Below are 243,793 nucleotides of genomic sequence, written 5' to 3'. Positions count from 1 at the left end.
TATCAGCATTTTTCCCCCCTTGAAGCTGTTGATAACTTGAAGCTGTTTCAATAATGATATCCCAAACCGATGACAATGTTTCCTCCCACCATCCGACATTATCCTGTTGCTTTGTGTTTTAAAGGGCTGTCAGTCACATGGAAAACAAGGAAGAAAGGTCAGCAAGAGAGGACAGGATATGAAGGAATGCAGTGCAACCAAGTCAAGGCTTTCGAGCAAACAGAAACCCTACGGAGGCCCTTGTGGCTGGATCCTGCAAACCTTTCCTGACAGCAGCTGCCAGTGTTTGTCCGAGCATCCAGGGAAGCCAGTGGGCCCACGTGCACCGCTGGTGCTCCTGGAGACAGGAGTGAAGCGGTGTCCACACGTCATCCCACTGCACTACCTTACCAATGGTTAACACCGCAGTCTATGCTTCTGGAGTCTATGCACAGCAAGAAAACTCTTCTTTACAACATCATTCTCTCCCCACCCCCTCACCCCCTTTTAAAAAAAAAAAAAAAAAAATTTTAAGCTGACATCTTAGCCACTTGTCCCAGTGGTGCCAGTGGTGATGAGAGCGAACACCCCTGTGTCTGCTCCATGCCTGATGGCTCTCACAGCCTGTAGCAGAAGTGGGAACAGAAACACTACTTCCAGGGAAGGCCAAAGGAAGTTCACTTGCATCTGTCCCCAAGGAGAAAAACATTTTCTGTGGTACTGAGCTCTCTTGTGCCACAGAGATACTCACATGCATCTTAGAACAGTAGGGAAGGTTTTAATTCACAACCCTCAAATATCACTACAGGGCATGCTCTTTGAATCAACTCACGTGCACGACCACATCCACAGTCCTCCTCTACGCTTACTGTCCATAGCACATGCTCCAAGGAAACTGAGAAGAGTAAGAAATGGGAGAGTACCTCTTGTGAAACCGTGGCAGAACTACTACCCTGGTGTGGGGGGAAGAAGTCTATCGAGGGCACCAGCCCAACAGTCCTGTCTCATTGAAAATTACCATTTCCCCTAAACGACAAGTGTCCTTTGGGTCTTGAAAACTGTGCAGATTATGGAAAGACAGTCCCTGAAACCACATGTCGAGACACAGTTTTATCAAGTCACTCACGTCCCACCTTTCCCCAGTTCAGAGTAAAGATACAAAAGCCATACTCGAGCCAGAGTGCTCCTTGGCCAGCGTGTGTTCTCCAGGCTGCATGTACATGGATTCTGAACATTTTGTCCCTTAGGTAGCAGTCTGCTATTTAACATGCTATTTGAAAGAGCTCGTGCCAGCAGGAGAGCAAAGCATCAAGGAGTAATGAAAGCCCTCAGACAAATCTCTGTAATTTACGTTAATTTTACTGTTGTCGGCATCTAGATAAAAGCATGGAAGCGACCGGCTGACAAAGGTGGGTTTCTAAAATTCAGGGAAAGCCACATTCTGCAGCAGCTCTGGCTCCTTTGAAGACAAAAGATTAAGACTGAACCTCTTAAACTTCATAGCTACTAAACTGTTAAGGGTCAGTGAGGGGAGTAGCCGTGTAAGTAATGTGGACTATTTAACAGACTAAAGCTGTCCAGCTGCCTTTTTTTTTTTTTTCTTTTTTTTTTTTTTTTTTTTGTGGCTAAAGAAGCCAGAACAAAAGGGCAACCTCAGAAAGAGAAGAGACCACACACACCTGGTCAATCACAGTAACTGCCAGGAAGAAGCAAATTCCTTTTTAGCAACTCCTAGAAATATTGCTTAGGTTTTCAGAAGTGTAAAAACTGAAGACTTAATGCAACCCACAAATTTGCCTGTCCTGTACTTCCTACAAACACTCAGAACTGGCCTGGTAGCCAGCACATTTAATCTTCTATTTTATCTCATATTCATACATATGGCCCAGCTGCATTGTTCATATGGCTTTGAATAAAAGTTTGGACCACTTGGGACAGGAACCTTTTCTTTCTTTAAGCAGCTTGTACAGCACTCAGTGGTAACAAGGTCCAACCCTTAACAACAGCAGCAAGTCACATGAAACGCGAGCTTGTGAATGCATTTTCAACCCTTTGTACCTAGGGAGAAGCTCTTGACGTTAACTTTAGATGAAACCAAAGCAATTGCAAAGTTCTGGCATATTTAAATTCAAGAACATGCTTTCTTCTACTACAACAATATTTCATTATTGTAAAAATTACTCTGTCTAGACAACAAATAGGAAAATTTCTTCTGCTTGGAAACCTAATATCAAACTCTGACAGCAGGATGTGATTTGACTACATTGATAGCAATTTTTGATGACTGAGATTGCACTAAACAAATCAGAACTGAAGTCCTGTAGGTTAGATCATCCTTTTAAAGCTAGAAATACTTGCATGTACTAATAATACACAAATAGTGATCAGAACTGGATATGTATTATTTGTTGCATTGAAATAATACTCAAGTTTTCCTCCCTCTGTGCCTTTAATGGTGTTTTACCCCAACCCTTGATTCCTTTTCACAAGGACCATGCAAGCAAGTCTCGAGCAATTACATTGTAAGGTACCACCTGTCCCACACAGCCAAAGAGTATCCCAGGAGTGCAACAAAATGCAAAAGTCCCTTTGGGTGCTAATGATGGTCTCAAGAATGACAAAAAAAGAGCAAAGCTACAGCCCTAGGTAAAGGTCCAAAGTGAACTTTAGTCCAGAAGACAATATTCCCTCCTACCAAACTCAAGCATCATTGGACCCTTAGCTCACCAAAACCTGCAAGACCACCCTCACCCTGACCCCATCCAAAATTTTCTTAAATAAGAATTGCTTACCCTTCAGCTGTGTAGTAATCAACTACCTTCATTACTAACTGAAGTACAGCAATGCCATCTCACTTCTTCATTCTTTTGTATACCCATGAAATTCAGCAGCATTAACATATGCAAAAGTAATTTAGAATATAATGTAACCAAAAGGGCACCTATTTGAGTGCAGCAGCACCCTCCCTCATTGCTCCTAAACAGAAAGTCTTTGATATGAGGCCATACCTTATATAATGGTGCTACTGCATGTCAGCAGATTGATGCCTTTCTACCTTCCTTATCCCTGAAAAAAAAAAAAATTGAATTGTTTCATACTCACATAACCCCAAAAGAAGCTGTCCCAGCTGCAGGCTGAGAGGAACAGTGCTGTGCAGCTCATTGCCAACCCAACAACAAGTGGGAGCAAAGGAACAAGAGGAGGGGAGCAAACCACCCTCACCTGGCAGTAACTGGCCGCTTCCAATGGATCCACTACTGAAGAGTTACCAGGTGTGCGAAGGAAAGCAGAATTTTTTAAAGCAGCCTAAAAGATTTAGATACAATCAACAAAAGATGTCTCTGTTTACCCTCCACAGCTTTGAAAATCACTGCTTATTCGTCTCTGCTTAAGAGACTACTGGATCAGACGAGCCATCCATCTAGCCCAATACTGGGTCTCAGACAGAGGCAATAAACAGGTCACACTGTTCAAAGACAATTCTGTGATCTTGTCTGCTCATTCTCCTCCAAGACTCATAATGGATGTATTAGGGATAGTAGGGGACAGTTTCCTTTGGCGTTTACTTGTGGACCTGCTGTCACAGAGTTTCTCTGAACCTGCAGGCACCATCTGCCTGAAACCTTCTGTGGCAATAAATCTCAGGACTTTATTACCAGACACATAAGTATACTCTTTTAACCATGTTAAACTGATTTCTTGCTAGTTTCAGCACATGTACCCCAGTTCCAGCATTAAGTAATTTGGTAAATAACCCTTCTACCTTTGCCTAATCCACCACCTTTGTGATTCTGTAAGGTTTTGCCTAGTCTTCCCTCACACCCCCCACCTCTCTTTTCTCCAAGTTGAAGCAATTCAGTCTTTTAGTCTCCCTTCATAAGACATTGCTCGGTCAGCAGTCTCTGAGCTGTTTTCCTTGCCTTTTTGTGGACCTTGTCTAGCTTCACTACATCCTCCAGATGTAGAACTGTGCGACATACTGCAGGTGCTGTCACTACAGCAGTTCTCTGTAGCAGGGAAGTGGCATGGTTTGTCTTGTTATCCGTATCCCTCCTTGTGACGGCCAGTGCTCTGCTGGCCTTTCTGGCTGCCACTGCACACCAAGCAGGTGATCTCCAAGAACTGTCACTGATGATGCTGAGACCTCTTTCCTGCGCTGGAGCTACCTGAGTTCAGCATCATGAAGGAACGATTTAGATTATGTCTCCAAAGATGCATTACCTTCTATTTACCTACCCAGACCTCATCTGCCACATTTTTGGATGCTTGTGGTCCTTCTGAACCTGGCATGGCATTTGACTATGGAGAAATGCTTAGTATTATCTGCAGACTTGTACATTTTACCATTTGGTCCGTTCTCTCCTCTTCATTATCAATAAAGATGCAGCACCCATCCCTAAGGATTCTCCACTGCTGTAACCCTCTGGCCAGTTAGTTTCTTCAAGAACCTTTAGTATGGCACCTTGTAAAAGAGTTTTGAAAATTCTGATGTTTTTCAAACTATGCTGATAGGATCTCTTTCACCCTCGAGCTACCACGACCCTCCCAGAGACTCAGAGACAGGCGCTCCCTTCCCCATAGGTGACTCTTCCCCAAGAGACATGCAGAGCCACCTATCACCTTCCCAGGGATGGAAGTCAGACCTGTCTGGCTACCCAGTTTTGGTCCATAGTTCCCAATTTTAAAAGCAAATTAAATTAAATTAAACATGTTAAGCCAAGAGAATTTCCTTCCTTACTTGAGAGAAGGGTCTGTCCTCTGTCTGCTTCATATAACGCTGCCCATAAGGTCTACCTTGGCAGGTATAAAGACCACATACAGTATTTTCTCTGTTTATTCAGTAGGTTTTGGGTTGTCATAGGCTGTAGAAAAAAGTACAATGAAGTCATTTTGGAGAGTTGGAAAAACAATTTGGATGATCCCAGGGGTCCTTGGTTTTGGACTCCAAATTCTTCAGTTGTAAGGCCATTTTCTAATTAAGAATGACTTCCTAAGAGGCCATTCTTTCACTCCTTTCTGCAAGAGGGCACAGGCATCCTGCATGTTTAACTGCAAGCACACAATGTTATCTGCTCCTTCTCTCTTATGTAAGTTTGCAGGAATGCTGAAAGACTTTCCGGGCTCTGAGAGGTTAGGGGTTGGAATCAGGTCCCTTGTATATCACTGCATTGGCTTTTTGGGACGTGAAGTTATTGCAATTAAGATACTGGCCGGATGTGTGGGCTAAAGAACCCAACTGATATCACAGGCATTTATTGATAATGCAACTTCTGAGGAAGAAATCTGGGGAATTGTTGTTCTTCATGCTTTCCTCTGCAAGCAAGCAAACCATATGGATTTATCAGAAACACACAATGCTTTATCTAGCTCAAGAGAAAAAGAGCAGTGTTTATTTTACTGCGGAGGAATGTTCTCTTTCAGTTTTGAGAGCCATTTGCCTGAGCTGGCACTGTGTACCATTTGGCCTCCAATAGGCGTATTGCTCTGGTTTAATTCAGTGCTATCTTTAGCCCGATTATTATTTACTATTTGTGTTGTGATAATGTCTCCAAGCTGCAGTCATGGAGAAGGGCTTCACTGTGTTAGGTGCTGTACAAACACACAACTGAAAGATAACTCTTGCCTTGGACCATGCAACTAAGCAGCTTCTAAGCTGGGTGCTGTCACACAGGGAGGAAAATATGAGCTGGCAGCTGAGCTAAGGGCTTGGAATTTGCTTCCCTTCCCCACCTGTGCAATCTCAAGCAAGTGACTTTCCCCCATCTCACACAACTTGTGCATCAGTCTACCAAAAGCCCAGCTGAAAGGCAAATAAGCGTGGTGGGTAGAGCTTCCTAGCTCCTAGTTCTTTCCTCTTGTGGCACCTGGTATTTAAGGAGGTCACCTGCATTGGCTTTCTCAACATGTTGGTGGGCACACAGGAAGAAAATGCTAAAAACCCCAGAAAAATCAAAGCAGTTACCCACCTGGCAGTCACTCTGCAAAGTGTTAAGAAAACTTCCTAGTGAAGAGAAAAATCCTTCCCCAGAAATCTTACTCAAGTCCTGAGAACATTTTATTTGGCAATGGGTATAGAGTAGCCTTCTGGTCCAACAAATTTTTGGGCCCTTTCTTAATGCTCAAGGACAGCATCCAAAAGGCTATTAGGAAGGGTAGTGTTTGGTTTGGTCTCACCATTTACCACGTCGAAGCCTGAGGTCTCAGTGGTCTTGTGGGATAGAGCTTTTTGCCAGAAGAAGTTTGGTTGGGTCAGTGTCCACCTGTCTGGGTCTGGCAGTAGGGATCCAAGTGTTCAAGCTTGCAAGACCACCTTTGAGAAACAGACTTTGAGCAAGGCCAGAGTGCTGGTAAAAGTGTTTTCTTCTGTGCCTCAGGATGAGTCATGGCTCCATAAACCCTTTCTCCCTTTCCAGTGCATGAACTTAAATTCCAGGAGTCTGAAATAAGTGAACACCCATGCTCAATGTGGCTTTCAGGCAACCCAGGGGAGAGCGATGGAGAAGGAGGAAGACCAGCACACCAGCTCTGTTCCAGCATTGGACTCAATTTCCTAATTTCATGTTAAATATGTGTCTCTCTCCTTCCATGTCAGCAATATTTCAACTCTGTCTAGGTTTTGATATTCCCCAGGTGGAGATTTATTGAGTCATTTCCATCTGTGCTGCAAGGACGAGTCTAAATGATGCTGCCGAGGAAAACGGAGCAAAATAACAAATGAGAAGTGCAGTTCTGTGGCCTCTTCATGTGGAGCTTGGAGTCCTTCATTAAACCTTGCTCTTCTTGAACTATTTTCCTGCCTGATCCTAAAATCTACTGCTGAAAATACCAATGCAAATATCCCTGTGGAAAAAAGGAGGCTAATGTGAGCTGGTATAACAAACTATGGAAAAGTCTGTAACAGGGGACATAAAGCCCATCTTTACAGAATCTGTGGGCACAGTATATATGTCTATTGCATGCAAAATTCAAGAAAGAAGCTATAGAGAAAAATAATTTTGTTTACAGAAATACATCAAAATGACACCATTGCTGGGAGAGGTGGTTGCAAACCAGCAATTAACATGTGCCTTCTTTCACTTCCATTGCCGTCATTTAAGAACAAAATACATACAGTAGACAGGACAGTTCTAGAGTTTGTTCATCTAGGTCTTAATAAAATGTGTTCAAGACTGTGTTTGTGTTTTCTTGAAGCCACACTGATCTCCCAGCTCCTGCATGCTTATGCAGTTGTTCCCTCTTAGCTCCATCTCTGTGGATGGCAACCTCTCCTGGGAGAACCACGTGTAGGATGGAGAGGTCCTTTTTGGACGCCAGAAGTGGGTAGCGTCTTTTTAGCAGTATTCTAATCTTAATATATATAATAATTAAAATAATTGTCTCCTAATAGCACTTTCCTAAGTAGCTTATGGCACACTGCCCTTATTGTAGAAAAGTATGTCCTTGCAGATAAGAAATGTAAATTAAAATGTAAGCATTGCAAAGCAATGATAACATACAGTTTCATATGCAATTTTTTTTAAAAAATAGTACTTTTCTGTGTTTTGTTGTTTGGGTTTTTTTTAAGCACAGTCATAAGTAGTAAAGGAAAAGCAATGTTCAGGAACTGAATCAGCATACTGTATAAACACAGCAAATAACATCATAATGACTACGTTATCTTATCACAGTGATAACGTAGGTTTCTATGCAAATGTTACCTCAAATATAGTCAACTATCTACAGTAAGGAGCATTTATGGTGGCAAATGTAAGAACCATTATATATTATTTCAGTATTACAATTGGCTCTCACAATGGCATCGTAAATCTACACAGATCCGTGTCTAAGTTAACAGACGCTCTCACCAGCTTTTAGCTGCCTGCTTGTATATTGGGTACCACGCAAGACTTGTTAAAAAACAACGGGGGACACACAGAGGTGGAGGCGCAGTTACACACTCCGTCATGGCAGTGTCACGGGCTGTTAGCAGAGGGTGAGGGGAAGCTCGTGCAGCTGCCCTGGTGCCCTATTTTATAGCCAGATAATTAAAAAAAAAAATTATTTCCGTGCCAGTAAAGACAACACCTTCCCAAGATTGCTGTTGTCTTGGGCACTCTGAGAAATTAAATTCTGGGTCTCTGAAGACAAGGGAGAATAAACTGGAAAGGATTTTGTCATGCATTGTCCCCTGTGACAAAAGCAGGTAAAGCATAGCCCAAACCAGATTTACCTGAGCCTTACCTTCATGGGAGGTCCAGGAGGGGTTTCACACAGATATGCTGCAAACAGGATCATGAATAAAGCCAATTTATAGGTATCCAAAGCAGGCTTGTGACCTGCTCTTTGAGGGGTTTTCTCTTCATTTCAGAATTTTACATGAGTGGGGAGTTAGAGTAGAAACCCCAGTAAATACCCTCAGAACAAAACCAAACGAGGAAGTAATTGACCTCAGCAAGTTATAGATGCAGAAATCATTGTAAGACTTTTTCACAGTCTTTGCACTCTAAAAGAAGTAGCATTTGCATTTAATCTAATTTTAGAAAACCACAATTGAACAGCTTGGGTGGTAGCAGCATTATACTTGGGCTGAAAATGGGCCCTAAGTTTCTAATAGCCATATATAATAGCAATGCTTAAAGCAAGAATAAATTTGCTTTTGCCATCACAATTCCATTCAAAAAAATTACTTCTCTAAAATCCATCATTTAGCAGAACTTCTGCCTGAGATGGGCTGCTTTTTCCCTTTCTGAATTCCTGGCACAGTATAAATCAAAAAAATTCAAGATAGCAAAGCCAGGAAAATCATTATTATAATCGCAAAACCAGCAAAAAGGTCAACAAGAAGGAGAACAACAATAGGATTCTGGTAACTGTTTGGGAAGAAACTATTCTTGCTGCAGTCAAACTCACTGTTTTCATAACAACAAATTAAATACCACGGTAATTCCCCAGAGCCTTCAGCAGCGTGGCTGCGAGCAGCAGTAGAAGCCACTCCGGCACAATATCGGTAGGAAAAGCTCCCGCTGCCGAGCCACCGCGCAGCTCCGTGGGGTTGGAGTCGAGCCGGAGCCCAGCCTACCTTTCCAAAGAACCGCATTGTTGTTATTCTTTTCCTCCCATTCCTGTCCATTTCCCCGTCTTCCTCTCTTACTTTTTGCTGCCGGGCAGATATATCTTCGACTCCATTCATAATACGAGAGGCTGTAAGAGGGAGTATTGTACTGGTGCAGAGGTGGCTGGGCTGCTGGCTTCACTGGTCAGGTGTGAGGGACTCACAGCTGTACACCCCTCACCCCCCCACCCCCCATTTTCAATATTTTGTTTGCTTATCAATGGCTGATATGTACCCTAAAAATGTGTAATTGTTCAGGTGTCAGCTGTTGTCTTACACTCCAATGGCCCAGGAGACAGGTCAGCAAGGTGAGCCCTCTGCAGACAGCCATTCTGAAAAGGAGCGGTGTTCTTATTTGCTTTGGCTGTTCGGCTTTGGAGAACAAAAGATCAAGATCATGGCTTTCGCCATGGTCTGGCCTCTCTGAGACCCCTTTTACTCGTCTATAAAATCTGACGTTCTAGATATCCAAGTGATCAAAGTGTTTCAATGAGAGTTGCCAAGGAACTGCAGGTATCAAAGCAACTTTCTTAATATTTTGCGTTGGGAAGCTTAGATTTTCCTGACTAGTGTGCAAAAAAGAGTATATTTTATCACTTACTGGGGGAGTAGATATGTCTACATTACTATGTCAGTTCCTCTCTGAGCAACAGGCAGTATCAGAACCAGTAAATCACTGGAGTATAACAGAAAGAGAAATCCTTGCCAAAACAAAATTACAAAAAAAAACCCATAACCCAATTAAATGTCAGATAAAGAACACGCAGCAGCACTACAGTTCTCAGAGTAGTTGGTCCCTGCCAATCAGCAGGTTTAAAATAAGTATTTTTATTCAGTTAACAGCTATAGAGCTTTCACCAGGTAATAAATACCCATGTAACAACGGGCTACTTTATCATCCAAACCTATTCACCATGCAGCTTGAGGCTTGGTTCACAGGGTCTAAAATATGCATGTTTGCTGTGTTGTTTCATGGCATTTTCAGGTAAATACCCACTACTTTACCTTGCAGACCATGCCTGGTATCTCCAGTCCCTTCAGAGGCCCCTGGCTGATGTAACATCATGATTTCATGAGTCACAGTGATGCGGGATGAGCGCAGCGAGATGAAGACTCAGCGAGGTGTTTCTGCTCCTTCTGTGGCCTCATCAGTTTCTTTCTTCCTCACTTTTCCAAGCTGTAATCTCACGCTTACTGTGCTCAGGAAAGGCTGACTGCCTTTTGCCAGGAGTTGGGCACTCCTGGGGCTTTTTGACCCACACGCAGCTCTTCTGTAAATGGACATAAATGGAGTTGAAGGGACTTTTATAAAGATTTTTGTCTTCAAAAGAGATCATCACACCAACATCAAAGTTTGAAAGAGAGAAGAAACTATTCTGAAAAAGCGAACTTAATCTACATTACATTTTAAACCCAGATATCTGGTCTTTCTCCTATGTACTTGATCTCTTTCCTCAAATCAGGCAGCTTCTGCATCTAGTCCAGAACTTCTGAGTTAAAGAAACTTTTAAATTTCTCTCTGGATCTCTCTAGAGATTTCAAGTGCTCTACCAAATCCCTAAATTAATTGTTCAAGGGATTTGCTGTTAATAAGATTTTTTACTCTGAACTGGTTTTGAAAAGAGTTGGGAAATAAATCTAGTATTTGATTTCCTACCAGCGCTTTGCCACTGGAGACCATTATCATGGTCCAACCATTGTTTTCTACAGGTAAAAACAGACTGCACATTTTATTCCTTTTATCAGGGAAAGAAAATATTCCAGACTTGAATATCAGATTCCAGAAAGCCTGTTCTGACTCTGTGTCATATTTTGTAGCATAGACTCTAAAATCCACTTTAGCAAATGGCCTTTTTTCCTGATGATCCTTTGAGCTCCAATTACAAACACAAATAAGCATGAGGCAAGACTTTGCTCAACATAATTTCAGAAAAGAGAACTGTGAATGGCTTTATAGCAAGTGTCTGTGCATTTGCACTCGTCGAATGGTACACACTGGATTTTACTTCACTCAACATGAAATTCTAGGGTGAAACAGGTTGGTGAGAATATCACAGAAGTATGGAAAGCATTGGCTGAAGAAACTGAAGGGACTCCCAGGAACTCTTAGTTTTGTATTGATGGCTTAGTATGCAATATCATGAAAACAGCATTGCCTGTTCATGCAATAACTTCTCTTACTTTTTGCTAAATTACTACCAAGGATAAATCTTTCTTGGGATGGCGGCAAAATAACTGATGAATCAGAGATGGAAACAGTAGGTATCCTATGATAATAACAGTAATGTGGATGAAAATAGTCCCCAGACCATCATGTTTATATAAGTCAGATGCTGACCTTGTGGTGCAACATATCTCAGTTTTTCCTAAGTCTAAACATTCCTAACACATACATTTGCAAAGACCTGTTTGCCAGTAGCCAGAGCAACTTAGTTACGAGAGAAGAGTTTTATTTAAAAGGGAAAACAAGTTCTCTCCAGGAAAACATCCTCCTCCGCTTCCAGGGATTTACAACACATTAAGGAGAACTTAATCACCAGAACTCTGTTTAAAAAAAACCCTCAAGCCTGAAGCTACCAAGCAGTAGGATGCACAGCAGGACAGGGAGAAGGTTCTGTTCCAGGCTGATCAGGTAGGACCAGCATAGGAAAGCAAACTCAATCTGTACTTGTTTTCCTCATCGGTAAAGTCCTCTGCAACCCACCTCACCATGAATGTCACATGCCAACTGTAGAGAAGACCCAGTGTGAAAATGGAGGCTTGACAGTCTAGCCCTGTTGAATGCAACAGCAAGATTCCAACTGCCTTTAAGTTACCAGTATTTCATACCTTGTCTTTGCCTATTATGTAGGCCACTGTTAATTAACTTCATCTTTCAAATGTCTCTTGACTTTATGGAAAACACTTTGCACCTGATACTTGTTTTGCTTTCTGGAGGTGAAATGCTAAACTTAGAATCACCATTTAATCATATGTTTCCTATGCATTCCACCTGAGCACAGCTGAGGCAAGCTTTTCTTCTAATTACAAAGGTGAGCTGAAGAACCAGTGATTAAAATAAGATCAGCTTTTCCTGAAATACCATTGTACTTCAGGAAAGTGATCAAAGCCAGTAGCTGCTTCCAGAGATACGTTAAAGCAGATGAACTTCTTAAATGAAGAATAGTGAACCCTCTTTTTCTTGCTTAGATTTTTAAAAAAAAGCAAACCAAAAAACAACCGAAACCCAATGCAACAGTTCAGTCTGCTGCGAAATCCTTCTATTAAAAACCACTCTGCCTTCCGTTCAGGCTAACAGGGGACTCAGCCCAAATAAAAAGGATTTGCTGAAAAGCCTCAGGGAAGGTTGTGTTCTGTCTCTAATTTTGTTGTCAGAATAATACCCATTGATTATGTTTTTTTTTTTTTTTTTAATAAGGAAAAGGAGATTTTTGTGGCATGATCAGTTAAAGCTTGTGAAGTGCTTTCAGAAACACGGTGAAATCAATTGCACCTTATACACATGCAGGTATGTATAGAGTCTTAGGCATAATTCATTTCCTCCCAATCCCTGATTGCTTGCAAAGCATGATCACAGTACCTAAAACCGAAACCAAACCCAGAATAATTTGTCAGATATGCTGAGAGAATGCTAGTTACCCTGATAAGAGTTACTGCTCTGTTTAAGAGAAGCCCGAATGAAGCCCAAAGTCCAATTGCTGCCCAGGGCACCTGGAGGAGCAGCTGCTGGGGAGGGAGAGGAGCGCGCAGCCCATCCTGCCACGGGCTCTGTGAGGCGCAGGTGCTAGAACTGGACCAGGAAAAGTTCCCTCTAATGAACCTGTGGTAACAGAGGGAGACGGCCACCGGCCACTCATGAGATACCTCGCTCCGTATCCAAGGGCTGTAATTCTTAGGATCAGCCCTGCTAACCTGCAGTGGAGCTTTGCCGTCTGCCGACACGAACACATTTTCACGATAACTGCAAGAGAGGGCAGCAAAGTCTGCTTCCAAAGCAAAACGCTGACAGAAAAGCAGCTCATTTAAGTATCTATAAGACTGTGAGGTATTTAGAGCTTCTGATTCACTGTAAAAACATTCAGGTTGTATCTGATCCATAGGCCACAGAAACATAGTGTCACAGGTTGTTTTTCTTTGGTAATAAGTGACCCTACTGATGACTATTTTGAGTTATCCTGTGGTGGAGTCATTGAAAATCGGAGTGCCCAGCTAAGCATGTTCAGATCTGACATGGACCGTTTTAGCCATCCAAAACAAACGACAGGACCATTTCTTGTGGCCAGGAGACTCTGAACTCACTTTGACTCAGTACAGGTGTTGAAATCACTGCAGGATTATCCCTGGAGGTGGGTAATCCTTTAAAGGTTCAGAGCTTTGGGTTAGGTAAAAATCTAAACATTTGGATGTTTATCTGAAACCTTATCTCAGTCATCTAAACTCCTGGAGGCTGAACACCCATCAGTTGCACATCTACAAGTAAAAGAGTGATAGGGCCTCTTGTTTCTACAGACTTAAAGCCTGATCCTGACATCTCTAAATAAACAAAACCTCACACCGATATCAACTCACCTTTGAGTTGGGGTACTGGGAATGGGAAGTTCCCTTTCAGTTAAAGGTGATCACAAACATTATCTGATGGGGGGGGGAAGGAAGGTTGACTACAAAATATAGTCAGGGTTTTTTTTCCATAAAAGTAATGCATAATTTTTTTCCCCGTTTTCACTAGAAAACCTCTACACTTGAAAATTGCCAAAGGAGCTTTAGTTGGAAAGCAAAATATTCCATCCCTTTCTTTTCTCACCCAGAAAAAAAGGGATCTTGATGATGAAGTGCCATGATTTTAAATCCATACTGGTGTTTTTACTCAGGTTTCTTTCCCTAGTTGTCCTTCACCCGTTAGGCTGCCATATGTCTGCCACTGAGGTGCCATGCTGTGGTACCTCACAGGAGACATAAGAAAGATTGGGAGCATGAAAGACACACACTGCAGCTTGCAATTTATGTCAGTGCGGAGACACTTTGCTTTTCTACTATGGTACCTCAGATTTTTCAGTTTTTCGGCAGGTGTTTTGCTCCTTTCTGGCATTTAAATGATCATAAGAACAATTTTACCAGCTGGTGAAAATTTAACTCATGGCTAATAAATTGTGTGTGAGTATAGTTCAGAGTGGGGGAAGGGGGCGTTTGAGGAATTACTTCCATTCTCCACGGACATTCCCATAGTGAATTGTTGCTTGTTCTGGTTGCTTGTTCTTCTGTGGGACATGTCCCATGTGTCACTGGTGAATGTATGAAGGGACTGGGCACATTCTGGATACCAAGTGTGCCCAAACGCACTGCACAGCGCTGTGACCATCGCTCTCTCACCAAGACCTGCAGAAACCAGGATCAATTCCCACACCTATAGGGAAAGAAAAGCTGCCCCAAAGACAGAAGCGGAGGAAGGTGAGGGGCGATTCAGTGGGTGAGACAGTAGCTGGGACACAGTAGGTGTGGGTTCAGTTCCCTGCTCTGCCACAACCTCCCTCCTTCACCTCAGAGGGGTCCTTTAGTCTTTGTGGTTTTCCTATTGACTCTAGAGGCTAGCACTTTCTCATCTTAAAGGGCTCTTCAAGGATAAACACTAAAAAAACCCCACAAAATTAATTTAATACGGTAACAGGAGCTACAGATACACAGGGGACAGACGGGAAACCTGGACTGCACTACTGCTTGGCAAACACGAGCACTTTATCAAGGTCTGGGCCATGTGTCTATACCACTGTTAGCAAGCTGAGCCTTTTCCATGTTCCCATCACATTATTATAATGGAGAAATAACATTGTTTTGCAACATTTTAGAGGCTGCGAAGAGAATTGAAACACTTTCCCCTTCCTTTTCCCACCAACGTGCCAGTTACAGTCCCAAGTTCACAGGGCAATGCTGTTCATTCCTGCACCTTTGGGACCTTGTGCATAGCTGCTACACTGCTCTTGCAACAACACTCTTGCCTTGGGAATGAATAAAATGCACTTATTTGTTTCTTTTGGCAGTATCAGTAGGGCCACAAGATTAATGGTCATTAATTAAAAAATGTTAGTAGGACACTTCTTTGATATGGCAATTTAAAGTTGATAGCTGGAAACAAAGTGCTATTCAGAGTTTTGCAGAGTAATTGTTTTCCCCCATTCTCGGTACAGTTGTCTCTTTCTGGCAGTGAAAAGTGCTTGTCTGAAAAAAAGAGGGAATGATTTACTCCAGATTATTATATTCTGTGGCTCAGGAGATTCATACTTCCACTTATGTGGCAGAAAATTGTCATCCTCACAGCATTTTTCAAGCATCATTGTCCTTTCGATAACCTACTCTGTCAAGCTTCCCTATTTAAGCAATACGCTTGTTTTCTCTGCTTAACTACCTTTTATATCTACAGCTGTTGTTTCTCATCAATGTTTTATGCTTCAAATGAAAATGTTAATTTAGCTCTGGCCTGAAGTTGTGCCAGGGGAGGTTTAGATCCGATATTAGGGAAAATTCCTTCACCGAAAGGGCTGTCAAGCTCTGAAACAGGCAGCCCAGGGAAGTGGTGGAGTCACCGTCCCTGGATGTGTTTAAAAGATGTGTAGATGTGCTTAGGGACAAGGCTTAGTGATAGACTTGGCAGTACTGGGTTAACAGTTGGTCTCGATGCTCTTAAAGGTCTTTTCCAACCTCAATGATTCTATGTTTCATGCAGACAGTCCTTTTTTTTCCCGGGTAGCCATGCTGTCACTAAGCCAATTTCAAGTAGGTCAGGAAAAATTATGTATTTTATAAAAGACATTCGTTGCTGGGTGACATTGCTTCTGAGCATTGCTCTGAAAATCCTGCCCCTTGCAGCATCTACCCAGCAAAAGGAGCCTTACTCTCAGAGTTGCAGGACAGCTTTGCTGCAGGGAGCAGAGAGGTGCAAAGAAGATGCAAGGCAAAATGCATCCTAGCAACTCACGCATCAAACGCCAGGTGGGATTTGCCCACCTGCTCCCTGGCGAGCCCCAGGATCTTCCAGCAGTGCTGGTGTGCAACCCAGCGAGCGGGAGCACGCACCACGCCTCAGAGGCATGCATCCTGCAACTGCAAACACATGTGCGCTCCCTCTTTCCCTTCTTTCCCTCGCCCACAGTGCTCTGGGGGATATTTTTGCAGGATGCTTCCTGTTATTCACTTAATCCTCTCTCCTCTTTAAATTCTATTAAACTGGGCATTACGAAAGCTTCCAATGATTTATTAATTAAGAATTGTTTTCGCGGAGCTGCTTGTTACTTGCAGCGAGTATTCTCCAGCGTTGTCAACACCTGGATTTTTTGGCTGAGGTTTCTTAGCCCTGTGGTAAGTGGCAATGGGTCTTGACCAGCTTGTGCATCACCATGGAAGTGCTGACTCAGTTCCACCCAGGTTTTAGCTGCCCAGATCTATAAAAGACAATTTAATTGCACTCATCTCAGTGAAGATGTCATATGAAGCTTACAGCTGGCCACCAGACAGCAAGGAGCATGTGCCTGCATATGAGCAGAAACTGGTTAGTCTACAAGAACAATTCAGTAGCAGAGAAGTATTGCTCTGAATTTGTGTGCTGAGGCCCATAGTGAGGATTTGGGTTTATTTCTTCTTTTTCTTATTTCCTTGCAGTGGGTGTCTAGAGATTCCACCTGTGAAAATCCCCGCACACCCATATGCTTTCAGAAGCCATCCAGGATACATATTGTTGTGCTCCAATTTGCAACGGTTGTTTGCGCTTACACCTCACCATCCATATACAGGCAATAAATACAAATACCAGAGATGCCAAACTTTTGCAGTGGTTGCCTTCCACAAACAATACTGCCAGCTCAGATACTTCCTACAGATTATTTAAAGATGACACATTTCCCAGTTAACTTAAAAAAAGTAACAGCAATCGAATGGCTGGGCTGTAGGTATTTCCCTGATAAGATGTGGTGGGAATTGCTCAGCCATGTGTCACGACAACAAGCAGCTTTTTGAGTTACACCCTACCTGATCGAAATTCAAATGACCCAGGTATCAAGCAGAGCATCGTCCACCATTTCACAAGTGTCAAAGATTTACTGCATTAGTAATATCAGTAATAAAGCTGCTTATTGCTTTATCATTACATTTAAATAAAGCTTGTTTTTACAGCTCACGAGAGAGAAAAAAAAAAAAAACCTTTATCCCATGGTGGTAAATGAAAGGTAGGTAAAGGATGCATTCCCAGGTAGGAAATGCATCAGGCAGAGGAAACTGGGAGCACGGGGAGCAAGTGGACAGAACAGTGTCAGGACCAATGACAGGGAGCTGCCAGCCCATATATACATATATATGTGAATACACAAAGTCCATTCTAAATACAGACAGGTTTTCTGTCTCTGTGTTTTAAGCAATTGAGACATGTGTGCAATTCATAGGGGTGGGAATCCCAGCTGGGTGGATGCTATTCAAAGTATTTCACCATCCCCCAAAAAATCCAGTAGGTTTTTTCTGCTGTGTCAAGACAGGCAAACTGGTTCAAAGCACTTAAGCCAGCAAACACGCCTGCAATGCAGCCCAGCCTAAAGGCAACAACAGCCAAATGGTTTAATAAGACTACCCCATCAAGCTTAATTTCAGCCCTTAAAACACCTTGTGTGATTGGACCTTTGGGTGACACACATACATTATAGAAGTACATTATTCCTTAAATAGCAAATTCTTCAGGGCAGGAGTCCTGTGTTCCTACAGGTCCTTATTTGCAGAAGCCTTGTTCAAGGCTCCCTCCGCTATTGCAACCCCAGAAATGAGTAAGTACTCGCCTCTTGGGCTCACACTTGACAGAAGACACAATGGTCAGAGTGCAGAGTTCTTTAAAATGCTTTGGTTTTTACTGCTAAAGATGTAATCTTGCATGTCTTTTACTGACTTGGTATCATACACATACACCAAAAGGTACCAGCTGGCGAGCAAGCCGCGGCTCAGAAAGCGTGGGCTTCAGCGGTGCCAGCGGTGCCAACAGTAACGTGCTGTCAGCAAACTGGATCAGCTCTCAGAAAAGAAAGGATTAAATGAAAGCTACTGGTAGTATTCCAGGCTCTGCGAACACGGATGTGGAACAAAACATTACATACCGACCTAAGAAACGAGGTGGAAAATGTAAGGGGAGCGACAAGACACAGGAGCCTAAATGGAAACTGCGGAGTGTCATATAGCTCCTGGTGGGGAGGGCTGTGCAGCACAGTCCTTGGTGTGCTGTAGAAATGTGGCTCTAGCATCTTAAACCCTCGTTTTTCTCACCCAGAAGTTATAAACTGAAACACATGAACAACAGCACCTTTATTCTAACTGCACAGATAGCCTGAAATCATCCGAGAGATGTGAGTCTCCTGGGAACCCACCCTGACCCCCACCAAAAAGACATGTCAGTGGTTGAGTGTATTAATTACTTTGCTGCTAATAGCAACAGTAGAACCATGCAGCTGCTGTGTTTGCCCCAAAGCCCCAACTGTGGCCGTGCCCTCAGCTACTCCCTGCACTGCTGCTGCAAACCCCTTCATCTCACAGCTGTGGTGCTTTACAGGGCAACCCCTGTGGTGCCAACTGCAGAGCTTGAGATGCTGTGGAGCTTTGCTGCAGGAGGGAAGACTACCAGATAACCTTCCTGCCAAGGCAACCAGGGACAGGCTACCCGGATTGCGATGTTCCATGCAACCAGTCAGCTGAAAATGTCCCTCCTCCAATTATGTGACATTTTATCAGACAAGCAATAGACCATAAGTTGGAGAAAACCCTGGGTGAGGCGCAGCCCACTGCTCAGAGCCACCTTGCTTTTCCTCTCGGAGTGGCTGGGTCACCTTACGCAGGTGGTGCTACAGCTGCCAACCCATGACCATGAACTGGTCGGCTTGGAGCCACTTTGCCAGTTCAAGAGAGAAGTCTGCTGCAGCTCTCATCCTTGGGGAGCTCCATCCTGGTACCTGCACAAGTCCCAGGGGCTCAGGGCTCCGCTCACCGTGAATTAAATGGGCTCCTGATTCGATTTTCTTTTGGATTGGTTGCCACCAGCTATAAAAAACAAACTACCATTCAGCTCTTATCTGCCAAGCTCTGTATATGTGAATTTTGCTTCCTGTTATTGCAGCAACGGTAGGGATGGAGAAATGCTCTTGATTTCCTTTTTCAGGAAAGTTTTCTTTTCTAAACAATTGGTATTAAACAGAACAAAACAACCAAGAAACAGCATGCTCATTTCACAGATTTCCAGTAATGTTAGAGCTCTGTACATTGTTTCAGCTCTTGCTGAAATGAAGCTTGATTATGTTAGTGTTAGCCAGCCATTTAATTTAACTCAGAGACACTTTCACTCCAGGCTTCCTGGATCCTGACTGACTCTGCTCACCATACCAAGGGTGGGCAAAGAGCACCTATAGGGTATTCATCTGACTTCTAGAAAAATAGGTGTGCAGGATCACACTGTGCCTGTTTATGTGTATTTTCGTATGGGTGTGTGCCTGTATTTGCCAACAGAGATGTAGGTGTGTCCTCCTCTCCCAGCTCTTGAAGCCATCGATCAATCTCGGCCGGCCTGATGGAGGGACATAGGTTACAAGGATAACCAAGGTCCTGCAAACAAGGCAGTCAACTATAAGAAGCACCTCAGAAAAGGGCCACTCAAGGGAAAGGCTGCAGGGTGAATTCCACAGAAAACGCATATGACAGAGCAAGAAAAACTTTATTCGGGGCCCACTGTGAGCGGTCACAAACCCAGGAGCTCCCGGGTAGATCCCAACAATGGCAGCAGACTTCCCAGTGTGCCCGTGCTCTACTGCAGCTTGGTGGTGGGACTGGGATGGAGCTGAATGAACCAACAGCACCATCAACAGCAATGCAGTCAGCATCACGCTTATCCTGACGGTCAGCACCTGGATTACGCAGGACACCACGGGACAGCACAGCCCATATAATATCTGATATATGTCCATAGGACATATTGGTCAAATAACATAGGTCTGGCTGAGGGAGTCATGTTAATTCAAGGGTCCTCAAACTAACACTTGGGAAGAAGGTCCTGACCTTGTCTTAGATGAATCCCCCTGCGGCACACTGCATGCCCGTTTGTTTCTGGGTGAACACAATGTGCTTGTGCACACACAAAAGCCCTAAGCAACTGGAGGGCTTTTCCTTGCCTTGTGGGTTTAATTGGGACAGACAAGATAAGCAGAGCCAGCAAAGAAACCACCACCTCCCTGCACAGCAGCCACTCTTCGGACAGGGCCAGCCTTATGTGTCTCCCAAGACCTTGGGAGAGAGAGTACAACTCCCATGTGCTTCTTATGGTATACCAATTGCAGCTCAGTTTCCTGGTGCAAAAGTGAAGGATGGAGAAGTGGAGATTAAATATAAACATGACCACTGATACAACACACAAAATGCCTGATCCAGCCCTCTCTTTCCATAATGGAAATTGGATCCGGTTGCATGAGGCACTTGCTGTAACTACAGGTCAATGAGGGACACAGGCTGCCCAGCAACAGCACAGTCTTTGAGACAGGACGATGAATTATTGGAGATCTAAGTGACATTGTGATGAAGTGGCATAATCATTATCTATTCTACAATAAAACAGTGTGCACTTCTCATGGAGAACTCATCAGAACTGCATCTTTTTAGTTTAAATCTCATAATAGCATATGAGCAGCTGGTTTACGTTTTGCGTTGTCCATTTCAAGGAATTATTCTCCTCTGTTTGTTTCTTAAAAATTAGTATCTTGCATCATGTCTTACTTTGATGGTCTGTTTTACATTTCAGGAATGCAAAACAATTGCACAATAAATCACTGGAGGAATGTACATGAGGGTTATTTGTCATGGTTATAAATAAATGAACTTTAGCAATAGTTGATAAACAGAAGATTATGGACAATTCATGCAAGCTCTCAAAAAGATCAGAGCATGACTTTAGCCCTTTAGTAACAAGCTTTATTTTATTGTCCCATAACCCACTGGAAACACTGCAAGAGAGGTGGCTTCTATGAACTGGAAGCTGGTTACTAGGGGTAGGCTGCAAAGCCTTTCTTGTTCTTCTACAGAGTCCCTGTGCCACTCAGTCCTGCCAGAAGCAGAGACACTCAGCACCTCTGAAAATCATGAAGAAGGTTCATCCTAGAAATGCTCAGGTTTTAGGATCTTAGCGTTGACTATCAAGAGTAAACGAGATTCGATTTTGGTCTTATGTCCACTAGAGTCAAGCATGAAAGAAGTTCATTACAGAAGAGATTTCAAAATGCAAATCATAATATCCTCCAGTTCTCGGCCACATTAAGACCCATCATAGGGTAAAGCCTTTTTTCCTTTGGCACTACTGAAATTAAATGCCCTGCTGAACAGAAATAGAATTACTCATTTGTTTAAGTGCTTCCTGAAGCAAGGACTGAGCAAGAAAGTATATCCAGCCTTCAATTTGCCAATGCAAGTATTAGAGAGGCTCCAATTTTTATGGACTCTTGAAGAGTCACTGCAGTTCACATATCTTTGTAGGAACTGGCACCTTCTGTGGTAATTGTAGTGTCTCTAAAAACCTAGGCAGGCTTAAGTGCTCTAGTAACCATTAATCCCAGTTACTGCTGCATTCACTTACAGAGGTTTAATTGAAGCTTGCTTAAACCTGCACCTTTGAAAATCTAGATTTGGTCCATCTCAGCGAGGAAGGAAAAGAGCAAAAGGATAAGCTGAATTTTTAATAGGGAAGCTTATTCCTTAAAAATACATCTCTGGGAACCTGTGCATCTTCCTGAATTCAGAGCCAAGACTCAAGAACACAGCAGATTAATCTGATTACAAAACCAAATTTCAATATGTACACATGTATTTTTGAAATGTAATGATGGGAGGAGCAGTAATTTTATCAGATGTGCCAATCTTTCAGTAGCGTGTTTCTGAAGCGTAATTACCAGCAGTTACGAAGTAGCCACCTTTATGGTAATAGGATGCAATTAATTCAGACAAGTCTCTATCCATCAAGGTAAAATGCATCAAAAATCCAAGGGAGGGGGAAAAAAAGGCACCTAGATGTGCGTGCCTTTGTGTCAGTGGGGTCAGCAGTTACAGCTAGACCTAGCATTGCTCTTCAGACGCCGATATCTGAATTGCTGTTATCTGCCAAAAATGCTTGTGTGCAGCACACAGTGCTTATTGTCTATTGTTGTTATCTCTCTAGACATCTATCTTGGGAACAGCTGAAGTGTCCTTCACTTTTCTGTCTGAGGGTGTGGTGAGATGATGGGGCTGGGCTGATACCAAGGCTGGCAGACGCCGCGGGAGGGGGGATCCACCCCAGCCCCTCTCCCCTCCCTGTTCCCTCCTGCTGGCACTGCTGCGCGGCTGATGGGCTGATAAACCAATTCAAGCCAGTAATCCAGCAGGAAACTAACCCAAGGAGGAGGGGGAACAACAACCCACGGCCAGTCTAGTGGGCTGAATAAGTCTGTGCGGAGATACCCGCCAGAGCCGGGAGAGGGAATCAGTCAAATGGCATGGCTGGGAGGGGGAAGGATGGGGAGACAGCCCCTGCACCACAGCACGACGTTAGCCTCGCCCTGCTGCCTGACCTCACCCTCAGCTTCTAGGAACAGTGACTTAAAATATATTAGGAATGACAGCTTCTTCCTCCAGCCTTAAGAAGTAAAGTACGTATGGGTGTCAGGTACTGAAATACAAGGAGTGTATCATGCTTGAGGAAAGCACTGGGCTTGGAGCAGGAGATGAGGCACAAGACAAATGGGGTGATGAAATTTGCCAGAAGACAGGACTATTATAGCTATACAAACCAAATCCAGACCCTGCATCAGCTGCTTTCCTCATTCCTTCTTATCTGTGTCCCAGTGCTGACCAGCACCTTGGAGTGAACAGGGCTGGTGGGCTGTTTGACAGAATCAGGAGCAGAAGGGTGAAAACTCTACAAAAGGTTTGTCAAAACTGCTTAGAGTCTGGTAAACAGAAGTCAATGCCAGAAAGAAAGGATACTTGTGTTAAAAGATTACTTTTCTGAACAAGAGGGACATTCAGAGACATGCAGCAAGACACAACACCCGCTGCAACCTCTCCCTGCGGAGGAGACCTGCAAGCCAAGGTCTGGGTGCCCACCCCTTGTGCAAGCCCAGCACCCTGACCCTAGGGGGTCCGCACTGCTCCCTGCAGGAGAGGTTAACCCAGACCAAGGTACACACCGTGGGCAAGCACAGGGCTTTGTGGGCTAGCCCAGCTCCAGGGTGCTGAGCCCCTGGCACAGAGGAGCGCAGAGTGGTCAGGGGGGAGCCCCACACAGATCCCGCACTGCCTTGCACACCCCCAGCCAGCCGCTGGCCGCCTGGCAAAAGCCGCCGAGGAGCACTCCCACATTTGTCCGAACAGGCAAATATGACAACTATCCGCCCAAAGGGGTTTCTGGTTCCGTGAGAGCATACCAAACACGAACTGCTCCCACCTTCCTCAAGGGAGATTTGCACAGCAAGAGGCAGCTCGGTGGGGAGGAGAGCACCTTGGTGCTGCTGAAACAGCACGGGCAGGTGCAGATCATGCTACTGCGGAGCACCCGGTGATTGTCAAAACAGCAGAAACTAGTCAATTGGTGTTGATACTTCATTACAGAGCATTTTTTCCTCTATGACTATGAAATCTTTAATCCTTCACTAGCACATTTTTTTCTCCCCTCGCATAAACAGCCTTTGGTTCCCTGGAACTGAGCGAGGCTCTTTCACACAGTCAGCCACAGCCCAGAAGAGCCACAGAGAGGAGAGTAAGCACTGAGGCATTCTCCTTGGTTTGTTGTTCTCATTTAAACTGGATAGACCTTGACTTTTCATTACCAGGAGGCTCCAAAAGCCTCCGTGGATAGAAAGGGAAGAGCCTGGGAGGCAGGGGGAATTCTCAGGGTGGGGTACAGGCTACCGACGCTTTAACCCTCCAGCCATCATTAGAGACACGTCATGATGGGTAGCCGGAGCCTCCCCTGGGGAAGTGTTGCTCAGCACAGCCCCAGCCTCTTCCTCACACCACCCTTCAGCCAGGCTGCACAGGGTTGCGAAGCTGCTTGGTGCAGGTAAGCCCAAGGTCGGTCAGCTTGTCCCTGCTTGGCCAAACGTTTGCTGCTTTGCTGGGCTGCTTTGTACAGAGAAGGGGCTGAATCCTTTCAGCACGTGCATCCCCACAGCACAGCATGGACATATGCACATCCAGTTTGCACCCTGTGCATTTCCATCCTTTCTTTCATACATTCATCATAAACCCCTGGAAGATGCTTGCTCATCTTCCGGGCCTGACTTGGAGCCATGGGGACAGCATGAGGCAATGAGAAAGCAACCCTGTACCTGCAGCATCACTGAAGAGATTCTTCTGCTGAGGTTCGGTCATTGCTCCCAGTCACCCCACCTGCAGCGCCTTCCCAGGCAGCACGGTAACATAGGGCACCTGCGACAATTCAAGCACTGCGATTACACGTATGTTTTCTGTTACTGTATATATTGTTGTAGTGCATGGGAACCAAATGGCTCTTTATACCTTAAGAACTTCACTGAAAGCAGAGCTGAAGGCTCACCCATCAGCGAGGCTCTGCCTCAGCAGCCTCAGAAAGACCTGCCCCTGGATCCAGTCATGAAGTGGTACCCAGACAGCCACCCCATACCCCACACCGTGTCCCCGAGTCTCCCACAGCATCCTTGCTCATTTAGAGCAGTTCATGTCAGGATAATGAAAAACACAAGGGGAAGACAGACAGTGTACCCAAGAGGGCGCAGTGAGGGTCTTCTGTGGCAGACCTGTATTACCAGGCAAGAGCAGAGCAACCATTTCTAGTGAAAACTCTAAGTCAGACCCTCTGGGTGCACACAAGGTGGCTGATCTGTATCATTCTGGAAACATAAGGGAGCTTCAAAATGGGACTAAATCATGTTGGTGTCCTACTGCTGTGGGTTTCAAAAACACCACTAAACCCTATACATTACATTCTTACTCACGTACTCCGCCTTTAAAGGGCCAGTCAGGCCCCCGCAGCTCTCTGTTGCTGAAGGTGCCAGAAACCAGCCAGCTCACCGGTGCAGGTTTCTAGCCTCCTACATTTGTGTATATTCAGTAAACACAGCTATTTGGACCTGACCAAGCCCTTGTGGTTTCTCCCCATAGACTTTGTTGCCTAAAGAGAAAAAGACTTGAAATATGTGACTAATTATGCTGTTTTACTCCATTTGCATGTGCAGGACCTGAAATGCTTCGCTGAACAGAGAGGGATCCTCTTTCCCAGTCATGCAAAGTACAGAGTGCGATGGGGAACTGAGCCATCTCCTATGAGCTCTGCTCCAGCCATGGCCCACTGGTGGGGCAATCTAACAAATACTGGCCAGTAGAGCTTCCCCACCTTCAACCTCGGAGAGATGCTTGGATTTCTTTCTGACTGGAAAGCTCAACAGATGAGTTTATTCACCCCTGTTTGTTAGCTACTGCATCACTGTATAAAGACCGATCTTCTCTGCTCTGTCATACTTTGCCTGGCATCACTGTTGTCTTCTGGTTGTGCAACAGTCATCTCTACTATCAGATTTACAAAGCAAATGCTTGCAGAATTCAGACTTAAAATGTATACCCTGCAAGATCACCAGCCAGCAAAATTTGTGAAAGCAAGCTTGAAAGAAATACAGGTTGGCTAGAACAGTCTGTTTAAAATCCAAATTCAAATGAGTACTCATAAAAAATATTTTGTAGTATACGCCCAGATTTTATGACACAACAACAATAATAATAGTAATACCACCTAACTTTCATCAGTAGATCTCAAAAGCACTTTACTAAGAGATTAAGCATCCTTAGAGCAGCTACTTTGCAATAGGCACTTTTTCAGCTGCTGACAATATTTAAATTACTGAAACAGATTAAGTGGTACTATTAACTAATCACCTGCCAAGCTTTTTACATCAAGTTGCTACCTGGAACAAAGTATTATGCTTAATTTTGGAACAACTGACACCTATGGTTTATCAGGCCAACTGTAAGCAGAACCAGCAAACCTAACAGCACAAAGGTCAGTTTGTACGGTCTCGTTTCATTTTTCCCAGTTGTACACAGCATCTTTTCAGCCATACAGATGCTATTCTGCTAAAAGCTGTTGATGTCTAGGGAATGCAGACAACCTGGGGAAAACTTAGCTTTCCAGAGGTGATGCAACGCATATCAGAATGGATCAGTCCAGTAATCGTAAGTATAAATCAATAAAAAGTGAACACCTCAGAGCTGGCAGGGCCAGTAGGACCTCAGTGGATCTTCCTGACAGAGCAAGACAGGGAGACCTAGGCCTACTCATGAGATGAGAAGTTATTTTTCTTCTTTCAAAACGCTGTTAAATTTTGTTATAGTGCAGTATGAGGCTCTACTAGGTGGTAGATAGCGCATTAGATATGCACAGTGGGTGGTAGATGTGTATTAAGATATTGCAAGTAGCAATAACCTTTCCTAAACTTTCTCTTTCTTCTACCCGGCACACAATGCAAAAAACATGAAAACTACCCACAGGTTAGCGGTGGGTAGATTTGAAGGGCCCCTATTACATTCTGAGATATTTTGATTGTGTTACAAACTGACTATGAAGTTACAGAGTGCTCATGGAGCTATTTTTCATAAAAGCTTGGAGTCAGACAGGTTTTTTAAGTGCAGTTAGCACTCTGAAAATCAATAATTGAATGACCCGTCCTCACAGTGAGACACAAAGCTTGGAAAAGCCGTCAAGGGGTGTTTTAAGGGCTGAGAGACTAAGACACAAGTAACACCTCAAGCTGCATTAGAGAGACAAAATACTACTTGCAGCACCTAGTGTTTCCAGTACAGTATGCCTTCATCAGGATTTGGTACATGAGAGAAAAGAGATTGTTGATTTTCTAATAACTAGGGGAGTCTTCTGCTGAGGCTCCAAGGAACAGAGGCAGCCTTGCAGGAGGGTGGTTACTCTGAGGTTAACTCAGTTTTCGGGCAGCAAGTAACACCTACAGGTATTGGACCTAGACAAGGGCAATGTGGTACTCACTAGAAGTAAAAGAAAAACCCCTGCCAGGGGGAGTCTCTAGGTTACCTGTCTGCCACAGAACACACTTGCAGTCAAAACACTGTATGAGTCAACTTATCAGTTTATTCTCGATTTTGAAATGACATTAAGTCATCAATAACCCAAAATGAGTATACAGGTTTCCCTTTGTGAGCAATAACGTGAACAGACCTTGCAATATAATACAATGCTGTCCCCATCTCTGTATCTCAAGTCTTTCTCTCATGCTGTTCCAAAAAAAGAGCAAAACTCCCGACTTTCCCCCTTGTGTAGCTCATGCTTTACCAAAGCTTGCAAAACAGCAGTAGTACCATTTTCACATGAGCCCATTGCGATGGAATCAGGTTATACTTTATTTTCCCTCATACCTCAGCCCTAGGTGGGGCCTTTGTGTAGGTGCCAAGACAAGTCAAGCAACGATCGCCTGGTAACCTCAGACGGCAATTAAAATGAGCACTGAAATAAAGCACATCTGAACAAGAAGTTGTAAAAGTTAAACAGATGACAGTTACCAGCAAAGTAGATTTTAACAAGGGAATCAAAATCTCACCATGATAGGTGGGAAGATAGTGAGATTCTAGAAGACAATTTTGAGATTAATTGCAGGATGGAATATTGGGGGGAGGGGGGCGGGAAATATTTTTTCTTTCTTTTTACATTCTAGTTGAGTGAAACAGCTTTTCCTTGCAATATACATTGGTCAAACACATAAGTGATAGGGGCAGAAAAGAAAAAAACCCTAATGTTAATCTAAATGAGAATAAACCAGAGGAAATAGCTAAAGAAAGTAGGAAAGGGTATAGGTTTAAGCTATATGGCCCCTGTACCTTAGGAATCTCTCATAATCCCCAAACCACACAGAACTCAGCTTCACTCGGAATAAGCTGCATTTTCAGCCTAGCAGGAGCCAAGCAACTGCTTCAGGTCTCTGTAAACCAGAGCTGGCTGTGATCACCAGCTCCACATGCTGATGCAAGCCTGAGACATGCAGGCAAAGCCCCAGAGAGCCACACCACATACAAGGCTTCCAGCAGTAGAGCACCAGGGTAGGTCCTGCCTCTGCAGCTCCTGCTCTTGGGTCTGTCCCCTTAAGCCTCAGGTTTCCATCCATAGCACAAGAATAGGATCAGCACCTCCTCTACCAGCTAACACCCTCTGGTCAACAGGAACACACTACTAACCATTCCCATCCCTCAGAGACCATAGCAAGGCCCTTGTATACCTGACAATTGAGGTCCACAGCCCATCAGGATGCTAAGGGGCAAGGGCTGCTTCTGACCAGCCCCACCAAGGGCTGTCTAGCCCCAATTCTCCTGCCAGAGCTGCTCCCTACAAACTCTACTTGTTGGTCTCCTACCAACCGGTATCTGAACCAGCTTATCTGAAGACTTAGTGACATGATGTGAATCACCTGAGCTGGGTGCTGCTCAAGACCCACACATGGGCTATATTTGCTACTCCATAGTCATTATTTTGCAGCTGGAATTAAACATACACCTGGTAATTAACAGCCTATTTAATTGATTTTTCCTTGTTCTCTTGTAGACTAGTTTGACTGGATTGCTGGATTCTGCAGTGTATTTCTTCCTTGAATTTCACGGCAATTATTTGCTTTGTAACCTCTCAGGCTGCAGCTCATTTGAAAGTACTACTGCAAGAGTTTGATATTTAACCATCCAAACAATTTGATCAGAAACCTGGGACCAATAGCACATTTTATCTTTCCCAGGACATCAGCCTAAATCCTGCCCTTGTATTACCATATGATCGCAATATCCTTTAGCATTTAAATACTGCCCTCCCCCTTAGCAGATATCCATGCCTTTTCCAGAAGGAGACAGTTTCATGATAGGCATTTTTAGAACAGGACCCCTGTCTGATGCACAGAAGTAGAATGTCACGCCTTTGTGTCAGGCTGATAGCAGAGAAAATTTCCTATTTTTTCTGATTTCCTATTGCCAATCCAGCATCTCAGCTACCAGTACCACCGCTTTCTTCTACCTTAAAATTTTGTAGATAACTATAACATCTAATTTTTCGGTTCCATTTTGCCAACAAAATCGAGATGGACCATCGACGGCTGGCATGTGATACTCACTTAGGATCCACTGATTTGGTGACCACTTCTGCCTGCGGACTCAGCCTCAGAAAGATCACATGCCCAGTCCAGACCCGTGCAGACAACTGGCTTTAGTGGAAATTGCTGCTTTGCTGGATTAATCCACTTTGCTAAGGGGCAGGCACAGCTGGGAAGCAATCTGTCCTTCAGACTTTGATTCATTTGTGTTGCCACATGGTACCTGAAAGCAGAAGAAGCCGAAGCCCCAGCGAAGCTGTCCCCTTCAGTGCGTATGGCAGCTGCCTCACCTGCAGAGCGGCTTCTGCCGCGCTGGCTCGGCAGCTGGAGCTCCCCTGTGCAGAACAAGTGCAGCAGAACAGCTGATGTTGATTGAAGCAGAAGTTTTGTCCTCAGATCTGGTCTTGCATTGACTCCCTTTTGGGATCATTTTAATGCTCTTATCAATGTTTCCGTGTCGTCTTTCTCCAAAAAAATAGCTAAGGGTGACCTCCAAGAGCAGAAACATCTCAGAAAATAGGAGGAGGAAAAGAAGGAAACCCTGTAAAAGAAAAATCATCCGAGATTTCACTTTGATCTTACTCTATTGTTTTGGGTTTTCTTCTTTTCTCGAAGTTCAAGTATTTTCTCGCCTGTAGCAATGCTAATAAATGGAACGTTAACACACCCTTCTGCTTGTTGCTGATTCCTATATTAAGATAGCTGTCAGATCAAAAAAGCAGATGGAGAAACAGAAGTCTGGTTTACAAACTTTATTTAAGCAGACAAGGTCTTACATTAACTTACAGATGCCTTGTAGACTTTTATCACTGCTGTTAATTATTAAAACACACAGACTAATTTTGCATCTGCTGCAGGAAGGAGATGGAGAGGGCCAGCTCTGGAAAGCCTGGAGGACTGTGCCCGTGCCCAGGTTTGGATCACAGCTCCATGGGGTAACTCGCTTTCTCCTTGTGGTGAAGGCGCCCAGCGCCTGGCCAGGCTGGGTCTGCCTTTGCCTGCAATTCCAACCCGGAGAGGAGCAATATTTGTGGAGGTTTCTCACCCCCAAAAATGCTAATTTGCTGGCATAAGCTTTAAATTGGAGCTGTACAAAATCCAAAGAGGATTGCCATGAGGCAAATGACATAAGGGGGCGTAGGAGTAAATCCCACGGCTGGACAGATTCAAACGCAGCCCGTAGTATTGCCCCCTCTCCCCCCAGGAGACGGTCGGAGAGTTTGCGCTCCTCTATGACAAATCACATTCCAAACAAGTTAATGACTACGAGCATTAAACAACTTGTTAAAAATCATTATAAGGGAGCTATAACTGCATTAAACCAACCTGAGCCCCAGCCCCTCTCTCTCCACGCCTTCAGCAAGGTGGCCCGCCTGGCCCTGCCGCTGGCCACCAACCCTCCCCACCTTTGCAGCCCTGCTCCCCTGGCCCGTGGGACCACGCAGGATTTCTGGGCAAGAAATCTGCAGCAGCAAAAGCCACTAGAGGGCATGCAAAACACAAGTTTTCCAAATTGTTGGGTGCCCATCGCGCCCAATAAAATCAATTAACTGGTGTTATGTGGCCGTGGTGAGCTGGAGAACACCTACACTTCTCGATTCATGTTTGTTCAAGACCTAATGTAGGTAATATTTGTCCTGACGCTACCACAAATGCTGTTCCTGGGTAATTACAGGCAGAGTTACGCCACAGGAGGCTCAGATTCCTCAAGTAACAGGTTACTTTGGAGTATAAAAATTCAGATTTGGATCTCTTGTTTGTTTTGCTGTTTACCCCAGGTTCCACTAGACATCAAAGTAAATGGACCTCACCATGGTTCACATTACTCCTCCATATATGTGTGCAAACATGTACATCCAATTCTCCTAACTCGAATACAGTCACTCACAGGTCTCCTTCTTTGGTTGACAAGGTATTATTTAGCAGGCACCTTTCCTTCTGCTACCTTTACCATGTTCTCACTGCTGCCTTCTTTCTGCAGTTTGATTACTCAAAAAGAAATAGGTTTATTAGGTTCACGTATTTGTTCAGATAAAGGTTTACTTAATAATAGTTTTCTTGCTCATGAGCTGCAGCTCGAGAGTTGAACCTAATTCTGCTAAAACATGGGGTTTATATAAAATGGAAGAGTATCTTGCCATCTTAACAGATGTGAGGTTTAGCACACTGCCGTCTTTATACAGAACCTGAGGCTAACTAACAAGAGGCTGGTAACACGGTTCTGTCCTTTGAGGACACAGGACAGTATTTATTGAGAGTCACATTAAGTAGTCACTTTATTTAGTAGGGTCAGTTGTGGCAATGCAGTCATCACCAGGAGAGCATTTAAAGCCTGAATCAACACATGGAACTTTGTTGCTCTGACTTGAAGGTACCTTTAAAAAAGAAAGAAATAAGCTGCAGCTTTTGCATAAAGGTCTGGGCATCTCTTCCCATGGAAGTCTGTGTTTAGTCATTGTTTTCTTCCTTCAAGACCATTTTACCTGTCAGGATAAAAGTGCCCAGCTATGAAACAAACCCCAGACAAAGCCTGTGATAGGATCTTCTAGGCTGGTTTATTGGATATGTAGGATGTGGGGTCTTAGTCTGCTTGAACCTTGCCTGCGGAGAGACTCAGGTTTGAAAAGTTAGGCTGCTTCCACTGGTCCTCCCACTACCACATTAATTTCTCAGGATTGATGCACGTGGGACAGGATTGGTTGTAAGACCATGCATACATGTTTCTAAGAGAAAAACTTGTGCGCTGCTACCACTACTGCCAAATTCAATCCATATGCCCTGTTATAAATGTAGGCATTTTGCTCCCAGTTTTCATTAATGGAGCGGCTTGGAGGATGGAGGTACAGACTTGTGCTGAGCACCAAGCGTTGCTGGCTGTCTCCCTGCTCCCGAGTCAGGAGTCAGACAGAGTCGGGGGATCATGACTGTGTCTTGCTCAAGGGACCCCAGGACGGTGGAGCACCAGTGCCCTGAGCTGGGAGAGGGCTGGTACTGGATGTTTCACCCACAGACCTCCACCAGAAAAGGCCCTGCCCTGCCATTTATTTCATTAACCTCTGTGCATGACCTCGGTGGCAGGCTTATGTCTGTCACATAATTTAATTTGTCTGTCTCCTGCCTGAGGATACCCCCCAGGCCTGCTTCCTACCCCACGATAGCAGCTCTACCCTAATTTTTCCCTCCCCCTCTTGTTCTGAATTTACCTGGAAGTTGCAAGCTTGCTTTTCAAAAGCAGTTGCTCTAAGAGATGGGAGGAGGATCTGAGGTCTGTGTGGGAAGGTACAGTACTACTTTTTTTGCTTAAGTAGGGACCAGAAGATGTAGGGCAATAGGATGCTGTAAGAGGGACAAAAGGCAGTGGCTCGCTGTGAGCAGGCTTGTTAAAGGAATCCCCAGCTGATCCCCACCAGGACAGAAGAGAAATTCCTCATCCTTACACTTAGCTCTTACGTTTTAAGCCTAGCCATCGACCACAAGGATTGATTTTCCCTCATGTTCAGCTTGCTTCATTTTTAAAGGATAAGTTAAGCAGGAAGGAGAGGTGGCAAACAAGGAAATCCAGAGCTGTCAAGTGGCAACAAGAATGTCCCTGAGAAAGTGTGGGCTCCTTCTCTCTGGTAGCTGCTCTATTTGGGAAGTCTGCAAGAGCTGATGACTTTACCTGAGGAATCCACAGACCCTGTGGTTAAACTCACAGGCTCTGCTGCCTAGACCTGTGCAGCTTTCCATGCAGCATCTGATCAGCTCTGCTATCTGCAGCAACCACACTTCCTCAAATTAATATACATTAGTCACAGTAAGTGTGTATTTCAATCCCCACTGGCAGATTTAATGGGTCCATTTTATATGAGTCTAACGGAGCATGCTTGTCAACACCAAACTTTTTTATTTTTTTAAAAAAACAACAAACAAAACCAACAAACCAGCAGCAAAGCCAAGCCAATGTTAGAAAAGCAGTTTTGTGAGGGCTTCTCCCATATTGCATTTCATGTTCTAGCACTGCTTCAAGCTGTATTTTCCAAAACCAAACTGGGAAGCTGCAAGATGGTTGCTTTAGGGCTGCAGCTGCTGCTCTCTGAATTGCCAAGGACCAGACAGAGGAGAAATGCAGACCTAAACCAAAGACTTCAGGTGAAAACAATCTCAGTGCTTCTAACAAATATGCGGTAATTAGAGAGGTTCAGTCTATGTGGGGCAGAGTTGACAAGCATGCAAAATGCCTGAAGTACTGAGATACACACCTCTGGGTGTTGCAGTCTGGTAGGATCTGAGGTGTGTAAGGGAAATCTGCGTGTATGTCAGCCTCATCTGTGATCTGAGTTTGGAATATATCATCCCTGCACCCTCAGGTTCAACGAGTATTCCAAAAGGTACAGTTAGAAGATCTTCTGTGATTTATCTCTTTACCCTGTCCCTGCATGTACTCCAGTCTCTTTTATTTCATTCACTTTTTCAAAAGATTTTGCTTAGAGACCAATAGTCTCTGACTTTATCAACACATGAGGTTTATGTTCTATCCTCTGAATTCAGCAGGACGTCCCATATGCTCTTGGTCAGAAGTCTGTGTAGCAGCAAGTCTATAGGAAGTACTCAGAGGAACACGTTGGACATGAGCATATTGCCGTTTCCACATACGTCCAATGTACTCACCTTATATGACTCGGAGTGGTAACCCCTTTTTATAGTACCCTCTGCATGGTTGAGAAATGTGCAGGACCATCAGCGGGATCTGCCCTGAGATCCCACAGCCTGTGCTGCATTTCCCCTTCCCTGGGAGACATCCCACACCTGCCTGGACGTGACTCTGTGCAGCCTGCTCTGGGAGACCCTGCTTTAGCAGGGGTTGGGTAGATGGTCTCCAGAGGTCCCTTCCAACCCCGACCGTTCTGTAGTAGTGATGCTGTGATTTACTCAAAGAAGTGCTGCAAACCAGTGGTGGCTGCGCCTTGTGCCTGTGCCTCCTGCTCACAGCAAGCGATTGCAGCTGGACTCTTTTAACCACGAAACAGCAATGGCCTGTGGCAGATTTTTAAGTCAAAACCTGAAGGGAAAAGCACACCCATTGTTTGGACAAATGCAGCCTATGATCATATTAATGGATTTTAAACCGTAGCGTTACAATCACACTTTTATCGCAGTGGGATTTCAGCCACTCATTTCTGCATTAGTTGCTTTGTTTCCCTGAGATTTACTATTATTCCTGGATAGAACTGCTCTTCTCCTTGGAGCTGATGAATTTTCTAGACATTGAATGTGACTGCCCAAAGGGCTTAGTAGAAGTTGTTAGGGTTATCTGGCCAGCCCTCAGATATAAGTTTTCCAGGAACAGCAATGTGGTTTGTTTTCCCTTGTCCTTCAGGACTCTAACTGCTCTTGCATTTTAAGTGTGGCATATTTAAATTTAACATTTGGGAGGGGACATTAGGGGAAGAAATTCCATTCCCTTGCTTGTTCTTAACTTGTCTCTCAGCATTTCAGATTGTGAACTCCAGTGTCCAAAAGGCAACTCACTAAATTCTCCAGCATTATCTGGCAAATAACAATTCCTTTCCTGTTTCTTCAGTCTAAGCCCCCCTGTCAGCATTAGCTGGGAGGAGGTGGGACAAAAAGGAGAGGAAGGGAGGCTATGGGGAACCAGCACCATGAAGCAAAACGATACTGGGCGGCATGGGCAATAAAACCCTATTTGACAACCCTCCCATGAACATGCAGGTTGCCTGCTCTGTAGGCCTGCTGTGGCCTCTAAAACATTTTCCTTGCTGGTATTCATGCTTCTGTGATGGCATATTTCAAGAGGTCTTGTCCTGAGGGGAGGTCTGTGGCTGAGGAGTTACTCTGCCCGTGCCCCAGGTGCTCTCCAGGAGCAGGGATGCTCCTTCAGCTGCTCCCGCTGCGAGGCGCAGGACAGAACTCTGGAGACTGGGATTTCTGCCCTGTCGTGGTGTCCCCTCGTGACACAAGCCTGTTTCATTCTGTGCTTTTTCCAACCCATCGCAAGCTGCCCCTTGAGATACTAATCTCCCTCTGTGCCCCACACCCCTGTCTATAAGTGCCGATAACAGATCTTTTCTCCTTGTCCTTTATTTGCCTTGTGGTCACATTATGAACTCCTCGGAGGATGGACTGTGCCCACGAGGAACAGATCCACTGGCCTAAACCATAAGCAATAGTAACCTGGCACCAGGAAGAAGTGTGCTTAATCCAATAAGTGAAGCTCGAGCAATTAAATCTGAGACCATTTTTTTGGGGTCATTTCCACTGACTGATGCAAATGGACACTGATGGACTCTGCATTCCTTTCAGGGCAGCCTCAAGAGCTCATCCTGATTTTTTTTTTTCTTTCCTCAAGCATTTGAAAATGTAATTGCGAGGGTCAAGGATTGCTCAGGGTGATACGGTTGGAGTTTTTTTAAGTTTCTGACTTGATTCAACACAGCAAGATTATACTGCAGTGAAAGATTTGGTGTCTGTGCCTAGTCATGTCAGAAACAGCAGGAGTACATAGCAGAATGTCTAATCCAGGCTTCCCATAAAGTTCCCAGTAAAAATTAAGTTTTCTTATTTTATTTTTGGTTGTGAAGACTAATTTAAAGATAATTGCATCGCTCTTGTGTCAGCTTTTTAGCTTTCACTTTTAAGAGGAAACTGTCGGTATAGGGATTAGAGTGAAGTAACGTCCTTTAATAATTTACTGTAATTAAGATAAGTGAACTTTGGGCAAAGCACATCTTACCAGTGACATCTCCGCCCAACCCTGTTTCTTTTAGTCTGCTTTCCTAATATTTCCCCCTCTCACCTGAAATGGCAAACCAAACATGTCAACTTTAGCAGCAAAAAAGTGTGGCATTTTATTCCTCCATCAAAAAACAGGCTGGATAACTGGGACAAATTAATTTCAATAACTCTCAAAACAAAGAATCACTTATTTTGCACCGGCTATTTTACTTCAGTTTCTCTTTCAATTTCTGTACCATTTAAGCCTTTAGATAGCCTTATTGAATCATGGATTAGTCTCCTTATTCCAATAACAGCTTCAGCGGCTTGACTGAGATAAAATGTATGTAATCTCAGGGACAAAAATTCTCTGGTCACTGCTGAGTCAAAACTGTCACTGAAGATAATGTTCTTGCTGGGAGAGTCTAAGAATACCAGCAAGATTTGCAGGAGGAGGTAATATTTTTATCAGCCTAGCTGATACAGCTGAAAAAGCAAACAAGCGCCTGGGTACAGAAGTTGTTCTTCAAGTCAAAAATAGAAGCTGAAAAGCTAGATACAAGTTGGGAACAATTGCTCTAATTTTAACCCAACTGTGCTGTCTACTTAGAGTATGAGAAAGAAAAGATATTCCCAGCTGGTACCTACAAAGCTGAAAGATGAAGGTGCGTGAGTTGGTCTCAAACAATCTTGACACTGAAGATTTTAACTTTGAAACTGAAAGCCAGGGACAGAGCGTACGACCTTCAGAGGTCCCTTAGTTATTCTTGGGGACCTGTGATTTTACGCTACCTATTCCCATAAAACTTGCTTTTTTTAAAATTTCAAAGCTCTGTTGACTAGATAAGAACAGGGCACCAGCCAGCTTCTTTCTCCCCTTGTGGCACACACCGGGGGGGTGACATGGGCCATTTGGCAAGTTTTCATTTCAGATATGGATTGTTACAGATGGATTCCTGTTGTGGGAAAGACTGGACCCAAACTGGAAGAGAGGAAAGCCGAAATACAGTGGCCGGGCATGCATGTGTGTAGGGCAAACAGGAGCAGGGGTCAGGGAGCTGCGGCGAGGGGGGCAGGAGTGCTTTACACATGCTTGCAAGAATGGTCATGCACACATCCACTGAGACATTTGACATTGAGGTCAATCATGTCTTTCAGCTATTTGGAGAAGGACATTGCTGCAGGTTTCAAAAGGATGATCTGCAAGTGCAGCCAAAGCCGGCTCATTAGAGCACCTGCCAGTCTTTATCAGTTGTCAAATAAAGCAGATGGATTTGGTCAGCAAACCTGCAGATAAAACATTAAAGGGTTTGTTGTGGTTTTTTGGTTGTTTTTTTTCTTACTTTGGGCCCCACTTCAAAGCTAGCTTCTGCTTTAAAGTTCTGACTCAGTCTGATAAATAAAAGAAGTTTAAATTTCCAGTTAGCAGTGTTTATTAACAGCAAACCAATGCAGCTGACCATTACGATTTTTAGCATAGGAGACTCAACCTCCTTTTTTTTTTTTTTTTTTTGTCAAAGGAGGGAAAATGGCTTACCACAAGTTCCAGCCAAATAATTCTATAAATAGAACATTAATGATAATCACGCAGTAACAAACATTCGTTACCTCTTCTCCTAGGAGTTTAAAACAAATATGCCTCATGGAATCTACAGGACGGCACAAGGGACAGGACATCACTCTGTTTGACTGTGAAGTTCGGCTGCTCTGCTTTACCGTGGAGTTCACAAAAATGGACACAGGAGCTAATTCAGGAGAGCTGCATTTCCTCTGTTTGGGCAATCACCTGGACGACTGTCCCTTGCACTTTGGAGGAGCCCTAAAGACTGCTAGATTATATGTGACTTCACTGCTGTACCTCTTCTGGAGCTGGCACTTGCCACCACAGTGGCTGGAAGCCCCGTCCCCACCAGAGGGATTGATCACTGAGGGGCAGACGTTTTCTCACCTCCCTTCTCTGGACCTTAGGATTGATCCATGCTGAGCTTGGTTCACCAAGCCTAGGCTTGTGTGGGTAAAAAAATCCTTATCGCTTAGGTGTTTGTGCAATACAAACATTAGAAAGAAGCATAGATACTATCAGAGGGAATCGGTAAGAAAATGCAAATTCATCTTCTCAGCAAGCTACTTCTATTTTTCCATTCAGCCCTAATTACGATTTGCAATTTTACAGAAGGTACCTCTGTAACACATTCATCACTTTTCCAGCAGCTACTTCCTAACCGATGTCACCGCCGGTGGGATTGGACGTTGCTTCAGACATATCTCTGATGCTGAGTTGAAGATGTGAGCATCTTCCTGGGACTGTTGCCAAGGGCATAAATCTCCGAGCGATGTGATGAATGGAGAGGCATGAGGGAGGCACTTGAGGAACAGACCTTATCTTGTGCTGGTGATTTCAGGGAGATACCTTTGAGAGAAGTAAAGAAATTACAAGCACTTGTCAAAGAAGATAGCAATAAGAGATTTGACATAATTCAGCAAATGCTTTCTGGTGATGAGTAAGACAACACTGTTTCCTTCCTGGCGAAGCCCTCATTTATCACCTGGGAACAAAGCTAATTAAATGACTCAAATGAGAACTATGAAGCGATGATTTTAATTAACTCTTCTGTGTAAGAATTCTTTGTCACACAGACATACAATTGATTTGCTGTTCCCGAAAGATTGTGATTGTGATTAAAGAGAAGAAAACAGGCCAGGTTTTACCTTCAGCAGCACAAGCCTCCATCCACTGTAAAGTCATCAAAGGTGTTGGAATAACACAGGATTTAGTATGTAATGGAGAGTAATTCCAGCCTCAAATTATACTAGTTTAACACTGTGTGCTTTTCCTGATGCCTAGGGAGTGATATGCCTTAAATCTCAGGTTCTCGTTGAGTGAGGAGTACCTGCAGCCGGTACGATGGCAGACTGGCATCGTTTTAATACTCTGAGCAAATCCACGTAGGTCAAAACAGATCGTGGAGCCTGCGATCTCTGCGTCTGGCCTTTCAACCGACATTTACCTGGCGGGGAGGGGGAGGAATGGTGGGAGGGAGGAGCAGCGCCAGCTTTTAGGTGGAATTATAATAACTCCTTTATGGCAGGGCGTTACATAGCGCCAGCGAAAGTAGCCCACCATTGTACTGGATAAACAGTGCCTGGGTTGAGACAGCAAACCTGCTGATCTTATCTGTCAAGACCCAGATCATCATCTGGGCTTTGACTTATCATCATCTCTGTCAACAGTTTCACTATAAAGAAAAGAAATGGCAACAGCGATAGGAACAGCAGCCTGCAGTGCACAAGAAGCTTTTTGCTTTAGCAACCCGCCAGGCCATAAGAACATGTCCTTGTAAATAGGGAGGCACGTTGTGACTGACGGAGGGAGCCTGGGGGCAGTTTTCAGCAAGGGAATTACAGTGAATGCCACCTCGAACAACAGTGTGGTGACACAGACCTCACAGTTTGGTGTTTGCAACCGAACTTTTTCAAGATCCACTAGAAACCTCAGAATTTTAGTCAAACATTTTATTTAATTTTGCTGGATTTTCCTTTGTGTGCCCGTGTCTGCATCTAAATCAATAAAGAAATGTAACAAAACAAACAAAAATCAAAGCACAGTGCTTCCATCAATGGAGTAGTTTGGCTGGGAGCTTAATCAGCAACACAAGGGGACTCAAGAGTGTGTTTCCCTTTCCTTGCAGCTCATTTTTCACCTTCTGCCTCCCTTTCCTTGCCCTTCAGGCTGCTCTGCAAAGATGCTCTCTCATTATGTGGACACAGAGTGGTGAGCGAGGGGAAGTCCTCCCAGACAGGCATCAGCTCCTCAGCATCCTCACCTGCCACCACATCGTATTAACTTGGAGATGCTCACAAAGGAGAGATTTATCAGGGTGCCCAGGCTGCTGCTAAAAGGTGACCTACTTTCTTACCCAGCCGTATGTGCATTCTATTTATTGCTGAGCCATCAGGGCGCACAGAAAGGGGCGAAGCATCCCCAGCAGCATGGCAGATGTAGACAGCATCTGAGCTGGGCAGGGGGAGGGCACAGGCTGGCATCTTTGCTGAGCCCCCACGGACCCATCGGGCACAATCATGGGTCCTAGGGGGAAGCGGGGAGAGATATGTAGCTGATAACAGCAATTTGCAGAACAGCCTTATGGCAGGCATGTGCAGAGAGGGTAGCAGGGGAAGGAAAGCCATGCCTTGGAGAAGGAAGATTCACTGAGAGCTGACTGCCTAGCCACGATCTGCTCTTTAAAACATAACATCAGGGCTCAAACTCTTCTTAAAAGGATCAGCCTGTTCCTTTCTGAGGTGATTTGTGCATCTGTGAAGCCTGTAACATCCTCGCGTCTTCAACAAGGAAAAGAAAAAACTGCTTAAATTAAATGGCTTTGGTACAAAGAGGATCTGGCAGTGGCCAGCTTTATATTATTAACATTTCCCAGGAGTGATGTTCCACAGTGGCAGGCTGATGTAATTACCAGAAGTGAAGTTGTAAGTCCTATTGAAAAGACCAAGAGATTTGCTAGCAACTTCAAAGAGGTAAAGATTTGTGTGGATTTGCACGGGGATAGAAAATGCAATGGGTTAGAAAATCAGGTCCTCCAGTGTCTTTAATCTTTTGTGGGGTTTATCCAGACATTTTGGTCTACAGGGGATTTAAATTAAGTTGCAAAAGAGACTTCCTAAACTTTCTATCCGAATGTTATATTATGTGGGTTTTATACTATTAGCTTAAAAAATTAACCTTTTCTAAGCTTTTGGGATTAATGGCTTGTGGACAACTAATGCTGACTTAGTGTTGGCAAGGAATTTACTTTCATGATGGGGAGATACATGATGATCTAATAGCGATTTGCCTTTATCCAGGAAATTCACATATATATTAAAAGTTGAAAGAAAAGTCTTGGGATGAACCAGTAAATTATAAAAACTGACAGAACAGGATGAAGCACACTGGAAAAGGCATTTGAGAGAACTTGTAGTACAAAATATGTTACAGGAGTCACTGCAGAAGCATATGATTAAATGTTTATACTGTTTCTAGTCCTGTTTTTGTATTAGAAGTAATGGTTCTAAAGTAATTGTGCAGATTTGCTCTGAATTATTTACAACTGGTTGTGTGCCAGGTTTTGTGACTTTTTTAAAAACGGAGCTCACTCTAAAATGTGAAAGAGCAGTCAACTAAGCTAAAAAAAAATCATACTTGTGATTTAACATAACCCGGTGTCCATACGGATATGGAGCAAAGGGATACGTACTCTCAGACCACGCACTGTGTGACAAGACACCCCAGAGGATCCAGTGGTCTCAGGATCCTCCCTGTTGTTGGGAATGTCACTTCTATAAAGTAGTATGAGACACAATGCTCAGCATTGTGAAAGATCTCTAAATTGTCTGGCCAAACAAAATAATAAAAAAAATAATAAAAAAGATCCTTTTCACTGCCAAGATCCCTTCAAAGCCAAAAAGCATCTTTTAAAAGTTTTCCAGCTGCCATTCAGGCCTTGCCACTGGTCAGCTTTTCCCTCTGGCTCTAGGTTTCAGCATACTTTGAAAACCCACCATTATAAGAAATTTATACAGGTCCAGGTCAAACATGGAACAGATTAAGGCACGTTTCAGTAGGCAGATAGCAGACAGCCTTCCATGAAAAGAAATGTCGTATGATGGTTTCCACTGTGCCTTGGTTTCCCTCTGTGTTCAACTGGAATAAAGAGACTTATTCCATAGCAACATCTCATGGGCAAGACCAGCTTGGTTTGTAAGACCTGAGGAGAGGAACCAGCGTGGTGGGCTGGGGATGACTGACCATTTACTCTCGAGCAGTAGTGCAGTAGTCAAGGACCTCAGTATCCTCAAAAGGGCAGGCAGAGAGGGCTCCGTAGGAGCTGAATGAGGCACAGGTTTAACACCAGCTGTGGGAGATGGTGTCCAGCCCCTGCCTTCTGCCTTTGAGCCCTTTGCTGGCCCGTCACGGTGGTCTGGGAGTGCTGTAGCCAAGGCTGAAGTCAACAGGCAGGGACTACAGGTTCATCTAGATGGGCTGTGAATGCAGCACAAAAGGGAATGCTTGTTCTCTCCCTTCACACCCAAAAAAGAAAAGCACTACTTGTGACTTTCTCCTGGCTCAGGCATCTTGCAGATAAAACTGTAAAATTTCTATTCTTTTTCAGTATCCTTACAAAGACATGTATCAACTCGATGACTGGATCTCTCTTCCTCATAGATATTGTATCAGTCAAAGGTGTTGACGCAGAAGAGGACTGTGGTTGGACATACAGTACATACCATTCCCTAGATTAACTTACTCATTGGCCCTGGCTGGCCTGGGAAAGGGCAGAAGCAGAGAAAAATGGCAGATGGCACAGGAGGCCTGGCAAGACCATCACACCATTCATCGCTTATTCCAACAAAAAATTGCCCCTGCAGAGGAATTGTGCCTTGTAGGAATGCTGGTTTAGCCAAAGTGAGGGAGGTTCCTTATAAGCTGGAATCAGTCTCATGGAAAAATGCCGTCTGCTGGGTAGCACTCGGCTCCCCAGCTGCTGTTCTGTGGCCAAGACGCAGAGCACATATGGGGATGTACTGAACCATGTCCCAGGAGTCATCTTTGGGCAGTGCTTTGCTGCAAGTACCACCAATTTTTAGATGCTGTTTTGAAAGAAACACCGCTGTTTTGCCAACACCAGCACGCCAAAATATTTAGCAGCTTTAATATTTAGCACGATGGGATCCAATCTGCAGCTGATACACAGCAACATCACTTCAGGGTACTTGGCTTCTCCCTTGCCTTGGTCCATTTTATTGTACTTGCTGCTATGCAAAATACTGCCAGCTGTTAATGGGGACACGCTGGTTCCCCTCGAGATAAATGAATGGGCAATTTTGATTCTGTCATGTTTTCCCTCAATTTTGCTTTCACTCCCCCGAGTGCGGATTACTCTGTCCTCTCAGTTCAGGACAGAGCAAGAACAGTCGTATTTCACCACGGTGAGCCCTGTGCTCTGCAGCAGCTGTAGCAGTGCATCCCTCTGAGGAAAGCTGGAACAGCCTCTGAATTTATACTCTCTATAGGCACAGAGAACCCACGATTCTTCTCTGGCATAAGCACCAACATACAGATGATGTAGTAGTCCGTTTTGCCATATACCCTGCCTCTTCCATTGAAATGTCCGGACCTAAGTATCCATAAGAGTGACGCGAGGTGTCTCCAACTGGGCTATTTCCTGGCATGTGCACTAGGAATGGCTTGTGATGGAGAAGAGGTCAGCTCTCCCAGAGGCAAGTGACAGTACAAGATGCCAGGCTGAGGCGATTTAATTTTGTTCATTCAGTCACTGTGTGAAGTGAGAAATTTAGTCAGGATAGTCTGCAGCCACAGGAACCAGTGTCTTTCTGAGGACTGTGCTTGCAATTAACTTGTATTTGTCACACGCTGCACAGCTTTGCACAATGGTTATGCATACTGGACAAACTCAGTGGCCAACAACCTCACCAGTAACAAGTAGTAGACATCCACACAGTGACTGTACCCTAGGGTTATAAAGCAAATTCTGTGACTGGAAAAAAAAAAAACAGCCACAGACAAGATGTGAGAAAGCAGGCTGTTTTGTTATTTATTTGCTCCAGTTGGGAGATTCATTAAGGCTTACTTCAAAATAAAACCTAGACTTTGATTCTGCAGTTAAGAAATAAAGATGTTCTGAGATGGATGTGTGTGTGGAGAGCAAAGAAAATCTGTCTTAAAAGGCAAGTGAGTGAAATTGCCCAAGTAAATCTGTAAAATCATTTGGAATACTAATGAACTCCAGGTTTAATTGCAGCTACAATGAAGTCAGCCACCTGCCAGCTTGTAAGCTGTCATTGTATAAATCTGATATACAGTGGGTGTGAGCTAGCAGAGCTGCCCTGACTCCAGCTTCACAGAAACACTGGCCTTAATAAAGCAATCCCAGTAGGAGATGAAGATACAACACTTCAGTCAAACTCCTCCAAATGTCAGCAGATTTTTTGCCTGTTTATTTTGGTGTCATTTAATAAAGAAAAAAACTGAAAAATGCTGAAAATAGATGAGGCAGAACTAAAGACCTGACATCTCTTGGCTTAATATTAGTTTTTCCTGGGTGTAAAGGCAGGGATTGCAGTGGTGTGTACACCTGAAGTCAAGGAAGGTACCGTTCACAATGTGGAAAGACTGTGGAGAGGCATAAGCAGATGGCAAGGCTTAGTTTCCAGGACAGCCCTTTTGGGGGTAACAGAGTAACCTGGACTGCTAAGAAGGGGCAACTGTGGTGGGGACATCTTCATGGGGAGCCTTTGAATTTGCACCGTCACATCCTCACAAGCATGGCATGTTGATCTGCAGAAAATTTAGCTGTGACCACTTAAATGCAAGATCCATGGACAAGTCGCCTGCCCCATGCTCCAAGTGAGGGGGACAGACAGGGGCTATATAATGCTGCCATGCAGCTATGGCATGCATCTGTGTGGCTTTTTGCTTTTGCTGGACCTGGTTTTTAAGCCACCTCCACAAATGTGAAGAAAACGGAAAGACCTGGCAAATAGTCAGCAGAGGTTTCAAAGAGGGATGTCCACCTGTAAGAACATCCACCTGCAAATGCACTGGCCCACTGCTGGGCACTAAACACGGCCCTGCCATGATCCTCCAGCACTGCAAGCACAGACCTAGCCTGTTGCTCAGATTAACTCTGGGTTAGCTCCCTAGGACTGTGCAATGCCAACAGAAGTGGCTTTGCAAGGGCTGAATTGTTCACTCGCCTGTTGCCCAGGCAGTCTGAGCTGTTCCAGATATGCTGCATCTCCACTACTCAGAGATCATAAATGCTGTCAGTACGGTGCTAGAGAAGTGCTGAAAATAAGGACTGGGAAAACATGTGAAACTGTTGAGGTCCTGGGTATAATGCTGGTATAGCAGCATGTATTGCAGATCCTAGTAGCATCAAATCTCATAGTGTGTTGTTCATGATGTCCAGGTTAAGCCAATCACTTGACCAAAAAAGACCTTGCAAGGAGAGGAATCTTTCTTTCTTATGTAGTGTGTGAGATACAACCTGCTTCCTAGGGGTATTTCAGACTTTTAAGTAACGATTTTCCTGCTGCATCATTGTCTCCAGACACAGGCTTCCCATGGGTCTCTTCTTCTCCCTTTACATACTGCATTATTTGTACTAGCTCTCAGTCTTTACCATAGGTCTTAATTTGTCAGAGGATATTAGGAAACTATTTTGAAGCCTCTAATAGTCAGTGGCATGTGGAGGTGATGCTCTAGGGCCCTGTTGAGATTAAGCATTTACTGCCTGGCTTGTTTGTGATGACAGGGACCTGGCTGGTCTTCTCTTCCTATGCAAACTGGCAAAGCTTTGCATTTCAGCAGCCGGGAAACCAGCCCTGTCTGCACCACTCCTCGTCTGTAGTGAGGATCAGCTTAGCCTGAGAGCACACGGTCTCCAAGCAGCGCTCCAGGTCCTCCAGCACAAAACTCTTTGACGAGCTCTGCTCACCGGTGAGAGGACCACTGAGCACATGCCCTGTCTTCACAGGCCCTGGAAATGGCATCTAAGGTGGGCACCCCTTCCCTCTCACTGGAAGGTGACCGTTGTGCAGGCAGCACAAATAAAGCCATACACATCTTCTAGGCACTCAGAATTATAGCTGACAAGATAGGAGCACACAAATCAGCTGGCACCCACCCCTGGTGCACGAGGCACTGGTAGTTAGCAAAGCAAGGACTGACACTGCGTAAGTCAAAGCACCACTGCGTTGGATTTAATGACAGCGTTGTCTCTGTGCCTGTGCACTAGGGTGTCCTCAGCCTGCTGTGGATATTTTCTGCTGTGCTAGGCTTTCATTGCACACCCTACCCTAGCTCTCCCAAACTGGCAGTGCGTAACCGTTCATGGAGCTGTCTCAGTTGCTTTTGTATTTTGTAATATTTGTACCAACTACGGTTAGCCGGGTGCATCTCTCTTGTGTTTGACAAACTGTCAGCCAGTGTGTTTAGAGGTAGTGATGCCTAGGGGCCAAGAATATAATTTCTCAAAGCAGAGCACTCACCTCAGCAAGCTCGCCTTTGCTCTCCTTTCCAAAACCTCCCAGGTGTAGACTCCATCCCACTGTCCACCATTCCCAGGAAATGAAATTCACCCCAACACATCCAGGCTCCAAAACCCAGTGACACAGCAGCTTGGAGTAGGGATTCATGCAGGGGATTATATTGGACAAATGACTGGCTGCGTTCACCTCTGTTTTACACCACATTTACTATACAATGGGTTTTGATTGTTCTCTCACCAGTGAGTCAGGTTAGTACATACAGTCGCACATGTGCACACCAATAAATTGGCTTCTGGCATCCACCATGCACCGTGCAGATCATAAAGCCCCATTGGGAACTACATTGCAGGTTTGTGGGCAGAACCTAGGAAAAAAACCACCATAAAAGACTCCTTGATGAGTTTGTATCTGACACGTTGTCAGATACAACATCAATTTACCAAGCAGAAGTTTTAGGACAAACAGAAAAGTACTTTTTTTTTTCACACAAGCATAACCAAGCTCTACAGCTCCGTGCTGCTCAGAATTTGTGGCAGGCAAAGGTATAAAGTAGTTCGCAAAACCCCAAAATCTTGGAAGATTCAACGTGCTATTTAGCTAAACATTGAATTCATTAAAGGTAGAAGGAGGCAGATAGATGTGTGCTCACCTGGTTCTGTGTTCTTGCCCTGAACTTTTGCTGCTGGCCACATGAGTGGGTGGACTAACTGCACGAGGCAAGTTTATGTCCTTATTTTATAGACATTTTCCAGGTAAAACACAACCCAGAAAGGATTCTGACTGCTCCTTGTTGTTGCTGATATCTCATTACTTGCCTTGAGGGTGATCTGTGTGTGAAGCCAACAGAACTGCAGTGCTATGCAGGGATGCCCTCTGGTCGTGTTGGGGTTTAAGCTAAGTATTAACTCCAGCAATCACGTTTTACCCATATATACCAAGTTTCCCCTAGTAAGTACAACTGCAAAAGGTGTTTCACATTACTCTGTTCAGATTACTGCAGCAGATTAGCTACCACAGCTTGTGCAGAGTAAGTCACCAATTGCAATGACAGGCAGGCAACCGTGTACACACACGCCGTCAGTGTTCTTTTGGAAAAAGCCAGAAAAACAGACAGTTACAATCACGGGTGTATGCCAAGAGGCTCACACTCAAATTCAGGCTGTGCCTCCTAGTAAAGTTTTTTGCCCGTTGCTCTGAGGGTACCTATGTACCTTTCTAGATTCAGCTCTCCAAGTGGAACCTGACCCGGGTGAGAGCAGGGAGGAGGAGGCAAGCAGGATGCTTTCTGCTTCTCCTCAAGGCTGTTGCATCACAGTTTTTGAGTCAACACATTTCAGACCTCCCACAGAGAGAAGAGCTGGCTCTTCACCTGTGCAAGCCCCAGCATAGTAACTTTGGGTAGCTTTCCCGAAGGCGTTTTGCTGAGGCCATATATGACAGTCACAAATATTTCCCAGATTACCAAATCTTGCAGAAGGCTGTTGTGTGTTGGACAAAGAATTTATTTCTTTATTTTTTTTTAAATGCTTTAAGGCAGAAGTTAGCTAAAACATGATCATGCAAGGTGATGTCTGAGTCACTTGAACATGATTTCTTGCATTAAAACCCAGAAACACAGAACAAGAATCCCACCTCTGCTTCTCCCTTTTTGTGCCGTGATGCTCTTCTTGTAATACCAGCTAAGCAAGCCATTTTCTGGGGACCTTCCTGAAAAATTTATGTGTTGAAAGAAAGTTATGAAGAAGAAGTTGAAGAAGAAATTTATGTGTTGTAAACCTTACGCAGCATGTGGGGGAAAGGAGGTGTTGGAGGAAGGGTCCATACTACTGGGAAACATAGTAGCAGAGGGCTTTGCTAACTGGCATAATTTAGAACAGGACTGAGGATACACTGGGGGTGAAACAGAGAACTAGAAAGCTTTCACTAGGTCCCTGATTGTATGTGTAAGCTATCCACAAGGAAATTGTGCTGACATTTCTTGGGAGGGACTGTTAGCTGCTGAAAAGTCTCAATTTCTGGCAAAGTAGCGAAGAACCCCAATGGATGTGCTGCTTGCTTGCAGAACAGCACATACAGCAGCTGTTTCAACCACGCAGGTGAGACTAACACGGTACCTGAGCTCCATATCACCAGCTAATAGATTTCTCAGAAACAGCACAAAAGAGCAGAATGACAGATGACAGCAAAGCGCTGAAGGTGTGCAAGGCTCCTGTGTTTGTCATTCGCACAGGGTAGCGTTCCCGCCAACATTTGTTGAAACTTGTATCCTTGATCAGGAATGACATTTTGTCATTTCTGCAAATGAACAAAATTCCTCTGTTGAAGAACTTGAAGTTTAAACAAAGCCAAAATTGCTCAATGCCATTAATAGGGCCCAGGCTGAGCTTTCATGCTGAAATAGCAACAATTCAGGGGAAAAAGGCAGTAGGTTAAGAAAGCAGCCAGGAGGCCCCAGAAGGGTGTAAATGATGCAAATCTCTGTTCTCCCAGTCAGCACCTTGTTCCAATTCTTTTCTATTTCTTCTCTGGTTCTTTTTTTCATGTACTTATTTTCTGCTAGGGTAAACTCCATTTGGATCCAGGAAGGTATAAGCATTCTTACCATGTTTGTGGTGAAGGATACAAGTGACCTCTTACAGCGTGGGCCAGGTATGTGCTTAGCTGATGCTCAAATTCTGCCAGGTTTTCTCCAGAGCAGAAATAACTGGATAACGAGCATAGGCTCCTTTCTTCTATTACTAAATTTCTTGTTCCAGGAAAGCATCCACTGATTTCTCCATGACTTCTGCTAAATAATGAATTCGTACAGCTTGCGGAACAGGGTCTTCAAGAGGGGGAACAACTGTATTCGTACCGTTGTTCCTAATAAATACCTGTGGCTGTGATACTGTCTGGTTGTGGAAGCTAAACAAGTGTGAGGTCAGTTGAAGTGTCCTCATGTGAATGTCCACTGTGACCTTGACAAACTGAGTACAAACCTTGGCAAAAGCAGACCCCCAACACAGGCTGAATTTTAAATAACCTCGTTGTTGCTTTGGGGCTGATGGACAGGAATGGCAAAATACATTTCTGATGGAGAAGCCTAAATTTTCCTTCTAAAAATGAAGCTAATACTATGGACCCCAGGTTTATATCTATCTTCTGCACTTCAGCTACTCTCTTAGCTGTTTTATAAACCCTCTGGTTTATATCTGTGGTATAATCCATGTTGCAGCTGGGAAAGTGCCTGAATCCTGGTCCAGATATAGTGTATAGAATAACTGCAAGTAACACTCCGAGGCACAGAATTTTTTTCTGCAGTGAACTGATGGTCAGGTCCAATGCATACAGTTGTTGCACACAAATATATATGTACACACACACATGCATGTAAGTAGGTATAAATACATAGAAATATATTTATGCATGTGTCTGTGGCTAGGTACGTGGTCTGCCCATCTTCTTGAAAGCACTGGCTTCCACTTAAGGGTGGCATTCTGACAAAGCGTAATTATTTTGTTATAGAGAATCAGGTCATGGTTGCATGAGAAGGGAAATAAACCCAAAAGCTACTCCTCCTCCTCCTCCCTTCCCCCAGCAAGGAGATTTTCAGGTTTGAGGCTTCCGACAGGAGGAAGTCGTTAGGAGTCGTCTTCCAGGCAGATCCCATATCCGTGCCTGGCCAGCCGGTGAGCAGGCTCACAGCTCAACTCAGCGGCACATCCAAGGAATTTTGTCAGCCTCACTTCAGGCAGCAAAGAGGCAAGGAAACACCTGGGCCTTCTGCCAGCCCCCGTGTTTCAGTCCAGCCTCATCTGGGACATGCCCATCAAACACACCAGGCAGAAACAGCACAGAGGAGCGGATCTGAGCCCCGCCATGGCCCCCACAGCTCCATGGTACCCTACGTCTGAGCCAGCTGTGCAGAAACCCCAGGCTGGAGAGAAAAAGCTTTATTTTTCACCCTGCTCAAGCAGGCCTAGGTCAGCATGCAACGTGTAGAACTGGGATGTCACAGGGTCACCCTTCCAGCACTCACACTATTTTAAGGACTTGATCAGTGTGGAAACACTCACTACTAGTAACAAAGACATTTTAACCGACCTTTCAATTTGTTTTTCTCAGTGACTACAGGGATGTTATTTTGCCTTAGTGATTCTGTGCACTCAGTATGACTTTTTAATCAATTTCAGGTGCATCAAAATAGCCTATTCCATTCTGGAATAAGAGACTCCTTCCTGGTTTTAGAGGGTTTTTTTCTTGGTCAGTGCATACCTTTCAGAAATGCAGTAAGTAACATGAGTGAATCCTCCTGCCTGTGAGCCCAAAGCTCTCATTCAGCTGTAGATCTGCACTGTAATAAACTGATTTTGGTTGGTTTGGGTTTTTTCCCCCCTTCAGTTTTGCCTTTAGGCTTGCTCTCAAGCTCCATAGATTTAGCGACTCACCTAAGAAGTCTGCTAGGGGAGCTCACAGATTTTTATTGCAGTGAAGAGTTGTGATATTTTCAAAAAAACCTGATCTATATACAATCATCTGTGCCTGTGTATCCAGAAGAGTCCTCTTTTGGCAAGAAAGAGTACAACGGAAACCCAACAGTTGGTATTAGAAATAATTCAGTCCAAGCTGACCTGACAAAGAATCAAACTGTTAACCCAACAGCTCTTCATCAGTCTACATAGACCAGATTGATGACCCCAGGCAAGGACAATCACTCACACTTCATTTCCTAAGGATTATAGAGGCATCTCTTAATAGTGAGTCATTTATTGTCCAAAAATTATGGGTAGCCCAAGTAGCAGGCAACCCGCCACAAGACTGTCAAAGGCTGGCCAGAACAGAACATTACTAGTTTTGAACATCCCCCCAGAAAGGCCAGTAATCAGCCGCAAACCGCTGTGTTTTGTGACTGGTGTCTGTAAGCGATGGCAGGTTTTGCTCCCTTCCTGCTTCTGCTCGGCTTTGGACCTGGTGGGAGCCGGGAGCTGCTGCACACAGTGCACTGCTGCTGCTAAATCTCACTCCATGCTGTGTTTGGTGGCATTTTTCCTCCTAGTAAGACAGCAGCTCCTACTGCACACGCAGTATCCCTCAGCACACCTGACTTCCAGCCGGGAAGGAAATCCACAACCCTGTGTATCATTTTGCAGAAGCTGCTCATTTGTGCCCTAATCTGATCTCTCTCTTCATCATTTCCAGACTAAGTCATGCACAGGCAACTTGATTGCTATAGCTCAGTGGAATGAGCTATATAAATGAAATGCCCCATTATCTGTTGCAGCACTAGCTAAACTAGCCGGCTGCAACAAGGCTTTTACTGCCCCACATCAGCCCTCTCATGCCTTGGCACCACCATCAGTCTCACACAAGGTTTCAAAGGTTCATCTACTGTCCATGCTGTTTCTCCATCCTCTTCAGGCCAGTCCACACTGCTTCTTCTCTCTGCTACATCTGGAGTCTTTCTTCCTCAGGCTCCTCTTCCAGACAACCTCTCCTCATCCAGGCCCCTTCTCCTCCCAGGGCCTTTCCTGCATCCTGGGGCACTCTCTCTCCTCCCTCTGTTTCTTCCAGGTCTCTCTTCATCCAGAACTCCCCTTCCATACCCCTTAGAGCTATTTAACTACTTAGCAGGAACCAGCCACAGCTGCACCTTATCCACACCAGCCAACCCACCACCCCTGAAGCCAGCCCACAGCTGTATATTATCAATGTTAATTAACCCAGCTTCATTCCTCCATAATTCCTCTACAGTTATCTTTTTTTCCTTTATCATGCATCATTCTGGTCATTCTTTAAAAGGAAGAAATCTTCTATATGTATCTTCAATGATGAGAAAGGCTCCTTGTTCTTTCTTGGTCTCCCACATACACAGTCATTTGTCTGTCGCGCATTCACACAGTCATCTCTCCTCTCTCTCTTGCATGTCCTTAGACCATCCTGGAGGTCCTGCTTTCTTATGTGTACTTTGGTACACAAAACACAATCAGGACAAAAGACTTGCACATCCTAATTAGCTTGGCTGATTTTGACTTGGTCTGGAGAGCCTTAAAACCTGAAAAGGCATTGAATATCAACCATGTGGCACTTCATACAACAAGGGAATATTTGTTTTCCTAGGTGAGCTACCCAGTACCAGCAGGCCTGACCTGCCTGCCCATGGGGTGAATGGAGCTGCAAGAAAACACTCTACTTTCCCAAGAACAGGCACAGGTTATCTTTTCTTTTAACCTTCCAGTTTGTTTCCCCTACTTGTTTGTTTGGGTTGTTTTACCCTCTACCCATTTGAGGTGTGTTTCTGGTTCAATGCCCCTGTAAAGGCCAGAGGAATTAGTGCTGCTGAAAGAAATCCAGTACTGAATTGCCCTTGTGCTGTCCCGACTTTGTTACGGCTTCAGTTCATTAAAACCAAGAGACGGGCAGCTGGAAGAGAGAGAGACCAGCTAGAGGGGGGCACTCGGGGCTGGACTGTGGTGAGTCTTCTTTAGGGGCCAGACCTGTTTTCTTTTGAAAAGAACATGATGAAAAACTCACAGCTGTGAGATGGCAGGCTGAGTAGGCAATGACATATTCCAGGCAACCTGGAGAAAGAGTGATAGATGCTCCATGCCCTAAGTTTCCTAAGTGTCTCCTCTCCGATTCCCACCGGCACTGCAGCTCAAGCTGCAGATGGGCACGTTGCATCCCTGCCTCACTTCCCCAGTTCCCTGTGCTCTGCTGGCTTATTCCTCCACACACCTCCCGGTCCTCTGATGTCCCTGAAAAGGGACCTCAGCAGGTCCCATTGCTGCTGTGGTGGGCTGCCTGCAGCTCCTCTCGGCTGTGGGCATACCTGAGGGCCCATGGGCAAGAGCGTTTCTCTAGGTGGGATCCAGCTGTCATGCGTTTGTCACCTCTGTCCCAAGCAGACGGACAAGGCACCGCAGGATGAAGGCTGCAGTAGGGGAGAGATGGTACCTTCCCAAAGACTGCAAGACAGAGACACAGACAGCTGAAAAAAGGGGGGAGGTGAGATCAGACCCTCAGTTTGTCTCATTTTCTCAGAAAACTGAGATCTTTAGAAAGCTAAGTTTTGCTCAGCTGTTAAAAATCAAACGTCCCAGGTCCCTCTGCTCTGCTTAAGCAAAATTACCAGAAGATCTAAAATAGGAATAGAGTCCTTGAGGCATGGTAGCAATAGAGTGACTTTCCCTATCAGTTCTCTAAAAGCTTGCTGTTGCTACACCAGTAATTGCAACAAGGGAGATGATCATTGTAACAGATTGTCCTATTTTTAACAACACACCAGGACTGAAATTTTTCTCCCTTCTCTATTCTCAGCTGTTATTCCTCTTTCCTTCTCTTCACGTTTAACCATTTCATTGCTGCAAAAGGGTGAAAAGACTAGCTAAAGAATACAGGGGAAACAAATGACATAGGGAAAGGTCCTGAATGAAAAAGCCTTGTTTCTTCCATTTCAACAGAAAATAAATAAAAAAAAAAATGTTTTGAAAATCAGACTCTGGACCACTTTTTTTTATTATTTCCCGAAGAATCCAGTACCTAATAAAAAGTATTTTGTTCGAAAATCATGCACCAGTTTAACAAACCACTGAAAATGAGTTCTGTACCTTGTAAACATATATCTGCTAAACAACATACATTGTGAATACTCAATGTGACTGAATAATCTGGGATTTGGAGGGAAACACACCAAAATTCCTTTGAAGTTATTTCTGTCTGGTGTGTCAGAGTTTACTAAGCTGTTTCCTAGGCTCTTGGTCAAACAACAGCAGCAATCATATAAAATATAATTAAAAATAGCTACTTATTAGGAAGAACAGATGGTGCATTCATATGCTACAAACTTGCAAAATTTTAGCAACCTCGAGTATCAAGTTCTTGAGTTGTAACATTTGCACTGGTAACTTGGTTGGCAAATCAGAAGAAAACACTTTCAGATTACTGCAGAACTGTAAAAGAGGCGAGTGCTGACACATGAAATAAAATGCATCTATTTTTATGTCAAGTCCCGATAACAGTACATTTTTTTCATTTTCAAATATAAAGAGAAGAAGAATTCAGATCTTTCCAGACTTGGCCAAGGCACCTGATTCACAATGGAAAATATTTTTATGTCTTATGTCAGCATTACTTTGTTCCAAATTAAGGGCTGTGGTACTGAAATCTTTCTTTTATGATAATGTCCATTTCTCACCAGTTCTCTCTTTCCCATAATAGCATCGTGTGTTGGAGATGCAACACAGGAGCATTTCAGTTTGCTCAGCTTTGTACATCAGTTTTCATCTACGTCTGAATGCAAAATTACATAATGAAATAGATCTTTTGTGATGCAACCCAGTGAAACCCTGGAGGAAGAATGCAACCTTGAAACTGAATTTCCCAAATAAATTAGTCTGAATAAGACTTTTAAACTGAAATATTACCAGAAAATTGGTTATATATATCGAAGGTGTCACCGCAAGCATTTAAGGGACAAGGCTGAAGACTCACATTTCCCTTTCAATTTAACTGGCTATCCCTGTTACTAGTTAATATCTGGAACTGAATGGCAAACTGTTATGTATGAGTATGTTATATTCATGTTAGCAAAAGTTAAGTTCTTGAAAGATAAATCCATCAGCGAATCAGAGAAGCATCCACATGGGAGAAGTGCTGGCATTTACTTAGACAAGTAGGGAAGGGTCGGTATCAGCAGCTGGAAAAGAGTGACACAAACTCCGAGCAATCGTGCACTTCACTGGGAGCTATGAACGGTGGGGCTGGGGCTGTCTAGCTCTCCCCATGACTCTGCAGCCCAGTTCAATGAATTCCTGAAGCCCCTATGAAAAGTCGTGCCCGATACTTTTTGGCACAGGCTGCAGTCTCACTGAAGTCATTGTGACTTGAAGAGTACCACAGGGGTGGGGCTTGCGTAAGACACCGCAGACTTTGCACCTCTGGCTTTCAGCTAATCTTTAATTGTCTACCAGAGGGGGTAGGACCAGGCATTACTCTGAACCTCAAAAGAAATCTGCTTCCTGCAAGATTTCCAGACAGATATATTTTCTGTGTAATCTGATGCTTTAGTCCCATTATTTACAGCCAGCTTATATCTCTAGTACCTTGGACTTCTCATTAACACCTCCTCTGGTGTCTCAGTGTGTGACTTCCACACCCTTCCTGTCTACCTTTCTCTTCTGCTCTTTCCCATAGTTGTAAACATTTCAGAAATTGGGTTGGTTGGACATGAATACTGACCATGGTTTTTATCCCTCTAACCACCTTCTGCTGCTTTTAGTGTTAATGTCACCGCTCCCCTGGGAGGTGCCAGAAGGCGATGCCTGACCACGAAACTCACTTCCAGCAAGTGCCATCCTTACTGTCATTCCTCATTCAAGCCTACAGGTATCGCCTCAACCTTTTCAACAACATCCACCCGCGAGTAACATGGCTCCCTGTACCTCAGCGGAGCTCTTTGTGTCATTGCAATGCTGCGAAACACAAACACCAGTCTCTGTGAACTTGAGGGCAGCATGTCTACCAGGTAAACTGCTCATTAAACAAACAGTAGATAAGCTAAGCTTGCTTTATCTTTGCAGCTGCAGTCAGGTCTCTGGATTAAGAGACAAGTCAATAAAAGTTTATGTGCACTTGTTCCTAAGAGCACAAGAGGTAGACTGTTGTCCTCTCCTTTGTTTTCATCAGCAGTGAAAGGTCAAGATCAATTTACAAGTTATCTGTACCTTGATCATCTCATCCAGTGATGAGAAAAACAGTATTTCAGCTTATCCAAAGTAATAGTAGACACACATGTCACATTTGATTGGCTGTGAATATGAGAGACCTGAGAATGCTTTTTGCCAATACAATAGGTTTTTGCAGCAGCTAGCAGTACCCTCTGCTGTCAAACATTAATGAGAAATCAATTCAAATCAAGGTGGTTCCATCTCACAGCTTTGTTCTCTATCTTCGTCACAGAAAGTTACTTCAGATTTCACTGAGCACCCACCTCACTCAAAGCTAGCATCGTTGGTCACTGATGTCACCTAGATCTTCCAGGGCAGAGTGTAGTGGGGCTGGACCTGCTCAGTCCTCATGTTTGATGGCACTTGGGAAACTTCAGGTGGCCCATTCTGGCCTTGACTTTGTCACTAGCCAAACTTACACGGAGAAACAGGGTTTAAACTAGTTCAGTCAAGGAATGCCGGTGCGGTCTAAACGATCTGTCTTTCTGACAGTAGTCACACATGGCATGTGTTCACAAGGTTCCTCCAGATTGGGAGTGAGTGCTGTGAGAACTGATCTTCAGCGAGGTCCTGGCATGTGCCTCAATACTATTGAAAGCAACAGCTTCAGTGTTGTTTCTACATCCTTTCTAACCACACTGAAATTACTTATTTCCAGCAATGTTATTTGAACTGCTTCTTTTAATTATCATACTCTTCCCCTTTTTTCAGGGCAGAAGATTTCACAATGAGAGATTCTCCTGGAAGAGTACGATATAAATAACATCTCCTGGGTGTGACAAGTTCTCCAAATAGCTGACTAAGTCAGAAAAAAAGCATGAAGAAGTTGTTTGCTTTTTTTTTTTTTTTTAAACTTTTTCTTTCAGTATGATAATCAAAACTATTCATCTCTTCCCCTGGAGCCAGCCCAGCTGTGTGAGGGTGGCAGACCAGGCTGCAGGAGCTTGCCTCACTCAACATTTCACGGGAACCAGATTCTCTCCAGCCTAGCTGCCCTCCTGCTTCTTTCTTCCCTCTGTCTTGTTGCCTCCTCAGGATGTCCTAGAGTTAACTCAAGGTAATTAAGCCTGTCCTCGAAACCCAGTTGAAGAAGATGAGCTTCTCCTGCCAAGAGCTTCCGATTTTCTTCGCTGTACCTTCAGCTTATTGCAGAGCTGTTATATAGCGCATCTTGCTCTTGCTTGCCTCTTGGAACATATTGGAAGATTATGATTTCTCTGTGGGAAAACAATTGATAATAGCTGCCCTGCTATTCTTCTGTGGGAAATCCACATTACCCTTAAGAAAATTAGATACTGAATACAGTGGGCCCCAAAAAGATTTCCATCTGTTTAATATGGTTGCATCCCTCAAATGCTACTTCATGAAGGTAAGGTGGATGTGGTCCTGACTTCATCTCTGTGCCTGCCATCCCTCCATAGGCTCCTTCACAAGGTTAAGGGAGAAAGCCAGATGCTTCCAGAGGAAAGGTCCTCTCAGTTCAGGTGCATCAGTGAGATATGTAAATTAGGTAGGATTAAACTAGGCAGTCTTTTCCTACTGCCTCTCCACGTTCCCAGTAGATCCTTCCTGCACATTTACCACACTGTCCTATTTCTGGCCTCTCCATACCAACCTGTCTTCCTGGCCCGTGCCCACCTCTTTTATAATATGCACAGGGCATAATGCCTTGGAAGCTATCTCATTTCCTTGGAGAAGATCCCCTAAACTCTTTCCACTTAACCATTTCTCCTAAAATCAGGCTGGCTGTACCTCTCCTTTGCTCCACCACCATGGCTTGCTTAGTGGACGCTAACTAATCTGAAAATGTGTCTGCTTCTACACCCTTCACTCAGCTAGGAGACATACTGGTACTTCAGGGTGAAGCATCCTGAGAATAAATTGTTCAGTATTGAATTGCCACTAAATTAATACCAGGCTGAGGGCTTAGAGCCGATCCCCCCGCTCTGCTCCTCGTGATGCATTCTCATTGTGCTCCCTGCCTGGGAAGGCAGCTTCTTGTTGGGAGTTTCATGGGACCCTTGGGGTCAGAAAGTGACATGCAACAAAAGGCTGTACAGACTGTGTCTCTTCAGTCTCACTTTGCTCTTGCATTGTTCCTACCTCTGTCCTGTTGTCTCTTGGATACGTAGCTCCCCAGAGTGCACAGTGATTCAGGCTGTCCTCCAGACCTCGGTTCAGAAGCCATATTTTGGGGGTAGTCCTTTTTTCTTCTGGGGCAGGCAACTGACACAAGCTTCCTTTCAGTTTGCTGCATGAGCTGGTGATGCGAAGTCATCCCCAAACCCTATTCCTCTTCACAAAAAGTTTCAGTTCTCCCTCCAGTGGGAGGCTGCACATTGCATCTAACTCCATTCAACATTAAGTAAGGAACTTTTTCATGTTTATTTCCCAGTCCTAAGGGCTTCTTGTGGCCTGAAGAAAAAAACCTCCCTATGGATCACCTGCACACTAGGTGTGATCAGTACCCAGGCTGAAGGTCTGGATAACTTCCAGGGTTGGTAAGTCAGTGAAGAACTGGGCTGGAGAAGGGCAGGATCTCACTGTATAAGCCACGTGTGTCCATGTGCCATTTCCTTCACACAGTAACAGCCCATTAGTTAATGACGTCTCCCTTATTTCTCCATAATGGACGCTATGATTTAAATCCAAGCGCTCCACAGTCTGGAGGACACCAGAGGGGAATTTCACCCTTAGGGAGCACCTTTTCTGCCCATGGTGAGGACAAGCCTCGGTGGCCAGGCCCCAGGTCGCTTTGGAGTAACCATACTGAACAGCATTACAAAACCTTACATTTATCTACAAGCTTTCAGGAAAGAATGGAAAGTGAAGCATCAGTCAGCACCTCCTGTTGTTCCAGGCTCATGCATGCACTCGGGTTGTGGTGTTCTGTTTTTCTAACGGGCTCTCTCTCATTGGAATAATCAGGCAGAGGAAAAGTGATCATACTGAAAGACAAGATTGCGTGCAAATAAGGTTTCCAGATGTGAGGCAGGTCCATGGTTGCTAGGCTGTGTTTTCAAAGCTTGGTGACTGGTAACAACGTCAGGTCCAAGCCCGCAAACTTTGTTCCCAGGAGTAAGCCAGGCCCTGCTGGAGTGCTCTTGTTTTGTTATCACAACTGGAAAATGAGCAAACACCAGCAAGAGCAGGCCAAGGACTTTCCTTCAAATCCAAGCACAATTATTGTACTGTTCTTCTAAAATGTCCTTTGCTTCTGATGGCCCAGGGAAAACGGGGTCCCAGATGACCCCGGTGGTGGTGCTGACACTCCCTGTGAGCTGGGCTGCTGGAAGCCAGGTTCTCATAACCCTGGGTACTGAGCAGTGAGCACCCCCCTTTCTGCCTCCTATTCAAAAATGACAGGCGTTCCTGCAAAGGGGCCCACCAGAATTCAGCCAAATTTTCCTTCCAGTTGGAACGAAGCATTGCTCCTCTCTCTGCATGGCCACCGCTGGTGACAGCCATCATCCCTCTCACACCTGCAGTCCTCAGAGGAGCATCTTGCTCAGTGAAGACCTGTTGCATGGGAGGACGACTTCTGCTCTGGTGCTGCCTCTTGCTAGAGGTCCAGCAAGCTCCCATCATTGATGCTGTGCTGGCTTGTGAGAGCTGAGGACACAACTCTCCTCGATCACATCTTAAGTATCCTTCTATACTTAGGTATAATTTTTCCACACACACAAAAAAAAAAAAAAAAAAAAAAAAAAAAAGGTAGAGAGAAAGGAAGTCATCAGATGACTGTGTAAGAAAAACATGACCTCTGGAGTATCCTAACCGCTCTGTAAAGGGGTCTGTTGTAAAAGAGCAAGTAACCTGCTCAAACAGCCCCAGGATGAGGTTTCCTTGGGTTCTCCATCATGTGGTGGTCATGATATGCTCTTGCAATACAGGTCTAGGACCAAATTCTGCACATGAGGTTGTACCCATGGGGTACAGTACCCATAGGGAATCTGTTTGGCTAAATATTGTCTTGTTCCTTCAGATCAACAAAGACAAGTTCACACTAAAAAAGCCTGGAAAATACAATCATTGCTGGGTGGGGTGGACTCCAGCCACTTACAGCCATATGCAGATGAAGCCATAGCAGAAGCTTGTAGCCCAGCTCCTGGCGCTCTGCTGTGCTGTAATGACATGCCCAGAGGTGAAGGAGGTGTGTGCCGGCAGATCGCAGTGAGCTCTGCCTCTGGGAGAGGCAGCATGTCCCCAGGAACAGACTGGCTGGGCTCCCAGTAAAGGCTGGACACTGGAAGCTATGAATGGGATTTCTGTTCTACTTTACCCTGAAGATGCTGCCATTCCCCATGATGCTGCTTATCATCCAAACTTTTCCCGCCTTGCCTTTCTGCCCTTCTTTTCGGCAATTTTCTCTTGCGGGATGGACAGACCATCCCAAGTGGCTGAGGGTGAGATCCAGAGGCTGTCCTGCATCCTGCTTGATGTTCATCTGGGCTGGCCTGCTTTTCAGGTGGTCTCTCTCTCTCCCTCCTTACCAAGACTCACTCCTGCAGCAATGCCTGACTTTTTTTGGCCAGGGTGCTGGGAACAGACGGAAATGAGTATTTGCAGGCACTTTGAACTGTCTCCTGAATAAAAAGGAGAAAACTAAAGGATCCCCAGACTGCAGGGATTATTGGTTTTATAACGATTTCAATAGCTCCATCAGCGGTGGCATGTAAAAGGAGCTCATCATTTATAAATTGACTGTTCCAGGGATCAAAGGCCTGTCAGGGCAACAATTAGTTCTGGTAATTTATCAGCTGTTTAAGCTTGTCAGGTGGAGAGAGAAGGGCAGTTCTGCATCAGCTACCCTGCAAAGTTGTTACTGTAGCCAGAGCCAGGTAGGATGTGCAGGTCAGTCATTTGCTAAATATTTCATGTCCTCCAATGTTTTGTCAGTCTTTCCGATACCTGATCCAATGTGGTTAGGCTGTCAGGTGAAAAGGAGGCATCTCTTAGCACACTAATGTCACCCAAGCCATAGGTTCTTTGTCTCGTTAACAATGCCCCTGTCAAATCCCTGCTGAGCAGCTAAATGAACTGGAATGCAGCAAAAAGAAGGGGAAAAAAATAAAAACCCAAACCCAACCGCCCAACCAAAACCTGTGGTCTGTTTTTAATTAGCCTATAAACCATTCAGAGCTCTCCAACTGTGCTGTCCGGAGAGAGAAAACTGATGGCAAATACACTCTCTCCTTGTAGACCTCATAGTAAAAAAATCCGTGTAAACAATATGAGCTTATTTGAACAGATGAGAAGCCTGGGCAAAAGCAACTGTTCTGCATAACAGTGCCTGGACAGAGCGCTGTGAACAGCAGCACCCTTGGCGATGCGTCCTTTGCAAAGGCACCTACAGAATTCGGCTATCCTGCCCAGAGCTCTCCTCACTGGGGATAAAAAAGACAGCCATTGAGGCAGAGAGCCCCTTGAGTCCAGAACTCTCTGGCAAAATATGTCGTACAACATCAGGAGGACCTTTGTTACATTATGTTCCATTGCATTACATGTGTGCATGCTGCCACGCTTACAAGTACACGTGCAGAGATGGTGAATGCTTCAAGTTTCCCGCGGTGAACTCTGTTGAACACACTCTTTGCAGGACCTGATAATGTAGTTATACAGTCACTTACACTTTTATTAGAATGGTATCTTTCTTATTTGCTATGTGGCTGGACTCAATTCTGCACTTCCCTACACTGACAGCTCTTTTTTGCAACTCTTTTTCAAACCTGCTTTCCATGTATAAAACACAGGTTTAATTAATTTGTAATGTGGACCACCAAAAAGTTTCCAGTGGAAGTGCAAACTTTTCCAGGAATTTCACATATGCAGGTTGTTGTAAAGCACATATGAACTTGCATCCCTTAATCACGTTTCATGGCTTTTCAGATGTTCACAGATCACAGGCTGAAAAAAAGGCTGTGATCACAGCTTCATACAGCAGCAGCTCATAAAAGCTGTGTTTGGTCACAGGAATGGCACAGAAACACTTTGAGAGAAGAAAAATATAGGAGCGGGGAAGGAAAGGCTGTCGTTTGCTTAGAAAGCTGACCCCTGTGCATACATAGACATTTATAGAAATGTTTATGGAGATAAATAATTACTCAGCAGAAAGCGGTTAGTTCAAAGAATAAATTTTTACGGTACAGTAATAGCCAGCCAACTTTCTGACTTGCCTGGAGGGTCAACAGCAGAACCAGCGATCCGTAAGGCATTGCCAATTCAGGGCAAAGGACGGCACTCACAGGAGCTTCCCTCTTCAGCCAGGTGAAAGACATCCTTGAGCTTATGATGAAGGAGACTCAGGGTGAATTAAACTTAAATGAACAGCCTCGATACACATTGTTTGGAAGCCACTGGAAAGCACACCGCTGCAAAGCGTCCAGCTGGATGAGTGCTGGGAATGATGTAATCGTTTGCAGAGATCCAGGAGGAAAAAGAGCAGGCCAAGTCCTCAGGAAAAGCCTAAGATTTTAGAAAGATAGAAGTAAAGTTTCTGGGGAAATGATGAAAAGATTCTTCTTATGAATACACGGAAGAAATGTGGATCTCTGTAGATGTATGTGGATTTCACAGTCACATACTATTGCTGCAGGGCTGATACACTGGAAAACCTGATGAAATCCGCAGTGTTCCTCCAAACTCACCTGAATGATGCCAGTTTAGTCCACCCATAGGGAAACTGGGATGAGTGGAGAGCCCTCCCAACTGAGATGCTTTCTCAGAAAAATCTGCTATAAGATACTGATAAACCACGTGGGGTCACTTTGAGACGACAGGTCTCCGATGAGCAGCTGCCATCGTGGCAGCACCTGGGGTGAGCCCACAGCCACGTGGGGACCATGGTTTATGTTTCCAGGGGACAAAGCAGGGCTGCTGGTGTGGCTTGTGACTTGCAGCCATCCTCTCCCCCGTCCCTTGAGGAGCATGCCTGCAGCATGCAGGGTAGGCTCTGTGCAGCCCAGCAATGATTGCTCTTTTCAGCAGCATGGGTTCTTGGTCGCCTTGCCATATAATGAAGCCAGCTGCCTGATGGATGTGCTGGTCAGCCTGTGTGCAAGAAAGAAATGTCTCCCCTGAGGTCAGATGAGATGTATAGTCATGAGGGAAGAACCCAGACAGCATTCTCAAGGCACCTTTCCTGCAGATAATAGGGTTCTTGGTTTGTGCTTGCTTGTGCTACTGGAGGAATGCTCACCTAAAGCGGATGAGCAAGTTCAGGGTATGAGAAAGTACAGGAAAAGTCCTTGCTCCCTCGAGGAGGCAGTTTGGTCCTGCAAAGCTCCCAGCATCTTGGATCCTTCAAAGCTTCCAGGCAGTCTGTGCACATTTACATGCCCACATTTTCATGAGCAGCTGATGGCCACACAGTTTAACTCTTCGCAGGGCTGAGCTTTTCTGGTTAAATAAATCACTTTTAAGAGATCCCAGCTACTTGGAAATGCTTCCACAGGCAAATAAACAACTTAAAGACCTGGATGTTTCTGATAAGAATACGACAGGCACCATTTGCGCAATTTTTCTGTCCCCTCTAGTTTGATGAATTTGTGATATTCAAAGTTTTAGTCTGTGAATATCATTGCTTTATACTCCTGTTAGAAATCAGAGAGGATGAAAATAAGAAGCAGAATTAAAACAGACCTCTTGCAACCATGGGACTGAAAGGAAGACAAGAAAGATGTCAAGAGGAGAAGCTCTGGTCCATCAAACCATTCAGTGCATGTGGCTACCTTTGCACAAGAATTCCTTAGGGCATCAGCTAATTTTTCATGATAGGCACTTCACCAAGTGCTTGGCTGAATTGTGTCTGGGAGAAAGAGACGGAGAAAAAAGAAGAAAATGTAAATCCAATACATAAGACCAAAATGCAGTGCTGCTTTCTCCTTGCCAGACTAGAGGTTGGATTTGTTTCTAGTGACTGGCATATTACATACATTTTTCCTCTAGCTAGAAAAAAGTTAGGTCTAGGGTTGTTGTTTTTTTTAAAAAAAAAAATTATTTCTTGAGGGGGAAAACCACAGCAACAACAGTGCGGGCTTGAATTACAGTTGGTGAACTCAAATCATTTCTGCAGCCCCCAAAATAGCTGGAGAGGTCAATGAAACCGCAAACTCCACAGGGCTCATCCATTTCTGAATGCAGCTTTCTTGAGCCAGAGGCAAACTGTCCCATTGCTTACCAAAGTGATATTTATCTAATTTGTTAACAGAAAATGCTTGCAGGAGGAAAAAAAAAAAAAAACAACAACAAAAAAACCCCAACCCAACCCAGACCAAGAGCAGCAAGAGCTGCTGGAGCCCTGTGCTAGCATCAGCAAAGCAGTGTCCATCTGCTCCCCCAATCCCCTGCCCCGTGCTGGTATCAGAAAGAACAAAACCTTTCTGTGTCAAATTTTGGTCTCCTTTTCACTGGCAGAAAGGATGCCTCAAAAGCTGAGGGAATTGTTGGCTGACCGACTGACCCAGTGGACTTCAGGCAGAACTCAGGTCTCCTTGACCTGATCAGAGCAGTCCCGGGCACACCGCTAAGACATACCAACCGATTGTTTAATCATATTGAGAAATAGCAAAATAGGCTTCCCTATCATTTTTCACCTAGCTCAGATTTGATCGGGAGATAGAAAATAAAGAAAGACACGAACACCCATTCCGGCTAAGTTTCCAAAATGTCGTTTGCACGATGTTTACCTCGGGAAAAACGATCCTGCTGCTATCTTTGTACTTTATCTGTGGCTCTCTGTCTCTTCACATACTTACACTCACCATCACAGCTTCCAAGCATTCTCCTCTAATTAATCAAAAACTCTGTCCTTTTGTTTCCTAGGTCACAAAGGAAGAACAGTAAATTAAATAAAGATATTGGCCGAGCACGGAAGCTGGATTTCTAACCAAGGAACCTAATAATAGCACCGTGATGCAGGCAAAGTCAAAATTGATATAGTTTTATATACACAGAGGCAAACAGTTAAGCGTGAAGAAAGTAAACATCAGATAGGATTCAAACAGCGGTTTATCCAGCTCAGTCTGTGTTTGTAAATATAGAAGCCTGTTGTGGTGGCTAAATTTATCCTAATGTAAGGAAATATGAACAAAGAGGCTGGTATTTGGTAACTTCTATAGGCAACATTAGGACATCCTGCGTGAATTATTTTGGGGTGGTTCGTGATAACATGGTGCAGATTAGCATTGCCATTTCTGGAAAAAAATTAAGTCAGAATTACGTAGATAAGATGCAAAGAATTTCAGTAGCATTGTAGTATTTTCCTGACTTGAAGCCTGACTCATATGTCGAAGCTTTGTTTTATTGTAAACCTTGTTTTGATAGATAGTCAAAACACCCTTTAACCAGAGAAAATAAAAATAAACCAGCTGAGCAAGAAAGAATTACACACAGCATTGAATCAAAATAAGTATGGCATGCTTGATTTCCGAGAGGAATAGTTGTTTTTTCCTGCAAAATTTTTGCTAATTCAGAAATGGCCATCCTGAGCCCAGGAAAAATCAGAGGAGGGAAATGCAATTTGGTAACAGCCTGGGAATGGGGCATTTCCCTGCTCTTGATCCTAGCTGGAATTTCCATACATCAGGTGTATTTTAGGACCATTAGATTATGGCCATGCTGGAAGGTGGTGGCCCTCTTCTCTAGGTGCTTCCCTTTGTCCTTCTCAAATTTCATCCTGGATTAGAAGAACCTTTCACTTGGAAACAGATCACAGTCACAAAAGATTTTACTTTTTAAGAGAAAAAGTGCGATTAGTTCTAGTTGGAAGAACGAGAGCCCTAACTCCGCAGCCTTGCTTCTGCAGTCACCACAATGTTTCCGTTGGCTTCAGGTAGAATATTTTTTTTGCTCAGGTCGTTTATTATAAGTAAGAATGTACTTTTACACGGCTCTTTTTTCAGTGCCATCAATCCGAGCACATGCCATGCCTCTCCTTTCACCCCGGGCTCTGGCCTGAGTGGTTGAATCTCTTTCTGCCATGGAGCTCACTTTGAGAAGGGGCAAACCTCTGGGGCAGACCCTGGTGCTTGCACATGAGCCAGCCTTCAGATAAAATGCTTCATGTTCCCTTTTGCTTATTCAGAGACAAACAGACTGTTAAATTCTGGTTTTCGGTCCAGCTCATTAATGCAAACCAGGGTAACCTACAGTTTATGCTTCTATGCCAGAAGGTAAATAGTGCAGGAGCAGGGGCAGGGATGCATCCCCCCCCGGCTCCGTCGCGTGCAGCCAGACCCCTGATACAGGCTGGGCACCATGAAACAGCTTTGGCCACTCTTCCCAAAGCCTGCAAGCCCCTGGCATCGGGGCATCTCACCTTCTTTGTGCTCTTTGTGTTGCTGCTTGGGCTCAGTGCTCTTACTTCACCTTGCATGGCTCTGGGGACGTGCCTTCCCAAAAGGCTGGTGGGTGCCCTTCGCCACCCAAAACTGCAGCGTGAGCAAGCAGCGGGGTCAGTTTACAGAGAAGGAAAGGAGGAAGAAAGCCAGCTTTCGAGTCCAGGCATGAGCAGAGTAAACCCTAGAAGGAACAGGTTTATTTTTAGGATGGTCTCTCAAGAATCCTTTAAATGCTGGCCAGGAATTTGGGCTACTAAATCTCACACACAGCACCATTTAGCCTGGCCACCTACAAAATCCAGATAGCCAGCCTTGATAATGGCACAGGCGCTGCTGCGGCACTCCTCTGCTCTCAGCATCACTCCTCTCCTCTGGCTTTTTCCTGGGAGCGATAAGAGGAGCAACTGGGATGGGGATGCCAATGCGCAGCCCCTTCCCTAGCAGGGGGACCCCACACCACTCGCTCCCCTGCTGTGCAGGCTGGGTGAGCGCCTCGACTGCTTGCTTGTTTATTTTCCCTGCCAAAGGCAACTACTGGTAGGGGAAGAAATGGAAGACCAGGGAGCGTTAGTGAGGTCTCTTCACACCTGACAGGGGTCACTGCTCCATGCGCATCCTGAGCAGTGAGCATGGGTGATGCAGAGATCAAAGGGTGGCTCTAGGGGCTGCATCCTGCCCTGCAGAAGCACAGGGGCTCCTGGTTCCTTCCCCCTGCCTGGGCCAGGCTGCCAGCACAGCCATCTCTTCGCTGAATTACTGCTCCAAAACACAGCAGAACAGCATGAAGGAAACACAATATGGGCTTTATCCAACCTTAGGGTGTTTGAGAATGAAAAATGCTGCAGACAAATGAATACTGACAAGAAATGCAGAACAACTTCAGAAATTTTTAACGATGACTGCTGTCAGTGTTTGTAAGTGTCACACACCTTATACTGTATTTGTAAAAGTTTGCTTTTTTAAAAAAACCCCAAACCACTCAGTTTTATCCATGGTCTAACTCTTGTGCATTTTTTCCCTATAGTGTCAGAGATAGTTAAATCCGTTTATTTGCTTTGCTTTAAGTATCTTTCCAGCTATAACCACTCTAGGCCAGTGTCTGAAGACATGCAAAGTGTGACTATTGCTCTAGCTCTTTCCTGGGCTTGGGCCAGGCTCCATTGAGGTCTCCCTCTTTAGCTTGCATGGGCTGGGCTGAGGCTTTCAGGATAGCATGGTAATAAGTAACATAACACTGCCTGGTGCAATGTAGTCCACAAAGCATCCACCGTGTGCATTTTCTCCTCTAGTTCATCTCTATCCAACCCCTTATTTGCCATATTTTAACGGTACAGTAAATCCACCATTAGAATTTGCACTGTTGGATGCAAACCACATCAGCTATGTGAGAGTGCTGCTCCAGCATAAATTCATTTGGCCAATTCAAATTTTGCCATGAAGTTTTAATGAGCAAGCCTGAAGCTAGAGCAAGTATTATCTGTTGTCTCACACCTGGCACAAACTTTCTGTGTTGTGATTTGGCTGATCAGACAGAAAGGCAAGCAAGTGCACATGCTTCATCTAGGTCAGCTCTGTACGTGGGGCTATCTACCTCCATGATCATGGAGCCACAGCCTACAGAAAAGCGGAGCATATGAAAAACAAGCCAGTACAGTAATTAAAAATATTTATTTCTGAAGATATTTACCTCAATAGGCATAAAGCATTTCCCAATTTCATACAGAAATACATAAGACATGCATAGACCAATATGGCCTACTTTAATGGGTATTCAACATGGTAAATATAATGAAGAACTTGTGTGAATATAAATACAAAACAAAAAAAAAGCACATAAGATTCAACCTTTCAGCAAATTCAACAACGTGAATAAATTCACTGCTATAAACATTCACCCAATATTAGCCTTTTGACATAATTCAAAACAACCCTTTGTCTCGATGTACAAGGCACTGAATAAATCTCACAACAGCCTCTGGTTCACCCCCACTTCAGTGCATTTTTGGTGGCATGTAAGACACAACAATTTCTATTATTAGAGCTTCACTTAGCCAAATATCCTTGTTATGGGAAACCTAGTAGTGTCCTCTAACTTTTATTTTCTGTTGAAGAGTCCTTTGGTATCCAAACACAAAGGACATTGACTATGCAAACAACCACAATGTCTAACCCACATTCAGATAACTCTGGTTGTACAACTAAACTAGGAATCTGAAAAAAGGCAAAGGGTTGCAGCTGATTAGTAAAGGCAATAACAAGGTGTAAAAATACTCTAGCAGGAGTGCAACAAACAGTACGCGAGGTAGACGTGTATATATGCAGTAAGTCCTGATAAAAGTAGCACTGTGGCTTTTTCATTTTTGCATTTTAATCAGAAGGTACAGTTTTTCGCTTTGAAGTTTGTCCACTCAGATCTTGCTTTCTGTCCTTTCTAAGCACATCTGTGAGGTCTTCCTTGCAAGACGCTTTTGATGTAGACCCTGAAAGCTGCTCAACTGATGGGTAACATTCCAGAAGCAATATTTAAGTGTTTCCTCAGAAAGATGGCTTTTCATGTATGTTACTCCTGATTCCCCTTCATCCCCTCTATCCATCCATCTGAACTCCAAAATGATGAAATCCTTTCCTTTTATACCTCCAAATGCAGGACTTCCTTAGTGTTTTGCTCTGCTGTGCAAACACTTGGACAGAGAGGCCCTTCGCCATCGTGGAATGTTAGAAGTCAAGAGAGAGTTTTGGTGACGCTTTGTCAGCAAGTGTGATGAGAAAGATTTGGAAAGATCTTCCCACTAGGATGCTTTCAGGCTTTCCCAAATGCTTTGCCTTTTGTTCGCCCTGTTATGTTTCAGCTTCCGCCCTTTCTGGAGCTCAGCCTTCAGCTTTGCGATACTGAAGGAAGCTTTGATACTGTTCCCAATGGCTTCCAGCCTGCAAAACCCCAAGAAATTTATTGTTACAATAATGAAGATGCATCTCCAGTGTGCAGACATTCAGTTTTTGATTAAATAAACCTCAGTCTAGATTTCTGCCATGGGATCCTCAAACTGCTGATTGCTACGCCTCTGTCACAACTACGCTAACTTAAGCCACTTGAAATATTGGATTCAGAAATTAAATGCAAACGTTAATATAAGCTAAAATATTAATTTAAATACAGATGCCCTAGACTTCCTTAAATAGCATGTATCCAGTCAAGAGGTCTTCAGCGTTATTCTTTTCAGCTGTTTTGTTTCTTTTAGGTAAACCTGATCCTGCTTCCAATGAATGGGTGCTTTTTTCAAGTAAGCCAGCAAGCCAGCTCCGTTTTCAAAAATTATTTCAGAATTCCAGGGCTTAACTCTTACTCAAAATTATCAGGCTGCCTGCTCGTACAAATCCTGTTCCGCTTGTGAAAATAGCACTAAAGAGTCTTCTTCTGTAGGGGCAAACTTCTGTGTGCCATACGCTGATACGGCTGGACTAACACTCAGCTTCAAAGCTGACTTCACCTCCATGGGGTTCCCAGCTGCACCAGGGCCAGCGCACGCGTCTCTGACCTGCACTGTGAAGTGCTGCTGCTGCCTCCTGCTACTCAACTGACTGTGTGCAGACCTCAAAGGGCAGTCTTGAAATTTACTACTTAATGTCAAATTTTAAATTGGGTTTAAATATTAATTTAGTCTTTTTTTTTCCCTTTCCTCCACCTTTTTGCAGCCATTCCCATCGCTAACATCCAGTACTCATTTCACACAGGTTTATCGGGCATCGTAAGAGATAAGGCAGATAGACACCTGTCTCCTGCATTCTAAAAAGCCAGACAGATCTGAACAGATCAATAATCATCTTTTTTCCCCTCCAGTAAAACAAGGTATCTAAGAAAAGGCATTCCAATTCCGTTTCACATTAGAATAGTTGGGACATGATGGTTTTTTAAGTAGTGAAGATAGGGCACGAGCTCACTAAAATGACAGGCTCTATTTATTTCTGTCAGTATTTCATACTCTTCTGAAGCGTGGTGTATCTTTAGGCCTTACGAGTAAGCCTACTTCCTCCAAGCAAATGGAGGATGCAAGGCAGAGCTCAGCACTCTTGTCTTCACAGGCTACAAACCCACTGCGTGAAGAAGAACCCTCAAGATACCCTCACCAATCCCTCTGTAACTCTCAAGCTGAGATCACCAGCTGAGCCCAAGGCTGACCCGAAGGCAGGTGAACTGTGCTCTCTATTGCTACTCTGGGGAACTACAACAGGATGAGGAGAAACTCACCGCTTCATTTTCTTGCTGTCAATGAGCTGTCGGTTCATGCATTTGGGTCCAATGCAATTGCCAGCTTTGGTGCGGTGACGTGAGGTTTTCTCCACCGTGGACTGAGCCCTGTGAAGAGTGAAAAGGCACTGCTGTTAAAAAAAAAAGTCTGCAGTCCACAAGGTGAGGCACCTCATCAAAAACACTTCTCAAGGCATGTATTAAGCAAATTTTCTGGGCCAAACCATAGTATGTATCATAGCAGCGTGAGCACTCAGGTAGGAGGCAAGGCTTTGGGGAGATTATTCACTCAGCAAGTGCCAAAATGAGTAAGTCTACCACAACTTTTTACATGCACTGCCTTTTAAAGAGTAGCAACAATAGACGCACCAGAGATCTTTTCCTGTCTGGCAGAAGTTCAGACATTTCTTGTCCTTCTGGTTGGCACATCGGCATCTGCTGCTAGGTTCAGCGAGCATCTCCGGCACCACGTCCTTCAGCGATCTTCTGGATCGAGAAGGGCCTCCGAGACCATATGGAACAGTCTTCCTATGATCAAAGAGACAACATGAAAGTCATTCAAATAATTCCGTGGCTTCAAAACAGTGGGGGATTTGGGGCAACCTTATCAATGGGATCGATTGCATGAGTAAAGGTTGTGGGATTGGGAATGCCTCATTGGTCATAATTTCCATGCAAATGCTTCTGATCATCTTGCAATGTATTCATTAGCATGGCTACTGACAAGGCTAATAACCTTCTAATTGTGATTTCATGAGGCTGCCGTGCCTCCCTGTGCAATAGAAAGCAATAAAACCTCATCTCTTTGAACTTTGGCAACTGCCAACATCGAAAGCAGCAATAAAAGTGAGGAGCAGATCCTCTGCTCTCCGAGGAAACCCAGCAGCAGAACAAATGACCTGAGTCAGTGGCTGCAGCACTAGGTGAGGCTCTGGCTCACTACTTTTTGGTGAGGAAAGCGTAGAAACAGACCCTGCACATCGCTCTGTTAACACGTGGGATGTGATAATTCACAGCAGAGAGCAGCAAGAGGTGGCAAGGAGCTGCCCCATGTCAAAGTAAGCTTTCTAGCCTCCCAACTTGACAGAAAGAAAAACGGTCAGACAAATTCAAGCTGGCAAAATCATACTTTTGGCATTCAGTCTGCTTCTGATTCATAGCAAAAAGTATCCCTCAGCCTTTGCTCAGCAGCACCCAAAGGAAATACGCCTGTCCAGATTTTAGAAACGCAGGTGTTAGGGCTGTTAGGAGCTACCTGCTCAATCTAGGTGGTCAAACCTGCATGCTTCCTCCTCTGAACTCGGCAGAAAAGCGGGGGGGGGGGGGGGGGGGGGGGGGCGGAGAGCAAGAGAAACCGTGAAAGTATATTCCTTCCTCCCCTTCCCATTTCTGCAGGGGGGTTTATGGTTCTTAATTTTTCCCTCCCCCGCCCCGGGAGAAGAAAACCCAGTCGTCTGCAAACCCAGCAAGTGCCGCAGCCCCCCGCAGGTCCACTCACTCGGGGGTGTTGATCCAGATGATGTCGAGGTGGCAGAAGTAGACGCACTCCTCGTCCAGCAGCGAGGAGCAGGAGCAGCGCCGGGCGCGGCGGTGCGCGGCGGCGGGGGGCGGCGGGGCGCCCGCTTCGGCTGCAGGGGCTGCGGGGGCTGCGGGAGGGAGCGGCAGAGCTCAGCACCCGCGGCCACCACCCGCGGTCCCCACCGCCGGTCCCCACCCGCGGTCCCCACCCGCGGCCACCGCGCACCCCGCGCATCCCCGTCCGCCGCATCCCGTCGCACCCCGCAGCTCCACGGCGGCTCGCCCCGGCGTCTCTCCCCGGGGACCACCGGGCAGCCCCCAGCCCCACCTCGCAGGACCGGCCCCGAGCGGCGGGGCACCGGCACGTACCTGCCGGCAGCAGCCCCGGGCACAGCACGAAGAGCAGCGAGACGAGCATCTGGGAGTAATCCATAGCAGGCGGCGGAGAGCGGGCGGGGAAAAAAAAATAATAAAATAAAATAAAAAAGAGGGGGGAAAACTAATAAAAGAGAAAAAAGCGGGGACGGGCTGTGCCGGCGGCGGGACGAGCAGCCGTGTGCCGTGCCCGGGGCGCAGCGCGGGGGCTGGCAGCGGCTCGGTGCTCCCCGGCGCGTCTGGCTGGCGCGGCGGTCCCCGGCGCCCTTTTATAGCGAACCCCCATGGAGCGGGTAAACAGCCCCGGCGCTATTTTATCCCGAGACAATGTTATTCTGCTATTAGTCACCGCGCGGCAACGTGCGGGCCGAGATAAGGCCGGGCTGGAAAGGAAATCGCCTGCAAACTTCAGAGCGGCGGGGGGCGGCGGCGGGGGGGCCGGGGGCGACCGGGGGAGGGGCGGGGCTGGGGGGGCGCCGCGGGCAGCGCTGCGGGCGGGCCGCCAGGGGGCGCCCTGCGCCTCCACCTGAGGGAGCGGGCGGGCGGGCGGCGCGGCGGGCCGGCGGCGGGGCTCCGTGGCCCTCGCCATAACAACAATAATTACCGTGATTATTGTCAGCGCTGCTGTTGTTGTTGATGGTTGGCACAGCAGCGGGGCCGGCCGGGCGGCGGCAGGCGCGGTGCCGCCCGCGGTGGAAGGTGTCGCGGCCGCCCGGCCCGGGGCTCTGGGCTCGGCCCGCTGCTCCCGCCGCCGTCCCGGCCTGAGGAGCCGCCGAGGGTCCCCTCCCGCCGCCGTCCCGGCCTGGGGACCCGCCGAGGGACCCGGGGACACGCCGAGGGACCCCTCCCGCCCTTCCTCAGGCGGCCGGAGGGCCGGGGTCGCAGGGGGGTGACGGGTTGAGGGGGCCTGTCCCCAGCCCGCTCCCCGCGGCCCGGCCGGCTGGGTCTGGGGCCCACGGTGGTTCGGGTCTAGCAGCAGCAGCGGGACCTTCAGGCATAACCCCCCTTTTCTTACGTGACAGGGGACACCGTGCCACAGAGTGAGCTTTAGGGTCAGGGCTGTGCGAGCAACAGCAGGGAAATAAAGACGGGGACGGGGACGGGGGGGGGGGGCAGAGGAGGGAAGACCCGTGCCTGGCCTTTGCCTTTGGCTCCTGCCGCTAACCCTGGTGAGGTCAGGGCAAAGGGTTTTCACACACATTTATATTTGCCGCTTCACATCGAGGTACAGGAGCTGTCAGTGTGGAAGCTGGACGCTTGGGAAACGGCAGTGGCAATGCCATCCAGCACGTTTCTGTTTGCCACTTTACACTGAGGTACAGCAGCTGTCAGTGTGGAAGCTGGACACTTACGAAACGGCTGTGGCAATGGCATCACAAATATATCCACGCACGAAATCCACTGGGCTCCTAGCTGGGAAAGCCAGCCTCTGAATATAAACTCAAGTGAACTCAAATGCCTGCGATCCGATGTGGAGCCATTGTGCTGCAAAGCATGCCAATTTCACCTATGATAAATAGATAAGACTCTCTTGGTATTTGTGGTATTTCCGTGCACTGTGCTGTAATAATAGAAATGACCTTGGCTATCACAAAGACCGCGGCTGTTAACTGCAAGTTGCATTGTGATCTCGCAGGTGAATGGCCATTTTTTTTTTAAGTATCAAATTATACCGTGCCGCTGTCTCGTAGTGGACAGACTGTCTACAGCCATGCTGAGTCAGAATAAAGGTCCATTTAGGTGGTATCCTTTCTTGCACAATGGCTGCAAGGAGAAAGAGTACAAGAAAGGAATGCAAGTGGAGACTAATCCTTCCTTCGGTATAACCTCCCTGCTTCTAACAGGATGAAGCGTGGGGGCTTTCCAAGAAATAGCGGGCATTTAGACCATTGTGCTGAATAAACACCGGTGGCCCCATCCTGAGTTGGTCACACCTTTTTTTTTTCCAAAGGTTCTCTAAAAACTGCCCTATAAAACATCTGTGAGCAGAGACAGCTGGGTTATATGGTATTCTTTTCACACCTTTCCAGCGTGGGAGTCTATTTTTCAGAGCAGGGATTGTATCTTCATGTGTATTATGCCTTCTTGTGTATGTAGGGCAGCACTTACCAGAATACCAATGTATCTGTACCTGCATGTGTGAATTATTGCAGTTATGATAAGAATCTACCAGCAGAGGTCACCTAGCTACATTTAAAAAGCAATCATAGCCCACTGAAGTAATAAACTTTATCAGTATCCAAAAGTTGGGAAAGAAATTAGATTAATTTTTTGTTGTTGTTGTTTCTTGGTGTTTAAAAAAAAAAAAAGAAAGAAAGAAAGAAAAAGCACAAAGTAGTTGTGTGGGTTGAAAGATAGCTATCGTTCTGTATAGAATACAAATATGCATAGCCTTTCCAGGCCTGTCACTTAAAGACTGTATTTCATGCCAGCACGCACTTAAAAGAGATTTTTTCCTGAGATTCTTTTTTCTAAGATGTGCACTTGAAGCCAGAATGACTCACATTCGTGTAAGATATTTTCAGCTTTGTCAAAATGCCTTGTTAGAAAGTATTTTGTTAGCTGGCAAAAATGGCATGCATGTTTCCTTTTTTAAGTAACAAAGCACAAGCATATCGCAGGGACCTCTGAAGGTGCTGTTCTCTTTTTTTGAAAAAAAAAACCAAAAAACATTTTCAGCAATTTTTGGTAAGGATTCATAAATATTATTGTTGTCAGAGATCCATATCCTCCGATTCAGTGATTTCTGATAGCTCCACTTTCAGATCTTGAGACTAACCAGAATCAAGCTATTTCCTGTTGCTTGTTCGAGTAATGCAAAAACAAATTTATGTTCCATTGCCAGCAGCCCAGTGGGATCATTTCAGGCCATGAGGATTGCCGGGCCAGGAGGTGGCTTTCCCCAGGAAAGGGGTAACCCCCGATCCTTTCTTGGATGCTGGGAGGTACTGGGCAGGTCTGTGCCACGCAAAAATACCCTTTGGGAGTTTTGCCAAAGAAGGAAGATTTGCTCACTCTATAGCTGTTTATAGTAGGAGTCTGTAACAGTATGGGTCACAGCAGGGGTCTTATAAAATAAGCAGAACAGGACTAAACTTTGGCTAGCAGTCAGTGTTTGCAGAATGGAAATAGAAAGTCGTGTGCGATCGTACAGTCAGGTACTCAACAAGTCGTCCCTGGGCATGCGAAGCCAGCTTGCCCCATGGGCGGGGAAGCTTGTGCCGTATTTGTGCTGCTACCCATCTGGGTGAGGGGGGAAGCAGGAGCTGAAGCTGACTTCTCCTGCTGCAGGCTTTCCCCCTTTCTAGCTGGAGTACCTTGGCCAGCCACAGCTGAGACACGGTGTTATGGGGTGAAAACTTAGCTGGCCAGCCAGGCTCTGGTTTTAATGTTCCAGCTGGAAAAGTCCATGGCACTGACCGAGTTTTCTAAAGGACATTTTGTATAGTGTCAGAAATGTGAAATGCCTGCTTATCAGCAAAACAATAAAAGGAGATTGTAAAACTGTGCCTTTCTGTTTAGGGAACAAGGGGAGCAACATGCTGTTTTCTGCAGATTTGAAACACAATTCTCAATTAAATCAAAGTTGCATAACCTGTCCTTTTACTCCACTTGCTGCCCCTCTTGCATCTCACTTGCCTCTTATGGGCTGTCCAGTCCCCCTGCTTCCCTCCTTCCACAAGGTGTGGGGTGGAGATTCCCATTTCTCTTTTACATAACATGCAAGTTAAAGAGCTAACTAGTTTAGGCTTCTTGGAAATTACCTTGTTCTCATCTGCCCGGCCTACAACGGATTTATTTCCCCTTATAGATATTAGGGTCCTTGGGCAAAAGCATAATTTCTCACAAACCAGCTTCCTCAATTTCTCCCCATCTCCAGTGAATTATGTTTATCAAAGGACATAGGTCCCTGTCTCATGGTACAGTTGTGGACCTCTTAAAGTGCTGAGGAGAAGAGGAAAGCCACCCACTAATCCAGCAACCTCGGCCCCACCTGTCTGTAGCATGTGACCTGATCCTCTCCCCATCCCAGTACCACCAATGGTCATTTTCCTTCCAAAATTCCCTCCAGATACAAAACCCCATTCAAAGTTGGGAGGAAGGTGGCAGCTATATGATGTTTGGCACAGACGAGCCATCATCAGATGAGAAAAGAAAGCTCTTTCAGACCATGCATCTCCTGGCACCAGGTGGCAGTGACTAGTTACCATTTTAAACACAGAAATCAAACCCAGCTTAGAGCTCAAATAGAGGAGAAAAATCAGCTTTACTGAGCAAAGTTCACAGTTTCTCCCAGGGCTAAAATTGTTATTACCAGAAACACAATAAGGACGGTTTGCAGAGATTCAGGTTTCAGAGGTACTGTTGTGAAACCTTCCTCTCGCTTACACTTTCCACAACAAAGAACGGGAAGCATCAGGGAAATGTTTCGCTGGAAGCCAAGACAGATTTTAAAGGAGGGGAAACATCAGGTGGGAAAAGGGAAAAGGCTTAAATAGTCTTGGAATAAAGAATCCACATAACTTTTAGGTGAGAGTTAACAGACACTCCCTTCCCTACACTGCCTGGATGTTGTGGGAGAAAGAGTGTCCACTTCCCCCTGAAGCCAGGCACAGGGGTGCTGGCGGCGCTTGGCCATCCCCCGTCCCAGCATGCTGTAGCAGCTCCTCCTGCTTCCATCTTTTACTCTGCCTTTGCTCTTGTGCAGGAGCAGAAGCAGTGTATTGGGAGCAAGGTGAAGCTCTGCGGGCAGGTGACCAGAGCCCTCTCTGCCAGGCCTTGCGTGGGTGACAGGGGTGACCTGTACTGCCGAGGGAGCGCCCTGCGTGGTGTCAGGATGGCACCTCACCCACCGGCTCAGGCGGGTGGTTATTTCTGCTGTGGTAGCTCCGGATCCTGCACACAGAGGCCCCGAAGGATTTCAATCCCTAGCCCTTTGCTGTTACAGTTTCTACTGGGGTGCCTAACTTCAATTTCATTTTTTAATTGACCTGAGTTTTTCTCGTGTCACTGATGATATTAGTACGAGTCATAAGGCAAAGACCTCACTTCTGGTTCAGAAAATCTCAAATTGCTGAAGCCTGGAGAAATATTCTGGAGAAGGAGCTCTGTGTCTAATCCCTGTTCTCCTGCAGACACATCCACCATCAGCCATGTCAGACACAAAATGCTGGGCTGGATAGTCTGATCTCATGGGTCTGTGATATATTCTCATAGCTATGCTTGAACTCCAAATTTGGTTTTTGGGGAAAAAAAGTATTTCTGCATGGTCTTCAGCTCCATTCCATCAGTCAAGTTCAAAATACAAGCAGTATGAATTATGTCTTCTAGAAGTGTGAAAAGAGGGTAAAAGATTACATGTGTCGATAATCACCCTTTTAAGAATGGGTTATGCAAGTAAGAGTTTAACTATAATAAAATTATCATCAGTAAATACAAAAGATTAGTGCAAAGACTGCAACAGAAGGGTTTGGTGAAGGAAAGGAAAATACAGAACAGAAAGCGTCACTTGTAGAAAACCTGATCTGGTTCTGTGTACAACCTTGTCTACGACTACAGCAGCATATGACAGAATACTTATTTGCAAATAACAGTTAGTGGAAAATGTGCTTTGTCAGGTTTGTTTACTTACTTCTTGGCAAGTCTGGCTTGTGAGGAACCCAAACCCAATGCATCCAATTAGAAAATCTTCCGGAGCAAATCGCTAAGAGTAATGCACAGCTCTCTGACTGATCATCTTGCTCCTATCAACAGCACATTTCATATTCTTTAATAAATGCCTATTTCTTATAGTCTTGGCAAAGAATCAGTGATGCCGTCCTAGTGCCCAGAGCTGGGAATTGAAGCAAGGCGGCCAGTACTCATCCTGTTTAACAGTAGATACTCTGCTACATTTTCTAAATTAGGTGAACATCTTGGCTCACCTGGTGTTTGAATTGCTCTGTAGAATATGCAAAGGAGCCTAAGGTGCTGACAGTCCTAAAGTTAGGCACCATTGTCCCCTTAATGTCTAGAGTTAGCTGGGGATGAAACCAAGTGAGTGACTTGTCCAGCGTCCCATGAGAAATTGCTGGGGAGCTGGAGAGATGAGCTGAGTTCCTCAAACCTGTGTCCTGTATCCTGCCTGCTACGTTATCAGCACTCACATGGAGGTTTGCTAATCAAAACTGACTTCTTAGCTGTTTCAGTTTGTCTCTCTCTTGGATTTTATGTTGCTTTGCTCAGAAAAGGTACTTGCGAGATCTTCATTTCATGCAGCTTGCTCAGAGACGCTTCTTTGAATTCATGAATTTAATTGACTTTTCATGCCTAGTTTTTTCACCTATTATGTGACTTGCTCCACCTTTGAACGAGACTGCCTCCAAAGACTCAAGTTAGTAGATTTCTGAGAGCTAGCCGGCTCTACCCTTTCCTGAGTGCATAAAGGCCTTGCCGAAATTAAGGTAATTAGCAAACGCATTGTTCCAGGAATGGTGTTGAACTTTCTTTACAGCCCAGCCCTGCTGCTACCACGTCTAGCCCCCCTGTGACTCTTTTGCCACCTCCGTTTTGAGCCTGGCGTTAGATGAGCCGACTTGCTGGTTCCACCATTTCCTTTGTGAGAGAAACGAGTACGTGCTAAGAAAGAGCACCTGTTTAGATGTAGCCTGAGCCGTAGGTATGAAGTTGTTTTAATTTGGTTACTTGTTCCAGATACTTGCTGTGCTCCCAAATCTGTTAGCACTACACTTCTGTGTATCATTGCCTGGAAGGTAGGCAGGAAAGCAGCCTCATACAAACCAGTGCTCCTAGCAGTAAAGATCTACTTGTCATCCATTTGGGCAGGTGCTTGTGTCTGTCTTTGGTTTTTGTTTGTTTATTTGTTTTTTTGACCAGGGCATGCTTTGCCTGTAAAAGAAATGCTGACCATCTCTCTCCAGCTGCAGTTCCTACTCTTTATCTGCCCTTGTTTCTCCCAGGAGAAGGCAGCTTTGTGAGGAAACATGCATTAAACATGCTCCAGCTGTTTCTTGCACCCAGTCTCAGCTTGAACAAGTTACACTAAAAACTGTAAAAGGAGAAAAGCTGTAGATAAACTACAATAAGCAACAAAGAAATAAAATTGAGGAGCTCTCCTTAGTTTTGAAGGGAAAATATGAGGGACACCCTTTTATTTTTCAAGGGACATACATATGTTAAAATATCTACTGTCTGTCTGAGGTAAAATACAGACCACACAGATCCAGGGGTTGTTATGGCAATTACTTGCTGGTAACAGTGACAAGGGGATTTCATGTCCTGTCAGGGCCAGGAAACCAGGAACAGCAGCTTGAGGATCACCAATGCACTGCTGGAAGAGAAGAAACTGTATGACTCCAGGTTCCTGCGAGCAGCTATAAAACCAAGATGCCCAGCAGGGCTCTATGTTGACATTCACCATATATGATGTATAGCATGTAGGAATGAAGCCAGCTTTTGTGGCTGCTTTCACTAAGCATCCTTGCGACATGACTGTATTAGGAATTTTTCACCAGCTGTTTCCATTTTGGCTACTTAGCAGAGCCTGAGTTGGTGCCACTGGGAACCCCAGACCTTTCTGTTCTTGCTATTCCAAGGAGATTTACTTGCTGTGGCAAAAAAAAAAAAAAAAAAAAAAAAGGCAATGCAGATTCCTCAGTTTCCTAGATGTGCTCAGCATTAGAGCTGTGGGCATTCAGCTGGAGTCGTGGGAAGCCTCAGTAGGAATGGTATCACGTGGGACCTTTACTCTGATGGGCTGGTACAACAGAGTGCTGAGCAAATGCAGGGCTGTGCTTTGAAAAAAAAGTTTGTGGATGTCACAGAATCTCACAGAATCACAGAACGGTCGGGGTTGGAAGGGACCTCTGGAGAGCATCCAGCCCAGCCCCTGCTAAAGCAGGGTCTCCCAGAGCAGGCTGCACAGAGCTGTGTCCGGGCGGGTGTGGGATGTCTCCAGAGCAGGAGACCCCACAGCCTCTCTGGGCAGCCTGACCCAGGGCTCCGGCACCCTCAAGGTAAAGAAGTTCTTCCTCACATTCAGATGGAACTTCTCGTGTTGCAGTTTGTGCCCGTTGCCCCTGTCCTGTCACTGGGTGCCACTGAAAGGAGCCTGGCCCTGGCCTCTTGGCACTCCCCCTTAAGATGTTATTAAACAATGATAAAGGTCCCCTCTCAGTCTTCTCTTCTCCAGACCAAACAGGCCCAGCTCCCCCAGCCTTTCCTCATCAGGGAGATGCTCCAGCCCCCTCACCATCTTCATAACCTCTGCTGGCCCCTCTCCAGCAGTTCCCAGTCTCCCCTGAACTGGGGAGCCCAGCACTGGACCCAGCGCTCCAGGTGCGGCCTCAGCAGGGCCGAGCAGAGGGGCAGGATCACCTCCCTCGACCTGCTGGCCACGCTCCTCCTCACGCACCCCAGGGTCCCCTGGGCCTTCTTGGCCACCAGGGCACACTGCTGGCCCACGGGCAACTGGCTGCCCACCAGCACTGCCAGGTCCTTCCCCGCAGAGCTGCCTCCCAGCCCTCAGCCCCAGCCCGTGCTGGTGCGCGGGGCTGTCCCTCCCCAGGGCAGGACCCTGCGCTGGCCTTTGCTGAGCCCCATGAGGTCCCTCTCCGCCAGCTCTCCGGCCTGCCCAGGCCTCGCTGAATGGCAGCGCAGCCTTCGGGTGGATCAGCCGCTCCTCCCAGCTCTGTATCGTCAGCGACTTGCTGAGGGCGCTTCTGCCCCTTCCTCCAGGTCACTGATGAGTCAGTTGGACAGGACCGGACCCAGCAGGGACCCCTGCGGAACACCGCGAGCTGCGAACCTCCAGCTGGACTATGTGCCACCGATCACAGCCCGCTGAGCTCTGCCATTCAGCCAGTTCTCAATCCATCTCACCATCCACTCATCTAATCCACACCTCCTGAGCTTACCTATGATGAAGACTTTTTCCAGTTACTCCCAGTACTGTACATGCAGAACACTCGTCATCCTTTGACTAACCCTGTTCATATTAGCTGAGTTGTAGTTACCCTGTTACCACTGGTGTAACTGGATGTGAGCAGCTGTTGCCTTAAGAATTGCTCCCTAGTGTCATTTTCCCTACCTTTTACAGCTTTTAATGACATCTTATTTAAAGACAAACATACTCTACCTTTCTTAACAGGATTATGCTGTAAAACTGTACTATTGGTTTCAATTTCAACAGACACAGCCAGGAACAGCTGTTTCTTACGATGGGTTTAGGATGAGTCTTGTGAAAATACGCACAGTAGAGTTCAAGCTGTCAGCTGACAGAGCAGACCAGCTTTCCTCGAATTCTTGCAGATATATGTCTTTTTTTCAGTGAAAAGACTCTGAGACGCTAAGCCAGTTTCACACCAGCTGAAACCCAGTGGGAGCCATTTAATTTTGGTTTAAAAGGACAGAATAGTAAGGAGGGTGCAAACCTGACTGAAACAAAGTTTACCAGTGTTTTCAGTACACTTCAGTGGTAGGTTATCCATATAGTTTTGTACCTAGTTTTTAAAATGGCTTTAAAATCACACTTTTCTCTAGAAAAATGAAACTTACGAGAAAGTCCAGGCCAAACACAAGGAACAGCAAGGGTATCATTTAAAGGCCTCATTTCTCAAGACCTTTTCTCCAGACACCAAATTTTTTAACCTTTCTCCTGGCACCGATGACCAGAATTGTATCTTTTCCCAGAAGCGCTGAAACTAAATTTGAAAATGTTTTATTTTGCATAATGAGAAAAACAAATAGAACGCCTTTGCTTCCTTTGCTGATACGCACTCTTTGAATGGCGCTGTATGATACAGCTGAAAACTTTGTTTATTTGCAGCCTGCTTGCTTCCCCGGCAAAGTGGAAGTCAAAAGCAACAAGGCAAAGTGACCCTCTCAAAACCCACTTATCTTCACGGGAAGCCGGTTCAGGCTTAGACAAACCAGAAATCCCCACTTCCTTTTTCTAGAGAAATTACACTATCAATGAATTAAAAAATTTCATTTTCTTTCACTGCCCTTGTTACAAGAAACGGAGGAGGCAGGGCATCTAAGGCCACCTACCTTTTGCTGCAGTTACTATTCACAGGTTTTCTATTCTGTCACTTCTCTCCTCATAAATATCAGTTGTGATACTTGAATGAGAGTAGCATCCTGTTTTCCTTGCAGTTTGTTCGGGATTGTGTAAGACAGTCCTTACAAGGAGAAAGTGGGATTTCCAACGCTGTAGGAAAGAGTGGTTTTTACTGGAAACAGTCCTCTGCAGCTAAGAGCTTGCTGGCTGTGCCTGTGCCACCAAAGGCACATGTGCTGTATGGAAAATAAACCATTGCCAGCTCAATTGGAGCATATCAGCTGGTTTCTCGGACCTTGTGAATGGCCCTGTCCTACCAGTAATTCCGGGAAATAAGCAAGCGGGGCCAGCATTGCCCCTCTCCAGAGCTGCTACTGGGAGGGCAGGGAACACGTTATTGTAACAGGCCACAGTGTGAGGCCTCCCCAAAAGAAGGCAGCAGTGCAAACCCTTCTGTGGGGCTGCGGGAGCCAGTGCCATGTCCCTTGTCCTCCTCCTGAGGAACAGTTACGGAAAACTGCTGCCTTGAGATAGGGAACCTGCCCTACATTTCCTTGTATCAAAGTACACGGTAGCAAAAGAAGGCGCTGATTAGGTTCATGCAATCTAAACTGTTGTTCCATAAAAGTAAAAAGCCTTTTTTTTTTTTTTTTTTTGGCTTTTCTTTGGTCTTATCACCAAGGGCATGGTTTTCTCAAAGGTTATTTGACAGCCCAGAGTCTTTAGGCAGACGTGTTGGCCCATTGCATGAGAAATGCAGCTAAGCAATGAAGGAACTACAAAGCGCTGCATCCTCTGTGCAATGTAACATTGACATTGAACTTAGTCCCAGAGCAGCACGGACCATGAAAGAGGCATGAAAGATTAAAATCTCGGGGTATCAAGCTTAAAACAGGGCACGAGGAAGAAGTATGTGTTTTGGGGAGCCATTCAGGAGAGACAGTTCCACCAGAAGATGCATGCAGCTGTCAAAATTGCAAGGTCCCCGCTGCTGGGCTCATTTGAACACATCACCTTTGCTCAGTGGTGTTAACTGTGTGACCGTTTCCACTGACTTTGAGAATATCTTCAAGCATATGCTCAAGTGTTTGGAGAATGAGGGTCCGATGTGTCTCCTTTTTGGGGGGTGCCAGTACATGGCAGGGTGTAGGTGACGGAAGTATTTCAAACACCTCTAGAGGTATTGCGTCCTTGTGAATACTAAGAAAGGAAATGAATGTTTCTGGGCTCACAGGTGCAAAGTGTCACCCTGCTGTGGTCACCTACTTCTTGTGAAGCATGCCTCTGGCACATAAAATCCAAAGCTCAGGAGCTTCACTAAGCCGAGGACATTTCTCTTTTTTTAGGAACTTTGATCTTTGTCTAAGGGGCTTCAGGGACTATTATTCTTTTTCCCTGTTGAGCTGTGTCAGAGGTGTGGTTGTGGATTTAGTGATGTTTTCCACATGTCTGGGGATATGTGGACCACACAGGCCACTATTCTGGATCTTAAAACTGGCCATCAATGTTTCTTCAAAAGTTTCTTCCTGGACAGGGAGACAAAGCATAGGAAGATACCACCTTGGAGGCACGGTCAGATCCAGGGCTGGTCTCCAGTTGTGATACAGTTACTATTATGGAGAGCTACTTCATTATAATAGCGGAGTTCAGTGATGCAACAAACTTCATGATGCATTCCCCATGGCATAAACCAAATAAAACCAACTCTGCCTCCATAAACCTAGCATTTTTTTTTTTTTAAGTTCCCACTTGGGAGAGGCCAGCATCAGGTTTACAGTGGAAAAGGGGGCTGCAACAAGGAAAAGGACAACCTGGAAAGAAGAAAATGAGAAGGTGGTTGGTAGAAAGTTAAGGCATATGGATCTGTTTTCTGAAGAAACTTGTTCCTGAGGTTCTGGAGAGTGGATCTGAAGGCAAAAAGAGGACTCGAGGAGGTTCAGCGTAGGGAATTGGTACCTCAACTCAGCATCAAGGTCCCAAAGGAAATGACTCCGGAGAAGAGAGAAATAGCTCTTTCCCTCAGTAGTGCTATAATCCTGGTTGGTTCTGGCCTGGAGAGGCTGCTTAGGTACTCAGGACTAAAAAGCTGTGATATTGTGAATGATGACAACAAGCAATTGCAAAAAACCTGGAATTGTTTAATGACTAAAATTGAGGCTGGGACTTTTGCACACACAAAAAAGCCCAAAACAAGTTGTTAGTAAACTGAGCACATCTTGCCTGGATTACAAAGATACCCCAATTAAAGTGTCCTACTGGACTGGTTTTGCTGTTGCCTGAATTTCCCCTCCCAGAGCATCTGACCACAGCTTGCTCTCTCAGAAGGCTTCCAGGTTTGCATTTATGGTTCAAACTAATCAACTTGTTCTGCTAAAATACGGAACAGGAAAACGGGAACACTGTGGCTTTCATTTCTGATAGGCATAGTACCACACTGTTACTGTTGCTGAAAATTGCTGGAGCCTGGCTGGGCTCCTCAGCTACTCCAGCTTTACTACAGGCCACATGCCTCTAGGTGGTGCCTCGATCTAAAGTTTAGTGCCAGGAGCTGGGGAGCAGCAGCCTCAGGCTGGGCTTTGCCCAGCGCATGATGCCAGTGGCACTGCCCGTGGCAGAGGGAGCGAAGCAGGCAGCCCTGCTGAGCCCTTTTCACCGAAGTATCGCTAGAAAAGCATGTCTGCTTTAGGCAAAGGAGCCACAGCCAGAACTGTGGGGATCCCCCCGCAGCAACAGACACATCTGCAGTTCCTCCAGACCCCACATACAGACTTAATCCAGAGCTGACGGAGACACCTTCATTTAAAGCCGCAGCGGGTCAAGCCCCACATCCCAAAGAAACCCATCAGCTGCTTTGCCCTGAGGCTGCTGATAAGCCCTGTCATCTGGAGAACTGGTGTCTGTAAGGAGATGTAACCAAGTTCATATCCTTCAGACTGAAGTGTTACGAGAAAAAAGAAATGGGCAGGCTCGTGGGCCATCAGTGGGAGCGGGTGCCTCTTTCTTTCCTGCTCTGCAGCCTGTGTTGCTAACCTGAACTGTGTGAAAGCTCTGTGTGTGGGGCAGGAGCAACTCTTGCTGACACCTGTGGGGCAAAGAATGCCTGCAGATGGTATAGAGCTGTTCCTTACCCTCGACTGCAAAGAAGGGCAATATTAGGGACTGGAACTGGAAAGATACACTGAGTTTTCTGGGTGTGGATAAGGCAGTTCTTGGTGGTTCTTTTTATATCTTCAAGGTGAGGGACATCCACCAGGGAGGTTCAGAGCTTTGGGATGAGCACAGCACAACTCTTCATCACGTCTCCCTTTTCCACTAGGCAACTAGGAGGCAGAACACACCCTCTGTTTTGAAGCAAACTATTTGATACACGTAGCCATGCGAAGTCCAAATCAGCGCTGACATGACTGAGACACTCCAACTCCCACCTGCTCACAGCGTGTTCATATCCAGCCCCCCTCATGCTGGGGTAACACAGCTCCCTGACTTCTGCTTTGGAAGACAGGAGCTGTCTTGGAAGGCTTGCTACTTTCTTTCCTGCTATATCCTCTTCATGAGAGAAACAGCAATGTCTGTATTTGGTATGGGGATGAAGAATTTGCCCTTGGGCTTCCTCCTTGCCCCTACAGGTTTCCATGTACTTGCATTTAAGGAGGGAGCAAACCGGGCACAAAGGAGGAGGTGGTGTCACAGCTGGAGGGACATCCAAGGAGGGTCATCACGGAGTTCATCTCTGAAGCAAGACACGCTCGGCGAGAGGAGGGGGAACATCTTTTCTGATATGCCCTGCTCTTCTGAACAAGCTAAAGGATTAGCCCCTTGGATTTGTTTTTCAGCTGATCCCATGCTAACAGCTTTGGAGAATTTGGGCAGACTTCTCCACATTGACTCCTTTGACCTTTTTAATCCTTCTGAAATAAACTACTCACTGCCTCTCCACCCCCAACCCCAAACTACCAGATTGCCTTTTGTTGTTTTTCTTCTCGGACACATTTGGAGACCTCGCATCATCTTTTCTGGTGGGCTGAGTGATTAACTGGCAGCTCTGGTTCCTTCCTCCCTGTACCTGGGGCTCTGCTTGTTTCAGGGTGCTGCTTATTTCAGGGTGCTGCTTGAGGAGGGTGTTAGACTTGCAATGTGAAAATTTTTCAGGGCTAAATCCAAATTTAGGCTTTTATAATAAATACCAAGGAATATCTCTGACTTCTCTTCCCTTATTTTAACTTCTTCATCCCTCACCACAGCTGGCAGACCCAAAGGGTTATGCAGTTCTAGAAGAGGAGAAAAGAAACTTGAAAAAAAGAAAATTACAGATGGTAACTGAGGCCAGATATAGCTGTGGTGTGGACGGGACAGAGAGGAAAAGAAGAAAGCTGGAGAGGGCCCTGGGGAGGAGATGGCTATGGAGATGGTCACATAATAGATGAAATATCTGAAGGACCTGGAGTCTGGGGGAGATGCAGAACCACTAAAACCTAAAATCCTAAACCCACTGCATGTATGGTCACTAAAAGCTGTGTGAGGATGCCTTTAGAGACCCTGATTCAGCTCATATAATTTTGAGGCTCTGAACCCGGCTAATGGCATATCCATGGGATGGTTCAGCTGGCTTCAGCCAGAGGATGAGTGCGTGCTGTGGTTTTCTCCCAAAGAGGGGTAACACGCTCTGTCTCCAGCCAGGTCCTGCTGCCTCCTTGGCTTGCTCTCCCGTCGGTAGCTGAAATAAGTAGATCATAACTGGCTCCTTTAAAAGCATTTCAGACTGGTGCAGGAGAGGAATAATTAGTCGATACTTATTCTTCTGTGCTTAGGTCTTTATGCAGACATATCGATATGCTTCCTTCTGCAGTTCATCTTCAAACTCCTGTGTTGAGGAAATGCAGGAGCTACTTAGAAGACTGTGTGGTGCCTTGCTTAAATTCATGCAAGGCTCATAGTTACCTGAGGTCCTCGGGTATTAATATTGCCTTTAAAGTTAAGTATATACTCAAGTTTTTCTCTCCAGAAAGGTGGCTTAAGTATATTGGAATTGGATAATTCCTTTCGCCCCATCACTAACAATTACTGTATGCAAAATGGAATGATTTCACGGTAGGTGACTACTAGATGGCAAAACATACTGTGTTTCCTTGGCTTTACATAAGGGTGGCACTCCAGCAGCATTTTGGGGACGGTCAGCTTTCTCCCATGCTCTTCTAGGGAAAGTTTGCTGGAGAGGGAGCACACAGAGAGGAAGTTGGAAAGCTGAGGACAGCAGCTGCACAGCTCGGTGTGTGATGGTGCGAGAGCTGAACGTGGAGGGGGAGGAAGGCAATGCCTGATCCAGCTTAAAACAGGGACATCCACGCAGGGGAACAGAGAGCAGCGGAGTTACCTTAGTAGCACTCCTGCACGAGGACACCACTGCCAGGCTTGAAAAGGCACAGATGTTTCCCTACAGAGCCGAGAAAGTTTGTCCACCTTCCTTCTACAAATAAAACTTGTCAGGGTCACAGTTTCTGAGCAGCTTATGCTCTCACACAGGTGCCTTCTGCGTGAGCAAAGGCAGAAGCCAGCTCTCACACTCCTTTGCCTACCTCTGAAGGAAGATGGCACAGATCTATGGCAATTGTACTGCAGACCTGCTGTAAGACCAAGGGTTTGGGCTTTATCACGTGATATATAGGGAAATAAATTCCATCTAAATGTACAGTGTAAAGGAAACAGCTTTTTCACATCTGTTGTGTTGTCCAGTGACTTGTTTAACTGAAAACCAAACCAAAGTACAACATGGAAAAATCTTCACAAAAAGGTCCTAAGGCAGGATGCTTTCCAGGCAGGAGGGAAAATAGCCTGATTCATTCTAAAGGATATCTGTCGATAATATATATATATATATATATATATATATATTTCTACACTCTCTGAACCAGATACAGTTAAATTGAGCATGGTAAATATCATCCTGAGCACTGTTTGTGTTTAAAAAAAACCCAAACATAAACTGAAATTTTGGCAAGTCTGAAGCTTGTACATTGAAGTCAAAACTGAAGAAGGGCTGAGCTGCCGTGGAGGTCCTCAGTGGGATCCTGGAGAGTTTGTGTCAACCAGTAATTGGGAAACCAAAAAGGCACCTGAGATTTTGGGTCAACTCCTGCCCCAGAGGGTTGTCTCACCCTGCCCAGCCTCTCCAGGGACCAGGTGCTACACTGCATCCCCTTCAAATCCCTTGTGCTTCCATTCAGATCCCTTGTGTACCTTGTTCTGTGCTGGATTTTTCGTCATGGGAAGGGTGTCAGGCTGCCACAATCCCTTTCCTCATACTGTGCTGGCTCAGAACAAAAGCCTCCAACAGCAGCCCAAGGCACATTCCTAGGAAAGAGTATAAAAACAGGGAAATTAATAGCTTGAGACACCCTCATCAGTCTGTCACTCGAAGGCTTCCTGAGCCAGAGGAGGTGCTTTTGACTCTAGCAGCCCTCCACAGCTCCCTATTCCACTGAGTTATCTAGTTTTCTGAAAACAGATGAGCTTTACTGTTCTCAACACCTCATAGCAAATTTCTGTGGCTCACTTGTATTTGGTGTGAAAAAAATACATCCTTTAGCTCGTTTCAAACCTGCTGCCTGGTCGTTGCTTTATGATCCCTAGTTGCTGTCATGGAGGACCCTTACACATGTTCTTCCTGACATGCAGGGCTCTATAGGCTCCTGTCATAGCCCCACAGCCATTCCTGCTGTATGGGGGCTGGTCTCCCTTTCTCCTGTGCTGGTGTAAGTCAGAAGTAACATGGCAAAGTCTACAGAGGCTGTACAGGAAGCACAGAAGAGAATATGGCTTTGTGCTTTCTTAATGCAAGCTCTGGCGTACCCCTGCGATTTGGCCCTAAATCGAACACAAGAGATTTCCTTATGTGCATCCAAAGCTATTTGGTGCTGTTAGTAACAGAACGATAAACCAGTGATTTTTTGTCTCATGTCCAGAGGGGAAAGAAAACAGGGACCTGAATGCTAAATTCAGTTTTCAACTTCATCAAGATTTTGTTTCTGGTTTGGATGTTTCTCGAGCTTCAGTTTTAGAAGTGTTCAGATTTATATCCCAAATGTCCATGATCACCCAGAAATTCAATGAATTCAGGGGAAACAACTGGTCTCTGAACAGCTGTTAGTTTGGTTTTGAGTGCTTCAGAGGATCTTATTAGAATAATAAATTTCCATAGGAACTGCTACTGCAGCACTTTCATTTTTTATTTTTTCAAGAGGGAAGTTATGCAAGGCTCGCTGGATGATACCAGCACATCTGGACAGCTTGGAGACTGGGGAGTTTTGAGGAAAGAGGAGACAAACGTAAAAGAAATGTGGGGTTTTCTCAGCTTGGGGCAGGTTGGAGGATCCTGGTGAGAGAACTACAAACTCCACCAGCCCCAGGAGGGCCCTGCCTGGCTCTCTGCTGTCCAAAAGGTCACTGAACTTGGCAGCTGTCACAGACAGCAAATAGCTGCTGATTGCCGTAGTGGGAAGTGCAAGGCCAAGCAAATTCATCCGTGATGCCAATGCTAAATGCTTACTTTCTAGCTACGGCATGTATTTATGCTCTTGGGGATCTGTGGAAGGAGGGTTTGTTCCCCTTCTTGCCCAAGTCAGAAGTGTTGCACAACCAGCAGGTGTTGGATGCCTTGGAGCAACTTCAGCTGGGTCCTGCTGATGGGAAAGCAATGGGATTCAGCCTGCGGAGCGGAGCCTGCTGCGGCTGTTGCACCTCACAGCTACCACTTTGCAATCGCATCCTTTCGGTGCCTCCAAATGCAAGCCAGGGCAGCAGCTACTTGCTTTTTAGTTCAGACCCTTGTAGCATACATAACCACAACATCCCCATCAGGTTCACAAGCCCCTGGGACCCGAGTGATGGTGCGTGTGTTAGCCCCTCTGGCCTTCTGGTAAAAGCAGATCTCATTCAAGCAAAGGTTCCTGAAAGAGCTGCAGAGGAAAAGAACCAAATCTGTTTGGTTTAAGCTCCTGCACACATCTTCTTGATGTAACTGGTTTTCAATAGAGCCACCTCTTAAGAACATAATTAGAGGTCAAATATTAATGGACAATCCATGTCTTCAAATGTAATTAAAAGCACTGATACAAAACTGCTTATGTCCCGAAAGTTCCTGGGCTTGGCTAAACTTTCAGTGGCTGGCCATTACTCTCAGCCATAGAGCTGGTTAAATCATGTTGATTCATAATCCTCTGCAAGAGAAAAATCAATGCTGGAATGCTTTGCTTGTGTAACAACGTCCATTAGTGAGCCTGGAGTGCCTCTTCAATGAGATAATACCAAGCAGTTAAAATATGGAGAGAGAGCCTCCTGAATTCATTATGAATCGATTTTCATCCTTTTAATATTCTTGCTTACAAAGAAATTCCTGTATAACACACTGGCCTTTTTTCCCTGCCATTTCACCTCCTTCTTGGTCTCTGGGCTCATTACTTGGTGCTCTCCCATTACACGCTGGTGGAAGGAGTTACAGCAGGAGCAGCCTGTCCATCAGCCCTGCCTAAACCGAGCTGTGTAAACTCAACATCAAGGTATCCACAGTTAGAGAGAAGAAGAAAGGAGAAGGAAATGGCTAATATATCCTTTGCAATGGTGAAAATAAGGAGTTGTTATCAGTACTAACAACGTGACAACAATCTGCCCCTTATTTCTCTGGTGGCTTCAGCTAGCCTGGTCTGAGCAGATGGAGCTGGCTTCTCCCTTGCCTGTGGACATGCCTGTTACACTTCCTCCGTGGTTTTCCAGACAGCTTTCTGGGGATAAAGTGATTTGACAGGATTTGATAAAAAAAATATATTTTCACTCACTACCTTGCAAATGATAAGGAGGTAGGAGCCAATGATGATGAGTCATGGTCTCTCGTTAAAGGGTAACCACATAACTTGGGCCATGTCTGTGTGTGTTAGGTCTTCTCAGTCTGTACTCAGTCAGGGAAAGGCTTTTAGCAGAGGCACAATTATTTTTTTGCCAGTATGATTTATCTCAGCAGGATAACCTGTACCTGTAGGCCCGTGCTCCACAGCTATGGCTGCTCTGGGTTATTTTTCTAGTGCAGCTGCATCATTCACCAGCCATATCTCCTTGCAAACTCTCCTTCACAACTCCACCAGGAAAAATGTGTAACATAGGCCTGATCTGTTCTGCTTTTCACAGGCTGCTATAATTGTAGTCTGCCTCAGTCCGATTTCCTACTAACCAGGGCTTAGGAAGCTTATTCTGCTCAATTTTTTTGACAAATCAAGTGCACACCGAAAATTAGTACCTGTTGTACACATGGCTTGCATGTGTACTGTGGGACTGGGTTTTAGTTTTCTTATTTATAGATGATTAAATACAAAAATAGACTAAAGCATTTCTATGCAACAAAACATGTTTTGGATGGGACTGATAAGCGTCTTTTCATGTGTTACTTTAATAGCAGTAAATATCTAGGGATTGCAAGACCCAAGGGTTCCAGTGGAAAATGTTTCAACAACAGATGATGAATTCTGCTAAAATAGTTTTTATGCTTAAAATAATAATTAAAATTGTTTTAGGCAAAGCTGCTAATGTACTGTCAAAGCCACTGTCCTTTTCTGAGACTGCCAGATGTTTTACTATCACTTGAACTGCAACGTAGGCTGCAAAAAAACCCCCAAAAAACCCAAAAGAAACCAACCCAAACCAACGTGCAACTGCAATGGCTGTATCTGTTATTTTGATAAATAATTTGTTGTATTTTCTTCTATTCTCCCATCTCCCCCTGCTCTGAGTGGTATTGCTGAGAGCCCTACCAAAGGCTCTGCTTCTCCTTAGGAGATGACCCGCTGCAGAGGCATGCATCCATCAGTGTACTTTAATAAGCAATCGTGTTAGATAAAGTTTCCAGCTGGAGGGGGAGGAATGCTGCTTTTCCCACCAGAAAATGCCTACCCACCCCAGGGGCTAAGCTGTATCTAAGGTCCATTCCTGCTGAGATTCTCTAACATACCAGTGCTCTCCCAGGATGCAGGCAGAGGAAGCATCTTGAGGCTTGGGGCTCTCCTACACTCACAGGCAATTCTTGGAAAAGTCCCAAAACCTTGGGAATTCTACATGTGCTCCTCCAAACATGAGGTTTCATCCAGCATCACTTATTCACACAGGAAACTATGTTCTTCTCTGCAGTTACCCGTATGTGAGAGCTGTTACTCGTGCAGACCTCTCCTTTCCTCAGTCAATTTGATGCAACAGAAGTGATGACAACTTGTGCGAGCAGTCTTCCTGGCACACGGGATTTTTTTCTAAGTAAGGTATAGAGATGCATTATTTTGGGCCTCTGTTCTTTGGAAACTGCTCATGTACTCCATTCTTAATGAGCAAGCTAGAGAGTTTTTCCCCACCTCTGTCTTAATATAAAGGAAGTGTTTAAGTCAGCCTTTTCCTTTTCAGTGATCCATAAAGCAGTCCACATCAGATTATTTTTATCATTACAATTGGTCTCCCCATGGAATTTGTTAACATGTTGCTGGCTATTTTCATCCTTCACATGAAAATGAATCTACTGGGTATCACAGAGCTCAGTTATTACGAGGGTTTTTTTTTTATGAAAGACTTAAATTGCGTCTGAGAAATACGAATTATGGGGCCTAATGTCCCCCCAGAGATTTTAATTTAATACACAAAAGGAGCCACTCACTCCCTACTGAGGTCATTACACAAAAATATTTTTTTCTAGTGAACAGAGTAATTGGGACCACTGGAGCTTATTTCCCGCACTCCCCTGAAGAAAAAGGATGGGTCAATTTTGGCTGTCTCTGAACGTTTATAAGTTTGTAAGTGATGATTTCTAGAGATGAATTTTTGTCGTTGTTTCTATAAAGAACAAAAAACTTGTGAGAGCCCCTGTTCATGCACGGCCATTGACCTCTCCTTCCACCGTTACAACATGGCACTGGAGGAAACCACTGAGGTTCAGGTCCCCATAAACCCGAGTACCCAAACCACGGCACCAGCCTCCCCTCCTTGCACCACAAAATCCCCTCAAAAGGCAAAAAAAAACCCCTCAGAAAACGTGGTGAGAAAGAGGGTGCTGACCCTGGAGGTTGCCCAATGTCACAGGTGCCCCAAGGGATTCATGGCCAAGGGAGGTGGTTGACTTTGGACAATATCATGGAGCTGATCCCAGCCATCTGCTTGTCCCCGGTGACTGCTCTGTGGAGATCTGAGCTTTGGGGCAGGGCGGTCTAAGGCAGATCCAGCAAAGTCCCCATATACTCATCTAACTCCAGGATAAAGAAACATGCGCTGAGGTCACTCCCAAGTTATGGTAGCGCGGGAGTCAGATGGATGTCGGCAGGTCAGGCCGTGGGGTCAGGGAAGATGATCCCACCACAGTCGCATTAACCTCAGTGACTCAGCTCCTATGCGTGGTTAAAATTTAAACACTTGCATAAGTGGTTTGCTGAACCGGTGCCAGAAAGATCAGTGGTTTGCAGGACTGAGCCCATTAATTCTTGCTCTCTGAGAAGTAGGGGAGGGGGGGACAGATGAGCCAGAAAACTAACAGCTTCGGACTGTTTGATCCCACAGGGAAGGGCAAATTCCAAAGTCGAGCAACCCTCACGCGCTTTGTAAGAAGAAAGGGGGAAAAAAAAAAAAAAAAAAGACAAAGGGAGTTCAGGGTTTCCGTGCCACAGCCGTGCTCGGGGCTGTGGTAACCGTAACTTTGCATGGATGCAGGGTATTTATGCAGGGTATTTTTGCACAGCAGAGCAAGCCAAGATATTATTCATCGTGCCGGTTTGCAGGCACAGATTATGTGTATCACCAGTGTGAAATTCAGCCTCTTATTTCTAACTTGAGAAAAACTTCCCAAATACTTTTTTTTTTTCAATCCTCTGTTGAAGAACAAAGCGCTCAGGAGAGCGGGCAGCTAGGAGGCACGCTCGTTCCCTGAGCGCGCTAAACTTCTGTAATGGGAACAGATGATAAGAAGTATACTAAAACCAAGAATAAAAATATGCCTGAAACAAAAGCAATGTACTTCCAAAACAAGGCTCAGCCACACAGGTTTCTCCCAGTGGGAGGCTGGGAGAACAAATAGACAACACTTGTGAGTCATGACGCTTCACTGCACGCCTGGAAAGCACTCGGATCTGACGGTGATGGTGATGACACCCTAAGACCCTATGCAGAACATCAACGCTGTGCTTCAATAAAGGCTTTCACAATGTCATAGATGAAACCATTATTTTCCCCCAGGGTTTCACGCATGGAATTCTTTCAGGAGCCATTTAATTATTTTGTTTTATTTCTGCTCAATCTGTATAGGAAAGCTTAGTAAAAGGATTGTTCATTTTGACAAGGTTCCTCAGGGAAACCTCGAGACAAAATAGCAGTAATTTCTTCCCCATATAACTCACCAAGAAAAATAGCAGAGGAAATAAAGGGGTAATAACAGAAAGGGGAAGATTACGTTTTAAAAGGAATTGCTTGATGCCAATACACAGTCAATGTATTTAATGCCATAAACATAGGTTTGCTTAGGGAAGACATGAGGAAACGTCAGCAGCAAAGAGACTCTTACAGCTAAAATGAAATTAAGACTGGCAAGTGTAAATGGAGAGGGGCGGGAGGGGAGAAGAGAATCCCATTAGGGATGGTCTCATGGTCCTGATGAAGACTTAATAGCTGGATCCAGCTGTATGTTTCTTGCAGACACTGGGCTGGCAAAGCAGTTGCTAATCTGGGGGGCCTGACCGGCTTTCTTCTTCCTTAGAGGGACACAGCTGGGGCAGAGACCCATATGTATAAATACACGTAAGTCTCTGGTGTGACCTTGCTTACGAAGGGGATAAAGTCCTGCTTCCCTGAATGTGTCAGGGCTTTATTTCCTTCACTCTGAAATGCCCAGGCTTGCTGACCCAGCTTGTTCTTGACCTAAGCAGTCCCATCTTTCTTCTCATTCTCTATCCACACTCCTGGCTCTGATGACTCCTTCCTTCTTCCAGGCACAAGGATGCCGGTGTTTCAGGCCTCTGCCTACCACTGGTGGTCCCCTCCCCACGGACCTGTCCCTGTGTCCCAGCTGACAGCTCTGTGTTGCTGCCTGAGGGAACTCAACCAGAGCTCCTGCCCAGTCTAGGAGATGCTACCTTCCACTGGTGAAGAGGAAAATTCATCCAGTGTACAGGAATTATGGAGGAATGAAGCTAGGTTAATAAACAGTGATAATATACAGCTGTGGGCTGGCTTCAGGGGCGGTGGGTTGGCTGGTGTGGATAAGGTGCAGCTGTGGCTGGTTCTGTTAAGTAGTTAAATAGCTCTAAGGGGTACAGAAGGGGAGCTCTGGATGAAGAGAGACCTGGAAGAAGCAGAGGGAGGAGAGAGAGTGCCCAGGATGTAGGTGAGACAAGGCAAAGGATGGCTGTGCCGGGGGAAGACGTGCTGACTACTTCTTGAAAGTAACCTGGTATGTGATGGTAAAAAAGCCTTGTTGCAGTCAGCTAGTTTTGATAGTGCTGTGACAACCCGGCAGTTGTTAGTATCTTTTCTCACAACAGATATTCCCTTAAGGCTCCATCACCAAGGTATAATCTATGTGTTTAACCTGGTTAAGAAACCACAGTGCCCACAACTGCAAAACAGCACTCAATGGTGTTTTCTTGTCTATACTTGTTCTGATCCTTCTGGGCCCTGGAAGTTCAAACACTTGATTGTGTTGCTGAGTTTTAGTCCGAGCAGCAATGAGCTGTCCCTTTGGCTTGATATACACCTGACATTATGGTTTGCAATTGACTTGGTGACCGTTCTGCCAGGCTCTTAGTGGCACTACTTGTAGTCTGTCAAGCACATAAATCATGGCTGGTTTCAGGCTTGGGCTTAAGGATAGAAACTCTCCCCTAGAAAACATGTTGAAAAGACTCAGCTGGGTTTAGCTCCCAGCTGGTGATGCTGGTGACGGGTGGAATGCCTCAAGAGTAGTAATGGCTCAGTGTCCAACACATACACTTTCAGGTGATACATTGCTCCTGCCCCATCCCCCTGCCAGACAACCAGCCAGAGACTGGGATCTTAAAAGTAAGCTCCAGTCCCACAAATTCATATGCTTATAAATTTTACAGCCACTGGGAGCATTAGGACTCTCTATCTTTTGTTTAATACAGGCCAAAAAGTCTCATTCAATGAATTCTGCATTGAACTCAGAAATCCGGAGGAAGTTACCCAAATACTGACAAGACTGAAAAGAACGGGGACATCCCACATTAAACTGTTCTCACGTTGGCTGTGTATTCTCATTTGCCTTCTATCTTTGTCACTACACACACCTCACTTAAGCTTCCAGCTTTTGCTCTTTGCTTCTTTGTTCTTGGCAGATTGAACAGCCCTTTCCTACCCCCACGCCATCCCTCGCTTGGGCTCTCTCTGTAATAGTTTGGTTTTCCAAACTACCAGGAGTGATACTTATCTCTACTCTTCCTTGAGCAGGCTACTCTGTTGTCCTTCAAAACTTATTTATTTTCTGTTTTCTACTGTTTTATTTTACTGTGAGAAGCCCTGGAGAGCTCAGAAAAGGCTTCCTAAAGGAGAGAAATCAGCCATTTAGGCTGTATGGGAATTTTTGTGATGCTCATTCCTATAGGTGAGCCTGGCACAGAAGATATACATGTAGACGTTTACCTTGAGCATTGATCTTCAGCTCAGGTGCTTGGTCCCACCTGCACTGGTTGCAGCTGTTCTCCTGCCTGGCCATGGACCATTTCAACCCTGACCACAACCTGCGGGCTGATGTCTTGGTTTGAACTTGGACTGTCTGGCTGCTGTGGACTTGTCCAGCGATCTGGGCTCTGGGCTGCTCCCCCAGGCCTGCTCTGTTTGTTCTCCACGCTCAGGGCTGTGGAACTGCACCTCTTGTCCATCTGTGAAGCCCTGGCCCCAGTGGCCCTGATGCCACTCTTACCTCGTTGTCCCTTGTTGTTCCACGGCACAGTTGAAAGAAAAATCTGTAGAGCAGGCGGCATCTGGTTTTATGTAGAGCATATGTGTGGAGCAACAGAGAGAAACTGTAAATGCCTTATGGGCACACTGCTGAGACACTGCCACTGCTTAAAAAAAAAAAAAAAACAAAACCAAAAAGAAAACAAAAAAACCCCCAAAAACCCAAGAAAAAACCCGACCCAATTAACTTTCTAAATAGGCACTCTGATCTCTAATTTTTCAACATGAAATAAATGTTTCTTTGCTTTATTTATACTAATCCCAATCCTCCATGCAGAACAGTACATGTGCTCTGTTATTCACTGTCTGAAGAGACAACAAAAAAATTAAGTTCAGCGCTGTTGGCCATGAGCAATGAGGATTTGAACACAAAGGCACGGTTTTTCTGCAGCATCTTCTTTTATCTTTATGGAAAAATGTGTTTTAGAGGGTGACAGGATACATAAACCTTGATTAAAAAATGCCTTTTAGTCAACATCTACAGTCCAAAGAGGAAGAGAAAGAAGGTGGCAATGAAACTGTTGAAGCAATAGCTGCCAGATTTCTCTGGGGTTGGTTACAGCTCATCCTGTGTGTTCTTGACATTCTGACAGATATGTGCAAAAGAGTAGAGGTATCCCAAAAATCAAGGCCAGGGTTTTGCTATTACGATTGCTGCCTTTGAAGAATTAAAATACAGAGCTGGAATGAATTAGAACAAATGCTGATGCTGGAGTTATACTGTACTGACTGCACTACGGGAGCTGTAGTTGGGCATTCAGGCCAACCCTATTTGATATTAATTCTTTGCATAGGATTGTTCCCTCTGATATTTTACCAGGCAGAATTCTTTGGGAAGGAGGAAGAAAAGGCAGTTATGAGAGCTGTATACTATATAGAAAGGAACAGAAGAAAAGCCTGGGCCTTTTTTTTTTTTTTTTTTTTTTTTTTTTTTAAACAGGATTGCCTGTACAACAGGCCGCTGCAGGATCCTATACATCGGCAATAGCAGCTTGAAGCTCCCCTCTTTGTGATGCAGCAGATATGGCTAGCATAAACCTTGAGGAAGACTCAGCAACCTAGCAGGTATCAAACAGCCTTGTGGATGATCTTTTACAATTGTTTTGATCATCTTCCTCAGGTTCATGCTGGGTCAGGTATGCACAATTTTTTTCTGGACAGAAGAGATACAAGCAGGAGGAAAGAGAGAGACCAAGAGCAGCTTGCCTTCCCCCCCTTTGTAAAGACATTGTATGAGAGACACCCATTTCAAGATAGGAAAAGAGAGAGTGTGGGAAATGGGAGTAAGGAGGTAGGAAATAGCACTCTGCTAGCAAGAGCAGTGCTCCGTGCGCTCTGGCTGAGCAGATGAAAGGCAGCAGAAAGTCCTCAACTAACTTGAACTCAAACCAGACAACTGCCAGCTCCCAAAGTGGCTGCAATCCTGGACCCACCCACTATAGCTGTGCCCAAGATCTTCCCCCAGGCATGGACAACTTAGCTTTCTGTGAACCCAAACAGAACTGGATCGATAGCTGCACTTCTAGAGCTCAAATCACTAGAACAAGAATTCAAGATCTGACTTGCTGTTAATAAAAAATAGATCTTAAACGTGAAACTGAGCATAAAGCAAGCAGCTAAAGTCAGGCTGAGCACAAGAAGGATTCTCGCTATGTGTTGTGGCAAAAAATCTGCTCATCTGTGTGAGCCTCTGTCCTGCTCCTTCCTCTGAGAGGGCTGTGCTAATGCAAGGCTACTCCGCCCGGAGGAGGCTGCTTTCTTGCTCCCATTTCTCCTTCCCATACTCTGCCTCTTTGCTTAATAGCTCATCTCACAGCCCACACAGTTCCCTGCCCCTAAGCCCAATTTATATCCAATTTCCAGTCTATCAGCGTTTTCACACTGATGGGCACCTGCTCCAGGCTTCTTGCCTTTCCCAGCCCCCTGCCCGTCAGCACCGGGGCAATTCCTCACCACACTGTTCACACCTCCTACGAGTGACTGCAAACTCCTCTTAGAGGCCAGGTGACAAGTGTGTCCTCCTTCTGCTCCTCTTTATCCTCCCCCTCCCCTTGCTGCTTTGCTGACATAACTAACTCCACATGGTGCTTCTCAAACTGGAAATCTGGTCTCTTCGGGGTCTGAGGTTACTCCTACAGTGGCTGGAGGAGAGGGAGGCTGTACAGACTCCTTGTGGCTTGCATCAACTGAAAGGACAGCCTTCTCCTTTTCCTCCTGCTGATTTTTAAAATAGTGATTGGTTTTCCACGGAGTGATCCTGCCCGACTTAATGAGCCATTCTCTTCAAATACTTCACATAAACACGTTTCTCTATTTGTTTGCCTGGATGGGTTCTTTCACAAGTGTGCCTCTGGTTCAGGTGCTCCCAGCAGATGCTGCCCTGGCAGGCTGCAGGAAGCCCTCCGTTTGGGGCAGCTGCGTCCCCGAATGCTCTGCAACTGATTGCTTTTGGGGCGATTGCTCAACTGTAATAAGCAGGAACTTAGATAAATTGGACATTTTTCTACAGAACCTATTAACACCATGCCTTGGAGAGGGTGGAATTGGTCTCATTCTTAGCAGTTTTGTTTCTGCGCTATTAGCTGAAGATCCCAGCAGGAGGATTGTTTAAGAGTAGAGCCTAGACCAAGAGATCTTGCTAACCGAGGATGTGGCGAGGAAGGCTGACGGTAGAGACGCAGGTTTGGGGGATAGCTCTAAAAGAAGGGCTGGACACTAAGCTGATTTTATACAGGTTTCATTTTAACATTTAAAATGAAATGGGCTGCTGGCAAGCTAACCCCGTCCTTGCCAGGAAAAGGATGTCTGATCCAGCTTGCTGACTCATTGATGAAATATTTCCAATGTCAGGCTCATTTCTGTGACTGCTAGAAGATCTGTGCCTGCAGGGCTTGTCCCCTCTCATTTGCCCCTGTGCTTGACTTAAGAGTTTCGGCTGAGGTAGCAGCCACCAGCACGCAGGCAGGCAAAGTAAGCCTGTTTACTGTACCTGCGTTGCTGAAAGCTTCCCGTGAAACTGGATTAGCACTTAAATGTTGTGTGACAAAGCTTTATGTTCCAGGTTTTGTAAAAGTTCTCAAAGAAAAAAGAAAAAAAAAAAATCACTTGTCAATCTCTTTCTGTATAGTCTGTGGACAATTAGAATATTGCCAGATTAATTACAGTGTTTCTACAATGCTCTCCTCTGATTCTACTATTAAAACACAGCAGAAATCAGAGTCTGTTTTGACCTTTATTCAGAGCCTCCTGTTAAAGTGACTTTCACAACAGAACCCAATTTGTCACATTTTATTTGTACTTTAATTTTATTATTAACAGATTAATGGAGCTGGTAATGGGTTTCCTGATGTTCCCTTTGGAAATGTGAACTGTGTCCCTTCCTTACATCAGTCTGCTGTCAGCAGATGAAGTGCATTTGCAAAATGCTATTAACTGTTACCAGAAGCAATTAGTCAAAATAGCAAGTCAGCTTCAAAAAGAGAGACTCCAGATTTCCTCAGTGCGTTAGGAAAAGCACATTAGTAGGATTTAGTCTTGCCAGCAGACACAAGCTTTAGGCCCTGCAGTAGGTGTCTGGGTTAATGACATGTAGAAATGCAAATATATCAGACTTTAATTTGCTTGAAGGAGCAATGCCAGGTTAAAAAAAAAAATAATCACTTTCCGGTGTTATTAACAGCAATCCCCATTGTGCCAGAAACACCCACAGTCTGCTGTAAGATGCTCTCCACACTCCAGCCTTAAAAGTCCTGGCACTCCTGAGGGCAGGACGAGACTGCTGGTGACACGGAGGCCAGGCTTTGTCTTCATTTTCTTGCCCAGACAATTATTTTAAAAGTATCCTCCCTCACCCTCCAAAGCATGGAAGTCCATCTGCTTCTCAGGCAGCTCTCCTTTTTTATGCTGGTGCCAGAAACTTGTAAGAATTCCTAGCGGGACATGCGCAAACCTGGCTGGAGCTTCATCCCCCCGCTTGGCACCAGCTTTACTGCCTGGTCAGTCCTTCGACTGGGGCTGACCAAACTGTGTTATTGCAGCACACAACACACGAAACGCGCTCAAGGAATGGTCCCTAACGGGATGAAGTAGGAGTGTGAACTCTACGGAGGCAGTGGCTAGCACCTGGTTAAAAAGCCAGCAGTCCCCGGCTCCCTCACCACTTCCCTGGATGAACTGACGGGGAGGGATCCAGGGAGGCGAAGCACCAGGGATGATGGCCTACGTGCCCGGCGAAGTTTCAAGCATATGCTCTGGCATGCCTGCCTGGCACCTACAGACTGCTTTCCAGATTGGACAGACCAACAATTCGCCCTCCTTTTTCTCTCAAAGGTTGAAAAATGATGTTATCAGTCGTTATTTCCAGTGCATTGCTAATTACGTGTGTATTGCATACATGCATCCAATTAAAGGGGGAAGGTCATGAAAACAACAGAAAACCCACAGATTATGAAAAACAAAAAGATTATCCGTTTGTCCTCAGGGCTGGACAACAAGGTTTCTGTCTCTGTGCAGAAGGGGAATCTTTTTCATGGTATTCAGCCCTTGTTCCTCCAAAACCAGTCCCACCTCCCTTGGACGGCTGCAGTGGCCCTTTCCCAGCTGGGAAAGCTGTGGCAAAGAGCAAGCTTTGGGCTCATTTCATGTCTCTCACAACCACACCACGTGCTGATACTCCCACATTGTTGTTTTTTTTTTTTTTTTTTTGGGGGGGGGTGGGTTGAGGCAGAGAACAACTCAGCATCAGGTTTTTCCTCAAAGAAAACACAAACAGCTGAACCCCACAGGGACTTGGACAATCTATAGTCTGGATGAAAACCCACCCTTAATTCTGCCAAAACTTCACTGATTAAGAATATGCAGATCTAAAGATTTTGCCAGGTACTTGCAGAGAATATTCCTGCTGGGTATTCCTTCCTCCATTGCCTTCAAGTGAGTGTGCACAGTGTGTAAGGTTAAAAGTGTTTCTTTTCCCCTCCAAGTGCAGAAGACTAATAGAAGAGTTAGAAGTTTAGGACTAAAAGCCCTGTACAGACAACTCTGAGATATAAGGACGGCATATTTTATCTTCCTTTCATATGAGCTTAATGACAGAAAAAGGACAGTCCTTCGGTCCTTCATTCAGCTATCCCCACTGACTGGAGGAACAACTTAATGGAAACCCACAATATATTGTTCAAACACTCCCATAAAAATGGTCTCTCCACCTATCCGAACACATTGTCCGTTGTCTTAGATCAAACATAGCTGTTATTTTTAAATGTGAGGATTAAAAGGCATCCATTAGAAGGAGAGATTAAAAATCTATTAAAAAAAAAAATCAGAATCTTAAAAGACTAATTATTTGTGCAATCTTCAAGATCAAACGCTGTTGAAATAAAGTCTTTAACTGCTTTATCAGATAAAACCTGTGTTCAAAGATTGCAAGGGGAGAAGAGACTATTAAGATAATCTAGCCTGACCTCATGACCTTGGGTTTTGGCATTTTGCTGGTACAGAATCTTTTCAGTTGCTTGTACAGCTCAATGGAAAACTGAATAAAACCATCAAGAACACAACAGACTGCACAAACTTGAAAAAAAGCAGACCACATGTTTTCATGTTCATTTAATTTGTGTGTTTGTAGGCAAGGCTCAATACTTCAATGGATAGCACCGAGTCCTCTGCTGATGCAATTAGCGCAGCTCTTGCTGAAGCTCACGGATGTCATTTTCCATCAGAAGAGGATCTAGCCTGAAGAGTTTCCAGCTGCCAGGGAGAAGTAAGTACAAAAGTGCAAATACTTGGAAAGAGTAATTTGCAGAAGACCCTGGATAAACTAAATTTCCAGCGTGCCTCCTTTTTTTCTTCTTTTTTTTTTTTTTTTGTGTCTTTCTACTGTTTCTTTTATAACAAGTGCTTAGGGTTGTGTTCACAATGCCAATTTTCAGCAGGACAAGAGGGATACATTTCTTTGTGTGTCTTTTCTAATCTGTTTGAGCTGTCTGATATCTTCACATCTAATACATTCTGGATCTTTGATCTGCGTCGGAGGATATCTCAAGGAGGAACGATGATTCACGGGAAAACAGGATATGCACAGGGGAGCCAGTTACCCAGTCCAGCAGAATTAATCAGCATTAGGTGTGTGAGCTCTTGCTCTGAAACACTGTAAATAAGAGAGAGTCACAGATGATTATAGGTATGGGAATAAACAAAGAAAGAGAGAAACACAATTTAAACCTCTAAGTGTCAAAAATGGTTTCTGAACCACCCACTTGATTTGTTGGTGGAGCAAAACTTGCCTGGTGTCCGGCTGAAAACATGACCTCTGTTTTGCAAAGCGTCACTGTTTCGACATTGCCTTCTGATCTGGCACCCAGACTGTTTTTGCAAACCAGGGACACACCTAATGCTGGGTAACAGGGCTGAAGTACAGGACGCTGCCTTCCTGTGCCCCACCAAGCCAGCCGCCTGCTTACAGCGCGGTGCTCTCCCTGGCTCGCTCCGTCTTGCAGCCTGGTTTCTCCTTCTGTCTTGTAGCGCGGCCTCTTTCCTGCCTGCAGCTGGCCTAGGCTACCACACGGGAGCTTGGAGCAGCCTCCCGGGAAAGAGGTGTAACTAATGATGGTGCCCGCTCACCAGGGGAGCTGAGGGGCATCGCCACCCTTGCTGCGTAGTGCCCGGCCGATGAGAGCTGGTGCAGCGAGAGGGCAGTGACTGCATGGTCCTTGCAGCCCTCGGGCAGAGTAGCAGACGGCGCCACTGCTGCAGTGCCACTGGCCAAGCATGTCAGTGGACATCACCACCTCCTTTTCCTCACGCTCACATTTTCAGAATGAAGCCCTTGTGATCGCGCCGGATCAGGGATCTGATCTCCCTGCACGCAGGGGGCCTGAGGCACGGGGAGCCTCACGGAGGCAAAGTTGTTCTAGATGCTCTGGAGGAGAGCTGGATGCCAGAAGGGCGGCAGCTCAGGCTGGGCAGTGTTAGCAGGAATACAGCTGTAGCAATTAGTTTGGCTTCATGTCAAAATTCCTTCCGATTTGTCAAAAGCTTCTGTCAAAAGGTGGCTTTTAATCTGCGTTTTGACTTGATATGCCTTGGTCATAAGGGATGGAAAGGGGGAAGTCTCAAGACAGTGGCTTTCCACTTAGCCACTCCAGGTCTGGGTAGGTCCTGCGGATGGTGCCCAGCTCCTTTTTCAAAATCTGCACCTGCACGACACCCGGCGCTGAGCGAAATCCCTACCAGTGCGCCGTGGCCCTGTGCTCCTGGGATGTGGGTGGATGTTGGTGGTGATGCTCCCTCTGTGCTGGTCCCTCACTGCATGTGCATGTCCAACCATCACTCCTGCCTTGCACAGGCTTCCCGGGGAAAGCCCCTTACAACAGCGGGGCTGCTGCTGCTGCTGCGATGGGGACAAGCCCCGTGCAAGGTGAACTGACTCCCATGGCTGCATCCAGAGCAGTGAGATGAGGGGGTGGGGAAAGATTCTTTAATGCTCAATGTTTTCCTTAGAAAGCTGCAAATAATATCACCTATGGCAAATATTTTGTTTCTCTGAAGGAGGAATCCAACTGTAAAAGTATTTAGGTAGCAAGACCAGAGCACCTTAGACCTGAATTGCCTGCAAACGGAACTTCTGAAGCCCAAAGGGATGTTGTAACCACGTTAACGCAACAAGAAGAGGAAATGCTAAGGGTATTTGACTTTACAAACAGCCTTCAGTTGGCCTGTTTCCAGCACAAATGCCTCATGCATGGTAATGGATTTCAAATACGCTAGAGTACAGCCACAAAACCAAACAAGTCTTAACATTTGACCTTATTGGGGAAAACAAGCCTGCTATTACCAAAGAAAACTAAGCATGCCTTAGCTAATTGACTCATCTTAGGAAAAGTTTTGTTTCCATGACTGAACCGTAGGAATGTAAAGCTTTGCCATCTTTCAGCCAGCATGGTTTCCTTAGATCTCACACGGAATATCTGAAAATCACCAGCCAGCCACCTCCTAATATTTTCAGTAGTCTGACCAGTCTAGAGAGAAGTGGAGGGTCAAACAACACCAGCGACACCTTTACTATAAGGATTTTGGTCTTGGGGGGGTGGGGGGGTGTTTGGGTTTTGTTTTTGTTTTTTTTCTTGATTCGGTGTTTCTGGAACAAAACACAAACATCAATTAATTACATCTTGTTACATCCTTGTTGCTGTTTGCTCATCCACCCATGGATATTCCACATAAAATTACCTAATAATCAATTTGAAGTATTTTAAAGTAGCTTGTTCTTATCGTAAGACAGCAACAGAGTTAGCAATCCAGTGTCTAGACCCAAGACAGTGATGTCATCCTCAAAGATATAAGTCATAAATGGGTTCTGTGTGGTGTAAATCGCTGATATTTTATGTATCGCTAAAAATGGCCGTCTGTAGGTCTAAGACCCCTTACAAGCAAAGGAAAATTCCTTAAGACATGGAAAAACAATTTTACTTACGTTTTTTTAAGACATTAATAATTTAACTTTCACAACTAGAGGCTGACCACAACAGTCACCCAAGATGGATGACACCTATTGTTTGCATTATAAGCCACGAAAGGAAGGTAAGGATTCCCTGCTATGAGATGTAACTGGTCTCAGAAGATCTTTCAAAAGCAACAGCAGCAGTGGCCTGTCCGATAAATGAGCTGAAGGCTATCTTGAGCAAGCACTGTTACTTGTAGATTGTTTGGTTTCCCTGGCTTTTGGCAAGTCACTCATGCAAAAACTGAGCAATTTTTATTTCGTTTTGACAAAACCATCCACATGTTAAACACATGCTTGAAAGGCAGTTTACAGGTTTAAACTAAAGTGTTTATAAAACCTTAGTGAGGATTACCTTGCAAAAAATGAGGACTTCTGGAATAAGCTGTATAGTGACAAATTAATTTCATATTCTGTTTAACATCTCTGTCAGTAAACTCAAGGCGAGATAAATCTCTTTATAAAGAACCCATAGAGAATGTTTAACTAAGCGTAAAGCATGCTGTGTCTTTGTTCTATGGTATAGCTTTGCTTTTGTTGTGGGCCAGACTGCGTTCAGCCAAAGTAGATTGTCTGAGATGAAACACAACGCGATGTGCATTTGAATTTGCTTGTATGCAAAACAGTGCTGTCAGCCTCCCTGGCAGGGGACCGGCTGGTGGGGACCAACTGTGGGCTGCTCTAGCCTCAGCGTGTGATTTATGGCAACCTGAAGCTACAGCAAGTTACCTGAGAGGTGAAAGGAGCAGAAGTATGAACAGCAGCAGTCATTGACGCAGGGCTGGGCATCCCTGCACCTAGGAAATTTGCTTTATTGCAGCTGTGGCCCAGAAGGTGGGAGTTGGGTCCGGGGATGTAATGCTACAGATCAAGAGATCTGAGGCCAGCCGCTGCGCAAGTGGTTGTTTCTGGTTTAGGTCTTCTCCTAGGAGGCGACAGGTGGGTCACGCTGTAGCTTATTAAAGCCCAGACAGGGAATTAATAGAGCCCACATTCCAAAACCAGTACTGTTATACAGACAGCAGCCCTCAAAATGAGATACCCACATCACCAGCAGACATCGCGTATTGCAGTGAGAAATCAACTGAGGTCCAAGTTGAAAGAGAAGAGCTACGGGCTACTAGTCAACTCTCTTTGTACTCAGGGTTTTTGGCAGAGAACAGGGACGCATCTGCACGGGTCTCACAGCCGTGGGCTGTGCCACGTCCTTACTCTAGCTGTATTTGCACGCAGCCTTTAGCTAGCACCTGCTTGCACCCTCTTGATGAGAACAGGTTGTGTGAAGATGCCAGACTGTGCCCGAGTGCACCAAGGAGCAACACTTGCTCTGGCCTTTTAATGTTTAAACAGCTGTGCTGAATGTGCCAGAGGGTGTCTTACAGAGTCGTTAAAAATTGATCCCTGAGTAAACAGCCTTGGTGCTATTTACTCCAATTCAGCTGCGATAATTTACACCATCTGAAGAGCGGACTAATCTTGCACTGGCACATCTCAGAGATGTTTGCTACTGGCTTGAACAGAAGGATCCTTGTGGCAAGGGGAGTACAACTTCCCCCTCACTTATGACTCTGGACAAGAGAATAGATACAACACATTTTAAAATAAAAGAAATTATTTCAGAATGAAAACATGATCACGAACACAGTGGTCACAGGCTTGAGCTGATGCAGGACACACACATATGCCAACATATAGCATAGATGTTGGTTACATGCACGATTGAAACGGACTGCTAGACACCAACGGGAGAGGTATGGAGTTTAACCTTCTTTGAGGTCTGGTCACACTCCTAGTTTGGTTTTATTCCTGTTGCAAAAGCTGTACAGGCAGCTCAAGGAATATCCATGTGGAAACATGCTAGAGGGAAGGGAAACAGTTCAGGACATAAACATCTCTCTTGTAGAAAATTGTGATTTCCTCCCAACTCCATTTGAACAAGGTTGGATATATCTGCAACTACCCACTAGTCTTTTTCTCTGTTATTAGAGATCCTGCTTCAAATACGGATCATCTGCTTTGCCTGGCTAAATGTGATGATTGCTCACCATCGGTCAGTACTCATTCTCTTGGTCCTTTCTCTCTATTGTCCTGCGATTAACTTACCAAGTGACACATCTTAACATTCCTCTTTATGACACATCTGTTGTCTTGTCATTTTTACTCTTCAAGATACCACTTCCATCTCATGGCCTTGATGTCTTCAAAACACCTAGAACAGAAAAGAGACACATGTAGATCGCCTGATTCACCAGGTTGAATTTTCTGTTGAATTAGCAACTCCCTGGAATTAATCCTTCGAATATAAGCACATCACAAATTACTAGTCAAGCAAATATTTAAGACACAGTAAGTCTCTGGAGTTTCTAAATGGTAAGTAAAATCAGGACTTTGGGGCATGTGGAACAGCAATCTCTTACCTACTGCTTCCTTATAAAACTCCGAGAACCAGTAGTAACTTGTGATGGCATTCAAAATTTTGGATATAGTTTTGCTTTGCTGTAAACCTATTTGATCCAGTCATCATTTTTCTATCATGCTGTAGACAAATATGTTCAAATTAACTAGCACAGTTCTAGTTTTACTGGCAAGTGTAAGTGTCCGTTTTAAAGAAGCTAAAACCGATGCAAAGTTTCTTGAGTTCATTAACTACAAACCTTCACCTGATCCTACTCGCAAAACTTGCAGGCTCTCAAAGCACATGTAATGCAGCAATGTTTCATTTTTTAACATTGGCTGGTTCAGGTGATTTCACGTTTGGTATAAATGATAATGATATAAGACACTGACATCACTACATGTTTATAAAAAGAACACACAAATGCACAGTGACGTTTTACACAGTGGTTGCACATAAGACACTCACAAATTTGAAGTCTGACGCTGTGGGGTGCCGAGTACTCTTAACTCTCATTAAGTTCAATGCGAGTTGAGAGTGCTTCGTGGTTCAGGTGCTCGGGCCCTCAGTGAGGCTCTGCACAGTAAGGAATTATACCAACATTCACGTCTGAGACAAGAGTAATTTCCTCTTTCTAGTAAGTGCGTTTCTAATTGCTGGATCAGTACAACTGGCTGATAATCACAGTAATATAAATGATTTTCTGGTACTGAAGTGCTCTTTCTGAAAGTTAATAAAGCTCACTCAACATCGCCTACAGTTTTACAACATACCGTAATGGAATAATGCAATGAGTACAATATGAGTATAGTACAAAAGCCAATGCAAAGTTAAAAATGGATCTAGGGTAGTGTTGCTCTTGAATACGAGCAGTACAAGGTATGAATTACTTCTTTGGGCCGGGTACAGGAGCTAATCTGTGAACAAAGCAGCCCAACTCACATTCAGGTTTACTCCTGATTCTTTTTCAAGATTTGCTTCCCACCTTTTTCTTCCAGTTGTTTTATATGCCCTCATCCTTGTTAATTCCATAAAGGTCATCATGCTTTGAGTTTACACCTTCCAGTTTTCTACTGGAATTTGGTTGTTAAAACGGTTTTATAAACTTCTGTAAGGATGTCATACAAGGACGCAGCAGAAAAGCAACTCTATTTTAAAATTAGAGCATGAATTCAGGTCAACTTGAAACTTTAAGGTATGTGTAGCCCTGTAACATGAGACTTGTCTCCTGCAGTAGTTGAACACTTTAAAAAAATAACTTTACATTGTTTTCACTATGTGCAAACAGAATTTTATTAAATTTCATTGTTTTGGGATCCACCCATATCTCATATGCCCATCATGATGAGTTTCTTGGTATAAGGGCAGATTAAATTATATGTGTAAGACCTCTAGCCCCCCTTTTTTCCCCTGCACGAGTAAGACAAAGCCGTATTTGGGGAGAACGTGGCTTTATCTATTTGTAAGCAATCACCTGAAATGCAGTCTCATAAGTTGATGGTAACCGGTAATGCCAAATCCTCGTTACAGCAGTGGCATTTTCACTAACTGTATGGCGGATTTTGCAATTAAGAACACACAAAAGAATTATTCCTTTCTTGCGTAACAACATTTTAATGTCAATAAAAAGTGGTTTCATAGTTCAAGATTACAAATAAAAAAATATGTCATCTTGACCCTTTTGCTACTTTCCCTCAGGGAAGTCTTCAAACGTTAGTTAGGAAGTGTTAAAAACACGAGGTGGATGGATGCTCACTCTACATAAAGCTGACGGACTCCCTCCCCGCTTTGCCATCGCCGGATGTTTCAAAACGGAAGGTTTTGCTCCAAGAAGCCTGAAAGGCGAACCCTCTCTCTCTCTCTCTCGTGGCAGGTGAAACCACGGGGGCATGCACCACCACCGGGTCCTTTCGAGCTGAACACAGCTGGAAGGGTACTAAAAGGAGCGAGTCAAGCGCCTCTCCAACTACCGGGCTGCATCAAGAAGGCACAACATAAGCAATGGTAAAGTCAGTAAACAAAATTTTACTGTAATATTTCATAACACAGATACTGTATTTCTCTTTTAAGTGTAAAGCTACCGTCTTACACAAGAAAGATGGACAGACCCTTTTCCAAGACTAATATGGATACAATAAATATGGAGTTTTACATACTAGATCTGTACACAGAAACTTTGTCCCACAGCCATAAAAATTTACATTTAACAGTGCAACATATAATTTAATCCTTTATTTATCTGACATAGGATGTTTACTTACTAAACACAAGCAACTACCTGGTTTTAATATACATATTTTATATATATATATTTTATATATATATATCTTCAACAATCTATACAGGTTTCTAAACATAAAACTCCAAAAAGGCACAATCGTCTATACAACATGTACAAAAATGGCTGGAGCTGACAAGAAACAACAATTATTGGTCAAGAGTTCATGATTGCACGAAGATTAGTAATGGGTTTGTGTCAGAAAAATGTGCTTTAAGGAAAGGAAGGTTTGCAAAGAAACCTGTAAGTGTTATAAAAAGAACCCCAAAAAAATAAAAACGCAATGAAAAACAAAAACTAGGTCGCTATTACAAGTCTATCCTCATCGTCACTGCTGCCATCGCTAAACTGCACCGTGTTTTGCCGCCGGGGCAAGGCGGCTGGCCTGTGTACCTGTCTGTCCGGGGAGACAGTTCGGTGGACCGGGGACTTGGTTAATGCATCGGGATTCCCCTTGGAGCGGGGCTCCGCCGGGGCAGCCCTCTTCACCTGCAGGGAAGGGACGCTGCGCTTTGGCTTGGCGGGGCTGGCGAGGTCAGTCTTTTCAGGATCCACCTTCCCCGGACCCTTGGGTCGCTCGTAGTCGGTCAGCGGGGCGGGCTCGGGGTGGCCCGTACCGCCGTACCGCTGGCCGCCTGCTGCCGCCTGGGGAGAAGCGGCCCTGCCCGCCTGGCCGGCCTCGGCCGCGGGGAAGCTGGCAGGCGGCGGCTCCGGCTGTGCCTCGCAGGCCTTGGCCCTGCTGCCTGGGGCGGGCGCCTCGGCAGCCCCGTGCCCCTCGGCACCCACAGGGCTGACGGAGGGGATGAGGGTCGGCAGGGCGATGTTCAGTATCTGCAAGCCGGGAATGTGGGCCTGCGGGCTGGGGTTGCCCTGCGGGGCCGCGCCGGCGGTCAAAACCTGGAGACCCACGGCGTTCAGGGTAATTCCCGAAGGGCGCATCTGCGGGGCGATGTTTGTGTTCGCCAGCCCCAAGATGTTCACCGTCTCCATGCCCAGTGGCGGCAGAGTCTGCAAGCCGGGCGTGCCGAGACCCTGGATGCCCGGCACGCTCACCTGCCCTATGGGGATGCACGGCACCACGCTGTTCACCTCGGCGACACCCATGGGATTGGCAGCGGCACCGGTGGCCGTGCCGCCTGCCTCGCCGAGGGTGCTGGTAGTTCTGTGAATCACGCTAACGGCGGGGATGGTGAGCTGCACTGGTCCCGCCTGGATGGGAACGAAGGTGGAGTAGGTGGCCAGGCCAGCGGGGACCACCTGAATCCCCCCGATTGGTACCGTGCCGTAGGGTGCCTTGGCTTGCCGCTGCGAGTGCAGGGGGAGGTGGCTGAAGAGGTGAGTCTGAGGAGCCCTCGGCTCGGTGACGTGCTGCGGGCACCCGGCCAGCTTCTCCTCTGGGCTTTCGGCGTAGGGCGACAGCGCTGCCGTCTGCATGCTGTGGTCCGCTGGTGAGGAGGGCGAGCTGACAGAGGGCGTGCTCTGGGGGAGAAAAACACAGGTGTGTCAATGCGGTGGCCAGCACTATCCTCGAGTGAAACACAAGGTAGCTGGGAGGGCTTCCCACACTCCCCTTTAAGAAAAAACAACAAACTGGTTCACAGTATATACTGCCCAGCTTGAACAATGAATTAATTTCCTTCCTTTCTTTTTCAAACTCCTTCCTCGCCCACTAATTGAATTTTCCTCTCCTAATCACCCTGGCTAATTTCTCTAGAACACTGGCAAACATTGATGAATATCCTTTATATGTGTTTTTTAAGGAGCGAGAAGGCTTTGGAGAACTGTTTTCTGTGGAAATGGCCTCAGGCAAGAAAGTTAAATAAGCATAAGCTGGCATTTTTGATGCATCAGGTTCTTTTCCTGGAGGCATTACAGCCTCCAGCGGGCAGAGGCAGCATCATGGCACATCTGTCTGTAGGTGCTTCTCATGTGGAAGACAGGCGACACGTAGTGACAAGCGACGGGCGACAGCTGCAGCACCCACAGAGACGGCTGGATACTGGAGTGAGAAGTGGGACCCACATCCCACCGCTGCCTCCGCTCACCGTGATTTGCTGCACACATCCAGACCGATAATTATATTTATTTGCTCCCTTTTCTTCTCATACAGCCTGTGCTACTGACCAACGCTGGCAACTCCTTTCCTAAACCCTCCTGAAGTAAGAGGTCTTAACTGCAATCGCAGTCTCGCAGTACCTTTTAGTTTTAGACATATTTAGTCTTTACATTAGTATTTAGACATATTAGACAAGTGGTGCAACCTTGTTTAGTTTTTATTGTGCTAAATGGTAATTCTGTGGTTTTGACCAAACTCTCAAGAAATCTCTAGAGCAGGCACAAAACCAAAACACGAACAGAAATGCTTTTGAAAACTGCTGGTAGGGAAGGTATTGCTTAAAGGAGAATATGATTTGCTGACTATGCAGTGCTGACCAGTCCAAATGGGAAGCCAACACCTTCCTCAGAATTAAGTCCTGCCTGACACCTCACAAGAAATCCTGATAACTGGTATGGATGCTTTCAAAAGAACATACAACAGCCTTCCTGAGTTGTCTCGACCCCTTGTCTCGATTGCAAGAAGTGGGATCCACGACCTTCCTCAGTAGGAACCGACTAGATTAACCATCAGGCACATTGGCTGCTGCTTGTTTTGGTCTGGGAAAGAAGGAGGTAGTCTGGAAAGGAATTACTGCCTTGTATTACAGGCCTTTTTTATGTTAAATATATTAATTTAGATGATTATTAGAGCTATATTAATGAAGACTTGTCGATTTTTAATTGTGTGAATATTTTCTTGAGGCTTCAGTGGTTCTGTTTGATGAGGGAGTAACGTCAGTCAAATGTCCTTCTGGTATCTACTGGCAACAACTGAAACCCCCAATCCAAATAGGAAGGTCCTACTCCTTTTGTGGCAAGTATACACAGTGATCAGAGACCACTACATTTTATCCTCTGTCATACTACAAAATTGTTGCAATTTACATTTGCCACATGGACGGACAGTTCTCACAAGCAGGAACGAACCTGTGTCAAACAATGAAATGCGGCAATAATTCTTACTGTTTCTTCTTGTCAACAGTTCACTATCATAAATTTTGTAAAAAATAAATCCAGTAGTAGAGATTTTTTTTCAAAGAAAAACCAAGCCAATAAGTACTTAAACTAGAATGAAAGTTTTACTTACTGTTAATGCTTTTGCAAACTTCCTGCTGCTTATTTTTCTACAACCACATGCATGTCTTATTTGTAAATATTGCATTGATCACAAAGAAGGCAGTAATTACTCCTTTATTTAAACTACATTTTGCATCACATCTTTCTGAGCATTACTCTGGAAAGCTCTAATGCCTTCATGGTCTGCAATAAGAATTCAAAACTTTCAAGAGGTATCCTTAGGGTCAATCAGGTATGTGGCTTGCACCATCCCCGTTACAGTCCATTAAAATATTGCTGAGTTGTAAAAGGCTTAACACCTGCCAGTTCCCCTCTGCGATTTCCTTAGCAGAGCTTTAAAGACAATAGTGACCAAAACTACCAAATGCCTCTGCAGCCTTGCACACAGACTGCCCTCACCTTTCTGCACACTGCTCTGAAGAGCCGTGTGTCTAGAACAAGGCATGGCCAAACCTGATCCGTTTCCAATTAAAATGTTCTTTGAGCTTGGAGAAAAACTGAGAGCACCGGGAACTCAGGTCTCAGTTCTGTGCTCGTCTGTCCTTTTGTTATTGTGCACGGGCAGCCTCCTGGTTTCCTTGAACATCTGGTGCTCTTTCTACTTCTACTACTAAGCATATTTGGAGCAGAGATAAGGAACTGCAGAATTTTTTAATAGTGGTAAGGCAAAAACTTTTGGGACTAGATTAATTTCCCTTGGGAATTACCAATTATTCTAGTGTCTTATTTCAGACTGAAATGACTTCTGAATTTTAACACTTTCCTCTGAAAACTTTATAACCACCACTGTCTGTTTGTTCTACAAATCTGTTGTATCCCTTCTTATTTGTAATACAATCTACCAGCTCCAAACTTCAGCTGAACCACCGTATTACAGTTAATCCTTTTAGGGAGAATACAGTCAAAACTAAGAATTTGAAAAGCAGTGCTCCTACAACATCGTTGTTTCTAGAGTTCTATACATCCATGCTTCAATTACTTTCAACTCTTCTTTAATACTCATCAGCCAAGAATGGAAGGAAAGGCAAACGTTTTGCTCTTTGAAAAACCTCCCAAAAGACCTTTAAAAGGAGGATCTGAAATCCCGCTCTCTCCCCCCGAGTCAGACACTCCTACCTTTGTGAGAGCTGCAGTTGATATTAAGGAGTGGTCCAAGGCTGGTTCTGGATCAGGGTAATCCACAGACATCTGGCGACCTGGAGATGTCGGACCGACGTCTGCCAGCGTCACACTAGCACTGCGGGGACCTGCTCCCCTCTCCTGGGCTTTATCCTCATGTGCTTCCTGATGGGTGAATTCTGCTGGTGACCTGGAGGTCCTGCTAACTGACTGCACCGTGCTAAGGACGGTCATCTTTGTCAGCAGAGCTTTGGGCAGGCCATCCATAGAGTCCGTGTGAACCCCAGCAAAACAGTCGGGGAGCCTGATGTCTTCATCAGTGCTGGCAGCATCCTGCAGGCCATGTCGAGATGGATGATGCTGGGGGCTGGCTGTCACCGAGGGGGTTGTGGATAGGACTGACTCAGCCTGGCTGTCTTCATCATCATCTTCATTGTCATTTTCATCTTCATCTGCACCATCGGACTCTTCCACATCGTATCCCGACTGGTCATAGCCAAATCTCTGCTTCTCACCTGCAGAAGTGGGAGTTAGAAGGTAATCAGTGAAGGTCCTGGACTGATTGGGAAAGAGACGGGAGGGAGTGATTAGAAACACCAAAAAAACACATGGCACACGCATTTCTCAGTCACATCCCATTGCATCAAAGAAACAGGGAAGATTTTAATTTTTGTTTCTGTTTTCCAGTGTACATATTTAATTATACAGCCACGTAATTTTTCATCATCTGCTTCCGTGGTTTTTCAATCTTCTGGATTTGGCTGTTTTCTTTTAAGCCATTTATAACCATTTGCTCAAAGTCACCCTTCACTCTCTCGCCTGGGGAGAAGCGAGCAGATTCCTGGTCCATTAAGTTCCCGGTGACGACATACGGAGCTGGTCTGCCAACCTTAGCAGTGGGATATTCTCTAGCTGTTTCTGACTCATAAGTGGGTGTCCTTGTACCTAATATGATTCACTGCTGCAAAGGTTTTTGAAGGATGCAAACAGAAAGACTGGAGGCTGTTAGTCAGGAATCTGTCTCGTTAACAGGCAAAAGAGACCAAAATTAGACCTTACCAGAATTCTTCACTTTGGTAATGTTTTGAAAGGTTTATTAACAAAACACCCAAGATGTCCTAGGAGGCAAGAAAGCTCTCATCCTGTCAAAACTCACCTATGCACGAAACTTTGCTCATATGAAGAAGCCCTCCTGACTTCAAGTCTTAAAGCCAAACTGCTATCTAGCAGCAAATTTCTCTACAAAATACAGCTCGACACAGCTTTTCACCTTCTTTTATATCATAACTTGGAAAGAAAGAATCCTCTTTAGTACATAGACAGAAAATCCCATCTGCTGTATCTGACTCCAAGCCAGACTGTCTGGGATCATATTTTATAAAAGACAAAATGCTTTGAATGCACTAATATTTTACATTTGATTAAAGGTCTGTCGGCTGAGCTGTCCAAAAAAAATATCAGCATAAAAATCATTTGGCTCTGCAAAAGCAATGATGGCTGGTTAGCTAAAATCTCAGAGACTTTGTTCTAGAGAAAATCTGCACAGGAACTTACCATCAAAATGAACGACTCTGAAAAAAATCAGACCCTTAGAAGAATTTGAAGGTACTACCAATACTTTAAGCTGCTACATTACCAAAACCAAAATAAGCATCTTGTACTCCAGGTATAATAAATGGGTTTAATTGAGCTACCTCTCAGTAAGTTACCCACCATTATAAGCCTTTATGGTTTCAAATGAGCAATGCAATTAGGAACGAGACTAATAGCTTCCTTGAAAAAATCCCTCTGTAATGACTTTGCCCCTCTTTGCCTACACAGTAATTTGTACATTAACTAAATATGGAAACTATAGATTTTCTACATTTACTACAGCAGGCATGAAACTGAAATGTTATTAAAAATACCCCAAATCCTCCAGGTCATTGGAACGATGCTAACAAAAATATTTTTTAGATTTTTCAATAGTCTTCATTTACAATTCTCAACTACAGACAAAGCTGTTCAAAAAAGAAAATATATTTTAGTGGAAAAATTAATTCAGTAAGGTCCATTCCAAAAATATGGCAAGTAGGATTGTTAAAAATATTATTAACAAAACCACATGGAGTTATTCAACTTTTTTTTTTGTCTAAACTCCTGTCATTTCTCTTCTTCACAGTGTTTCTTCATCATTAAGATGAAGCAAAGCAAACACATCTAAAATGTTAGAACCTCTACGTATGCTTGATTTCTGAATGGAAATAACCTCCCTTAATGCCTCCGTAACAGATCTTGAAGACGTCTCCATGTGGTACAGCTAAAAAGGGTCACACGTGCATTTCCTGCAACTCTGAATAATGCATGGGGCATTGCAAAGTCTCGGATTTCAGTCTGGACTCCCCCATAACTTTGGTCTCTTTACCAACATCACATAACTATTCTCTGGGAAATCCTACTGCTTCTTTTCTTTTTTCTTCCTCTCTCCACATGAATCACATTTTCTGTGAAAGCTGATGTCAATCACGAATGACTGTCTCCACTGGCAGGAGAAACTACCTGAAGTGATTAGACTGACTTGTCACACTTGCAAAGCGAGGAAAACACATGCTCAAACAATGCTCTGATTTATAGTAAGAAACTATTATTTTTCAAATCAACATTTAAAAATGCTACAGGATTTACTAGCAAGTTGCTGCTTATGCAGGAATTTTCTGCAGACATCTCTTTCTGCACACATGTCTGCATTAATCAGCTTTCTAGAATAAAACCATGGAAGGGGAAAGGGGAACTGTGTGTGGGACACAGATTCCTCACATGCAGGACTCTGTGGGATATCATTTCCCTCTATTGTTTCCCTGTTTACCTCCACCCTTTGTGCATTTGCCAGCTTGTGTTTAAGTGTGGTTACCTGGAGCCAGAGCCTGCAGTGTAGGCGAGGTGACAGAGCGAATGTGGTTCCCTTTACTCCCACACGGCTTTGAAGCATCAGATGAGAAAAAAACACCATTCCTGACTTGCCTGCTCTGGCAATACACAAAGGAACACTCTGCTCTGGTTTTTATACCTGCGTGCAAGTTTGCTGAAACAAGAAGTGCCCAAGCTTTCAGAATTAAGCATCCCATTGCAGCATCGCTGTATATCAGTGGAGTTGCAAGAGAACCTGATGCTGGAGTTTCAAGCAGTGGAAGACCCTGGCAGGTTATGGGTCTTCTCTGAAAGAGGCTTCGAGCTAAGGCTGTGACCACTGCAGGTGGTGAAGGACACGTTTCCAAGCTCTGTTGTGTTCACCAAGTAGTATTGGCCCGGATCTATTCTGGTAACTGTACGCTGCTGTCGTGTCCGGTTTGAGTCCCGGTGGAGTCCTGTTTTTCCAGGGGTACAAGAAGCTGGGAGGGGACACATTGAGGACAGCTGATCCAAACTGGCCAGATATTCCAAGCCACACGGTGTCATGCTCAGTACATAAACTAGGGAGAAAGCTGGCCAGGGGGTGCTCTTTGGGAACTAACTGAGCATCGGTCAGCAGCTCGCGAGCAACGGCATTATGTATCACTTGTTTTGTATATTCTTATTATTTTATCATTATTTGCCTTCCATTTCTGTCCTATTACACAGTCTTTATCTCAACATTTTACTTGTTTTCCCAGTTCTCTCCCCCATCTCACTGGGTGGAAGGAACGAGCAAGTGGCTGTACAGTGTTTAGCTACCTGCTGGGTTAAACCATGACAGCTGCCTACTAAAGTTCCCTTGCAGTTTTAATTGGGGAAAAATTAATTCTTCGCTTCCTATCTTAAACTATGCACAATTATAACCATATGCTTCTGTAGCTCATACTTACATACATATATAAATAAAATATAAATATATATATGTAAAAAAACCACCCTAGAACTAACTCAGTTTCCAAAGGGAACAAAATGACTTCTGTGTTTAACTTTGTATGAGGTTTTAAAGCAGTGTGGGGTATTTCAGAATGAAGGATGTAAATTTAAAAGCCACGAGCATACAAGGAAACTGCTTTTGGCATGAAAGTTCACAGTTGTTTTTTTTTTAAAAGAAAACAGGTAAAAAAGTTTCACACTATTAAGTGAAGGCTTATGAAAGCTACTTCTCTTTCGAAAAATGTATAACTCTCACCACTTTAACAGAAAGACTGTTCAAAACTGCCTCCATTTTTTTTAAAGAGAGTTTTTGGAAGAGTAGGGAATGTCTGCTGCGATCTTTTTAAAAAACCCTTAGAAAGACTTTTCTCCCTGGACTTCACAGGAGAAAGTAGAACTTCTGGCTTGAGACCTGAATTCTGCAAAAATTACAAACAGCTGGAAATAAAAGTATAATAGAAACGTGGACACAACTTTTGACTGGGGATTTTGCTTGTGTGCCAGCTATAATTATGTTTAATAAACCCAAGGTTTTAATCCTATGTATTGAAGCAAGTGTATACAAATCATAGGCAAAAATCAGCTTAGTCCTTCATTTATTTTGTTGTCAGTCCTCAGTTAGATAATCAGCTCTGTATTGTGTTTGTGGTGCTGATGAGCTAGTTGGCTAAGGCTCTGTTATACTGACATTTTTCCCCAAAGCGGGAAAGGAAAACCTTCAAGTTCTTTAGCACAATAGCATTAGTTGGAAATACCAACATCCTAGTATGTCCATTAGTGAAGCGCCTGGGGCTAAGTCCACACACAGTTTTTTCCACTTGTGATGCTATGAATTAGGTAACTGAAATAGGTCTCCTGATATACTTTAAAGTTCTTTATTTTAGAAATTTTTCCTAAAGAAATCCTTACTCTCCTTGGTTTTAACAATGGTCATCTGATTATCTTACACTGCAAAGGACTAGAAGAAAGGTTATTCAGAGTCTCAACTTACAGCTTTTAATTTTAACTGCAATAATATCACCAATTAGTCCATCACATGACCTGACCTATCAGGCCCTGCTACAGACTTAGCAATTCCTGCACCAAATCCAGTGATCAAGTTCAACGACCTACAACTTAGTCATATTTGGTTATAACTTAATAATATTTAGGTAGATTTTCCCATAAAGAACAAAATGTTCATTTTCATTCTTTCACTGGCAGGAAGACAAGAAACACCTAAAAATTTAAGTCCGGACTGATGAAGTTTTACACATTCCTAAGCAGACAGTCCCATCGGTAACTACAGGATTGCTATTAGCTCTACTTATGCAGATTAAAGATATAACTTACATAGTATCTGTTGGTCTGTTTACTATCTATGACGTCTAAATTTAAATTTACTAAATTTATTGGCTTTTAGCATCTGAGTAATGCAAAGCATTTTATTTTTGCCTCAAATTACGGGAGTATCTTCATTTATGGATTAGTATCTAAGTCAAAGCATTTAAAAATCAAGTACCTGTTCTATATTACATATACTCCATCAAACTCAAGAAAAAATACATATGTACTATGGCAATAAAAGCAGAAATATTTTTAAATATGTCATTATCATAAACTTGAAAATAAGGTCTACATGTCATCAATACACTCCCTATTATTTTAAACAATTAAAAGCTTAGACTCGCCTTTCAGACATCATATTAGCCTTGCAATAGACTGTTCCACAACTATTCAAACAAATTTTAAAGCAGGTAAAACAAAGTCCTGTGAAACAACACTAGCACCTACATGCCAACCTGCTGTCTTCCTGTCTAAGTCTGTTCACAGGCTTTACCTGAGTGATTTCAGCCTTGCTTCAGCTGCTGTCCACTGCTCATCACCATCAAACAGGACTCACAGTGACATCTGCTGGGTTAAATTCAGACTGGTAATAGCCACTGCTCCTCAGAAATGAGAAAAAAACCCCAAACCCTAGGGGCTTTTGACTTACATTCCTAAGGTATGGAAAGTAACAAAGTAAAGCTAAACAAAAAATTAAGAGTAACCTCTGTTTAAAGAGATTATTTACACCTAAGCCTTTCTGAGTAACCTACATACTGTAAATCAACGCTAGCGCTAGGTAGTCTATTCCCAGGCTGTAGCTACTGTGGGGCTCCAGCATGCTTAATGTACATCTAGTTGAAGACTAGGCATTGATATTAAAAAAAACAACCCACCCCACCCCCCCCCCCCAAACATTTCTTGTAAGCTATAAAGAACCAGCCTTCCATACTATTTGCAAAAGGAGGATATTATTGCAAGGATTTTCATTTATTTTCACTCCTTAAATGTAGTAGCAGTAAAAACACAGAGTGAGTCATGATTAAGCTAATGAAGAGCCATGGAAACTCATTTAAGATCTACTCTAAGTAATGTATAGCTAATTAACTTAGAACCATTGTATCTTTAGAAGGGTTTTCTAATACTACAGAAAATGAAAGTGTTTTTTTAATATATGTATGTGTGTGTGTATATATATTTAAATACATATCTGAAACTTACAATTAGGTCTTTTCACTGGTAAAGTAATTAATATTTTGGGATAAAATTTTCCCATAGAGACCATTTAAGTAAGTTCTGCCCATCTACTCATTTCATTATTAAATAACGATCTTGTGCAAGTTTACTCAGGCGTACCACACCTTAGCTTACATATGAAATGTTACAGGTTTGAAGTTCATAACTGTTTTAATTTGAAGAAACATAATTATTATGTTTCTAAGACTGAATAGTAAAATGTTGGGTCAACACAACCAACAAGGATATTCCCAGTTACCATCTGTCACACTAACCCAGTTGCCGTCTGTCACACTAAACAGCTCACCTCGCCTGACAATTTAATTCAGATATTAACATTCCTTACATTGTAACCCTGTATTGTGGTGACAAGAACATTCCACAGAGCAGAAGATGAAAGATAAATGGATGAGGGAATGGTTTTGAATACAAAAAGCCAGGCCAGAAAGTATTTACTAATACCCAAATGATGACAAGTCCAAATACAAAGAATGCTGTGTTAAAAGCTCTGATCACATATAGTCTCAGACAGCTAGAGAGCATCTTTATTTTTCCCTAGACGTTACAGCACAACAAATTTTCAGCTTCTCAGATTACTGATAAAACAGGCGCTCTGTGTGTGTGTGTGTGCGCCTGCAGTCAGGATTGTACACTATTTTGCACTCTTTATTCAATCTTCATCCACTATTAATCTGTACTGCTACCAGCTCAAAGCTGACTTCTATGAATCTAAAAACTTACATATTCAAGTAATTGTGATGGCCTATGCTTTGAAAAAAAAACCTACATAAGAATAGAACCCGGAAATTCCTTAGTAAATAAAAGGTTGGTGGCTTTGTTAAATTTCTGGCTAATTCTCTAATTCTAAGTCTGGTGGAAGACATACAGCTTAGTTATTTCAAGCAAAGATGCAGATGTTTTCCCTGCTGTAAGAATAATCAGTATTCCAAATGTTTGGATAAGCAATTAGTTAAGAGACAGACAGAGAGATATTCTATGGGCCAGGAAACAGGCCAATCTCATACAGCCTACGGGAAGAAGAATTTTTTTTTCTGAGGTCATAATTATTTCTTATCAGATTTTCCACACTTTCCTCTACAGCATCATCTCACATTGCCTTCCAACCGAGGAAAGCAATGGGACGGGGCAGACCACTCCTTAAGAGAGAGATCATTTTTAACAACCACAGAACTACTCAACTACAAAACGTACATGCTTAAAGACATCATTTTTTCAAGCACCAAAAGGGTATGCAACGAGATCTGCCGGCAACACATGTCAGAAGGAGGAGGGGTGCAAGGGCCAAAGGTGTAACGCCACCAGTGCAGCTCAATACCCAAGGCCCATCATGTTCTCCTTTGTGGGTGACACACTGCTGGCAGGGCTGTCCCTAGGGCCCAGACCTGGCACGGGGGGTGCTGGCTCCAGCATGAGTTCTGCTGCCCTGCGCTGGAGAAACGGCAGCCACAGAGGTGGTCCAAGCTACTTTGCTAACTGAGACTGACTAGATACCTCAAAAAAATAAATATATTCCATCATATTCAAACCTATTAAAAAAATTAGCATGCACAGGATTTCGTAGAGGGCAACAGAACCACCTACGTTTAAAAAAGCACATATGCAAATATATCACACTCCTTTTCCCTCCTGACTCTGCCCTAAAATTGGGCCAACAAGCAATTTTCTGAATTATCATGAGAAATACCTTCATGTGTGGCTAGGCGAGCTGACAGATGAAATCACATTTTTAAAGTGTACAGTTACTCACTGAATTTACATGGGTAATTGTAAGTGCCCCGTGTTACACAGCAACTGGAGAGGCTGGACTGGTTTGGCTGCAGTAAACGTGTGTTTATCACCAGCTTAATTTCCCTGCCTCTTGGACAGGACTTTTGTGCTGAGCTTTGTGCTGCACAGCTGGTTTTGCTATGGGTACCTGAGCCAGATCATTTAGAGAAGCTAGGGATTTTACTACCAAGTTGATTTTTGGTTTGGGGTTCTTGAAGAAAAATGTGTTACCTGCTCTATTTATTTTTTTTTTTTTTTTTGGAGTGGGAGGACATGGGACGACAGAGGGTGTTACAATTAAATTTCTGGAAGAATTTCCAGGATTATGTAGCAAATTCTGTTGAATGTCTTGTCTTTTTTTTTTTCCCCCCAAAAAAACAGAATATTTAATTTATTAAGTAATTACTGTGCTGAAGCAAAGAATGTATTTCAGGGAATATATATTTATACTGGACATACCTGTACATGATATGGAAAGAGAATCCCTCTCAGCTGAATGGTCTTAGAGCCAAAGGAAAGCAATCTTTCAACAAATGTTTGAAATGCCTTACTTCTACTGGGTGTAACTGAAACATCTGAAACATTTCCCATTACATTATAACCACAAATGCAATTTTTAATTTATGCAATTGGGAATACTGATTTACCAATCAATAAAATCTTTTCAGTTCCTAGTTAATGGAAATATCTGTTCAGTTGTACTTTATAAAACTAAATAAAATGCCAAATGCTACAGAACAGTACTTTAAAAAGTGACAATTTTTCTGTCATGAGAAGGCTGAAAATGTTAATGAAAACTGTCCCTCTGTGAGAAAAGGACAGTAATTTGTACTGCTGCTTATCTTCTGTGTTATTTATTTGGTACATCAAATTGCAAAGAGGGACATGTTTTTAGCTTACTAAAAAGGAATATACCGAAGAATGCCAAAAAAGGGAAAATGCAGGTTTCTTTGTACCTAGTGCACTACTGAATCATACCAGCTGAGTCATATTCCCAGCATTATTTAGAATTAGATTCAATCTGATTCGCTTATTCTGCTAGCGGTTGTCATAGGGGGACAAGTGCATTCATCTTTCTTGCCCTTTACTGTTTAAATAAAGATCCCCACTGCTTTCTTTTCTCAAAACCTCATCCGCAATCTAATAAACTATTCCACTGAAAGAAGAGAAATACGAGGCAAGGCAACACAACTCATCTCCCTGCTGAGAAACGGGAGGACAGAGAAAATGCACCCGCTGCACTGAGACACGCCAAGATCCAGAACAGTCCTAACGCACAATCCTGTTCTCCATCTCACTGTGTCTGATGGAGCTACATCTTTCTTACCACGCTGAGCAAAACCCACATGAGCCTGCTTTGGCCCTCTTTGTCCTCAATCCCATCTCCTCTTCAGCACAGCCGCCTTGGGATGTGGGAAGTGCAGAATTCCATTTATTAGCAAATACATTCATTTTGATAACACTCTCATCACTAATGGAGAAGTAGAACAGGTCAAGATGAATAATGTTCATAATTTCTAAGTGATCTCTGTCTGCTGATCTATGGCCAATTATTTGTGAAGGAGGACAGAACTCTACACTGGAAGATGATTAGCCTCCTTGCAAAGCACTCAGCTTTGACTACCTTTTTTTCTAGGCAAACAGCTGCTTTTCTGGTATTTTCAGTCTTGTCATATTTATCTGTGAAACTGATAAAGTTAAACTGCATAACATTTTGTGAAAAATTCAGCAGCAATTTATCTTTAGCATATGCTTGTCATTTCTTTTGGCGAAAGTTTCTCCAGTTTTTTTTCTCCCTTGGACTAGCTTCTAAGATTTTTCTCTATATAACTTTTCTCTGTACAAAGATTTAAAAGCTTTGGAAAAGAAAGGGTAGGAAAGCAGGATGATAATAATATAAAAAATGCAGTAAAGAAAGATTTTTATTTCTTACCAAATTCTTCTTCTCCATCCTGGTCATCTATTAAACCTACTGAGACTCCCAAATCCATGCATTTCTTGCTATGTGCCTTTGACTTCATATGTTTTGTTAAATTGCCTTAAGAAAAAAACACAAAAGAAATTAACTGCTCTGTGACTACAGAAATGTATACAAATACATGCTTAACATGTCTATATCTTATTCACCTATGTTTATAACCACCTGTATAATTTGATTTCACACTTCATAGAACCTTGCCCCTCAATGCAAGCTGTCAAGGGCTGTGGCAGGTTCACCACCCTGAATGCTACTAGCTCTCTGGCTACATTTCATGAAGTCCTTTATTGAAATAAAATAGAATAGGGTGGAAATCCTAGATGATGATGTATTTTGCATTGGTGTAAAAGACCCCTCACATATGGCAAAGTATAAAAAAGGCTGATTCAGCCTTCAAAGTCACGTTGACTGAGATCCATTGCATGAAACTAGAGTTCATATCTTGCAGTTCTTTCAGTATTTGATGGATTCTATATTTAGTGTAATCATGTTCACTGCCGACCTAAACAAATGGATTAATTTTATTCAAAATCAGAGTAGGAACGTATTTGGTCTGAATTTCAGAAGTGAATGCGTAACTGCTGAAAGGCCCCACAGGCTGCTCTCCCCTTCTCCTTTGAAAAGAAAATATGGCAAATATCATCAACAAAAGGTTAAGAGTAGATCAGAGATTTGTAAATGATGATATCTCTAAAATGTATGATACTTAAACTTCCTATTGTATCTCAAAACACTGCTTCTTTGAGGTATTTCAGTGGGAGAAATTACAGTGGGTAGAACTGTGGCTCTTCTGTGGTTACAGAATGCTTTATCCCTGCTTTGAAATGAAGGTAGTAATTCACCCCAGATTTTGAAGTAATTGTTATGAAGCTGTATGACTAGATGGACTCACAAATGGCCAATTTCCCAGCTTTACAGGCTGCATGAAGTCCTGAAGGCTGGTTTACCCAAAACCCAGCAGCCAACCGCGTGACTGACTGCCAGCAGTAATGGCACCCGCTGGGCACAGCAACTGCAGAAGAGGAAGCGAGTAAAAGTATCTGCTACAGCTGAAACAGGGAGGATTTCAAATGGGCCGAACTTAATTTCTTGAATTCAGCCAGCACACCTACTCTGCAGAAACCATAATCAGAATTTACTGGGTTCACACTCCGGCATTTCATCTTGAAAGTGACGTGATGACCCAGCCTGTCAGGATGCAGCCACAGGTTTTAACACACCTAAAGACTATCCATCCCACTTTCTGCAGCACTGGCTTATCTCTTGGAAGTTTTCCACCCAGCTGCTGGGTACTCTTGAACCCACTAAAACTACAAATGTTTCTGAGGTTACAGCTGGGGAGGATTATTGCTAAATGACATTCAAAGCCAAGAAAAAATTTACTGCTTAGAATATTTTTGCTGGAAGTATTTTGGCTGTGAACTTCTCCCGTCTGTTTCACTTACTTTGTGTCCTGGATCTACCACTGCTTAATATACTGCTTGCTTAAACAAGGATGCATTTAAGTATCTGGTGTAAACAGGCTTTAAAAAGTTGAGGTCTATCTTTGGGTCTTTGAAGGTCAAGTGGAAAGTGAACCTCGTCTTTCAAGGCCATAAAAAACATTTTAATATAGTGATTTAATAAAGGCCAATTTCCTTCCCTGAGCACCCAGTTGAGTGCCAACAGGAATACATATATGTCAATGTCATACCTCCAAAAGGTCACTGCTAGGGACTTAAAATTCCGTGTCCCCATCCCTACTAGGATGAGCAGCTAAGCAGCTCACTTAGCTTCACCTAACTTTCATTATATTGCCGTAGGATTCCCCTCATCCCACTCTAGTTTCTCACACACTGTGGCATTTCATACCCTTCATTCATATAAAGGTGTGATTATCTGAATAAACATAGACTAAAGAAAAGAAGGCAATCAGAAACTACAAATATTTGAAACATTAAGACAACAAAGCTCCACAGAGAGGCAACTTCTTTAGCTTATGAACTGCCAAATGTAAGAAGAAAAGAATTATACTTTACAACAGAAAGAAAAAAAAAGGGGGAAAACATGCATGGAAAAGTACCCCTACCTTTAGTTTTAAAGGAAAAGTTGCAGTAATTGCAGTGGTAAGGACGGACATCTGTATGTGTGCGAATATGCTTCTTCAGCATGCTGGGTTTCTTGCAACGTATTCCACATTCTTCACAGATGTACTTCCCCCTCCCTCTTCCCCGCACATACACATAGTCTTCATTTGACTTGTACCTAGTAACAGTACCGTAAGAGTAAGGCAATCAGTTGTAATGGGAAAATGATTCTAATTAGAAACTCTTCTACCAGAATTTTAAAAATAATATAATAGATGACAATGACTGACTGACAAAGCCAACATGCTCTTTTCCTGCTTGACTTCTGCATTTATTCATTAAACTTGTATCTAGATTTTTCACTAGGTAATCACGGACCTGTTTAGGAATAACAGCATATCTTTTTTAATAGAGGTACCATTTGATACTATGCATTTAAAGATTTCAATTTGCAACACAGGAACACACTTTTTAAAAATGTCAGTTCTTGGAAGCAGGTTTGGGCACCACGAGGAAGCTTTAAAAGAGCATTTTTGAGGCTCTGTGTTGGATGCAGAAAAGGAACAACGTTAGTTAGGACAATGGGAAAGTCTTTAAAATTTCCCATCAATGTGCTCTGGACTCAGCCTAATGCGACTGCCTCTAGGTGGAAAAAGTCATTCAGATTTGATTACACCCTTCATATCTCCACTCAAGGACACCAAAGGTTGTGTTTAGCTTTCATGACCTGGTCCCTGGAATGTTTGGATCTGAGCAGAGACACGTACCAATGTTTTACCTGGGCAGCTGGTAATGGCTTAACTCCTAGCCTAGACTGGATTCAAACTGGGAACCAATAAATGGAAAGCCCTAGAGCCCACTACCAATTACGAGAACAATAAAATATGCACCATTTTTGCTCAAAATTTTTAGAAGTGTCACCGGCACTCTTCGGCTATGAAATCTTTTTATAACATGTTGTAAATAGCACAACACTGTGGCTAAAGCAACTGTTATTCACATCAGGCAACCCATCTGAAGTATCACAGCGCATGGACAAGGGCTCTCAGTATTTCCATAGGACTTTGCAAATCAGGAGTTCTCCAGCCCGTGTATGCCACTGCACGCTGTCAGACACTGTACCGCACTCTGCTGCTCAGCCCCCAGGCTATATCCTCTCTGGCTACAGTTACACAACCCTCCTGCAAAATAGGCATTATTTATCACGTAAGAAAAATATAGGAAAAGAATTTGCATTGGCTGTATCTAGCTGCCTTTACTGCTGATTAATGTTTGCCCTTTGGGAAAAAAAAAAAAACAAAAAACAAAAAGAAAAAAAAAAGAACTTCACTGCTTACTGCTCCTTATTTCATTACCCCTCCTCTTAACTCTCATGGCTCCACGCTTCTGATGACTTTCCATTTTTCTTGGAAACATAAACCAACATCCACAGACCACAATATGGGAACTGTTGTTTCAAATAAATCAAATAGGAAGCAACATCTCTGCAAAGTCTAGAATCAAGGAAAAAATATCTTCCCAATGATATTTAGTATACAAAGTACAATACTTGCCCTCCATCAAATATTTTAACTCTTCTTGGTTCAGTTTTGATAAAGGAGTTTTCTTTATCGTGCTCAGTGCTTGATTCAGAGTTTTCCTTATTGCTGAACTCAGTTGCAGTCATTTTTTTTCTATTTAATGCTCGCTGAAAGAAAATGGGATACGCATATCATTAAAATTAAGTCTTTCATATGCCATTCAAACCTGTAAGTTACGGTGAACAAAAGCATCATAAAAGCCACAATTATAATAACTGATTTTAAAAAAATGTTAAGGTACATGAAACAAAAAATATCTTTCACTAAACTTCTTCTTTACCATCCATTGACAATTTGTGGAGTAGTTAACCTAAATGAAGATTATGGCAGAGTAGGAAACCAGGAATGCTTTCAAACTGCAGTAGGAGATGCATCTTTCCTCTTCTGGGAAGGTGAAGGTGACATTTTTTAGCTCACAGATAGCCTTCTACGGAGAAAAGATGCTTACAACCAAACCCAAGTGCTTCCTGAACGGCCACAGCTTTGTTCCTCTGCCCTGGATGCAGCAGCCGGACCACTCAGCTGGGACCCTGCAGCTGCACGATACACTGCCCCCCGCAATTTGACAAAAAGGGGCAAACTTTAGCGCACAAGCAGTTATCCGTGCCTTCTCCCCACTGCTCCAGCCCTGATGTTTCAGTAGCACATCCCTGGCTCTACCTGCCTGGGAAGAGGTGACCTGTCTCAGGTCCCACCTGCTGACCCACCACCCAGCAGCGCCTCGTGGCTGGCAGGAGCTGCTTTGCCATGGCACAGCAAAGAGGAGAAAGGTGGGAAGGAGGGGTGTACCAAGGGATGATACTGACAGGTACCATTTCTGATTGTTAGTATTTTTCAAAAAATATACCTGGTTTGGTGTGGAAAATGACCGTTCCCAATTTAGTGAGGTTATTAACAGCGGCTTCAGAACCCTTCCAAAGCAGGACTCCACACCTCACTCCCACTGCCAGACCAAATTACAAGTCAAAGCATACCAGTTGTCTAGCAGAACAAAAATAAGTTTCTCCATTTCCACTGATATATTAATTAAGGAACTTTTTTTTTTTTTAAAAAAAGGAGGATGAGTTCCCCCAACATTTGCCAATTAAAATCTAGCCCTTCCAAGTCTAGGATATTTATAAAATGGGCAACAATGAAGGAATGATCCAATTAGCCGGCAATTATTACTGCTGTATTTATAAACTGTTCTACCCACATAGCTGGCACATTTACCACATTTGCTCATATTGATAAGTGAATAAAATGATGAGAAAAAAAAAAGCCTGGCCTTATGTTTTCTACTCATTATAAAATTTAATGCTGTAAAGCTTGCGAATTCTTGGCAAGAGGAATGACTTCACTGGCTGACTTAAAATGACTAATGAATTACACTGGTCGTTACATATATTGAAGGGTGACATCATTCTGGCACCTAGTCCTCGCCCATGGTCCTCCATGCAGTCTCAGCCACCGCCTTTACTTCCCAGCTGATGAGGAATGTGGCTGATGAGAAATTAACACAGATCAGAGGAAAAGCGTCTCCGTATTCAATCCAAAGCCCTAAAATCCGTACAGGTTGCAAGTACTACTCCAATCCGTACGCCTTCATGCAGCCCTCTGATTGATTTGGGCTGGGTTTTCAAATATCTGAGCAGTTCTACCAAAGCACACATGACAACTCTGCCTGTGTGTAGGAAGAAAGAAATTTCACCCTGCATGTTTTAACAGCATTCGTACAAGGTGAAAGGAGATGATGTTCTGGAAGAGAAGTATCAGAAGTGGAGCCTACTCCAGTAACTGCAGCTCAGCGATGTTTTAGTTTCTATACGCGACATGGCAAATGAATTGCTTTTGTTTCCACTGCAAACAGAGAGTAACAAGGTGACATTTGTAATTTTACAAGAAAAGAGTAGTGGAAAACACAGAGTACATACAATAAACACAATACCACATAAATATCCCCAGCAGCTGGAATAATGCAATTTTCAAGTGCCTGATCTTTCAATTCTAAATACTAAGTATTCTTTCCAGATTTAATTTTCAGGAATGAAGAGACAAAGGAAAAAAGGAAGATTCCAAAAGCATTTGGCCCATGATGTTATCCAAACTATGGTGAAACAATGTTGTAATAAATTGTATATTCATAAAAGCATCTAGTGTGCAAAACCTAACACAAGGCCAAATACCACTGGATTCTGCCCTCAACTCCTTCTTTTTTATTAATGCGTGTTTATATACGGACGTAAGATAACCTAACGCAGGTGTTCAAATTACTATTTATCTCCCACTGACATACTTTCATTTACTGGTTAGATGCTATTTTAGCAGTTGTTTCAGTGTCTTAAACATGCAAAATGCTGCTTATCACAGAGATGCTCTAATAGAAACACTGAGTTTCTGTCACAAATCTACAGATACACTCGATGACAACGAACAAAGCAGTCTTCTTAGCTTTTATGAAAATTCCAAATTGACACTGAAAAGGGACTTGGGTCCTTTTTAACTTTTAAAAAGCAGCCAGTCTCTAAGGAGCATGGGTTTCTTTGTGGAAATCCTTTAATGTATCTCACCTAACATCCCCCCGAACACCACACCTACTGGTGGAAAGGGTAGAAAAACGGCAGCACTGCGAAATGTTCCTCTCCACGGTTGCTTACGCCTTCCGTTTCTAACACAGTCTCCTCTCCTTCTTCTCCCATAGAGACAAGGACCATGATTCATTTCTACTTTACTCATTTTGCTCCAATTTAGCTCCACTGTCTTCAATTACTGGTATAAAACTGGAAAAAAACTGCTCGAGGGGCTGCCCAGAGACCAGAGTTCAATAGATACTTCTGCTACTTTAGGACATCCCTTGGAAAAAAAAACATCTTCGCAGCCTGAATCATCAAAGTTATAAATTTCAGATTAGAATATTCATTAAAAATTTTTCCCATTGGCACACAGCCACTTGAGGAAAATGGGTTTAATATCTTTAAACTTTTACTAACTTACACATAAAAATCTTCTGCATTTAACTACTTTCCAGTGGTGAGCTGGACTGTTGTGGCACATCATCCAAGGCAGGAAAGCTTTCCAGTCAGGAGAAACTTTCCATTCCTCAGCCTATTCTTGCCCAAAAATCTTCACCCTGGGATACTGCACACATCACTGACTAACTTCAGAGAGGGGAGCCAAGAGCAATGTGGGGGGCTCAAGAACAGGCTCCTGATACACCACCAATGACTTCACATGAGGAAAACTGGTGAAAAATAATAATAAATAGAATGGTAAAATAAAAATAGCAGGTAGAATAAGCCTTTTCTATGCAAGTGAACCTCCTGTTACATTTTAACGTGCTGTACTCATTCCAGGAGCTTCTTGCAGGGTAACATTTTGTGGTTTGTTCTCTGGATCACTGGAACGTGGTAACTTCACCTATTGCCTCTGAGCAGCGAATTGTGAAGAGCAAACAAAGTCCCTGGGTTCCTTATTGTGTGTATTTAGTTCACATGTCTCTTCATTTCCCCTGGTATCTATTGTTGAAAGAATTGCCTGTTTTGTGACGGTGATTAGCAGCGGTTATGCAGCAGTGCGAGATCTCTGTAAACATGACTCAGTTCTGGGGGCAACCCCAGGAACAGTTCAGCAAGTCGCTTTCTCTGGGTGAGGAGATCAGCAGTTAAAGCCCCACGAGCAGAACACACCAAATCACTCTGGAAAGGGCTACAACTGTGAGAGGAGGTGAGGCGTAACAGCGCTGCATTTTTATTATCTTTAGACATTGGATTATAGTAGCATTTAAAGCTCACCATCAGGTCAGGGTTAAAATGTGCAAACCACCTGAGCAAATACAGCCCCCAGAGACTCACAATCTAAACTGTGGTTCCTGAAGGAACTCAGGACCCTGCCAAGCACTTAAGCAGGAAATTGATCTTTTTTCTTTTTCTTTTTCTTTTTTTTTTTTTTGAGAATTATTTGCTAATCTGTTTGTTGCCTTAATTTCCAAAATTAATTTCCAAAAGGATATCCATGGTTTTCCATCCTCAGGCTCAACCAGAAAAAAACAGTAGAATTACCAGGCCTGAACTGAGTGAGAAATCTGAGTTTTTGCTTTCCTTTGACACAGCTTCTGTGAGGAAGTTTCCAAGTTTGCATCGGCTGTTCCATTACCAGCTCTAACTGGAGACTGGTAATACAGAGGTTTATTGTAACAGCAGCATCACCACTCTGAAAAGCAGCTGAAAACCTGCTGCCTGAGTCCTCAGAAGGGAAAGCGAACAAACTTGGGAGATGTTGGGTCATAGTACCTATCAGGTCTTTGAAAATTTTAACTCCTGCCATCTTATATCTTGCTTGTACAATCTGAGATGCCAATTAAACTTTAATTGGTGCTTTCTCGCTGCACTTTCTTCCTTCATAATGGCTCTGAGTAAAGCTTGTAAATCAGCCGCAAGCAGAGCTGAAGAACTCTTCATTTTCACCATGCTTGTGTGCTTCATTCAAAGCATCATAAAGAAAGACGGAAGAAAGATTAGTAACTGTGGTTCTTTTGTGGCAGAAGCACTGTAAATGTACCTGACAGCTGCCTATTACAGCATTTAAGTACTCCTAGAGTGTTTAAAAGGGTGCTGTCAAAATATTTTTTCAAAATACTATTATCCATTATTTATATTCTAAACTGAATTTGTTTATAGACAAAATTGGTTCTTCAACAGGCATGCTGTAGCTTTGTTATCAGAGAATTTCTTCTGATAGGTTTCTTTAAAAGTAAAACAAACATGAGTCAGTGGCACAACTGATGTGAGACTTGCCTTAGAATCGCTCAACTACATGCAATGAAAAAAGCTAAACCTTTTAATCCTTTTTTCCTTTTTGATTTAGCCCTATTTAAATACAACATCTCATAAAGTGTATGAGGGAGCAGGCTGGAAAAGGCAGTAAGAGTTTAAACAACGGCAGCACGCTAATATGGAACCAACAATTCAATCCAATTACAGCAGCAATACAAAGCCAGCAGCCTGCACGTATTTTCTGCACAAAACATTACGGATGAAGTTTTGCCCTCCAATAGCAATGTTAGCAAAGTCTCCCACTGATTCCAGGAGGCCCAAGTTTAACTCTAATGCTCTTTTGGCCTTTGGATTTCAGTGTACCTTCTCAACTCCCCCTATCATTCTGAAACTACCCCTTCCACTTACAGTTTCTCATCCTATTGCTCTTTTTCCCACTGATGACTTTGTATCTTAGCAAAACGTTTAGCAAACACAGAAACACCCCAGGGTGACCGATGACAGCAGTCTGTCACTCAGTCTCTGTCAGACGCAGTCTCTGTCACTCAATATCCATAGAAATAATCTTTTTCCAAGGCTGTGGTATGCAACTGCCTGACCTACAGACCCTGATTTCCAGCCCAATGCCCAGGAAATTTTGCTGATGGCAGGCTGCAGGATTAGGACAAATTGCAATTGTTTTTACACACATGCTGCCCCACCCCCACCCACCCCCCAGAAAATTTTTCTATGTCCTGAAGGACTTCGGAGAAAGGGAGGTCCATGGCTAACACCCCAGTTTTGCCAGCTTCAGAAAGAAGTTTGGCATCAAAGACATGGCAACCACAGCAAAGAGGAAAGAAGAGCGCGAAATCGGGCTGTACGCTTCAGAAAGCTTTACAGCTTCACGAGATGGGACATTAAAAGCTAGTACTGGGCCCATTAAATTCGGCATCCATTAAATAGACACATGGACACCTGCTGCCACAGTATAGGGCAGAGAGCCATCTCTACTCATTCACAGAGGTGGTTCAGTCACTAAGGAACGCCAAATCCAGTGCAAACCAGCACAGCTTTGATCCTGTCCATACAAAACCGCCCAGTGAGTGAAACCCCGATGACACGTGTGCAGCCCCGAGGCAGGTAAGGGCATTGCCCGTGACTACGCTGCTCTGCCCCATCCGACTCCAGAACAACGCAGTGTTTTAAGTGAGTCACAACCACTGCCTGGAGTATATTCCACTGCGCAAGGTTTAAAGTCATCTTTGAAGCCGTATCAATCCCAGAAGTTGTCACTGGTTTTATGGCAGCTGTAATTTGGCCTTAAACTTTGCTATTTTTTGTCATTATTTCACACCTCAAATTAACCTAGGCGGGAGAAAGGGACTGGTATATGGCTCCTCTCACAGCTGGATGATCAGCGATGGTGAAAAACATTTTCACGGTGCATCCACAGACACCTGTTCAGGCTGAGCACTTTTATAACAGAAAACACTAGCTGACTTTTAAGGCAAAATATGCAATTACGATCTTAAATTAACCTGTTCTAAGTTAAAAGTGTTTTAAAAATATTTGTATCATAACTATTTTTGTTCTACCCTTTGCATTTAAAAAATACCCAAACACATTCCTGCCATGATGAGCACTTCATATACAGATTTAAATCCAGGAACTAATATCCATGAAAAGCAATAAATCCTTATGAACAGGTTTCTTAATGGACTTACTTAAGATCTTTTTTAGCAGTCTGATCCAGCATAACTAAAATAAATAAGCACATATACTATACCTGTCAGGCACATTACATTCTCTAAAATAGGAACAAGTATAATTTCCAAAGCAAATCCCCTGTAAATGACCAGTATACATCAAGCATAGCTTAAGTACCTTAGTTAAGCTGTTCTTCCACTTGCTTGAATAGACCAATACGTCAGATCTGGGGTGAGTAGTTCTCGCTTGAGTGTACAGTGGTTTTTCAACTTTCTGTTTCGAATTGAGGAGGGAGAGAGCTACCTTTGTCGACAAACCAAGTGGATTGGGATTGTTGGGACTAATGGTCCATGTAGAATAGGCTGAGATTTTCTGATCGTTCTGCAGCAAATGCAATGGTTTTCTCTTGAGGAGGTAACACCAGGTAAAACTCGTTGTGGTCTTCAGGCTTGGAAATGATAACCTCTGCATTTCTCCTACATTCATCGCAGCCAGTGTAGTTACAGGTTTTGCTTGGCCCTGGCTACTTATGTGCTTGCTCTCATTACTGTTACCCGGGGACTTTCTTTCTTGACTGCTACTTACAGCCTTGAGAAGAGAACTCTGATTATTCACTGGAGATAATTCAGATGGTTTCCTAACTACAAACGCCGGTGATGCTGAAGACTTAATGTCTTCAGATTCTGGTGACTCCTTTAAGGTGTCCGAAACCCCAGTGTCAGATGAATGACGGTCAGGCAACAGCAGGTCTGAAGCACCCGTTTTGCTGCTTTTTTCATGCTGTGCAACGCCATCAGGGTCTAAGAGGTGATTTTCAAGAGGGTCTGTGGTGCAAACCTGTCTTACCAAAACTGGCTTCTTTTGCTTACTAGTAGAGTCACTAGGTCTAACGTTCAGTGAATGTGATGGTCTAGCATCTGTCATACATGCAGCTCCACTCTCATCTTTAACGCGTTTTTGTTGTTTTTCCATGGCAATATCTAAACTGTTGGCTGGGGAAAGCATTCGTTTACTTGAAGCTGTAGCTTCTGGTTGAGGGAAGAGTCCACTAACTGGCACTTTCTGAATAATATGCAAAGAGCTTGACAAAGGTGAATTTCTGGTTCCACTTTCTGGTTGTGAATTTTCAAATGAATTTGGCAAAGTCCTCTGACCATCTTTGTGAGATTTTGGCAGCTGAGTTTTGCCTTCAAGCGTTGGCACTGTCACAACATTTGTTTTGCAAACAGACTGATTTACCTGATCCTGGGTCACTAAAATGTGAGGAAGGGGTGTAACCGTTGCAAAGCCGTAGGATGGCATACTGCTGTGAATACGGACAGGAACCACAAAAGGAGGAATCTGATGGATTTGACTGCTGCAGTTATTAGGGACAATTTGCTTTAGAGGAGGCACAGAGTATGGATTAGACATGTCAGACAGTTTAGTCTGCAGTTCAAAGGTGGATGCACTCTGGTCCACCCCAACCTGACTTGGAACAGTCTGAGTTGATAAAGTATTTTTTAGCAATTTAGAAGAGTATGGTTGACCTATATGTAATGTTTTAACTTGAAGTTGATACTTCGGAGCAAAACAATCCTGTTTTTCATTGGGACAAGAAGAAAGCGCATATGCACTCACTTGTTCCCCTTGGGCTGATGTTTTAGTTGATGACTGGGAAGGCTGAGGAGTCAAGGATGGCTGTGCTTGATTATTCACCACATGATTTAGAGGCTGCTGGACAGAAGACAGGCTAACAGGATTACCATCTTGAATTGCTGAGTGAGGCCTGGAGTGAGTCTGTGAATGCTGAGTACTTGAAGGGAACTCCACCGAAGATTTGCCGGAGGTCTGCAGCCGGTGCAACGGCACTGTGGGCACATCCGTAGCTTGAGCCATCTGAAATGAGGAAGTCAATTTAACTTGAGGCTGATGATTTTCTGGAGCAATATTTAAAGATATCTGTCTTACAAATGGCCCCCTCCTCCTTTCTAGCAGAGGCACATGTCCAGTCACTCCATTTGCAGATGATGCTTTCGGAGCGGCTATCTCTACGAGTGGGGCAGGTTTTGACGGAGACACGCTTCCACAGTCGAAAGACTTACTCCTGTAGTCCACAACCTCCATTGATGGCTGCGTGCAGCTGATTTGCTCTGAGGCAGCACGTCTCATTTCCCGGTAATGAGGTCCAGGTACAGCCAGTGCGTGCGAGCCAGCGGGAATCATGAGGAACTCTGACGACTTACTAACAGGTTCTGCTTTGCAAGGGTTCTCAGCCTTTGAAGTTTCATCTTTATCAAGTGAAGCTGAGAAACTGGAGGCATGAGACAAGCTACTCTCCCGACTTAGGCTTCTGGAAAGTGTGGAGTCAACACTTGATTCTGCAGATGAATGCTCCATTTCAGCCAAGCGAATCCTTTTCTTCTTTGGTGGAAGCTTTTCTGTTGGCAATTTTGACAGTGTCTCACTGCGCTGTGGCCAATTAAACCTTTCTGTCTTTTCCTGATCGCTGCACTGGTTTTCTTGGTCCCTGTCTGGTTCTTCTGTGACCAGTATCTCAGGAACCTGGATGTTATGCTGGCGAACAAGTCTCGATGGCTGAAGCGGTGCACTTCTCTCATTAGAAACTATTTGGCTTCCCTGAACTTCCCCTCTAGGTGCTTCTGCTGACAGGGTCTGATGGTGCTGGAGAGTATTCAGATGACAGTGTCTGTCCTCTTGGATGACAACTGTATTCAAAGAGCGGTGCTTTGCAACCTTGTTGGGCTCTTGAGAAGAAACCGGTGACACTCTTTCAAATGACTCTGATTTCTCAAACGAGCTATTTCTGCTCAGTGAATTGGTGTGCTGTATTACTGAAATGCCAGTCCCTTGTCTTTTCAACTCCACTTTTTCTTGCACAACTGAGCTTGCCTGCTTTTCAATGAGTGGAGCCATCTTTGGCTCGGTAGTCTGATCCGTGCCTCGAGCCACAAGCTGAATCTGGGAACTCTGAAGCAGAAGGTTGCTTGGCTGTTGCGATCCTACCACCGCTGTCACACTGTGTTTTGACACACTGGAAGAACTTGCTGGCTTGCTTTGGCCTTCTGCGTTCTTTGATGGTATGCTTGTATCATTTTGCTGTGGGTCATCATCATCACCAACACTTTTCATTTTTCTTCTTTTCCTTATCTGGGGTGTCTGCTCCCAAACACCAGTTGAAGTAGTGACTCTGTAATGTAGAATTTGAGGCTGTGTACTGCTTGGAACAGTTTTATGCTCAGGCTCTCTGACTGCTGCTTTAGTTTTAGGTCCATGCAACTCTGAACAATAAAATTTCTTGTGGTTTTCAAAATTTTCCAGTTTTCTATATCTGTTTCTGCAGGTTTCACACTCAAACATTGTTCCTCGCACCTGAGGGGACTTCTTCGTTTTCTCTAAATTTGGTCCCTGTGCCAGGGACTTGCTCCTTTGCAATACAGAATCATTTGGTAAATTACACCCCAGATAACTTTCTTCTACAGACCGCAACGATCCAAGAACTTGGCTTTCACCAGTAGAAGAATCTTCTATTGCTGCCTGTCTAACGAGGGTCCGAGGATGTCCACCTTGGTTCAGCGGAGGAGCAGGTCCTGATACAAACACATCATCGTATAAAGAGCCAATTTTATCATCAAATGACTGACTTCCTCGAAGGGGATGAGAGGGAGGTATAACATTTGGAGGTACTGCCGAGTAACTGGTAGTTGGCATGGAATTACTTCGTGTGATAGGTAAACAGTCAAGGGATGGTACAGAAAGAAGAAAAACTTGCTTCGATTTCTCAGTGGGTGTGAAAGGAGACTTTGGTATATCAGAGCTTGAGCTAGTTCTTCTTCCCATGGGCTTTAAATCAAACTGGAAAGAATCCTTAAATATGTAGGATTTTGGTGAATCTATGCTTCCTCTTCTTGAAAGAGATGTTCTTCTTGGTTTCACGCTATCTAACTGTTTGTCATCCACAACAGCTTCATTATCAGAAATTAACTTAGAGATACGCTCCTCAAGAGTTTTTGTTGCCATGGGAGGTCGCATTTGGCCAGAAAGAATCAGATTTTTTTCAGCACAAACAGTTTGTACCACTGATGCTACCACACCACTTGTTCGTGGCACACAGGGCAGGTTTTTGTTTGGATCTTTTTCGGAGGTCAGCAGTCCTCTTGTGAAAGGAGCTGGTGGGCTCATGGTTTGATCGGCACTTTCAGAACGAGAGAAATAACCAGAATCGGTACTACCTAAACTTCTAGGGCTCAAGAGACATTTTCCTTGCTGATCCTGGGAACCATCAGTTGCCTGTTGTCTCTGGAGCTGGGCATGCACCGCTCCTACTGCAGATCCCAGCTGTTCCTCTAACAAGTCCACGTCTACTTTCTGATGCTGCTTTATGTCATTCTCCTTGAATGAGGCCGTATGTGTTAAATTTGACTGAAGAGCTGTCACTTTAAAATCTCCTTTTCTCTGCACTGCAGCAAGCTCAGGTGCTGGTTCTGTTACTTTTGGGCTATCGGCCCTTAATGGAGAAACATTTACAGGATGAACTACTACTTTTGGTAAAGCTGCCCTTACTTGAGGTTCTGTCTCATGTAACGAAGAGTCAGCAGGTATACAGTCTGGGTTGCTTAATGGAACAGGGCTTCCTTTCCGCAAAGTTTCCGCACCCGAAATGACTTTCACTATTTGTGCAGGTTCCAGTTCTTGATCATCTTGTCTTTCATCAGCAGTGCCTTCATCTTCACTTTCACCACTTTCTTCCACATCCGAATGAATGCTAAGTGCTTTGTCCGAGTCATGAGATAGGAAGAGGCCACCTGAATCTGGCTGTAGGACAAGTCCAAGTTTGATAGCATGTGCATGAGACTTTTTGTGCTTGTACAGATTGCTTTTGGTTTTAAATGAAAACCCACATGTCACACAAGGATATGGTCGCTCTCCAGTATGGGATCGGATGTGCTTTTGGAGAACACTTGGCTTGGCACAAGCCCGATTACAATACTCACAGACATACTTCCCTAGCTTTTTAGGCTTCTGGTCTTTCAAGAGGCTACATATTTGTTCTACACCATGGTTTACAACTGATGCTATCTGGGCTGAATTATACATGGGACCTATAGACAAGTGTGTTGAGCTTGATGTGCTAATTGACAAAGGTGAAGACGAAGTAGCTACTAACTGGTTTTGCGAAAAAACCTGAGTTACAGTGGAAGATGAGGTGTGAACAACAGATGAAGTTACTGCTATGCTGTATATCTGCTGGAGTTTGGGGCTTTCCTGACTCTGCTGTTGCACCAGCGACCTAGTGAAACTTGGACACATAACAACCTGGTGATTTTGTTGACTGGTTTTAGTAATAAGGTCTTGTGAATGAGAAACTGATTGGCCTTGTGCTTGTCCAGTCTTGGCTGCTGCTGCTACATGCACATTGTTTAACGTAGACGGGTAATAGTGAGGTCCGGCTGCAAACTCATGCTGTGACAAAGCAGGCTGATTTTGGACACTCATTGTATTGGACGTGAGACTAGAAGAGGTGCTTACAGTTTTATTTGGTCTCAGTTTCTCTATCTGCATCCCATAAGGGGGGCACTCTTGTGCTAAAGTGTTCAGTTCAGGCTCCATAGCTTTTAATAAGACATCGAATGCAGTACGTGTACATGGGGATGACGTACTGCAAGCAACAAAATCAATACATTCATTACTGTCAGTCTTTGTTTTGCTTGATGAGGAGTTTGAGAGACACTTCTTCTCTGGCGAGTTCAGTTGGGTTGCATCAGTATCCTCCACTGCCTGCTTACCTAAATCTAAGGACTGATGTGCCAGTGAAAGCTTTGTCTGCATCGATGTCTCAGATTTGGTTGTTTCAACACTTATCTCACTACTAAGTGCCCCCTCGTTCTGTTTGGTACCCTGATTTCCATTTTGCACGGGTAGGTGATCCTGCGCCGTGGCATGTTCAGAGGCATCTGGAAGGGCTTTTAGCGGTGAAGGGTCTACACTTTGCTTAGCCTTGGCTTCGGCGGGGCTTCTCAAAGGCGATTTTGGTATTTTTTTTAGATGGTTTTCAGTCACAATCTTTTTTCGTTTCACACCCTTAATTGCATCCTGGGTTCCTCTAGTACCAGCATCGGTGATTTCTGTTAAAACACAAAGAGAATAAAAAAGAATATTCAAACTGGATAATGCAGTATATTTTTATTTATAATATTTTATCATCTCCAATTTCAACAGCAAGCCCTGGGACAAGAAGACTGTCCATCTCTCCAGATTGCAGTGGGTTTTTTTTAACACTAAATGTATCTTGGTGAAGATCTATTTTGTTTTCATCTAAAAAGAGCAATGCTTTCTAACTGGTGCTGTAAGACATTACAAAAGTAGGAAAAGCTTCAAAGGAAATGTAAGAAAAGAAAGGTGACTAAAGGAGTATTTTAGCATTTATAGCATCTTTTTTCAGATAAAGCAAAAAGAAACCTCTCCCTTGCACTTGTTTAAAAATGCAAATAATTATAGCAGGAAAATGAAGAACCAAGACACAAATCTGTTTTCGTGTCGTGTTTGTCACTTTTTCCATCTATATGTTGCCATAGTCAAGGAATGAAGACAACTTCCTCATGGTTATATTTGTAAGGAGATTTATCATGGAAATGGCACAACCACCCACACCATCTGTCAAGTACTGTATTTCAGAGCTCCAATTACTGAACTTCAATAGCATTTCAGATGAGCAACTACTGTGGATGAATAAAATCAGTCACACTTACATGACTTTCTATTCATGCATCATGAAACAGAATAAACTATATTTGAATTATTTCATTACTAACTACACTTGTTGCTGATTTTAAGCAGGTATGGACACAGAGTTTCAGGAATGTTGTGAACAGCAAATGAATTGGGAGTATTATTCAGCTGAATAATTTTGCAGCAAGTAGTTATATTTGTACAAAGTCATATTTCCTCTAAGAAAATTATATATAGACTGAATTCAGTGTTGATACTAACAAACTTATTTAATAATTTTTAATAGATTTTTTAAATAGATGTTACACACCTTTGTTTACCTCAACAGTGTGATATTTAATCTGTTAGTTAATATCTTTTTTCTTCTTCTTTCTTAACATACACTCAGTCATAGCCAATGCCTCAGCTAGCATCACTGGTAGTGCAGAGGAAGCCAAATATTAAATGGATGTAAATCCATATCCTTAAGCTTTTACAACTCATTCATTAGGCTATTAGCCAAAACCATATTTGTCTGACTGCCAATGTTCAAAGCAAAGGAAGAACTTAATGATTGGGCTGATGTCTCTAAAAAGGTTCAGCTGCATATGCATTCTGGGATGCAGTACTGAGTAAGTCCATGTAGTACGTTTACCTGCATAGAGTTACTCAGGAACAGAAGTTTATGTGCACTTCTAGGTAAAGAGCAGCCTGAAGACATCATATAAAGGGACAAAAATCGCACAACTTCACAAAGAGGTAACAAGAGAAAGCTCAGACTTTCCAGTACCCATCAACCCTACGGCCCCCTTTGAGTGGGACGAGGACTATCCTCTTGCAGAAACGCCAGCTGGCTTCTACACTATGGTGGGAGGAAAGCCAATGCATAGTGTGCGTCTGACGAGAGATACTGGAGCTGATGAATCCAGGGTGAAATTCCTGCTCCATGTAAAGGAAATCCAGGCAGTGCCTAAAACTTCTCTAGCAGAAGAGAATGGTAAGTGACCGGTAGGAAAAGAAAGGCAAGAAGTTGTTATGTTTTCTCAGTGCCAGAGCATAACCCAACTGGGATGTACGCTAATGCCAGACACTTGGAAGTTCAAAATCCCATTTTTGATGCCAACTTAATTGTACACATATATTAATTTAGGGTGAATGGATATTCAGGAGATTTCCTTGCAAATTGGAAGATCAAAGACTACACCCCACACATAATGTATTGCAAATATGCATGTTCTGCAGAACCTGACCTATTCCTCTCTCAGCCCTGCCAGAAGAAGCTTTAACCATGAAGAGTAAGAGCCTGTTGTCACAATCAGCAGCCCAACAAAAGAGATGCTCAAATCCCTTGCCAGAATTAATGGCTCCAAATCCTAATTATGGGAAATTTGTGCTCCTTTTGTGTACCCAGGAAGAGATTTCTGCAGTAATCGTTCACTTAACCCATAAATGAACTTTGCATTCATTGCTTTATCACCAAAACCTCTTCATATTAGACTGGATTTAACTTATTCAAAGCTGAGCAGTCTTCCATCACAATGTTTTGTACTTTCCATTGCTTCACAATTGAACAAATGGCTTACACTAACAAGTTATCATCAATATTACCAATGGTCACCTCTTTATAATTCATAGCCCACCAAAACAGGTTTTTCTTCAACAACAACAAATAATTTTACACCAAGCAAAAGAGAAAATAAAAAGGTAATTATATAAAAGGGTGCTTTTCGCTATGGTTTGGTGATGTCTCTGAGGCACGGCCATGTTCATTGAGTGTAAGTAATTTGGTTCCTTTTATGCATACACTGCAGCTTTTATCCTGTCACAATCTCGCCTCCACACTGATCATACTGCCGGTGTTTGCACTGGAGCGCTACGGGAAGAGCTGGGCACATTACACATAGCTAGGAAGGTAAGAGTGCCAGGAATTGTAAACATCCAAGCAGACAAAGGTACACAAAAAAGACTAAGGTGTTTTATACTGCTGTATTAGAACAACCAAATGATGTGCTGCTTCCTGATGCCTCAGAATATTAAATAACTACTATTCCTGGGTTTCAACCATATCGTGCAGAGGAACCAGCTTACTCAACTTACACCACGCTAGCAAACTGGAAACCAACACAGCTGAAAGATGTAATGTGGCTTACAGAAGCCTTAAAGGAAGTAGAAATGTATCTTTAATCTACCAATCAATCAATTAAAAATACAAATTAATTATGAGCACAAGATCAGATTTTTCCATAACCTATTTACTGCTTTAAATTTTTAAAATGTTGTTCAACACATGCCAAAACATAAAAATTATCCAGGAAATTGAAAAGGAACAAAAAAAAAAAAAAAAAAAAAGAATAAGCAAACCCAAGTTATGCATTTCATTATGTACAGAAAGAGAAATTTTCTTTAGTCTTCAAAACCATTGATTTGCTGCTTCTACACTAATAAAATTCCAGTCTACAGAAATCATGAGAACTAGTTTCTGATTTGTATTTCTGACGCTACATCTTTTGTGATTCCTGAGATGGAATCGCAGGTTTGCTTCAGTGTACCCATCCATAAAATCTTGTAAAATGTACTTTCTTGACAATGGTTTTACAAGGCTTAACAATAGCTTAAGTACCGTGCTCTGCTCCTGGATAATTCAGAAATCTTTATTATTAATGGAAATAATTGCCTCATGTTTGCTAACAGTCAGATATCTAGCATATCTGGGGAAAAAAAGGAGCCCCCAACAACTTTTTTTCCCCTTATTTTTAGCTTTTTGTTTCTTTCCCCCAGTCTTTTTGTATTCTGTTTATGTTGAAGATATTCCACCACACATTAATCTACAGCTACAAGCTTGCACAAGGATCAACTGCATCAGTATTTCCAGAGGCAACAAAAAATCTGGTGGAAAGCATCAGCCCTGTAATGCTAAACACCCTTCTGCCTTGCAGAGCTACAAACTTCCAGAAGCGTGATAATTTGCCATGGCCATGTACCCACATCAACAAGCTGACACTGAAAAAAAAGAACATAAAAAAGTTGCATGTGGAAAAAAAAAATTAAAAATAATTAAGTTGATCTGCTTTTCTTTCTCTGCCACCCCACGCACTCTGCTCACCTCCCTCTGCAATTTCAAACCCTTCTCATCGTTGGGTGGTAATTCCTCTTGTTCTCAGGTGGTGAAGCGTTGTTAAGAAATGCTGTCCCTTAAATCAGGTGTCTAAAAAGTATCTTTTTCATAAGCTGTATTACACCAAATAGGATTGAGTTACCCAGGCCAAGAGAAGAGGTAACAATGCCACTGCGCTCAGCACCTCACTTTTCACATCCCAGGGACACCAGAGCATCTCTTGTGCTTTGCCTGGTTGGCTTTGTTCTGCTTTGCTACCATAATTCTTTGTTTAACTCTTTTGCTTTGGTATGAATTCTGCACTCAAAACATGACAAGAAAAACTGATGTTTCTAAACACGATTTTGTCCACCTATAATTTCTCTGCTGCACTTCACTCTATGCACAGGAAATAGAGCAAAAGAACAGAAGTGTGAAGGTGTAGATAGCAACTTGGCAGAGTAACTCATCCAGCAAATAAAGGAAAGGTATAACTGATCTGATTTTTTTCCTCTGAAGCATTTACTGGTGAACTAGACAGTACCTTGACAAAATGATCTCAATGGTTTTGTTTAAGTAACTTCCAGAACTGCCTGTCTCGAAGCCTACGTGTTATTACAACACCCACTCTCTTTCTCTTCCTTCTAATAGAGCTACATGCTTGCACTTAAAAAAAAGATAGTACGAGGGAACTGAAGCAAGGCACCAAGCTCCCTTCTTCCTAGGTCCTACGCTGTGAAACGCAGAGCAAGCAACCACCACCTGCCCCAACAAGTCCGATGAGTGGCACAATTTTCATCTCATACACTCAAAGTTGCAGAATATTAACAGCCATTGTAGGCTTCCATACAGAGACAGATTTTCAAAAGCGAGTGCCTGAACTTTAGCTCCTAAGTCTGTACTTTAGTTCCCAGAGCACTGCAAGTAGGATCAAGCCTCTTCTGGAAGTGTTCAGACACTAACTGACGTCTTAAATGTACAGCTAAAAGGTTACTCTGACATGTAACGACAGTGGCGATCCAAAGACAGAAGGTTTTCAAAAGAGACACACCATCACTAAGGATCTTATTCTGATTAAAGCTAAGCTTCCCAGTGCCTTTAGATACTCAAAAAAAATCTTAATCTTAACATTTGATACTTCTTTAATTTTTATTTCACTGAAAATACTGAAAGCACTCATGAATCACCCCACTGGGTTTGTATCCATGTATAAGAACATCATTATGAGATAAAGAATTAAGTCCTGCCAGCAAATATAAGACCACTAGAACTTACATTAAACACAGCAGGGAGTAACTAAACTTTCATTCCTTATTAAATACCTCTAGCTTTATACTGCCTCCTACATGTTAAGTACAGCCATGAATATTTTTCCTAAAATTACAGTTTTTCCAAAGCGTAAAAAAAACCCAAAATAAACACCCCCCTAAAATAACCTGATTACATAAACCACACATACAACTATGAAAATGCTCACTGTCGACAAGTCAATGGAAGCAAGATTAAACCAAGCGCTGTGCTTCATTTTAAGCACAAAGAGAGAGGATTTTAAAGTCAATCACCAACAGTTTTAACTGCCTAATTTCAGACTCCTTGAGACGGTCGCAGGGTGTCCACTCCCTGTTTCAGAGGCCAGAAGGGAAGTCAAAGAACTTGGGGTGCTCCGAGTCAGCAGCAATATTTGAAAATGTTGGTCAGCAGGCTTAAGAGCTTTGCTGCTAGTAACACCAGTCCAAACATGCAGAGGGGACCCTTAAAAACCACTTGATCTATATGTAAAGCACATCTGACATTAATTAATTAAATAACGGAGATGGGGGAGCATTGATATTCAAAGGTTAAAGCAGTCTGATAGGTATTGTATCAAGTGTTCATCTACGCCAGCATCTGTCCTTTTGTTCCTATCAGAAAATACTGAACCATTCCGTAAGGTATGGATGAGCTAAGTGTGGTTTCATGATTTCATACTGCCTGTAAACACATTATTATTTTTCTTGGTGTTTTTAACAGACAACACTAAGCTCTGGGTTGATAATGTGGCCCGTCAACAGTACTGTATTGGCTGTCAGCAAGACAGGTTCCCCAGTCCTCTTTTAAGTGTCATTTCACACCAGGTCTTTGTTCTGGAATGACTATTTTATTAGCATAATTTCTCATTATTAACTAAAATAGCAGAAGTCCTACTAACGCAAGCTGCAGGAAAGGTAAACCTGTGTTAATATGTGGTACCAGCACTCATTTTGAGTAGTGCCATTAACCTCAATGACAGCATACATTTTTGTGAAGTCAAATTAAATTTTAATGCTCTCTACCACCACACCCTGGCAAGCCCATAAAGCCACTGTATCTCACGTTCACACATTAAAGGTAATTGTAGAGAAAATGTATATTGAGATATACGCCCAAGAAATCATACCCAGTACTTCTACCACTAAGCTTCTCAAATTTAAAATCAGTATTTTGTAGCATCACAAGATAATTCCACGTGGGAAGGGACCTCACCACATCTCTAGTCCAACCTCCTGCTCAAATTGGGGCCAGCTACAGGATCAGACCTGGGTCCTTAGGGCTTTGTCCAGTGGGGTGTTGGAAACCTCCAAGGAGCGATTTTACTCAGCCCCCATGAGCAATGCCTCCACTGCTTGACTGTCCTCGTGTGGAACAAGCCACTCAACGTACTCCTGTTGCCTCTCATCCTCCCACCATGCGCCACTGTGAAGAGTCTGGCTCCTTCTTCATGATATTCCCTCCTCAAACCACCTCTGAATGAGCCCCGGTCCCTCAGCTCCTCCTCAGAGGACAGGCCCTGACGGCTGCAGTGTCCCAGTGATGAACCCACCCCATGTTCCTCATGTTCCTCCTGCACTGGGGGGGCCCAAAACTGGACACAGTATCTAAACATGGTCTAAAGGATTATGGAGTAGGGGAAGATAATCCCTTGCCATGATCTCCTGGTCTCACTTTCCCCTGTACAGCCCAGGATGTGGCGTCCCTTGCTGCCAGGCGTGCCGCCGGCTCGCTGCCCACCGCACGCACCCCAGGGCCCTTCCACAGAGCTGCCCCCCCGCAGGGGCTCCCCTGGCCTGGGGCACCCCATTGCACCTGGACCTGTTGAAAACAGACTTAATACTCCTCTGGTTTCCCACCTACCCTGGCCTTACCACCCTAACTTGGACACAAGAATATAGTGGGAGACAGTGTCAAAAGCCTTGTTAAAGTCAAGGTGAACAACGACACCCATGGCTGCCCCCTGAGAGACATCCCCATGTCCTCACATCTAGTCGCTTCATAACAGAAGCCATTTGATCACTCTTCTCAGTGGCACCCAGTGACAGGACAGGGGCAACGGGCACAAACTGCAACACTAGAAGATCCACCTGAATGTGAGGAAGAACTTCTTTACCTTGAGGGTGCCGGAGCCCTGGGTCAGGCTGCCCAGAGAGGCTGTGGGGTCTCCTGCTCTGGAGACATCCCACACCCACCCGGACACGGCTCTGTGCAGCCTGCTCTGGGAGACCCTGCTTTAGCAGGGGCTGGGCTGGATGTTCTCCAGAGGTTGGGCTGGATGCTCTCCAGAGGTCCCTTCCAACCCCAACCGTTCCATGACTTCATCACAATGTTCTTCAGTTTCTTCAGTTGTTATGAGAATTACATAAGGAATGAGAATAGGTAAAGCTGAAGGTCTGCAAAGCGCTTTTACTCACATTTATATCCAATACACTGTTTACATGCTTCTGTAAGTCTTCATCTTATTAAGCTGTCTGGATCAGAACACACACCAATAATACACTCCCTGGCCACATGGAGAACAGCACCCCCAGGAATCCTGCTTTTCTGTTTTTCTTGTTGCTTAATACCTTTTCCCATTTGCAACTTCCACCATCAAACAAACCACAAAGCAATAAATTCTGTGCACACTTCATCTCACTGATGGCAAAACTAACAGGCACCTCAACAAAAACAATGTGATCTAAAAACATCCAGTTTATCCCACAGGATGCTTGAGCACCACTACAGATGTGGCTGGCATTGCTTTATAGCTAAGTCTATTTGTATGCAATTTATAGGTTTTCAACTAAATACATTCCAAGAAATACCTAAATTGCTGGCTATCAAAAGTAAGCAATATTTAAGAACAGGCAAACATTAATTTGATAAGATTTTGTACAAATGGTAAATTTTAAACTCTACAATCTACTGCTTCCACTAATTCTATATTAACAGCAGTGAATTGTCACTTCGAAGGGAACACTGGGGAAAGGAAGAAGAAGTATTTCTTGCCTTTGAGTAACATTTTCCCAAAATAACAGACCTGCCTATATTTTAAAATAGCAGGAGAGAGACGAGAGCTGGTGTAGGAGGGAGCAAGAGGTTCCTCAGACCCCGTGTCTCGGCACCTCTCACCAGTGTCTGAGTTGCAAAGGTACGCCAAAGCTGAAAGGGGAGAGTAATTTTCTGGAGATACAGAAATGATCCACTCTTTTATTCAGAATATAAAAGATCCTTCCCTGAGAATCAAGAACACTTACCACCTAGTAAGTGGAATATACTAAATGATGGGTTTAAAGGTGCAGCCCCCAAGGTGTACTCTGGGCTACTCCTCACGCACTAGATGACACACTGTGGCACCATTAGCAAGGTCAGAGCAGATCAGCTTTGCAAATTGTGCAATAATAGTTTAGCATAAGGTAAGGGAGACACCTTTGCCCCGAGGCACACAGCTCAGCCTTATCAGGAAGCGCCTCTGCGATAGCTTCATCCCAGACATGAGCACCTGCCAACTCCTGTTTGGCCTTGGGATAGGTAAAGAGTAAACGACAAGTTGCAGTCTGGGGCTGTCTTTCTGTCAGCGTCTTTTAAAGTCATGGCTACTCACATCAAGACAACCTTGGTAGTGAGACTTCTGATGGGGTGGGAGGACATAACTACCCTATGATGCTAGAGACCAAGAATGGTTGTCTTTGGAAGTCTGGTCTCACTTTGTGCATTTAGTTTCTTGGCTCGAGTGAAGAAAGTAACAACCGGCGCATTTTTAGCCATAAAAATAGTGTGCTTGATGAGGAAGACCATGAAGATCAAACAGTAATAAACATCTGACCACTGAAGTAATGCTATAGCCTCAGCTGGGAAATGCCAACATCCATATGTGAACAGGAACTAAATGCAACATTTCAGCACATCTGAAAATCTCTGACCAAAGTGAAATGGATTTTTTTCCCAAAAAAGAGTTAATTTCCTGCCTAGCATGAAACACATTAAATGAAACATGACATTTGATATTGATGGAGATTTCCCACCATTACGTGTGTAAGAAACCAGCAGAGGCTGAACCACTGTAACGTTTCACAGCACTCGAGCACATCTTCAAGAGACAGAGAAAAGGCACCATGAGAACAGCAAATGTCAATCACAACCTACAGTTAATGCCTAACTACTCACACAAAATGTCAAGATATGAACATTCAGCAAGGGCATATACTACAGTATTTTAAATATGCTGAAAAAAATAAAAATATTTACTATATTAAGTAGCCCTATGGAGTTTATGTATTGGCTCTGCATTACAGTCATTTAACTCTATATTCTCTACACAGAAGCCTTAATATTAAACTAAGCAAAGTAATCACCACTTAAATGCTGTTAAGATAAAGCACATTGACTATGAGCAGGTGGAGAGACACCATTACGACAGCAATCACCAGCAATCCCAGCTTGAGAAGTCCTTCCTCGCTGGGCACTCCAAAGACACGGAAAAAGACAGGATGCCTCCGCAAAGGCAAATTAACAAGGTCCCAGTCAAAGCCTAATTAGAAACCAGCTCCACCCAGTCATCCATTTAAGAATAAAGCTGTTTAAACATAACCAGTTAGAGAAAGTATGTTGCCAGAAATTAAACTAAGGACATCTTTCCAGGGACATCTGGAAATCTTCCTCAAATGTCAGGCAATGTTGTGAACAGTTTCACTACTAAATTATCTGCTGCAATTTAAGAATTATCAGTTGTTACTGCAAAGTTAGGATTTGGCTAATAAATCATTAGCACAACTTCTACCCCTAACACACCGAAAAAGAAAGGCCATTAAAACAGAATTCTAGAACAGCTCATGAAACAGCAACCACTTTAAGGGTTATCAGCAAAGAGCAACTGCTATCTGGCCAGATGAGATACTGAATATAATACCCACATGTGAGTCTGAGGGGAAAAAAACAAAAATGAAAGGATCAAGATGTTCGCTAAACTACCTTTGCACATCACTATGTTCAAACGGAATGAGCTCCTGAGTCATATTCCCTGCATCTCTTTAACATAGTCCTCCATATGAAGAGCAGGGATCAAATGGAGCGATTTCCATCCTGCCTTGTAGCAACTGAAGAGAAACGAAGAGCAGCGAAGAGCTCACACCTAACAACTGTACTATTTAGAGACAGAGAAAGGAACAGGAGCTCTGGCAAAGCAAGTAGGAAAAGTTCCACACAGCAGGTCTTTCTTCTAGGACTAAACAGCGCTGTGAATGTGACAAAAGCAGCAGAAGTTGATTTGACAGACATCTAGACACCAGGCATGGAAGTCTGGTCTGGTGCGCTGGAGGTGGGAAGGATGATCTCCCCTAGGGTAGGTTTGCTTCAGCATCAGTGGGAGGTTCCCAATGCCAAGACCTCTGAGCTACTCAGAGCTCTTTCCTTTCCCCAGCCTTGGCTGCCCTTTTCCACCAACGTACACATGCACAGTCTCTCTTCTCACACACACACCCACACCCACACACACGTGCACCTTTTTAGGAGATTCCTATGCAGGACTCCATCCAGCTCAGACCGTAAGCACACAGCTACCAGAGTGGTACACTGTGTCTAATTCACCATCCATTTATATCTTTTACTTACCCTTCAGAAGGAGACTAAAGGCAACTAACAGCTCCCTGAGCTACAGGGGAGGATCCAGAAAGTATGAAAACCCCCACACATTACTCATACGTCAGGCAGACTACAAGGAAGCTAACAAATAAAAAAATGTTGCATTTCCACAATTGGCTTGCTCCCAGCTCACATCAGCTAAAATTAGCAACCTATTGCATTTACTACACGTGCATAGGTATGCCTCTTGAATTAGCTAGTTTGTCAGCTCAGCATCCTCGCACCACAAGAACGACCTTATTCTGGCCTCAGATTTTAAAAACTTGCAAGAAATCCTTCTATTCATTAAAGCAGGGTCAAGCTCAAAATATTACTGCATCTGAAAACACAGCCACTGATTTAACAACGTACTGTACCACGATTTGGAATAGCCACTTTCCATTTACTGTCAGGAAGATGCTTTTTCAACAATTGTTTTATAATGTGAAGTTGTATAATGCCCCTTCGAAAATGATACTTGCAGGTTGGAATCTCTTTTGCTGAACTGCCACTCAAAAACTTTGCTATATTTGTCAGGAAAAGTCAAAATACTATTACTTTAACATCCCATTAATGTTTTAACCAAGTTCTCTTAATAGCTCCAAAGGATGAAATGTTCAATTTAAAACTGTAAATCTGTTTGTCTGCCTGTCAAAACAATACCAGCTCTTGCTATGTCTAGCACCGGCAGTGGATTTACCGAGCAGATTTCAGCTGCTAGTAGTCTAAACTAAATGTACTAACCAAAGAAAATTAAAATAGAAATACCAGATACAGACATTGACTCACAACCCAGGAGGTTTACAGGAGCTAGAAAACGTCCCTGGGTTAAGCCCATATTCTAACGTCATTTCTCAGAGCATAGAACACGTAAACATCTCCATTTTTATCAGTTTGCCCCCACTGGTAAAATGAGGACATTAAAATGTACTTAACTCTTTAAGATGAAAGCAGTGAAAAATGAGGTTAAATGAGATCAGAGACTACTCCTGCTCCCACAGAAGTCAGCAGAGTTTTTCTCACTGTCCTTCGTGGACACAAAGCCCTGCAATGAATGTGCCTGAAGACAGAAAGGACCTTTCAAGTCGTCAGTGTTGTTATTAACAACATGCAACGTTCCCTCTATGTGAAAACACCAGAGATTTTAAGAATAGACGGTGCTTTACGAAAATGTGAGATCTTGTATGACGTGAGCTACCGACACGAACAGTTCCTGCATGAAGCCAATCACAGCTGTCTGAGATGCTGTAAATATTTTAGGAAGATAATTCAGTCTTCATTTAAAGCCTTACAGTTTGACGTACACAGAATAATTTAAGTAAATTACCTCTCAGACGCATGCATTGACATATTTTAATGTAGATACAAACACTTTATAAAGCGAGACATTAGGAAAACACCCCACCGAATTGCATGAAGTACCACCGTTAACTTGTACTTATGAACATCTGGAAAGTAAAAGGTAGGTGGCTCTGGTGTATGTCAACAGAAAAAACAGGAAGGCAAGCTAATCCTCTCACCAGCGGTAAGTAGCAAACAGGATGCTACTCCAACTTGCAACTTTTCAAGATTATGTACCTCCCTTTAAAGCAACTGTATTTCTAGCCCATATGGTTGCTGAAGATGAGGATGGAAAGACGAAAAGAAGCAAACGAAACTTTGGATCTTGGTTACATGTCTTGCCCCAGAAGTAAGGCATAGTTTCCTACAAATACAAAATGGAAAGAGAATGTTTTGGACTAATGATGGTATGCGGGTACCACCACAGCAAAGAATCCAGAAAGCTCACATCCTTGCAAACCTACAGGAAAAATTCAGGGAAACATCTGTGGAGGATGAGGTCACTCTTAAGCCAGTAAATCAAAATGCTTAAATTGTTTAGCATTACATTCCTAGACTTTTGTTTGATCTCTCCCCTTCTCATTCAATTTCCTATTTCTCTTGAATGAAGTAGCACAGTATTGACCACAGCTGATGACCTAGGGAGCAGGGTACATCACCAGCACCCAGTGCTCCCACCTGCTCTTTGGCAGGGAGAGGTGCAGCGGCAGGAAGCGGGATGAGGAGTGTCTGCGGGGAAGGGAGAGCAGGGAAGGGACCTGGCTGCTTCTGCGAGGCCAGATGGTGGGCCGATGAGAGTCGTCTGTAAGCTGGGACACGGTAACATAAAAAGGGCCTCAAGTTTAAAGGTATGACGTACGCAACGTTTTGGTTATCTAGGGAGAATGCTGGTGTATTTATAATAATGTATTTGAAACTCCCTGTATAACTTTGTTATGTGCGTTCATTTAACAAGAGGGATGATAAGGCAGGGAGGGTTTGGAAGAACTCCGAGATACAATGTATGTCTACCGTGAATCTGCAACAGAACCTACATTTCTTTGCTCATGCTTCCATTTATAATGACAAACTTCCTCACCTAAATCTCTGTGCCGTTCAATTTACTAGAAAAATAATATTCTGGTTAAAAAAACCCAGCAGATGGGCAAACAAGGTAAAGGGCATTTAATTTCAGTTGCCTCTCCTCCATGCCAACACGCTACTTTGAAGGGACTGCAAGTGTGGGAGGGGAACATATGTGCATGTGGATTGTGCATCTCAGAGAATATCTGCTGCTGGAACGTCATCTCTCCTCCCTTCGCTCTTTCTTTCCACAATAGCTCAAATGTGCATTCACATGACAGGTGGTTCCACACAGCTCCATGTGGACCTAAGCAAGCAAATGGAGAGTCTTACAGTCCTGCATGCCAAGAGTGACCATAGAGCCCTTCCAACAAATGTTGTGTCAATCTTAAGGCTTCAGAAACAGATCAGCATCCCTTGAAAGTGCAGACGGAGGCTTTAGGTAGCCCCCATGACAGAGGCTGGAAATAAAGGTATTTTTCAACAGCACCCCAGAAACTGCGTGGCCCTTGCTGCAGTTCAAACCAGGGCTTTGAATGGCTCTGTCTTGGTGGTTTCTCAGTAAATACTGACAGAGCCTGCTGCCATTTAACCAGCCACTGATCAGGTCAGACAAACCTCTTGGAACTGCCAACAATGTGTCTGTATATTGGGATGCAAACAAAGAGGACACTACTAATATTGAAGCATGAGACTCTGGCAAGAGAACTGATCTGGGTGAAATTCTGATATTGCCTTGGGACAAACTTGTGGTACGTCTGGAAGGGAACTCTATCATCAAGATAACCTGTCACAACTGCTTGGAGTTCTGGAAGAAGCGAGCGCAACTTAGAAATCTATCTTCACAGACCAAGAAGTGAACAGTGATGCTGAGGACCTGAAACGGAGGACACAGGAGAACACGCAGCTTTGGCTTCAAATTCCATGTGCAACATCTCCAGCCACAGGCGAGACTCTGAAAAAGCTCTTTAAGGAATGTGAAAATGATGGAGTGAGAAAGTATAGGAACTTGGTGGACAGGCAAAGGACAGACTCAAACAGGTAATAAACAGACCTTAACATAGTTTAAGGACAGACCCCTTAAGTGGGTACTCCAACATGAGTACTCACTGTCAGAATTGGTAAACGGGAGGGGACCAACATAACACACTATCTGAAACTTAACTGGGACCTTATTCCTTCCTGCTATTTCTGACATTGGCTTTTCTGGGGGTGAGACCAGGAGTACTGTAACAAAAAGAGCCACCAGAACATGATCCTCATGGTCCATGCTCTGGAGCAGAGACCTTGAAGAAGGAAAGGTGGTGTTGCAGAGGTGAACCTTCCCGTGCTTTGTCCGAGTTAAGTCAGCTGCAATTGTTGAGGCAGCAGGTGGTACAAAGCCTCTGCTGCCTGGGAAGTTAGGTTGGAAAGAGGCTTTTGTTGAAGCCAGAGAGAGATATCCCTGTCAGTCCTAGGAAGGGATCGGGAGGGGAGACTGGCGGGTGCCTGCGTGCCATTACAGGGACTGGAAACCTGAGTTCAGGATGGATTTGTTATATTGCACACAGCTTGCAGTGACAAGCAGTAAAAGGTTTATAATTTTACCCATTGAAGAAACAGGTACAGACAGTCTACCCATTTCCCGCCCTCCCGCACGTGATAGACTTAATTTTCTTCAGAGTAGCAAGCATGGGGCTGTGGTTTGGATTTGTGCTGAAAACTGTTGGTAATACAGAGGTGGTTTTGCTATTGCTGCACAGCACTTACACAGCGTGGAGACCTTTGCTATTTCTCACGCCACCCCACCAGCGAGCGGGCTGGGCGTGCACAAGAAGCTGGGAGGGAACACAGCGGGGACAGCTGACCCCAACTGAGCAAAGGGATGTCCCCAGACCATATGTCATCATGGTTATGCTCAGCATATGAAGCTGGGGAAGAAGAAGGAACAGAGAGATGTTTGGAGTGATGGCATTTCTCTTCCTAAGTAGCCGTTACGCATGATGGATCACTGCTTCCCTGGGGATGGCTGAGCACCTGCCTGCCCGTGGGCAGTGGTGAGTGAATTCCTTGCTTTGCTTTGCTTGCCCATGCAAATTTTGTTTTGCAATTTAAATGGTCTTTATCTCAACCCCTAAGTTTTCTTACTTCTATTCTTCCACTTCTCTCCCCCATCCCACTGTGGGGGGAGCGAGCAAGCGGCTCGGTGGGGCCGAGTTGCCAGCTGGGGTTAAACCATGAGACTGCAGAAAGCCAAAATCTTGATCAAACAAGAACAGCAGCTTATTCAGAGCGATGAATTCACACCTGACAACCAACCGTGACGGTCTGGAAGTCTGAACTACAAGGAGGCTAATGAACTCACGTGTGTTCCCAGACCACCTTATACTGAGGACCAGCAATTGCCATGACTGAGCATTAGAATGAGGAAATCTATCTTCCATCTGATCTAGCCATTTATCATGGATCCTTCTGGCTGCAACATGGCAAAAAGCAGTTTTCTGAAATGATGCAGCTGAGTCCAGAATAGTGCTCCTAACAGCCAGAGAGACTCCAGGATCAATGGGCATGCAGAATATATACATCAGGCCACAGGATGATTCTTTTGGGGATCTGCCACCCATTTTATGGCAAATCTTGGTGTTGCTGGAGTTTGTCAGCAACTTCAGTTCCCTGAACAGTTTCAGAAGCAGAGACAGAGATCTAGGTGGCAGTCTTAGCGTTGCTAGTGCCAAGTATGGAGATCACCAAGTTATCCTAAAGACTGCAGTGATGGTGTTGGTGGAGCTGATGTACCTAGGACCCAGGCTGGTGTGGTAGGCAGAGAACTCCTGCAATGGATAAAGAAGAAAAGAAATGCTTACAGCGCTTCATATTGGCCTTCACTGGCTGAACTGGTTCTGGGGATGACCAAATCAGAAGCCTCTGTGGTAATCACAAGGATCTGAGAGGACTTGAGTTTACCAGTCTGGAAGGGAGAAGACAGAGAGACTTTCTTGGGATGGCTTTCTTAGGAGGACAGCCAGTGGCAGATCAAAGATAACGCAGCCAAGATTTGGCTGACTGCTTTCCAACCCACAATACCCACTGGGTCCCACATCAGAGAAAGCTTTCGCTGCCTTCTCAAGGAGAATTTTTTTGTAGCTCAAGCTCACCATCCCTTCCAGGTATTAAAGAACACCACCTGGAGCGCTCGCTGGGAGCAAGACCTTCTCTGCCACACTCAGGAAACCCTGCACATCTGTGAGAAGATGAAACTCAACCCCCAAGCAGGAGCACACCCAGGCTGTAAAAACAGCCTTGGGACATACCATCAAAGCCAAAGAAAAGCGCAGCTTCTCCTAATGAAAATTCATAGCAGCGACTGAGCAGCTGAGAGAAAATGAAAGGACCCAAGAATGATCCATCCACCTCACACACTGGGTGGGAAGGGGACCAGGGCTCCTAAGAAACGTGTTCCTGGTCTCAAGTGGCAGGCCCCCTGAAAATCCATGATCTGGATGTATTTGTGGACTATCACTCCAAAAAATAAAAAAGTAGATCTTCCAGTTACAACTTTATATAAATAACGAAAGTCCGCAAACTTGAAAACGATGTCTGCTCATCTACTGTCTCCTCTGCGCTTAACAGAGTCCTACTCCAATTTGCACTTAATTGGATTACGGCAGCTAATGGCAAAATGAGGTGTTAATTACATATCTTTTTGTACTCAATTAAATTTAACTTAAATTCCACACATGTACAAAGTTGTGACTGATCAGTGCACAACGGTAGTCAGCAGAAACCCAGTATGATTAAACTTAAGAAAAATTCTTCCCTGCAAGTACGCTGTGCCACTGACAGCTCTGCTACTGACAGAGCAGCAGTTAACATGATGAATTCCACAAAATTACATTCCCTATTCATTTCAGATAGGAAATAAACAAATCCAAAGTGATCTAGATGAACTGAAAGACAAAATATATGAACAAAGAGGAAAAATATATAACCATACTTCACGTGAATCTGTATACACTGGATTGTGATTTAAAATAACTTACATGAATATGTGCACATTTTTGTTTACTTGTTTAGGTCAAAATGTATATTTTCTTTGTTTCGATGGCCTTCAGACTCTAACGCTTCAAATAAATCATTTTGTTTACTTTATATTACCAAGAAATCTATCTATTCAGACATTTAAGAAACTAAAAAAAAAATAAATGGCAGAGGACATTTTAAATTTGTAAAGCAAGGAGTAACCTTATTACCTCAGTTATTTCTGTATCAATTTTCTATGTAAAAACTTATTTTTCAATTGCCAGCCATATGGATTTAGGTTAGAAGACAAAAATTAAGCAACGATCTCTTTGATTCTGAGATGCTGAAAGCTGACGTAAAGCTTTGCAACCCCATCCTTTTCAGAGTCCATAATTTAGTTTACACTAGAGAACTTCTCTTCCTTTGTGCGAAGATGTTACTGGGTCACATGTAAGAACAAACGCCTGAAAGCTGCGGTTAGTTCATCTTTAACTTGAAAAGTCCATCACAAAAAATAATCCAGAGCAATACTACTTCTGCAAGACCCACAGCAACAAGAGCAGACAACTACACCTTACATGCCAAGGTTTTTATGTTTGGATGACAACACCACTCATCTACGATCCACTAAAAAATATATCAAAGCTATTTAGTAGAATGTCTTTGTTGAAAAGTCTCTGTAAGCATTAGAAGAACTGCTATGACCATTTAGCTACTTACTTTTTTAATCTTCCACCTTTTACAAATATGTAGAGCAACATCACAGTCCTCATGCCTGTACAAGAAAGTTTCTATCAAACCTTCCCTTGAAAAACTAAAACAGTCATGAGTTTGGAGAAGAGAAAACTGAACAAGATATGGCCAGGATTTATAAAATCATGAAAGCAGTGGATAAGGTGACTGCAGAACTGCTGTTTAACAAATCACACAATGCTTGAACTGGGGCACAACTGTTGAAAACTGAAGAAAAATTAGAAATTGATTAAAAAAAAAAGAAAAAGATAAAATAAGGTCCTTTTTTATGTGATTGGTAATGAACTTCCAGTTTACTGCCAGAGAATGCTGGATGCAGACAGCAGTTAATCGAAAAGAGTCACAGGCAACAGCTCCATAAATGTCTAGTTACTAACGGGATGAGGCAGACATCCCTAATCCAACGTCCGTGGACAGCATGAAGGGAATGGACTAAAGAAAGTGATGTGTTGTCCTTAACCAGTACATCCTATTGCCTGTGCTGGAGGGCCAGATGGACCCTGCTGAGATCCGCTTGGGTATTTCTTCTGTTCTCTCATCTTCAAAAAGTTTCGGAGTTCATTGTTTCGAAACATAATAAACTTTGGTTCCAGGACACAGCATCAACAATTTACACACTGTTCACAGATGTATCACAGGCCAGAAGGACAGCTCGCTGCCACCAGAGGTGAACGACTACCCACAACAAGACACAGCACTGACACAGGGCACTGTTAGTGGAACGCATCTCGTGCCAAACCTGGCAGCCCAAGAGAAGTGTGGCTGCTGATGCTTCATGCCCCCAGGACCAGCCAGTAGCAAGGCTGAAAATGTTTTCCCAACAGGGACATGCACATGGAGCACACATATACACCACATACATACACACCTATCTCTATGGCTGGACAGAGAGATCCCAGACAGATGCTCTGAGTACTTACACCAACACTAACTACCTCATCCTGGTCCCTGATCTGGCTGAGTGGCAGGACAGAGGAATAATTATTAATATACATGGAACGTATATTAATGGATACATTCCATTAATAGGAATGTATCTTACATGTCCAAGGTGGACACCACCAGCAGCTGGCCTCATAAACTCAATCTGCGCAGTAGCCACCTCTGCATCCCAGTCTTCCCAGTTGCTGCACCTGGACATAGGAGCCCCCAGGGCTGCAGCCCCACTCCAGTTGCTGGTACAGACCATTGCACACACAGCCAGAACTGTCCAGGGCTGCCCTGGTGCCTACAGCCACCCACCTGTGCTCCTGTCCCTACACACCAGCAACCACGCTCGCACGCAGAGGTGGCTCTCAGAGACTTCCAAACCCATCCTGGCCCCCAGCCCACTTCACCTACTCACTGGTTCATCTGGTATGACCTTTGCTAGCAATCACATCCACACTCGCTCCAGTTGCAGCACCACAGACTCCCCTTACACACAGGGACTAAAGAGCTTCTTACTGGAAAACAGTTGAAGATGTAGTTTGATGAGGAGACGCAACACCCTGTGCTGGTTAGGGGCAGAGCATGGCCAGACAAGCATCCTGGCCAGCCTCTGCTAGCATGCAGACAGACCCTTTTATTCAGTTATTCCTTTACTTCACACATTTGTTCCTTCATGTATCATTGAAATTTCTCACTTTTTCTGCCTTCGGTTCATCTCCTAGACATTCCACAATAAGTCCTGTGCGGTCCCCAAAAGCTTTTCCCCTGCAACCCTCAATGTGCCCCACACCTCCAGCCAGCAACGCTGTTAGCCCAAAAAGTGACCTGGAGAGCTGCTCCCCATCGCTCATGGTGATGGGTTTCACTCCTGGACACTGGGGCTGAGGCTATGTGGGGCAGGGAATCAGGGTCTCCCTTTCCAAGTCCTTCATTTGGGTTCCTGCCTGCCCCTGTGCTCCTCCAGGCTGTAGCAATGGACCTTCCATGGCCCATGGTGACTAGTAGTAACCCAGCAAAGGGTTGTTTGGGCTCCCCCACAGTGTCTCTCTGGGCATCGCTGTGGGTGCGCAGATGAGCTTTACCACACACCCGAACGGGTACCACTGCAGTCCGCCAGCCTCGAAACACAATAACTCTCCAACAGCTTTCTAAGCTCTAACACAAAGATTTAATCTGTCACAGGTCACCTGTATCTTAAAATAACGTGTGATGACCAGTCCCCCTTCAGCATCTGTTAGACACCATCACACATTGCTTGCCATAACCCAAATACAGTTATTAATGAGTAGGTAAATCGTATAACGAACCAACGGTTAGCGCAGGCTGTAGTCAGTAACATGCACATCCCTAAGCCACAGCTTCAGCAGTCTCATCAAGGGCGAGGCAGCTACTCAAGTGGTTAAAACAAAGCTTTTGTGCCTCAGCAAAACTGGGGTGTCACAGACACAGCCCCTGATCTGCAGACAGACAGGCCTGGGGCTGCACCCCATGCCTGGCCCAGCCGAGTCTTTTCACTGGTGCAGGAAGGCTTTGGATCAGCCTCTAGAACTGCAATGCATTTGTTTTTTCTATTGTGTTTTTTGGGTTTGTTTATTACCTCTCTGTTGGTCTTCTGTTCCATTAAGCTGTTTTTGTGCTTCTTCAATTTTATCTACAAGAAAGAGAAGTCATTATTAAAATACGTATATAAAAAAAGCAAGATCTTGGAAAGTCATTTACTGAAATCTGTCTTGAACTGTCTGTTAATACGCAGGAGTGATACCATTCACACGTAAAAACGCGGTACATTATGAGTAATACAGCCATATAAAATTTTATCATGTTTCACCAGCAAGGCTATTGACATGTTAAATTACACAGAACTGCAGAAAGAAAAGCACTGGCATTGGATCTGCAGTCAACAGCTAATCCTGCCGTGGTTTCGTACCATCTGTAATAATTTATGCAGTCAGGAGATTCTTTGCAATAGGTATTATGGTGCATTACAGAGTATTTTAATACATTTTTGAAAAATGCTGTTAGAACAAGACAATGCGGCACTAAACGGCGACAGAAACAGCAAACAGGATTTGCTAGGTGAGGCGATGGAGACAATACTGTCACATGGGAGTAGCCAGGGGCGAGCGGTAGCCCCATGCTTATTCCTCCATGAGACTACCCAAAATACCTACACGTGCAGCAGGAGCAAAAAGAGGCCTCGAGTCTTTTCTCTCACCCTGTTCTTTGCAGATCACCTGTCGCCCCCCCAACACATCGGTGGCTGGAAGGAAAGCCGCTGTTGCAGAGAAGATCCCATGGGAAAGGGGGACCTCATTCTACATGCGTGTGCAGTCGCACGTGCAGAGCAAGAAGCAAGAAAAGGGGCAACTGGAATGAATAAAGACCTGAGACCAATTTCTTTTTGGTAGCAAACAGTCCTCTGAGTGGCTTCAGGATGGTAACAGGTCGTGTTGATATGAAGCAGCAACCAAGATCTGAACTTGGAACATGGTTTGAGATATAACCAATCGTTTTCCAAAATATCTGCAAAAGCTTATTATTATTTTTTTTTTTAGCTCTTCTCTTTCCCCTTTCTTTTTCTGTCTTTTTTTTTTTTTTCTTGGGGGGTGGGGTGCAGGGCAGGTTTTATTACATTAAATTGAAAGAATAGGACGTAACTGGATTCATCCTAAACCTCTCTGACTCTACTGGTACAACGTAAATACCAGCCCTCATGGGTGTCATACACACGAGGAGGAGGCCAGCCCTGCAGAGTCCTCACCTCTTTCTTCCTGAGCATGGAGGCCGTTGCTCAGTCTGACTTTCACTCAGCGTTCCTATACGGCACAAGGTTTCTAGAAAATGGTCTTTTCTTCAACAGGCTTTTAAATCAGCAGGTTTAAATGACTTTAATATTTATGAGCTGAACCACTGAAGTACATTGGGATCATTTGTTCACAGCTGAAGTCTGAAATTGTTGTTCAATTATTTTCTCAGCAGAAACAAACCCTTCTTGCGGGCTTTAAGGCTGAGGTTTTTTTCAGCTTGCTCCAGTTCTTCATTTCTGCCTTTCAACACTAGTATCAGGTCTCCTTTCTCACTAAAGCTCAATAATTTCTCCCCTGCACATTGTCCCAGAGATCGCACTAAAACATCCCACAAGGATGCTAACCAGCCAGACACCCAGAGCCGGAGCAAATGAAGCCTCCAATGTGGGAGACCACCACTGCAATTGTAAAAGCCAAACTTCTGCCTTCTTCCTCTGAGGTCACCAAGACATGCATATAGATTGAAAGGGCAGTTCCATGCACACTTTCTTTTGTACTGACTGATGAAAGCAACTGAAAGAGAGAAAAACCCTTCACCAGCTCTTTATCGACCCACTGATGCAGGTTTACTTCAAACACTGACGACTTGATATTGAACATCTTCCTGGATGTTCGAGCTACAGTTGAAATACTGTACGTGCCTATACATTTTTGTACAGAAAGGGCTGTAATAACAATTTCTAACAAAAATAAGATGAAACATAAACAAAACATCTTTTACATACATGCACATGTATCTAACAACCTTATAGTGCTTTCCCACAGATGACTGCTTCACGGAAAGGTGAGGGAATAAACAACTTACAAAGTTCCATGGTGGCTGTTGAAATACATGAACACACAGGAAAAAAAATAAGTATCAATAAATTAGCCACGTAAATGGAGCTATAAGGTTTACCAAAAAGGAATAAGCAATGAAGACCATAGATTGGCTACCAAACTAATTTCCCATCTGTTTAGAGACATATCTAACGTACAAGATTTGCTGTTTCTCTCTTGAGAGGATGTAAAAGATTTTTCACCAAAATTTATACTTAAGAGCACAGACAACCACAGTTTCAGTATTAATAAGAGAATTTTCTGCCTATTTCACATAAACACTACAAGAAATGTAGGCATTTGAATTCACCATCATCCTATTTTATAAAGAAAAATTACCTAAGTATTTGGAAGCATGCTATGTTAGATTGCCAGAATGATTAAATGCTAAAAAAGAGTTCCTAACAGAAACTCCCAACCACTTCTTTGTCAGACTGTAATCCCAAAGAAAGAACCACAGATAACAGAAATAATAACTAGGTAAACATATGCTTGGTGCACAGCCAGAAAGTCTCCTACACTTCCTGCAGCTCCCGATATGTTTTCCCCGGTGAGTCGCATTTGTTGTGTGTATGTCTTCATACCTATGGAGGTATCTCGGTGAGGAACAGCTTCAAGCGCTGTGAACTGCTAAAAAAAATTTCAGTGGTTGGTTCTGGAAACTGAGAGCACCGAGCCTGGCTGTACATGAGGCACGGGCATTAACACGGGTCTGCTTGCTAAATGTTTCCCTGAGGACTCCATCCTCGTGACAAGCCGCATCACCCCGCTACCTGCTCTTGCTATTGCACTGCGGCACACTGAACACATCACACGGCGTTCGGGGCAGCTGCTTCCCACCTGCCGCGGTCTACAGCTACAGATCCTATAGGGGCAAACGCCGCACAGACCGCTGTGTCTCAGGCTGCAAGGAGGAACCGAGTTATTCCCAAATGGCTGCAGAGCAGGTGGGGAAAAGCAGGGTTTGAACCACGTACACCCCTGACACTGAAACGCTCCTGTTCCTCCCCGTTTGTTCTGACAACCCGCACGTATGCCAGCAATAACTTGCTGCTAACATCAAATTTATATAATCCTGTCATTTCCTTCTCCCGTGTCTCATTAAATTAGCCATATGTGAAACACTTTCAGGCAAATTATTTCAGACAGCATACCGTATCCTTTCATAATTATATTATAGATTCTCTAATGGTACACACCTTTGAAAACTCATTATAAGCAAAAATACATTACACAAAAATCATCTGCAAAGCCCAGGAAGAACTGAAAACTGCAAAGTCTGCTAGTAATTGCAAATAATATTATCTGATCCAATACTCAGTTGATACAGTATTATTCCAGATTTAAACCTGTGATACTGAAGATACTGTCTGATCTAAAAATTTTACAAAGGAAACGCTTCTTCATCACTCAAACATTATTTACTCCTGCTAGGATAAGAGAAAGTCATTCAACTAATGGAAATTCCTAATACCTGGCAGGTACGGCACCCTCTGTTTCCCACAAAATGACAGAACAGTACATATCTTGACTACGCTGACCTGTCCTAATGTCCCCAACCTTCATCAGCCATCCTTCTGGAGTAGCACACATCTAGAAGCAAATGATGATGGTGACAGACACACTCCCATTTAAGATGGGACACTTCTCACCCAATGCTTACTAGAGGGGGAAAAGCAGAGAAGCAATAAAAGAGGAAAGCATCATATGCGCCACTGTCCAGAGAGGAGGTTCCATACAAGAGCAGTGCAACAAGCCACTGAGCCAGGCAGGTCATACCACAAAAATGCAAAGCACAGGTAACATCATATAATAGGTTTATATATATATCTATACTTAGATATATAAAAATATATATATGTACACACACACACATATATACATATGCATGTGTGTAAAATAAAATGAAACATGGGTGCAATGGCTTTTATTACTCCAGTATTAAACCTTTCCACATTATTGTCCAACACAGCTCTCTCAGCAGGTATCTGCTGTGCGGAAATATCATTAAATTCCTCAGTGTATTAAATATATAATGTAACTGTGCTTTTTAGGAATGCGAAGAAGGAGATTGGCACGCAGTAAAATATGCTTCTTGTTTTACACACCTCCTGCTGTGATAGATCATTAAATGGATACCAACAGTCTGAGTGAGATACAGTGGCACTGTGGTGGGTTTTTAAATGAAAAAATAAGCCAGATTTTTCAACAGCTTAACATTCTCTATTTTTTATCTTCACTAAGAGATAAAACCTCACAGATTTTAATTATACCAGGAATAAGATGTAGTTTATAAAGATCGTTACTTTTTTTTTAAAGATATCAGCACATCAGCATACACAAACTTGAACATGTTTACATGTATTTGAAAGGCATTAGGAATTTCCAACAAAATCTTAAACAGCCTTATGTATATGGTCAGTTAAGGAAGAAAAAATAAAGGTTTAGGAATTTCAGCAAGGAAAGCAGAAATACTGAAAAAATGTGAGGTCTGCAAAATATAAACCCAGTAACTTCTGACAGCCATTTAAGCTGGAGCAAAAAGACATCTTCCATTTGTGGGTTTGTGGGGTTTGTTTTGTTTCTTTCATCTCTTTTTTTGCTCACGAGAGTCCCCCTGCCAGTGTAATGAGATGACTTCACCCTGCTGAACAAGTCACCCTGTACCGACAACACACACATAGAAGAATGAAGAAGCGGTCACCGAGGCAGGCTGCTTCTAAGCCACCAGGAAAGCTCACATGGGAGAGGTGGGTGAGAAGCGTTCATTAAGCTTATACAAAATGGCCAAACACAAATATTTTTCATCGTACATATTTGCCTGGGTATCACTGTAAAAAGGGGATTTTTTTGACTTCTTGTTGAAGATGCAAAACTTCTGCTCTAAAACAATAAAAAGTGCTTTGTTGGTTTGTTGCTTTTTTTTTTTTTTTAATCTTAAGTCCTCTGTTTATGGAGAAGTGGAAAATTAGCAGATTTATACCATACTAGATGCTAAGAACGGGGTACTTCTTCAAAACTTTAAAAAATATGAGCTCGTTGCTTGCCTGAAAGGCTATTGTTACATATTTAGATATTTAACCAAAACAGCTGGAAGGAAAATGTCAGCATTTTTTTCCCCTTCAGTTAAAGAGAACAATTCTCAGGCCTTATTCCTGAGTCATCCTAAAAATACCTCCTGCAAAACAGCTTCAGATGGCAACAGTTTTTCTTCTTGCTTTCTCAAAAAATGCACCCTCTCTTACCTTACTGCATCAGAAGACGTTTGAAAAGTAATTTTAAAAATCACTGCGTGTTTTGTCAATGAACACAAAGAAAGATATCCCTTTAATTATTTTTTCTTGGGTTAATCATCTAGATCACTAGCAGAGACAAAATATTCTTCAGCTGAAGTGCACTAATGTAATCGCTCCATATGCATCAGGCAGTATTACCAAAACCAGAATTGTAGGTGGGTTTTCATTTTTTTTGGTGGGGGGGGAGCCACAGCTTGAGAAAATCACTGATGAAAGTTCAAAACACTTTGTTTTCCATCGCTACTTTAAATTCAGAGAGCAAGTGAAAAGAGGCTGAGCCTCTGTGTGATCTCCATCTCCTGCCTACTGAAACCCACCAGCCAAACGTGCCAGGAGCAAAGCGAATTGCATTTTGCTGCATGAAAAGTGTGTCTGAAAGCAGGTATTATTCTGTAAATAAACCCCCAAACAAACAAATAAAAATACCCCGAGCACCAGGCGGGTGGTGCAAAGCAGTGCAGCGTGGAAAGAAGGGCTTCGATTTGAGACAGCGGGACCCGATCCCACCTCCACATCCCGCCTGAGCCGTTTCACGCCTTCCCCGAGGGAAGCCTCATGCTTTGAGCATCCGTGCCCACCCAGCGCGTGCAGCAGGGCAGGTGCAGGAAACTGATGCACCACACAAAGCTGATGCAAGCCTGGAAGCTCTTCCCAGGGCGGCAGGTTCCCTCGCAGTGCTTAATCCCAAGGCACCCTGCCTGCAGCAGCGGCTCCTGCCCAGGGATGGAGGGGATGCAGAAGCGCCAGTGCCCCGCTGCAAGAGGGCTGTGATGCTTGGCTTCTCCCTTTCACTAGGAGGAGGAAAGGCTCTTTACAACCGCCCAAAACAAGAACGCCGTAGTCCTAATGTTTTGGTTAACCGAGATGAATCCCACAGACTTCCTTTAACCAGCTAATTAAAAAAATAGAGGGCGGGGGGGCAGGGAAGAGTAAGAGTCTTGTCTGTACAAGGAGCCCATCAGATTATTTGAAAGCACGGCGCAGCTGGCAGGGCAGTCGGTGGGATGCGGGCTCTTGCCCATCCCTTGGGAAGAGCGGAGCGGTGGAAGAGCCTCCAAACCCCAAGCGGCAGAGCAGGGGGAGCAGGTCCCAGCTGCACCCTGGGCTCACTGTGGGAAGGAGGGAGGGCAGCACCCTTGCTGCAGGAGGGGGACCCTGCAGCCAGGAGGTGCGAGGGTGCCAGACTTGGGCACCAGAGGATACCTGTGATGGTCCAGAGCTCCTACCGCTGCCTTCCTGCTCCAAAATGAACACGTACAAAGCTGGCAAACAGCAGCAAAAAGACATTTCACGAAACCCACAGGATGAGGCACTCTTTTCCCTCAAATTGAAATCTACTTTTAATTAGAAACCACTCTTCTGTCCCCATACATTTCCCTTTTCTAATTTAATGAGGAACGCTCGAGATTAAAAGGAAGATATCAGATTAGTAAAAACAGTCCCTGCATTTTCTCTGTAATTTTACAGTGTGGGAACTTGACACTTTTTGGTGTACGGTTTGTTTTGTGGTTTGTTCTTTCCAGTTTGGGGCTTAGAGAATCACAGCATCACTGTTTAGTGGGTTGCCAAACACTGAGCCTGATAACTGATAGCATCGATGTCTCCAGCCTACCAAAAATGCAAAGCAAAACAGATTAAATCTTGGTTTGTCAGGTGCTACCAGGTTTGAAGATTGCTGGTACAGCTGCAAAGAGACAGAGGGCAGGAAAAGACATCTTAAAAATCATGTGAATTCAAAACTCTTAGCAACAAGCAAGCTGATGCAGGAGCAGTTGTCATTTTAAAAACTATCAACGACTTTTTCAAACATCTAAAATGAGATTTAAAACATCTTAAAATATTCTGCGAGTCATTATAACCTTAACTAATGACCTGTTTGATCAGTTTTTCAGGAAAATTTTATGCATTTTCATTTCAATGTCAACTTTGAATGCTCATCATACTCCCTGCCATATATAATTATTTGCATTTAAAAATGAAGAACCTATGACAGATACTTTACATAACTCTGTTGAAAATAGAAGACAAAAATCCTTCTCTTGCTATTCCTCACTTTAAGATAAAAAGAGGATTGCATATTTGAAAATACAATCTGCAGACTAAATTAGTATCAGCAATGAACTGCTATGCTGTATATACTATAAAACAGTCAATGGAGAGGCTGTATATAAATATATAACAACTTTATCATTGCCATCACATGTATAACTTAAGCATGGCAAGGGTTCCTGATGAGGTTGACAAGGTGTCTAAGCATAAATTACACTTATTCATATGCACTTTGCATATGAACCCAAACTCGGTCCCTGTGTCATCAATTTACGATTGGAGAGCTTTTAACTTCTTTTTTTGCTTACATGAATTTAATTTTTATTATGAGGCTTTTAAACCCATGAAAAATTGAGCACAGGAGGGCGTGGGGTGGAGGGAAGAAGATTTTTGGATGGCTGTCACCTTACAGAAGGACAAAGCAAGCAGTGAGACACCCATGGGGTTATGCACAGCAGCTGCCAAGCACAAAAATTCAGAAGTGCAGGTGAAGCATCTCCAGAAATAGCCCCTGCCTGGTACCTTTTCACCCTGAGTAAGCCACTGTGCAAGGGGGGCACTTTCCACAACTAGTCCCCTTTCCACCTGTCCCACAAGCAAGGAGATCCTATGTGTATTTCTGAGAGCCAGGAGCTCTGCCACCAGAGAGAACTCATTTACACATTGTCTCCCTTCCATACCAAAGCACAAACAGAGGTACTGATTGCACTTCCATTTGCATAGCTCCTAATCAGCCATCTAGCACAACAATTACACCATTGCTATGCTGATGCTAAAGCATTGTGCTGCCCCACTGCCAAATTCTAGCTGTGTACCTAGGACAGGGTGATTTTTATCACTAAAATCTGCTCAATAATTATTTAACAGCCTCTAGGGCAGTCACTGCTCCATGCTTAATTTCGACTTTCTGGGTTTTTATTTTCTACACCTAATCCAATATTGAGGCTAAAAGTTAAAACAAAATATTAAAGCTACGAGTCGCTCTAGTTCATCACTTTCTCCAAGCTGCTGCTATGAGCACCTCCATACCTTCTGCACTGAGACAGGATTCCTCCCCCTGGTAGGTTTACTGCCCTTTGACCTGATGCCTCCAAACTGGAAAAAAAGTGTGGCTTTCATTTATTCATTTTTTTTTAAGGCCGATATAGAAATTACATAAATGCCAGTGAAAACCTGTGAGCATTTAAAAAAAGAACACAAACCCCCAAAACCCCAACTTTGCCACTCACCAGAAACGTATGTAAAAATAAAAAACCATGGGTCCCAAAAAGGTTTCCTTAATTCCTGCATTGTCTCAAATACAGATCCTATAGCAAAGCAGCAAACAGCTGAGCCAGGCACTCACCAGCCAGAGAGGGAAAAAACTTTCCCCCCATCTTTCTGGTCCTCCAAAAGCACTCATCCTCATCTGCAAGGGTGCCGAGAGGGCTTGCCCAACACAGAAAGGCACAGAACTGGTTCAGCAGGTAGAACAACATCAAGAGCTGGTGTTTCATCATCTGAGACCAAGGCTTTCTGCAGGTTCTCCGAGGGGTCAAATTGCTCTGTAATTTCTTCTTCTATTTCTGGAGTTCCTCAAACGCTAAGGAGTTTATAGGGCAGAAATCATATAAGCAGAAGCATTCAGCATTGAGGAACCTATAGCACCAATGACCTTGTTAAACACAGATTAATTGTCTTAAGTTTAGCAACGCAGATTGTCTTAAACATAGCATATGCCTTAAAAACTCTCTCTTTACCAAGATCCTCAGTCTTGACAGAACTGGTTTAAATAGCTAGAAATTTAGTAGAACTTTGGATACTAATGTTCTTGTAATTACCTGATATTAAGAAGGACAATAAATGGTACTGCTGGCTAAGAAATTTTATTTTTCTGATGACACTAACAAAAAGCCGACAAGTAAGCCAGAAGTCCAGCCCAACATGTTGTCTCTAGCAGCAGCCAAGAGCAGGAGTCGGGGGCAAAGCAGAAGAGGACACATGGTAAATCCCGGACTCTAAAGCCACTCTGGAACAAGCCCCAGAAGCTGTATTTGAACCTCACGGGTCCTGCATGAATGGGACCTATCCCTACGTTAGTTTCACCATGGGTGCTTTGAATCTGTGTGAGCTTCTCACATCTCTCTCCTTCAGACTGCAGGGCCTCATCTACTTCGTCGTTCCTTATACAAAAGCTGTTCAACAGATTTATAACCCTTGAAGCTTTTGCAGTACTATTTTATCCTCTTTGGAGGTGGAAGTGAAGAAAGGAAAGAGAATTAAGAGAAAGATGCCAGAATCGATCCCACTGTTCAGGATGAAGGCACACCACAGATGCTACTCTGACAGATATGTTTTTCTCTACACAGTCATAAACATTCCTAATGTTTTATTTGCTTTTTGACAGCTAATGAGTATACAGTTGACTTCTCCACACAAATATATGACCCCCAGATCTCATGCCCGAGTGTTAACAAGCAACTCAATTTAAATGAAAAGTTAGAATATTTCTCCCGTGGACATCACTTTGCATTTATCCACACTGAATTTCATTTGTCATTTTATTATATGGTTGCACAGCAACCTAATGTCATTCCGAAATCCTTTGCATTTTCATTTGCATCTTCATCTTCACCTCCATGGACAACTCCATCAAATCAGCAGCAGTGCCACTTCACTATGCATGCACTTTCCCAGATCACTCAAAAGAATGAGAATCAACAGAGGCACATTTTTATTAACTGTAAAATGGCAGGCAGTGTTTGTCTGCTAAAGAGAGGATATCGACTGCCAAATGTGTAAATATCAGCCTCTCAATAAATTCACAAGAGATTTTTCTTCTGGGATGTGGTGGGGGAGTTCACTCGATACTCTGTCTTTCTCCTTTAAAACCCTGTCCTTATTTCCAACCCATCTTTAAAACCCAGCCTCCCCAAACACCACTGTCCCTTCGCCACACAGCTCAAGGAATGTGCCTCTGGGACCTCACCTCCAGCCACCCTGCCTACTCCTTCCTCACCAGCCCCTGCCAGCGCTGAAGCATCTTCATGTATCGTCCTTACAACTGGACGTACTCACACACAGCTCAGGGCTTCCTCCAGACCAGCCGTTTGCTGCTGTCATATGATATTCAGTAAATTCATTTTGAACAGGTCTGCAAAAATCATACTCACTGCCAAATTCAAAATCCTTCTTTAGGGTTATGTGAATTAAATGTTAACTAAACATCACATGCAAAATTAACACTTTTCATTAATTTCACCAAGGTATCTCATCTTCTTCTTGCTTGTTTTTCCAAGAACCTAATAGGTCTTAATGTTACAAGCCGAAGTGTGTGAATACAGTCCAGCATATGAACAGTCATAATGGCATCAGTAGCTCTTAGTGCTAAAAAGCCCCAAAACCTAAAAATCCACAATTAACTTGTTATGCTAAACCTTGCTCTGTGGACTTTGCCAAGCTTACTTTTCCATAGTAATCTTCTATTTTTGCCCTGATGTTTTTTTATACGCTGAATGAAATGTTACTAGCTGTAGCTTGAATGTGAGAGAAACAAGATACTGGATTAACAAAAAGAAAAACACCTTTGAAAAACTAGTCAATACAAGCTGATGTAGGACTAGGTGTACTCGAAACACAGAATTTAAGTGATATTTTCTTGTTAATCCAGCCATGAATGGGGGCTTAGCCACCCTAAGAGGCTTACAAAACAGCCCTAGGCAGATCCGTTCTCAGGGACTACACAAATTTGGGGGGAATATATGTATTAAGCCAATACCCACTTCAGTCATTTATTTTACTGTTTTCCTCTAGCTGCTCCCATCCTCCCTCAAGACCTAAGACAAAAAACTAGGTCTAGAGTATCCCATTGAGTACCTGGGTGTTCTCCAGTCCTCGCGCCATTCCCATCAAGGACAGTGGGAGCAAGGATAAACCACTACTCCAGAAACCACACACGCCCTACGCAGGGTTCAATGGACCTGAGAAGTTGTGGGCTGATCCCTCAAAATCATCCAGATCTGCCAGATGCTTCCCAAAGTATGACTTTGGGAAGCAGGAGCCCTTCGGCAGGCACGCCGAGAGGAAATCAGGCACGTCAGGATGTACTGAAAGGAAATGAAATTGGATCATATGTTCATCGATATAGTCCCAGCAAGCCGGGATGAGCTGAAACTACAAACAATCCTGCAGCTTTGCTATTATACTACTTTTAAAGTAGGAGTAGAAAGGAGCTACTAAGTTGCTAACCATTAATTTAAGTCAAAATTGCATGGTGACCTTGTGGAGCACCCTATAGCACACAGCAACAGGCCCTACACCACAACCCCTTGGCAGGTAAAAACTTAGGTGTCCTGCTATTTCGGTTGCTTATCAGGGGCTGAATAGCAAATCAGCCTTGTAAATTAAGGCTGTACAAAACAACTGGGTGGTTTGGGTTTGTTTTTTTTTTTTCCCAGGGAGAGGGGATGGAGGGGAGGAGAACATCCCGGGGCCCAGATTCATCCTGCATCCTGCCAGCTCCTAACCTCCCATCTGAACAGGTATCCGTTTCATCAGGAAAAATCACGGACTTGTAAGTCTTCTGGTACAGGAGGCCAAGTGACAAACGTCCACGTTATTACAAAGGGATTATTTTCTGGTCACAACCACACACCAGCCTGTGCTCACCCACAACCACCCACCTGGTTACCCGGCAAACCACACCAGCCATTTGCAAGCCCGCCTGCTCCTCTTCCCCAAGCCCTGTAAAACCGAAGATTCCTGCTCGAAGCAGGGCTGCGCTGCTCCCAAGGTACTTGTTAAAACCTGTCCCCAGCACTGCCAGCTCACATCTTGTCTCTCTCCTCCTCTGTGCCTGCTCTGGCTGGCCCCAGGGGACACGGCTGCTGCGGGCACCCCGTGCCACCTGCGGGTACCCCGTGCCACCTGCGGGCACCCTGCCCACCCCAGCTCGCCTATAAAGGCCAGCACTACCCTGGCTCTGACTGCTGAAAAAAAGTCAAAATTGCTCGGATCGTACAAACCTGCTAAATGGGAGCAGAGATGAAGAACGCAGCATGATTTAAAAGCACCACTGATGCATAAAAACGTGTTGCAATGAAGCCCCAGAAGGTCTCTTCTGAGGCTGAATTTATAGAGAAAGGGAAGGAAACAGTGAAATCTTTAATGACTCCTGCAAAGTACAGTCCTAACCAAAATCTGTTTCCTTTTCTTTCTTTGGGGGGTGGTGGTGGTGTTTAAAATACCTGCTGTATGCCCTGGATGGTAATTAGCATCAAATCTGAAGAAAAAAATTGAAAAGCTCCCCTACACCCCCCCCCAAGAAATATAATTAATTTCTCCCCTCAAAATGAAAGAAAGTAGGCTGAAGTATCTTAATGGCATTATTTTTCTTATTATTTCCGAGGTATATCCTTGGACAACAAATACACTCCTGAAAAAAAAATATCCTGGAATGCTGACACTGCACATTTTATACAAAAACTTAGTATTTTGTATATATACTACAAGAAGCTGAGGTGGTTTTGTTCAGTAAATAAGGAATAGGAAACAAATCTGGTAGTATACAGATTGTTAAGTGTGTTATTAATATGTAAACAGTGTTTCGAAAAATGAAGCAAAAATTATATAGACCCACTCACATTCACCTCATCCCACAAGAAGTACAGTTCCTACTGCCATGGAACTGGACTTCAGAATAACAAACTATTATGATTTCTTTAAGCAAAACAAGTCAAATCTAAATGAAATCCTAGCCCTCTTCCCCCTTTTTCTAGGTTCACTGGTGAAATTTTCCTTCTCCGCTTGCAAGCTTAGGGAGGTAATTAACTAGCTGCTTCTTATACACCTACAGAATGATGGCACTCTGCAATCTGAACATCACCCGGGTGTTTTTTCCTTTTTTATTTAGAATTCACGCTCAATTTTGCATCGTCTGATTGAAGATGGGAGGGGTAGTGAGGAACGTGTGGGAGAAAGCCACAGCAAGCTGCCGCACACACCATCCCACCCTGCGTTTGGAAGCGAACAATTCAGCCTGGAGCTTGCTCGCTTCAATAGCAATGTGCCGAAGCAAGCATCCAGGGACTTCAAGTCCTAAAAAAGATATATATTTTTTTTGGCCTTTACTAAAAAGATTTTACACAAATCAACCCCGTGCCACAATAGAGCAGCAAGACTTGCATGCAACTTTATGAACCCATTTACAGTAAGATTTTTTGTTTGTTTTGTTGGAACAATGATTACTGGAAAATACGGTGAGCGGGAGAAGAAATTATTAGAATGTGCAACTTGACTAAAACAATGAAAATGCAAACCCAGTAAAATGTCCTGAAACTGCTTTTTTGGGGTTTGTTTTTAATGTGCCTGTCTGGACATTTTCTTGGTAGCACTAAAATTAATGACTTAAGAAACAGCCCCAAATTTCCAAAACTATTAAGATTTTAAATGGCATTCCCCCCCCCCCCCCCCCCGCCGCCCCGCCCCCCCATATATTCTAATCTGTTTATTTCAGCTTTAAATATGTCTTACCTATTTACAGAAGTATTTTTCTCAATTTTTTTTCAACAGCTCAGCTAAAATAAATTTCTGCTCAAAGTTTCCACTTTTCCAGCCAGAGAAAGGGTAACCGAGACAAAAATTTTGCATGGTTAATAAGAAGAAAAATAACATTGGAAACTTTGTACTCACAAAGAAAGGAAGGAGGAGAGAATGAGGCCAACCTCTCTCATTCTTTAATTTCTCTTCTCTGAGGAGGTTCAGAGTGACTAGTAAACCACGGAGTCTCCCTGACCTAGACACCTGGAGTTGTGTTGAAGAAAAAGGCTCAGCCAACTTCTCACCAAAGCTTATGTTAAACAACAGGAACCTTTCACCCAAACCTAACATACACCAAAGGGGCATTACACAAGGAAAGAGAAAAGGTGCTGAAAAAGAAAAGGTGTTGGGGGAGAGGAAGAAACAGTCCACAGCTGTCAGTCTAGTATCTCCTCCTGCCAGCATCCTGCGACGGAACAGAGATGCATCACTTCTCCATGACGCACACGGCTGAGCCAGGCTCCCAGCGATGCACCAGGGCAGCTGCCTGGGGAGCGGGCAGGCCCCCGGCTGCAGATCTCACCTCCTGCCTCTGCGCTTCAGGTCTTTCCTTGGAATTTTTCCACAAATTGTGATTGCCTGCCAAGGAACAAGTGCTGCTTCCCTGATACTTGCTCTTCTCCAAATACTACTTCTTCTTCTTCTCTTTAATGCTTATACCTTCTCCAAATTTACTTAGTTCATTGTTATAAGCCATCATGCAAAACTGCTGGAATGACTAGATTTTCCAGTGCAAAAAGAACAGGAGCAAGGCTGGGCTCAGTGCTCCTCAGCCTCCCTCAGTTTTCCTCTCTTGCAATCCAGCCCCTCCACCCCTGCTAATAATCACATCAGCAAGACCTTCCTGCTCCCAGGTTCACCCAGTGCTGGTATTCAAGGCTGTAAGCAGCAGGACAAGGTGGGCATCCACCAAAAACACGTATCTGGTGTATCGCCCCCACATGAACCACAGTAGGTCAAGGGATTCCAATGCCTCTGACGTGGGGAAGACCTCAGGCTGTGCACAGAGCTCAGACAACACTTCTCTTTCTTTGTGCTTCTCAAAAACAGAGGCAAATTGTTTGTTCCATGTTGAAACAGGTGAGGGAGAAGGAAAGGAAACAGAAGAACAAAAGCAGGATAAAAGATAGTACGGGAGAGGAAAAAGGAATATTATGAAGAGCAACACAAAGCCAATAAAGTGTCTACACTGTAGAAATGATGCACTTAAAATTATTTTCTTTTGCTTTCTCTTTCCTGAAAGGACGATCAGTTCATACTGTGAGGACTCGACTAGAGAAATCACAGCACGCAGGAAAACACTAAATGCGCGGTTTCCCTTTTCTTTTCCCTTTTAAATAAACATTGGACAATGTTTTATTGGTGACTACATTTAATTAAAATATATACTCCTACAGCAGATGACCTGATGTTTTCATATCTTTGGCAGTCCTTCTGTCCAGCTCCTCCTTTTCTGTAGCTACAATTCATAATTGCAAACCAAATAACCTCAGGTTAATCCTGAGGTACAATTAAACAATTTCTTATAGGTTCTCAGGTATATGGCTTTTGGCTTCATGCTTTAGAAAAAAAAATTAATCATACACTACTTAAAAAACCCCACAACAAACAACAACAAAAACAAAAAAAACAAACCACCACAACACCCAAAAGCCAACACCCACACCCCCATTCATGTCAGGTTTATGGTTTAGGTGTTCAAATAGCTTAGATATAATTTGGTTTAACTGATTTAGTAATTATTTCCAACTATATTAAACTGTGACAGTTTTATGTTTAAGAACTTCCAGAAATTAAGTTTTATTCAAATATTCAACAAGCATTCATTAACAACTCAAGCCAGGATTCAGTAACTGAATCTGACCTTAATTACCAATTATCAACTGGATAAAACATACACTTTCACACTCCTGGCAGATAATTCTGAAGATTTTGGTGGCTGCAATTTCATTTCCTCACATGCTACAGGAAATGAAAGATTTGGAAATTGTTACTCCACATTTAGCACAAGAGCAGGGACAAACTCAATGGCGCTCATTAAAAAATCCTTGTAAAACTGGGATTGCAATAGGGAAAAACAGATAGCATTTTTAAATTATTATCAGGATATAGTTCTGAGCATGCAAATAGTTTAAATCCCTGGCTTAATCCACAGCTTAACCACAGTCGATGGTGTGACACCTTAGGAGTCACCTCCCCATAGGACAGCTAGAGGCAATGCCACCCAACCAGTACGTCAGCAGCCTGAATTGGGGACTATGGAGCATTTGAACCTGGAATGCTGTGTCACAACAAGCGTGGCTAAAGCAAAGAGCCATCATCAAAGCACTGAAATACATAAAGAAGTATCTGTTTTTAAACTATTCATACATTCAATTTATGACCTATTGGTGTGCGGCACTGAGGAACTGACCTGCAGGTCTCGGTGATTCTCTGAAAATAACCACATACTGCACAAGGTTCATTCCTGGGCGTTTTGCTGATTTATTTTTTTAATTCTTTGTGGAAGGGGGCGGTATTTGCAGATAAAATGTTAGGTTATTTTGGAAAAATATAGACAGTAATAATACAGCTATTTTAGAAATAGAAAAAGTTCAAAGAGCAACACAAATACTTAGAAGCCTGATGATGATTCTGTATGAGAAGAGTCTAAAAGATTGCAGCAATTTAATTTACAGAGAGGTGGAAAACATTTGACACAACATGGGTATATTAAATAATAAATGTTACAGGGAAGGTCAAACTGAGTATTACTGGAAAAAAAGACCAAACCGAAACCTCATAATTCTGACTTCTAATATCAAGATGTAGATGTTGGGAGCTGAGCTTCTCACTGGTTTTGCTTTACCAATTTATCTCAGCTCTCATTTCCTCCCTGCTTTCAGGCAGATATTTAAAATATACATCTTTGAGATTTAGCTTTCGCACTGCAAATGAATTCATCAATCAATTCTGTTGGGAAACACGAAAGAGAAACCCTTTTAAACACAATGAGATACTAGCTCTTGGGCTTTTGTCATGAAATATGGAAGCTGCATACTGGGGAATCTTAACACTCACTTTATTAAGAAGAACACACCCTGGTAAGGGCAAACAGATAACGTTCTGGATGGCGATCTACTGTGATTTTCAGAACACCACCCAGCTAATTGCACTGCACGAAAGGTTAAAAAAACCCCACAGAACAAAACACCGTGGTCCACAGCCAGTTCTTGCAGAATTGCCCACTGAACCACTTGTTATTCTCCCTCTGAAACACTTTGCAAGGGCCACTCTGAGACAGGATACTGATGAATCACTCTGAGTTTGTTTTAAAGAAATGAGGAAAGAGTTAAAAATAATTCTGGTTGCTTTAGAAACTGACATCCTTTGTTTTGATTGAGATGAAATACCATTACATGCATGCAATACCCTTTAAACTTGCCACTATTCCAACAATAACTAAAGCTATTCTAAGAAATTACCACCCAAAGGGAGATCACCACAGATTTACAGTAAGTTTGCCGTTGCAGAGCTGGAGTATATTTGCAATATTACCAAAAATGCTCAGCCCAGCCTAGTTCAGAGTGACCTGACTGTAACCACCTAGAACACGACAGTAACTCACTGCCCACCCGCCCCAGCAAAACCACGATGATCCAAACAGCGATACGGGCTTCTCCATTTTCAGCAGCAACTGGAAGCTAACCGTAGTTTCAGCAAATGCAATATTCAATCCAGAATCATTAAGACGTCCTTTCTAACACAAGAACAAGAAAATACTGATAAATTTGAATCATGAAGGTAAAACTCCCGTGGTTTTACCATCATTTTAGCTTTACTGTTGCATTTTGCTCACCCTTTTAGGCTGCTGAACTCAGATTCTCTCGTTTGCCAATACAGACACTTCAGTTCCAGCCACAAGCATACCTGACTGCTGACCCTTCCACATTTCTTTTAAACAACACAGACTTTTAAACTTGTAAGCTGTTTGCTTTGAAGCTGGCACCGCTCCATCTAAAACGATCATAATTATTAGAATTCAAGCACGGCAAGGGATTTTTTGTTTTGCAGTATTTCAGCAGCAACAAACCCCTTCCCAAGGCCATCCATGCAGAGCCATCTCCTGCGTTTTCCCTGCTCTCTGCCCTGAGTCCCAACAGCTGCTGATGGCTCGCAAGAACACAAACCTCTCACTTTGACATCTGTCCTTACCCAGGGGAACCTCAAAGGACTGATCTCAACAACCCTGCTGCAGCTTTTAAAACAATATACTAGAACATACTGATGTTTCAGTAACAGCCAGCTATATACAGTATATGATGCTACCTAAATGTGACAATGTCTGTGACCTGACTTGTAACTCTCTTGATCTGAGTCTATCTTAACATTTTGGAGATTGTTCTGACTCAAACTAAAATTAAAAACACTGATAGGCAAAACGAAGCTCAATAGTTTGCAAACTAAAATTGCCATCTCTCCCTCTACATATGCGTATGAATGTACACATTTTTAAGGATGCATAATTAACTGCAAGAAAATAGTTCTCAGAAACCAGAAAGCTAAAGTATTTATATCAAAAGCTGAATCCTTCTCACTCTATCTGCACAAATAAACCCACTGAAGTTGCCAGCTTTGTCAAAGTGAGCAAGATTAGGCTCTAAACATAAATCAATCTGAGCAGTCAGAAACCTACAAGAAGTACCAAAGTTGCTTTCAAATTCCTTGCAGATTTTCACCAATTGAAAGCCACTGACTTAGCCTGTGGAAACAAAGTCAGCATTTTGAAATGCAAGACAACACTGCTATCACATGCAACATAGTTTCTATTAGGGCCACTTAAAATCAGAATCAAAGTATGGTATTTGTAGACAGCATTGCAAGGGTGCTCTGGGGAGGGTGGGGGTTGAGTTTGAGTGGGGAGGGTGAAAGGGGGTCCTAATCTTATAGCTGAAATATCGTCCAAAATTCCAGCTATCCACGCTCATCAGACAGCTTCGGGTTGGTCTGTTTGGTTTTTTTGCTTCCAAATTTCACCATGTATCTATAACCGTAAAAGCCAGTAAAGTGACTTGATTTGTGAAAGGCACTACAATCAGACAGATCTAAGACAAAAATAAAACTCATTCTCTATAAGGTTGCTCTCAAAAGTCAACTAACACACTGCCATCATAAGAAATTAATTCATCAGTATATTTTTGACAAGTACAGTGTTTTCCTCTGAAAGGTCATTTTTCTAAATTAAGCAAAGTATTAAATATCTTTGCTGTTCTGCTGCACATCCCAAACTTAACTTGTGAAATGTTTTCACAGTAAATCAAATTACATTTGAAATAAATGGATGAAATAAAGTTTGACATGCATTTAAATTTGACATTTATGCTGTGAACAATGTAAGCAAGCAGTAAGGCCTGTTCATAAACTGCGTTAACTGAAAACGTGCATACTAAGTAAATGCAGTTTAGCCTAATTTTCCCCAGAAAAGTCCTTCTTTTAGAACTCCCCTAAATGCACACTGGTAAGCAGGAAAGGTACATCTGGACATCGCTGCCCACTGCTTATGATTGGAGTGGGTCTTTCTTACTGAACCAGGAAACCCAGACCGATGTCCTACACACCATGCTCTGCTGCGTGCTGCCCCTGCGTCCCTCCGCATCTTTCTTCTCTCCCATCAAACAGCGCTGGGTTGGAAGCCACCAGAGCTGCTGCCCCGGGCTTTGCTGCTGACTCCCATCCTGCCTCCACAAGGAGCTTAAGCCAGACTCTTTCAACCGGCCGTGGCGAAGCCTCGTGATGAACTATGGAAAATACCCACCTCTCCCGTTCCACGTCAGACAAGGAAACTTCTACCCGCACCGCCAACAAGAAAAAGCAGCTCCACAGGATAAAAGCTGGGGCTCCTTCGGTGCCAAACAGGCATGCCAAAGACAACTTCTCTTTGTGAATAAATACAGCGCAAAGGATAGAGTGTCTCCCCTGCCATACCTACCGGAGTTCTTCTGCGGTGAGTGGATTTTCTGCAGTGTCTGTCCTCCTGGCAGGCTGCGGCGGCAGGAGTGTCCTCACTTATGTAACTGCACTTCTGGAGTACACAATTACCCAACACACCCAAGGCACTCCAAAGCCTTTTTTTTTTTTTTTTTTTATTAAAGAAAAATCAGTTTCTTTCCAGCTGCAATATTTTTTTTTTCAAACTGCAGTTTCTGAAGGCTCAGAAGCGCTTTGAATGTGGCACACCAAGACCCTCAATATCCCAACATAGCAGAGATTAATTCATTGGCAGCGCATCTCTCCATCTACAGGAACATAGGCTGAGGTCCAGATTTGCAAGAGACCTCAACACTCACAAGAACCTCCTCCGTTTTCACCGGTGCACCTTTTTCCTCCTATGGCAAGGCATCAAGTATCTGCTGAACATTCCTCCCAAAACTACACAACACACCAGCAAGCCCCAGCACCAGAAACAAATGCCCTTTCTGCAATATTTGACTGCATTCTTAATTCTTAAACAAAACACTTTAATTTTCAAGAGAAAGACAGTGGTAAAGAGCAGGATACAAACTATTAAAGGAGTATTTGCCCATGAAAAGGCAATGGGACATTGTGTAGGAAGATACCTGCACTCAAGTACACTCAGCTGCACTAAGATCTAGAAAATTAACCTCTGCATTTGAATAGCCATCTGTGACGTCAAATTCAGATCTGTCAGGCAGCACATACACAGACCACAAGAGCCTTATTTTAAAGATCTGTACTTGCCACAGTTTACTTAAAATACTGTCTCCCTCCTGAACAGGTTTTCAGCTAAAGGTCACTCAAAAACTCTGGTAACCTTCCCTTTGGGAACGCGTTCGGGAAAAGACAAAGCACGAATGAACATGCTGTGAAGGTACCAGCCACATCCATCATCAGATCTGTGCCAGGCAGAGCACAACAGAGATCTTGAAATCACTTGTAAGCAGAAATGGGACTTTTTAACTGGTAACCTGAGCAGCTAAAGCCACAAAGGAATCCCAATCCCCACGATGCTGATGTAGGATTATAATCACACAGGTCTGAAGGTGACGGGGACATCACTGGTGTTCATATCACAGCCTGCTGGTAAAGGATCAGGACCCTAAAATAGTTAGTCCCCTTCTCCCAAGAAGCTTAACTTAAATATACTATTAACAATTACTGATTCTATTCCACAAGCATTACAGATTCCCCAAACCCATACCTCTGCTCAAGGTCCTGCATATCCCGACAAAGCCATCGTCGCTGTTCAGCTATTGGTCATTCTTTCACCCAAACCACTATTTTTAATCATTTTATCCAAAGCGAAGTGGCAGAACTTCACAACCATGCTGTGTTTGGAGGTACTGTCAACTTTCCTCACTTCATCACTAGGTTACACCTCATCACGGCTGACAGGTCTGGTACAACACATGCCATGTCAGGAGAAAGGAAGATGCAATAGGTAACCGACCTGCAGCCTGCTCTTCGCCTCGCTCCCTCAGCCACCCGGGGCTTTGCCAGGGTGGGTAAGGCAATTCCCCCTGGCAGCCCTCTGAGCTGGCAGTGACACCCCCATCACCATCAGGGCTGCTGCAGAGGCAGACAGCACATTCCCACCTCTGGCCACCCCCTCAGCTGAAATGCTTTTCCAGGCTTCCAAGACACTGCAAGAGCAGGGAAACCATCCGGTTGAAGGGATGCTGACAAATATTTGTCCTCGTCATTATTTCAAGTGGAAGAAAAAGGTTAACTTGTCTGAGGGAAATAAAAATGTTTTAATTGGAACAAGAACAAATATGAAGTTGTCAGGATGTAAAAATGCAACCTCCATAAAACTGCTCGAGTTTTGATCTATGCAACCAATAAAGATACATTAAAAAAAAACCCCATGCTACACTGTTGTTGACATAAGATCTATGGGAGAGAAACTAAAAGTAAATAAACAATTAGACTTGTTACAGTGTTGATTGCTGAAGATACACAATGGGAAATGATACCTCCCATCTCATACAATTCAACAAGACTGAGGCAAAGCAAATCAAAATATTATTTGTAATATTTCATTTCTATTTCAGATTTGAGATGTCTGGCCATATTAATTTACAAATTTTTGCTTTATAACTATATGACGTCCAATTTATATTTAAGAAACTTGAAACCAAACAGTGCCACAGTAAAGCTTCCTTAAGGCATAATGCCAAAGAAAACCAGAAGGCTGCAGTAAACTGCACTAGTAAACACATTTTGGAAACACCTTGTACAGGGCAGCAAGAATCTCCCTGCTGTATTGTCAGAAGGGCTCTAAGAATTATACTGCAAATCCTGTGTAACAAGAAGTGGATGAAGCATATCAAACCATATACTGTCCTTTAAAATTCCCCATATAAAAACCAGGTTTTAAGAAATCAGGTTGACATCATGTTAGTACTGGAGAGTAAAATGCATTATATGGTGCTTTATCCTCACAATTATCCCCAAAACAAGTAATGCACATCCATAAAATCAGAGCCAAATAAACTGAAACACAACACGGTTGGGAAATGCACTGTTAAGGTACATGGAACCTTATCAACACCAGAGTCAATATGGGGACTCTCATTACAATATTCCAGTCTTTTGAAACCCTATATTAAATTTTATTTAATAATCTACCAGCCATTTCTCCCATTCTAATATTACCAAAGGGCACAGCTAGCATTGTTTGGATGTAATAGTTGACTAATTTTCTGTAGCTTAAAATGGCCTACGCCGGGCTGACACCTAGCTTTCCCAGGAAAACTGTAGGCTCCTGTGCTGCTGATAAGAGGATGCTGACAGAGAAAATCTGCCAAAAAAAAAAAAATCTTCTGCCAGAAAATTCCTTACCAAAATATAAGGTGTCCGTGAAACGCATGAGTTTCAGCAAATTTTATATTACTAACTATTTTCTAGAATGGTCAGTTTCATCTTTTCTCAAAAAAGAAAAAAAAAAGGAAAACCCCCACATTTTATCCAAAGCCATCTTTCACATTTTTATTAATTTACACTAAACTCAGAAAAGCCATGCAGAGTTTGAAAAGCCAAGTTCAAAACAAAGTATATAAAATTTATAACAATGAAACTGATCTAATACACATTTTCATTTCAGAAAAATTACAGAAATGTGGCAAGTTTTGAGTTTTCTGACATTTTAGGTTTTGTTGCTTTTTCACATTTAATACAAGTTACAAACAAAAAAAAAAAGGCACACTTCTAAAAATAATGTCAGCAAAGACCTAGGAATCTAATTTCAATGAGCTTTAATTGCAGGTGTCCGAATAGAGTACAGATCTACTCTGAGGATCATCTGACATACCCACAAGGAATAGCTTGGCACACACTTATTAAGTGTAGATTTAACATCTATTCTTCATTCAACCTATGAATAATTTTACTACTGTTCAGAGGACCCCTTCTGAAAATATTCTGGTTGAGGTAATTTCAACAGGGAGGTGTTTTGCTTTTGCACAAGCAACACTGTACCCATTGTAAAGCTATGAACTTGATTATGGATCTCAAAACGCTGGTCTTTTTCTTTGTTATATACACACCTGTCCCTTGCAATGGTACACAGGCACACACAGATGACTGTCTCTCTGTTGCATGGAACAAATCAGATGAAGCTGAAAAGCCTTCCCCAACCCCATGCTCCAAACCTGGGCAAGCATTTGACTTCCCCACCAACATGCTACCAACAGAGGACACCAGATTAAGAGCCCAACCTCTGAATTTAAACATCTCCAGAGCAGCAGAGAGCGTAAATATATTAAAAAAAAAATGGTTAACCCACAAAATCCCCTGCTTCACCAAAATTCAGACCATGCTCAGGCTGACTATAAAGTTCCCAAGGACTTTAAGAGAACCAGAATTTCATCTTACAATTTTATTAGGAAACCAAAACTTTCTGGCACAACCCCAAAACATCCACCTATCTGTGGGAACTCCCTTGTTATGACTTCCATTCCCCCGTGGCAAATGATTCTGCAAACCAGCCAAATCTCACACAAAGGTTTGCTTCTCCATCACTCCTCTGGAATCCCAGGGTGTAGATGGAAGTAAGGACTGGCTGCCTTGGAAAGCATCCAGGCACAGAGCAATAAGAAAAAAAAAATAAATAAACAAACAAACCCAAAACAGGTAGCAAGACGCCTACCAGCAGCAGAAAATTCCATCTCCTCTGGCAAGTGGGAAAAGGGATGGGGATGCTTGTTTTCGACTGCAGGGCTTGGTGATGGGAAGGCAGAAGAGTATGTGGGATGATGCTGGAGAGATAAGGGTGAAATGTCCATGGGAAGTTCTTTAGGTGGGGGGAAAAGTCAGGTCTCAGGGTTAAGGAACTTGTGGGATACGCAAGTTCAGTACCAGCGCCCACCACAGCTTTCCTGCATGCCTTAGCTCCAGTCCAATGTTTCCCTGTTCCAAGGATTTATTGGGGGAAAAAAAAACCAAAACATTCCTGTACAGCTGCTGCACTCATGAAGTCTTACAGAGATATTTAGACACTTTACTGACAACTACTTACATAGAACATACTCTTGAATTAACCCCTTAGATGCCCTCCTGAGCCTATCTTCTCATTTACTGGTGCCTTTTCCAACAGCACACAAAAACTGAAAGGCAGCTTTATTTGTTGCTATTTCATCACATATTATTACTGCATCCAAGGTGGGGGCACAAACTCCTCCTGCCCTTACACATTCTGACAGGTTACACTAAATAGTTGAGACCAACAACTTCAAAAGCAGCTAATGAGTCAAAGCACCCACTGACAGTTCTCAAACCAGCCCAGTTTTCAGCAAGGGACTTTCTGAAAATCAGACCCTAATAAACTGTCACAGACTGAGCCCACACAAAAGCTACAAACCACACTAAAACCCTTCTGCAAAAACACATCAGACTTCTGCACGCATCTCCTAAATCCAATGTAAACTAATGATTGTGTGGACAATGCAAAATTAGGGTAGTTAGAAAGTAAGCCTCTTCTTCCAACTTGTAGCAATTAATTCCTAAGTAAAAAATCTTCATTCAGTTTGTTCATTCAGTTGACAATTTTCAATGGCACTGTGATGCTGGTGATGGGTTTTAACTAATTTTCCCACAGAAGCTGATAGCAAAACTCCTGCTAATTAAAACCGCATTCATCTAACTCAACTTCCAAGTGCTCCTGACAATCCCACTCATAACTCCTTGGTGAGCTAACAACCCATTTCAACCTTTTGGAAAATGATCTTTAAAGATAAAACTTATTATGAAGTAATAAAAACCTGATATTTATCTTGCTGTGACAATGAAAACCTATAATAAAGCACAGATGTTCAACCAGAATAAAATCTTACCAGATTAAATCTTACCAGAATAAAATAATAAAAGTGCTCAGCATTAACTGGTCTGTGACCACGCGCCTTACAACATACAAAACCTGAAGAGTAAAGACCGGACAGCACAGTACACCTGTACAGTGTCTCAAATGGACACTTGGATCACATCAAAAGAAATCCACGTACTACTTTTAAACCAGCTCAGCCCCCCATCTGACAGTTCCCCTCTGGATGGGCTAGGAGAATGATCTTTAGATCCAAAAGCCATATCCCTGCCTGACCATGTCCCTGTACTACGCACTTTCTAGGTGAAAGAGAGCTTGCAAAGGTTTAGGGTCACTTTTGGTAAAATACACTACACAAACTTACACCATCAGATTTAATATCACAACAAGATTTCCAAATATATTAATGGGAAGATTTGTGCTTGGGTTTTCTTCTGGAGTCTCCCTCTAAACAGATTGCACAGTTGAGTTATAGGTGCCTTCTCAATGTCTTTTCAGAAGACAAGCCTGGGCTGGATGAAACAACATTAATAGCTGATCCTCCAGTACGTACTGTGTCCTGTCACCTACCTCCAGGGCCATCGGCACTGCTGGGATTTATAATCAAATCATGATACGTAACAGACAAATGAGCCAAAATTGTTCTTCATTTAAAATGTCATTAATTCCATTATAATTATATTGACTGTAGTAAAGGTCTGTCATTTTTGAATGGTGCACAAACACTTAATTCCCTGTGACAAGCAGACACATTCAGAAATAAAGACGCAGAGATAAGCTGACACTGGTTCCATGTCAGGGAAGTGAAAACATCTGAAAGGCGTAGCTACACAATGTTAATTAAGACAACTCATAAATCCAGCGAGCTCCAGAAGTGAGGCAGACGACAGGGCATGTCTCACTTCCTCCAAGGAAGAAGCATTTACTGAAACCCTACACTGACAAAGGTAGTTGCCAAAACAGCAGCAATTAATGCTTTCAGCTGCATATGCCCAGCCTATCCAAAATAATTTTAAGGTCAAGCTTCATCCATCTTCATTTGTTTTTAATTTTGCCAAGGTAACTGCGATTAACTTATCAAATTTCAGGCTGAACTACTTTGGGGTCAGGGGAGACGGGAGGGAGAGAAAGGTTAATGCAAAGTCATGTGTTTGCCTTACAAGCCTAAATAAATAACTGCTGGTGATGCAGAACAATACTGCATTTTAAAATAAACAAGAGTCAAATCCCTACAGCTGAAACAACCAAAACACAAGTTACTTTATCTCTTAGAAAGTGGTTGTCAATATTAACAAACATCAGACATATGCAACAGCTGAACTGCACAGAAAAAAACCCCAACCAACCAACCAACAAACCGAAACCACCAAACCCTCACTGTACTCTTTTACTTACAGAAATGCAGCAGAAGCAATATTTCCAGTTCCCGAAAAGAGCTGTAAGCTAGTCTGGGGGCAGCCAAGGGTGCTTAAACCCAAGCAAAGTTCTCGTATCCAAACACCTCAAGCTCCCCGAGCAAACAACAGCTGCTCCTATCCAAAGATGACAGCGCCAGTGTTGCAGGCTCCTTCAACAGATACGAGGCCTGCTTTGCTAAATCAACACTCCAAAAGCAAAACTATCCAGCAAATTCTTGACTGGGAAAGTTTTAAAGCCAGAAGCCACCAGAAATGGCTGCAGACATAGCCGCCACCCTCCAGCGACAGGCAGGCAGTAGTCCCACGTCCCAGTCAAGGCACTCCATCACTCAGAAATGTTTCTCCCAACTCCCTCCCGCACCGCCTGGAGCATGAACTATTGCATAAACCTGCTGAAATAAACCCCATCTTCTGGCTCCCCGTGCTTGCACAATTTGGTATGGCTGTATCGTCCAGCTTTATGTTTTGCCAGCTCCGACTTTTGCATTTTTAGAATATCTGCACAGGTAGCAGGTAGGCTTTGCTAACTGAGGCAACAATGCTTTTCTCTAATGTTCTCATGCAATAAATTGTTGGCTTCTGGAAAACTGGTTTGGATGTGATTTTGTTGGGTCTGCCCCCAAGTACAACTTGGAGATAAAGATCTTGTCATAGCTGTAAAACCCAACACTAAAGCTACACTACAGCCTAAGGTTAGGCTTGTCTATTTATACAACGGTATCCTCAATTTAATGTTCTTGTAGTCCATTTTTGTCTTTTCATACAAATAGTATTTGCAAAAGCGAAATGTCTTTGTTCACACAGACCAAACAGAGCCTTTTTCCCATTATTAGCCTGGAAGCTAACAACTACTTTAGAGCAATTCCAGTACAACGAAATGCTGTTATTGGCTGTTTATGTAACAGTGAATTAACACCACCCCCCCTCCCCGGTACCTTTCAGGAATTCATACCCATAGTGCATAAAATGTACTTTGCGAGAGCTTGTTAATATGGTAAGTGCAAAAGCTGCCTCGATTCAGCAGACTGTCTTTCAAAGCAAACATGCTTAACCTGCAGTTTCAGTCATGGAAGAAATTACTCAATTAATTGCAGACAACAAAAACAACAGGGTTATAACTAATGTACAGTAAATGCTCTGTGGGTGTCATGCAAGCTCATTTCCCAGTAGCGTACTCTCTTACATTCTAACACATTTCTTACCCCACTGCTGTAAAACAGTTTAAGAATGTTAAATATACTTAGATTTCTTTTTTTCCCACACACATATTTGTTTTCTGGCAATGAGTATTATTATTAACCCAGGTAGGGTTTGTCCTCTTAAGAAACACATTTACCATATGCTGTTTTGTAGCACGGTGTTTTTCACACTTTCTTCTAGACCATGCATCAGCTTTTCCAAATTGAAAACCAAGCATCAGAATTCATAAAGTTTTTGCCTGCACTAATGATATCGTTGCAGTGACAAAGGAAGAGACCACACTTTGAGGAGTCAACACCTGCCTCTAGGAATACAAGCAGGCAAAGAGGAGCAAAAAGCTCCAAAGCACAGAAAGACCCATCAGTGGCAACTGCTCCCACTCTGACACCGAGCAGGGGATGGAGTACAGCACTAGTAACAAAAGATAATGAAAAGCAAACTTACCAAAGCAGACACTGACGTCTTCTTCCGTCATTCCTTCCATTCATCTTAAAGACATCTGTCAGTGACTCGATCTAGGCTAGGTATCGGCGCGGGGCTAACGCTTAGGCTCGCTGCCTGCTTACTGCTGGCGGGTTTGCAGAGTGTGTTTATACACACAGCTCACGATTAGCACGCTAACAACTAACTGCCATCATAAAATATGCAGATGCACATTAAGAGAACCCCCTCCTCGCACGTGACACTAGCAAGACCCCAGAAACGCTCGTGCCACCCCTTCCCCTCGCCACCAGCCCAATGCCTCAAACCACACTCCCCCCCCCAGCTTTGGGATACCTTTCCCGGCGCAGACCCCCTGCCATACCTCAGCCCCCCCCACCCCCCCACCCCAGCTTTATTTTATTTAACACGATGCCCGCAACAGTTGGGAGCTGCCGGCTCGCTGCCGCTGCCCGGCAGGTCCGTCACCCCCCGGGACACCCCGGCGACCCTGCCACATCACGTCAGGCGCAGCGGAGTGCCGGGTTAAGACGTAATCTGCCTCCCCGGCTTACGGATCCCAGGAATCCTCCCCCGCCATCTCGCCATGGCAACGGCAGCGACGGGGAAGACGGGCGGCCGCTTACGCAAGAGCAGCGCGCCGAGCCCTGCCGGCAGGCACCGGCCCTCCGCTCCGCACCGCTCCGCGGCCCCCCGTACACCCCCGCTCCGCGCCCGCGGGGGAGCCGGCAGAAGCCCGCGGGTCGGGTTCTGCTCGGGGCTTCTCTTTGTGCGGTTGGTTGATTTGGGTTCTTTTTCCTGGTTTGGTGGGGGTTTTCCTTTTTATTTTCCTTTTACTTTCCTTTTTTTTTCCCCTTCTCGTTGCCTTTCCTTTTTCCCTTCTCCTCTCCTTTTTTTCCCCCCTCTCCTCTTCTCTCTTTTTTCCCCTCTCCTCCCCTCTCCTTTTTTCCCCCCTCTCCTCTTCTCTCCTCTTTTTTCCCCTCTCCTCCCCTTTTTCCCCTTCTCTCTTTTTTCCCCTCTTCTCTCCTTCTTCCCCCTAGCCCCCTCTCCTTTTTCACCCTCCCCCCTCCTTTTCCCCCCTCCCCCCTCTCCTTTTTCCCCTTCCTCCCCTCTCCTTTTCCCCCCTCCCCTTTTTCCCCTCTCTCCTCTCCTCCCCTTTTCCCCCTCTACTCTCCTTTTCCCCCCTCCCCTTTTTCCCCTCTCTCCTCTCCTCCCCTTTTCCCCCTCTACTCTCCTTTCCCCCCCCTTTCCTTTAGTTTCCTTCCCCCCCTTTCCTTTCCTCTCCTCTCCTCTCCCTGCTTCCTTTGTTTGGGGGTTTTGTTTTGGGTTTTGGGGGTGGGTTTTTTGCATTTCCCACAGCCAACCACCCCCCAGCTGGTGTAGATGTAACAAACTCCAACCCCATCTCCCCACCACGCCACAGGGACCACAGCAGAGCCCTTCATCCACAACGCACAATTCCCATTCCTACTTCCCATTAACGGGTGCAGCAGAAAACTGTTTGCACATTTCACTTCTCTGAATCCATCACCCCGGGAGGGCAGGGAACTGGCAGATGAAACGCAAGGTGCGGACTTTGATCGTGCAACCGGACCCATGCGGGCTGGATGTGGAGCACCGTGAAGGTCAGCCTAGGCCGATCAGATTGCAGCGAGCGAGCCGTAGCAAGCAAGCCAAACGGAGGTGGAAAAATCTATACACCCAGCTATCTGCCAAGAGATGAAAGAAAAGTTTGCCTTTGGTGCTGGGATTTATGATAAAGGTAAATGAAACTGTAATACAACGCTTGCCAAGACACTTAGGTCTTCCTTCAGGAAAACAGTTAAGCATGTGCTTAAAGCCATTACTATTCAGGGCAGCCCATAAGCATTTGCTGAAGGTTAAGCATAACGTTCTTACACGGGAGCCCTTAAGTACCGTGCTGATTAAGGAGGTTTTTTCTTCTAAATCTGAGCCACTCTGAACCACAAAATGAATTGCCCTCATTATATTTTAATATAATCTCTGTCTTCTTTCAAATAAAACCAGAGAATGCAAACAGAAAGTAAGTCTTATTTTACATTAAGAGGATAAAACCCAACTTTACATTCTGTTGTGTTGGGGTTTATTCCTTAAGATCAACAGGCTGCACAACACCATGCATCCCCATAAACGAGCAGCTTTCATGAGGAAGAAAGTGAGCACACAGAAAAGTGTTTGCTCTGCTACTCCTAAACCCTGGAATTCCCTTGATGTGCTGTTACAAGCCAGAGAGGATCACACGGAGCAATGCATACATACATATGGTTTATCCACTGATCTCTTTGAAGCAAACCTTAAAACACTGTAGATGGTGAACATATTTCAGCTATTAAAGGTCGTGGATAAGACAGCTATTTATCAGTTCAAGTAAGGTCACCGTTACATCCACAGGCAGAGGGCTTTGCCTGTTGCACAAATGACACTGCCTGCCCTTAATGCCCCGAGAAACTTTTGAGAAGCTAAGCATAATAAACTACAAACCTTACACATAAATGCTACATCTCATTGATGGTCAGCAGGGAGGTATCGTATCATGTCTGCAATGGCTTCAGGTTCTGTTTCACAGCACACCGCCTCTCCTCAGCTCTCCGGCCAGCCATTTCTTACAAAGAAATTGTATCTCCTGTTGGAGGTAGCAACCTTGCCAACTAGTGAATCGACAGTTGTGGCTTTTCCTGAAAACCTTGCTGTCATTTAGAAATACCCTGCTCCACATACTAAATAAACTATTGGTTTGTTTCTTTTCTTTATATATGCAGAAAAATGGACCTTGCAAAATTGCCTGTGCCAGTTTTACCCTTCGACTGGAGCTAAAATCAGGGTGTCAGTTGAATTCTTTAATATACAGTTCTGAAGGAAAACATTTTTAAGTTAACTCTTCTGTTTCCGTTTCTGGGAGATCTTGTGAGAGGCAGCCAAATCTCCTAGTACAGGTCTTGAGACAGACAGCAAAGTACCAGGGCAGAAGGTTATGTTGAGGGCATGGTGTTTCCCATTCTTATTAGCCATATCCAAATGCTATGGGCAGGCAGGAACATCTTTACTATATTCACTTCCAGGAAACTTTACCTTTTCTCCTCATTTGCAGTAATTTGCCCTGCAAAATCCTAAGCTAAAGGCATCACCTTGCTGGAAATCTTCTTGTTATAAATGGATAAGGAGAAAGAAGCAAGAGACAAATCTCAGATGTCTGTCCCTAAATGACTAAGTTACCTTTCAGGAAATACAGGTCTTGCCATGCTCCTGTACCTTGGCATGGGATGGGAGGTGGACAAAAGAGATAAAGTTTGAAACCCCAGTGCCCCAGCTGTCCTCATGTGCCCCACAGCTCTTCAAAACAGGAAAGCAAACCGAATACATATGTTAATGACCTTCTTTCATTTAAAATAAAATCGTATTTTTAAAAAAATTGTTCATAAAAACAATAAAAAGAACGCCACGATCATGCTGCAAAAAAAAATGAAAGTGCATTCAGCTGTCCATGGATAGTAAAATTACCCATGAACTTTACAAAGTGCCTCCTGGCAGTTGTGTTTAATCACAAGACTTCTGTTTAAACACAATAGGGCTGCATAAAGGGAGAGAAATTAGATGTCCAAAGTCTTTCCCACCACTCTCACAGCTTAAATACCTACAGGCACTAAATCGACACAAGTAACATGAAGACATTAGGAAGTAAATAACTACAATTATCACCACTGCACAGAGAAGCTTGAAACAAACAAACAAAAACCCAACAAAACAACAGCAACAAAAAAAACAAACAAAAAAAAAGAAAGATCAGTATGAATGCTCCTAACTCTAAATTTGTGAAACAAACCTAGAAGAACATGCTTTCTTATGTGAAATCATAGCAGGACCCAAACGGCTTTAAGACAAAGTGTACATGAACTGCTCCCTCCTGTGAAGGCTCAAAATTGGATGCTCAAGTCAACTATCAGTGACTTTTCCCACAGAAGTGGGACCTTCAAGAGACCATTTCCACTGCCACCTGATTCACAGCAATGACCTGGTAGCATGTGGTTACCATACGAGCTTCTCTGTCCTCCCCAAAAACGGGGCACAAAACGAAGGATGCTAACTGTTTTCAGTCACTAGTGACTGGAGATGACAGCACTAGTATTTCCGTATACTTCCTTCTTGGAAGAGTATTTTAACGGTCTATTAAAAAATTAACTAGTCATGAAACAAAAAGAGATTACAAACTGATGATCCCTATTTTCTAAAGTTGAACTTCCAATCTCTTCTACTGGAGTGAAAGTCCGACTGATGAAATCAACCTTGAACTGTGCCCTAGTGTTGCTTTACTCATCAGTTTTGGAAACGAAAGAGCACCTCGTCCCAGACACTGCAGTTTAGCAATTCATCTGTATACATGTCCTGATGCCAATGTCAAAAAGGGGGAGCAGAAAGCTTCAGCCAGCCAGTATCCAAATGTAAGAATTCCCCCAATCCATGACACTGACTGGAATCACACTTGTAAGGGATGCCAGAGCAGTTACGGTCATGGCACCGTGACCTGACCGTGCTCCCAACACAGCAGTCTTCAAAAATGGGTCTCGGGAACAGCAACCAGTCACCTAGATACAAAGTGTGCGTGTGGAGAGTAAAAAGGAGGAGTTATTTACCATCAACACATTCAGCAGAACTCAGACTGCACCATCCCATTAGCTCTCCCAGCCATCTCCAGGAGCAGGAAAGCCGACCAGAGAAGAGCGCTCAACTGGAACTCACTGGCAGAGGAAAGGGGGGGGGGGGGGGGGGAGTGTCATAAGGGCCATAGTTCTTCTCACCTCCCAAATTCCTCAAAGAAAAAACGGGTATGTTGTGCGTGCATATTGATCCTCTCTCTAATCTCAGCCACTTCAACTGTTCCTGAATGCTAAACTCTGTTTCAATTGAAAAAACAAGGAACCCAAAATCTATGAATTCATGATGTATAACATACAGCTGTCACAAGACACAACACCACAGATACAGGAAAAGAGAACTATTTAATGGAGTATTTTTTCCATTTTTATCTAAGGAACTTCCAAACAATGAACAGGCAGAGAAGAGTTCATTATACTGTCTAGTGTCACCCGAAGTCAGATTGCAAGGTATGTTATAAAAAGACAGCACTTCTTTGGAACTGCTTTAAATATGACCGAATAAAAATTCCTCCCTGGGTTTGAAATAAACTTAGATAGCTTTTCCGATAGTTTGGTCCTGTTACACTACGATGTAAACCAGGTACAACGCAATTTTGAATCATATTCAAACAAGGTACCTCAACCAATTTAAACTATATTTAGACTGCAGTATTTTTACTACGAAAGAAATCTAACAGAGGAACAACATGCTTGGAACATCTGTCGCAGTGATTGAAAGAACTCTACGACAGGAATAGCAAACACTTATTTTCTTTTCTGAGATGCTGTCAATCTGTTGAACTGAAGTATTAGTGAAGTAGATTGTTTCTAAGACGTACCTCACTCTGGCCTGTCTTCTCCAAAACAAAGACGATTAAAATACCCCCTTGCTGCACAACCTTGTCTGCTTGCTTATTATTTAGCTGCTATCTCTGTATCAGGGGGAAAAAACTTTGTCAAAGCTAGTAAGCATGTTACAGTATTTTATATATATATATATAAAAAAATCATTTGCCTCAGTCTAAAAACCTCCACCTAATGAAATCCAAATTTTAACATGTGTCAATTATTATTTACATTTAAATCATCAACTGTATGACTCAACAGAATTCCTAAGAGACAGATCCCTAAAGCAAGGCTGTGTGTCACGCAGAGTATTCTGCAGAGACAATGAGAGCCACAAGTATTTATGACACAGCTTTCCAGTTACTCTGTGGAAGATGACAACGGAATGGCTGCTCACCCTGGTTGATGGCTGGTTCTCCCGGATGGGTTTCTATGTTCCTTGCTCCTTAGGTGGTCCAAATCAAGGTTCTTTCCTACAAGTGTCCTGCCTGCCCAGACCACACAGAGGTGTCTTCTACGTGAGGGTGAAGGGAGGAGTCTCTGGGGCTGTGTTTGGGCTCCCTTTTGAGTACAAAGGTAAAGGAAATTGAGACACCAAAAAGCCATGGCATGACTCGTAGGGTTGTTCTTGGTGCACTGAAGATGCTTTTAGTGTATTGTGGTGGGCTCACAAGTTCTCAGTCTTCACAGCCACAGGTCCAACCGTGGGCAACCAGCAAGCAGTACCTCTTCTCCCTGTCGCCAGGCTGAGGTTTCAACCGCATCACCCGGTGACAGCCATACACACTGCTCTCCTGAGCAAGGAGCTGCGGGGGCCCTTAAGTCAGGCATGGAATAAGCGATCAAGACCACTCCGCATTACCCCTGCCTGACTGGCAGCAGGAGAGCACAGCAGAAGGAGGCATGTCTCCCTTGAGCTCTGGTGGAATAAACCCCGAGGCTCAGCCAGTAGAAGACGGTCCAGTAGGCTGCCAAGACGAAAGAATGCCTTTGCCAACCAACAGTGGTGCTGCCTGACATGAGACATGGTGGCGAACTGGGTTCAGGAGAGGTGACTGTTACTATTACTGATATTCTTGGACCAGCCTGGGGAAGTTTTTCACCAGGTCACAGCACTGCCAGCTACAGCACCAGTGTTTTCAGCCACAGCTGAGAATGCCACCGGTTTTCTATCCCAAGAAAACAAGATGTAAAATGGTTTAGGAAATGTTGTGATGGCAATGAAGATGGAGACTTCAAAAAAGCAGCCAAGCAGTTTCTGAGCAGTGGATATGGTTGTAAAAGCTTTCTGAGAAACTTCAGTATCAAATAGCTAAGACAGAACAAAGTATCAGCACTCAAGGACTGAAATTACTGCACGAAGGGAGTGAAATGCCAAACCCTTGAAATTCTCAGCTGATCATTTGGGGGGTATCAAACAAGGACCAGAATACTTACATATTCAGCTAAATAATTTAAAATCCTACTTCCTTTTCATATGTAAATATTCATGTTAACATATATTACGCTAAAAAGATTCATAAGACATTTATATATAAAACACAGACTTAAAAGCGGAATTTATCCCTCTGCATAATGTTTTCTTGTAGATACAGGGCTCTCTACTTCAAAAAGGACTGCTACACAAAGGCATCATTGTTAACTTCCAACCACTGCATCAAAAATATTTAGTGTACCAATACAAAAATTTTCACAATTCATCTACAATTGGGAGCTAACGTTGGGTTCTTCTGCAAACGATTTTGGAAAAGATGGTGGACGTGTAACTTAATGGGGTGACGCCAACACCTGCCTTATGGCACCCTCCTCCACCCGTGGCTCAAACCCTACCGTACCTTCATCAAAACCGATGGATACAGATCCTACCTTCCTGAGAGCAAAGACTTGATTTCTCCTCACATCCATTGTCCTTTTGGAGTGGTCTCCTTTGAGCTCTGCAGGGGCATGTCAGCTTTTGCTCCTGCTCTTTTTACCCCTCCTTAAATTTCAGCAGAGGGACTTCAGCAAAAGCTATTTTAAACTGCTTGTGGAGAGACCTGGATCCACATTTCCAGAGCAATAAAAAGGTAGGACAGAATTTTCTCTGTAGGTAGCAGACAGGCAGAGCTCCTTTTTGACTAATTATTTTAATGCTGCTGTGGTTTTGTTGTAGTATTAATTATGCAGTAAGGCGCCCACAGCTTTGTATAAGCATCTTTTTGAATTATTTAAAACAAAATAAAAGGGAAACAGCAGCAGTTACTCAGCATTTCTGCAAACTGTGCAACTCAAATTTTATCACCGATCACAGAACATGCTCAACAGCAAATAATGTAGTCATAGCATACAGGCCTTGAAAGACGAAGCACAGGTCAATTCTATAGCTGATTGTCCCTTCACAGCAATGCACATGCTCAGGGATAGAAGCATCGTAGGGTCACTAAGTGTACTACTTCGGGGATTCAGCTGGTTAGTTTCTTTTAAAAAAAGCAACAACAAAACAAACAAAAAACAACCCCAACCGCCTAAACCACACCATAGCGTAAGTGGAAAAGACATGTCAAATTAAACAATATCTCTCTATGCAACTCTTGAAGTTCTAGTTCAAAATAGCCCAAAGTGAAAGACTGAAAGAGAAATAAAGCTCCCAGATTCCTATGCAATTTCAACCCAGTCCTTGGTCAACTCAGTAACAGTTGGGTCAAAAATGATAAACTAATACAGCCGATATTTGACAACACTGTTTTCCAGCCACAGTGGAGTGCCCTTCCCTCCTGCTCACAAATCCATCCCAGCCCCTGGTCCCTGCACAGCTCTGAAACCATCCCCTTTCACGCCCACAATGGAAGCCACATGGGGTAGCAGGTTTTAGAGAGTTCCCTTCAGGCTAACGAGGAAATGTTGAAATGAACCCAGGTGCAGTCATAGCAGTGTGACTCTCCAAAAGAAAGCATTTAGAAACAGATTCATAAACAAGGGGATTGCGGCTGTCAGTAGGGGCTTAAGGTCCATAATCAGGATCAGACAACACAAGGCGAACCGCAGCGTTCGCCGCAGGAGTTACTACACCTCTGTCCTTTTTCCAGCAACTTCTGCTGACTCAGGACTACAAACCGCTGACATCCCTCCTGGGAGTGCTCACCAGCACACTCCTTTACACACACACAAAACCAACAATGTGAACATGGAATGGAGTTTGAAACAAGTATATGTCAAAGAACTTTTTTTAAAAAAAAAGTTCCATGCTTTAACCATCTCTCTTTTTTTCAAATACTCACATTAAGTGCTACACTGAATAAAAGCAGCTGAACAAACAATCTTGGGATTACTGGAAAAAACACAGTGGTGAAATTTTGCAGGATTTTAGCCCACTACAGAGACCCACAGTTTTTTGTCCAATGTTGAAGACAAATTGTTTCAATGAGTGAGGATTTCCCCACTTTCCAGAAAGGAAGAACTCACTGTGTATGTGTGGCACATCCTAAATAACCACAAGCATCATGGGAGTTATTCTGCAAATGTACCCACCCTGGACACTGCACAAGCAACCCTGCCATTCAAAATGTGGGATAAAAAGACTACAGGGAAAGTACCACTTCTTGAAACTTACAAAATTACTGTTACATAAAAAATACATACAAACAAAACCAAGAGAATTTATCTAACACTTTATAAAAAAATCACTTGAACTGACATTGTTTTCACAAAGAATATGGAAAGGTCACACAGAAAAGCAACTTGGGCTGCAAAGTGACAGATTTCAGCACGCATCAATCCAAGCAAGCAAATGTTAGTGTTAATAATAATATTGCTAATAATAGTGTCTTCCATACACAAGGAAAACAGACTTCTTTGGCTATCTCCTAACCTCAACCAGCTTGTAACCTTGACACCCAAATTGAACTTAAGCAGACACTGCCAAAATCCTTTTGACATCAGATTTAGTAACAGTAGAAAAACTATTCCAAGCTTTGTCTTACCCCCCTGTGAAATATTTTTACAGTTTCGTTAGTTGAGCAGTTTTCCTATAAGTCACTGTTATCTCTTCTTCTATTTCATTATCCCATGTTAGACTCACAACCAGTATTCCATCTCTCATTGACTGCCCAACTTGCACTCTCCCAGCTAAGCAGGAGTTCTGTGGAAGAGAGCTAGAAGTTAGAGCGCACAATAAGCTAAATATATATCAACAATACTGCACTCTTGCAAAAAAGCCAGTGTTGTGCTGGAACAGACAGACAGTAGTGGAGGTCCATGAGGAAAGCCTTCTGTTGGTACTCACCTTTACTGGGATATCAGCAGGGGGATTTTGGGCAAGTTTCACTGCTGCACCCCATGAAACACGTGCACAAGCCAGAAGACACTCAGAGAAGAGTAGAAAAAGGACAGATTAGGTCAGGGAACTGAAGGGAGACAATGTAGCAGTCTTCAATTCTTCAGAAAGATGATGCAAAGAGGAAAGGAACTTATTTCCATACTATAAGAAGGAAGATTTTACCAAGACACTGAGAAAAGCCTTTGGACAGAAAGAAAAGCACTTGAATAGAATATACATGGCACATATGTGTATACACAGGCATCATATATAGATGATACATATTTTATCTTTTTAATAGGATAAGAACATACATCTTTATATGAAGATACCAGCTGCTGTCAGAAATGACCAAGACTTTGCCAGTCCTGTCTTAGGGTAAGTGGGTTATATCCTTTCTTGCGAACCCAGTCGAGCCCTGTGATTCCGCGTGCAGGCAAACCACTTCACCCTTCTCTCAGCACCAAGTGTTCGCTGAGGGGCCTCTAAGAGGAGCAGTGCCTTTATTTTAGAATGCAGAAGGAAGAGAGGCTTTAGTCCTGCTGTCCCTGGTAATCCTGTGCAACGGTCAGGTACAGCCTGTCCCTCAACAGTAAGTCTAAGGCAGAGTGATGAAGCGCCGTGTGCAGTACTGCAAGTCACCTGAAATGCACAAAACCCCCAAAGTCCACGCAGTTAGCTACAACGAAAATAAAAGCGGGGGTTTGCAGTTAGATGCTAAGAGGGCTACAAAGAGGAAAGGGCAAAAATCTGCTGGAACCCCGCCTTTCACTTCTGTGCACTGCACCAGCACATGATGCATATTCTTTGAGGACATCAGGTTCCCTGCAGTCTGCTCCTAGATAAAGTATGTTGCTTTTCCCTCTCCTTTGGGTATTTTGTCTATACAGATTACTAGTAGTTTGGAGTTAAAACTATTTTACTTATTTACACCACCTCTCGAAAAACAGGGATCTCTGAGTTGATTATAAGCATTGACCACCCATCAGCTGTTCAAACAAGTTACATCTCCCACCTCACTGTGATTTAGCTACAGCTACAAGCTCGGGTTCAAGCTAAATAAGTTATTTTTCCCATGTTCTCCCACAACTTTCTGCTAAGTTTCCAGGGTGTTTTTTTAATCTACCATTTTCCGCTTTCTCTTCTCTCTTTCCTCCTTCCAACCTTTTCTGTTCTCCACTAGCTGCTGTTCTCCACTGCTGCTCCTAGTTTCTCTACACCATGCCACAGGACACTCCTGGTGTCCCCCTCCTCCAAACATTTAAGAGCAAAGGTCTCCAGCCTTCACTGACCCATCACCAATAACAGCACAGACTAACACTGAAACACCGAGGGCAAGAACAGATTTTGGTTACATTATCAAGGCTGACTGAATTAATAAATATTTCGCATACAGACGGTGTAAAAAAGAAGCAAGCCTGAAGGACTGACTGAAGATGCAGAGAGGTACACAGTTTGGGCTAGTCTTGTGGGTAACACAGAAGCACCCATGGAAATGTTATGGTCACCCTACAGCAAAGCTGTGAAAAATTACTGTGATTTTTATCCCAACCAACTTCGGTCCTTGGGCTGGGGAAAGAAAGGGGTGTAGATGAAAACACCTAACAAAACTTTTTAAGAACAAAGTCATTGCAATAATATCTTAAAAATGAGGGGGCAGAAACTACTGTGCCTCTACGGGACAAAGCACGGGCCAGAGAACAACACAGGTGGCTTCCAAAACATTTTGTGTTCTCCTGTCTCTGGACTGCTGTCAAGGTTGGAGGGGACCTGGCCTGATCTGGGTGCCTGCAACCCACCTGGTTTATGCCAACCATTGCGTATGAACCGCTGCATCCTGAAGGCTGGACCTCCCGACCCCACTCACCCTGACTTCTACCACAGGGCTTGCTAGAGGAGCCCAGGGCTGAAGCACATTCTCCAAGCCAGGGAGATGTCAGCGATCCCATTAAAACCTTTCTAGATTTTTTTTTGTGAAAACTGACAGGTCACCACGCACAGATGTTCCTTTGGTTTTTCCTTTTACGAGGAACACTGAAAGTGTCAGTGTTTTAAGAACTGAAGTTCTCAAAAAAAAAACCAATTCAGGAAGAGCAGAACACCTCGGTAATTACATTACTAACACATTCTTCCCTTAGCAAAGCCTGGTCCACAGCACATATATAATTAAGTTTCAGCAGGTTTTGGAGTCATGTCTCGTGCAAAGAGCAACTGTTGATTTTAACTACAGAGGCTTTTGACAAACAATTTATCAGAACCATTACAGGGCAGATACTTAGTACTTTGTTGTACAGCCAGGACCAAGGGTGCTTAACTGAAAAGTTTATTTCCTTTTGTTGTTCCACACAGGTCCATTAGGATTGCTGTAATACTAGGCTTTGTTTGGTGGAACGTTTCTATATGTATATGTATCCCACACATGCACATATGCGCCAGACTCCAAGGAAAATAAACAGAAACTCAAGCTGTGGTCGTACTTTTATTTACACCAGTCACAGCAACCTTCCTTTTCTCTGAAGGAGCCAAAACCTTATGCAAGGGCAATGGTAGATATGGGCTCTGGCTTCATGAGACATACTTGACAGGGTAACAACAGCTGGAGTGCGCGAGGTTTGCACGGGCTCACCACACAGACATCGCACTGCACTCATGTGGAAAGTACCGAGCAGCCGTGCCTCAGCTCATGTTGTAATGAGAAAGGCCACTTCTTCCTGGTTTGTACAAAAGTTATCAGAAAACCACAGGAAGTTCCCATAGCAGCTAACAAACATATGCTTAGGGGAATACAAAAAAAATAATACATATTTAGATATGTATGCATGTACAAAGCTGTTTTCTTAAACACAAAATAGAGAACTTCACGGGCTAAACTCTGGCAGAAGGGTGGACATCCTGCAACAGCTGCTTTACCAAAACCATGTAGCTAATATGGAAGTTGCCTATGGAAGTTACCTCCTGTTTCCTAAATACAAACTGCACTAGTATCAACAAACTAATGACCAAAATTAAAGAAAAAAAAACCCACAGAACAAAGGTGCAGTGTAGATTAGAAGAAGTGCTGCCCAGCTAAAAATTTCCATTGATCTTAACAGAACTAAGTGTATTTATATAGACATCTAACAGCTAACTTGAAAAAAGCAGACATTAAATTCTGTTTCTGAAGATGTGAGCTAGTGTGCTTGGTTACACAACATGCTATAACTGAGTTTCTTCTACTTGGAGCATTTGGCAGTTATAAAAGGTGTTAGTAAGCCTTTAATTACATCACAAACCTTGTCAGTGTTTGATAATTTCTTAAGGGATTTCACAGAGGAAGCAAAAGGTTACAGAAATCTCAGTTTTTCTTCTTAAGTTTCTAACTTTCACAGCAGCACAATCATGTGGAAGAAGCCAACATGAAGCACCAGATGAAAGAAGGAAAGTAAATACATTTCAAGTTCCCCTTTAATTTCAAAAAATCTAATAGTTTAAGCCAGCTGCAGGAAGCTCTGGCTTAAGACTGAGCACCCGAGGTTAAGAACACTGCTAAGCATTAGCGTTTTGTAAGCAAACCTCTAATTTTGTGCTGTGATAAAGCTATCAGTTACTAGCTGAATTACCTCCCAAGTTCAGTGCTCCCTGAGTTTGGCAGCAAGGGCTGCGTGGACCTGTGGCAATCTGCCACTGAAGACCAAGAAACACTTGTTCTATCCCAGCATACTCTTTCCTAGCTGGGGTCTGCTCCCCACCTGCCCCTGAGAACGTCCATCAGCTGGGGGTGTAAGGCAGGGTTTTTCTCCAAACACTGCAGTCCTTCAAGCTGCTTGAGCATCATGTCCCATCATTTCTCCACAATGCACATTGTAGAGGGTTGGAAAATCTTGCACGGCCTCTTTTATTTTAGCAACAAGAAGAGATGTTGCTGACTACAGAATGACTTAACAGTGCTGCTTTCAGGGGATGCTACTGGCTTTACTACTTTGGGTAAATGTAAATTTACAATGAAGGATGAAACTACTGGTCGTGTAATGGCAGTAACTAGCTGTTCCTGACACATAGCTATGTCCTGCCTTACCAGGGAAAACATAAATATGTACCAAAGAACGAAGCTCTGTCCCTAGAGTCCCCGTAACCTAAATCCAACAGGAAGAAGCGTGCTCAAGAAAAACTCAGAAGGGGAATGTTCCTTCAGCTTTTCTCATATATGCAATGTATGCATGTATAACAATATTCCTGCTTTTGTAGCTCTGGTATTTGTTTTCCATTAGGCATTATGAAACTTACTTTAGCAAATATGTTTTGTGGGTTGTCATCCATAGCTTGTTAACCACTATATTCATTTAGGGACTACACATATGCTTTTTCAAATATAGACATAAGGGGAAGTAAAAATCATGCCAGAGAGCATTGGTTAGTTCCCAGGAAAGACGGCATCTAGAATTTGGCAGCCTTCAGACATGAGAAAAGTACATACACAGTCAGACTTCAAATCTTAAGTCATTTGTGTGGGCCATTTCTTTTGCCTTGGCGACCCCAACTTCTACAGTTATGAGTAGCTTAAACTGGCCTTACTTTTTAATACAAAATGCATAGAGTGGTTTCCTTTAGCTATAGCACTATTGTACTAGAAAATGATGTTTGCAAAACACCTTCCCACAATTCAGAGTGCTTCCAAAAACTTGTTTTTACTGGACACCTGATAAAAATACTGCTGTAATTCATACATTGCTACCAAACCTCTTAGAGAAGGGCAATATGGTCGGTAAAGATAAAATAATGAATGAGTTATCATTGGGTTTCCATCAGAGAGGGAGAAGTGGTCACACCAAATCACCAGAACGCACCGAGACCTGGCCTCTACCACCCGATGGAAAGCAGCACACAGATCCCCGAGGTCATGCTGAAATGATTTAAACTACCTTCACACATCAGAGAGGCACAGAGGTCATGGATCCTCCCAGGAGCCACCACCAGCAAAGCCGCCTGTGCTCCATGAGGCCTGGCTCCCTGCTCGGCCAGCTATCGGCTTCCCAGCGGGAAGGCCCAGCCCCGGCCGTGCTCCCCAGCAGCCTCAGTGACAGCGGCCACATCCAAGCAAGGAACCTCTATCTCACATTCACACACAGCAAATAATAAACTTCTATATTATGCTAACGACGAGGCTTCCTAATTGGGAAAAATGCACCCGCTCCAAGCTAGCTGGCTTGTTTGTTGGTGTTCTCCTTGGTTTTGTTACAGCCGAGGTGAAAGCATCTTGGATTAAACTTACAGCGCGTTTTTTTTTAACAAAAATGTACTGTTGGTTCTGTAAAAAACCCAACCCAACCCAAACAAAAAACAAAACAAAAAAAAATCCCAAACACCTGCCATCAGCAAGAGTATCTGCCTAGGTGTGGACAGCAAGAGGAAGCTCCCACCAACCGTGCCCGCCACGCTCCCCTCGCAGCGCCACTGCCCCCATGGCGAGGGCCAGCTGTCCCCGGGCTCCCCGTTCCCTGCCCCACCGTCAGGTCCCTCCCCGACTTCAGGGCACGCTCCCCCAGCCAAGATGGGGTTAATCACGCACACGCAGCCCTGTGCTGGAGAGCATCGCTGTGCTGGGGAACCAAGCACCATGCCAAGGCCAGTAGCATAACCGTCCCTCAGCCGCAACTCTTCCTCTCAGAACTGCTCCATCCCTTGCTGTGCGGGAGGGACAGCCATCTCTTGGTGGCCAGCCATGGGCTGTCACAGAATCACAGAACGGTCGGGGTTGGAAGGGACCTCTGGAGAGCATCCAGCCCAGCCCCTGCTAAAGCAGGGTCTCCCAGAGCAGGCTGCACAGAGCCGTGTCCGGGTGGGTGTGGGATGTCTCCAGAGCAGGAGACCCCACAGCCTCTCTGGGCAGCCTGACCCAGGGCTCCGGCACCCTCAAGGTAAAGAAGTTCTTCCTCACATTCAGGTGGATCTTCTAGTGTTGCAGTTTGTGCCCGTTGCCCCTGTCCTGCCACTGGGTGCCACTGAAAGGAGCCTGGCCCTGGCCTCTTGGCACTCCCCCTTAAGATGTTATTAAACAATGATAAAGGTCCCCTCTCAGTCTTCTCTTCTCCAGACCAAACAGGCCCAGCTCCCCCAGCCTTTCCTCATCAGGGAGATGCTCCAGCCCCCTCACCATCTTCATAACCTCCGCTGGACACTCCCCAGCAGTTCCCTGTCCCCTTTTTGCTGCTCAGGGAATGGCCCGTGCCCACTTTGGCTTGTTTTTAAGTCCGTTTGGAAAGAGACAATGTTTAAAGACAAGGCTGGGTGCTGGAAGGTAACGCTGTTGAGGGCACAGGTTTAATAGCCATCACTGAAGAGTGAATTTATTTTCTGTTGATGCATCTACTTCTTCATACTGAACTCTGGGAGGGCTCTAAGCAGTGAACTCTAACGTGTAACACATCTGCACGCACGGCCGGGCCCAAAGCACTTAATATGTTGCAATCGCAACAGGTATCTGTAGAAAGAACATATTCTTATCACCATTTAAGATGAAAAAGTTATTTATATTGACATTACAGCAGACCTCTTTGGGAAAGAAGAGCCTTCAAATATGTTCAATGTTTTAAAATCAAAACTAAAGAGTTTATTCTGCAGGCAGTGACTGCATTGTAAAAGGGAAACAAAACCATTCAGCATGCTTCCTTAACGTTTAAGAAAGTAATTAAATACTGTACAGTTTGTAATATTTAATTTGCCTCAGCTTCTGGGAAATAATTAGACACATAGGGGGACATATTCAAATTTCTGATCTAGTCTGCTTGAGAACTATTTAAAGGAAATATTAACTGATATATACATTGCTGAATCCCTCTGCCAATACTTGTTATCCCAGCAGTTTTCCCTCCTATTGCTGTATGAAAGAAACAGCCAACTAATTCATTAACCAGGAGGTGATGATTACATACATATTGTTATCAAAAGCACAAACTACACTTTTTTCCGTTCTCTCAGTTACAGTAATTTTAGGTGCTTGCAAAACAAGCAGACTGAAAATATTCAGCCTGAAATGTGATACTTGAATAATACTTGGGCAATGCCTCCTTAGGAACCAAATAAGACACACAGAAATTCTGTACACTCAAAAGCCCAGCTAACTTCACACAGCTACCAGCTATTCTTGATTAAGTATTCTATTTTAAAAATGGGTAAAGCTGAACAGACAGAGAGCACTGTTTTTTTGTCCCAGAATAAGTACGTCCACAGAGCTGGAACATTCCCTGAATTTTTACATTTATGCTGCCTTTAAATTCAAATTAGTTTCCAAATGCAAAAAAAGTCCCCATTTTCTTTTTTGCGTGGAGTAGCCACAGAAGACTTGGTTATAGGTATAAGGAATGAATGATGCCTCCTAATAAACTGATTCAACTGGGTATTTTTGATTTTACAGCCAACTGAAACAAGCCCCAAAACCACAAAAAATGACTTAGCATTTTTATCAGCACTTCCCACCCATACATGTTTATAATACCCAAATCCGTAGTTACAATAGACTCTCAAATTGTTCTCAATAATTCACCACTGGGATGGCCATAGCCTCATAAAGAGGCTCAAAAACTGCAGGACAGGCTAGGAGCTGAAGACAATTTAGAAATATCACCCCCCAAGGCCAAGTCTGTCATTACTTTAATACGTCAGGTTTGGTCTCCAAGTAAAACTAACAGTGCATGTTACTGTCATACATAATCGCAATAAAGTGTTATAGCTCTAGAAGACAAAGTGCTACATGATTCAATAAAACTCTTCCAGAACATGATGTAACTGAATTATTAAGAGGTAAAGCACAGGCGTTTTCAGGACCCTCCTCATCTGCAAGACCTGTTCCCAGGTAAGCTTGAAGAATATGATACAATCAGCACCTTGGCTGCCACATAACTAAAGGCAAGAAAAGAGAAACACAATCCGAAATTTTCTTTCTTTAATTCTAGGAAAGGCTTCCCTTAGAAAGGGAGCATTATAAGGGCAAAGAGCACCTACACAAAGCTGGATCCTCAAGATTTCTGCAGCTATGAAACCCCTTGGAAAAAATCCTAGTGAAACAGGTTGAACAGAACATACGACAACAGTCTCCAAGAATGTACTTTGTTGTTACGCTTTACATTTTTTGTTTGTGCTAACTCAGTAATCAAGAACTTAACCCACCACCTGGCTGAAATAAAACTAGTTTTCGTTTGAAGTTTCTCCAGCATCTCTAGTCGCTTTGCAAGGTCACACTGAGGAGCAGTGGTATCAAATGCCAAGAAAAAGTAAGATGTTTTGCCAAGCAGACAGTATCCAGGGCCTCCCTGGCACAGGGCAGACAAAACAAAGGCAAAGGCAATCCATGACTCTGGGAAACGCCTGCTTTCATTTATTTAATTCTTTTTTAAGTCCTCCAAAACAAAACGCAGAGACTCATTGCTTTAACTGAAGAGCGTTTTATGCAGCATCCTACTTCTTTGTCAGACAACATTCAGGGTGGCAAGGCAGTGCTTCCAGTATCACCAGCTCCTGCGGTACCTCAGCTGCTCTTTTTCCTTCTTTCCACTGAAAGCAAAACCATTCCAGTTAACAATATTCTGCACGCAGAATGTTAACTACAAAAGGCAGGCAGATTTGCCTTCAGGAAACACAATACCTAATGGCAGGAACTTTTCAGAACTCAATGACAAGCACCTTATCTGCTTTATAGTTCCTAATGCCCCACATCACTGTTACACTGCGAGGCTGGTACGTCACGTAGTATTTTCAGCAAAAACTTTCTCTTACCAGCTCAGTCTGTGCGTAACTCACAGAAGACATGAGTTGGCATTAGGTTCATAAAGGGCAAAACTGAGTATTTTTGTGCAAGTAGGAAATCTATTGCAGCCGCTCAGTATTGCTTCTAGCACTTTATCGTACGGTATTGCTAAGGGAACGCGTCTCAATTCTTCGGTTCGGCTAGCTTTTGAAGGTCTGTCCCAGCAAACGACTGCAATAAGGTATCTTGTTTCCCTTCTCAATATCTAGCACAACAGATGGGATATCCATGCCCAATATTATTCTGTGCAATGTCCTGAGTTATACCACAAATGGCTTATGTAACGCAGCTAAAACAAACTCCTCTTCAGCGATGAATGGGGACTCTGTTGTTGAAGGCTTTGCCAACTACATGCATCATTCTTGGTTCCGCTAACGTTGAGCAGGGACAAAGGCTATATTCTGTCCTTTATGGCAGCACAGCACAGAGATGATGCTGTAAATTAAAGAAAGCACAACACGCTGACAACAGAGTCATTACTACTTTCTCACTCTTGGTTCCAATACAGAAACGTAGCATACAGTTCCTCACATTGTGCTGAAAATAATGGGAAAGAAGGATAAACATGGGAAGGAGAGCCTTTCCATAGCTCAAGAACATAGATGCCACTTCCTCCATCTGGATCCAATTTTGTTGGGTGTTTTTCACATCAACCATCTATCCCAGTTCATACATTTTCTTCCACACATTTTCAGAGCCACTGTTCAAGCATAATAAATAATTTAAAAAATAATCTTCTCCAGACCAGCATAATCTATACTCCTATGAGAATCTGCTCCACAGTCTCTGGTAATGTCATATTTCTCTCCATTATCTTTATTTCGGGCAAATACAAAAAAAATACTAGGTTTGGGGAAAAGATGCAAGAAAGTTTCATCTATAACTAGATGTAGAAGTTTCCCATACAGGTAAGTAAATTACACAGTCTTGATTCCTCCACAGCCCCTTGCTCTATCCCCGTTCCCTGACTGCCTCTTCTTTTCCCCATATAGATACATGAGCTGAGCTGTCTGGCTGCTGGGTGTGACCTCAATATCATCATGATATTGAAGATAACCTAAGTAGAGACATCAGAAAGCACACATCTAATAATAAAGCTGTTTGCAGGAAACTGTGGGAATTCCAGAGAATATTACAAGCCTAGAAGGACAGGTATGCATACAGACACAGCATGAACCAGACTTGATTCTGATGTCCCAAGAGAAAACACTTCTGTATGAATATTATACTTGCCTGAGGAACAAAGAAATGCCTATCAGCATCCTTATTAGCTTTAGAAAAAAATATAATGCTGGTATGTACAAACATCTATTTTCAGTAAGTTTTATCAGGATTAAACAGAACAGTATTAAATACTACAATGATCAAAGGCTAAAGGGTACCTGACCATCCCCAACACTGCCAACTGCCTCTGGCTCAACAGCCCCACTTATCCCCAGCCTAGATGAGCCATTGGTTAAAGAAACAACTCGAAAAAACTCCAAAAGTGTCTCTTATGAATGGCAACCTCACATTTCATGGAGATGATTACATTACGAAAGAAATTCCTCCCTGTAAACTCTGGATATATTCTCATGCAAGCAGAAATACAAATTAGACCGGTCACTAACAGGAAAATGTTTTCCTTTTCCTGTGTTTCCAAAGGAAGCAGAGAATTTGGTGCAAATGTCACCTTTTTCTCAAAACTGAATTTCTACAGAAGTTACGGTGAGCAGAAAGTCACTATGAAAGCTTCACAATACAGAAAAACACGCAGCCTATCCCAGTCTATGACAATAATCTAAATACTCCACCAAAAAATAGCTAGCAATAGGCTTAGAAAGAGTCTGAGCATTATTTACAGCTTAGACTGTAAATACACAAAGTGAAAAATACAGCTACTCAAGGGCACGTGCTGGGCTACAACAGCTGCTGGTGTAAGCAGTGCCTGATGCCAGTTTTAAACTGGATTTGTTACGAGTGGCAAAGACAGACCTGAGCGGGCTCCGGGCCACAGTTACTGACCTGGGTGCCAACGGGCAGCGCCAACGGGTCTGCACAGGTCTTTTTGTATTTGGTACCAAATGATATAATTATTATTATATATTATTATATAATAAAATCTCTATTTTTACACAGTTGAGACCTCTGCTTTCAGAGGAGGTCTCAACTATGTAACAATAGAGATTAAAACTCCATAAACAAGAGCTAATGAGCTCTCCCGTGCTGCTTCCAATTATATATAGTCCTTGAAACCATTCTGATATAATTAAAGATATTGGTGGAACCAGCCCAATGACAGCACACATCAATTCCTTTGCTAAATGAACGAGTACATGGTTTGGGTGAGTGAAAAGACCTGCCTCTGCCACCCTGAGCTACAAGAAAGCTTGTAGCTGGTGGCCGTGGCCGTGATGCAGGGATTTAATTTGGAGAGAGCTGACTTTGACATGAAACTCTGCAACCACTGGACCAAGATTTTTCCCCGAGGAAATACAGTATGGCAGCAGCAGGCAGAAGAAAAATAAAAGTTTTTGATCCTGGGTAAATACACCTATAGAGCTACTGGATATGAGCACTGAGAAACAGCTGAACCCATAAGCTTACTACCTTCCATACTGAACTTTGTATTTCAAAATAGCTGCCACTCAAAACTTTCTGTTATGTCGAAACATTCCTAAAATGAAGGACTTTAGGTTCCCTTATACAAGATATTCTACTGTTTCAGAAGGACTGTTGCCTGCCCTGTAAAGTTTCTTTACTCCCTTTGGGTTTTCCCTTTTGAATTTCCCTTTTATTTACTGAGAATGTTTTGAGGGATTTAAAAAAAAATATGTATTTATTTATTTATTGAAAAAACCCACTGCAAAAGGACACCACTGATACGAAATTATTCCTTTAAACCAAGTCACACATATCAATAGCATGTAATTCAAACACTTACCTTGAAAAGAAGTCTTACAACTTTTGTTTACATTCCTTAACTTGCTCATTTGCATTCTGTAAAATATTTTGAAATCATTAACTGGAAGTTACTGTATCCTCTACGGTACACAAAAGAAACCTTAATCCTGCAGCTACAGCCACTTTGTATCATTAATCTGCTGCATGATTCAAGCACATCTGGATTTTTGGTAAGAGCGTATAACCAATAATAAAAACTATATATAAACTAGCTCAACTTGGACTCCTGCATTCATTTGGGAAATTGTCGGCAGAAGCTCCCTCCTTGGTTGTATTGCTCAATGTGCAGCAATTGTTTGTGGAAATATTTGATATTTTAGGTCTGACTTCTCAATGGGAATTCCACACTGGAAAAAAAGGTATCATTTATACACTCAACCCCCTCATTGTGTCCTCCGCTATGAATTTACATATAGGGGGTAGAGGGCGAATTGCTCAGCTATAAGCTAGAATTTACAAATGTGTTTAAGCACCTGCTGAAAATAACTAGGAATTATGCTCTTGACATGAGTACATGCTTTTCTTTTTCTGCAAAGTAAAAGCCTCAGCTCAATACAGGAGTACACATAAAATGAATCACTACTGAATGAAAAGCCACAAAACTGCTTCTCTTACTTCCAGTTCTTGTCTTAGTTGCACAAATACGATCTTTTAAGCCAGTTTTTAAGGTAAGATACTCTGTGTATAATTTATCTTGATTTAAAAAAAAAGCAAATAAAATAAAGTAAGGAAAAGATATTTCCATGGGCATTAAGCATGAATAGAAATGGATAATCGGGAAGAAGCAAAGACGACTCAGCTGGAATATTTAATCTCCCCTTCCTCTCAGCTGAATGCTCCAACACTGGGATCAGATACAGACAAGTGTGGACAAAGTTGCCCTTGGGGAATATATTTATCCACTTAACTGCAAATTACTAATTTTTTATATTTTTGGGGGGGTGTGCGGGGCTGTATGGAGGATTTTGTACACACTGTGCTCGGGAGCATTGCTGTACGTGCTCAGCACCACAGGAGCACAGTCACGAGGAAGGGAATGAAGCAACCGCTGTGACTTGGAAGAGCACTCGTTACTGTAGCAATTCCTGAGCTCCAGTTTCTGAAGAGAAAAAACGGGTGGGGTGATTGGATTTGTCTCCAGAAAAAACTCAGCTTCTTTTTCCAATGGACTTTTTACTTAGAAGTCTGCATTGTTGTTATAACTATTTTTCAGTATAGGTTGTGAGAGTACCAAATAAGCGATGCAATCATAGAATCACTTAGGTTGGAAAAGGCTTTTAAGATCATCAAGTCCAACCGTTAACCCAGCACTGACAAGTCCACCACTAAACCATGCCTCTAAGCACCACATCTACCCGTCTTTTTTCAAACACTTCCAGGAATGGTAACTCCACCACCTCCCCCGCAGCCTGTTCCGGTGCTTGACCACGCTTCCAGTGTAGAATTTTTTCCTAATATCCAATCTAAACGTCCCCTGGCACAACCTGAGGCTATTTCCTCTTGTCCCATTGCTCGTAATCTGCAACGTGTGTATCACACAGAGCTTTCTCAAGGGAGCAAAGGAGTAACCTGCCGGGAGAGCGACAGCCCCCTCCTCCACCCGTTAGCAGGCTCCTGGATGGTTTGCACACCCCTGGTTGCTGCTACCACACAAAAAGCTACAGAGTGCCTTCACGCCCCCACGCTGCAGCATCGTTAGCCTTCTACAACTTTAGAATGCTGAGCAAGCATACATGCAGTTCCCACGTTGGGATTTACATATGAAGCAGAAGGAACAAACCAGGCATTTTAAAATTTGTTTACCAAACACGTATTTCTCTCGTGGGCACACATACAGGGATAAACCCATGTCAACTTCCACCACGCAGCTCCACGCAGAGTTCCTCAGCGCTCCTGGGCACAGAGACAGCAACAGTGATGGAGAGCAAGTTTTCCAACCTTTAGACAGCCAGCAGTCCATTCCCTTTACCTTGCCATGAGGCTGCAATCCCTGTGATTCATGTTCTGTGGCTCCTAGGCTAGTGCAGCTCCCCAGGCATCAAGTCAGCTGCTTCACCAGGCTGCAGCTTGTGCATAAAAATCCACAGCTTGTGCATAACTGGGGCCAGGCTCCCCTGAACCTGCTAGGGCTAGTGCTTCAGAAATTAAGAGTATAAGCCCCAGTCCACTGCACAGGCTCACCATACACACGGATCTGCACACTCAGGGCACGTCTGCCATATCCACTGCCAACAGCCCAGCCGAACTGAAGACACACAAATGTTGTCGCAGGGACACAGAGGAGGACGTGGCCACTACCAAAGGGAATTAATTCTCAGGAGACATCCAGCTGTTAATTACTTCTCAGGATGAACGAAAGTCTAACAGTATCTTCAGGCGCTTCATTTCAGTAATTCATTCACCACAGAAAGCTTCCTTCAGAAGAGATTCACAAGAGGGAAGAGCAGACTGGGCAGCTCCTGGAACCAGTGATGCTGCTCAGAGCCATGTCCCACGGGCGCAGCAAGGCACGGGCCCCTGGACAAACACATCTAGATCTCATTTATCTACAGCTCACACAACTAGGCACAAATACACGATGGGGGTGGTTGGGGGGTAGGTCTTGTGAAGATGGCTACATAGCTCAAAAATTTTAGGAGAGGGTTCTGTTGGCAAATGCTGACCCCAGCTACCCAGGGCAGCCAGGAGAGACCTGGCTTCATTCCCCCAGCATGACCCTAACCCACCATTCCAGGGCCTGATCCAGCAAGGGCTTTGGGTGCAGCAGTTCCTCAGGCATTAGTAGAGTCTAGGTGCCTACACACCTTGCTTAAGCCGTCTCTAAATCCTCCTGTGCCTCCACTTCTTGGCTTTGTGGTAGTTTTAACAGCAACACCTTATTTTGAAAGGTCTGTTGAAAGGAGTGTAACAAAAAATACGGAAGCCGCAGTAGTTGATAAAAAGTGTTACTGTCAAATTGGTTTGATTTTGGATAACTTCAGGGAGGCTAGAGAAAAATGAAAGGATGAACGCCTAGATCAGTTCCAGCTATTTTTTTCATTTTTCTTGTAGCAGAGAGAGAACTGGCTGCATGAATGCTAGTCCAACACCAATGGAAAACACAGAGTGCCAAGTAGTTTGGGTATTACCTATGCTGGAAAACTGATAATCGCAAATTAGCTGGGTTTGGTACTGCTTATGTCTAACAGTTTTAAAAACATCTGAAGCAGGATGGAGGGGGGGAGGAAAAAAAAAAAAAGAAAAAAAAAGAAAATGCAAGACAAAATAAGCTGGCAAGGTCAGTTATAGCCTTGCTTGCCGTGAGAGAAGGGTGATTGTTCTGTTTTTGTTGCTTGCCTGTGTTTACTTCCCATCCCTTCACAGTTTGCCCCTTCAGCAACAAAAACAACAGCAGTCTTCGCTTTATGAGCCCAGATAGAAGGCTAATGCAAAATCCTTGCAGAGGATAAAAAAAACCACAATGCAACAAACATGCCAGGTGGAGGGGGGAAAAGGTTTGTGCCATCAGAGGGCACAGAAAGAATATTGAGATTCCTTTGGAAGAAAGAGTCAACTTATCCTGCACAGGAATTCCCTTTCCAATGCACAAGTACAGTGTATTGTCTCTCCTTTTGGACAGTTAGCTTAAGTGGAAGAAAACCCATGGCTTTTCAAAAGCGGCCCACCTCCCTGATGTTATCTCCAGGTGAATATTCCCCTTCCAAGCTCAATAGTTCTACCCAAAAATTCTTTGAGGAACTGGTCAATCCTCATGTAAGATGTCAAATTTTAAACAGGAATTGTTTAAAAGGCAAAAGGTGAGAAGCAAACACTGTAAAAACAGAAAGTCACAGGAAAGCAAAGGAGGGAGGAAGGGAGGGAACGGATTTGGTTTTGCCTCTCTACAGAAATTGTTTTGATACAGTATCCCTGTTGCATGAATTTTCCATATGCCTGTGTCAGATCCACTTACTTCAAGCCACAGAGCTGTCAGATGCTCGTTTTTTATGGTGCGCTTATGTGGCAGGCCAACCTTTCTGCTGAATCAGTCAGTTTTTGACAAAGCCAGGTTCTGCAACCCAGAAAGATGTATGTGCTCTTTTGGCCAAAAGTCTCAACTTTGCAGCAGAAGCAAGCTGGCAAAGCAAACCACTATATTTTGGTACCTAACAACTGTTATCAGAATCGGTGGTTTTATGTGAAAAAAATAAAACATTATGAACAACATATGGAATAGCAACTATTCTGCACACACATACATGAAGCAAATATCACAATGGAAATGCAGATTTAAATGATCAGATGCTATCATAAATTGGCAATTCTTAAAATAATCCAGAAAAATCTCACAGACTTTTGTACATGCTCAGCTTCCTCTGACTTTAACAAAACAAGGAGCAGGAGACACTTAGTTTGTGAACAAATGCTTTAACACTTCAGTTAAAACTTAATTGTAGACTAAGTAAAAATTCCAAAAAACCCCGAAAGAAAATAAAACCAACCCACACATACGCACAGTTTTTCCTTTAACCATATCTGATTTAGAGACCCCATAATCTCACAACTAAGTGAAAATATCAGTCACGAGGTATCCCTTTACAAGGCTGAGGGAGGTGGGTGCACCTCCTGCAAGATTCTTACTTCACATCCCCAGCCTTTAGCATTTGAAAGATTATCTCCTTTCTCCATGCCTCAAATTTTCCTAAAGTAAAACTGCGTATTTAAATGCAGCATACATGCTAATCAGGACGTAAACATTTAAATAACAGAATGTAGACCCATTAATCAAAACTGATTACCAGCTCTCTTCCCATTTACTGGAGGTTCTTCTGTAAAGTACCATCTTAGTCACTGTTGCCAAAACTGTGTATTTCAAGCCTCTTGGAGAAAAAGCTGATTAGTTATAACACTGGCTCAGGAGACATGTTTTACGTCAGTGTTTACTAGAAATGTGAGACTGAAATTAATTTGCAGGTAGCCAGCACATAATTGTGCATTTACATTATCGCTTTCTGCTAGCTTAAAAACAGGCTTTGTTTCCTCTGCCCCTTTTCCTTCCATCAGTAGATTTTAAAGTATTCTAAATTTCTGAATGCCCTTGCAGAAATACGTGGTTAACCAGAAACTTTCAGCTCTGGACAACACTGACCACTACATCCTTTTCAGGCCATTACTTTCCACCAGTAGGAGATCAACATTCAGATTCCTCCCTGTTTCTAAGTAATTTTTAAATAGCTTTTTGTAATTAATACATCAAACTGCAGAAGACCATCATCAGTGGGCTAAGGCTGTGGCTGGCCATGATGTGCAAATTCTGATTTCCCAGCCAAACCGAACACCAGAAATTCACAAGCTGCATTGATAAGCTTTTAATACCTGAGCACAGGTGACATACTAAGGTCCACAAGAAAATATCTCAACGGGTTCAATGTATCTTTTACCCTTGATGCTACAGACAGACCCAGGAAAGGAGGCTGGGAGGCAGGTGGGGCACGGCAGCCTGCTCATCGCACGCTCTGTTCTACTACTTTGACAGTCCAAGACAGTAAACAGGAGAGATCTACTGTGCAAATCTGGTCAGCATTTTGCTAAAGCATGGAGGTTAGGCATGCAAATGCAAATCTCCTAGAGAACGGGGAAATGAAGACCTTCCCCTACACAATCTCTCACCCCCAAAAAAAGGAGGAAAAAAAAGTAATAAATTATTGTAAAGTTGGGAAAATAATTAACTCTTAACTCCTTATTATATATTTATTATATTTATTTATGTGACTATATATTTATTAAATATAAATATATCTTTTTATTTATTACATAACTCTAATAATTAACTATTAACTCTTTTTTTGCACTTCCAAACAATCCTAAATGTGTTTATACAAGCCTAAGAGAAACGCAACCACACGCACACTTGCTCTTTCCTCTTGCAGACACCGTTGGTAGAAATAGTGCCTAAAATAATGGGGACAGTTTTCAGATATACTGAAAATCCAATACTTGGCATTGCTTCCTGAGCATGTTACAGACAGCTACCACACTCTTCAAACCTCTGAACCTTAATTCTTAACACACCGTGCTTCTCTATAGCAAATTTCTTCTCCTGCTTTCTCAAAGCACTGTCAAGATGTTACTCCTGAAGAACATACTTTGCTAACTGTATTTTTTCAGGCCTCATCATGTACACTCTGGGTCACTTCAGTATGAATGTCTTTATACCTAGAGCTTTGTTCAGGCAGCAAACCAAAGCATGGAAGATGTTAGCAATACCACAGGTTTGTGAGGCTTAAGAACAGCAGGAAAAATCAGGGAAGAATCAGACGATGCTATGATCTTGCATGCTCTAGATGCCCACTAGACTGTTGATTATATCTGCATTAGCAGGCAGAATGGTACAGAAGTAATATTCATAGATAGTGAGAACTGGAAGTCACTCTGGAAAAAAAGATTGAGAGAAGAAAAAAAGCACAGAGGAAGGAAAAAAAAATAATAGAGAAACAACACTCAGAAAAAAAAAAACTTGCGAAGAAAAAATGTTAAAGTTGTAGTTGCAAAGAGGAATGCACTATTCATTTATTTTTGAAAAGACGTGAGAGAAGTCACCCATAAGATACTGGAAAAACATTAATAATTAAAGCCTGTTTTGTGCCAAGGCCATATCCCACCTGGATGCCTGTGAAAACTTCCCACGAGCTCTGGAACGTGCCCCAGTCTGCCCATGGTGCCCACTCACGGTATGATATCGCATCCCTCCAGCAAAGGCCCCAGGCAGGAGCTCCCAACCTGCTCCAGCAGGGAACTTCAGCTTCCCTGACAATTCTGTTGCATATGCAGATGACACACCAAGACAACCGAAAGCTTCAGAAAACCATAAACTGTTAAGACTGCAGGGCTTCTGAGCAAGTCTAACGACTAGCCTAATTAATAAGCCTAAGAGGATGGAAGATTGACCCTTTCAACAGGGAAGTAGACCTGCATTTAGTAAGCAAACAACAAAAACTGGCTTGCTTTCTACCATGGCGGCAATGGATGTCATGTACGGGAACAGGGATGGCAGCCAGGTTCTCCAGCAAGCCGGGTACCAAACCTTGCTGAAGAGGTGCTGAAGACAAACTGCATTTCACAAGTCTGACACAAAGTAAAATCATCCTATACCAGAACGGCAGTTCCTCTCGTATCTTCAGAATTTACATCACTGTTTCAGGTTATGTTCTAGAATTGTAAGAAAAAAAGGAAAAAGCACACAAAGACAACACTATTTTGTAACATGCTAATGGACACATATACCTGAACATAACATACATACACAGCGTTCTAAACTAAACCTAAGATTTTATTGGCACAGAAATACACTTTATTTAAAAGAAAGAAAAAACACCAGGGGAAAACATAAATAAACGTTCCGTAAGTCGTTATACAAAAAGATACTATCTCACCCCTGTAACAAATGCATGCAATAGCTGAGACAAATTCAGCAAGTCTGCTGTGTACACTACATAAATATTTGTTTGAAAGTTATTAAATCATCCCTGTAACGAAGTTTAGTATTTTCAGAGTTCCTAATCTGCCTCTTAGCCACAAAAGCGTTGCCCTTACAGTGAAGAAGGCAATTCTCTTTTAAGATTCAAGCCATCAAACTATTACAATATACATACTTAGCTCTGCCTCTTGACAACAGAGAATTAGAGGAACATTTTGGCGTCTTAGGTGTTTTGCTAAAAAATTTAAGAGAGTGATTATTTTTTTAAACACAATACATACACCGTTGTGTTCCCTTCATAGATCTGGGACAGAAATACTTCATCCTGTAAGAAATCCTGACGCAGGGAGAGAGGTAAAATCTGTACATCTTCTGTGTAAGAGACAGGCACGCCTCTTCAAAAAGCAGGATGGCTAGAGATTCCTTATAGGCAAATCCCTTACAGGCAAAACCACCACAGAAATTACAAGTGCCATTTCTAAACACTTCTTTCTTTTTCCTGGCTCCATATTCTGTCTGCATTACAACCTCTGGGGTAAGAGCAAGCGTGCAAACTCCCGCCTGACTTCGCAGAGCTCAGTCGTTAGAAACAATGCCATCCAACATTACCTTACCCTGCTTCCCACCCCCCAACATCAAGCCAAAAATCAGAGGAAATCATGCGGTGTGCTCTGGATATTCCATGACTACTGCCGCTGGCAGGGCGTAAGCCACGTATTTCATAGGTAACTAGGAACACACATACAGTTGTTTTGTAGCGACGCTACACCACAGGCTCCTGCTGAACCCCTGCTTTTCCTACCCGCACTCGTTCCAAACCTTTTGCAATTTTAATCCGGGAGGTCTGCCCCAGGATTTACGAAGGGGACTTGGTGGGAACTTATCCTTTAAACGCACAGGAATTCAGGGGGGAAAAAAAACTTTACAGGGTATTTAACATATGAACATGCATCCTCTACTTGCTGCTTCTGCTGGCAATCAAAGATGTTAAATCCAGTTTACTGCACTAACCAGATTCAATTACATGAGTATCCACAAAGTCTCAAGTGAAAGATGAAATTTTCAAGTACGTAGACTCTTTTGACTTTGCCTTAACGAAAACCCACCTTCCACTTTTCACCACCTGCGGAACATTAGAAAGACATTTCTTCTTCAGTCTGCCATCAAAGGTCATACAGGAATCACGAAGTCAGCATATTCTCCGAGCAACCTCATTCTGAGAGAAGCTTTAAGGGCATTTAAAAAGCCTTTGCATAAAAACAAACAGTACTGCCTCGCCTACTGAACCAGAGCTTCCCCACTTCCCCCACAAATGCGTCATCAAAGTCTCCAAACATCTGCCGCAGGGGTTTTTCCCTTGCTCCTTCTTCTTAATGTAAATATTCTGAGTTGTGATACATTTAAACAAGTGGAGGGAAAGACTGCACTTTGCCCAATTCATCTGAATTGGAAATTTAAAGTCCAGTTTATTCATCCGTTTTAACCTAGCAAGGAAAATCTTACTTTTCCAACCAAGTCAGAGCTTGAGTTTCTCTCTCCATCATCTCACAAGCCATTACTGAGCTAAAATGCTTACTAGAGAAGTCTAACATACCAAAGAATGAACAAGTCTAGGAAATACATAGTGGTATAACTAGCTTCTTGAAAACGTGTAGCTCTAGGATGTCTCCTTTATGTCTTCCAGCATAAATATTTACAGCAGTTTGCAATTTGAAATCAAATTGTCTGATCATAAGAAGAAACTCAAAATACATGCCATGAGAGGGAATAATTTCAGGATTAAAAATGAAACCAAGACAGCACAGCCCCAAAAATGCAAGTCTCTTTCTAAGCTTACTGAGTACATCAGGGTGGGCTACAGGGTGACTGTTTTGGTGATAATGACTAACTGTGGTTAGGAAAAAAAAAAAAAAAAAAAAAAAAAAAGTGGTTTTTTACCTCTTCAGCAATTTTGCACATTGTTAGGTCAAACAGACACTACCCCCTAACATGCAGACAACCACGTGCTGTTCCCGAGCTCCCTAAGCAAGGTCCTGCATGCCTCCACCCTGCCAAGGGCCAAGGACTGGGAATTCTTCCCACAGCCCAAGAATCCTTGCCTGGAGCTGCAGGTAAGCATTTATCACACAAACCCTTTCAAGCATCCTAACTCAGGCACCACGCAAGTTTGAAACAAACAGTAACTATGCTGCAAGTTCTTTTGGTACCTTTTTTATTCAAACAGAATCCACTGCAACAAGGTATTTTTAAGTGGTAACAATATTCTTGGAAAATTTACTGGGCTAGATAAAAGACTGCACAGTAAGACAGCTGGCAACTGCAAAGGCTAGTGGACCGGTCCCTTCAAAGTTTGAAAATACTGACAGGAATGTCAAAAGCGAAACTTGCATAGTTTTAAAGCAGTAAAAAGTCAATTAAGAAAGACACCAGACTGTAAACCTTTAGCTTTATTAAAACAGTCATTTAAGATGTAGATGACCGTAAACCTGCAAGGAGACTCTCTTAACCAAGCTTCTCCAGCCTGTCCAGGATTTTACTATTTACACGTTAATTTCTAATGGTTACATATTAGAAGTGGTTGTTGGGGTTTTTTTGGTCGTTAAGTTCACACACACACAGACACATTAAACCCCACACACATTAAAACAGTTACCTTACATATATATTCACAGAAAACCAACATCTATTAGGAGATGCAAGGATTTAAACAAACCAACAGTGCCATATTCTTCTAAATTATCCTAAGAAAGCTGGACTCTTAACAAAATGTAATTCTTCCTGGGCTCAAAAGACTGGACTCAATTTCATCCCAGAGCCAACCGCCTGCTTTAATAGAAACGTTCGAAAAAGCAACTGCTGAAATCTTACTTTTTGTTTCTCTTTTCACAGCTGCAATTTTTTTTTTCATGACCTTCCTAACACACTGGAGTTCATGCTTCAGCAAATGCCAAATCCTGTAGCTTTTCTTTCTCCACGCTCAATTAGCAATAAAGAAGATACAGGATGTAAAGGTGAGGCAGAATTACAGATCTGCACTGTTTCCACTTCACTGTATTCTGAAAGATATCTAACTGGCTTATATGTAGCTTTCAAGCCTCAGTTCATTGCTGCTTTATTCGTTTCTGTCTGAATTCAGGTTTTTTTAATCTTACCCTTCAGCAACTTCTTCCAGCTCAAGCCTGATTCTAACTGCAATTATAATGATTTTATATTCCATAAAAAATATAATTTGTTGTTTTCTACTATCAAGAGAAAAAAAGTAAGCTCCTTATTCCATTCTTTTCCTTTCATCAACATTCTTGCAGGTATTTCTCTGCAATCCTGTTAGCTGGAATACCATCCTTTTATCCCTCTTCTTCATGTTATTTTAACTCGCTTTGAAAGCACCTATTTTTGCCAGTGTCTGTATCCAGCAGACTCTCTTAGCATTATTCCCATTCTCTTTTCCTAGTATTTAGTGTACATATGCAGAAATCTATAAATACATGTTCAAAGCCAGCAGTGCCAGCTACAATCAAGTTTGGTTTTCTGGACCTCTTTTTTACTTGCTTAAATCTTAGCCAAATTTTGTCCATTCTGAATGAAAGTTCTACGCCAAATTTTAGAGGGAGTGTTTTATTTTATTTTCTATTAAGGTGTCAACTGAGACCAGTTCAGTTTCCTGCTGTTTTACCAGTACACTAGAATTCTTCAAGTCATCTATTAAGAATCTTCATCGCTTCCCAGTTTTGAACCTTGTCAATAGATCAGGGGGGTTCTAGAAGGAAAAGCAATGAAACCAGAAAAAAGGAACACACCTTCTGTTATCGTTCTGAAAATCTATACTTGGTTTTGGACAATTAAAGCAGCTCAAACAGCCTGCTGCTTACACAAGGCAAATAAGAGATTTCCAACATAGTTTCATGACGAGCTCAAGGAAGAGGCTCAAGACAACCCTGCGCTGTCCCTCCTGGGCTGGCACTGTCACCTGCCAGGGAACCGTCCAACCCAGAACAAAGGTGACCCCCAACCTGTGATGCAACCATAGATAACTCTGAGTCCCACTACTTCTTCCACTGCAGGGCCAGCGAACACAAGCGATGAGGGCAACACAACACAGGGAACGAGCATCTGAGATGGCAGAAGGCAGGTTCGCTTCGCTGCTTCCTCCTCCTCCTCCTCCTCCTCCTCCTCCAGACGCAATGGCTTAAACCAGTCTCGAAACCAATTGGGAAACAATGACATTAAAGATGTCCCTCTCTAGAGACTTTTCCTGCAGTAAGTACTCCCTCCTGGCCACAGGGGCTTTCTCAGCAACAGCTTGAAACTCTGCAACATGATGACGAACACTCACCGATGGGAGCAATGTCTTTCTCCGCTCTCCGGCGCCAGGTCCACGCGGGGCACATCAGCGTGCCACACGGCTCACGCAGCAAAAAAAGTCCGAGGTCCCAACACATCTATGACTCATATGACAAGCATTGTGCTTCAATACGGTGGAACTTCTGGGGTTTTTAGTTTAGTATTTTAAAAGCTAGGAAGTAAGCCTAAAGAATACCTTTTAAATGTTAAGATTGTGAAGTGAAGCAGCAAGAAGTTGGAGAATGCCAAATGCAAGGGTGTTTACGCAAACTAAGCCAGTGCGTAACATGGGCTGTGCTCACTGCTTGGCTCCGTTTGCTTTTAGTTTCTTCATCATCTTTTCCGTTATTTAGCCACCAAATGTCTGCTTTACAACGCTAACTACTTTATCTGCTGAACTCTTAAAAGCTGACGTGGTACTGCTATCTCCAGTTTACAGGCAGAAAACAAGAGGCATACAGAGATTAAAAGATTTGCCAAAAGTGCTGGCTAATCTTGGATCTTCAACTAAGTTATCTAAACCTCTATTTTTTTATATTTTCTTTTAAAGGTACGTAGAATTTTTGCAGTGTTTTGCATCCAAACTGTAGCCATAGCAGACCGACTGCAGCAGCAAAAACTCAGAATCTGTGCCCAGGTATCTCAACTCTGGCAAAATGCAGCACATGCAATTAGCGGTTCAGTCTCACACAAGAAACTCAGTGGTAGAGGCAGGAGTTAAAAGCAGTTGTCTCAAAGCAACGCTGAAGAGTCTTATCCACCCTACTGTTCTTTCCCTTCTTGCAACCCACTCTCAATGGGCTTTTGTCCATCGCTTGTGGCCACTGACACCAGCCCCAACCATCCTGTGCAGTGAATAGGACCAGACCCTGCTGAAAACCCGCGACAAAATTTAGGTACACGGAACAATACATGAACAGGACAGATGATGGGAAAGGGTTGCAAACCACATCTTTAAATCCAGCCCTTCTTACACTGCAGAGTATTTTAGATAGTTTTTCACAGGTAAATCAGACATTATTCACATTACAATAAAATCTAAGGGCTGCAGCCAAGAAGATAGCTAACGTGCAAGATGTTGAACCATTCGGACTGCAAGAAACAACCTAAAGATTTTCAACTCTAAGCAAGTAAAACAAAAACAAACATCATCATTCCACATCCCAGATGAGAAACACAAGGCAGAGAGTACCTCTATGGTCTACAAGAGAGCTGGTCTATTCATTGCATTACAGGTGGATCTCCTGGTACTCCAGCCGACGACACACCAACACAGCCCTGCACTCTCTCTACCTTCATGAGGGAGGTTTTGGGTTCAAATCTGGTTTGCAGAAGTCATCATACAAAACAATCTGATATACAGAAACAAGAACTGCTAGCCAAATCACAGGATATTTCTGTAACAAAGTCACCGAGTCAAAACTCTTGACTGCTTGTTCCACCTCCATCTCACATTTGTTCAGAAATTTAAGACACGTATACAGCATCATTACAGATGTCCACAGGTACGCTGCAGAGCGCAGACCACTAGCACTTCTGCTGTACCAATACTGCATCTACAGCCCCTCAAAAATACCCTGAAGTGGGGTATTATTTTTGCCTCCGAAACAATACCGAAACCCAAAAGTCAATTGTTGTTCTTGCACATTTCTTTTGAGCCAAGCAAGCACAAGTTACAGCAGCGAGCCTTGAGAAATCTCAGCACTTTTTTCAAGTCATTTGATGCAAATTATGAACTAAAGCACAGCACACCAATCGATGCTCAAGTTTTATAGAGTACACGACCAAACACTAATAAGAAATATCAACCTGTCAACTTTCAGTCTAGACAGGCCTGTTTTCAGGAGCAAAAGCACATTACAATTCTGAACCAACTCAAGGAGTCTTTGCTAAATGACCCTTAAGACACAGCAGATGCCTAGCTCTCCTGGACATCGTAAGGCCCGGAATGTATCCAGTTTTCCAGCAAACTTAAGCACGGTTTTCAGACTGCTGCAATGCTATCAAGCTACTGAGCAAAGCTATTCATATTATACTTGCATTTCCTTATCAAATGTGAAGTGTTAGGAGATGGCTGTTGAACTTCATGGGCCTGTCCACCATTTGTTTCAAATAGAAATATTTGACTGAGAAGGAAAAAGGGAAACAGCAACAACTTGCCTTCTTAAAAATAACAGAAAGCTTATCTAGAAAGAAAGTTCCAAAATATTTCCGATACAGTTCTGTATTGGTGAATCAGAGCACCAAGCTAAATGCTGTACACATATTAAATTAGTTTTCCTTTTAAACTCTGCAACTGGGTACTTCTAAGTAAACAAAAACATGAGTTGTTTTTCCTTCTGTATCCTCACAACCATCTGACAACAAACCAAGCCCACTCAACCCTGCTAAAAGCATGATTCACTAATGTAACTGTACTTCTGGGAATACATTACAGCTTCTACCCCACGTTTTGTTACACCTGTGTATCAATTGGCCATGTAAATACAGGGTTTAACCACAAAGTCACCTTTTTGTTAGCTTCAGCGAGCTACAATTTCACGCAACAAATAAACTAAGAAAAGGCAGCCTCTGTATATCTGAATAGGCACACTTTTGCAGCACACTTATTTTCCGCAGGGGGAGTGATGATGCTTTTGATTAGCAACACAATATGTATCTTTGCTATTCAAGAGACCATCAGGAATACCTGCTTATGAACTCCATTCCAGCCACACGGCTGACAGGTAGCCCATGCCAGACTTTTCCTAGGCATATCTTTAGCCATCACCTTCAAAATTACTAAGCATTTTCCAGAACTTAAACGCATCCAACCCATATCCTTTTGAGACCTGCAAAACTGTCATTTCTCTCCTGTTTTAGCCACTCACCCCTACTTGCTGGGGGCGACCATGACTGTGAAATTAGTCTGGAGACAGTCGGACACTGTGCACAACTCCTCTTACCAAAGTGGTCTGCTGGTGATGGTAACATTTCTGACTTCAGGATGTATGTGCAGTAAGAAGCAGGGAAGGCTGATGTGACAAAGCAACGTAACAAAACGAGCGCGGCACAGCAGATGCCTTAGCGGTACCCTTAGCTACAACACGCTTGTTCAGCCACAGTCGGGCATTAACACCATGTCACTAACGTAGTCATGAAAACAAATGCCCAACTAATTTAATTTTTTGTTTATTTGCAAAATAATGCTTTCTGTATCCTATCCTCTTGATACAGGGTGGTTGGGGTGTTTTTTTCCTGCTGTAAAAACAGGTTAGTAAAGCGCTATATTGACTCATCTAAACAGGCAGCAAAAGCCAAGAAGGGGAAAGGGGAGAGGACCTCAGCACACAAAACAACCCACAAAAAATAAACTTGATCTTCACTGATCCCGATACTTCTGCCAACCGCCATCAGCTCTCTCAGAAGTATACAAAATGAGTAAAATCAAGCCATGTCACAAAAAGAGCAGCTTTAAGGTTTCCTGCCAGAATCTTAAATTTAGCTCTTTATATTAAACAACGCTCCTTCCATTTTCCCCAGACAATAAGGTTGCTTACAGTAAACACAGGCAATATTAAAACCTTCAAAACTTACTCCTATGCTGCAGCAAACCTCAAATTAATTAACAGGAACGTGTCGGGGGCGGGGGGGTCTGTGTGGTTTTGGGGGGGCAGCGGGAGAGCTGGATCACAGTGGGGTTTCTTTAGAGGAAAAGACTTGAGGTTCTTGGACTTGGTTGTTTATTCTCCAGGCTGACTTGGACCACAAGTACAACCCAAGCAACCCATCTGATGCACAGCAGGATAGTGTCAAGGGTTGTTCATCAGTGATCTCTCAAAAAAGTTAAACATTGATGGGCTCCAGACAACTCCAGTTAAACTCGCTATGGGGCAATGAGGGGAGAGAGAGGGAGAAGCCAGGTAAGGCCACAGAGCGTTCTTTGTACATAGTACAAAAGGTGACAATCAGGTTTAGAGAAATTAAAAAAAAAAAAAACGCACAAAAATAAAACCCACCACCTTTTAACCTAAAAACGCAGGTTACTTAATCTTGCATCTTTGTCTTTCAAAAGTTACAAGAGTTTGTTGATTTTCACCTTTGACCACAGACATTCATTCTTTTTGCGCATTTAGTTATTATTGGTACTAATTATCACAGATTGAACCACAGTATTAAAAAACGGCACTTTTTAAAGTTCTCATGGTTAAGAGCATCGACTTAAGACAGCTCTAGCTTTGCATACATACAAATACGCTGTCACAAACCAGACCTGTGAAACCTTTCAGCCTCCTCACGTTCCAGCAAAAAACTGAGGGGTTAGGCAAATATTCTCTGGAATATTCTCAGAGACTGATAAAATGACTAAAGAAACTGAAATCCAGTTTTCCTCATTATCTAGACTAAAAATGGAAATAGGGCATAACTAATGAGAAGTAAACTGATTTTTCAAATCACTTCACCTCTAATAACTCACAATAGCAGCAATATACGCTCACAACGTGCTGAGGTTTGCAGCACCTGTGTGCTGTTTTAAATGTCATTTAACCGCTCCAACATCATTTCAAATTACGGGCTCACTGTATACCTCTGTTTCCCTTCTCAACATTTAACTCATCGTAATTCATTCAAGAACTCCATTAGTTGTGGAAAAAATAGGAACTGATGAAAACTGCTATTACAGGGGGCGATAAAAGCTAAATGACTGGGGAAATTATGCAAGGGGAAAAAAAAAGCAATTAATTTCTTACACAATTAAGAGTTTAATTAGATTATTTATTTTAAATGCATTTAAGTGAATAGAAAGCTTTACAATAGATTTAACTCCTATTAAGTTTCAGGCAATACAAGTGCAGATATCAGACGGAGTACTAAAATTAGACCATTCTCATATTTGATCAGAAAGCATAAGCTCAGCTATGTCAGCAACCTGGTAAGCAGCAATATTAAAAACTGGGCTCTATTTTATTGCTTCACGTTCCATGAGAAGGGGAAACAGCATCAACCTGAACGTGAAACTCCCCAGCTGTGATGGAGGTTTATCCATCACACTGAGCAATACTACTCAGCGCTTCCTGAACAAAGACACTGCAAAAAATGTCTTCAGTGGTAGCAGTGGCAGCAGTCCACAAACATGAGGTCTCGGCTCCAGCTGTATGCACTAGCACTTGAGAGCCTCTCAGCTGTAAACCAACCGAAACGCACGCGGATGTTTGTTGGGTTTTGGCATAAAGAAGTTAAAACCGGAATCAAATGCTCTTCCTGCCCCTAAAACTTGATGTTGGGTGTTTTGTAATCACTCGTATTCTCTGGAGGGATGCTTCCATACTGCAACTGCAAAACTCACGTTACAAAAAGCTGACGACAGCTACACGTGAGGGTGCAGGTGGAAGCACGCTCTCCCAAAAGCTGAGCACGAGGGTGGGGATGGAAGGGTGTTCTCCCTCGACATGCACGTCTGCTCGTGTAACTCCTCCAGGGCCACTTCTGCCCAGACAGTGATCAGATTCCTCACATTCATCTGCCAGTCCTGGGCTCAGTTAAGTGCACTGGGATTTTGTGCAAGGAAACGCCTGGACACGTACACTTGCCAGTTCCTGGAGCAGGTCGCTTGCCTGCTTGTTCCTTTCAGTAGCCAACGAGCTATCACTTGGCTGTGCAGAGGCAGGACAGCCAGGAGACCAAGGTCAAAGCTAGCAATGCCCGAGGTAGTGTGGGTGACAGATGATAAACAGTGAGGAGGCATGCATGGGAGGAGAGTTTCAACCCCTCAAAAGGCAAGCCAAACTGATTACTATTAAGAAAAACAACTACCGGCTGTCAGATCTGACACTGCTTCTGCATTACACGCATTTCCCATCTCCCTGTATATTTTGACTGTAAATTCTCTGGTAAGAAAGGTACATCTTCATTTGCATTTTCAAAGTTCATGCTGGTTATTGCTGTAAGCTGCAAGAATGCCATCAAGCACACAGACTGCAGGAAAAATAACAGATTCCACTTATTTCTCTCAAAATTAGAGCTGTCTCGTGGACAACTCCTAAAACTTGCCTGCAGACTATTTTTGGATCAAAACAGACTTCTTAAATACATATTCCTCTAACCTCGTAATTGAAACTGCAGCCGAGTTCCCCAAGAGCTTTTCTGTCTCAGCTGAGAGCTACATACCTCTCAGATTTCTGGGATGTATCTGCTTTGTCCGAGGCATTTTCCTCTATTCTCATACACCACTTTCTCCTCTCAGAAATGGAAAGCACAGCAAGCAGAGAGATGGCAGCTCCATAAACTTGTCAAAGGGGTCAGTTAATCCGTATGCTAAAAAAAGAGAAAGAAAAGTTGTGAGATGTATGCGTTAATAGGGAAAACAAAGATACCTATCTGCCCCCTTCCATCCTCAGGAGGCTATGGAAATCAAGCGAAGAGCAAGAAATATTTCTGTACCTATCCTTTTACGGAGTGAAACGTTCCAGTATCTTAAGAAGACTACATGAGGGTGAAACTCCTTTTGGGATTACTCAGGAAGCATGAGAAAACTAAGACACTTTTCCACACTTGTCAGCTGTTTTCTAGCCAGAAAACATCTTCCAGCAACTCGTGTCCCATGCAAATAAATCCAGAAAACTAAACCAAAACTTGACATCAGGCTTTCAGAGATGGATCTTCATTTTGGGGTCGGGGAAGAGCAGAACGAAGGGCAAACACACACAGCATCAGCAGTAAGTCACCCTATTTGCAACATCAGCTACCTCCGGGTTCCTTACACGGAGTGTGCAAGTCCAAAAGAACTCCCCATGGAATATTTCTGCCAAAATTATCAGCATACAGCAGAGCATCACACTGGCTCTTGACCCACCTGCAAGCTGCTGGACAGCAAGTTTCTGCCCTGGTGTGGTCCTATGCAGCAGCAGCAGCCCCTGTGCATTTGCAAGAGGCTGCAGCCAGCAAAGCCCCAGTACAGATAAACCCCACGGACCAGGGAATTCTTTTAATAGCCCAAGACACAGATCTGCTGCTAAATTGGCACAAACCTATATCTGCATCCCGAAACCCGCCTCTTTTTTAAGATTAACAAAATTTGCTCACTTTTTCAAATATTCTGGCCATTTGATTCCAGTTTAAAGGAGTATTTTGTTTAGTTTCTGAAGTCCTACAGCATGTGAAATCTCTCAAAGAACTATGGCAAGCTACTTACATAAGAACTTAAAAAAGAAAGTGACCGGTTAATTCCACCCTTCCGCTAAAAAAAAAATTAACCACTTTTCACTTTTTTTATTTTTTTATAGTAGTACTACCTCATGTTAACAGTCAGGTTATTTTAGTAAACACTGGGAAGAAATTTTAAAAATTCATATAAACTTCAGAATGGCCTCTAATATGGACAAGTTGATTAGGCATAGCTACTCGAAGGAAGAAGTACGTAGAATTTTTAACATTTGTTTTAAGTATTAGTTTCAGAGGGGGGTAATGTTTCTGGTTTTTTGGTTGTTTTGTTGTTGGGGTTTTTTAAGACAACCATGTTTTTACAAAAATGGAATGCAACCCCACTTAAAATAGACTACTTGCAACCACCCCTTCAGCGTGCAGACTGTTGAGGAATACAACCATTAATTTTTAATGTTTCTTTTGTCTGTTGCTGCATAAAAAGACCCAAACAGGAGAAGAAACTGACTGCAACTGACACAAAGGAAGGCTGGAAAATGTTATTCTGACTAATGATTTTCACTAGGGTATTACTGCACCTTAAAGGAAAAACAAGGAAAAATCCAAAACAGAGCAGGCAGCCTGTCAAGTTGTTCTCCTCGTACCACTTTATCTGCAAGGGTAAGAGAAAGATTTAGGAATGAAATAAAACCTTAGAGCTCACAGGTCCCTTTCTCCCGGTGTCAGGCAAAAACTGGAAATGCAGAGAAGTGGCTGGATTGCTGGAAGCGATGCACACCCCCTGAACCTCAGTGTCCCCCCTTTGTTGCGGGGGTGCCGCCGGGCCGAGGTTTTTAAAGATTATAATAAACACCATCACTTCTTCACGCAAGTTATTGGGAGCAGGAGTTTGAAACCCACCCCCCCGCCGGGTGCCCGTAAACCATAAGCATCTCCCGATGCTGCCCTGCAGCACAAATGACATCTCATTTTAGGCTGTAAAAGCACCGATTTCCCTCGCTCCCAGCAGGACTCGTTTTTTCGGGGGGGTGGGGGGGGGTTGGGGGGGGTTGGGGGTGGGAAGGGAAGAGATGGCTGTGTGAAAGCCACGGTGGAAACACCGCACAGGACCCAGGCGAAAAGTCATTCCCTCCTTAATTTGAGGGGAAAGGGAGGGGGAGAAGCGGGCCTTTGTAAACGCGGCGGACGCATCCCCCTTCAAAAAAAAAAAAATAAAAAATAAAAAATAAAATGCAGGGTCGGGAGCGGTGCGGGGAGGGAGGCGGCCCCGGAGAGCCGCCGGTATGTGCGAGCAGGGATGGAAGGGAAGGGAGAGAGGGAAGGAGAAGGAGGAAGGGAAGGGAAGGGGAAAAAAAAAAAAAAACAACCGAAAAAAAAAAACCATGAATGAATAAAGAGGGAGGAGCCTGGGAAAACCCCTCTGCAACGCCGCACCGAACAAAGCGCTGCACACATGCCGGGGGGCGCGGGGGGGCGGCCGCAGCCCGGCACCCCGCGGGGACGGCGGCGGGGCTGGGGCGGGAGGAGCCGCGGGGGCTGGGCGCACCCCCCTCCCCACTCACACACACGGCCCCGGCCCCGGCCGCGGACCTGGGGGAGCGCCCCGCAGAGCCGCTGCCCGCCCGGGGCCGGGGGTGCAGCCGGCGGCCGCGCCGCCAGCGCGGAGTCCCCGCACGTCCCGCAGGGGCCGCGGCGGCCCGGCGGAGGGGGGCTGGGGGGGGCAGCGGGGCCTTGCGGTCCTCCCCGTCCCCGCCCGCCCCCCGCCGCCGGCGGAGGGCACATTGTGTTGTGGCTGCCGCAGCTCCGCGCAAAGGGGGCGGCGGGGAGCGCCCGTCCCGCCCCGCACCCCCCCATCCCCCCCCAGCGCGACGCCTCCCGAGCCCCCCTCCCGCCCCCCCGCGGGCCCGCTGCAAACCTGGCGGCGGCGGCTGATGGCGGCGGCGGGGAGCGCGGCGACCCCTGCGCGGCGGACGGCGGCGGCGGGAGCGGGGGGGGAGGGGGGGTGGGTTGGGGGGGGGCAGCGGGGGGGGGCCGGGAGCCTCCTTCACTTGACAACCTCAAACACAAACATGACCCAGCGCCGCCGCCGCCGCGCCCGGCCCCGCGCTCCCCCCACACACACGCACACACACGCACCGCCCGGCACCGACACCCACCCCTCCTCCATGCACCGTCCCCCCGGACCGGCCAAGGCGCCGCCCCCCGGCACGGCCCCCTCCACAGCCCCCCGCCGGCCGGCCCCCGGCCGCGCCCGCCCCCCGCGCGGCAGACCCCTCCCCCGGGACCCTCCCCCCCCCCCCCATGTCCCACACGGGAGCCCGCCGGCCCCGGGCCCGCCCCCCCGCCGGGACACACAGGCACAGGGCGGGGAGGCCTCCCCTGACAGGCGGGCGGGGCGGGGCGGCCCGGCGGGGGAGGGCCGGCGGGCACGGGCGGGCTCGGCGCATCCGCCGGGCTCCCCCGGGGGAGAGACGCGCTCCCCCGCCCCGCCCCGCCCCCCGGCGCCCCGGTCACCGGTGGGGGGAGGGGCGCGGGGGGAGGGGCGCGGGGGGAGGGGGGGTGACGCGGAGGGGGGGGGCGGGGGGTGTTTTACCTTCTCTCACTTTCTATTGCAGGAAGCGGGGCCGGAGCAGTGACGTCACCGGGTCTCCCGGCCCCGCCCCCTTCCCCGGCCGGGGCGGGCGGGGGTGGGGGAGGGGTCGGGGGAGGGGTCACCGAGGGGGTTTCCTCGCGGCCCGGGGCGGGGAGCGGGGGGGAGACGCCGGCGCGAGGCACAACAGACGCGCGCCGGGCCAAGCCGAGCCGGGCCAGTTTCCCCGCGCCCCCCTCCCCCCACACACACACCCACCACGGGCGGGACCCCGCGGCGGGGCTGTGCGGCGCCCCCGGGGGAGCCCCTCGCCGGGGGTCCCGCGAGGGGAGGGGCCCTGGCGCACCCGGGCCCTGGCCGAAGCGGCGCCTCCCCCGGGGGCAAAAGTTCCCGCTGCCCCCCCCCCTCCCGCCCCCCGGTGCGCGTCGCGCTTCCCCCCCCCCCGGGCGCGGCCCGGCCCCCGGGGCACCGGCACGACCGCGCACACACACACACACACACACACACACGCGCGCGCGCGCGCACCCCCGCCGCAGCCAGCCGCGGCTGAGGCGGAGATCCCGGAGGTTCCCCCCGCGCCCCCGCCGCCCGCCGCCGGGGCACTCACCGCGCGCCGCGCATCCTGCCGCCGCCGCTACAACTTTCCACGCCGGGCGGCAGCCAGCCCCGCCGCGCGCCCCGCCGCGCCGCGAGTGGGCGGGGGAGGAAATACGAGGGGGAGGCGCGTCGCGCGCTCCGCCGCGGCGCCCCTTTTTTGGCCCGGGCGGCGGGTTGCGCCGGGGGTGCGCCGGGGGACCGGCTTCCTGCAGCGGCTGCGGGGGGAGCGCACGGGGAGTGCATGTACGTGTGCACACAGCGTGTGTGTGTGTGTTCATGCATGTGTGCGTACAGCCTGTGTGTGTGTGCATGCAGCATGCGTGTGCATGTATTTGTGCATACAGCGTGTGCGTGTATGTGTGTGCATACAGCCTGTGTGTATGTGTGTGTGCATTAGAGCCTGTGCATGTATGTGTGGATACAGCGTGTGTGTGCATGTATGTGTGCATACAGCCTGTGCATATATATGCATACAGCCTCTGTGTGTGGGCATACAGCCTGTGCATGTATGTGTGCATACAGCCTGTGTGTGTGCATGTCTGTGTGTGTGCATACAGCCTGTGTGTGTGCATACAGCCTGTTTGTATGTGCGTGCATGTGTGTGTGCATACAGCCTGTGCGTGTATGTGTGTGTGCATACAGCCTGTGCGTGTATGTGTGCATACAGCCTGTTCGCGTGTGCATGCATGTCTGTGTACATACAGCCTGTGTGTGCATGTATGTGTACATGCAGCCTATGTGTGTGTATACATGTGTGTGCATACAGCCTGTGTGTGTGCATGTATGTGTACATGTAGCCTGCGTGTGTGTGTGCATGTATGTGTACATGCACCCTGCGTGTCTGCATACAGCCTGCATTTTCCCTTCCCTTCCTCCTTCTCCTTCCCTCTCTCCCTTCCATCCCTGCATGTATGTGTACATGCAGCCTGTGTGTGTGCATACAGCCTGTGTGTGCATGTGTGCAGCTTGTGCATATATGTGTGCATGCAGCCTGTGTGTGTGTGTGCATGTATGTGTGCATGCAGCCTGTGTGTGTGTGTGCATGTATGTGTGCATATAGCCTGTGCCTGTATGCATGCATACAACCTGTGTGTGTGTGCACACAGCCTCTGTGTGTCTGTGCATGCATGTATGCATACAGTCTGTCTGTGTGTATGTGTGTGTGCACAGCCAGGATGTGTGTGCATATAGCCTGTGTGTGTGTGTTCGCACAGCCAGGGTCAGCTGTGCATACAGCCTGTGTGTGTATGTGTGTGCAGCCTGTGCATATTTGTGCATAGCTGGGGAGCATGTGCATACAGCCTGTGTGTGCGCATACAACCTGTGTGTGCATGTATGTGTGCACAGCCGCGGGATGGTGTGCATATGGCCTCTGTGTGTGTGTGCACGCACACAGCTGGGGTGTGTGTGTATACAGCCTGTGTATGTGCATGTGCACAGCCAGGTGTCTGTGTGTATACAGCCTGTGTGTGTGCATGTATGTGTGCGTAGCTGGGGTGTGTGTGCATGTGCACAGCCAGGGGTGCCTGTGCATACAGCCTGTATGTGCGCATACAGCCTGTGTGTGTGCATACAGCCTGTGTGTGCATGTGTGTGTGGACAGCTGGGGGATGGTGTGCATACGGCCTCTGTGTGTGTGTGTGCGCGCGCGTGCGCACACAGCTGGGATGTGTGTGCATAGAGCCTGTGTGTGTATGTGCGCAGCCAGGGGTGCCCGTGCATACAGCCTGTCTGTGTGCATGCAGCCTGTGCATATGCACAGCCAGTGTGTGCACAGCTGGTGCATATGTGTGCATACAGCCTCTGTGTGTGCATGTGTATGTGCGCAGCTGACATGCATGCATGTGTACAGCCAGCCTGTATGCATGCACAGCCAGTGCACATCTGTACATACAGCCTGTGTATGCATGCATACAGCCAGTCTGTGCGTGCAGCTGGGGTGTATGAGTGCGTACAGCCAGTGCGTGTGCACAGCCAGCGTGCACGCTCCATGCAGGGTCACCCCGCCACAGCCGCTGGGAAGCACCATGCTGTGTGTCCCTGCCCCGCCCCCCCCAGGCAAGGTGCACGGGAAGGGGCCCCAGGCCGGGCTTTCACCCCTGAGGACGGGGGACTTCGGTATTTTAATTTTTTTATCCGAACTCCCTGATAAACAGGTGCTGGCAGCTCTTCGTTACCGCTCGGGTTTTCCATCGGGTTTGCATCGGGAGCCAGCACGTGATGTCTTTAGCAAATAAACCCAATTAAATACTTCTTGCATCACCTCGCTGTTCCTCCGCCTCCCGTGCCTGCGCTGCCCTGGCCGCCCTCGTGCCCAGCTGGAAGCGCTCTGGCCATGCTCCATCCTTCCCTTGTACGTTTGGTGTTCAGACCAGACCCTGCCTGGAGAGAACGCGACCACCAGAGCCTTTGAGTTTTTCACAGGGCCTTCTTGCAAACCAGTTATTCACGCAGGGTTTGCCACAGGACGGATGAGTACTTTGATCCTCACTTACACAGGGGAGAAACCGAGGCAGGAAGACGCAGAGTAGTTCATTGCAGAGCTGTGTACAGACACGAGACCGCTTCTGCACAAGCTTTTGGCCACAGGCACTGTCTCTGGGCTATTTTTCCTCTTGAGTTCACTTAAATTATACCTTTAAATTATCCCTGTGCTGCCTCCTGCCCAGAAGGAACAGAGGTATTCGCTACACAGAAGGCGAAAGTCAGCGTACACACTGCCTGCAACCTGGCGGTTCAGGTGAGGGATGGCATTCATCACAGACAGACATACAGGAAAAAAATTAGACCCTCGAGGAGTATCTTCAGGGGAAGCATCGTGTTCTGCTGCTCCAGTTAGAGAAGAGCCACTCTGTTGGAGACCGCACTTGTCTTCCCCCTCTGGGTTTCATGGCTCAGGGCTCCGACTTGCTGAAGAGGAGAACTGCCATTTGCCCGAGCACATCGACGTGAGCATGAGCCTGCAGGTGCCATAACCTCCCATTACTGTACCACCAAGCCTTACCAGGTCACAAATCCAAGATCAAGTGACCTCTGAAACTGGATCTGGAGTTCTACTTGCTCTTTCCAGCTGCCCCTGAGAGTCGGTCCTGCTGGCCTTTGCGATACATGGCATCTGACTCCTCCTGCTACTCCTTGTCCCAAAACTTCAGATAGTTGTCACCAGTCATCACCGAGGAAGCATCAGACCCTGGCCCTTCCTAACAAGATGCCCAAGAATAAGGGACTCACCACAGCCACTGCTGGTACCAAAGGAGACAGTCCTAGGTCACCCATCTCTTTGCAAGCATCTGAGTAAGTTAAAACCAAACACTCCCGTGTGCGAGTTGAAATGAGAGACCACAGCAAAACCCCCGGAGCCAGGAGGAAACCGTTCTTCTACTAGAAGTAGTCAACCTGCACCCCACCCAGCAGCATGTAAATCCAGCCCTCCCACTGCACGGATGGGCACAGGAATGCACTGGGTGCCCTTCCTCTGCCAACAGGCACAAGTGTCCTCACCAGGATGCCTCAACGAGGTGTCAAGGAGGAGACAGGTCCCCAGGAAGGCCCGGGGCATGCCAGATGGTGCCAGCTGATCCCCCTTTGAACATAAATAAAACCAGTCCCCTCCAAAGAGGTGGCTGCAAGCTGGCGATGCACCTCAGCCAGCTCAAACTCAGCTCCAGTGAGCAGAGCCAGGGGCTGGAGAGCTGTGTCCCACCCAGCGCCGTGTCGCTCCAGCAGGCTCTTCGGGGCAGGTAGGAAACACGGTCCCGAGGGCTTGGGGAAAGCAGCGCACGAGGCTGTTCATCCTGGGCAGACCGCTTCATCTTTGTCTGGTTTTCCATCAGTAGAAAGGAAGCGCGTACCCACTCAGCAGCGTGCCTTGGGAGACGAACTGTGGAGGATTGCTAGTAGGAGGCACGTAGTAGTCAAACCTGCAAACGAGGGAAATTTTTTAAAAGTTTTCAGCAAGATCCAAAATGCCACATCAATATGCATATCGGGGAAAAAAAAATCCTTTGCAGCAGAATTTAGATACTCTTAAAATTCCACCTAAAAGGAGCCCTACAGGATACAGATTCCCTTTAAATGACTGTGTGTATATCTGAACGGGGAAGGTTATTAAGGCTTTTTTCTTTCTGAAACTCCACTGCGTTTTCAAGAGGACACCTATTTTTAAACATCCTCTGCGAAACCCCTACGCTCAGAAACTGGTATTCTGTAATGGCTCACAGGTATTTTATGTATTAATATATACACAAACACACATTAGGCTCTCAGGAAACCCTGATATATTAGGTACTTTTAAATAATTCATTGTTAAGCACCCCATGATAAATCTCATGTTGAACAGTATGTGATTTTGCTAGAATTCTTGGGATATATTGAATGTGAAGCACTGTGGTAAATTTTAACTATGCTGAGCATCAAATGAGAAAATTTTATATTGTACATTACATCCTGACACGCAACTGAGAATCTTTATTATTAAGGCTTCAGGGAATTTCTGAGGTAACTTCTGAAGTTCTGAAAAGAAAAAAACCCAAGACCAAGCGTTGTTTCTCTATAGAAGTTGAATTTGTCTCAGAGAAGGGAAATTCCGTCAGCAGTCAGCGTGGAATGAACACCAAGGTTTCGCTGAAGGGACCGCTGTCAGCTCTTCCTCTGAGGCTCCTCTTTCCACGCTGTTCGGATGAAAGTCAGAGGATCTTGGCTTACCTGGTAGGAGCTGGGGCTCGGAGCCTTTCCAGGGCTTGCCGCTTCCGCAGCAGGGCTGGGGAGATAGGGCAGCAACCGCTGCTGCCAGGGGAGCTCGTGTTCCCCCTTTTTCTCCAGCAGTAGCTGTCACCCCAGATACTCTCGACCCTCCCTTGTCAGCAGCGGCCAGACGCTTTCCTGGAAGCGGGATCACAAAGACCACAGCAGGGACCTGGCCATGCCCTGCTACCCCGAGCGAGGAGCTGATCCCAACTGGCATGTTTTGCATGGAGACATCCTCTATCTTCTCCCCTCACAGGCTGTCCTAAAGGGGGGTTGCTTTTTTCTTGTCCCGTAAGTTGAATCGGTTCCTTCTGATTTGGAGAAACTGGTATTATACGTTGAAAACAAAACGTTATACCAAAAAAAAAAAAAAAAATCCAGCAAATATTTTTGGCCCAACCTTACTTTTTACTTACATATATACACTACAGCTCTGTGTGGTGGTCACCGGTGTGGACCCCTGCAGCCAGGGAAAGGTGCAGATCTGTCCAGCTTCAGGTTAATGGAGTGATACAGGGCAGCAATCACTGACAGAGCTTCACCTTTTTTCCCCAGGTATTATTAACCAGACATTTCGATGAACTTCACGATCACCGATGTCACATCTGGTTATTTACACCATGTTCATCTTAATGACAGCAGAGCATCTCAGACAAGAACACCTGGGTTTAAGATGCTACACTAAGTAAAGTTGCTAAGTTAAGTAAAAGACTAAGTTAAGTTTTTACTGGCTTGTTGGCTATTTGTTCTTCTCCCTTCTTGGAAGGAGCCCCAGCCGCTGCGATGCCCCCCCAGGGGTAATCACAGGAGCACTTTTCCAAGCAATAGCTCCTCCAGGCAGGGGAAACAGCCCTCACCCTACCTACACAACCGCAGCCCAACATCAGCCGTCTTTCCTCCCAGCACACAAGACCTCACATGTCTGGTCACAGGACAGGGGACTGGCCAGAGGAAAGCATCCGCTGAGGAGAACACTTTCTAGCAGAATCCCTTTGAAGGCTCCTTCGGTACTGCCAGCTCTGGCGAAACTAGTGCCATGTCCACACCGCAAAGAACATCCTCCCTGCAGAGACACATGATGAGGGCAAGAATGAGAGATCCCCAGTACTCTGCAGACTGGCTGCACTCCCTGCCTGGCCAAATCTTTCAAAAAAAAATTAAAAGCAGACTGATTAAAACAATGCTGCTTTTTTCTCCAGAAGGCAACCCCAGCGGCCGGCACATGCTGTGCCCGTGCTGCTGCTGCCCCACGTGGAGCGGGATGAGGAGCAGGCTGGACCACTGCCATGTGATGAATGCCTTGTGCTCAGCACACCACGCATCTCACAGGGCTCTGTGGGATGCGACATCCACCCTCCCGGGAGGGAGGCAATTACCACACAGGGTTATAAGATCTGGGAGATGGCAAAGGCTCACTTGTGGTGTAGGATGTGATACTGTTGGCATTATGTTGAAGGTCTGCGCCAGCTCAGGCGCCCTTCCTCCTCCCCGAGATGGAGCTCACCCAAGGCCCTGAGCAGTCTCTTGTGTCCAAACACAAGGCAAGTTTGAGCTTGGGACGGTGCTCTGAAGTTAGTGTAGATGTAGCTGCGAAAAACAAATCTCAGAGCTTTTTTGGCTTTCCACTGAAAGCTTTTCCACTCCTGCCTTTTCAGAAAGATCCGTTTCTCTGCAGGTCAGCAGGCTCTGTGCTTCACAGCCCTTTTACTCCCTTGCACCCATGTATTTTCACTCCTCACTGAGCTGGACTGGGTTCTTGCCATCTCTGAACTTTTTCATGAAGTTGCTCAGATTTTCCACCACATCTCCCCTTTACCTCAGCTCGCCGGTTCACTCTGATCTTTCTTGCTCAGTAGCTCTAGGTTCTGAGCTGTTCATTTAAATATGGTGTGGTTTGCCAGCATTTTTTGCTAAGCCTTTTATTTTATCCGTTAAAGAAACAGAAGACACACATGCACTTAACACAAGTGCACCTTGCCAAGATGCTTTCAATGGTATGCTTATTCTTTAGATTTGACCATAAACATCTAAACATATCTGAATGATTAAAAAGCATTTCATCCCATGCCTTCTCCCCCAAGTATTTTTTGCCATTCAACAAGACTCTAGTATTATGTTTACCACAGACATAGATGGGAGAGGTCTTCAAAGTATCACATTCTGAGCACATTGAGTTCGCTTAGCAGCTCAAAGGTTGCAGGGTTAAAAGGAAGTAAGCAAGACATCATTATTTTCTCTGGAAATGTTTTCCCTTGCCTCCTTTCCAGTACAGATGTGAATATAAAGAAATCCACCAAGAAGGAAAAAAAAAATAATAATCCCTGTTCTATTGAGATATTTTTTTCCTCCAAACAAGTTAAAATTTTCTTTGATTACTGGGATGTTTATTTCACCAGGCATATTGCAGATCATTAGGCACAGATCAACAACAAAGCTTCAAGTTCCTTCAGCCTTGTTCCCCTGACTATGAAGTGGCATTCAAATAACACACACAGTGTTTGCAGTGGTGCATCACAAGCAGACACACAGCACTCCTTGTAAGCGGTGCTATTTCCATCTTCTAAAGATGTTCAGTCCTCCTTAAATCCAAGTGGTTGCAACAGTGACTAAACATATGCTTTTACTTTGAATTATGTTGGTGCCTTTCTGTTAATAATCCTGCTAAGTAATTTCCCTGTTTGTGGGGTCTCCTGAAAAAACATTTCCTCTAGCTGTGGCCGGTGATTTTTGCTAAATTTTTTTAAGCTACAGCTAACAAGTGTCAGGTTCCAATGCTGAAGAGCATAGAAAGTTTTCAAAACATGCTTTAGCAAACAAATGCAAGTTAAAAAAAACACAGCACTTGCAGTCTTACAGCTGTCCCAAAATTTCACAAGGCCAACACTGGAAAAGCCATGGATCTCATTTTCCAAACCCCTATCACAGCAGCATGGCAGCATCCTATACATGTTTTCACACACTGATAAACAATTACCCGTGTGGTGTAGAAGACAGAGGAAAGCCAGGCATGGGAGAGCAACAGTGATATAAATGAGAAGCCTTGTTCAAGGCTGGCTTCTCAACGCAGTAAGGAGAGAAATATTTTGGGTTTGGGTTTTTTCACGGATCAGGCAAAGGCTGCTAGGCAGCCCAGAGAGCCAACATCCATCCCCGTTTCCCACCTGGCTGGGCTGTTGTTCCAGGCTGGCTTGGCAGCCTCTGCTGGACTTGCAGCCAGAGCTGCACATTGTACCCCTTCCAGAAATTTGTGCCATGGGCTTGTTGCATCCCAGCTGAAGCCCCTTTTCAAAAAGGAAAGGATAAGACATCTCACAACTGATGATGTCTTTTATTTAAACACTGCAATTTCTTGAAAGGCAACATCAAAACACACTCCAGGGTGCAACAGCAGACCTCAAAGCTGCTTGTCTGTTGGCTGAAGAAGTGGTACAACAGAAAAAGCACGCCATCTCCTTCAGGGGCGAGTCATTCCTCAGCCCTGTCTTTAAGGCAAGTGTTAAGGCCTTTTCTAAAAGTTCACACAAATATGTGTCTATAAAAAAAAAAAAAAAAAAAATCACACAAATATGACACACATCTTATTTTGATCAAACCTTGCAATGGCCACGCTGATGAATTAAATGTGCATACATTTACAGAGAGGAGAATCTGACAGTTAAGCTTGCAGACAAGCTCGAGGCAACACAAGCAAAAGCAAAAGTTAAGAGAGCAGAACCTCCACCGGCTTCAATTGGCATAGCTCCTCCGAGAGATGTCAATTGTATTATTGCCATTGAAGTCCTACAGAGGAGAGGCTGGCCAGCCTCTAAACCCCCCAAACACTGCAGGCACTCGCTTCTTAAAAATGCTGAGCTTTGCAGGGGTTGACCAGAAGAAATCCAGGACGGAGGCCAGTCCTGCTGAGATAAAGAGCGCCAGCCACGTGAAGCAGATGCTGGGCACAGATAGGAGAGGAGCTTGCAAAATGTGGCTCGGCTCCCCAAAGGCTTCGGGCACCAGAGTGCGGAGAGGGGGAAGAGTACACAGCACAGCTGTGAATCCCTCTCTAGAGAGGCATTTCCCTTGTGGAGTGATTTCCCCTGTGCCTATCTTCAGGAAGGAATTTACATGTCTGTAAAGTCCCACCAGCGCACTCTCAGAAAGCCAGAGCATACGCTTAAAGGCTCCTTGCATTGAGTTTTACAGGCATCATTTGAGCATGTGAGTTATCGCCTCGGCTCCGTGGGACCACTCATGCCTAGAGTCCCCCATGATCTTCCTGCAGCCTCCGCAGTAAGCTTCACTTTCTTTTTCCATTTGAATGTTACTGAACCCAAAGAGTTGGTTGAACTTTTGAGAATCAAAACGTGACTGAACCCCTCCTTCCCCCATCTAAGGATCCATTTGGTGGATCTGATCTCGTGCACAGCTTGCACAACGAGGCACCGAGATCAACGAGGCTGACAAACCTCAGGTCGTGTTTTTTGTTGAGTCAGAGGCATTGTCTGCAAAAAGCCAGAGCCAGTTCTGCAACGCTCCACCGTGCACGATCTTATCGAGACTGTAGCGCCATTCTGCTGTAATGCTTTAGAGATCCTTCTCTGGTAAAAAACACAACTGTGCATTACTTTTGTTGTCTCTTAAATAGAAATACACAAAGCTGTAAAAATCCTTCTAATTATGTTTAAAAACCAATCACACTAAAACCAAAGCTGATGCCAAGAACATTTTAATCACACAAACCAAGAGATGCAGAAACACTTCACTCCGCTGCTACAGACTGTGGAATGAAGGGAGCATGATAATTTCAGCCTGGTTTATGGAGGCCAAACTAATGGTACCCACCTTTCCATCTCCCCTTTTTCCTGCAAGCTTTTTTTTTTATATATATATATACCTTTTCCACTTGTACACGGTCTTTAATTAGTCCTTTGTTCCCTACTCCCGTTCCCAGGGCCCATCTTGCTATTGTGTGTTTTGTCTCTTTATCCCCCTGTTCTGCACACTACTTCTCTCCCAACTTCTAAGCATCTTTTCCCTACCCAGGCTGCATGAGGAGACATTATGCATTCCACCTTATTTTCCCAATCTGGATGCATCTTTCAAGGAGTTGCAGGTTAGGAGAGGAAGGATTAAAGTTCCTGTCACTCACTCCTTTACCACCCTGCCCCTGGGCTGACTGTTTGGTGCACACCTTTGAAGCAGCTCCCAGTAGGAGTGTGGGGAGGACACAGAGGTGCAAATGGCTGCTCTTTGTTTTCAAATTTGGGACCTGCCACCCACTACTGTCGCAACTGAGACCAAAAGCATTCCTGGATATTGTGGAGTTGACTGGATGCAGTGACAAAAAGTGATCAAAAGCTGAATCTGAAAGTCTACTGCAGAAACACCATCAACTGCAGAGCACCAGTCCTCTTGACCTATAAAATGCAAGTGCATTGGTCTGGCTGATAAGACACAGTGGGTACAGCCTAAACAGCAAGCTCTGGAGATGCTCGCATGAACCACAGCAGTGCACATCTCTTACCTAGGCAAGCAATGCTTTACAGGCTCAAGCCAGCAAGGTGAAACATCAAACAGAGGATTACCTTTACTTGTGGTCAAAGTTCTCTAGCCAAATCTGAACCACAGATCTTGACAGCTGAAAATAAAAGCATTATCTAGATTTTTCTCCTGTGCTGGAGATGCTATAGCACTGCTGGCAGAGACTTCTGTTCCTTACCTCTGCCTTCTGTTGCTACTTTTCTGCCCCCAGAGGAAGAGGAGCCAGTTAGAGACAGCTCCTTCA

At 44.1% G+C, this 243,793-nt stretch overlaps 2 protein-coding genes across 20 annotated transcripts; both read right to left on the bottom strand.

The window, feature by feature from the left end:
* Positions 1–495: 495 nt before the first annotated feature.
* On the bottom strand, positions 496–98,130 carry EDN1 (endothelin 1). Its single transcript, XM_080380501.1, has 6 exons — positions 73,005–98,130; positions 72,177–72,943; positions 71,788–71,935; positions 70,659–70,817; positions 70,290–70,397; positions 496–68,971 (listed from the first exon to the last, which is right to left on the bottom strand). Exons 2-6 carry the CDS (start codon positions 72,238–72,240, stop codon positions 68,833–68,835), a joined length of 618 nt encoding a protein of 205 aa, XP_080236627.1. The 5' UTR covers positions 72,241–72,943; positions 73,005–98,130; the 3' UTR covers positions 496–68,832.
* Positions 98,131–101,900: 3,770 nt separating this feature from the next.
* On the bottom strand, positions 101,901–233,721 carry HIVEP1 (HIVEP zinc finger 1). Of its 19 annotated transcripts, XR_013927035.1 has the most exons (13): positions 232,009–232,854; positions 230,672–230,745; positions 229,101–229,247; positions 170,036–170,272; positions 161,317–161,370; positions 135,119–141,066; positions 128,475–128,608; positions 126,924–127,099; positions 124,811–124,915; positions 114,682–115,199; positions 109,870–111,870; positions 108,582–108,689; positions 101,901–107,927 (listed from the first exon to the last, which is right to left on the bottom strand). XR_013927035.1 is itself a non-coding variant. In XM_080380478.1 (10 exons), the coding sequence occupies exons 2-10, from the start codon at positions 170,187–170,189 to the stop codon at positions 107,919–107,921; spliced, it is 8,184 nt and encodes a 2,727-aa protein (XP_080236604.1). In that variant the 5' UTR covers positions 170,190–170,272; positions 229,101–229,247; the 3' UTR covers positions 101,901–107,918. The 19 variants fall into 19 exon arrangements, 3 of the variants coding, with proteins under 3 accessions (XP_080236604.1, XP_080236602.1, XP_080236603.1); XR_013927037.1 differs by lacking the exon at positions 232,009–232,854 and having other exon boundaries at positions 230,672–231,961; XR_013927041.1 differs by lacking the exons at positions 230,672–230,745; positions 232,009–232,854 and having other exon boundaries at positions 101,901–107,575; positions 107,822–107,927.
* Between the last annotated feature and the right edge of the window lie 10,072 nt (positions 233,722–243,793).

This window comes from Falco punctatus, assembly GCF_963210335.1.
Source record: "Falco punctatus genome assembly, chromosome: 3".
NCBI lineage: Eukaryota > Metazoa > Chordata > Aves > Falconiformes > Falconidae > Falco > Falco punctatus.
This window is presented reverse-complemented; position numbering and strand designations above follow the sequence as displayed.

What these genes read in the sequence shown, in the direction of transcription:
- EDN1 (XM_080380501.1), bottom strand. Translation starts at nt 72,240, where the DNA reads ATGGATTACTCCCAGATGCTCGTCTCGCTGCTCTTCGTGCTGTGCCCG. An exon ending in CAGACAGGAAAAGATCTCTG is followed by an intron (nt 70,398 to 70,658) that starts GTGCGTCTATTG and finishes CACTCTTCACAG; the next exon opens with GGCTCAGTCCACGGTGGAGA. An exon ending in GACAGCAAGAAAATGAAGCG is followed by an intron (nt 68,972 to 70,289) that starts GTGAGTTTCTCC and finishes GGGGTTTTGCAG; the next exon opens with GCTGGAAGCCATTGGGAACA.
- HIVEP1 (XM_080380478.1), bottom strand. Translation starts at nt 170,189, where the DNA reads ATGATGAAACACCAGCTCTTGATGTTGTTCTACCTGCTGAACCAGTTC. An exon ending in GTTTTTTCCCTCTCTGGCTG is followed by an intron (nt 161,371 to 170,035) that starts GTGAGTGCCTGG and finishes TCTTTCTTGTAG; the next exon opens with ATAAAATTGAAGAAGCACAA. An exon ending in AACAGAAGACCAACAGAGAG is followed by an intron (nt 141,067 to 161,316) that starts GTAATAAACAAA and finishes GTGTTTTAACAG; the next exon opens with AAATCACCGATGCTGGTACT.